The 288,358-nt window shown below is 45.9% G+C and overlaps 1 protein-coding gene and 1 long non-coding RNA gene across 5 annotated transcripts; one reads left to right on the top strand and one right to left on the bottom strand.

Annotated features, from left to right (window-relative positions):
* Window positions 1-56,151: 56,151 nt before the first annotated feature.
* Window positions 56,152-232,119, top strand: sfmbt2 (Scm like with four mbt domains 2). 4 transcript variants are annotated; one of them, XM_072471033.1, is made up of 21 exons: window positions 56,152-56,272; window positions 68,125-68,295; window positions 76,047-76,141; window positions 79,098-79,338; window positions 122,614-122,702; window positions 123,066-123,312; window positions 127,414-127,511; window positions 145,176-145,277; window positions 146,073-146,220; window positions 148,936-149,018; window positions 162,413-162,539; window positions 170,577-170,690; window positions 173,870-173,912; window positions 177,005-177,066; window positions 179,715-179,854; window positions 183,062-183,171; window positions 191,011-191,186; window positions 192,149-192,309; window positions 192,819-193,085; window positions 198,567-198,695; window positions 225,677-232,119. In XM_072471033.1, exons 2-21 carry the CDS (start codon window positions 68,160-68,162, stop codon window positions 225,815-225,817), a joined length of 2,709 nt encoding a protein of 902 aa, XP_072327134.1. In that variant the 5' UTR covers window positions 56,152-56,272; window positions 68,125-68,159; the 3' UTR covers window positions 225,818-232,119. The 4 variants fall into 4 exon arrangements, with proteins under 4 accessions (XP_072327134.1, XP_072327135.1, XP_072327136.1 ...); XM_072471034.1 differs by lacking the exon at window positions 56,152-56,272 and adding an exon at window positions 56,511-57,196; XM_072471035.1 differs by lacking the exon at window positions 56,152-56,272 and adding an exon at window positions 58,185-58,334.
* On the bottom strand, window positions 190,988-235,391 carry LOC140387840 (uncharacterized). Its single transcript, XR_011934013.1, has 3 exons — window positions 235,234-235,391; window positions 191,981-192,155; window positions 190,988-191,162 (listed from the first exon to the last, which is right to left on the bottom strand). It is a non-coding gene; the product is annotated as an uncharacterized lncRNA (long non-coding RNA).
* Window positions 235,392-288,358: the final 52,967 nt, after the last annotated feature.

Here is a 288,358-nt window from a genome sequence, read left to right as displayed (position 1 = left end):
AATTGTGAATCTGTAAATAGTTATAAAGTGCTGTACGGAGGTATTACGGTACCTCCATAACTATAATTTCTACCACGTTACCATGTTGTAATATCAAGCCACCACCCCCGCCGGACTCTTTTTTAACAGGGGGTGAATGTGGTAGTCTGTGTAGAGGTATTACGGTACCTGGTAATGCTGGAACACCATTGGTAGATATTGTATATTTCCTATTGGTCAAGCTGTATGGTATCGCCGCCCTGCAAGGTGGGGTATAAGAGCCCATGCCGCCCCAGCAGCCTTCTTTCTGTATCGAAGATGCTGGGGGAAATATCTAGCTTACTAAAGCCTACAGTTGGACTATAACCTCGCTTTAGTCATTGATCGTGCATCAGGTAATAATACAGTTTGGCTTCAGACACCAGCAGCAGCTGAACACAGCTATACACAAGCTCCTCTTGGTTAAACTGAAACCTGTGCAAGCTTGCGCTCCTGACGTCACACGAGCATGTGCACTTTTGTTAAAGACATCTATGCACATAATCAAATCGGAAGATGCTTAGTAAAGCACTCTTTAATACTCTACCCCTAAAATTTCAATTCCTCTGCAGGAGAGACAGCAACAACCATCATAACACACATGTCGTTACTAATACGTCAGCCTTTCAGGAACTTTGTGACTACGTTGTGGTCAGCGTAGAGCCACTGGTGCCTCAGTAGACGCTGGCGTGTCTTTGTTCAGTTGAGCAGGACTTGAGGGCACAGAAATAGGTTGGTTGCTAGTGAGAGGAAGTCCCTCAACCTCTCTCTGAGTAGAGTCTGCTGGATGTCCCTGAGCACCAGGAACCACTTCCTGTTGAATTTCCACAGCAGCATTTCCTTCTGCAGTTTGATCCGGAAGCTTAGCTGTCTCGGAGTCGTGGCGTAGACAAATGTGATCTTGGTGCCTGCGGATGACCCTTACATTCAAATCAAATAGAAAGACGCTTATTAAAACACTATTAAAACACTCTATAGCATACACACACACTTCTATCAGGTAGAATGCAATTCATGTGTTCTTGTCTTTTTGAACTGCTGGTTATATAATATTTATAGTGCAATATGTACCTCTAATGTTGATCTATTTTTCTAACTCTTCATCAGGGGGATGTGGGACTATTTTGTACATATTTTGCTGCGATATGCCTTTAAGGGATAGCAGCATGGCATCAATTTAAGGGAAGTGTGTATTGATCCAGGCTCAATTTCACTTTGGCTTGCAGGAGTACACATGCACACAGCCATCTGGTGTGGAGGGAGCGCGGAGAGCCCTACTCTTGGGCCTGGTCCAAGGGGATCATCTGCCTTGACTCTCTGCCCCTCTTCCACAGCTATCTTTGCTGCTGGGTATCCCTGGAGAGGGTATACGCGAGCACGTTCGAGGCCTTCCATACATGACGGGGATTGGGTGTTTTATTGAAACCTTCAATCACATTTTGTTCTGATACTTTCAGTCTCCTTCGAGATTCTGCTTGCATTGGTGTCGTGTCCCTTCAAGGGTCTGCCTTTTAATTTATCCCTCAATTTGTTGATTTAGTTTATTTGGTTTCTCCCCTCCCCTACAGAATGCACACACAGTTCTGCAGTTCTGATTTCTATCCATGTACATGTTCACGTGTGCCTGTTTTTAATAAATGGAGTGTTTGTACAACTCCTTATGAGTGATTTGTGGCTTTACATAATTATATCACACACAATATTTTGGGCAGTATCATATCGTCAGAGGCGTTGGCCTTCAGATCAGATATTATATTGTAGTTCTGTTTGGCAGGTTCCCCTGGTATTAATTAAAGAAGAGTTGGAAGTTCTTAGTTTGCTGGCCAACATTCCTCTCTGAACCAACACCATCAAAAAGAGGATTAACCGGTCCTTTGCATTATTATCATTTCTGGGACATTTCTGGTGAAGAATGAATAGTTTTTAAATTATTGCTGCGTAAAGAAAAACGGTTGTGCAAAGTAGTTTGATACACTGCTATGTAGATACGTCTAACCTATATCGCAGGGGAAGGCAGTAGTAGCCAGGCTCATGGCACCGTGGCTGGTTCTGCTGCACAGAAGGGCGGGAAAAAGACTGGCAGGGCTATAGTCATAGGGGATTCAATCGTAAGGGGAGTAGACAGGCGTTTCTGTGGTCGAAAACGAGACTCCCGAATGGTATGTTGCCTCCCGGGTGCACAGGTCAGGGATGTCTCAATCCGGCTGCAGGACATACTGAAGGGGGAGGGTGAACAGCCAGTTGTCGTGGTGCCTATATACACCAACGATATAGGTAAAAAACGGGATGAGGTCCTACAATCAGAGTTTAGGGAGTTAGGAGATAAGTTAAAAAGTAGGACCTTAAAGGTAGTAATCTCATGATTGCTACCAGTGCCACGAGACAGTCAGAGTAGAAATTCAAGAATAGTCAGAATGAATACGTGGCTTGAGAGATGGTGCAGGAGGGAGGGGTTCAGATTTTTGGGACATTGGAACCGATTCTGGGGGCGGTGGGACCATTACAAATCGGATGGTCTACACCTGGGCAGGACTGGAACCAATGTCCTAGGGGGTGCTTTTGCTAACACTGTTGGGGAGGTTTTAAACGAATGTGGCGGGGGTTGGGAACATGGGGCGAGATTCTCCGACCCCCCCGCCGGGTCGTAGAATCGTCAGGGGCTGGCGTGAATCCCGGCCCCGCCAGTTGCTGAATTCTCCGGCACTGGATATTCGGCGGGGCGGGAATCGCGCCGCGCCGGTTGGCGGGCCCCCCCCCGCGATTCTCCGGCCCGTATGGGCCGAAGTCCCACTGGTAGAATGCCTGTCCCGCTGGCATAGATTAAACCACCTACCTTACTGGCGGGACAAGGCGGCGCGGGCGGGCTCCGGGGTCCTGGGGGGGGGCGCGGGGCGATCTGGCCCTGGGGGGTGCCCCCACGGTGGCCTGGCCCACGATCGGGGCCCACCGATCCACGGGCGGGCCTGTGCCGTGGGGGCACTCTTTTCTTTCCGCCTTCGCCACGGTCTCCACCATGGCGGAGGCGGAAGAGACTCCCTCCACAGCGCATGCCGTGAGCGGCCGCTAACGCTCCCGCGCATGCGCCGCCCGGAGATGTCATTTCCGCGCCAGCTGGCGGGGCACCAAAGGCCTTTTCCGCCAGCTGGCGGGGCGGAAATTAGTCCGGCGCGGGCCTAGACCCTTAAGGTTGGGGCTCGGCCCCCCAAGATGCGGAGGATTCCGCACCTTTGGGGCGGCGCGATGCCCAACTGACTTGCGCCGTTTTGGGCGCCGGTCGGCGGACATCGCGCCGATACCGGAGAATTTTGCCCCAGATTAGGAAGTTAGAGGTCAATAAAGAGGCAGCAACTAAAGCCAGTAAGGTACTAGATAATAAACTCAATGTGACTAAGGGGAAGAGTAGACAGGGAAGAGATGATGAACGCAAAGGGACATGTGGTCTGAGGTGCATTTGTTTTAATGCAAGAAGTGTAGCAGGTAAGGCAGATGAATTTAGGGCTTGGATTAGTACCTGGGAATCTGATGTTATTGGTATTACTGAGACTTGGTTGCGGGAAGGGCAAGACTGGCAACTAAATATCCTAGGGTATAGATGCTTCAAGAGGGATAGAGAGGGAGGTAAAAGGGGTGGAGGTGTTGCATTACTGGTCAGAGATGATATCACAGCTGTGATTAAGGAGGGCACGATGGAGGATTCGAGCACTGAGGCAATATGGGTAGAGCTAAGAAATAGGAAGGGTGCAGTAAGATTGTTGGGACTTTACTACAGGCCTCCCAAAAGCGAGCGTGAAGTAGAGGTACAAATATGTAGACAGATTATAGAAAAATGTAGGAGCAATAGGGTGGTCGTGATGGGAGATTTTAACTTCCCCAACATTGAATGGGACTCATGTAGTGTTGGAGGTGTAGATGGAGCAGAATTTGTAAGGAGCATCCAGGAGAGTTTTTTAGAGCAGTATGTAAATAGTCCAACTCGGGAAGGGGCCATACTGGACCTGGTATTGGGGAATGATTATGGCCAGGTGGTTGAAGATTCAGTCGGTGATTACTTTGGGAATAGCGATCACAATTCCGTAAGTTTTAAAATATTCATGGACAAAGCCGAGAGTGGTCCTAAAGGAAGAGTGCAAAATTGGGGAAATGCCAAATATAACAAAATACGGCAGGAGTTAGGGAATGTGGATTGGGAGCAGCTGTTTAAGGGTAAATCCACATTTGAAATGTGGGAGTCTTTTAAGGAAAGGTTGATTAGAGTGCAGGACAGACAAGTCCCTGTGAAAATGAGGGATAGAAATGGCAAGATTAGGGAACCATGGGTGACAGGTGGAATTGTGAGACTAGCTAAGATGAAAAAGGAAGCATGCATAAGATCTAGGCGACTTAAAACTGATCAAGCTTTGGAGGAATATCGGGAAAGTAGGACAAATCTCAAACACGCAATAAAGAGGGCTAAAAGGGGTCATGAAATATCTTTGGCTGACAGGGTTAAGGAAAATCCCAAAGCCTTTTATTCGTATCTAAGGAGCAAGAGGGTAACTAGAGAAAGGATTGGCCCACTCAAAGACAAAAGAGGGAATTTATGCATGGAGTCAGAGGAAATGGGTGAGATTCTTAATGAGTACTTTGCATCGGTATTCACCAAGAAGAGGGACATGACGGATGTTGAGGCTAGGGATGGATATTTAAATACTCTAGGTCAAGTCGGCATAAGGAAGGGGGAAGTTTTGGGTATTCTAAAAGGCATTAAGGTGGACAAGTCCCCAGGTCCGGATGGGATCTATCTAAGGTTACTGAGGGAAGCGAGGGACGAAATAGCTGGGGCCTTAACAGATATCTTTGCAGCATCCTTGAGCACGGGTGAGGTCCCGGAGGACTGGAGAATTGCTAATGTTGTCCCTTTGTTTAAGAAGGGTAGCAGGGATAATCCAGGGAATTATAGACCTGTGAGCTTGAAGTCAGTGGTAGGCAAATTGTTGGAGAAGATACTGAGGAATAGGATCTATTCACATTTGGAAGAAAATAGACTTATCAGTGATAGGCAGCATGGTTTTGTGCAGGGAAGGTCATGTCTTACAAACCTAATAGAATTCTTTGAGGAAATGACAAAGTTAATTGATGAGGGAAGGGCTGTAGATGTCATATACATGGACTTCAGTAAGGCGTTTGATAAAGTTTCCCATGGCAGGTTGATGGAAAAAGTGAAGTCGTATGGGGTTCAGCGTGTACTAGCTAGATGGATAAAGAACTGGCTGGGCAACAGGAGACAGAGAGTAGTGGTGGAAGGGAGTGTCTCAAAATGGTGAAAAGTGACTAGTGGTGTTCCACAGGGATCCGTGCTCGGACCACTGTTGTTTGTGATATACATAAATGATCTGGACGAAGGTATAGGTGGTCTGATTAACAAGTTTGCAGATGATACTAAGATTGGTGGAGTTGCAGATAGCGAGGAGGACTGTCTGAGAATACAGCAAAATATAGATAGATTGGAGAGTTGGGCAGAGAAATGGCAGATGGGGTTCAATCCAGGCAAATGCGAGGTGATGCATTTTGGAAGATCTAATTCAAGCGCGGACTATACGGTCAATGGAAGAGTCCTGGGGAAAATTGATGTAAGGAGAGATCTGGGAGTTCAGGTCCATTGTACCCTGAAGGTGGCAACGCAGGTCGATAGAGTGGTCAAGAAGGCATACAGCATGCTTGCCTTCATCGGACGGGGTATTGAGTACAAGAGTCGGCAGGTCATGTTACAGTTGTATTGGACTTTGGTTAGGCCACATTTGGAATACTGCGTGCAGTTCTGGTCGCCATATTACCAGAAGGATGTGAATGCTTTAGAGAGGGTGCAGAGGAGGTTCACCAGGATGTTGCCTGATATGGAGGGTGCTAGCTATGAAGAAAGGTTGAGTAGATTAGGATTGTTTTCGTTGTAAAGACAGAGGTTGAGGGGGACCTGATTGAGGTCTACAAAATTATGAGAGGTATGGACAGGGTGGATAGCAACAAGCTTTTTCCGAGAGTGGGGGTGTCAATTACAAGGGGACACGATTTCAAGGTGAGAGGGGGAAAGTTTAAGGGAGATGTGCATGGAAAGCTTTTTACGCAGAGGGTGGTGGGTGCCTGGAACGCTTTGCCAGCGGAGGTGGTAGAGGCGGGCACGATAGCATCATTCAAGATGCATCGAGACAGATATATGAACGGGCGGGGAACGGAGGGAAGTAGATGCTTGGAAAATAGGTGACAGGTTTAGATAAAGGATCTGGATCGGCGCAGGCTGGGAGGGCCGAAGGGCCTGTTCCTGTGCTGTAATTTTCTTTGTTCTTTGTTCTATATTTAAATGTAAACAAAATGGGCCCCCAAATGTACTAACATGTTTTCTTAATTCAATTTCTTTGCAAACCTTTACCTCTTATATTGACAAATAATTTTCTGAATAAAATAGAAATTGATTTCAAACATTTATAAATAAAATAATGCGTGTTGCAATAATGAAAGGAAAATATTTTCATTAATAAATGTTTGGCCACTAGAGACCAGATTGGCAGTGATTTTTCGCAGAATCACAGAATAATACAGTACAGTCTCACCGTGCATGAAAGGACCTACACAATCCCATTTGCCTGCATTTGGCCCATAGCCTTGAATGTTATGATGTGCAAAGTACTCATCCAGGTACTTTTTATAGAATGTGAGGCAACCCGCCTCTACCACCCTCCAAGGCAGTGCGTTCCAGACCATCACCACACAAGGGTAAAAAGGATTTTCCTCAAATCCGCCTTAAACCTCCCACCCTTCACTTTGTACTTGTGTTCCCTCATAACTGACCCTTCAACTAAGGAGATTAGCTGCTCCCTATCCACCCTGTCCATGCCCCTCATAATCTTGTACACCTCGAGCAGGTCGCCCCCTCAGTCTTCTCCGCTCCAACAAAAACAACCCAAGCCTATCCAACCTCTCTTCATAACTTAAATGTTCCACCCCAGGCAACATCCTGGTGAATCTCCTCTGCACCCCCTCCAGTGCAATCACATCCTTCCTATAATGTGGCGACCAGAATTGCACACAGTACTCCAGGTGTGGCCTTGTTTTTGTCTTGTCATCCATCAGCATGCTTTGATGCAATTACCATCAGTAAGTTTTAGATCTGCAACTAAAAAAGGCTTTTGAATGAAGATTTTCTTGTGTTTGGTCTTTTATACCTTACAAAGGAATCCACCAAACACCTCGACTTGTCCAAACCAGAATCTTTTACTGAGTCGCATGTGGTAAGATAGCAATCTGTTACACAGCACGTTATCATGGAGTCTGATTCCCTGGAATCTGCACTGAGCACTGACCATTCACATATATGTCTTATTACCCTCTCAATCGTCTTCTGAAGATGGCCGGATCTGTCTCCCCTTGTATGACAGTCAATGGTCACACGACCTTGGACTTGAGACCACATGGTGTGCCTGCATCACCACCTGCTGGTTGGAGGTCACACACCATCCAGCTCTGAAATAGCCCATAGGCACATCACTGCAGACTTTGCCTCTTCACATATTGACAATGGGTGCGATTCAGTGGACGCAAAACTAATTCCGCTGTCGGACATGTTTAGCAGGGTGTTTCTCGACAGGTGCAGCAATGGGAAACGGCCCTCTATTGTATGGTACTTTACCGATTTTTCTTGGCCTTGGGGAGTTTCTCTCCGCTGAGGCCGCACTTAAGAAAGATTTATGGCTGTTCACAGATCAGGGCGACATTTTGATCGGCAGCCAAGATCTTCACCCCCCCCCCCCCCCCCCCCCCCATTCAGGCCACCCCTGCTCTTGTACAAATCACCCCTGTCGGGCGCAATGGGGTTGCTGAATCACACGCATTGTAGTTTTTCAATAGCTCTAATTGAATTACATATATTTTATTCCAAGAAATATTATAACAATTGAGAACATAGGAATTGCTGTTAAAACAGAAAATTAACAGGGGTGGCACAGCGGCGCAGTGGTTAGCACTGCTGCCTACGGCGCGGAGGACCCGGGTTCGATCCCGGCCCCGGGTCACTGTCCGTGTGGAGTCTGCACATTCTCCCCATGCTTGCTTGGGCCTCACCCTTGCAACCTAAAAGATGTGCAGGGCAGGTGGTTTGACCACGCTAAATTGGCCCTTAATTGAGAAAAAAGAGAATTGGTTACTCTAAATTTATTTTTAAAATTAAGAATAACCAAGGTTACGTAAAGATCATGGTCTGGATTCTCCGTCGGTGGAGTCCTCCACTTCGCCGGCAGCGCACTCACACCCACGGATTTACTGACGCGGTGGGGGTGCCCACAATGGGAAACCCCATTGGCCGGCTGGCAGGACAGAGGGGCGCGTAGCACCAGAAAACAGAGGATCCCGCTGCTGGTGAAATGTAGGATCTCGCCGACGGAGAATCTAGCCCAGAACATACGATAAATACACAATAATAATAAATAATAATAATCTTTATGGTCACAAGTAGGCTTACATTAACACTGCAATGAAGTTACTGTGAAAAGCCCCGAATCGCCACATTCCGGTGCCTAATCAGGTACATGGAGAGAGAATTCAGAATGTCCAAATTACCTAACAGCATGTCTTTCGGGACAAGTGGGAGGAAACCGGAGCACCCGAAGGAAACCCACGCAGACACATGGAGAGCATGCAGACTCCGCACAGGCAGTGACCCAAGCCGGTAATCGATCCTGTGACCCTGGCGCTGTGAAGCCACAGTGCTAACCACTGTGCTACATAGACATAGATAGTAGTAACTATTGTTGAACAACAGACCTCTCCTTGAAAAAGTAATTTTATAAATGTTAAATATCTCCATTACCATTAACTATTGGATTTTAAACACTAAGAACATTATCATTTTATTTGAAACCATTTTCTCGTGGAAGTTCAGCTTCTTTCTTCATCGCATGTTCATGTCCCAAATTGTATTTTACTTAACATAAAGTTATTTATTAATGATTTGATTTTAGTCCTATTCATTTTCTGGCTGTGGGCCTGTGAGGATCTTTTGAAGTGATTGGCTGCTGACTGACATCACAGCAGCTCCACGCTGGGAATGCCCCTTATGAAACTGCGACCGCCGCGCAGTCAAAGGGTTTCTTGCCAAGGAGAACACCAAAGGGGCTTTCTTCCTGGTCAGTGGTGCCCACCCTTGCTTTGCCACTGACCACAAAATCCAGACCATTGGCAAACGGGCAAAGTGATGGAATAGGTCAGTGCAGTTCTCAACCTTCTTTGGTGCAATGTGTAATCTTTCTGTCGCTTCTCTGTGTTTATCTCAGCCTGGTTTTAAAAATGACAACTTGACGTTCTACAGCCATGATGCAGGTGGACCTTCATAAATGGTAAACAGCTAAGTTCATTATTTTTTCTCATTTCAAGTGTTTCGTTTTGTTCCTTGAAATGAAAATCGCTTATTGTTACAAGTAGGCTTCAAATGAAGTTACTGTGAAAAGCCCCTAGTTGCCACATTCCGGCGTCTGTTCGGGGAGGCTGGTACGGGAATTGAACCGTGCTGCTGGCCTGCCTTGATCTGGCTTTAAAAGCCAGCTATTTAGCCCTGTGCTCAACCAGCCCCTGCAACTCTGAGGTTTTAAGAGTTGAAAGCTACAGCATGGAAACTGAATATTGGCAGTGTCTTTTCATCAACACCGATAAGCACTATTTAAACTAGAGGTAAAATGCATACAGATCAAAAACCCGGATCTACAGCTTAGATCTGAAAGGCCTTTTTCAATTATGAGTGGAGCAACGTAACAGAGGAGAAATAACCGCAGTCTTAAAGGGGCCGAATAAAACATTAATGTGATCTTGATGTCCTAATTATCCCTGAGATTCTTGCACAATTGCAGCAAACAGGCAGGCAGTCTGAATGTGTATCACCAGCGAGAGCTCGGTTATTCTCAAGTCATGTTACCTATGATTCCAATTATCCGCTAGATTTATACAGAAAAAGCCTGAAAAGATACTGGTACGTTACAGTTTGCTTTTGTTCTTTCCATTGCATCCTTCATTGAATTTTTTTTTAAAGCTGATGTTTTTTTTTGTCAGTTATATGATACAATCCTCATTTCTGAACTTACAGCATTGCTCTCCCTTATAATTAAGGTCTAAATTTGGGAACTTGCGAATGCATGTCAATTTTATTTATCCACACAGGAGGTCTCTTTGATTACAGTGGGTAAACAAGATTCCGCTGTATTTCTACATTCATCTGTTAACAGCTTGAGATGACTTCATTTGTTACAAAGCATTTCAAATGTAGGTAGCGCACTCTGCTAAGAATACAAGAAAGTACAGAATGCGGAACAACCTTTTGCCTCATTCTTTCACAGGTTGTTTCGGCTTATTTTATTGCGAAATCTATCCCAGAAATATATTCACCTCACCTATGAGAATGTCCTGTCTTACTACTCTCTGATCTCGTACCTGCATCGTTCATGTGATGCTGTCTTGAAATGTAAATATCTTAATTGAGCTGCAGGTGAGTTTGGTGCACGATTAGTGGCACCGAGTGTTACCCAGGAGGAAAAGGCAGATGGCAGCCAGGATGGCCAAGGATATGGAAGTGGCCAAACACCCAAATGAGAGGTAATGTGCACGACCAAGGGCCATGTCCCCCACATCCCCAAATCCCTCGCCATATAAAAAAAAACCTTCTGCTTCTCCCCGCATTGAACAAATGTACAACAGATTGTCAGGGCTCACTAATTTACAGACTGGTCATTGCATTCTCGCCCTCTGTGACCCATTTAACAAGCTTCTCAAAAGAAGCTTAACGGGCTAGTAATTGGAGAGTGTCTTCCCATCTCGCCCCAAGACCTCACTTCCCTTTTAAAATTTGAGCGCATCCTGGAAGTGTTGGAATCCAGCGACACACCTTGCAGGAATGCGATCTTCGATCTGTGCTTTTAACCTTTGTGGATGCCACATAAGCATAGGGGGCGGGATTCTCACACCCCAGGGGCCGGCCGGAGAATCGCCAGGACCGGCACGAATCACGCCACGCCGCCCCGAATCGCGCCACGCCGCCCCGACCCCAGTCTGCCCATTCTCCGGGGAGGGAGAATTGGCGCCATGGCGCCAGCGCGGCGCCAGTCGGGGGCCGTTCTACGGGGGGCCCGGCGGCGATTCTCCACCCGGGCTGGGCCGAGGAGCCACGCTAAAAAAGCTGCCGGCGCCGTCCACACCTGCTCTTACCCGGCCGTCGGCCCTCACCGTGGATGCATCTGGGGGCGGCCTGGAGGGGGGGGAAGGGGGGTCTGACCCCGGGGGGGGGGCCTACGCTGTGGCCTGGCTCGCGATCGGGACTCACCAATCGGCGGGCCGGCCTCTCGAGCTGGGGCCCTCTTTTGTTCCACGCCGGCCTCTGCAGGCCTACGCCATGTTGTGCCGGGGCCGGCGCGGAGAAGGGAGCCACGGCGCATGCACAGACCCGCGGCGCCTGTTTGACGCCGGGGATCGGCATCTGGAGCGGCATGGCTCGCTCCCGTGCTGTGCTGACCCTCTGTAGGGATCAGAATTGCTGCTCCTGAGGCCACATTGACGCGGTCGAGAAATGCGACGGCGTTTACGACGGCGTCAACACTTAGCCTCAGGATCAGAGAATCCCACCCCCGGTTTTGGGGTACCATAATGCACCCCATCTTTCTGTCAAGAGACGAGCAAGGGAGATGGGGTGGAAGCTCAAGTATTTTTTCAACAGTGATGCATGTAAAGTCAGGTGAAACATAGAAACTAGGAGCAGGAGGACACCATTCGATCCTTCAAGCCTGCTCTGCCATTCAATAACTCAGTAACCTGTTCCTGATTTCCTCCCATGTCCTTTGATTCCTTTAGATCCAAGAGCTATATCAAACCCCTTCTTGACAATGTACAGAGCGCGATCGAACGGAAATGTTTCTAAGTGTCATTTGTGGCAAGTTTTGCTGGGAGTTTACCGTCAGCTCTACCGGACAGACCCCACTGCTAGCTAACGATACTTAGGGCAGGATGTAACTAAATGGGAACAATGTCCCATAGCGAGTGCCTGTATCTGCGTGTTTCCCGGAGCTCCCAGCGCCGAGAAATACAACGCTAAAAAATGGCACTGCGCTAGCTAAGGGGCTTCAGCGGGGAAGGAGTGGCTGAGGCCGCATATAGCCCCGTTTTCTGCTCTGAGGCTCCGCTCACTAGAACTTCTCAGTGTAGCAAGAGATCGGGATGTCATCTATAAGGGTGTCCCGATCTTTAAGTCAGCTTGTGGGTCCCCCAGACCACCCACCTGGAGGCAATGTCACCCCCACATGGGTATTATTACACCCCCCATCCCCCCCAAAGTGAGGTCACACGCTATGGGATCACTAGGGCCCCCCCCATCTTCAGGTCCCCCCTTCCATGACCCCACCTGTCATTCCCCCACCCTCCCTGTCTTACCTGCCCTGCAACCCCCCTTCATGGGCATGGCCCCTCTCAGGCCCACACCCTCAGCAGTGCCACCCTGGCACCCGGGCACCTTGGAAGTGCTCCTGTCAGCTTGGCAGTGCCACCCGGGCACCTTGGCCATGCCAGCCTGGCAGTGCCAAGGGGGAGGGCCAGGGGGCCATCCTGCATTGTCCCTGGCCACCCAGGGGCCTCCATTGGCCACGTTTATGTGGAGCAGTACTGAACAGCATCCGGCTTTGGCTTCCCTGGGAGGCCGGTAAATCCCGGGAGACGGGTACATACCGGGTAAGCTCGCCTAAGAAGGTTTTGAACCCTATTTTGGTGCCTTCAGTTTGGTCATGCCCGTTTTGAGTAGGGTTCTGATTCCAAAGCCTCACGAGGTCTGGGTAGATCTCACAAGGCGTAGAGACTGCCAGGAATCGCAAAGGAGGCCTCTCCCAGGATCTACCGGCTGCGCTCTCGCTCGAGCACAATGTGGACCAGTAGATCGCGCCCACAATGCCTTGGCCTCAATTGCTTCTTGTGGTCGTGGATTCCAAAGGTTTACTGCTCTCTGGGTGAAGCAAATTCTTCTCATCTCAGTACCTAAAAGTTTTACCCTGTATCCTTAGACTATGACCCCTGGGTCTGGACACCTCCACCATCGGGAACATCCTTCCTGCATCTACCCTGTCCAGTCCTATTAGAATTTTTTGTTTTCTATGAGATTCCCCTCATTCTTCTGAACTCCACTGAATACAATCCCAACCGACTCAATCTCTCCTCATACGTCAGTCCCGCCATCCCAGGAATCAGTCTGGTAAACCTTCTCTGCACTCCCTCCATAGCAAGAACATCCAACATCCTTCTTCAGATAAGGGGCGGAATTCTCTGAAAATGGGGCTATGTCCCCACCCCCGCAAGAAAACGGCCGCGAATCACTCTGGACTTTCCTGGAGTGATTCTCCATTTTGAAGGGGGCTTGCAGGGCCCCGGAGTACCCCACTCAGCTCCGGCTGCCGATACGGGGCCATGCTCTTCCGGCCGTGGGTCCGCGCCTGCGTGCACCGGCCGCCTGCGGCGGCGGCCCCGCACAACGTGGCGGACCCAAACAGCAAGCCGGCCCCAACAATATAGCCCCCCCCCCCCCAGATCACGTGCGACCGACTGGTGGCGATTCTCCGGTCCGCGGAAAATCGCGGAAAGGCGTCGGACCCGATCGCGGGTCCGATGGCCCATTCCCCGCCCCCGCGCCGAGCGCGTTTTTGACGCGGAGGCTCAAAGAATCTGGCCCAAGGAGACCAAAACTGCCTACAATGTTCCAGATGTGGCCTCACCAAGGCCCTGTATAATTGGAGCAAGACATCCCTGCTCCTATACTTGAATCCTCTCGCTATGAAGGCCAACACATCATTGCCTTCTTTACAGTCGGCTACCCCTGCATGCTCATCTTCAGTGACTGGGATTGTTTCACATTCCCCTCTCTTCATTTATAGCCATTCAGATAATAATCGGCCTTCCTGTTTTTTGCTACCAACGTGGATAACCTCACATTTATCCACATTATACTGCGTCTGCCATTCATTTGCCTACTCACTCAGCTTGTCGAAATCACACTGAAACATCTCTGCATCCTCCACACAGCTCACCCTCCCACCCAACTTTGTGTTTTCTGCAAATTTGGAGCTTTACAATTAGTTCCCTCATCTAAATCATGAATACATATTGTGAATAGCTGGGGTCCGAGCACCGATCCCCACACTACCCCACTAGTTACTGCCTGCCATTTGGAAAAGGACTGTTTATTCCTACTCTTTGTTTCCTGTCTGCCAGTTTTCAATCCATCTCGATACACTATCCCAATCCCATGCACTTTAATTTTACACATTAATCTCTTATGTGGGACTTTGTCGAAAGCCCCCTGAATGTCTAAATGAACAACATCCACTGGCTCCCCCCTCATCCCAGTCCAACGCCAGCATCTCCACATCATAAAATCTTTGATAATGGATTCTAAAATTCACACTGACTCTGTCCAATTCTATCACTGTTTTCCAAGTGCTCTTTTATAAAATAGTGCCCACCCCAGTCCAACGTTGGCATCTCCGCATCATAAAATCTTTGATAATGGATTCTAAAAATGTTCCCCACTATTGACGTCAGTTGACTGGTCTATAATTCCCTCTTCTCTCTTTACTTCCCTTTTTAAATGATGGGGTTACATTAGCTACCCTCCAATCTGTTGGAACTGCTCCAGAGTCTATAGAATCTTGGAAGATGACCACCAATACACCCACTATTTCTGGGGCCACTTCCTTAAATTCTCTGGGATTTAGATTATCAGGCCTTGGGGATTTATCGGCCTTCAATCCCGACACCGATGAGTACTGATTTCCTTCGGTTCCTCCCTCTCACTGACAACAGGATCCTGAGTCCACGTGAGAGCATCCAGCTACTGAATCGACGAGGAAACATCCTGGGAGCAAATTGCTTACTTACCTTTTCACATCAGTTTAGAACCAACTTCAAAGAATGAAAGAAAGTATTCGGAGCAATACAGTGTCCCTGACTAGGATTCAACTAATGGCAAACAACTCACTTATCAACTTTGTGGCCACACATTCTATTCTCGATGCTTAACTACAAAAAGGAGAATTAAGAACAAAGAATAAAGAACAAAGAAAAGTACAGCACAAGCCCGTGCCGACCATGCTGCCTGACTAAACTACAATCTTCTACACTTCCTGGGTCCATATCCCTCTATTCCCATCCTATTCATGTATTTGTCAAGATGCCCCTTAAACGTCACTATCGTCCCTGCTTCCACCACCTCCTCCAGCAGCGAGTTCCAGGCACCTACTACCCTCTGTGTAAAAAACTTGCCTCGTACATCTCCTCTAAACCTTGTCCCTCGCACCTTAAACCTATGCCCCCTAGTAATTGACCCCTTTACCCTGGGGAAAAGCCTCTGACTATCCACTCTGTCTATCCCCCTCATAATTTTGTAGACCTCTATCAGGTCGCTCCTCAACCTCCATCATTCCAGTGAGAACAAACCGAGTTTCTTCAACTGCTCCTCATAGCTAATGCCCTCCATTACCAGGCAACATCCTGGTAAATCTCTTCTGCACCCTCTCTAAAGCCTCCACATCCTTCTGGTAGTGTGGCGACCAGAATTGAACACTATACTCCAAGTGTGGCCTAACTAAGGTTCTGTACAGCTGCAACATGACTTGCCAATTCTTATACTCAATGCCCCGGCCAATGAAGGCAAGCATGCCGTATGCCTTCTTGACTACCTTCCCCACCTGTGTTGCCCCTTTCAGTGACCTGTGGACCTGTACACCTCGATCTCTCTGTCTCTCAATACTCTTGAGGGTTCTACCATTCACTGTATATTCCCTACCTGCATTAGACCTTCCATATTCAGCAGCTTCCTCTCTTATGAAGATACAAAATTGATGAAGGACAAGTTGATCAAGCCTGCCCTTCTGCTATTCCAGCTGAAGGAGATTTGGACATGACATTGTGAGTCATTTAAAAAAAAGAAAGAGAGAGAGAGAGAATAATGAAACTGAAAGAAATTAAAACTACATCAGGACATGTAAGACCATGAAATATCAAGCAAGCCTCAATGATTGTGGTCTGGCACTTGTCCAACTACTGTCATTTCCCCGACATTCTTATCTGCTTCCGACTAACAAAAGCAGTTTAGTTAAATTATGATCAGCAACATCGTTATTTTTGATCACACAGAAAGTGAAATGCTTCTACTTACTTAATTTGGAAGTATAAAATAAATTAGTTTCTGTGCTTGCAGAGCCAAACTAAAATGAATAGAACATGCGCTGAGACTGAATTTGATGAAGAATGTGAGCCTCTTTGTCAATATGTGGCAATCGTGACACTTCCTCCTCATGTCACAGGTTAGGTTTCACAATATTTTGCTCTTGCATTACTGCTCGGGTATAGTTGCGGGCTAGAAATGTTCACATTTCATGCTCGTCAGTAGCTTATTGAACCATGTAAAATCATAAAGGTCCAGAGTTCATTCCTTGTCTGTGATGCTTTTGCTGGTCTCAAATAGGATGGCATTATCTACATTACAAGAGGTATGAACGAGCCTAGTTTCGGGAGGAGAAAAATCAATTAGAGTTCCTGTTATAGATCCTTATACTGTGACCCCTGCTGGAAAGTGAGTGATACACGTGTAATGAAATAAGTTGAAGGATACGCTTGGACATGCCTGTGGTTTTTCTCAAATTAATAGCTTTACCGATACTCAATATTAAGACTCACAGATGAATAATAACTGTGGTGAAGTGCGAGAGAGCATCAAGTGCCTGCAATACGAGTCAGCGCCTTCCGCAACTCATTGAGGACAGAGCAGGTTTCTTTGATTGAATTCAAGCACCGGGTCATCAAACCAAAATGATAAAACTAGCCGCATGTAAGAGATCTCTTTCAGGGATTGGACACAAGCCTTGCAGCCTCCTCCCTCCGTTCCGTAAACTTACTTTAAATCGCAATTCCAAAAACAGTTATTTTTTAAATTATAGGATCTCAGTTTTACATTCTGATTCGTCCAGCAGCGACCAATCAGATAGCAGAAACAAAATCAGACGGTTTCTTGTGTGAGGAAAGAAATGAGAGACTCAAGAGGTGACAGCACTGGAGAGCAATAGTGACAGGAGATCGAAGAGTTGACAGCGTAAGAGATAAGTGTCTCTGGGACTTCAGAACTGGACCGCATTAACAGCAGAGGCTATACTTCAGCCGTTGAACTATCTGTGAACAATGCCATGGAAGGGCCTCTTCGTTACTTTTTTGTTCCCTTTTTAAAATTTTATTTTTCTTTCCTTTCCTCTTTTTCACTTCTTTGATTTTGATAGTCTACTTCATTCAAGTTTAAAATTAGAATCAGCTGCTCCCCATGAATACACCTTCTCCACTTGACCCCAATATTTTATCTCGGAATAGTTATCCCCACTTTCACACCAACGTCCTCTGATGTTATGCATTTTTCTAGATTCTTCCCCTTTTCTTTCACACACACACATTTATACGCACACGTAGATGTGATGTTCTTTGCTTTGTGAATGAGGATGGCTTCGAAGCGTAGTGTGTCACAAAGAACATCAAGGTATGTTTTGAACAAAGCTAATTTATTAACACTACAACTAAATAGATTCAACTTGCTTACTAGGATAAGAAAGACTACAGATAAACTACAACTATGATTCAAACTACAGAGCTTTTGAAAACACGACTACTCTCGATCCCGCCTGATCACCTCCTCCCTGAATCACAAGTATCACGTGATCCACGCTTGATCGCCATCTATGCTTCGATGCAGTTACAGTAAATTGCTAACCCTTCATTAACCTTACACTGTACATATTGTCACAATAGAGACACATAGCCAAACACTTTCTTCACCAGTCACGAGCAATCAAGATTAAGAATCCAGTGTGGTAAATCTTCTGTCTAATTCAAGACTAAGGATGATTACGTTACAACATTAAAAAACAGGAATAGGCCAATCTGCCCCTTGCACCAGTTCTGCCAATCAATAAGATTGTGGTTAGTCTTCTGCCTGGCAGAACTTGATTCTCTGAGTGAAAACAAATCCATTGATTTCAGTCTTGAATAAACTCAACGATGGGGCATTCACCAATCTCAAGGGTAGAGAATTCCAAAGATTCATAACCCACTTCATGAAGAAATATCCCCTCCTCTCAGGCGTAAATGATCAGTCCCTTAAACCTGAGCCTGTGTCCATGTGGGTTAGATTCTCTGGCGAGGGGAAACAACATCTTAGTGTCTACCCTGTCACTGAGAATCTCTTATGCTTCAAGGAGATCACCTCTCATCTAAACTCCAGAGATTAATTTACTCTGCCTCTCAACATAGGATAATTCACTCTTCCCAGGACCCAATCTAATGAACCTTCACTGTAGCATATCCAAGTTAAGTATATGTATGCCCAACCTTAATTACCTTTAAGGAGATGGTGGTCAGTTGCCTTCTTGAATCGCTACACCACACAGTGCTGTTACAGAGGGAGTTCCAGGATTTTGACTCAGTGACAGTGAAGAAATGATTATATATTTCCAAGTCAGGATGGTGAGTGACTTGGAGGGTAACTTCCTTGTTGTTTTCAATGGTAGAGATTGTTGGTTTGGATGGTGCTGTCTAAGGAGCCTTGGTGAGATCCTACAGCGCATCTTGTAGATGGTACACACGGCTGCCACTGTGCATCAGTGGTGGAGGGAGTGGATATTTGTGGACGGGTGCCAATCAATGGGGCTGGATGGTGTCGAGCTTCTTGAGTGTTGTTGGAGCTGCGCTCATCAAGGCAAGTGGAGAGTATTCCATCACACTCCTGACTTGTGCCTTGAAGATGGTGGGGAAATCAGGAGGTGAGTTACTCACCATAGGATTCCTCGCCTCTGCCCTGCTCTTGTACTCACAGTATTTATATGACGAGTCCATTTCGGTTTCTAGTCAATGGTAACCCCCAAGGATGTTGATAGTGGGGGATTTAATGATGGTAATGCCATTGAATGTCAAGTGGGATTTGGTTAGATTATTTCTTGTTGCAGGTGGTCTTTGCCTGGCACGTGTTTGGCGCGAATGTTACTTGCCACTTGTCAGCCCAATAGTCTTCCAATATCCAACCTTGAATATGAAGACTATGAGCTGGATTGTTAGTCCAGGTTTGGAAACTTGCAACCAAGTCATGCCCCACAAGATGTGTTACAGGCCCTCCCACCCAGATTATTAAAGGGCCAGGCCAATTAATGGCTGAGGTGGGAACTGCTGATTTGTAATTCAGAGATAGTGGCCACCTCAATATGAAGGTGCCCTTGGAAGCAAAGGCCAACATATTTCATATTAAGAAATAGCACAGCTGCCTGGCTGTGAATGTGGAGAGACAGCTCCTTCACTTGATAGCCAACAGCCGGAGATGTGGCCTGGAAGCTGTGACTGCTGTTGGTTGGGGAGAGAGCCTCACAGGATGAAGTGAGAAATCTCCCCATTTCCTGACAGGAGGCAGCCATGGTTACCATCGCCAATGTCTCTTCATCACTTTTCCAACTGGAGATCCCAGTCGGTGCTGGAATGGGGCCTTAATATGCCCTGTAATTGGATCCATTCCCCCTCAGTTGACTACCCGCCATATGTTTTCTATGGTTCGTTCTTAATAATAACAATAATCTTTATTAGTGTCACAAGTAGCCTTACATTAACACTGCAACAAAGATCCTGTGAAAATCCCCTAGTCGCCACACTCTGACGCCTGTTCGGGTACACTGAGGGAGAATTCAGAATGTCCAAATTACCTAACAAGCACATCCTTCAGGACTTGTGGGAGGAAACCGGAGCACCCGGAGGAGACCCACGCAGACACGAGTGGAATGTGCAGACTCTACACAGGCAGTGACGTGAGCTGGGAATCGAACCCGGGTTCCTGGCGCTGTGAAGCAACGGTGCTAACCACTGTGCTATCATGCCCCTCCCCCCGTAATCAAAGCGGTAGATTTAGATCCCTTCTTTGACCCTGTCTCGAGCACTATTTTTGTTTTTCCCTTGCGCCCATTTATTGTTGAAATTCTTCCTGCAAGTATAGGGCTAGATTAGCATTTTTATTAGCTGGGTGGTAATCTGTTGGAGTGAATCACCTGAAGTCAATGTGGTGAAAGTCTTGCGGGTTTTATAATGAGTGGACCTTCTGCCCTGTCAGATTACTACCTGGACATCAAAAGCAAATCTCCTCATCTCTTGACATGCTCTCAACCTCTTCACCTCCTCCACTTACACAATGGATTTGCTCATTTCAAATTCTTTGGCAGACTTCCGCCTCGTGAGACCATGGTTTGTGCCTCGATGGCCACCTCTGTTAAACATCGCCCGGTGTGGCTCAGAAGCCCCACTCTGGCACACAGATGGGCCGGTGCAGACTCGATGGGCCGGCTGGCCTCCTTCTGTGATCTATTGGACCTGTCAGCTGCTTTGTACCTCAAAGTGTTACTTATTGATTTGGGTTTTAAAACGGGCACTGTCTTCACAAAAACAAATCCACAGAAATATATTTTCCTGGCGGAGGCAAAATGATGATGAAGGCAACATGTGTTGTCTTCATCATGATGACCATTTGCAAGTGGCGTGGTTCGCCTGAATATAATTTATAGCGCCCTATGTTCTGCCTGTTCACGCAAGCCAAAAATAGTAAGCACTTTATCACATTTCCTTTTAAGTGCATATAATTTGGAATACTACTAACCATATAATTCTGTGTGATGACTATGGAGCCCTGTTATTAGTTGCTTTCTAACTAACACCTGGTCTCTTGCACCATCTGTGAATATTGGAATAAATCTTTCTCTCTTCAAGACGAGCCTTAAGTTATAAAAAAGAAAAGATAAAACGAGGAATAGTTTTTGTCTTATATGCATGGTATTGAGCTCCCTGGTTCTTATTTCATGTCGAAAGCATGATATATTTTAAGCAAAGATAATGAAGGAGATCTTCACATTCCATTGCAACATCTGCTTAGATTTCTCTGCTTGCATTCGATCCTGAGTACTTGATCGGTTTTATATTTCATCTAAGTCTCAAAGCTTTCTATTTGTTTAAAAACATGTATTAACTGCTTTGGAGAAATGATTAACTTAAAGTCTTTAAGCCCAGATGCTGATGTCACACTATTTACTGTTAACTAAAATTAGTCTGGAGTTTTGAAGTTCTGTGTGTCTTAACTTGGTTTGATTTCCAGCCGCGAACAGATGGTCATTATGATGCACCCGGAGAGAGAAAAATCTGAAATTAAAAAGTGCTGAATATTCACCGTGGTTTCAGTTGCAGCTGTACAGACAGAAGTTCATTACAGGACTGACTAAAGAATATTGGGGGATGACAGTCTGTGAAGGCCAGGGTTGTTACTATCTACCTTCATGAAGGGACAGTTGGTACATTTCCAAGCAATTCTTCTTAGCATTTCCTCGATATGTCTAAATAGCAGCCTCTGTTTGCAATTCTTTATTTGTTCCTTGACGTGACACAGAAATGTCAATTTTAACTTGAGTTGGAAATCAGCGTTGTGGGGGCTGAAGCAGTTGACGACCCATTCAGACCCCCCCATCCACGCACCCCTTCCCCGTGCATGAGGTCAGAAGATTTTGGCTAAAATTCTCCAGCTGTTGGGATTCTCTTTTCCTGCTAGCGCACACCCCCACCTAATAATAATAATAATAAGCTTTATTATTGTCACAAGTAGACTTACATTAACACTGCAATGAAGTTACTGTGAAAATCCCCTAGTCGCCACACTCCGGCGCCTGTTCGGGTACACGGGGGAAGAATTCAGAATGCCCAATTCACCTAACAAGCACATCTTTCGGGACTTGTGGGCGGAATATGGAGCACCCGGAGGAAACCCACGCAGAACGAGGAGAACATGCAGACTCCGCACAGACAGTGACCCAAGCTGGGAATCGAACCCGGGACACTGGCGCTGTGAAGCAACAGTGCAAACCACTGTGCTACCGTGCTGCCCTGTGGGTTTCCCAGCAAGGTAGGGTGGCTTCAATGGGAAATCCCATTGACAAGTGTTAGGAAGAGAGAACCCCACCTCCGAGGAACAGGCAGCGTGTGGACCAGAGAATTCCACCCTTTAACTCCCAGATCTCATTTGTATAACCTGACTTGGTCTGAAATCAGGGGCCAAAATATCATCTCCTAGAAATTGGAAGTCAGAATTCATCTGGTGGGAGGGAAGGAATAGTGAGGCCACTGTCAGGTCTCTGGAAATGACCCATAGCAAGCTAAGCACAGATGGGGAAAGGACATTGGCACTCAAGGAGGGGAATATTCAACCCCAGGGCAAAGGGACCCAAGATGGTCACTTATGTGATCACTCCTGCCTGTTGCAGCTAGCTTCTACTCACTGACTCAAGTGGAGACTATGTGGTTTGAAATGAGACCAAACAAAGTACGTAAAAATGCAAGGCCACCTTCCAAGATGAAGATTTTTTTAAAAATGACCCTGAGGAGTGTGCGAGGAGAGAGGCATTTCCTGTACTTCAGAGGCCCATTAATATTAGCCACTGTCTAAAGAAGAGACATTAAACTACAAAGCACTGGATATTGAAACAACGACTGCCACAGGCAGACACATCCAAATTTCCCTGAAAATACACAATAGGCGAAGTATTTCAGAGCAAAACTGCCAGCCATTGCAGAGAGGTTGCAAGAAGGTTTATAGCAGAATGAACAGGCTAAAAGCTGGGGTTTCTCCTTCTCTCTCTTTTGGTACAAGTACACTACCCAGTTTGGGAGCCCATTTTAGTAGAAATCGACCAGCGAAATGAGGTCTCATATTTATTGTGCCAACTTCTGCATCTGACCACATCCACAAAACAACAGATCCAAATTTACCTCAACATTTAAAAAAATATACCTCCAGGACAACCAATGGACACTTAACTACATATTCTTCTAACTTTTTAAAATTAGACTCTAACCTCCCTTCTTTCTGATATCTGTGAAATGTTTATATAATATTTTTCCCTTGGGTTTAATGGTTAATAAATCTGTACTTTCTTTTGACGCAATAAAACTTTGTTTGGCTGGCTCCTTGTTGCTCTACGTTTAAATGGTTAATTACATTTCGATTCAGAAAAAGCATATCTTCGTGAAAAATAAATTTAAAACTTTGTTACGATCTTGAAGGAGGCTGAATAGAGGGGAGCCAGTTCAGCCCTGTTTGTATCATTTTAAATCCAGCTCCAGTCTCCATTATCTGCTCATTATAAAGATCCTTTAAATTTAGACTGTCTCGATGTACATACCTGCCCCTAACTGATAATTGAATTCTATTGGGCTGCTGAAGCTGGGGCTAAGACATGTGATTTAGGTATATTTAATTGTTGCCTGCATCTAATGCAGCCAAACATCATGCTGGCTGGCATTTCCCAGTGTTAACATTCATCAGATTGCTTTTTAAGCCGTTTAAAAATTTGCATCCTATTATATAATACTGCGATTGCAGGTTTTAAAGAGCCCTGTTACCAACAAAGTATTAAGCAGAAGGAACACAGCTGTTTGATATTAATATTCACAAATCTATTTCCCAACCCCAAGGCTTTTCCTCACGCAAGTGTGAATTTATATCTCGACTGATGCACTTATTAGTGTTGTCCATTGGGTGGGAGTGCTGATGTATCAAGGACACCGAGAACAGACATTAACCAATGTAAGCAACAATGGGGGAAAAACATGACTGCCTGAATCAGCTGGCATTGAAGATTTCCCTGCTATATTTCAGCTGACTTGAGTCTGACAATCCTGCGTGTTCAAATAGCGATCTAACCATTCAAGATAACATTCGCAGAGTAATATTTACATTCCTGGGGATGAAGGAATGTGCCTTTTGCTCAATATGCCGGCAGCCCAAGCAATCGGAGAGAGAGAGAGAGAGAGAGAACGCGTTTGCAGTGGTCAAATAAAACCTAACATAAATGGCTGGAAAATCAGAAACAACGTGCCTGTGACTCCCTGAAGTATGTTGCTCATGATGTTGCTTCTTGCCAGAAGAGTAGGATGGCAAAAATCTCTCTTATTAAATGATAGCAGGAATGAAACAGGGTGCACCAGAGCCATTCGGGCAAAAGTAGAGTCCTTACTTGAGCAGAAAATGTTAGTATTTCAGATTAACTTCAGAATTTGGCATTTGTATCGGAGTCTGTACTCAATTTGGCAAAAAGGCGCTAACATTTTGGGAACATTTCAGATTTCAGGCATGTGTGCATTTGTTTTAATTTATGCGATTTGACTCACTGACAATTCTCTTCCCAAAATGTTTGAACAGCTTCTATTTTGCTCTTCAGTGTGATTTTTGCCTGCCCTTTTCATCTTGTTCTAAGTCAATTCCATCTTTTTCCTTGCTCTTCATGTATTTTTCTTGCCTTGTTGTCTACCTGTTGTTCTCCTCTCCCCTCTTTGCTCACTTGTAGTCATTTTCCTATCTGATTATGTCAGTTTTGATTAAAATTCCACCAAAAACTCAACCTATGTTTTCAGATAATAATGGATGTGCCCTTGAGCTCTCAGGACTTTCTGTTATTACTGTACACTGCCAGTATGAGTTGCTTTCTTCTACTTATTAAGTATCCAGAAAAATGTTGATCCGCCACCACTGACGTAACAAATGTGAAGTATTGGATACAACCCTTTTGATGGCTATTTTTCTTCAATTCACTGCTTGAAGGCTGATCCAACACTACAGCAACATGGGTAGAGCTGGGGGGGGAGGGGGGGGGTGCAGGTCCCAAATCCACCCCAGCTATAACAGGGATCAAACCCTTTGCTGTTGACTCTAATCTACTCCACATCAACTGTCCAGCCAACGGATCCTCCATGCCCCACCCCTCAAGGAGTCCAAGTTGCGGTGGCAACATATACTTTTAGAGAGGTCTTCTCCGATCCCCCAGCCGCATGTTTCTCGATGGCGCATCGCTTGCCGGCGGCGGGATTCTCTACTCCACCGCTTGTTAACGGGATTTCCCATTGAAGCTACCCCAAGCTGCTCGGAGACCCACGGGCAGGAAAAGAGAACTCCAACGGCCGTAGAATCCTGGCCTTAGTCTGGACGATAGTGATGGTAGAGGTTCTTGGTTCTTTCTGTCACACGGCTGACCAGGAATGTCTGCAGCTCTTACCACCTGCCGATGGCGTATGTTGGAAGGATCTGCAGGTTGATTCAGTCTGGCCATGTTCTGAACCTTCCTAGGCCATCAAGTCCCTGGACTGGGACTTGAACCTGCAGCTTGCGGCTCAGAGTCAGGGACGTTACACACTGCACCACAAGATCTTCTTTACTGGCTACTTCGCATCAGAATTCCTGGGCGTTGGGTTACTAGATGAAAATGGACAAGAGACCATTACCAGTACTGGTGTTACTGGGAACCCATGGGGCAGGAGCGGATTTTAAAAAATTCATTCATGGTGTTATGGGCCAGGGTTTAGAAAACTCCAAAGTATATCATGGAGTTCACCTGACCTACAACTGTTGATTAATTTTGGTTACGATGAGCACAAGGGCCTACCTTTCAGGTGTTATTCAACAGAGGCCTTAAACACTTTTAATCAAAGAACAAAGTTTATTCTACGAATTTAGTTAACATTTCTATAAACACGCACAGTAGGCATTTTTATCAACTACAAACACAAATACCCACACAGCTATAGTACTCTATATGTAACCCTTAATAAATTTACCCCTTAAACTGTTCCAATTTAATAACATGATCCCTTAACCAGAACTCTTTTCAAAGGTGTGGCTCAACACACAGCACTCAAGACCTGGTTGAGATGCTCTTGTGTCCTTTCCAAAACAGCAGGTTTGAATTTCTTCCAGAAAGCAATTATTTCTTTTCACGTTATCAAGTAATCTGGAAACAGTTTTTAAAATGCAGAGAGAGAGAGAGACGACAAGACTTCTCTGTCTGAATCCGGCAGCTAAACGTGAAAACGAAAGCCACAAAACAGCCCCAAACCAAAGCGAAAGTAAAACTCAGAGCCACAGCCCAGCTCCACCCACACAATGACATCACTGAAGCCATGTGATAAGACAAGACATTTCTTAAAGGGACACTCCCATGACAATGGGATTCAGGCATTGCTGACAAGGCCAGCATTTGTTGCCCAATGCTAATTGTCCTTGGCGGTGTGCCTCATTCTCAAACGGAGTGGCTTGCGAGGTCATTGAGGGCAGTTAAGAATTAACCACATTACCGCTGATCTGGAGTCGCATGTAGGCCAGACCAGGTAAAAATGGCAATTTTCCTTCCAGAAAGGACCAGTTTATTTTTTGCAACAACCAATGATAGTTGTCATGGTCACCAGTACTGAGATCAGTTTTCAATTCCAGATTTTATTAATTGAATTTAAATTCCACCAGCTGCCAAGGGGGATTTGAACCCGTGTCCCCAGAATGTTAGCCTGAGCCGCTGGATGACCGGTCCAGGCATATTATCAATATGCCATTGTCCAGCAGAACATTACCTGTAAAAATATGTGTCACCATCCTTTTGAAATAGCGATGTTCACTGTGAAATGATGGTAAAATCTTTTTGGTCTCTTTCTCTCATTCTATTTTTAAAAACCACACCACTCAATCCCAATCACTATGTTCCAAACGGGGCCAATGCTCTCGACAACATTGTGTTTCATCAAACTGGCAAAGCAACATATTTCTTTCCTTCACCACACATTCTTAAGGAATGCAAACTGTGCTGATCTCTCTCAGAAATACTATTTTTGCCAAGAGTCCTGTGGTGTAAATTTTCACATTCACTCCCCAGGTGACATTCTGGCCCAACAGGTTGCTCATGCATTGCATAATCCAAACAATTTCCATCTTCATGTGAAGGGAGAGAAAATCAAATGGATTCTCTAATGGGTGAGCGATTTGCTTTCCCAAGGACCAGTCAGCCAGGGAAAATAGCAATTCACCCGTATTCTTCTCAATTGCTGAGAAATCTACGTGATTAACTAAGGCCCATAGATCAGGACACTTCACAAGGTTGAAAATACAAGGTTAGTCAATAAGTATTGGTTAGGTAACGCCAAGGTTAGATATTTAGAACGTGTAGATTATAGAAAGAAGACTGTCTGGGGGTGGGGAGATGTAATTAGTTTTCGGGCATTGTAAATAATGAGTTTAGAATAATACATGAATCTTGATTTCTATATGCTGAGGATATAAGCAGCTGAAATAGTGGATTCATAGCTCAGGAGGAACAAAAGAGAAAATGCTGCCTGAAGCTGTACTGCAGTAAAAGGCATGTCGTATTCTTAACTTTAAATATGGGCTGTATTCAGTGTACAATTTTCTGGAATTGATTTTTGTTTTAAAACGGATATTAACAGGCTGCTAAGATGGCTGCCAAGGGTCAGGTGACTTTTGCGATTCCTGCAGAGACTACCTCAGACCTCCAGAAAGTAACCATTTTATCGACTATGAGTGAGGTGCGGCCCTTGTATAGACAAACAGAGGTGAAGCCATTTGTGGAATTAACACCTATTGTTTTTGGACTTTCCCAAAGCTCAAAATCAATGGACTCTGAATTTTAAACCTAACCTGGAGAGTTGTAGAGAAACCAGTTTGTCCTAAGTAGGTGTGAATGACCCACACCGATTCCCCCATTGTGCAGCAATGGCTTTGAGCGTCAAAACATTCTGGGTCGAAAAATGGAAGAATTGATCATGTGGTCACATGGCCAAAGCTGCCTTCAGATAATGAATTTTGTTACCCCAAGCACCAGGAAGAAACCAGTCAGTCTGCAAAGCACACAGCAAGAAAGACAGCAGCAAATGCATCAACGTCTCCATCTTAAGACTGTAGACTGCAACATTGTAAGGTCCCCCAGCCAACTCCATTACAAGTCCACGAGTGCAGAAACTTGACTTTCTGGTAAGAATGCTACTTTGTGACTTGCTAAATATCCACCTCTTTGAGGGAATCCTGAAATAATGTTGATTATACGACAATGGCTATTAAATCCACTTTGACGAGCATTCAGGAGTGAAAACATTTCACAGGTCCATGAATCCATTGTTTTTTAAGATGAGCCAACTAACTGAATTGCAAACTTGTCAGATTGCACCATTCTCTTTAACTGTATTTTTCTCAAGTGTGAATGAGGGAGTGAAGTAGTGCTAGACTTTAGGGGTGAATGCGTGAATAAGTAATCCTCTTTCTTTAAACCCACAAACTCATGCTGCAGGTAATTCAAATTGACCAGACACTCAGGGATTAAGAACCACACACATCTTCCCTTTCAACAGCACATCGATTGTGGAGAGGATGTTTAGTTTTAATTCATTCATGGGATGTGGGCATCGCTGGCCCGGCCAGCACCTATTACCCATCGCTGAGGGTATTTAAGAGTCACCCACATTGCTGTGGGTCTGGAGTCACATGTAGGCCAGACCAAGGTAAAAACAACAGATTTCCTTCCCAAAAGGACATTAGTGAACAGATGGATTTTTACGGCAATCGGCAATGGTTTCAGGGACACCTTTAGACTTTTAATTCCAGATTTTTTAAAATTCAAATTTCACCATCTGCCGTGGCAGGATTCGAACTCGGGTCCCCAGAGCATGACTCTGGGTCTCTGGATTACCAGTCCAGCGACAATAACACTACACCATTGGCTTCCCTTATTGGTGCTCGTAGGGTAGAGTATTGTTATGGTCCAGGATTTAGAGAACCCCAAAGTGTATCACGGAGTTCACCTGACCCACAACTTTTAATAGATTTTGGTTATGGGGAACACAAGGGCCCACTTTACAGGGATGATGCAACAGAGAACTAAGAGTATTTTTTAACGAAAACAATATTTATTCTATCAACCCAATTAACATTTTATAAACATACAGTGAACAGCTTAGCAACTATCAAGTCAAATGCACCCCCCAAAGAATACAGTACTCTATAATTAGCCCTTAATCTTTCCTTTTAACACCCATAAGACAAAAACCCTTTTTACAGAAGGACAGCAGGTTTAAATTCTCTACTGAGAGCAGTTACCACTTTGAAATCACCAAATGAACATTCTTTAGCTTGCAGAGATTCATACACATCCTGCTGTGAATGCAGCTTCTCCAAATCTAAAACAAAACTAAACAGAGACACAAAGCAGCTTTTCAGCTCAAAATGAAAGTGAAAATCAGAAAGACAGCCCAGCTCCACCCACACTCTGACATCACTGCTGCCATTTGAGAAACCCACATTTCTTAAAGGGACTCTTTCATGACAGTATGGAGGTCTCAGTTCCCTCTCATCCTTGTCCGTAACACCTGAAAGGTTGTGATGGGGCGAGCAATGTTGAAGGTGACAGAGGGCTCATGCATCAGCTGGCAAGCTATATGTGTTTCATGGTAATATGTTATACTGTTTTGGACATGGATGTGGAATGCACTTTTCAATTTAGACAATGAGTAACATAGAACATAGAACATACAGAGCAGAAAGAGGACATTTGGCCCATCGAGTCTGCACTGACCCACTTAAGCCCTCACTTCCACCCTATCCCCGTAACCCAATAACCTCTCCTCACCTTTTTGGTCACTAATGGCAATTTATCATGGCCAATCCACCTAACCGTCACGTCTTTGGACTGTGGGAAGAAACCGGAGCACCCGGAGGAAATACACGCAGTAACTTATTGTCACAAGTAGGCTCAATGAAGTTACTGTGAAAAGCCCCTAGTCACCACATTCCGGCGCCTGTTCGGGTACATGCCACAATGCCTATCCTGACATTAGTGGTATGAAATATATGGCAACAGCAATTTAACTATGATGGAAGAGGGATGGTTCGTGTCGTGAGGCTGAATTGTGTCTGAAATCTTCAGTAGGAGCTCGGCAGCAGAGTGCGAGAGAGACAATGCCGATGGTGTTAAGATGAGGGTTTGCTTCTCTCGTCAAACTGGTGGCAATAAATTCCTCACAAAGCGTCTAATTCCATAGTTTCTAATTGGATTGGATTGGATTGGATTTGTTTATTGTCACGTGTACCAAGGTACAGTGAAAAGTATTTTTCTGTGAGAAGCTCAACAGATCGTTAAGTACATGAAAAGAAAAGGAAATAAAAGAAAATACATAATCGGAACGATTGTAAAGTTAAGTGAAAAGTGGATCTGTCGCAGAGAGTCGCCATGCTTCTTTCTTTTCTTGCTTTTAATATTTTTATATATTGTACCATTAAAGTTCCACTCTGAGGAACTTTGTTTGAAAATCAAACAGTCGCAATAGCTTATCCTAAAGTTCAGGATTTAGCTCATCTTTATTTGAATTACTTCTGTTTTATGGTTCAGATAAAACCTCTGCGAATTGGACAAATCTTCAAAGTTTCTTTGGAGATTTCGGGCAGCATGGTAGCATAGTGGTTAGCAAAATTGCTTCACAGCTCCCACGTTCCATTCCCGGCTGGGTCACTGTCCGTGCGGAGTCTGCACGTTCTCCCCGTGTCTGCGTGGGTTTCCTCTGGGTGCTCCGGTTTCGTCCCACAGTCCAAAGATGTGCAGGTTAGGTGGATTGGCCATGATAAATTGCCCTCAGTGTCCAAAATTGCCCTTAGCGTTGGTTGAGTGGGGTTACTGGGTTATGGGGATAGGGTGATGTTGGCTTGGGTAGGGCGCTCTTTCCAAGAGCCAGTGCAGACTCAATGGGCCGAATGGCCTCCTTCTGCACTGTAAATTCTATGAAAATTCTCTTAGAAAGAAAACTTATAGCTTCATTTTGAGAAACTATACTAAGAACAATTGGAGTAGCTTTTTATTTTGTGTTGTCCATTTAATTTTGAAACATTAAGGGGTGATCCTCTACTGCCCACCCCGCCCCACTAAGATCAGAAATCCCTATTGGGCGGGGACTCCCACCTCAGCCCAAAAACGGGATCCCCAGTCCCCAGTTCAGCCGCGCTGACCATGATGGGCCTCTTGCCCCCCCGACAGCTACATCCTGGGGCAGTCGGTCATCCCCGACCTCTACGGGGTGCACACCAGGATGGGCGGCTGGCTCTTGGAGGATAAGGTGTATCTGTTGAGGACCTGGCCAATGATGCCAGAAAGGAGGCCGGAGACTGCAGCAGAGACCTGGTACAACGAGGCCCATGTGACTACCCGGACAATCATTGAGCGGTGCATCGGAATCCTCAACGTGCAGATCCGGATCCTCGACCATCCGCCCTCCATGGAACAGGTCCGGGTTGCCACTCAGCGGAGCTCTCCTCCCGGTCGGTGCCAAAGGACCCTGGGGTTTACCATGTGACGGAGGGGCAGCTGGTTCGAGCCCTGGCTGCCTCTGCATCATCTGGCTCTGCCTGCCTTGACAGTTCACCATGGTCCGCACCATTGTGTCGACGCCTTCGGCGATGCTCCTCAGAGACTGGGAAATGCTCTGCAGTGCCTCGGCTGCTACCCCAGTCACCTCCAGGGCCCGCTCCTCGAAGGAGGTGAGGATTTTTAGGTCTAACACACCACCACCAGTCTGGGCCCTCTCCCGATGATTATGGGAGAGATTTTCCTGAGGAGGCACAGGGAGGGCATCATTAGCCACACGCACAGTTCTCAGTGGTGGGAGGGGTGGGGGTGTGAAGGGAGATTTGGGCGGTTGAATGGGTAGGGTTGGAGGGAGCGTTGGGGGTTGCATGGAGAGATGGGGAGGGTGGATGCTCGCTATGGGGCAGACAAGTCTCGGTGGGGGGGGGGGGGGGGGGGGGCGGTGCAGGTCATTGACCTTCTTCCTGCACTGGAGGCCAGTCCTCCTGATCGCACTCCCGGTGTTCAGAGCTGCCGCCACCTCGGCCCAGGCAGCACGGGACCCTTGGGGGAACAGGACATCCCTCTGGGCCTCCATGGCATCCATGAGCCTCCCTCGGTCAGCGTCCCCGAACCTTGGGGCCAGTCTCCGTGGTGCCATTGTTGCGAGCTAGCTGGGGTTGGCTGAGCAATTGTAGCTTAAGTACTGCGCGACCATGTTAGCGGGGGGCTGGCGAGCGCGGTGCTGGCGAATCAACTGTCGAGCCTTCATTTGCGGCAAGAAGTTCATGAGGCCTCGTTAAGTGGACCAATTAACGTTGAATAACGTTGCCGACCTCGCTGTGTTGAGCACCATGAATCTCGCGGCAATTCCCACTCGCCACAATACTTCGAAATCTCTCCAGACAAGCGCTCCAGACAAGCGTATCATTTACTTGACCTTGCTTGGTGAAGCATTTCACGTCCAAATAACTGTTTGACTGTGAAAGCATTCTTCTAATTTCCCGCTTTATGCTCTCAGTAATTCAAAAATGATATCTGATTATTACAACCAGTGGAAATGATTTCTCTCCCCAACTGTTTCGTAACTTTGAACACTTTCTATTAGAACCTCCCGGTTAGCCTGTTCTGCCCCAGTTAATACGGCCTTTATGTTTCAAGCATCATTCAAATTATATCCTCTTATCCCTGGAATCATTCGATAAGGTTACATCAACAGTGAGCCTGTACAATATGAAAATAGGAACAAAAACACTACAAGGATTAAGATTATGATATTTCACTACAGTTCAAGCATTTGAATTGCACCATTTCATTTGTTTTATTCAGAGCACCAAATACGCACATAATTTTTGTAAAATCCCTGCACAGCTTTGTAATGGGGTACATACAAGATATTAATCCCGAAATGAATTTTACGAAATGCATTGAGGCTTGGGAACACATAATATTTGACAAGGTGAAGAAAATAAGCAAGGAACTAACTCCCAAGAAATAATTGAATCTGATACAAGCTAAAATCTTCCACTGGTGTCTTTTTCCTCAATTTTCCCCCTCATCATAGAATTTACAGTGCTGAAGGAGGCCATTCGGCCCATCGAGTCTGTAACGGCCCTTGGAAAGAGCACCCCAGTTAAGCCCACACCTCCACCCTATCCCCGTAACCCAGTAACCCCACCTAACCTTTTTGGACACTAAAGGCAATTTTATCATAGCCAATCCACCTAACCTGCACATCTTTGGACTGTGGGAGGAAACCGGAGCACCCGCAGGAAACCCACGCAGACACGAGGAGAACGTGCTGACTCCGCACAGACAGTGACCCAAGCCAGGAATTGAACCTGGGACCCTGGAGCTGCGAAGCAACTCTGCTAACCACTGTGCTACCGTGCTGCCCCTATTTTTCTATGCCTGCTTTTGAGTTTAATTTGTCAGTTATTATTTAGTGTCCTCTTTACCATCATCTTTCGCCATTTCTCAAGGGCAACTAGAGGTGGGCACTAAATGCTGACCGAGCCAGCGATGCCCACACCCCACGAATGAGTAGTTTTAAAAAAGTTGCAATTTATTTCCCACGCAGGATCGGCAACAGTTATGAACTATCTTTTCATCCAGGATGCTTTGCAGTGCATAATCACCCTCACGGGACCCAAGGACCTAACTGATCTCCCTGTGGGACATGTGGAATACGAGCTCCCCCACTCGGGGGCATGATTGTGTCTTTATGGCTACAAGGCTGGCCTGTCAGAATAATCAAGCTCATGACAGCATCTGCCCCAATAGAAGGTTACACCGTGGAAGCACTAATACAAAGTGGACTTAAATATAAAGCCACACTAATGAGTAGGCAGAGTCCAGAGGCTATGCTTAATTTGTCCACCATTGCCACGACAGCCAATGTAGACAAGCCAAAGGATATCTATCTGTCAATGCAGATTTCAAGGCATGTGCCACCAGAGGAGATTGAAAATGGCAATGCAGAAAGCAAAGGCAAAAACAAGTGATCCCAAATCATAATCAAAGTGCGGCAACCAACTGGGTAACTCCATAATCAATCAGGTTGAAGAATGCTCAAATTAACCGTTTAACACTGAGTAGAAAGTGTCATTTAGAGAGGACTTCAATGACAAATTAGATACAGAAAGAAAAATAAAAGGAAGGAGGGAAACATTGGATGAGAGATAAAAAGAGACAGCAATGAACAGTTCAATAAAGTTAAATATTTTTAAAAATCTCCACCACATTAAGGCCTGAAGGAATGATGTTTTCAGCGCCAGAGAGATTTATTGGCAGTCATTAACACTCATTATCAGCCATGATTGAATGATGGAGTGGACTCAATGGGCCGAATGGCCTTACTTCCGCTCCGATGTCTTATGGTCTTATGGTCTTATCACATGGATAAAGAGGTACTTAGACTTGAAATTACAACTTTTGGTGATGAGGGTTCAGTGCATAGAACATACAGTGCAGATGGATGCCATTCGGCCCATCGAGTCTGCACCGACCCACTTAAGCCCTCACTTCCACCCTATCCCCGTAACCCAATAACCCCTCCTAACCTTTTTGGTCATTAAGGGCAATTTAGCATGGCCAATCCACCTAACCTGCACGTCTTTGGTCTGTGGGAGGAAACCGGAGCACCCGGAGGAAACCCACGCAGACATGGGGAGAACGTGCAGACTCCGCACAGACAGTGATCCAGCGGGGAATTGAACCTGGTACCCTGGCGCTGTGAAGCCGCAGTGCTAGCCACTTGTGCTACCGTGCTGCCCCTGGTTAGCACTGTTGCTTCACAGAGGCAGGGACCCGAGTCCGATTCCCGGCTTGGGTCACTGTTTGTGCGGAGTCTGCACGTTCTCCCCATATCTGCATCCTCCGGGTGCTCTGGTTTCCTCCCACAAGTCCCGAAAGACGTGCTATTAGATGAATTGGACATTCTGAATTTTCCTTCAGTGTACCCGAACTGGCGCCCGAGCATGGCGACTAGGGGATATTCATAGTAACTTCATTGATGTGTTAATGTAAGCCTACTAGTGACACCAATAAAGAATATTATTAGTTGTATGGAAAATTAGAAAATCAACGTTAAAGGAGAATGTAGGAGTGCAGGATAATGATGAGGTGGATTGTTACCAGAATATAAAAGGAAGGGGCAGAATGTGTGAAATTAATATTGCACCAAGGAATCAGACAAGAGAAGGGAATTTTGATAATAGAAGAAACGCAAAGGCCTTGGGCAAGAATCACCATCCCAGGATGCCCACAATGTGTTCCCCGATGGGGCAGAGAATAGGGCGTCGGGGCAAAATCAAGAGTGGGGCCGGCGTCAACCTGAATGCCGTGCTCCAACCCATCGCTGGGGGCGTGAATAAATTCTTCACCAATGCCACCAGGGGCATGGAAATAAATACTAATGGATCGTAATTGCATCTATTTAGTGAGCCCAATGCCCTATGCTCTGCCCTCCCGTGATTCTCCGGACCCAGGGCCAGGGGTCACATGGCGAGGTTCACTTGCGGTCTCTACAATCGTGAATCTGATGTGCTGGACCTCGCGATAGGCCCCCTTGGCTCACCACGTGATCCACTACAGCAGGGCCATGATGGTAGATGAGTAGATGGTAGATGAGCCCCCCTCCGCCCCCCCTCTCCCCGGCACTGCAAATCAGCACTGAACCCCTCCTTCCCCCAACCTGCGTAAGGAGACCCCAAGGCCCATAGTGCCTGGGTGCCCCCCAACCCCAAGTACGGGGAATACCTGTCCCACCCCCACCCCTTGGGACCCCATGATAGGGGAACTGCCTCAGGAACCTCTGTGATAGGGAGAGCCCCCAGGAGACCCCCTGCCTAAAGGAACACCCTCCACAGACCCCCACCCCCCCAGAAAAGGGACCTTTGTCCAGAAGGTAGCGAGTAATCCAGACAGAGGCTGTATAGCTGTAATACTTACTTTGCAGCTCCAACGTGTCCATTCCTCAAAAGAAAACAGCTGTGCCTGCATCTGGTTCCCACAGATCTACAATCTGCAATCTATTCATGGCTTTCGAATAGTGGTTTGTGATTGACAGCGAGTAAAAACCATCTGCAGCGTTGATCCATTCATATCCCTTCGATTCAGTGGCCTAAGTGGTGAAACTCCAATGTTTGTAAAAATTGACCACATCAAAGGGAGGTAAGTGCAGTGAAATCAAACGCTTAAGTGATTGGAATGCACTTAGTGCACTTTTACCTCTTGAATGGTGACGCGGGCTTGAGGCACTGAATTGTGTACTCCTGTTCCTAGTTTTTATGGGTGTGATTTACAGGCCTCGTCGCTGGGAAAGATCCAGATCAGCTGTACAGTTCATTTAAATGTGCATGCGCTGGATTCTCCCGGCGCCCGGGAACTAACGGCCTCCACAGCGATGCCTCGACCACGCGCCATTTCGTACTTGTCCACACAAACGTATACCAGGTATAACGGCACCTGCGGGGTTTCTCAGTCCATTGGAGACCCTTGGGTGATTGGGGCAGGGCAGGGCACCCCGACCATGCCAGGCTGGTCAGGCAACACTACTAGGCTGGGGCACTTCTCGGGTGTTAGGGTGACAATGCCAGGGAGCCTGGGTGACATGGTCAAGGGTCGGGGTCTGAGAGGGGCCTTGCCCATGAAAGGGGGTATGAAGGGTGGGGAGTAAAGGGCAGGTATGAAGGGGCCTCATGAAGGTTGAAGGGGTTAAGGGTGAGGGTCTTTAAAGGGGGAGTGGGGAGGCCTGAAAAGGGGAAGAATCCTCAGTGACCCCATATCGGGGTATTGTCAATTATGGGGGTATGGGGTCATGCCCAGGTATGCGGGGAGTAAAATTGCTCATGGATGGGGGGTGGTGGGGGAGATTGTGGGGGATCCTCAAGCTCATTTAGAGATCAGGGCACCCTTTCAAAATGGCAGCCCGTTCTCTGTGGAGCGGGTCTGGCCAGCGGGTTCAGCTCCTCAGTGATGAAAACATTACTAAGTGTGAGCCTGACCGGGGAGACAGTCCCCAAGGGCGTGACTTAACAGGAAAGAAACAGATTTCCGTTGTGGGTGGGTTTAGCGGGGAATCACCCCGCTATCGAAAGAGACTCTTATTTTTGGGGGGCTTCGGTGGGGAAGGGCCCTCTGGGGCCAGACTTACCTTCATTTCCAGCTCTGAGGAGCTCCGCTTGTCACTGCATGAAGAGATTGAAGCGTCATTTAGAAATAGCGCTCTGATCTCTCAATCCCCCAACCTGATCCCTCAACCCCGCCCCCCTCCAAACGCCCCAACTTACCTACTGGGGGATCTTCGGGACCCCACCAACCCACCTCATAAGGGCCTGATCCCCTATACTGGCAAAATTCCCCTTAGCACCGCCAGCCTGGTACTCAGGCAGCAGCCTGGGGTTGGAAACGAGCAAAAATTAAACAGGCCTGAGGTGGATCCTTTGAGTGAAGATCCAGGTTAATAAAAATTGAAGTGACTCCCCAGACATAATCCGACAGCCTGGGAGTTCTGACTGAATGCTGCTGCCAGAGGATCGCCACTAGCTGTCCCTAAGCATCCTGGGAAGACAGCCTGCTGCAACGACTTCAACATCAGAAGCAAGGAAACTCATCTCCTTTCAACTTAATCCCTCTTATTTAACCCCTCCCCCTCCAACTATGTTTGTTTGTCCTGTGTGTGTTTGCGTAGCGGGTGTGACAGTGGCATGGGTGGAGGGGGGGGGGGGGGTGGATAGTAAACTTGCTGGCATACATAAACAGTTATTTTCTTCAACTTTCAAACCTGGTGGCTATAACCCATTGAGCAATCAAGGAGCCAGAAAGTCTGCAAACCTTATGCAAATTATTGGTTAATTCACTTGTGTTGGGACTCCGGGGTCAGTGGGGCTGGAATCGATCATGCGCAGGCCCAGGGTGTCATAACATAGATTTTTGATTTCTGCGTTCAATCGGGCATTTGCCCTTGTCTGAAGTAGCTATGGAATTTTCAAAATGAAGTGTGGTGAATTATAGTTGACCGTGGGCGCGTTTCTCCATCCCGTTGCACCGGATTTCAGGTACGGCGTGCCGCCGGGATTCTGCGTTTCACCGGCTGGTTAATGAGGTTTCCCATTGTGGGGCAGCCCCACGCCGTCGGGAAACCCCCGGGCTGCCGGCAAAATGGAGAATCCCGACGGCAGAGAATCCAGCCCACAGTCTTTGAGCCAATATATCAGCACTGGCAATTGTACAGTTAAACAGAATATGTCGTCCACAATTAAAAATGAATGGAAATTTTCTTCTTCGGATTGTGGCAGTTTATACATAGAATCATAGAAGCACAGAAGGTGTCTGCACTGGCTCCCGGACGAGCTACATAGCTAGTCCCATTCCCCAGCCCTGTCTCAGTCGCCCTCTAAATTCATCACTTACAAATATATATCCAGCTCTCTTTTGAAACCTCCTATGGAATCCGCCTCCTCCACACTCCCAGGCAGCGCATTCCAAACCCCAACAACTCTCTGGGTAAAGACATTTCTCCTTATCTCACTCCGAGCTCTCTTGCTGACCATCTTGAAATTGTGACCCTTAGTCACTGACATACTAACTAGTGGAAACAGAATATCTTTCTGTACCCTGTCAAAATTGTTCAGGATTTTGAACATCTCAATAATGTCACCTTTTAATCTTCTCTGCTGTAAGGAGAACAAACCCAATTTCTCGAATCTTTCCTTCTATCTAAAATTCCTCATTCCTGGAATCATTCTAGAAAATCTCCTCTGAGGGCTTTAACATCCTTCCTTAAATAAGGTGCCCAGAACTGAACATAGTATTCCAAATGTGGTCTGACCAATGATTTGTAGAGGTGTGGCATGTTGACGTTGTTGCAGCAGGCTGTCTTCCCAGGGTGCTTAGGGACAGCTAGTGGAGATCTTCTGGCAGCAGCATTCAGTCAGAACTCCCAGGCTGTCGGATTATGTCTGGGGAGTCACTTCAATTTTTATTAACCTGGGTCTTCACTCAAAGGATCCACCTCAGGCCTGTTTAATTTTTACTTGTTTCCAATTCCAGGCTGCTGCCTGTGTACCAGGCTGGAGGTGCTAAGGGGCATTTTGCCAGTTACGGGGATCAGGCTCTTATGAGGTGGGTTGGTGGGGTCTCAAAGATCCCCCAAGAGATACGTTGGGGTGTTGGGGGGGGTGTTGAGGGGTCAGGTTGGGGGTTTGAGAGATCAGAGCACTACTTCTAAATGACGCTCCAATCTCTTCGTGCAGTGACAAGCGGAGCTCCTCAGTGCAGGAAATGAAAGTCAGTCTGGCCTCAGAGGGGCCTTCCTTTCTTGCTTTTATAGTCTATGCCTCTATTTATAAACCCAAGGATCCTATGAGCTTTCTTAAGAACTGTTTCAAACTTGTCTGGCCACCGTCAGAGAATTCTGCACTTGAACCCCGAGATCCCTCTGCTCCTGTACTCCCCTCAAAGTTGTACCATTGAGCCGAGTTTGGCTCCCCATGTTTTGTCCCCCAAAATGCATTACCTCACATTTCTCTGCATTGAAATTCATCTGCCAGGTGTCTGCCCATTTGGCCAACTTGTCAATGTCCCTCTGAACTTGCTCTCAATTCACTATTTTCCCTAGCTTAGTATGACATACAAATTCAAAGATTTTGCCCTCAACAGCCATCTCTGAATGGTTTATATAAATTAGAAAAAGCAATGATCTCAACACTGAGCCCTGGGGAACACCACTTTCAACTCATCTTCAGTCTGAGAAATGCCCATCTTTCCCTACCCTCTGCTTCCTATCTCTTTGCCAACTTTTAATCCATGCTGCCAAGGACCCATCAATCCCAAACATTTCTAATTTGCTATCCAACCTGCCACGTGGATCTGTATCAAATGCTTTTTGAAAGTCCAAATATACAACATCCAATGTCCAAATATACATCACCACAGAACTACCCTCATCTACTGCCCGTGTCACCTCGTCAAAGAACAGTCTAATTCAGGGAACAGTGAAGGAATTAATTTGCAGAGCCAAATTTGGAGACCAAACAATACTGAACAAAAGGTAATTATCCAGAGCAAGGATTAATTCCAATAAACAGCTGGCTTTACACAATGGGAGACAAATCAGCATGTTACATTTAAGAAGATTATACATTTAAGTTCTCGGAAACTAAGTGTGTAATAATGGGCCATAACTTCTGACTGAGTGGCAATTGAGTGGGATTGTCACTCTGTGTGAAGGTTCATACCTTAAATTCCAGGTGGTCCTATCTCACTTAACCTCAGGCTGGACGGGATCTGGGTAGTGCTGTGCGTCTTCCTGGTATCTAGATCGGCAGGGCTTTAGCGTCACGGGTAAGGAGGTCACATCACAAGGGGGTGACATCACAAGCTGTGTAAACCAGGTAAGTTTAAATGTCTAGCAGGTTTAAATGTCTTTGACAAGGAAAAGTCAAAGTTGTGAATAGGATTGGGGGATAGTTTAGGTCAGGATTGGGGGAAGGGGTCGGGTCAGGATTGGAGGAGTGGTTGGGTAAGTATTGGGTTGGCCGGGCCAGTCCCTGGGAGATCAGGACAGGCCTTGGAGTAGGGTTGTTGGGTCGGATTGGGCTTTGAGGGGGTTTGGGTTGGGCTTTGGCAGGGGCATGGTTGTTGGATTGGACCTTGCTGAGGGGGTCAGGTCGGGTTAAGCTTTCAGGCGGTTTATTTTGGATTTTGGGTGGTGGGGGTGGGATTGTCAGATAGGATCTTGGTTGTGGTGTCAGGTCGGACCTGCCATGGGGCAGTGGGGGTGGGGATGGGGGGTGCGGAATGGTCGTGTCCTGCCTTGGAGGAGTGTCATGGTGTGAATTAGGCATGACGGGGAGGAGAAAGACTCCCCATGGCGGTGGGGGCAATCTCATGGGTTGGTGAGTTTCTATCGGGAGGTGTGGTCCCTTTGGGTTGGGGTGTTCTTTGTGGGTAGTTGGGGGGTCCAGGGAGTGTCCCCTGGGGTTCAGATGTGTGGGGCAGTCCTGCGATGGGGGTTACTGATGTGGGTCTATGCAATAGTTACCCAGAAGTTTGAAATGGTTTCAATTCTTTAAAGTTTTTATGGGCATTTATTGATTGATCAGTCGGAACCTTCCAAAGTTTGTGATTTAAATCACATTGTAGGATGGTTCCCAGTTCAGGGCGATTGCCCATCGGAAGTTTGCACTTCTCGAGCAATTGCTGTGCAAATCGTACCTGGGAATCGCCGAGGGAGATTTCCCCAGTACGTCTTTGGGATACAGTGCCCTAGAGTTTGGAAGCTACAGCCCATTAATATGTTTGTCTCATTCTTCAGGTGGTCCAAGGTCAGAGCTTCTGACTCCAAAACAGGGGCACTACATGAATACTACCCACTGCATCACAAGACCTCCTCAATAGAATCGACAGAGATAACCTATTCCTCTTGTGGGGGAATCCAGAACAAACACATATAATTAGAGCTAGGTCATTCAGGAATGATGTCAGGAAGCACTTACTCACACATAGTTTAGTAGAGATCTGGAATTCTCATTCCCAAAAGCTGTTGAGGCCAGGGGCCAATTGAAAATTGATAGATTTTTGTTAGACAAGACATATGAAGGGTTACAGAAGCAAGGAGATAGATTTGATTTTGATTTGATTTATTGCCACATGTACCGAAGTACAATGAAAAGTATTTTTCTGCGGCCAAGGGAACGTACACAGTACGTACATAGTAGACAAAAGAATAATCGACAGAGTACATTGACAAATGGTACATCGACAAACAGTGATTGGTTACAGTGCGGAACAAGGGGTCAAACAAAGCAAATACATGAGCAAGAGCAGCATAGGGCATCGTGAATAGTGTTCTTACAGGGGACAGATCAGTCCGAGGGGGAGTCGTTGAGGAGTCTGGTAGCTGTGGGGAAGAAGCTGTTCCTATGTCTGGATGTGCGGGTCTTCAGACTTCTATATCTTCTGCCTGATGGAAGGGTCTGGAAGAAGGCAAAGCCTGGGTGGGAGGGGTCTCTGATGTTGCTGTCTGCCTTCCCGAGGCAGTGGGAGGCATATAGCAGGATGGTTCAGCCAATAACCTGACATTAAATTGAAATCAGTCCTGATCACATTGATTTAAATTACTGATTGACAGAGATAATTAACTACACTGATTGCAGGATTTGAATGGAATAATTTAACAATGTGACTTGCGTGGAATTTCTTTAATACTTTTCGTTAACAAAGCTGAGGTAAAAACCGAGCTTGCGATGTTTTCTTATTGGTAAGTTTCATCTTAACAGGTTAAGTACCTCGCAAGCGTAGCCCATTCTGAACCGGCAGTCCTAAAACCAAGTCAGATTATGGGAGGTCTTGTGACGCAGTGGGTGGTGTCCCGGCCTCTGAGCCAGAAGCCCTGGGTTCAAATCCCACCCGGGAGCTTGATGGCCAAGGAAGGTGGTTCATAAGACAGCCAAACAGGTTGACAATTAATCTGCAAAATCATTCCAACGTACCGACGGCAGCATGGTAAGAGCAGGAGGGACTGCTGGTCAGCCAGAGTGGCACCCCTCAAACTATTGGCCTCTGGCGACAGACTAGTGACCTGGTCCAAGAAAAAAACTTGCTATGGGAATAGATGAAAATCTGCCTTGTGCACCGCTAAGTGCGGCTGGAAACAAAAAGTAAAACTGTCAGATGCAGTCTGTGTATTTTCCGCATCGATAAAAATTATTCTGGAATTAAATCATGAGGAAATGTTAAGGAAATTGGACAGTTGTTTTTAAAAAGGGGTATTCCAAAATGTCAAGATTCAGTTTAAAGTGGACAACGTTCCTTTAAGGTATTGTGCACAGTTTTGGTCTCCTTATCTAAGGAAGGATGTTTTGCCAAAGAGGGATTGCAAAGGAAGTTCACCAGACTAATCCTCGGGATGGCGGGATTGGTTTATGAGGAGAGGTTGAGGAGACCGGACCGGTATCCTCTGGAGCTTTGAAGAATGAGGTGATCTCACTGAAACTTGCAAAGTTCTGACAGCGTCGATGCAAATGGGATGTTTTGCCTGGTTGGGAGTCTAGAATCAGGGAACACAGTCTCCGAATAAGAACAAAGAAAATTACAGCACAGGAACTGGCCCTTCGGCACTCCCAGCCTGCGCTGATCCAGATCCTTTATCTAAACCTGTTGCCTATTTTCCAAGGATCTACTTCCCTCTGTTCCCCGCCCATTCATATATCTGTCTAGATGCATCTTAAATGATGCTATCATGCCCGCCTCTACCACCTCTGCTGGCAAAGCGTTCCAGGAACCCACCACCCTCTGCGTAAAAAACTTTCCACGCACATCTCCCTTAAATAAGGGGCAGGTCATTTTCGACTGAGATGTGGAGAGATTTCTTCATTCAGAGGGTGGTGTATCTTTGGAATTCTCTACCCCAAAGGCCTGCAGGAGTTCATCATTGAGCATGTTCAAGACTGAAATTGATAGATTTCTGGATACTAATGACATCTAGGAATATGGGGATAGTGAGAAAAATGGTGGTAGAGGATAAGCCATGATCTGTTTGAATGGCGGAGCAGGCTCGATGGGCCAAATGGCCAATTTCTGCTCCTATTTCCTATGTCCCTTTAATGACTAAGGAAACCAGCAATAGGAAGGAAAAGATTCATTTTACTTTTAACAATAATAATAATCTTTATTAGTGTCACAAGTATGGGAGGCACGGTGGCATAGTGGTTAGCACTGCTGCCTCACAGCTCCAGGGTCCCGGGTTCAATTCCAGCCTCAGATGGCTGTCTGTGGGGAGTTTGTATGTTCTCCCCGTGTGTGCGTGGGTTTCCTCCGGGTGCTCCGGTTTCCTACCACAGTCCAGAGATGTGCAGGTTAGGTGGATTGGCCATGCTAAATTGTCCCTTAGTGTTCAAAAGGTTAGGTGGGGTTACTGAGTTATGGGATGGGGCGGAGGCGTGGGCTTAAGCAGGGTGCTCTTTCCAAGGGCCGAATGCCCTCTTGCTGCACTGTAAATTCTATGATACCTATGATGAAGTAGGCTTACATTAACACTCCAATTAAGTTACTGTGAAAAGACCCTCCGGCGCCTGTTCGGGTACACTGAGGGCGAATTCAGAATGTCCAATTCACCTAACAAGCACGTCTTTCAGGACCTGTGGCAGGAAACCGGAGCACCCGGAGGAAACCCACGCAGACACGGGGAGAACGTGCAGACTACAACAGACAGTGACCCAAGCCAGGAATCGAACCTGGGTCCTTGACGCTGTGAAGCAACAGTGGTAACCAATGTGCTACCATACTGCCGACAGCAGTAACTATCCACAATCACAGTCCCCGTTGGGACAACCAACATGCCAGTCCCTCCTCAGCCCCGCTTTTATACTGTTTAACGAGCCCCAGCTGGTTGGGCCTTCACCCCCTACCTGGGAAGCTTGTCCTCCACGAGCCTCATGGGGAGATCGATAGTGGTTTTGCATGGGCCTCGTGGAGGTTATGACAGTTCGTATATGCCAAACATGCTAAATTGCCAGGACACACCAGTTAAAATATGAAATAAATAGAAGGGAGATTTATTGAATACAGAATCTCTACAGTGCAGAAGGAGGCCTTTCGGTCCATCGATTCTGCACCAACCCTTCAAAAGGGCACATGACCCATGTCTGCTCACCTGTTCAACCCATCCTATCGCCATAACCCCATAACCTAACTTGCACATCCCGGGACCCTACGGGCCAATTTATCATGGCCAATCCACCTAAGCCGCACATCTTTAGACAGTTGGAGAAAACTGGAACACCCGGAGCAAACCCACACAGACACGGAGAGAACGTACAAGCAGTGACCCAGGGCTGGATTGGAACCCGGGTGCCTGGTGCAGTGAGGCAGCAGTGCTAACTACTGTGCCACCAAAAATAAAATTTGTACAACCAAAATAAAACAGAGTTGTTGAATAAGTTATCAGGGAATGTTAATGTAGCAGACAGTATAATTGGCTTCATGAGCCAATCTGATGTAACTCTGGAGCGAAGGTATTGAAAAATATAGTGAGAAGATGGATAAGTACAATTATTTTGGGGGCTGGTTTAGCACAGTGGGCTGACAGCTGGCTTGTAATGCAGAACAAGACCAACAGCGCAGGTTCAATTCCTATTCCAGCCTCCCCGAACAGGCGCCGGATTGTGTACGACTAGGGGCTTTTCACAGTAACTTCATTGAAGCCTACTTGTGACAATAAGTGATTATTATTATTATTTTTTGAATAGATGGTAGGAATGAGATTGCTGGATTGAATGGCCTTTTCTTGGTCTAAAATTTCTTACGTTCTATTTCACTTGAATACTGTAGTAACAAGTTTTATTTTTGTCATCACTTCAGAAGTACAAATTAATCAGTTTCCAATCAAAAGGAGATCTTCTGGAATTGTCCGGAGGATTGAATAGGAATCAAACCAGAAAATGGGAATTCTTAAAAGTTGTTTCAGTAATATGTCAGAAAGGACTAAAGTAGCAAAAACCTAAGAATACGGCTGTTAAATAAAGAGGCAAATAGATCCAACAATTAATAATAATAATCTTTATTAGCGTCACAAGTAGGCTTACATTAACACTGCAATGAAGTTACTGTATAAATCCCCTCGTCGCCACACTCCGGCGCCTGTTCGGATACAATGAGGGAGAATTCAGAATATCCAAATCAGCCAACAAGTCTTTCAGGACTTGTGGGAGGAAACCGGAGGAAACCCACGCAGACACGGGGAGAACATGCAGACTCCGCACAGACAGTGACCCAAGCAGGGAATTGAGCCCGGGACCCTGGCAGAGTGACGCAACAGTGTTAACCACTGTGCTACCGTGCATCCGTGCTGTAAGATGAATTTGAAGTCATGAGAGTTTGGAATCAGAGTAAAATAAAATTAAGGATAACTAAAATGAGGATTAGAAGAGGTAGAAACATTAGAAATGAGAATTGTGAATGTCAGCAGGAGGTCTTCAAAGAATGTTGTTGCATAGTTTTAATAACATTCTTAAAAAGATGGGTTAGAATATTATGGGAGATCAGGAAATGGTAGTTCCGTTCCGTGATTTTTTTTACATCAGTTGTCAAAAATGAAACCATGGGCAGATTGCACCTTCTCATTGGGCCAAGAATGTACAAATCCTTTTAACATATACAGATGTCAATAAAGCATATGTTGTAGAAAATGCTCAGTATTAAACTTTACATGAGATAAACAGAGACATTAAATAAGTAATAGAAAAGGTTTTATAATAGCTGATTTTACAGATGTGTGTTCTTTGCTTAGAGCCTTGCCCAGGGGGACACATATCTGAAAAAGGCAGCTGAATAAGCAGGAAACCATGGGTCCCATGTCTGCATTTTTCCCAATATGTGCTTCCAACCTCAGGCTCCCCATCAGGATCACACTTTCATTAAATTGGCTGCATACCTGTCCACCTTGTTGCGGAAAATATTCTTCAGCAAAAATTGCAATATCTGCAGTTTGATGTCAACCACAAATGTCAATATTACTCCCTCAATTCCAAAGTGTATGATAATCAAGAATGGCCCATCAAATACCAGTCAGTTAGCAAAACTTCCTTTTATCCTGACCATTCTCTTTCTGCCTTCCAATCATCTCGCTCATATCAAAGCTCCAAAACCTAGGACTTGGCTCCCCACCCTGCAACTGGATCCTCGATTTTCTGACCAACAGACCACAATCAGTAAGAATGAACAACAACACTTCCTCCACAATAGTCCTCAACACCGGTGCCCCGCAAGGCTGTGTACTTAGCCCCCTACTCTACTCCCTGTACACACACATCTGCGTGGCAAAACTTGGTCCCAACTCCATCTACAAGTTTGCTGACGATACGACCATAGTGGGCCTGATCTCGAATAACGACGAGTCAGAATACAGGAGGGAGATAGAGAACCTAGTGGAGTGGTGTAGCGACAACAATCTCGCCCTCAATGCCAGCAAAACTAAAGAGCTGGTAATTGGCTTCAGGAAACAAAGTACTGTACACACCCCTGTCAGCATCAACGGGGCCGAGGTGGAGATGGTTAGCAGTTTCAAATTCCTTGGGGTGCACCTCTCCAAAGATCTGTTCTGGTCCACCCACGTCGACGCTACCACCAAGAAAGCACAACAGCGCCTATACTTCCTCAGGAAACTAAGGAAATTCGGCATGTCCACATTAACCCTTACCAACTTTTACAGATGCACCATAGAAAGCATCCTATCGGGCTGCATCACAGCCTGGTATGGCAACTGCTCGGCGCAGGACCGCAAGAAACTTCAGAGAATCGTGAACACCGCCCAGTCCATCACACGAACCTGCCTCCCATCCATTGACTCCATCTACACCTGCCGCTGCCTGGGGAAAGCGGGCAGCATAATCAAAGATCCCTCCCACCCGGCTTACTCACTCTTCCAACTTCTTCCATCGGGCAGGAGATACAGAAGTCTGAGAACACGCACGAACAGACTCAAAAACAGCTTCTTCCCCACTGTCACCAGACTCCTAAATGACCCTCTTATGGACTGACCTTATTAACACTACACCCTGTATGCTTCATCCGATGCCAGTGCTTATGTAGTTCCATTGTATATGTTGTGTTGCCCTATTATGTACTTTTATTCCCTTTTCTTCTCATGTACTTAATGGTCTGTTGAGCTGCTCGCAGAAAAATACTTTTCACTGTACCTCGGTACACGTGACAATAAACAAATCCAATCCAAGTGCGTTCATTTCCTAAATTCCAGGCACTGTTATTCTTGCCATAAATTTCTTATTTAGCAATTTTCTTTTTTTGATAATCCATATAAACTGCATCCATTGTATTCCCTTTACGTGCCTGCTGTTATTTCTGGAAAGGATTGTGCAAGGTTGCTTCAATATGCAACCAGTCTCTCAGAGACCTGTGCTGGGTGGCCCTGTTTTATTCATCTTTTCCTAATTGCTTCGTAATTTATCTCCATGATATAGATTTACTGCCCTATAACTATTCGCTCAACCCTAGATCCCTTTCTTTAAAGAGAAACATTATGTTTGTCATCCCACAGTCCTCCGGCACAAACATTTCAAACATGTTGATTTTCAGATGGGAAGCAGCTAAACTACGAACGTTATGACTTTAAACACCTTGGGACATTTTGCAACATTAAAGATGCTACATAAATACAAGTTGTTGTTCTACTTTGTGCCTGATTTCTATGCTTCAGTTCCACCCATGTGAGTGAATGTTTGTTTCTACCTTTCAACATTGTTAAATAAAAGTGCTCTGTCACTCATGTTTCAAAATGTCATGTTTCATGCACAAATGAATAGAAACTGGATTTAACAACAATAATGAAAAAACATGTCGAAAGCTGTGTTCACTTCTGTTTCTTGATCTTGCCTTGTGCATTGCTGACATGGCTTTGCTGTATTGTCAATAATAAAATCCCTCAGTATTATTACCAAATGTTGCAGTGTTTCACTTTTTTGTTAACAGCAAGTGGAGAATATTGTCTCCTTTTACTCGTCCTGAATGCCAATTGCTGGGACTTTTTGGGAAACTAAGTAACGTTTGCTTTAAAAAATGACTGGAATTCAAATGTTGCAACTGCACAAAACAAAATAAATTGCTCAGTGTTAAACATACTGTGATGGCAGGCAGTATATTTCAATTTAAGACACTTGTATTGTAGTGTAGAGTGGCATGGATCAAGCAGCACAGTTTCGCTGTGGCTCCTGATCTGTAAATTCAACAGTGACCTACGTCATCTGTTCCCAAAATCCAAGCTGCAATATCAAAAGGCCTGAATGTTTGAAGCTCTTAGTCAAATAATATTTTTTCTTTCCACCTTGAACTTTGATAGGTTAGCTCCTCGATGCGGAGAACATCGAGAAAATAAGGTCGAAATTCTGTGGGGATTTCCTCAACTTTCCACCAAAACATTGGTGGAATCTCCAGAGAACTAACATAGGTGTCTGTCTGTGTCATGGCTCTGGAATTTCCACTGATCTAACACTAATGTTACAGCAGGACATGGAGTGACCCTTGTGAAAATTCTACAAAAAGCATATTTCGCGTGGCTTTAGATGTGATATGATCGCTGGACTTTCTAAAGATGCTTATGTTTTAAACTGTCTGCATTTAATTTAAAGTAAGCGAGAATAATTTGAAGAGAGGGAAGTGACCACCTAGGAAATCTGCCCAGAGGCAAGCCCATGTGACCTCATGCTAATTCCATCTGGGGACAAACTCATGTGACCTGCTTGTTATGGAGACAGAAACTGTTCCAAGAATTTAGGCTTGTCAAAAGTTTTTTTAAAAATTTAGTGTATCAATTATTTTTTTTACAATTAAGGGGCAATTTAGTGTGGCCAATCCACCTAACCTGCACATCTTTAGATTGTGGGGGTGAAACCAATGCAGACACATGGAGAATGTGCAAACTCCACACAGACAGTGATCCAGAGCTGGGATCGAACCCGGGTCCTCAGCACCATAGTGCTAACCACTGTATCGCTGTGCAACCCCAGGCATGTCAAAAGTTAAAGGTCAAAGAATCACCAGAGTGTGCCTTGCTATTGGAACACAATTTGGTTATGGCCAGAAGATTGAGCAATGGGTCTTAATTGTTTAGAAGCGCACTTAACTGATTAAAAGAGGCATACTGGTGGGGCAGGGAGAGGGGATCCTAGTTAAGCTGGAACCAGCTTGGAACTTTAAACGCAAGTTTATACTCTGCTGAGAGTCTAATGCATAAATGGGGTGTGGGTTTTTTGGTTTTGGGAATATCTTTTCTGTAGTTTAGTGTACTAGCCGTCTAATAAATAATGTTTAGTCAATGTTGATTTTAATGTGTTTGTTATGTTAAAAGTCTTATTACATGAAATATTTTCCTGCAATGCTTTCCCTTTGTCATTGCAAAATTTATAACTCTACTTAAAAAGTTACCGATGCCTACACGGATTGTAAGAGAAGCATTAGATTATACCTCACAATCCGCAGGATATTTCTGATAACTTTACAAAATTAGTGAATTAAAACTCTTTCATTGAAAATGATTATTAGAGCTTGTAGAACTAAATTAGTTGGCTGTATTGGCTTGCAAATGGAAAACAGCAAGTGGCAATGAATGGAAGAAGCTGTGTTGGAGGGGAAGTGAATAGCTGAGTTTTGCAGGTCAGCATGGCCATGCCCATCCCTTCTCTGAAACCTCCTCCAGCCTCCAACCCTCCGAGATGTCTGTGCTCCTCTAATTCTGACATCGAGAGTATTCCAGATTTTAATTGGCTCACCATTGGTGGCCATGCTTTCAGCCCGCTGAAATGCTAAGCTCTGATACCCACCCTAAACCTCTTTGCCACCTTACCTTTCTTCAAGAAACCTACTCAAAACCTACCTTTTTGACCCAGCTTTTTGTCATCTTCTGTAATATCTATTTATGTGGCTCAAAGCCACAATTTGGTTCATAATGCTTCTGTTGAGTGCCATGGGCTTTGTAGGCACTATTTCATTGCAACTTGTTTTAGGTTTCATTCTGTTTGTATTTTCCATACTTATAACGTTTCCTGCTGTTACCTCCCTATGGGATATATTTCTCCCTGCAATTTTGGGAAAACAGCAGTACAAAGCAGAGAACACTTCCTGGCTACCAAGATTAAATGAAGGCAAATTTATATCCCGTGTGACAATTGTAGCGGATCTGAACAAATTAATGGGCGAGTTAGAGAGTGTGAATTATTTTCAATGTGGGTAAATTCAAAGTAATGAATATTTGTAAAGAAAACATAAAACAGGTTAGACGACAAATGGATCCAAGATTAACCAAGTTTATTTGAGAAAGCCTGATAGGTGTGTTGGTTTGGACTAAGCCCAACAATTTAAGCTGCAGGGCTAAGGGGATAGAGTGAGGGAATGAGGATGGATTAGATTATTCTACAAAGGGAAATCATGGATTTGATGTCCAGTGATTCTGTGCAATAAGGATCCACGACACCATAGCTCTGTTAGGTAAGCCAGTGTAATTGTAGTATTGTGCTTCACTTAAAGGTATGAAGCTATTTAATTTGCAGGGATGGGTAACCCAACCAAACTAGTTTTAAAAAGACAGTGCAAAGGCATAATTCTATTTAGAACAGAAAACCTGCAGCAGCACAACTTTAACTGCACTGACGTAACATCATTTTTTTCCCTTAAAGGAGTGACACCTGCCAACCTAACTTTATGAAGCAATACTAAATGAAATAAATCAACCAAATTTAATGAAAGGTGTCTAATCAAGTGAAGTGAAAGGAAAATGTTCCTATTGGTTATATGTTGGTGCTGAAGGGTCATACAAATGCAAAATAATGGCTCAAAAATAGGAAGAGGTCAGATGAAATCTGCCCAGTGATTCTATGCATCTTGAATTGAAAGATGTGAATGCAAGTTTTCTTTATTCTTCTGGAATGCAAAATGCCAGAATTGAATTGTGCATTCTGTCAAGTTAGGGTGTATATAGGCTGCACTTTCCTGCCAAAGATTGTTAACTCTTCTTGTAGTTTTGACCAGCCAGCATCCTGTTTACACTGGCTAGCCTCTGCCTCGTTGAAACCTCAAGTTTGCTGCCCAGAAGAGAGATCTGTGTGCTTGTGGGCACTCATGGACTGCACTCTTTACACCTGGTTTAGATTTTAGAGAGCCTTAGTTTGCTTCATGCTGCTGTCAGGTTCTGTATTTACACAATATTAGTGCCATGTCAGCATATAGCTGAAATTTCACACCAATGTTAAAGTTCCAATGTAAATGTATTCATGCATTGATATTCTGGAGTTCATTAACATTGAGGGTGATTGACTGTTACTTCAGGGAGAGCTTTATCTTCTGAGATGTTAATATATGTCTTGCTCAGGAGATTAAATCAGTGGAGCATAGTCTATGAGAGTATCAATAGTACACGATTTATTGGAAGAGGTGGGATCACTGAGTTGAAAGGGCTCGTTTAGATTAGTACATTATTTTGTTCATGTTTTTGTTTCCGCTTCAAGCTTCACTCCCAACAGTGGCAGGTAAGCCAGAATGATGACAGCCTTGGACTTAGGCTGGCAGTCATCTCAGTCTCTGCTATTATGATAACGTTTCTCGATTCTCCAAACTTCAAAGAGTTAGAGATCCTGCTCCATTTAACTTGGAAGGCACTGCACTGGTCATGTTGAACTTGTGTGAAAATCTGACTTTAATTAAAGTTGTACAGATTAAGGCAATGAAAACATTGTAGGAATTCTTGTTTGGAAGCCTTGAAAAATATTAATTTGGACAGGAGGAATGAGCAATTTAAAGAGGAAACATGTCTTGGTCCTGATATGCTGTGCAAATGGGGACAGTAATCACTTTGATTCCTAACTCAGGTATTTTAATAGTGGGTTGAAATGCCCGTTAAATTTAGAACTTTTCCATGCAATATAATTGCCATTTCTGTCAGAAGAATATTGCAACCAAAGGAATAAACATGCACCAGAAGTAGATATTCGGGAAATAAAATTCACATTATTTTCCTTTATGTCCAGACTCACCAAAATATCAAAATAACAATGAGGGATTTTGAAAAAAAGATTCACTTAGGACTCGGTGAAAACTATAATTTTCATCGACTTTAATTCCTGCCATTATGTTTATTACAAAATGTGAATAATAAATAATTGGTTTTATTGAGATAGAATATAAATCTGCAGCTACAACTAAATATAAGACATATATAATACAGTAGTGTTCATTCACACTCTAGGCCTTTTGGACGTGGGCTTTGTATAAGTGTTGGAAGAAGTCCTTGTGATTATTACTAGTATTCTGCTCAATGGAATGCACAAATCTTACAGGCACCATTCGAGTTGGCTCCACAGAATTTTTGTTGCGAGTCATAGATTACCAGTTGTAGTGAGTTGCAGACAGTTGTCTGTCTGTGCCGGCCACTCAAGGTTAGACAAGTTTAAGATGATTATCCATTACGCCTGGACTGTTGCATCGTCTGAAAATTTGCGTGAGAATCAATGCAAAACTTCACGCAAGCCTTGGGGGAAATCCCAAGGAAAGTCAGAAATTATTTGCAGATTAATAAGGATCACTTGGAAACAATAGGGTCATTGCAGCTCTGAACCTTTAGAGGCGATGGAACGGTACCCTGATTAACCCGCAGTTCAGATATGCTCGGCTCAGTAAAGTTATTCTGATCTCTCCCTTGAAAGCGTAACTTTACTGCTTTGGTAGATCTTAAGTTAAACGAAGGGCATAACACGTACATTTTAAACCTACCTTTGTGGACGCTGCTGTTGCTAAGTGTGTAAGAGAGCCATTAACTCTTCAATTGGCGTGTGGCGTTTATAAAGTTAACATTTTTTTTACCGAGCCAGTGCATTAGTTGTTTGAAAAAAAAGTTTCCCCCTCCTCGGAGTTCCAGTAAACTTTAGGAAGGCTGCGTGTAATAACCAAGAGTGATTTAAACGTCCTCCGTTCTCAATGTTTAAACAAGTAATTGCAAGTCACAATTTTATTTGATTGCTGTATTGGCCCCTGCCCCCTCCCCAGTTGAATCTCAGAGCAGCACCTCTCAGGCAGTAGATGGCAGTAACGACTAAGCCAGGAACCACAAATGTTTTCTAGGTCGGGTATCCAAACCAGAGGAAACTTTGCAAAAGAGAAAAGGCACGCGTCGGAAAGAAGTAGGTTTGTTCCATTAAATAATTGTCCTGCGTTTAAAATAGAAATTGTTTTTTTTAATTCAGTGTCATTCTCGGCTGGAGAACTGCGCTTTTTCCATTCCAACTGTGTTGGATTGCACAAGAACCTCCCTCAAAACCCTCAAACTCGCTGCATGTGCATGGACACTCAGAGCGCCACAATTTCAGGGTTTTCTGATGAGGTGCTTGTCTTCACTTTCGCCTTGGCTTTGCACTGTTAACCTCCCCGCAGGTTTTATTTTTTATTCCAGGCGAACTGGACTCCTGAGGGTTTGAAGGTCCGAGTATTGACCAGTAGAAGTCCCGATCAATAAGTTACTTTGATTTAAATTGTCGCTTTCAGATGGCGCTTTGAAAATTGGACACATGTGTTGCGGGAGAGAGAGGGATTAAACATTACAATTATAATCAGTGCTGTGTAGAAATGCGATGTGCTGGAGGATGTCGTGACATTTTGGCCAGTGAGAGATTGCAATTGTTGGAGGTACATTGAAGATTATATACATGCCGTTGAATCTCACGTAACAAACTTCGAAGTTTGTTCCTCCGTTAAAACATGTGTTTTGATTCTATTAGGGTAAGGGCGGGATTTGAAAGGCAGAGCGTCCTTTTAATATGCCTGCCAGAAAAATGGCGATTGCAAATTCTCCGTTCTCCTTGTGGGGTGCCCATTGTAGCGGCGATGTAAAGTTCCAAGGTGATGGTTACTGGGAGATGTCTGGGAAGGGTCGTGTCTGTCAACTGCAGTTTGAAGTAGGCTGACGACGGCAGCGGCCAGGGCAACTTTAAGAGAAGACGGAATCTCAAATCCGCACCTTCAAGGATGCAATGCGGATGTTGGAACCATCTCCTCTCCTGGGAGGACCTTGCCCAGTGAATTAGCAGACACACACAAGTGGGGCGAAGATTAGCTTAAAAACACAAACATTTGCCCCCATTCCGCCTTTCGTGGGACACTTTTGAACAATCGTATTACTGAAAAGTTGGACGAAATATCCCCTTTGATAACCATGGCTGGGGTCCCCAGCAAACAGTTGGGAGTTGGCCAGGGAAGAACATTTAGACGCTTCCAGGGTTTTGTTTGCCCGCCGGGGGTTGCGGGTTGGAGACATTTCTGGGGGTTATTATCTGTTTGCCCGCGGTTTAATCATCCCAATGATGTATTTTATTTTTTCGATGGCAGAGGACATGAACAATCTGCAAATCTCCACGGGAGGAGAGAGGGATCTATGTGGGTGGGGGTTCTTTGACGTTAATTCATGTCTGACTCAGATGTTTACTGTAACTCTTGCCAATGGCAGAGACAAAACAAGTGCACATTACAGGACATTGGACACGGTAAACAAAAAAATAAGTTCCCCGCGGTAGATACTGAAATTTGCAAGGAAACTGACACGCGCACAGATTGTCGTCGTTCCCCCCCCCCCCCTAATGTTTTTAGCGTGTGCTTTGCCTGATCTTGCCAATGAAGCACATCTTCTCAATGTAGGATGTACATTGGAGATAGATGGATAAGCTGTTTATTCACAGGTGTATCGCCAAAGTTCCACACCCGCACCTTGACATTTAAGGACGTGGCGGGTGGAGAAAAACACGCACACACATAAAAGTGCCAGAGATGCATCTGTATTCCAAACTAATAACAGTTTCGTTGGTGCGGAATGTTGGGGCGGGGGAGTCGGCGGCGGGGGAGTCGGCGGCGGGGAGGGGAGATTGGGCGATGTTGGCGAGATTGTGATCGTCAGCATTTTTAATCTTCATGGGCGAAGCTTTAAACTGTCTGCTGGCTGATTGCTTGCGGTCGTGTCGCTCATATTATAGTGCGCAGCATCGCAAAAAAAAACCCCATACCACAAAGAAACGCCATTTCCAGCACCCAAATTCATTGTGTGGATCGTCTTTGAAGAAGTGGAGGCATCACCACAGATATTGCAGCGTGAAATACAACCGTTTATGTACAGGGGGAAGGGGGGGGTGGAGAGAATAGGCCGAGCACACGCATTTTAAATAGATATGTGCACACATAAACCCTTAGCAATGACCATCAGCGAAAGGAAAAATGAAATGCAAATTTCGCATCGGCCCACGATGCGGGGTTTTCTGCTCACAGAGAAAAAAAAACGAGTTTCAAGTTTCCTAGAATGTATCAGTTTCGCAATGGACGAGTTGAAACAGCGCGATCTGCATTATAGGGTTTTGGAGAAGGGGGAGAGGGGGGGTTTGCTCCCTCGGCAGGGACTAGTTGGAAATTTTGTTTAGTTGCTCTCTCTCTCTCCAACTTTGTTTTTTTTGTGTGTGTTGGGGGAAAGGGGGGGTGGGGGGGGCGCTTTTGAAACAAAAAAAACACATCAAGAAAACGTGTCAGTTTCACAAGCGGCCGGATCGAAATGATTTGAAATTGATGTGATCACAGGGGGGGCCCGGGTAATGATGTCAATCAAAAGATTTGGAAATGTTTTTTGGTGATTCTGTCCTCTCTTAGAGACAAGAGGGGGGAGAGAGAGAGAAAATAAAAAGTTGGACGTGCATCCCAAAGAATTGATTTATAATTGGCTCAGGATCAGTCTTCCAGAGAGGAGGAGAGAAGGAAAGAAGGGAAGGGAGGGAGGAAGGGGGTGAATTTTGCAACTGCTGTAAAGGTCATAAGGAGTTGGCAGGAAAATAATTGGTAACGCATGCGCGCCGGGAGGATGCCATATTGGAATGAGGCTGAGAAAAGAAATCGCTTGCTGAAACTGAGCACCGAGAGGAGGGGTGGGGGGGGAGGCTGCTTACTCCGGCCAAAAAAACTTGCTGCCGGTGAGTTGGCGCACAGCCTTTCATCTCCTTTGGGCAGCCGGGCGATCGGGCTGCCCGGGGCCGTCGTTCTCTGGCCCGCTGCCGGGCTGCGGGATCTTTTTCTCGCTGATGACTTGTTTTTGGCTTTTGGCGGGGGGGGGGGGGGGGGGGGGGGAAGAGAGAGAGAAAAAAATGACGCTGTGAGCAAGTTGTGCAAAGTGTTTGCCTGTGTCTGCGCGTCTGTATCTCCCTCTCTCGCTGTATCAATTTGCTCAAGAGTATCTTTTTTTTTTGCTACTTTTGCTCAGCACGCGGGAGAATGTATCTGTGTGAGTGTGTATCCCCGAGATCATCTCCAGGGTTTTAGGCACCGATTATTCTCCTAAACGTCGCCAGACTTTACTTGTTACGCCCATCCCTTTATTTTGTAAACCTGCCGTGTGTATTTTCTTTTAATTTCCCCCTGCCCGAAGAGAAAAGCTGATATCCTGTCATTGCTCGTGACCTCCTTTCGATTTCACTAAACTGACCTACCTTTGCGGCGCTGGCTTGGCTCTTAACGTGAGCACCTCCTTGGCTATTTCACTAGCCTGTCTTTTTTTTGTGTTAATTTCACCCGCTCGGTAGATTTGGCAGCGTTTTGTCCCCTCTCTCCTCCCCCCCCACCCGGCAAGTTACGTAACTGCCTGTATAAATATTGGACAACCTTGCCAATTTCAACATGGCGGGGAAGGTGGGTTTTATTTTTGCAAAGTGAAGCGCCGAGGCTTTTTGCACGGGAAAAAACCAAACCGCCCCCCTGCCCGACTCCCCTCCAGCGTGTTTGGGTGCAGCGGGACCTCCTCTAGTCAATGAAAGGGTAAATTAAGGTGTCGCTCCCCCGGCAAAGTTTTTTCCCCCCGAAGACTTTTTCTGACGAAAGAACTAAGCTGGCAAAACACCAAGGTACGTCGCTGTGGCCGAGGGCCCGTTGCCCAACATCAATCGGTGATGAAATCAGAACGAATAATGTTGAAAAAAAAACTGGCCTTGCCATCATTTGTCCCCCACCCCCCCCAAAAAAAAATAATCCACCGAATCTATTGTCGGCGAGGATCAATGATGATGCATAGCTTTAAAAATTGCGATGCAAATTAGGTGCATCGTGTGTTGCATTACTAATTGCGCTATATTTTCCCTCTAAACCACTTGTTGGCGTTCTAGATTGCCTCTCATAATGGAACTGTCTGTGCACAATATGCGACCGGAGGGGTTCTGGGGGTGGAGGGAGAGAAAACGGGGTTGGAAAGAGGCGGGTGTGTGGACTTTCGGTTTAACATTTACTTTGGGGCAAGTGTGTGCTGTGGCAGGGATGATACTGTAGTGGAGTTTCAGAGGAGGGAGGGGGGGGGGGGGGGGATAACTTCCTGATTTTAATTTTTTTCCTCGCTCCTGTACATTAGAGAGGCAGCTTGTTAAATTGCTTTATCGCTCGTGTCAGGTGGGAAGCTGTTTTGCTCCGAGGGTATTTGACCGCATTGTGGTGGAGTGCTGAGAAATGACATGGACCATCTTTCGGTGCTGTTTTTTGAGCCGGTTGCAACAAATACGCCAATAAATAATGCTGACTTTGAGAAATAGCAGGGGGGGGGGGTTAAATGCACAATGCCTTGGACGTAATAATGCGCGATATTGTTTTGAGATGCGAATCGTGTGTTGCACATTTACTCTTGTTTCCGATTAGGCTGGAATTAACAGCCAGAGCTCCCCCCTCCCCCCGGGACTGCATTTGTTTGATGCAAATAAGGTACGGTGCGGTCCATTTTTAGCTTTGCGGAAGAAATCAATGTGCCGATATTCTTGTCAAGCGCGCATGGCAAAACTCCACTTCTGCTAATCAGACACACTGGTGGGTTTGGGGGCGTTTGCACGTCGCTGGGTGTTGTGTGCGTGCGGGTGTGTGTTTAAAGCAATTGTTCTTAATCTTGGCTCCAGGGCTGTAATTGTAAATCAAGATGTAACCCTTGTCCCCGATACAGAAAGAGGTTCGCTCTCTTTCTCTCTCCAGCGGCAAATGATCAGTGTTTGGCGCCATATGGACATGGTAAGCTGGGGAATGTGTAGCTCTTGTCACTACCTCCAATCTTCCACCGGGTCCTAATGCCGGCGTTGCACCAAAGTGAACTGGAGGCAAACGGTACTTTGGGGACCAACGGAGCAGTTGATTTTTTTTTGTGTATTGGTGGATGCCATTGGGATGACTGATCGATAATGTTTCCTCTTTCGAAGTGACTGTTGTACCTCCCGCATTCGGCGTGTGATTTGCGTTGTGTTGGTTTGGGCAATATCCAACTGTGACCGAAATTATGCCTTGTTTTTTTGTTGCATTCCCCCCTCCCCAAAGCCGGCTTTTTGGGTAGCAAAGCGTTTCTACCAGGACTCGAGGCAACCTGGCAAGCGGGCAGGTTGTCAGACGCAGCACCTGTCTGCACAGACCAACTGATGCTGCAACAAACTTTCTCCAGCAGCAACAGCATGAGATTAAATTGCACAGGGTGAAAGTGGAAGGCATTGTTCCGTCTGATCAATGTTTAGGAAAGTTACTGGTTATACTGTTGAAATATTGTCTTGTCACACATAATTTCCAGGCTCCCAAAACACGACTTGGAGAGTCAACAAGGTGCAGATTGACAACCAATAGTTATTAAATTTGCTTAGAACTGTTATTCTGGAAGGCCCCGTGTATTTATCTTAGATCCTACAATCTTTCGCTAGAATGCATGTGATAATATTGAGAAAATGTTTAATACAAATACAGACGTAGCACCTCAAGTTCATTACTTTGAGCCCCTGCTGCTGATGTTCCTGTGATTTTTAGAGTTAGTTAGCAATTTCGACCGATTTATAATGGTTCCTGAACATTTATAAAGTGGTAGCATCGCTTGGTACTTGCAGAAGCCAAGTTTATAATTAAAAAGTTAGCGTCATGCTGTATTTAACATAACATTTGGGCCTTTTTTTTGTTGGAAGTGGGTACTTTAATGCAGATCTTTAGAATGCTGCGTAAAGTGGTAAACTGTCCAAAATAGCGTTCCACGGTAAGCTCAGAGGTTTTGGTCATTGATTCGCCGAACACCATTGTGTGGGTTGCTCTTGGTGGATCAGCTGCTTTATCGATGATAGTACGGGGTGACCATGAAGCAGGAGACAGAATTACATGAACTTTAAACTGAATATTAGCAGATCTAAGATCCTGATTTTGATATTGTTATAAAACCATTTATCCTTTTTGAGGCCTATAAGCCCACAGAACCGCTCGCTTATTTATAGCTCTGTTTCTTGCAGAATCTCCAGTTCTATCCGGGAGAGTCAATTAAGAACACCTTTTTAATTTGAAAATTAGTAGGGAGTTAATAGCGGTGGCACTCTGCTGTAAGGATTAAAGAACCACCACATCTTTAGAGTCCAAAGTATAATGGATGGATATTGCTATCTTGCACATCAGACCGGGGAACCTGTCACATACTTGCATTGAATCCCAGCCCCCCCCTCTATGGAATTACACTCGGCACATTGATTTGAAGCATTACAAAATGATAAACAGACTGACAGAACCATGGATATGTGACTTTTTAAAATTCGTATTTGTTGTGATAGACTTGTGATAATGGGAAGTCAGTGGCCTACAAAGGAAAATGGGTAGTTGAGCAGTAAGGAAGAAATGTTAACTTACAAGGGGGTGTTTTATCTGTGGACTTTCATTGGTATGTATTGCTATGCGACTATGGGTAGTGTGGGAGTACCTGATATTCCCACGTGGCTCAGCTTTTTCTTTTAAACAACTTGCTTTGAATCACCAAATAGGAGAACCAGTGGGGCTTTAAGGTATTTCAGAAATAACTCTCACCCATTTCGTTTCTACTAAGAAGCGAATGTGATAGTATGTACCACAGTGGAATTTCGGGTCGTATTTTATTTGTAAGGTAAAGTCGCCACATTCCCCAGGCTGCTCTCTCCCCCTTTCTGCACCGCAAACCAGCTGTCCAGCCCACTGAACTATATCGGCCCCACTTACTGTGTAAGAAGTAGATTGAAGATTAAACATGAACAGTGAAGCTAGCTGTTCTTCAAAATTCTAACATGATCAGCTGCTTGAGTGAAAGTTGTCTTATTATTTGAGTCCTCTGTGGCCAGATTCTGCATATAACAGAACATCGCCCAAGGGTCTCTCTCCTTAACCACCTGCACGACTAGTATGGTGAGTGCTCTACAGGTATACATGGAAGAGCTAAAATTGATATGTAAGGTTGCAATGGGTGCTGCTACTGTTTTTAAAAATGCAACGTCCCGTTAGAAGTACTTGTATGTTTGAAGGGAAATCCAATGGTGATGTAACATTTGTGTGAGTTGCTGAGCACAGCGAATTGATGCTTGATTGAAACTTTTTGTTTTCTGGAGTAACTACCACTAACTGCTGAAAAGTTGGAGACAAAACTCAAGGAAGTCTGCGCAGCAGTACATCATGTAATGCTGTTTGCTGTACCTGAGAGGGCAACATCTGCGTATGTATGTCTCCCAATGGCTTGTACAGTCTGAATTTTGCTTTGATGCTGGGTGCAGGACTAAATGCTGGTGGCACGTTTGGCGAACACACTGTTTGAGAAGTGTTGCACCCCCTTGTGTCACCGGAGGGCTGGAGTGATAATTAGAATCGGGGCAGACCCACAGAAGGAAGTGGAGGTGTGGCCGACGTGGTCGTTTAACATTAAAACACCACAATAATCCAGCAAGTGTCCAATATATCTACGAGATCAATCTTGGGAGTCGACTGTGATGGGTACATAGGAGAAATTGTTTGATCATCAATCAGCTATTGTATCTGCATTATTTACAAGCAAAACGGCCAGTGCCATGTTTGCATAAATGATACATGCAATGCATTGAGTGGAAACTGTTCATATCACCATTGCCTCCACTTCCAGCATGGACAAGGGCCCTTTAATGATATCCCATCAAAGCAAATCCAACCATGCAGAGAGCCAGATTGCAAATTAACTTTAGGGGTGTTTGGGAGATGCAACAGGCGCCTTATGTGGGGGTAAATGGGGTGAATGTTGCTGGCAGGAATGCTGCAGGGCCGCCCGCAGTGCAGCCATCCTCGGGGCGCCGGAGCTAGGGCAGCAATTTTATGAATGAATGCAGGGGCGGCCAATCAATGGCTGGGCGGGATGAGGGGGCGGGGCTCAGCCAGACGGGCACATGTCAGTGGGGTCTCGAGGCCGGTTGATCACTCCAAGCCGGGACGGCGTCCGGGGGAGGGGGGAGGCTCTGCGCTGGGGAGCTCCCCACCCTTGCCCCCTCACCCCATCTCCATCCTCTCACACTCCCCTGGCTGAATGGGCCTCCTCTGCAGGGCTCACCTCAGGTGTGTTCACTCAGGAGGCCGGCTGGACTCTGTTGTGCATTCCCCTGGGGGAGGGGGTGGGGGTGGGGTGGGGTCTTGTTTATTGATAAGGATCTGGGATCCACTGTCCTAACTTGGATAAGACTTGGGTTCCTCCGGTGCCTCTTCCAACCTCCAGAGGATCAGGGGTTATGGGGGGAAGGCAGGAGAATTGGGATGACAATGGTGGAGCAGACTCGATGGGCCGAGTGGCCCGATCCTGCTTCTGTGTCTTTATGGACGGCGTCCCCAAATTCTTTAGATCCAGTAAGTTGGTTTGAAGTGCAGCCACTGCTCCGATACTGTGTAGGAAACGCAGCCGGTTTGCGGACAGCAAGCTCCCGCAAAGAGCAACGCAACGACCACCTGGTCCATCCATAACGTTGGGTAATCATTGTCCAGGGCACCAGGGATAACTCACCTGCTCTCTTGAAAATGTGCCATGAGGTCATGGCGACCGCCTGAGAGGGCAGAAAGCTCTCCGTTTAACGTTTCGTCTCAAAGGCAGCACCTCTGAGAGTGCCGCTCTCTCTTGGCGCTGCATTGGGGTGTCAGCCTTGAGTTTTGTGCTTAGAGTTCTGGAGTGGGGTTATGGCCTCGCCGTCTTATGTCTCCGTTCGGAGTTATACCAACTAAGCCACAGCTGACCCCTAAAGGCAGGAGACCATTGGGCCCAATGTTGTATGAGATAGATGTCCAAGGGTGAAGAAATACCTGGACCGTCTGAGAAGGAGAGCATGGCACACTGGACTCGTGGGTTCTGCCTCTAGAATGCCTGGTAATGATATTGCTGTGGATGAACGAAGAGCCCTATATGTTCCAGGGGGAACAGAGGAAACTATCTGCACGGACGCGACTTTGCAAGTCAAGAGTCAACCTAACAAGTTACCTCTACTACGAGAGCAGTCGCTAGTGAATCACAATGTTGCCAAAGGATGAGAAGTCCCTGGACCGACACCTTTTTAAGGGACTTTGCTGAGATCCATTTATATAATATTCTAAAGTAGTTCAAAGGGGGAGGAATGTGCTGGTGTTCCCCTTGAGGTGAGCTCTCAAAGGGTCGTGAACCCTGGGGCTGAGCGTGTGGGGCTTTACCTTTAGTTAGGAGTTTGGAGCCTTTTTCTCCCTTTCTGTGAATAGTTATTTGTCTTAATAAACCATTTATTTATTAATCTACATGGGGTTGCCTGTTCTCGAGATATTGTAATAACAATTCTCTGATTACCTCTGCTTTAAGGATAATGTCCTTAATTTTTCCAACCTATCCTCAAAACCGTTTGATGTTTTCATTATAAGAATATTTTTTACTCTTTTTAAAAAAAAAATGTTGTACTTTGTGCATTAACGTTTTCTCCAGCGACTTGTGGCAAGTTCCAAGTTTGATTCTTGGCCTTCACTGAGTTAGCCAAACTGAGATGGGGCATTGCAGTTGATTTTCGCACCCTTAAATTGGGGAGGGGTCAACCGGCAGGCTTTCCTGCTCCTAATGGCTATCCATATGATCTCGAGAGGAATGTGTGCATTGATGGTTGGATCTGGGGACAGGACCTGGTTTGAGTTTCAAGCCTCACTCAACACTCTGGTTAGATACCCAGGTTAGATACCCAGGGATAACAAACCAGGGGATTTTGCCCAAGTAATATGAATGTCGAGGATAAGAATCTGCACATAGATTTTAAGGTTAAAAAGAGTCTTGTTTCTGAATAGTTATCTTGTTAAGTAGTGCCGTGCTGTTGCAAAATCGAACAAGAAGTCATGACTGCATTGTTTCAGACAAATTTTCTGAATGGTATAAAAGCAGTGAGTAGTGAAGGGTGAGCTGGTATGAAAGATGATATTTCATGTTTGAAGTGCTGTGCTACTGAAGGGTGAGCTGGTATGAAAGATGCTATTTCATGTTTGAAGAGCTGTGCTACACATCGATATGGGGAAGGTTATTTTTGCAATTTCTTCACATGATACTTCTGGCTGATTAATCAAAGGGGAACCAACAAGGCCAAAGAGATCATTCTAGGGCACTCCCATGTTTACATTCTGAGTAGCTTTGTTAATCCCGCACCTTGCACCTATTTTGCTGGGCATTGTGCATGATTCGAAGTGAAATTAAAGAATGAACACATTCACTTAGATGTATTTTAACGATTAACTTTTGAAATATTGTTGACTTTTTGAAACCTTTATGTAATCAGTGCGACAATTTTAGTACCAAGCTTGGGAGCAATATAGAATTATTTCAATTAAAGCGTTAAATATGTTTAACTATTATGCAATGCACATAATTGAATTGTTTGCCTGCACTAAACTCCATGATTTGTATTTTTATATATTTCATTTCATCTTCAGTCTTTATACCCACAAAACGTCTATGCGTGTATCAGTACATTTACTCTCACTTTACCTTTCTATTGCTAGCGTTTAACTTTTCCCATTGCTTATCACTTCCCGTGTCCTAGTTTTGCTTCTATTGGAATTCCACTTCAATATATATCTTTACAGCCCGTTGGATTATGGAAAACATAGTTCGTACAGTTATCAAATTGTTAGTTTGATTTTGGCAGGAGGAGTTTAATTTTCTCGATGGCGTATTATCAAAATAGAATTAGGAGCTGAAACTCTTATGCCAATTTCCCCCATACCCCTTGCAATCCCAGTCATTGCATCATTCGACTTGAAATATCCTGGCATTAAAAAAACAAATATTTAATGATGGTAAACATTAGATGTTTTCTTGTTGATGACACCCAGGCTAGGAGGAAAAAGTTGCTCCACTACTATTTGAAATCAAGTGGCTGAACTTTTCCAACTCTGTGGTGGCAGACTTGGAGGTGTGGTGGCAGACTTCGAGTCAGGGGGGCCAGGAAAATAGTGGGGAACCGCATTTGGACAGCTCCATGCTACAGCTGATTGGTGCCAGAGGCCCCATAACCGCTAAGATAGATCTCTGCTGTGACTTTGTGCTTTTTATCAATCCAGCTAAGAGGTTTACCCTCCAACCTGTTTGATAAAATGCTGTTTTTAAAAACAAAAATCATTAATGTGCAGCCCAACATTGACGCACCATCATGGTATCTGAGCTGTCTCAGCAGTGCTCACCATCCCTGATGGGCTGCTGAGATTCGAGAGGGCCCACAGCATCGAGAGTCCACCTGCCATCCTTAATGGTTTGGCGATCTCCGAGGCGACTAATTAGGAGGCTGCCTCCAGGCCTTGCTGCCGACAAATTCACGTTCAACCCATATTTAGTCCTGATGTTTGAGGCCAAATCCATGCAATCTTATTTGTAGTGGATAATGTTTTTAAAAAAAAAAAAAATTTTAGAGTACCCAATTTTTCCCCCAATTTAGCGTAGCCAATTCACCTACCCTGCACATCTTTGGGATGTGGGGGTGAAACCCACGCAGACAGGGGGAGAATGTGCAAACTCTTCACAGACAGTGACCCAGGGCCAGGATTCGAACCCCGGTCCTCAGCGCCCTAGGCAGCAGTGCTAACCACTGTGCCGCCGTATAGTGGATAATGTTTAAACCGATAATCTCAAGTCAAATGACAATTCTCAGCAATATAAATGTGGATGTTGACACTCTGTAGGTTGTTGATTTTGTAGTTCATTGATATTTTACTCCACGCTCAGACACTTAAAAATAAATGACTATTGAACCAGATTTGTAAACAAATATTCATTTACCTTCAGAGCAGAAGTTCTATCCGTATGTAAGGAAGGGGTAGGAAGAAAAAAGTATGTTAATTTACTTAGTTGCTAGTTTTCTTTTAGGAATTATTTTTACTCCTTCATTTACTAACTTCATTTCTTCCACTTTTGCTGCTTGAAAGTTTTGTATGTACCTCCAAGGTAATAGAAAACATAATGGGCAGGATTCTCCGGTCCGTCGCGTTTTCCTGGGAGGCATGCCCTCGCCGGCAGTGGGATTCTCTGTTCCCACCATCTGCCAGTGGGATTTTTCCATTTGGCCACCCTGCGCCGCTAGGATACCCGTGGGTGTGGCTACACTGTTGGTGGAGAATCCCACTGCAGAGAGCAAACCCCCCCCCCCCCCCCCAACTGCAGAGAGCAAACCCCCCCCCCCCTCCGACACCATCTACAGTAATTTACTATAGTTCTCAGTAACAAATGTACTTTGCATTTCTACTGCTTTCTAGTGTCCACACTGAAATGAGTGAATAAGCACAAGATTGCATGTTGACCCACCAAACAAAAGGATAGAGCTTGGCTGCAGTTCACCTGGGCCTTCAATGAGCAGGTTTTCTAGAGATGATAATAGGTCATGATGTCAAAACTTTACAAAGGAATGTTTCCTTCTACTCTCCACGGCACTCCTACAAAACTGAAATACTGAGGATGCTGGAAACCTGAAATAAAAATAACAAATGCTGGGAATACTGAGCAGGTCAGACAGTATCTGTGGAGAGTTGACATTTCGGGTTGTGGTGATGTTTTATCAGAGAAACCATGTTTGATGAAAGGTCATCTTGACCTGACTTTACTTTCTTTCACAAATGCTGTCTAACCAGTACTTCCCGACTACACTCCCTGCGTGCTAATATCTTTGTATAGTTAGTTGGATGCCCCTGTCTGTGTCATTTCATGATGCTGTTCTACTTGATTGGAATGGCCTTGCTATGTTTTTCGTTTTCACAGATTGCAAAGAGAGGTTCTACTCCCCAACAATTTTAAGAAAGGAAAGAGTGTCCCATGTATTGAAAATAAATAAATACTTGGGAAATCTATCCTGTCATTGCCAACGTGAGCACTAAGCCTGAAAAATATATGCATATGTTGTCCCAGGTCTCTGACAGCAGTGTTAGGGGGAGATACTGGAGCTACTACATTTTGTGTTTTTTGTGGAAACATTTCCTACTGGATAATCGGAACTTGTGGAGAATCACCAGGAAAATATCTACCTTCGAGTTTTCTCAAAACAGTATTATCAGAGGACATTTTCTTTGGCGGGGGGGGGGGCGGGAATTGTTTTCAATTATATTAGAACTGCAAGTCTTCAGTTAATGGATTACTTCGATTATATCTACCAAAAATCAACTGAACAGTCACCAGGATGAGGATCAGTGCAGACTATAAAGCATTTTGTGACAAGGTGACAATGTATAGAGAATTAAGATGCCCTGAGTGATTCCAACATAATGTCTTTTGTTTTTCAAATTGTCCAAAAGAAATGAACTAAGAGCCTGAAGTTCCTGTGGTTTATAACTATTATTATCTTGTCTAATGATGGCATTATAACTTTGAAGTCCCTCCACTTTTATTTAAATAATGTTGGATGTCTTGAACGGAGTTTGACTATTCTGGAATTTCTTCAGGGATTAGGCAAGGGTTACAATATTGTTGCACTCGATACAGTAAGGTGTGGTAACTTTCCACATTAGGTTAACAATTTTGAAATGATGCTTACACAGAGAGTATAAGAGGAAAGACGTCTTGTCTTGCTGCAGTTCATACCATGTGCACTACGTCTACTTGAGGAAGAATAATCAGCCTTGGAGGGAGTGCAACAAAGATTCATGAGTCTGATTGGTCAATTATGAGGAGTGATTGAGTAGATTGGGCATATATGCCCTAAACCATCCTTATTTTTTAAAGAATAATATAGTTGAAATATATGAAGCTTTTAAGGAGTTATATAGGATGGAAATAAGTTTCCCAAGGATGGGGAGTCCAGAAGGGAGGTTGGCGTGAGGACTGTGTCTCAGATAAAATTGGCCTTTTTTGATCCCTAGGGAGTAACAAACACAGAAATATGTCTCACAGGCAACATCATTGAGTTGCTGCATCACCAAGATAAAATGATTCTTGGTGTTATTGAAATAAAGCATGCTGAATTGTAGCGAAACCTATTTGAATACTGATGTGTATAATATAACTTGAGGAGCATAATTTCCACCGTTCAGTTTAAATGACAGTTTTCTCTCCTTTTATATTGAAAGATCTGAGGTAAAATCTCAAATTACACATTTTAATTTCATAGTTCTTTTTGACCGTGATGGTGGAGGGACCAGTCTAATCATCTTACATTGTAAATAGTGACAAATTTATTTTGTGAATGTGTCATTCTGAACTTTATTTTTAGCTAACTCTATGCTTTTGTTCCTGAGAGAAATTTGTCTTTGATGGTGCCACACATTTCCACACCTTTCAGAGTAATAGGCTATAGGTAATATACCTGCAGATGGATGCAATAGAATTGGATAATCCAAAACAATGGGTGGGATTTTCGGGTCTTGCCTCCTGCTGGGATCATCTGGATCCGCCAAAAGTCAATGTACCTTGCCGGCTCACTGCATACCCTGCGTCCTGACCAATGTTAAGTAGAGAGACTAAATTTGTGGGTATTTTACCTCCGGCTGCTCTGATGTATATGAACATAATTTTGTTGTTGTTGATGATTTGTATTAATTTGCCTTTTGTTTGCTTCTACAGACACTGTTCAAGTGGCATGACCTAGACCAGAGGAAATGGTTGAATGCTCCAAACAGGCTTTATTGTCCTTGGAACCAGAAATTAGAAAACCCTTGATTTCAAGTATGCAAGAAACAACAACTTTGAAGACTCAAAGTTCAGCTAATCTAAATGGAGAGCAGTGTGGCTCAGGTACCCATTCGGTGTTTGTTAATTTAAAAAGCCAGTCGAACACCCAAAAGAAAAGGATTTGAACTTAGTTACAATTTGACTATTTAGGTCAGAATTTTCAAAGCTTCGAACTGAACACAATCTTGTTTCCCTGTGTTGATTTCATGTTAGAATAATGAGGGGTTCACGTTTATGGGGGGAGGGAATGTTCAAACATTGAATTTCCAAATATAACTGACTGTTGAGCAAAATCTTCAAAACAAGTGCTGTCCACAAGGTTTATTCATATTGCTCTGACGTCATGGTGTTGTCATATGGAGCACTTGGTGATGCTGATTGGGCTTTAGAACAGTGCTATGATGTATATGGCACACAAAGCTAAGATATAGAACATTACAGCGCAGTACAGGCCCTTCGGCCCTCAATGTTGCGCCGACCTGTGAAACCACTCTAAAGCCCATCTACACTGTTCCCTTATCGTCCATATGTCTATCCAATGACCATTTGAATGCCCTTAGTGTTGGCGAGTCCACTACTGTTGCAGGCAGGGCATTCCACGCCCTTACTACTCTCTGAGTAAAGAACCTACCTCTCACATCTAGGTTCTCATATAATGCTGAAAAGAGTGAGATTGCAGCTTGTCAGCATAGTATTGCTGTCATTGCACACCAGGGGTGGGGTTTCAACCCCCCAAAATTTCTTATATCGGGCGGGTTTGGCGGACTGTTTCCAGTCGGCTTTTTGGGTGAGATCCACACTTTGGGTGCGATTTAACCACAGTGTTGCTCCCGGTGCGGATCTGAGTGTGCTAGTTAAATAGCGGGAGAGGCCAAAATAGCAATTCACGCCGGGTGCAACGCGATGGTTAAACCACCTGTGCCCTCCACAACATGGCACAGTAGCGGGGCGACATGCAGGAGGAGGGAGAAAACGGCCTCATCTGATGAGGAACTGCTGGACCAGGAGGGGATGGTGGCTAACCCCGGGGAGGAAATGCAGGAGGAGCCGAAAGGTAGCTCTCATGCGGAGACGAGGGTCCAGGATGCCCGGAGGACCAACAAAACCTGCTTCTCGTAGGATGAGGCTTTTTCCATCAGCTCACCCACCCCCACCCCAACTACTGTCCGAGGGTCTGTGTTATATCACCCCAGAGTGGTGGGCCTGAACCTCATCTCCAAGATTGACGTGGCCGCACTTCCGGGTTGAAGGTCGCCAGTGCCTCCTGGGATTGCTGGTGCTCATCATGTGTAAGACCTGGCTGTATTCGGTAACCATGTTGCGTGAGGGACGGACACTATCTAGAAAGTGGAGGAGCGAGTATTGGAAATACTGCCTTCCAATACCTGCACCGCCCGTCCAAAAGGACACCCTTCCTATTCCCGTAACTGCACCTACCGTTTTGGACACCAAGGGGTAATTCCTACCAAACCTGTACATCTTTGGACTGTGGGAGGAAACCCGCGCAGAACCTGGGAGAAAGTGTAAACTCAAACAGTCACCCGAGGTTGCAAATCAGGTTTTGGTGCCAGGACAGTCGGACTCACTGAGACTCATCAATGATTCCCATCTCCAACATTGCCATGACTTCCCATCTGGCCTCTCGTCGGACTTCAGATATTCGATAAGGTCCGAGCCTCGCCTTCCGGACTGGGTCACTATTGTGTCGTGTACAAATGCTGTTCTTCCAGTGAGACTAGCGAACACCTCTTCATTTTCGACAAGAATTCACGCACCTTTTGTTTCTGTTGTGGGTTCAAACCCCCCCCCCCCCAGTGGCAGTTCTATCATGCAGTCCTCTTCCACTGGATCGGGTTTTTGGGAGGTTAATAAGGCCTCTGCTTCATTCTTTTTCAGTAAATTTACATGGTAAATCTGCTCTGGTTTTCAGCGATCTGGTTGCCTTATTTAGAGGTAACCAGACCTACCTTTTTGAGATCTTCATAGGGTCCCTTCCACCTCACAAGGAACTCTCACTCTGTCAGCACCAAAACATGACTTCCCACCTGGGGCATGGCACCTCTTGTTGTCAGCCCTGGTCTGGGCCGCCTGGGCTTTCTCCATTTGCTCCTTTACTATTAGAAGGGTCACATGTATCCATGTTCTCATTTGATTGACGCGTTTGATGAGGACATGGCTCATCCTCCCAGGAGTCTTTTGCGGTGTCCAGTAGGCGTCATGGTCTTGTGGAACACAAGCTCCAATGGCGAGAAACCTATCGCAGTCTGAGGGGCTTCACATTTCGCAAATAATGAAAAGGACAATAGTTGGTCTTAATTTCTTTCATCCTTTAGCATCTGTTTCAAGACTTATCTTTCCACTAGGCCACCTGCCTGCGGATGATATCCGGTGGATTCTGAAGGCCCGATATGATCTGAGGCATGAATGGGGTCCCCTGGTCAGTAAGACACATGTTCCTGTGCTATATTTGTGGTTGTAGTGGTAAAAAGCCGGTTGGCTTCAGGATACCTTGTAGCATAATTGACTATCACTAAGATGTATTGATATCCCTTGGCTGACTAGATGAGGGGCCCTACTAGATGCATTTAAAGGGGTGTCTATCAGGGGAAGTGGAATGACTGGACTCTGATAATCTGGCCTGGCATTCTCTGTAGATTCTGCAAAACTGTTGCACATAACTGTTCTACCTTAAGATAGCAGGGCAGGTGGATACAGTGGTTATGAAGACATATGGTAGCCTTGCCTTTGCCGAGGCATAGAGTTAAAGAGCAGGGAGGTTATGCTGGAACTGTATAAAATGCTGGTCAGGTCACAGCTGGATGTGCAGAGGAGATTTACCAGGATGTTGCCTGGGCTGGACAGTTTTAGCTATGAAGAGAAATTAGATAGACTTGGGTTGTTTTCCTTGTAGCAAAGGAGGCCGAGGGGGGAACACAATAAGGATGTATAAAATTGAGGGGCACAGATAGTGCAGACAGACGCAAACCTTTGCCCTTGGTGGACGGGTCGATGACCAGGGGGCATAGATTTAAGGTAAGGGGTAAGAGATTTAGAGGGGATGTGAGGAGAAACATCTTTATCCAGAGGGTGGTGGGAGTTTGGAAATCACTGCCTGAAAGGGTGGTGGAGGCAGAGACCCTGGTAACATTTAAAGCATTTAGATGTGCTCTTGTAATCCCAGGGCAGACAAGGCTATGGGCCAAGTGCTGGAAAATGGGATTAGAAAGGTTTGATGATTGTTTTTGACCAGCGGAGACGTGATGGGCAGAAGTACCTTTTCTATGCTGTAGGACTCCTGGCCAGTAAACTAGTTCAGCAGTCGCTCCTTTGCCTTCTGTCCTCCCAGGTGTCCCCCTAGTAAATGGGCTAGATGAAACACAGGTGTTTTGTTAAGATCGGGGAACCAAGAGCTGTCCCATCTCAATTTCTCCCCTTGTCTCCACTCTATTCAACAGCTGGTTGTTTACCGCAGAATAAAGGAGGGTTAGAGCTGTGGTTGGTTCATTCTGGTTCCCAATCAATCATTTGCACTTGTGCCCAGGCTTGTTTTTAAGGTTTGGGTCCTCCCCAACTGAGCCGCTCCAAATTCACCCCACCATTCCCTTCCCTACAGTTTCGGCAGTTCAATCTCTGGTATCATAGAATCCCTGCAATGCAGAAGGGAGGCCATTCGGCCCATCCAAGTTTGCACTGACCTGCTGAAAGAGCACCCTACCTAGGCTCGTAGCCCCACCTAACCTTTGGACACTAAAGGGCAATTTAGCATGGCCAATCCACCTAACCTGCACATCTTTGGACTGTGGGGGCGGGGAAACCGGAGCACCCGGAGGAAACCCTTGCAGGCACGGGAGAACGTGCAAACTCCACACAGTTATCTCAGGCCGGAATTGAACCCAGGTCCCTGGTACTGAGGTTGCAGTGCGAACCACTGTGCCACCTTGCCGCCCCGCACAGTAGACCATCTTCCTCCTCCCCACTTGTCTCAGCTTCCAGGGGTTCATCAGTTGCGGGGGATTTGGGGGGACGGACTGTCCTCTGCCTCATGCAAACATAGTTTCGTACCCCACTTGCTCCCATTATTCTTGGAACAGATTTTTATCTCTAGGAACTATTGCTGGGGTGACTGCTGCTGAGTCCAGTAAAACATCCATGTTCTGATGTTCCACCTTGGCCTGTCTGTTTGCAGTCCATCTCGTCCTCTCCTGCTATATCCTGCTCTCTGGTATGGGCATTGTGCAGCAAGGTACCCCATACCATCGGCAGGTGTCTCGTTCTGGAACCCAGCCTTTCGTGTGTCTTGGTCCTCACCCTGGGTTTATAGAGTCGTGGAGCCCAGCAACACAGAAACAGGCCCTTCGGCCCATTATGTTTGGCCAGTAAGCAATATCTAATCCCATTTTCAGCATTTGGTCTGGAGCCTTCTATTCTATGGTGTTTCAAGTGCTCATCAAAATGCTTCTGAAATATTGTGAGGGTTCCTGTCTCTACCACCATTTCAGGCAGTTGAGTTCCACATTCGCAACACCTCTGGTGGGAATCTGTAGCCCGATGTCTCCAGACGGAGTTTGTGGAGAGGGGTTCTGCTCTTGATCCTCTGTTTGCTCTTCCAACAGCAACTGTTTGGAAGTGGCGTGTGTCGGAGTTGCTTTTTGTTGCATCCGGGTTGTCTCCTGTTACCTGGGTGAACTTCTGGATAACAGCGTCCATGTCTCTTTCGTCTTGTGTTGGCAACCCATAACCTATGCCCACATTCTTCACCAATTACTTGCATTTGTGGCGCAACGGTAGCTCATCGGACTCCAGATCTGAAGGTTGCGTGTTCCAATCACGTCAGGCTCACGTCCGTTACTTCCAGGAATTTAATGGGGCAGCACAGTGGGTAGCACTGTTGATTCACAGCTCCAGGGTCCAAGGTTCGAATCCCAGCTTGGGTTACTGTCTGTGCAGAGTCTGCACGTTCTCCGACCGTGTACGCATGGGTTTGCTCCGGGTGCTCCACAGAGTTTGGATTGTAGCACAGTAAGGGAAACGGGATGCCCGAGACTTCAATAAACAAGGCAACCACCAGTGCATCTCCTTAATCGGTCAAATGAAAGATCAAGCAGATGGGCAGCACGGTAGCACAGTAGATAGCACTGTGGCTTCACAGTGCCAGTGCTCCAGGTTCTATTCCCCACTGGGTCACTGTCTGTGCGGAGTCTGCACATTCTCCCCGTGTCTGTGTGGATTTCTTCCAGGTGCTCTGGTTTCCTTCCACAGTCCAAAGATGTGCAGGTTAGATGGATTGGCCATGCTTAAATTGCCCTTGGTGTCCAAAAAGGTTAGGAGAGGTTATTGGGTTACGGGGATAGGGTGGAAGTGAGGGCTTAAGTGGGTCAGTGCAGACTCGATGGGCCGAATGGCCTCCTTCTGCACTGTATGTTCTATGAAAGGATTGAGAAACAAGCAGCAAGAGTTTCAATGTTAAATTAGGTACAGAGAAAGAAATAGAGGAAAAAGATTTGAGAAGAAAAGAGACATCAACGACAGTAAACATTTTATCTTTTAATATTTTTAAATAAAAATCACCATTTTGGGAAAGTCTCTGAAATACCTCTAATCGTTCAATTTTAATACCAAATGTTGATTGGTAGTAATTAACGATGATTGCATCTTTAAAGTGATATTTTCATTTGTAATGACAATTTAACATTTTGTTACAAATTTTTAGTTCATTGCTACAGTGCAAATACAGCAACTACACGCTGTCTAATGGAGATCAATAGACAGTGAGGTGGTGTGATAGGTGCAACTATACACCAGTTTGGGGATATTGCCATTTAACAACCCATCTACACCTCACCTGAAGCACCATTATTGACAGTAAAATCAGACCCTTAACCAGTGGGGCTTTCTTTTTGTTTTCCAAGAGTACAGCCAAAAGAAAAATTAGCATCCATGCAGTTACGAACACAAGATAGAGAGAGTATTTGCAGTTAAGAGAAATGAGGATCACATCACTATCATTAGGAATAATATGATGTCTGATATTTTTGATGGAGTTTATTTATTTAATAAACAAAGAAAGAGCTTGCAACTTGGTGCAGGTTCGGATGCCGTATTACATTAAAATGTGTTATAACCTGCCTGATTACTTCTGGCTGGGGACTAATGGCAATCCCGCAATCCTTAGTGAGTATGAGCTTCCCCAATGAAGTGTGGGGCGGGCCGGGGGGGGGGAGAAAATCATTCGCCGAGTCACCTGCATAATAGAGCTGGCCAGTGTGGAACCAGGAGTGAGCAGTGGTGGAGTACTGCTGCTGTTGTATATATGTAATTGTAAATAAATGTATTTCTTTTGATTCTACAAACTCATGCTGGATTTTTCGTGGCCCTCACGAAAAGATGACATGTAAATAAAAACAGAACTTAATGCCAGGATTTTTCAGTGGTAATGGTGGTGAAGCTGTAAGGCTTCCCTGTCATTTGGAAGTTCCGCATGCGCAGATTAAGGTGGAAATCCATAAATTGTTTATCAGTGATTCTCCAGAGGTGTACTGTTGAGGACCCTCAGATTGCAATCAATAGGAAATCTTTGAAATTATGAGAACGTCTTGATGTTCCTTTTATTTTTTCACACCTTGTTGAATGTGTGATGTGCTTTTAATGGGATCTGAATGGCCCTGAATAACTAATTTTACGTGGAATGCCAAATTTCTTCATTTTGATAAAATCCACATTTTAAACTTTTTGCATTTTCTTTATTTTTATTTTAGTTTTATAATTTATCCAATCATAATTTATTTTGTTATCTTAAATTTTACATTAAAGGTATTCAGTGCTTTTAACTTCCTGGTTTGCTGTGTTTAACTACTTTAGTGTGATTCACTGCTTCCCTTGTTTACTGACATCAACTGGAGTTGACGTCTGGATTTCCCCAATTTATTTGGCATAAGATTTAAACTGTCTTCAGGAAAGGAGAACCTGACTACTAAATTGCTAGATCCTTGTGTGCGGCTTTCTTCAAATTCAGCGTGAGCTTTATAATAATAATCGCTTATTGTCACAAGTAGGCATTAATGAAGTTGCTGTGAAAAGCCCCTAGTCGCCACATTCCGATGCCTGTTTGGGGAGGCCGGTACGGGAATTGAACCCGCGCTGCTGGCATTGTTCTGCATTCCAAGCCAGCTGTTTAGCCCACTGTGCTGAACCAGCCCCCTTTACTTTGCCACTGACCACAAATTCCAGGCTATTAAAGTCCGATATAAGGAAAGGTCATCCTAACAGTACATTTGTCTGTTCCATTATGACATGTAATTGTGTTTTAAATGGTAACCTATCAACCAAGGTGTTATTTCAATGTTTGAATGCCTGTTTAATTTAATGAGACCCTTTTCCAATTGTAAAATGTAAGGTTCTCGCTCAATCCTTACACATTAAACTCTCATCCTCACATTTACATTACGTTTAGTAACATTTTTTTTCCGCACTGCAATGCTTCAAACGTACAGGCAATCAGTATTATTAATCCACAAATATTGCTGACTTTGTACTGGACTGAGGGTTCCTGCTAGCTGCAGAGCCAGAAACCATTGCAATTCCTGAAAATAATATTCCTTTAAAATAGTAAAAATGTTCAATATCTTCATAACTGGGTGATCCTCAAAGAACTTTGCTTTTGCCAAGTAGGGCTCATCAGGTGCTGCCTGTAAAGCCAGAAAATTATAACTATGGATAACTGTCAGGTACTTCAGTTTTAAACCATGAAGTAAGATAAATCCCATGAAGCAAGATAAATCCAGATGCTAAACTTCTTCTTTATCCTGTTTAAACAGATGTAGGCTCTGGGGGCGAGGACGTTGACTTCAACTGGGATGATTATCTTGAAGAAACTGGTGCAAGTCCTGCACCACACAACTCATTCAAACATGTACGTATCTCAACTCTTCAATATAATGAAATTAATGCCCAATATAATTTTGCCTCATCTGTAGTTTATAACTTTAAGAACTATCTATTTGAGGGCATTATGTGAACTATTTAATATATTATTCTGTGGTATGTAGTTTATATTTATGTGGAGCATCAGGAGTGACTCAAATACGTTTTAAATCTAAACACACAGTCCAAAGATGTGCAGGTTAGGCAGATTAGCCGTGCTAAAATGCCCTTCGTGTCCATAAAAAGATTAGGTGGGTTACGGGTGTAGGCGTGGGCTTAAGTAGGCTCCTCTTTCCAAGGGCTGGTGCAGACTCGATGGGCCGAATGGCCCTCCTCCTGCGCAAATTCTATGATTCAGCAGACCCCCACCCCGACGGACGCCTCAGAACTTTGTTCATTTTTAGGACTTGTTAACTGTTACGGCAAGTTTATTCCGAACCTTGCAACCATATTGGCCCCCTTACATCTCCGCCTCAAGTGCCGACGTGGAGGAAGCCGCAGGAAACGCTCTTCTGCAAAGAGAGAGTTATTGTCTTCTGGGTCACTAATCCACTGTGATCCCACCAAACACTTACTCGTCACCTGTGATGCATTGCTTTATGATATTGGGGCCGTCCTGTCACATCGAATGGAAAATGGCGTGGAACAGCTGATTGCTTTCGCCTCTCTGACAGAATGTAAATATGCGCAGATCGAAAGGAGGATCTGGCAGTGATCTACGCAGTGAAATAATTTCATACGTTTACAGCCGCCATTTCACTTCACTTATTACCGCCCATAAGAGATCCTGCCCATTGCCTCCGCGAGGATCCAGCGCTGGGCCCTGCTGTTGACCGCCTACCAATGTTCATTCGAGCATCGGCCGAGGACCGAGATAGCAAATGGCGACACACTGACCCATTTGCCGTTACCGACTAGCCCCACATTGCCCTCCCAGGGTGGACAGAGGGTCGCCACTCTAAACCTCTTGGATTCTGTGTCTGTTCTGGCGTCTCGGATCCATGAATGGACTCCGACTGACCCGATTCTCACAAGGTATCTGGTGGCCGTGCCTGGATGGACATGCAAAGTTGGTCCAGCGATGTCGAGCACCAGAAGCTCCCACCGGCTGCGCCGCTTCAACCTTGGGAATGTCTAGGATGGCCGTGGGCATAATTGCATGCCAATTCTGCTGGTTCAGTATACCTCCTATTAATTGACGCCCATTTAAAATGGCTAGAGGTCCACAAGATGGTGGCGGTCACCTCCAGGTCAATCTTCAAAGTTTTGATTATCACTTTGCACGCGTGGCATCCCCGAAGTGCTTGTTGCAGACACCGGCTTTCACGAGTGAGGAGTTCTCGGGATTTTTGAAGGCGAAGGGGGTACAGCACATTCGTACCACTCAGTTACTAATGGTTTATTGGAGCAGGCAGGACAGATGTTCAAAAGAGGCCTCACGATGCAGTCTTCTGGTTTGATGGACGTCCGGTTGGTTTGTTGCCTATTTTGCTACAGGACCACCCACACGCAGTGATCTGGGTGGCCCCAGCTGAAATACCGATTGGGAGGGTAAGCTTTGAACCCGCCTTCATATGATTTTCCCTGACATAGGTGCGAAAAGTGCGTCTCAACCACGAGCTGCAAGGGCGTTTCGCCATTCAACGTCAACCCACCCTGACCTGGTGATTTTTCTGTACATTCGTAACTTTGCAGACAAGTGCCATCCTCCACCAGACGTGGCCAGTTTCCTGTCAAATACAAGTCCCAAGGTCAGATCATGCGAAAGCACCTTGATCATATTTGGTCCAAGTGACCAACTCTTTGAAAGTTTCCTCGTGAGTGTAAAGTTTTCACCCAGTCGACTGATGCCGCACAAGCGCGTAACGGAGCCCCAAGTGGGTCAAGACGCCGAGATGTCTGAGGTCGAGGACATCGATTCGGAAATGGAAATCCGAGCATTGAAAATCTTGATGGGGAGTAAACAGTACAGCAGCCACCGAGACATTCCAATTTGAAGCGGCATTCGCCTTCCAGGTTCACACAACCCAATCCGGCACCTTGAGTGCACGCCGCCCAACCAGAATTCAGTGCCCTCCTTCCCCACAGAAATCGGAGGATTCGCCTGACTTTGTTAGAAGGAGGCGGGGGGGGCAAATTTCTTTGAACTACTCGACGTGGATTCCATCATGGCCTCCTAAAACTTACCATCAGGACAAAGCAGTCGGCTTGATCGGCACTCCATCCACCCACCACCTTATAAAGTCACTCTCTATGACTGGCGCAGTGCAGCTGCAAGATGCATTGCAAACACTCACCGAGGTTTCTTTGATAACCCCGTGGAGTCTGAGCTTCCTAGACCCGAGCAGGGACCAACATGTTGGTTGTCCAATGGGGACTGTGATTGTAGGCTGCTACTGCCGTGGGCAGCTTATTGTGAAAAGTAAAATAAATCTTTTCCTTCCTTCCGCCGCTGCCTTTCTTGGTCATTAAAATTGTAAAAAGAATATAGAAGAATTACAGAAGGTAGGGAGAAAAAAATGACTCTGGTGATATTATAACTTGAAGGTTATACTGATTGGGGAAAAAATAAATAGGCTGGAGCTATTTTCTCTCTGAGGCCTGAGGTGCTTAAAGACTATGAAAGGGTTTAATACGATCGTCTTACAGAAGGTTTCCCCACTTGAAGGACAGCCAAGAAATAGAGGCCTTAAATCTATGATAGTCGAGTGATTGAGGTGACTAGCATTGAAGCATGGTAAGCAGGAGAAAGGAATAAAATGATGCATTTGATGGACGAAGATGATGGAGTATAAATAGCGGCATTGAACCTCTCTTCTGTTCTGTCAGTACTATGTAATTCAGGTGATTCTGCTCTGACCATTGTCCTCCATAAACTGGGACTGATGACTAGTTATTAACTGAATAAATAATAGGTGTTTTATTTTTTTAAATTTTATATACAGGTGGAAATCAGTCTCCAAAGCAGTTTCCAGCCAGGGATGAAGTTGGAAGTCGCTAATAAAAGTCATCCTGATACCTATTGGGTAGCCACAATCATCACAACATGCGGTCAGCTTTTACTCCTGCGCTACAGTGGGTACGGAGATGATCGCAGGGCCGATTTCTGGTGTGATGTCATGACTGCTGATTTGCACCCTGTTGGATGGTGTTCACAAAATAAAAAGGGACTGAGACCTCCGGAAGGTAGGATTTATGGATTATCCCTGATAATTAGGAATCTGAGAGAGATTGACAGCACAAAACAGGTGACTTAAGTTCTTGGACATGTTCTGAGAATAAAGCACCAGAAGAATAAAATTAATGTGTAAGCAGTAAGATCAACGTAGTATGTTTAGCACCGTGCTGGGACACTGATTCATGCTCCACCCCCTACTGCTGGCACAAATGTTGAAAATGGGCGCGACTTCCCCATCAGGATCCTGCCTACCATCTTTTAACTTTCCGGTGTCAGCCTGTGGAAACCTGGCCGACCAGAGTTAACATTTGAGGTTGATCACCTTGCTTCAAAACTGAAAGTTACTACAGAGACGGGGAGGAGAACTAAAACGAAGGTTTGTGTTGTGTTGGGGAGTGCAGGAGAAATTAAATGACAAAATGAATGATGCTGCGAGACAAAGGCAGATGGTAATGGAGCAAGTAATGAAACGATTTGGGTCTATAGGAGGTTGAAATGCTGTTATTTGAGCTGTGTATTGCATGTACTGGTGTATTCACTGGCAATCATGACACCTAGGCTCAGATTTTCACCACAACAGTGAGCCTCTCCATCATGGTGAAAATCCCAGAAATGGCCAAAGTATCTCAGTCCCGCTCCTGAACCTAGCATTCCCTATCTTCACTGGGTGGGACTGGATGTGGTCCTGGGGTTCACACATGCACGACTCGTGGAGGAAGCTGTCCATTTAAATTGTCAGCTGTTTCCACTGAAGTGTAATTTTGGAAAAAGTAGGTTAGGATTTGGAGCGTGCAGATTAGAACGGCTATAAGGAAGTCTGGATTGGTGGATTCTTATGAATAACCAGGGTACTGCTTTGGAGAAGTACATTACACCGTTGGATAGTGTTCCGGTACAACTTTGGGAGAGTTAAGACACACTTTGGGTTTGTTAAACTGAAGATGGTACATTTTTACGCACATTTGTATGCACAAACTGTCCAATCTGCCAAAAATCCATCCAGGAAGTGTCCAAGGATAGTAGGTGAGTTGGCATGAAGGGGTTAAGGGTAAAGGGCAGTGAGTTGGCATGAAGGGGGTACGGTAAAGGGCAGTGAGTTGGCATGAAGGGGGCAAGGTAAAGGGCAGTGAGTTGGCATGAAGGGGGTAAGGTAAAGGGCAGTGAGTTGGCATGAAGGGCAGTGAGTTGGCATGAAGGGGGTAAGGTAAAGGGCAGTGAGTTGGCATGAAGGGCAGTGAGTTGGCATGGAGGGGGTAAGGTAAAGGGCGGTGGGGGAACAGGGTTGACAAGAGTTGGCACTAAGTTGGCATGGGGCGATGGTTGCCATAGGAGTACGAGTGGCTGGGTGGGCAGGGCTGGCATGAATTGGGTATTGTGTGTGTGGGGGGAGGCCTGAGGGGTTTATTTTATATTGCTTATTTATTTAAACACCGTTCCTTAGAACAGAGACCGGTCTTGCGCCCAGCCTGCAGATTGTTTAAGGCTTGTTTCTCTCTTTCCTCTGCTTCTGGTCTACATTAGGAAAGTTCAGGGGCCAATTCCAGGTCGGATCCTACTCCCTGCATTGTTTCTGGTATTGTTTCAGTAATTACAAAATGCTAGCTATCCATTTTCAATATAAACCAAAATAATTTGTAGTTTGCTTTTTTAAGAACTTCATTTAATTCTTTTCAGTCCGAGTCTAAGGTTGGATCAGCACCAATTCTCCACTTTGTCATCTGTCTTTAAATCATTTGACCATTTTTGACACAATTTGATATTTTAAAATCTTATTTTGGAAAGTATTAACCAATAAATCATGTGGAATAAATACCGTTTATTAATATTATGTTTCCACGCAATGCAGTTGCTTCTCAGTGAAAGATTCTTCTGTTATTTTGCATGCAGGCATGATTTTCATAAAGCTAAGCCATTTTTCTGCAGCTAAATGTGTGGACCGGTTTTCTCAGCATATAAAATTCTCGGGAACATTACAAAGGTTTGAATTGAACAGGCAATAGTCTCTGAGGTATTCTTGTAGCCGACATTGTTTGCACATGACAGCTTGAAAGGTTTATGAATTTGAAAAGATGTTTAGGAGTCTTGAGAAACAAAATTGCACATTGCATAAAAATAATTTATACGTTTGTGCCATTTAGTAATTAAATGTAATCAATATAATTTTGGACATGTGCAGACAAGTCTTTATATTTAAGTATTGTATCTGAGTGACAATTGAATGAGCTATTGTCGTCTCAATTTATTTAAGTCAATCATTTAATTTCTATTTAAACTTTTTAAGATGTAATGACTCATCTCAAACTGTTGTTGTGTCATGGGACTTGCTCGGATAGTTACTAAGATGCGATCATTTATCCTCATCTGAAATCTGCCCATTTCAGACCACTACATAGAACATTCTTTTACACCTGTGTGCTTAGTAAACTGATGATGAATGTCTTTCAAAATTGTATTGATCTTTTTCCAAGAAAGTAATGTCTTTTTTTAAAAGATCATTTGTTTTTGGGGATTGAACACATATATTTGAAGTACAGTATTATATTGTGGTCTTTAACCTACAAGGTCACCATACTCTGTATAGACATATAGCTGGATAAACTTACATCCTACAGAAACAGATTTGATGCCAGCTGTGAAATTAAAAGGCCTGGGTATGAGAGTGAGCTCCCTAAATGTTCATGAAGCTGTAGCTAAAGCAAGCTAGGTTCTAGGATGTATTCATATGACAATTTACTACAAAACGAAGCATTCCATTTTGTCTTTGTGAAGGACCTTGGCTTGGTCTCTGTTAGAATGCTATGATCAGTTTTGGCCCCCCTCACATGATCGGGAATTGAAACTCTGAGGAGGGCCACAAGATTAATTACCAATTTAAAACATTTTAGCTATCCAGATGGGCTCAGAGAGCTAGGCCTGCATATGTTGGAGAAGTTTAGATTCATGGCACAGTTTTAGTCAAGGTGTGAACCGGGTCATATTTGACAGCAACTGTGGTGCAGCATCTTGCTCTTAGTCTCCTTTATGTTTCCAGGGTGTTCATTATGGTTGACCATGTTGCTCGATCCAATTCCTGCCAAATTGAATTAGTAGCCATTGTGAGCTTTCATTGCGGGTCTTTAAAGAGGCTCAAATTATTAGTTTTGGGTGCAGGAATACTGAGATTTTGATTTACTAAGGAGCTGACTACTATCCTCAATGTAGGTGGTTATATGTGGATTTTTAAAGTAATTTTCAGTTATTTAAAATCCGGTTACACCCCAATCGTAGGCTAGACATACAACTGCACCAGGTTACTGTTTTGGAACATATTGCAGAATATTTATAAAGCAAAAAATGTTTTCGAAAACTGCTTTCTAGAATGCCGCCTGTTTGAGCTTGTCACAGACAGTTGCAGACTCCGTCATACCCAAATGAGCGAGTGGAACCTTGAGCAAAAAACCCTCAAAATCAGTGCCATTTGCAGCCAGCGTGCTGATTTCTTTGTGCTCAGTGAAACGCTTCGTCATTTTTTTCTCACCCCCCCCCCCCCAACCAATTCTGTATTGCCATTGATTCTGACATGCTTCCCAATCACACTCGACTGAACCAGACAAGTGCCATCTTTTTGGCTTTGAGCTTTTAATCCTACATCTTATCCACTATCCAGATGCTTACTTGACCTCTGCAATATTGCCTACTTCTGTCCTTAATTTAACTCTTCAAAATGCTGAAACTCGCCACATGCTCGTTGACACCTTGAGACTCCACTGCTTCAAAGCATTGTGCTCCCTCTATAAACTCTAGTTTTTCCAAAATTTGCTATGTGCCCCACATTAATTCTTCCTTGCTCATCATCCCAAGTTCTCATTGATTTACCCTGGCTCCCCCTTTCCAAAATATATTTGTCCTAATCAGACTCCATAACCTCTCCCAGCCTTACCTCTTCTTCCTGAATGCTCCATTCCTTTGACTGCAGTCTTCTGAGTGTGCAAGCTTTCGCTCGTTTTTATGCCCCCCATTGTTGACCGAGCAATTGCTCGTACAAGATCACAGACCTGAAATGTTTACTGTTTCTCTCCCCAGAGATGCCGCCATATCTGCTGAGTATTTCTACATTTTTAAAAATAATTTAGATTGCCAATTCCACAGTACTTTGCTTTTCTATTGCTGGCACAACCTTCATCAACTTTGCTTTAAAACTGCCTTTCTTGCCAATTTTTATGAACCTTGGGGCCAATATTAATTCTCAGAGGGAATTTCCAGATAGAGGTCTCTTGGTTTTAACCACAACGCCTCCTTGCTATGTGATCTGCCTAGTTTCCACCTAAAAAGGGCATGCATTTAGATATGCGTGATGGGAATGGCCTTCCAGGAAGTAAGGAGGGTTGTGTCCGAGGGTTGTGTCCAATGTCATTAATATCGGTATTTGATCATGGATGCTGCTGGCTTTGGGTGGGCTGGTTAAATAAAGGAGCTGTTCCTTGAGGAAATAATTTGAATTGATTGCATTTGTCGAGAGTTACTTGGTTCTTTTAAACATACCTTACGATAATGAACTATAACAATGATAGGCTATCTTTGTGGATGCTGATTGTAAAGCAAAATTAGGGGACAGATACTCCCGCTGCCTGGGGAAAGCGGGCAGCATAATCAAAGATCCCTCCCACCCGGCTTACTCACTCTTCCAACTTCTTCCATCGGGCAGGAGATACAGAAGTCTGAGAACACGCACGAACAGACTCAAAAACAGCTTCTTCCCTGCTGTCACCAGACTCCTAAGTGACCCTCTCATGGACTGACCTCATTAACACTACACCCTGTATGCTTCATCCGATGCCAGTGCTTATTGTAGTTACATTGTATATGTTGTGTTACCCTATTATGTATTTTCTTTTCTTCCCATGTACTTAATGATCTGTTGAGCTGCTCGCAGAAAAATATTTTTCACTGTACCTCTGTACACGTGACAATAAACCAATCCAATCCAATCTAAGATGCTTCTTGGCTTAATAAATGCTCTTGCAACCCAGGCAAGTGATGCTTAACTCTGCATCTAAATATTTTATACAAAAAGAAGGATTCCCAGATGATAAAACTGTCTGCAGGAAACCTTCATAGGAAGGAGATGTAGTGGGTAAAATTGTGCCAATGGTATTGTGGACTTTCTGCATCAAGTTGCATGTTTCGGTGTAGTGATGACTATTGTGATATCCCATTAAGGGAATATGCAAATGAACGAGTATCCTGGATCCAGAGCAGCAGGGTCCAGCAGCCTGCTTGTGTGTATGTAGAATTGTAGTTGTGCTGTGCTCATGAGCAATAGTTTCTGAATCTACAAAATAGATCTGTTTGCCAAGTCATCCTGCACTCTTATCTTCAAATAAACTGAACTTGTGTCTAGTTTATCAGTCTTGTGAGAGATTGGAAAGCTTGTGTAAAGCAAACATAGAATGCAACAACATGAGATTGTGAGCTTCACAACAATACCACCTATTTGACTCAGTTATTTATTTGGTGACAGACATTTGGGATGGAAATCTCCCAACCCGCCCGCGACGGGTTTGATGGGGAGGGGTGGGGGGGCTGCTAAGGCAGTGAATCTGGCAAGAACCAAAAAAAACACAAACCCGCCCGTGTTAAATCCCGTTGCAATTCTCCCAGTGGCGGGTCGCCCTTCCTGCCGACAGGTGGCGCAATTGCAATTTGTATTTATTTGCATCTCATGAATGCTCATTAAAACAGCTGCCCACCTAAATCCCATGAGATCTTTCAATCTTGCATCACACCCAACGGGAAGAGTGGCGTGCACAAGACTGCCCTCAGTTAGCCAGGAGGCTTCAAGGTGAGTGCGATATGCAAAGCCTACCTGCTGTAGTGCCGTGCTGATCCTGATGTGCTCTGCTCCAGTTTGCCGGAGCAGGCCGGTTCCTGTCCTCCATCTCCATGGTGAGCTGGTCTTCATGGGGCGTACAGTGGCCTCCTTCCACCACATCCCTCCCAGTGACACACCGCAACGTCCTATCTGGACAGTGTTGTGTTGCGGGCCTCATGCAGCCACTGCAGCAAAGTGGGGAGAGGGCCTTTAAGTGACGGTGCACACAGCCTCCAAATGGGGTGGATACAGATTTAGTGTGGCATGGGCGACTCACAAAGGGGGTAGGCTCTGGTTTGGGGGAGGGGAGGGGGGGGGGGGGGGGGGGAAGAGCGCGCGTGTGTCAATGTCCACCACCACAACAACAGGTTCCAGTATTAGTGGACGTGGTAGGAGAAAAGCAGGTGGCATCTCTACCTGCACATTGTGAAGCTCCAGGTGAATTGGAGGCATATGGATAGGGAGCTGCTTTCAGAGGCTCATCATTTGCCTGGGACTGAGCAGGTGGCTGGTCTCTCGCAGCCCTTGGAGTCCCTGAGACCTGGGCTGTCCCTGCCTCGGAGTCTAACCTTGAACTGCGCCCACCAAGGTGTGTGTCTCTGTGCTGGCGGAGGATGCGGGTGAGGGCTGTGATTGTTCTTTCTGAGTTGCGTCAGACGTGCTTCGAGGGCTCAGAGAGCTGATGAGCTGGCAAACCGAGGGCGGTCTTGTGCACGCCACTCTTCCCGTTGGGTGTGATGCAAGGTTGAAAGATCTCATGGGATTCAGATGGGCAGCTGTTTTAATGAGCATTCATGAGACGTAAATGAATACAAATTGCAATTGCGCCACCTGTCAGCAGGAAGAGCAACCCACCACAGCTGGTGGCTGAGCTGTCTGACGGTACCTGCAAAAGGACAGTTTTTAGTGGATGAGCTGAAGCTAATGTGAATTACAGAATTGGGTGAAGTGATGGAACGTAGCTCGGTACTGGGTTACTGCGAGAGACCGTGCTCTGCGTTGCCCTCCGAGTTATCCTGGTCCTCGATGGTGAACTCTGCGGCAGCGTCCTCTAACTCGGGGAAACCGATGATCTCTGCCATCCCTCCCCCACTCTTTTGTGGATAGATTTGGCCTGTATGGGACATAAGAAAGATGTGACCAAGACGTTGGGTAAAATGCATGTCCTGTGTGTGTGGTGAGCTCTTTCCAAAAGGGGAAGCTCATAAGAGTTTGAGCAACCAGACCGATGGGATGGTGGGATTGTGAAAGTAAGTGTGGATCTGTTCCCCCCCCCCACACAACTGATGTATGTGAAGAGAGTCGCTGTTTGAAACCTGATGCCATGCTGGGAGCTTTACTAGTGGAGGGAGCTGAGAGGACTTATCCTGGCGGAGTGATGAGACCACCCCCTCCCTCACTGGATGGCGCTTTGTGAGGGGTTGACCGCCACATTGGCCTCCCAGGCTGGAGAGGTGTGTATGTCTTTGAGGCACCCCTGGGGTAGAGAACATGCCGGTGGGCTCGCATGCCCTGAATATGGGCCTCCAGGGTCCTGGAACTGCAAGCTGGTGTTGCCTTCTTCCTGAGACTGCGAGCCCTTTTGCCTCTGTCTTCGGAATATGTTGAAGGGTCTCGAAGACTGGTGCGCCCTGGAGAGAGTGATAGAAGTGTGCTGGACTGATCTGTAAATATGACGCTGGGTCCTTCAAACCTGTCAGCTGAAGACTCATCAGCTGCTGGCCTGCCAGGGGAGTGGAAGGGGAACCCACCTGTGCATCATTAAGGTCCAAGCACTGACTCTGACGCGGGATCTTGCCATTCTGGCCAGCGACACAGGTGCTGCTGAGCTCCCTGCATTTCCTTTCAAAATAGAATTTACAGTGCAGAAGGAGGCCATTCGGCCCATCGAGTCTGCACGGCTCTTGGAAAGAGCACCCTACCCAAGCCCACACCTCCACCCTATCCCATAACCCAGTAACCCCACCCAACACTAAGGGAAATTTTGGACACTAAGGGCAATTTAGCGTGGCCAATCCACCTAACCTGCACATCTTTGGACTGTGGGAGGAAACCGGAGCACCCGGAGGAAACCCATGCACACACTGGGAGGATGTGCAGACTCCACACAGACAGTGACCCAAGCCGGGAATCGAACCTGGGACCCTGGAGCTGTGAAGCAATTGTTGTATCCACTATGGGAGGGTACCGTCCATGGTTTTATTTTTAATGCTTTGTAAAAGGCACTTTACAAAAGATTCCATAAAATTTGAATCCTGTAAGTTTTTTAAATGTTCTATTTAGAAAGCGAGATGATAATGTTCAGAAGAGATTGAGTTTCATCGAGTAACTGGCAGATTAATTTTGACAGATGTCCCTTTTGTGCATATTGCTTTTGCATTAATATTTGCCCCTGTGGTTTGCATGATATCTGCACTACATTTTTAGACCCTGTGGTGTTTGCGGATGTAAGCAACATGTATAGACCTCTGAAATGGGATGTATTAATTGCTTGTGCCACATTTTCATCGAAAAGGCTTGAGCTTTTATAAGTGCACGTGTTGGGAGTGTGACGTCTTGAAATTAGATTGCTGTTACGGTGTTACGCAGCTGTTGTATTGTCTCTGGACTAATAACCCAGAGACCCAGATGACGCTCTGGGGATCCGGATTGAGTCCCGCCATGGCAGATGGTGAAATTTGAACTCAATAAAAATCTGCTGGAGTCTAATGATGACCATGAAACCATTGTCAATTGTCATAAAAATCTACCTGGTTCACTAAGTCGTTTAGGGAAAGAAATCCACCACCCTTCCCTGGTCTGGCCTACATGTGACTCCAGATCCACACGCCAGATCCACAGCAATGTGGTTGACACTTAAATGCCCTCTGGGATGGGCAATAAATGCCGACCCGGCCAGCGATGCCCACATCTCATGAGTGAACCAAAAAATAATTCAACAAAGATGTTGAATATATAACACCCGCTAAGGTGATTTCATAGAATTTACATTGCAGAAGGAGGCCATTCGGCCCATCGAGTCTGCACCGGCTCTTGGAAAGAGCACCCTACCCAAGGTCCACACCTACACCCTATCCCCATAACCCAGTAACCCCCACCCAACACTAAGGGCAATTTTGGTCATAAAGGGCAATTTATCATGGCCAATCCACCTAACCTGCACATCTTTGGACTGTGGGAGGAAACCGGAGCACCCGGAGGAAACCCACGCAGACACAGGGAGAACGTGCAGACTCCGCACAGACAGTGACCCAAGCCGGAATCCAACCTGGGACCCTGGAGCTGTGAAGCAATTGTGCTATCCACAATGCTACCGTGCTGCCCCTTTAAGCATGAGTTTCATCGATGTAAGATCTCTTGGCTGATTTGGGTGGCCCTTTGGATTAAATGCACAAGCAGAACTCCATTTCATTGTCTGTGCTGTAAATATTTGGAAAAGAACATCTATATGTTTGAAATACCTGCACATTACTGCCACTGAACATCTGTGCATAGAGGTAAATATTACTGACAAGATTTTATAATTAGTGCAATGAAGTAATTTGGAAATAATTGATTATTGTTGCAATAATCATGCCCTGTTGTTTGAAAGACTGTAACTTGTTTCTCAGGGTAGTTAAATTAATGAAATGAGCACTAAATCTTCCATAAAGTCATTCCACTAGACGCGTATAGGCGGCACGGTAGCACAGTGGTTAGCATTGTTGCTTAGAAGCGCCAGAGTCACACGTTCGATTCCCAGCTTGGGTCACTGTCTGTGCAGAGTCTGCACGTTGTCCCCGTGTCTACATGAGTCTCCTCCGGGTGCTCCAGTTTCCTCCCACCCACAAGTCCCGAAAGACGTGCTTGTTAGGTAATTTGGACATTCTGAATTCTCCCTCAGTGTACCTGAACAGGCGCTGGAGTGTGGCGACTAGGGGCTTTTCACAGTAACTTCATTGCTGTGTTAATGTGAAAGATTATTATTAATACAAATAGAAAAAATGTCACTGAATTGTTAGACAGTTAAGTTCAAAGACAGCAAAGGGAAGAATTTCACAGGTGATTGGATTGTGTTAAACAACAGAGATAGAAAAGGTAACACTATATATCAAACCCATTGGCTGAAGCCTTTGAAATTGACAACGATACTGTTACTTTTCCAGTGATAAATTGATCATTGCAAATTTGATGTTGGCAATGAGACTAGAAGCAATTTGCATTCCTGTGGTTCCGGTTGAAATTAAACTCTTGTGTAAATGTAAAATACAACCTTCCAAGGTTGGGATTTAAAGCTCTGTTTGTGTGAACTGACCCTGACCTCATTTTCTCCCAATTGGTTATTATTTTGATGTGAAAAGATGGCCAAGGTTCTTAATATTTATAATCCCATAGTAAGGTAGCCAAAAATCTTACTTTTGCTGCATTATATATTAGGTTGTGAAAAGGTCAGTAAACTTTTCTATAAAACCACATCTGTTGAGTGTTAATGAGCAGACTTTTAGTTATTGCGTGTCAGCTTACATTCAGCTCACGTGTCCACAATATTGTCTCCAGGAGAATAATCTGGAATATCATGTAATGTACATTTTCCTTTCTTGTCTGCAAAGTTTAAAGTTGAGCAGTATGATATAATTTGTATGGCAGAAGTTGTGTGACTGAAACTAGCAAAAACATGGCAAAACTTGGATCAGCAATACCACAATACTTCAGAGCAGCAATGTGGAGTTATGGAACCGTTAGTTCTGTTTCCTTACTCTTTGTTACTGATCTCAACCCTCATGCATTGGGCCATAGCAATGGATACGTCTGGTTTCTTCTCACTGTTTAATTCCCACTGGTAGTTCAGATCAATATTCATGGTTTTTCATTGGTACCTGTGCATATTTTTAAAAAATAATTTCACGGGGTGTGGATCTTGCCAGCAAAGCCAGTCTTTTGTAGTCCATCCCTAATTTCTCTTGGACTCTGGCTTAGAAGACCATTGCGTGTGTGTGTGTGTGTGTGTGTGTGTGTGTGTGTGTGTGCTCTCCTGTCTAGTTTGATTGCAGGCTTTTATCCACTGCTTGCCACTTTGGAATGAATAGGCTAGTGTTTATTTAAAATGTGCTGTTTCAGTTGGTAGTGATGCAAAGGGTCGGAGGGGACGGCCGTGGGGGGGGGGGGCCTCTGATGGGGCCTGCCCCCCATACCCCCCAGGCCTACTTTGTTGCGCGGCCAGCCCCTGAACCCCCACGCCATGTTGCGTAGGGGCCGGCGCGCTGAAGAAGTCCCCCGCGCATTCGCGGGTCGGCGCGGCGCCCATTTGGCACTGGGAAGGGAGGCTGGAGCGGCGTGAACCGCTCCAGCGCCGTGCTAGCCCCCTTTGGGGGCCAGAATCGGTTGTCCCCGCGTCCGTTCCGCGGCGCCGTGAAACGCGACGGCATTCACGACAGCGCGAACACTTAGTCTCCATTTTGGAGAATCGCGCCCATGATTATGGTGCACTGGAATCACATTAAAATTGCTTGATAACATTCAGGGGTGCGAAGGTATATATACATTATGCAGCTCTGTAGAATTGATTTTTCACACTCTCAATTGCAATTTTTGCTATTATCGGATGGCGTGTTTAAATTACAATTTTTTTTGCATTTATTCAGACTATTGGAAAATTAAGTATTTTACTACAGTTGTAACCTCTATTTGCGTAGAGTACCTTGGAAATTAATGTTTATTTGCTCAGCCCTGTGGCCTAGCCTGTTGACCATCCTACAGAATTATCTCTGCGACTATTATACCTTCTATACGTCTCTACTACACCACCTACATCATTTTTTTTAGTACGATCACATTTTCATTGCAGCGAAAAGGTTTGTATATCTTATTTATATTATATAGTATTCAGGAGGCAAATCAAGTTGAAAACTTTAGATTTATCTTTTTGCACGCATCATTTAATTTGTAAACTATCTTGCAAATACTGCAGTTTACCAAGTTACAGTATCAAATACTTTTGATATATTACGTGGTGTGATAACCACTTGACCAAATGAAGATTATGATACTACTTTCAGAGCTTGTAGAGAGAAATTGTAAACTGGGGCGTTGTCACCTGTGCCTGTCACCTGTGCACTGTCCAAGTTCTTTATTGATCCAGACTTTCTCTTGAAGTTTCTAATTTTGCAATTTGAGGTAAAGGTGGTGCAGAAATGATGCATATTTGGTTGTGGCATGCCGTTACAAATTTAACTGTACTCATCTGCTGAACTGAAGTGGAAGTTTTAACAGGTTGAGGTTGTAAGTCTGCCGTTTGGTATAAATATGTAATCTGTTCCTGAAGAAACATTGTAGATTTCTTTTTATATTTTTCTGACTTTTGGCCCTATGCATATACGTTTGAAACAAATATGTGGCAGCATTGTTGTAGAAACCTTTGCATCTGTGCAAATGCAATGTATATTTTCTATTTTTATGTCAATTTTCTCTGGCCGTTTCCTCCTCCTTGTCCTGAGTATGTTGGCTCCTTGCACCTCCTCTGGTAACTTGGCCAAATGGCTGTGATTCGTGTGTGAAACTTGAGATTCTTGAGTGCGGAGTGTGTTTCAAATCCAAGTCTGATCCTTTGCTCCCACATGCCACATACATCCATTGCAGCGACATTGAGTAGATTGCATCAAGATTGGTGGTACTTTGCCTGACCCTGGTGCATGATATTGCTCTGGTACAAATCAGCTAGCTAAGCACAAGCTGGAATTAAGAATTTGTCTGGTGTATGGCTACTTGTGTTATTAATTCTAGACGGCTACTCACTGACTAAGCCATTGTTTGAATTTCCTTTGTCGATGTGGATTGCTGTGTGCTAAAATAGAACCAGCGCACATGCATGTAAAAGTTCCATTGATAAATTTACTTGTAAAATACTAGTTGCTACGTTTGTTGTGTTAACAGTTGGGATTCCTTCTAATGTAGGGTGCATCATTTTGGTATGTAGTTTCTCTGAGGACCAGTTATTTCACAGAACAGGAAGGTGTGATTTGGGTGAGAGGGTGTCAGCTCATGGGGGGCTCTCGGAGGAGTCACAGGGAAGCTGTCTGAGATTGCCGGGTAGTTGTGGAGAGTTGGAGCTGATGGGGATTTTGGAGTGTGTCAGATTGAGTGATTGGGTCGGTTCAAGATCGTGGTTTGGGAGGGGGGTAGGAGATTGGGGGATGTGTAAAGAGGGTGACTTGTTGGTCCTGGAGGACCATTTTCCTTGTGCAAAATGGTTATCATTAAGTGTGATGGCACTTCAATAGGCATTAGTCACAGTGCCTATAAACTGTTGTTACACCTATTTTGTAGTGCAAAGCTGGCACTCTAAATTGAACTGTTAGACATGTTCTGCACCACTGCTTACTCAGAATCGTGCTGAGTAGAGATTTTGAACAAACTAAAATCCCATGGTCAAGTACCCAGCATTACTAGAGCAGTGTAAGAATACTGACGTTTGCATTATTCAAGTGCATTAGAGGCATTGGATTTGCAGTGGCAAGTACCGATCACAGTGGGAGTATAGAAACCTAACTTCTCTAGTGTTGTATTATTGTCTAAAGCAAACTGATCATCATGGCACCAGCATTTTGTGGAGTTCTGATTCCCACAGCCTGTTGAAGAAGGAAATTGTGGCAGCAGCACTTGACTTTGTTGTTTTTATCGCTGCAGTCTTAAGCACACTAAAATGAGTCAACTCCAAATCTTTAAGGCTGGGATTTTCCGGCACATAGGTATCGAATTTACAGTGCAGAAGTAGGCCATTCGGCCCATCGAATCTGCACCGGCCCTTGGAAAGAGCACCCACCCAACCCCTTTGGACACTAAGGGCAATTTAGCATGGCACCACTGCAGCTGGTATCTGTGTGGGCGATGCGGTGGGCTAGCCAAAAGTCAATTGGAGTGGATGATCCCAATGGCATGCAGGGCCTGAAAATCCTGCCATAAGTATAAGAGAACTAAGTGTTTGATGTGTCAGAGAGTTTTATAGCACGGAAAGCGGACTGTTGGCCCATCGTGTCTGTACCCGACATCAAGCACCTATCCTCATCCCATTTTCAAGCACTTGGCCTGTAGCCTTGTCAAACCTAATCTAAAACTTTCCACTAATAGGGCAGGATTTAATGGCCCCCTAAGCCCGAGCGCAAACCTCCTGATGGTTGCTAAATCTCGCAAGCAGCCAAAAATGCGATTTATTTAAAATTTTTTTTTTTGACATTTTAAACAACCGAGCCAGCAGACGTCAGGACCACCCGCAGGATTTTGGAACATGTTATTGGGGAGGGCCAGGGAACATTGCAATCAGCTTCATACCCAGGAAGGGCTCCAACCTGATTTGAGTTTTGAATCCATTATAATGGGCGCGATTCTCCGCTCCCACGACTTAAGTGCCCACACCGGCGTGAACGCCGTCTAGGTTCACGATGGCGCGAAACGGCCCCGATCTCGACCAATTCAGGACCCGAAAATGGGCTAGGATCGGGGCCGCGAGAAACTCGGGGGGGAGGGGGGGGTGCCGCGTGTCGCTAAAGCAGCGTCGTCACCGCGTGCCAGGCATTGGCGCCGCATAAAAGCGGCGCTGCGTCATCCGCCGCATAACTGGCATCACCCGCGCAGGCACGGTTGCCGTCCTCCCCGAGGCCGCCCCGCAAGAAGATGTCGGATGGATCTTGCGGGGTGGCGGAGGAAAGGAGGTCCTCCTTCAGAGAGGCCGGCCCGCCGATCGGTGGGCTCTGATCCCTTTTGAGTGCAACCCCGGTGAAAGAACCCCCTTCGCCCCCCCCCCCCCCCACAGGCTGCCCCCCCCCAGCGTTCCCGCGCTGTTCCCGCCGGCAGCGACCAGGTGTGGATGGCGTTGGCGGGAAGTCGTCATTTTGGGCAGGCCGCTCGGCCCCTCCGGGCCGGAGAGTAGCGGAGAATCGCCATTTTGGGTGTCCCGGGTGATTCTCCGGCCTGCGCCGCGCAGAACTCGACAGGGCCGTTCCCGCCGTTTTGGTGCATGGAGGGCGTCGGACCGGCGTCGCGGGGAAAAATGGGCGCGCCAGCCGATTCTCCAAACCGGTGCGGGAGCGGAGAATCGCGCCCCAGATACTTACTGTGGTTAATGTTGCATCTTCAGCCCTCATTGCATCTTCCCACCCACCAGGCATTGCATTATTCAAATGCATTATCCGCTAGTGCGAATTACTACTTTTTAAAAATTGGAACTAGGTGCTATGACCTTCGAGGCATGAAGGAGGTGAGCATCTCCACCTAACACCAGGCAGTTCCCAGACAGAGCCCACTGGCCAGCTCCAGTCTGGGGTTTCCGGAATGGGGGTTGGGGTTAGTGTGGGTGGTCCTGAAGTCTGCTGCCTGCGTCGTTTAAAATCTCTTGGGGATGTATTAATCTGATGCCTGGCGTTCGGGTGTGGAGTGGCTGCGGGCCACTGGGGTGGGGCGTGATGAATCGAGGTGCTGGCCTAATGGACTGGGTGAATGAGACCCCAACATGCAGATCTGTAGATAAGTTCCCAACGATACCGATTGCTGCAGTAAATTGTGCTGGGAGAACAATAATGAGACCAATGCTACACTGCCATAAAGATGCTCTTTGTCCATACACTAGTGCCTAAACACTTATACTTGAAAACAGTAGAGGACATTATTGATTTTAGTAGCTTATTTTGTGCAGTTGAAGGCTTCTATTGCCAAAGGTGCTGGCCTAGCAGACCTAGCAGCACCACTAGGATATGTTGGATGCCTCTTTGGAAGCAACCAAATCTCGTTGTTATGCTCGGGTGATCAACAAGTAGCATATCCTAATTTGTCACACTTGCCAATATGCTACCAACCTTCTCTGCAGATGACTATTGTGGGAACCATCTTTTCAGGGTTGGAAGAGATCAATATGCACAGTTGTTCTTTCTGCCACAATAGTTGCATGATATGAAGTGCCATGGGGCAGGCACAGCCGCTAGTGCTCCCAGTCAGCTTCCCAGTCAGCTGTGACTTAGCCTGTTTTCACTTTCTCTTGCTGGCTGGCAGTAGTGCTGATTTTAAAATCAGCTCCATTTTCCAGTGTTTTTATTGCATCTCTTACCCCAACCTTCTATTTCAAACATGAAATCTGACGTATGAATATTTGCATAAAAGCTCTATAATCTATTTATCTGTTAAGTACACTAATCAGGCATCCCAGTATAAAGATACTCCACTAGTACCATTTTTGAATTTTAATAATCTAATACAGTATTTTGTCCAGTTAATTATTTTGATATTATGAGCGTTTGGCTACTTGCCTTTATGAAGCTGCTGAACAGACTACGTCTCCACAATTACACATGCTTTGAAGTATATGCATTTAAATACTGCAGTTGGTTAGCTTAAAATTATAACTTAAAGAAATAGGCGACAAACATTTAAAAAAGTATAGTATCTAATTAGTTTGAATGCACGCGCACTTGCGCGCGCACACAAACTAGCGTCACCAGAAAATGGCAAGTACGGAATAAATGTAGCATTATTGGAGTTTTATTATTTATTGTCTTGGTGCACTTCCACACATTTGCTGGCTTATCATTTCCAACAAATCTGGGGCGAAATTCTCCCGAAGCGGCGCGATGTCCGCCAACTGGCGGCCAAAACGGCGCCAATCAAACGGGCATCGCGCCGCCCCAAAGGTGCGGAATGCTCCGCATCTTTGGGGGCTGAGCCCCAACATTGAGGGGCTAGACCGACGCCGGAGGAATTTCCGCCCCGCCAGCTGGCGGAAACAGCCTTTGTTGCCCCGCCAGCTGGCGCGGAAATGACATCCCCGGGCGGCGCATGCGCGGGAGCGTCAGCTGCCGCTGACAGTTTCCCCACGCATGCGCAGTGGAGGGAGTCTCTTCCGCCTCCGCCATGGTGGAGACAGTGGCGGAGGCGGAAGGGAAAGAGTGCCCCCACGGCACAGGCCCGCCCGCGGATCGGTGGGCCCCGATCGCGGGCCAGGCCACCGTGGGGGCATCCCCCGGGGCCAGATTACCCCGCGCCCCCCCCCCCCCCCAGGACCCCGGAGCCCGCCCACGCCACCTTGTCCCGCCGTTCAAAAGGTGGTTTAATCCACGCTGGCGGGACAGGCAATTTATCGGCGGGACTTCGGCCCATCCGGGCCGGAGAATCGAGCGGGGGGGCCCGCCAACCGGCGCGGCCCGATTCCCGCCCCCGCCGAATATCCGGTGGTGGAGACTTCGGCAACCGGCGGGGGCGGGATTCACGGCAGCCCCCGGCGATTCTCCAACCCGGCGGGGGGGTCGGAGAATGACGCCCCAGTCAACGTTTATGCATACTTCTTGGGTTTGTGACTATGGAACCTGTATCATTCAATTGCATTGCAGCGGATTCTTTATCTTTCATATACAAAGTTGACAAATTCAAGACTGACAAAACAACTGCCATATCTCCAGTTCTGGCATTGTGCAATATTCCACAGGGCACAGTATACAAAACACTGGTTTACAGATTCAGGACAGGTAACTAAACCACAAGGTGGTTGGGGGACAATATCTCAAATGGGCATGAATAAATTATATTTCCAGCTTGAGGTGATTTATTCTGATAGTTGCACCTTTAATTATCAAGACAGAAACTACTTTTACATGACCAATGACAGCAACAAGTGAATATATAGAGTTATCTTAGACATTTATCTGCCTAATAATATTTAAAGAGCAGGCTATCTGTAACAACAAATAAGTTTCTCGCAGAAGTAGACACTCGTTTACGTAACCGATCAGAATTGTAGGATTTTGATTTACTTACAGGACGCATACTCATCATTTTTCTCCATATGAAAGCAATGTCATACTCGTCCAAGTAATCAAGCTTTAACTACATTCTACTGAACGATTACCAACCAGTTACTCAATTATGGAAGGCATCAAAATGGAGCCTGCTCCTACTTTAAGGTGACATCAAACTCCTACACCTATAGCTAGAGGCCAGAGGGTGGTAATCGAGAGCTGCACTCCTGACTGATTTCTCTCGCCCTCTGCCACCACCTTAGTTCAGAAGTAATAAGATAACTTCAGTCTCCTAGCTGAGCGTAGCTAACTCAATACATATTTTAATCACAGCTTGAAGTTAAAAGCCTCAGTTGAAGGATGTTTTGGTGAATGAAACATTTTATTGCTTTCTAAACAAACTGGGTTCTAATGAAAAAACAGAAAATGATGATCGAAGTCAGCAGGCCAGACTAGCATCTGTGTAGAGAACAAATAGTTAAAATTTGTACGGCTGATGCTATAAATCTGAAATAACAACAGGAAATGCTGGAAATACTCCGACTGACAGCATCTGTGAAGAGAAAAACAGCGTTAACCTTTTCTGGCTGACTTTGGTTAGATGGCAGACTGTTGACCTGAAACGGTAACTCAGGGTTTTCTCCTCACATATGTTACCAGACCACCTGAGTATTTCTAGAATCTTTTTCGAATTTAAAATTTTGGGTGTAGATCCTTCACCTGAGATCTCGTGGTATTAATTAAAGTTATGCTTTAACATAAATACCTCCCAAATAATTGAAAGACAAATGACCTGGATTTTTCTCCACAATGTCTCTGTCATGGCAAAAATGAGCCCAGAAATTGCAAGCCCGGCCCCCAAACGCTTCCCATTTTTATGGGGCTGGTTCATGTTCCGTGCATGTGCGGTTCACCGAGGTAGTTGGAAATTTAAATCATTCGACACCTCCACTTTAAGTCATATTTTGGTAGTCCAGCACTGTGAGATCTGAAGTGTGCAACATTAATCTGGTAAGAGTTGATCTTGTGCATTTCTTTGAGAAGAGGGTACCTACCCCCTTGGTAAAGTAACCCTTTAGGATCTGGTCCTGGGACATCTTTGTGGGATGAAATGCACCGAAACAATATGCACAAAAGCTCATTGGCACTGTCAATAGACTTGTTAAAATTAGCTGCCAGAACTGTTGAGAGGACCTGGCAAAAGCAGCTGTAAAGGAATAAAAGCCCTGCACTTTAAATCTTTGCAAATAAACCATAATTGGTTGCTATTTCACTAAGTCTGATGACCTATGCTTAAAGGTCTCCAATACAGGATCATGCTGCATGACTGATTCCACAGCCTTCCATTATCACAGCAGAGTGCCTACCACTTCAGTTTGATTGACAGCTGCAAATGATTATAGACTGGTTGGAGTGGGACTGTGAATTCCAATCCAGTTTAGCAGCACCTGTGGAGAGGGAAACAGAATTAATATTTTGTGCAATGGGATTCTTGTTTGGAACTATGAATTGCAATGCTTGTTATAATGTCAACACTGAGCTCATATTGGTTCTGTAAAGGGCCATGGAAGGTGGGTACAGGGGCATTGGTGAGCATGGAGGATGAGGGGTTATGGTGGTTGGGTACAGCATGAGTTGGCGTGTTGTTGGGGGGGGGTGGTGGTGAGTACTGGAGAATGTTTCTTCTATTCTTTTATGGACACAGTGTCAGAGCCCCAAGACAAGTCTTCCATCCAACCAGCCTTGGCACCAGCCTCCTGCTCACCACTACTAGCGTCAATCGCCCTGACCTCTTGACATCCGGGCCATCATTTTTAAAAACGAAGTTTGTGCAGCCAGGAATTCCCTTAACTCCGTGCGCTCAACTCGCGAGCAAATGTCCAGGCCTATAATTTTTGCTGTATAGTGGATTAATAGTTATGGTAATGACATAGTGATGTGTATCGCGATGTAACAGTGACATCAGCAGTCATGTGTTAGAGACTCTGGAGAGCAAATGGCGCAGCCTGTACACAAAAGATGTACCTACCCTGAAGCCTATCACATGGCTAGCATTGCTGCCTCACAGCACCAGGGACCCAGGTTCAATTCCACCCTTGGGTCACTGTCTGTGTGGAGTCTGCACGTTCTCCCTGTGTCTGCGTGTTTCCCCAGGGTGCTCCGGTTTCCTCCCACAGTCCAAAGATGTAGGATTATGGGGGTAGGGAGGGAGGGTGGGCCTAGATAGGGTGCTCTTTCAGAGGGTCAGTGCAGACTCAATGGACCGAATGGCCGCCTTCTACATTATCGGATCCTATGGATATAGTGTCAATCAAATAGTCTTAAGTAATTCACCTGAGTCAGACCAGAATTACTGGTAAGTAGAGGAAAACATTCCCAGTAAAACTTTAGCCGCAAGACCAAAAAGTGATACAACGTCAGAGCAGCAAAGGTGATGCTATCGACAGAGCATCCACGATGAGAAAGTGGAGGAAGACTTTTGGTAGCAAGAATCTGAAAACAAACTCTGGTGAAAGACACACGCAACTGATCGCGATGATAGCGCCAGTTGAGCAGTCACTGACCACCCCCTTCTGTGGCTGTTTTCAAACCTTGAATGTCCACCGAGCCCAGAATCTGGAGTTGGCATTTTTGCAGGTATTGAGCAGAGTTGCATGCCGAAGGAAAGAAGCATCAGGTTAGTTCTTTGATGGATGAAAGACAACCTAACGCTGGATCAAGTGGTTTAAAAACGCTAAACCAGGAGTGAGCTAAATCAGCTATAATCTGTCGAGACACAGGTTTTGGATGACTCCATTAGTTGAGTAGGCCCAAAAGCGGCAACCACACCACTCAAAAGCCTGCTAAAATGAGCGAAAGGGTGGGGAAATAGCTTTTTGTTTTCGATGCAGCAGTGAATGATAACGGCTGTGCAATTCCTTGTTGGAGTTGAATATACTTCACCACCTTGGGCCTTTCTTCAGTGTGTTAGAGAGCGCAAAAGATAGCTGGGTGAATGCTAATCTATCCGCTTATTGTTCTAGAGAGTGAAGTGTCAATATTCTGACCCTTCCTGTCTTGGAGCAGCCTTTGAAAATATTCCATGATCCTTACAGTTCACCTGGAGTGGAGATTACAGTCCAATTACCAGTCGCCCTGAAAAGCTGCTGTCCCACTTTGCTGAATGTTATTATTTGGCAGGGAGCAGAATTCATAGAATCCTTACATTCGGCTCATCGAGACTGCACGGAACCTCCAAAAGAGCACCCTATCCCCGTAACCTCACCCAACCTACATATCTTTGAGCACTGAGAGGCAATTTAGCATGGCCCGTCCGCCTAACCTGCACATCTTTGGACTGTGAGAGGAAACCGGAGCACCCGGAGGAAACCCACGCAGACACGGGGAGAACTTGCAGACTCCGCACGGTCGCCCAAGGCTGGAATTGACCCTGAATCCCTGGTGCTGTGAGACAGGAGTGCTAACCACCGTGCCACCTGTATGTATTAACCAAGTCCTCCGAGTCGAGGACTTTGTAGGAGATGGAAGCCTTTATAACCGTGACTTTTTTGGAAGGGTGAGGGGGTTGGGCGGTGCTGGAGAAGGAGGTGGATTGAATCTGTAACACTGAAAGAGGTTGCAGAAGTTCAAAACAGTAATGTAAATAGTTGAGGAAGTAGTTTAACATTGTTATTAGAGGTTGATATTATACTGCATGTCATCTTCTCCCCACCCCAAAAAAAAAGCTGGTAACGAGACGGTGATGTGTAACCTGATGTAAATGTGACATCAGCAGTCACGTGTTGGAGACTTTATAGAGAGGCTGGAACAATCTGTACTCCATAAGTTACAGGGTAAGTACATCAGGTATATAGTGTTAATAAAAGTAGTTTTAAAGTAATTGCTCTGAGTCAGACCAGAGATGCTCCTAAGAGATGCAGGCAGAGGGAAACCTAATATCGATGAGATGAACCACAAACTGCTTTCGCAGTTCTAATAATTGTGACCAGACATTGATGCATTTTCATCATCATCACCCAAAATATAAACCTTTTAAATCCACAATTTTAAATTAGACATCAAAAGCTGCTGTTTTCAAGCATTTCAAGTAATTGCCATCTGCAATCATAGAAACTTGCCACTGTGCTGCCCCCGTAGAAGCTACTTTCACCCACTCCATCCTCCATCTTTTCTGTTTCTCTTGATGTACAGTTGAACATGGGCGTGACAATTGATGCTACAATGGCTGAAAGAGTGCTTTGACTTAGTTTTTTTTTCAAAAGGAGACAAATTACTTCCCTGACCTAGAAAGGGAACTAGAGGGTATTGCAAAGTTCAGCTGTGACACAATACTATTAACATAATTTTGAACGGCAGTTGGCAATAAAGATAAAAAATAATTATGGGCTGTCGGGGATGAATCTAGGATCCCGAATGAACAAAGAGGAAATCGCAGTAATTCTTGTACAAACTTTCAGCAGCAAATGTGCACACATTAAGATCCCACGTGTAGCAATCAGATAAATAACTGGGTTAGTCTGTTTTGGGGATGCTGCTTTTGGGGATAAATATTGACCAGAATTTTCAGCACTACCCTGAACCTCAGAAAGTAGTATGATGGAATATTTTAGATTTTCCCGAAATAGACAGCTGGGGGCCATTTGTTTAACATCTCATCCACACTGACATCTCCGACAACATGGCACTCCTCCTAATGCAGCGCCAGTCTAGATTCTGCAGTCAAGTCGAGAGTGGGGCTTGAAATCATTTGTGTTCTGACTCCGACTACCACTAAAATGAATGCAGGCAGACGATCACAGTGGTATCCCCAGAATAGCACTTGCTTACTTTTCCTCAAAAAATCCAAAAGAACTGGAGCGAACCATTTTCAAAAAAGTGTTGCGATGTGTAGTGATTTCTGGTATGTTCTGTTTGCTCCAACTATTAAATTAGAGCAGCAGTTCTATCACTTTGCAGCAATGAGCTGCCTACCTTTTGAGCCCTGGCATAACTGTTGGATCTAAATAGGAGTTTAATTCAGCTGTTTAATACTAGAATTTCTGTGCCAGATTTGTGTCACTGTTTATGTAAATTTGGTGTGATTATCCGAGTATAACTCACACAAAAATGTCAGCATGCGTGCTGACTTGCAGAACCTCAAGGTGCTGTTTCTGTTATTCTGTTTGATGCTGTGGAGCAGAAAAATATATTTGTCGGATTATGTTGATGGATTTGTAGCACAACTTCACATTTGTGCAATGGAATACCAGAGTGAATGCATAGATGGAGCAGTCTGTATTTCATGGATGAGTATTGCAATCATTACGGCAAAGCTGTACCTCCATCAAATAGAGTTTGAGATTTATTTTGATCTCTTCTTCAGGCATCATGGAGAAATTAGTCTGCTAGTAAGGGCCAAGGGAAACAGTTAAAGAAACAAGTAAGAGGGACCACACTGGGTTCTATGTGTTGAGACGGACTGCCCCTGGGGGGTGGTATTGTGAGCCTCCATGTACTGGGCCTCTGCTGCGGTCTCAGTCCCCCGCACTGGCATCATCAGCAAAAACATCAGGCGATATGCCTTGTCCCCTACAAGCCATCGCTGCATCCTGGGGCGACCCACAAATGCCACGCATCCACGATTTCCCAAGGATATAAGTATAATGCACGTTGTCTGGAAAACACCAGCATGAATAGCATCTGGTGGTCACACACCGGCTACACATTGAGGGAGTGGAACCCCTTGTTTATGAAGGGGACTCCCTGATGTCATGAGGCGCGATGTGCAACATGGGTGCAGTTGAACGTCCCCTTTACCTGTGCCAGACCAGCTACGTTGCCGAAGCCCGCAGCCCCCTCATCTTGCTGGGTCTGGTCCAGGTTGAAATGAAAAGTCCAAATCCATTGAGCGCATCTGTGACCCGACAGATACACTTTTGGGTGGATGCCTGCGAAATGCCACACTGGTGACCCGTGGAGCTCAGGAACCATTGCATAAAGATGGAGGGCTGCCGTAATGTTTACAGCCACGGAGTAGGTGTCTGCCACTACCATATGTTGGTAGATTGGCAAGGATATGGCACGGGTACCGCACAGTCTCCCTGGTGAGGCGACTCTCCTCCGGTACCTGTTGTCGGATAGCTCCACGAAGAACACTCTGGTCTTGTACACCCACTGCCGCCTGTGGCCTCCAGCACCTGAGCCTGCCCTACAGCCCCCTGATCTCCTGCACTGTCTCTTCCTGGGTGCTGCCACACATTGCTGCTGTGGTCTGTGCTCCCTCAGTGCGGTACAAAAATTGCCAGCTCCATTCGCTTCATCCCGGTATTGATTAGTTTCCTCTTGGGGCTGGTTTAGCACAGGGCTAAATAGCTGGCTTTTAAAGCAGACGAAGGCAGGCCAGCAGCGCGGGTTCATTTCCCATACCAGCCTCCCCGAACAGGTGCCGGAATGTGGCGACTAGGGGCTTTTCACAGTAACTCCATTTGAAGCCTACTTGTGACAATAAGCGATTTCCATTTTCATTTTCTGGAGAGTCAACTTGGGTGTAGCAGTCGGAGAACATCAGTATGTCTCCTGACCCATTGGCCTCCCGGACCTGGAAGCAGTCAGGACCTGGAAGCAGCCAGTCCTAAACCTTGTCCGGTGGCTAGCACTCAGGCACAGCTCAGGTGCCGGAACAGCAGAGCCAGCAATCTACTGCTAGAGTAAGGAAAACACAATTGATAGCTTTTTCAAGAAATATCATTCAACTCCAATTGAATATCCCTTTAGACTGTCTAATGAATTCCTCCTGAACATGTGACTCTGCTGGTGCCTACATAGGTAAGATGGCATGATGAAGTTGTTGAGGAAGTGGCAACAGCTATAAAGCTGAAAGCGTTCAAAGTCATTGGAGTAGGTGACCTCCTGTCCGCAAGGCATTCTTATGATGTGAAAAACTTGAAGAGCTTATTTAGCTGCACAATGTGACACTTGCACTCAGCTACTTCTTCAAGGGTAAGAGCATTGCCATACTCTGACAAATTATATGCAGCTGAAACGACACGTGAGCCTTGTCCAGCCTTTAGCAATCTTCTTGACAATTCATATCCAACTTCACCCTTTCTGTGGTTTTTCTTGTACACATTCCTATATTCATAGATTTATCATCGACGTTACAGTGCAGAAGGAGGCCATTCAGCCCATCGAGTCTGCACCGGCTCTTGGAAAGGGCACCCTACCCAAGCCCACGCCTCCACCCAATTCCCATAACCCAGTAACCTCACCCAACACGAAGGGCAATTTTGGACACTAAGGGAAATTTAGCATGGCCAATCCATCTAACCTGCACATCTTTGGACTGTGGGAAGAAACCGGAACACCCGGAGGAAACCCACGCACACACGGGGAGAACGTGCAGACTCCGCACAGACAGTGACCCAAGCCGGGAATCGAACCTGGGACCCTGGAGCTGTGAAGCAATCGTGCTAACCACTATGCTACCGTGCTATATTAAGTCTAACGCCTCCACTTGATGCAAATTCACAGTTAATCCTTCACAGTTTTTCTTCAGTGATGCTGGTTGTATGCCAACACCTTTTTGGAGGGTTATGAAGACAAGCCTCAATGAGGATATGAATGCTACGATGAGAATTGAAGATGCCTTGCCCCTTTAATAAATGAAACGTCTTTGAGGCCTAGCAGAAGCTCTAGTCTGCAGTGAGTTGAAAGACTGATTTTTGAATAAAGAATATGTTTAGAGTTCCTTGAGTAGTTGAGCCTTGCAAAAGTAAGTTTTCCTGACACCTAGTTGAAAGAGATTATACAAGGGATAGGAAAATGAGTAAAACTGCATAAGTGGTAATGGATGTGTATTGATATCAGAGTTTTTGCTTCCATTGGTCTTCATTGTGACGTTATTCCATTTCTTCCTTTGTTGTGTGATGATTCTTGGAATGCTGAATAGTATTAACTACTTCTATGTCCCATGGACAGTCTGCATTGCTCTCCCTCGTGGAGCCCCCTGAATTAATTTGCAACAAATAAGTCCTTTCTGGCAGCAAAATCCCCACTGATCAGTCGCAAACTCTGGGTATACTTCCAGTTGCTGACTAGCCCCAGGGTTGTTGCTGTTTCTCTCACTTGATTTAAAATTCTTTTTAAAAATGCCTTCTAAATAAAATGGTGAATGCTTGAAAATCGCAGGAGAAGCCTCCGATAGGATTTTGTGCTGTACAGAGGCTGTGTATGCATCAAAGACTCTGGGAGGCAGTCACTTTACAGACGCAGCATTTCACAGCAGTGAGTACCTGATCTGTGGTATGGCAAAAATAACGGTGAATCGGAAGTCCATTTTGAGTCGATTAGTACAAGCTGCAGAGCCACTGACTGCAATGTCCTCTGGTGCCATCCCCACACAATGGGCAGTGTGTAAAACTGAAAAAAGCTCAAACTAAAACCAAACAACAAAAAAAAGTCAAGAGAAAAAAGAAAAACACACAGCCGTGTTTTTAATCATTGCTGAATCTCTTCGCGGAGTAGGAAAGCTACAAATCCCCGACACATCAATAGTATTCATAAAAGACACAAACATCAGGAAGATGACCTCCAAATTTCCCAGAATGAATTGGAAGGTCACGGAGCAGAGAATCCCGGCAGTGCAAATACAAATGAAGCTTTTCATTTTGGTTTTATCCATCACAGATAAACAAGTGGTGAAAATAAAGATAGCCATTGGAAATGAGGGGTCGCACAGAGTCAACACTTTGGGCCTGTCCCAAAAGGATCTAACTAACTGTGGAACATGCTCGTAAATCGGCTTTTGTGTAAAGCTGAATTCAGAATACACCACTTAGTTGATGGCTTATAGATACCAGCCATAAGAATCAATTGATCAGTTCGTCAGCAGTGCTGTGCAAAGACCAAGGACTGATTTCCCGGAAGGTGAGCTGCCAGAATGAATAATTGAGGTACTTCTAGCTTGAACGCCATTTGAAGCTTTCCAAAAAGATCTCTTGGTGAAAAAGAAAAGTCACGGCAGTGACCAAAGCCATGGTAACTGGACAACCGCCACCGTAGCAGTGTTGGCCTTGGTACCACACATCATCTCTTGCACCTGTAACCTCCAAGCGGCTAAGCATTCGCTGGAACGTCGCTGACATCCCCTCCTGAATCTCACGGCCGTATCCTAGCGTCTGCATCAGCTGTGGGATAACCTGTCCAGAGGCTCGGCATCTGACTGGGACTCAGCTGAATTCTGGGAACCAGCAGACCTCCGACTGCTGCCTCCCTTGGATGTTCCTTCCTCCACCTGATGTGCATCAGCAACTGGGTGGTGCTGACCAGACTGTGCACCAGGAGCCTGTCCATTAATGTCGCCGAAGGAGGTGTGTGCCTCTGAGGTGTGTGCCTCCTGGCTGTTGGAAGGTGGGGGTGACGGCTGTAATGCCTCACTGGTTGCCTCGGAGCTCTACTCCGAGGTGGTTTCTTTCCCGCTTATTAAGGGCTATCTTCTTCTGCAGGGACAAAGAGAAGGCTTTGTGAGTCACCGGTTGACAGAACAGGGGTAGCAAGCAACGTCACCAATACCCACCCCTGGTGCTGAGTAACAAATAAGAAGATCGGATGTGGGGAGGGTGCGAGGTGTCAGCCAGTGATTTGAGAGGGGTTGGGAATTTGAAGGGTGGCAGGCGGAACTGATGCCTTGAGAGAGGTGGAACGTAACCCTTGCAGCTCGGTGGAGGTCGTTGTTCTTCCGACATTGGCTGCTGGTACTCCTGGTCATGCTGCCTGCACTGACAGCAGCTGCCACTGCCATCCAGGGGTATTGGTGGCCCTGATGGTGACTGACTGCATAAGATGCCCCGTCTCCCATTCATCGCGTCGAGAAGCCTGTCCGGGTCAGAATTCCCAAAGCGAGGAGCAGGTTTGTGCGTTGCTATGCCTGTTTGCTGACTGGGAGTGAGTGGTGAGGGCGCTTTTAAAAGCAGCTCCCCCTTGTTAGCAGCGAGATGCTGAGTCTCGAATCTGGCGAATCAGACGGCGAGACGGCCAGTAATGGTGAGATGCTCGTGGGGGCTTATTTTAGGCACAAAAGTGCAGTTAAATGCAGTCCGCGATCTCACCAACGTGGCAGTCTAGAAACACCCCGCCAATCGCACCCAAAATGACATTTTGAAATCTTTCCGTTAATTCGCGTCCCAGTTCAATCCAGGGTTAGGAAGATTGGAATGTTGGAACAGAAGTAAACTTTACTTCCCCAGATCTGTTCTGCCGTTTAATGGGATCATGACTGGTCAATATTTTAAACTACATCTACTCGTTATCGTTTTATAATCCTTAAAACACTTACTGAACAATTTATCCATTTCAGTTTGGAAATTTCCCGTTAACCCCCAGCTTTAATAATTGTTTGTGGGAGAGAGTTCAATATTTCCACAATCCTTTAAACTGGTATTGGAGCGGGATGGGACCCTGAGCAGGATGACCAGGAAAGAGAAACACAAGGACAGTAATAAAAGAAAGAAGTGTAAAATGGAACACAGTTGACAAGGTAATCAACGTTGAGGCAAATGGGACCAAAGTGCAAAGAAAAGTTAGGTTGATTAACAATGACAAAGGCAAGGCATCTTATTTCACAAAGCATTTGGAATAAGGTAGACGAACCGACGGCGCAAATCAAGGTAAATAGATATGATCTTATGGCTACAAAGCGATCAAAACTGGGAACTTGATATTTGACCTTTCTGAAGGAGAGGAGGTAAGGAAAAGGAAGTTCAGAACAAATGAAATCAGGACAGTTGTGAGAGGCTATCTAGATTCTGATGTAGAATCCCAAAGCTCGACCTGTGTGGGTCCCTAAGGTTGTACAGTTGGCAAAAATGGGCCCCGGGGAAATTGTGTAGATGACCAGGGTGTCCTTCATGGAGCTGTCGGACAACATGCGCCGTAGGAACGCTACCTCACCGGGGAGACTGCAGTATCTATGTTGCATTCTTTCTAACTTGGCGCCACGTGGAGGTGGAGGACACCCTCCATGTGGCCATGAAGGTCGCGGTCGTCCTCAACTGTTACACATCAGGGTCGTTCCAGGACCCAATGGGTAAGCTGCATGAGGTGACTGGTGCAATTTATGCAAGGGCCTCTTACTTCGAGCCGGACCAGCAGGATGAGCGGGCTACGGGTTTGGCACCATAGCTGGTCTGTCACGGGAGCGGGGGCAGTCGATTACATTTGTGTCGCTCCATGCATCCCATGGCATCAGGGAGTCCCCTTTCATCAACAAAAAGGGGTTTCACTCCCTTCCTCGTGCGGCTGGTGTGTGACTACCAGATGAGGTTTAGGCACGTGTGAGCCCATTTTCCAGGGAGTGGGAATGATGGCTACATTCTCAGGCAATCACAATTTCTTGGAATTTTTGAGGGTCACCCCCCATGCAGGGAAGGCTTGTAGGAGACTGAGAATCATCCCTGAGGTCTTGGCTGAGTGTGGAAGCCTGAGACCGCAGCGGAAACCTAATATAACTTGTTACAATTAAGGTGTTTTGACTCTGTATAAGCTCATGAGGAAAATACATCACAATTTTTAGTTTCCTTATAGAATGCAAGTATAACAGTTTAATACTAGTTTGAAATCCATGCTGTTGCAAATGTCCCTTAAATATTGTGTTGTTTCCAAGGACCAATTACATGCTTGTATTTTTCAAACCAGATACCAAATGCACTGTGTATTTAAACACCAAGCAATGCAGACAAAGAAAAATGTAGTGCATCAGTCTGAAGTATGAGCTGATGTCAGAGCTTGGGCTGTATCACTAATGATGTACTAAGCAGGTCAGGATAGGGAACTCTGAAGAAGAGTAGTACGGATGCAAAACATTAACCCTGTTTCTCTCACCACTGATGCTGCCAGACCTGCTAGTTTTTTCCAGCATTTTCTGTTTTAATTCACATTTCTAGCATCCCTGTCAGTATTTTGCTGGTATTAAGGAGGGGAGCTGACCTCTTTGTGAAAAGTTCATCACACACAGCTGTTTGGTGCTGTCTGACACTGATCAGAAGACCTAAAAGCATCAGAGATCATTGATTGACACAGTGGGACTTGAGATGTTACGAATGACGGCTCAGATCATTATTCAACTGAATTGCAAATTCAGCAGATTTATCTCAGCATTGTTAGAGATATTGTTGGGTTTTGTGAGTCTAGGAATCATTGAGTCAATTATAGCAATATATTTTTCAAGTGGATTGTCTCCGATAAGAATAGTACCTCGGTGATCTGTAAGGATACTATTTTGGTGATCTGTAAGAATACTACCTCAGTGATCTTTGAGTGAAACTGGCAGCTTGTTAAAACCTACATGAAGGTTTTTCTTAATCTCTCAAATGAATTGAAAACCAAAGAGGTTTTGAAAGCTTGAATAGATAGATTCATGTGTATACTAGTGCAATCTAGTGAATATTAACTTAATGAAGGAAATCTGAGCACTCTAGACTGTTTTGCCTCGAGACAGTATTTTGCAAGTGCCCTGTTTATATCAAGTGGACTAACAAACTTCTCATGGCCTGCCCACCTAAAGACCCTGGAGGAGGAATTATGTGGCAGTGTTGTCTTGTGGCCCAGTCAGCAGTGGTGGTTAGGAGGATTGCTTGGCAAAGTCTTTAGTGGCTCATCATATCACCAGCATATACATAAGGGCAGCACGGTAGCATTGTGGACAGCACAATTGCTTCACAGCTCCAGGGTCCCAGGTTCGATTCCGGCTTATGTCACTGTCTGTGCGGAGTCTGCACATCCTCCCCGTGTGTGCGTGGGTTTCCTCCGGGTGCCCCGGTTTCCTCCCACAGTCCAAAGATGTGCAGGTTAGGTGGATTGACCATGATAAATTGCCATGAGTGTCCAAAATTGCCCTTGGTGTTGGGTGGGGTACTGGGTTATGGGGATAGGGTGGAGGTGTTGACCTAGGGTAGGGTGCTCTTTCCGGGAGCCGGTGCAGACTCGATGGGCCGAATGGCCTCCTTCTGCACTGTAAATTCTATGATATCACAGTTATTAGAAAAATATGGGCAACTTTACAGGTGCTTTTTGCTTATGTGATGTTAGTGTTGACTGAATTAAAAAGAATCTCCATGACAGTGCATAATGTTAAATATCCAGGAATTGTCATGGCTCAAACACTTTGCACACTACAAAGTCATTTTTGCACGATAGAAGTCTCATGGTAAGGCCTGATACTAAAGTTTTTCTGGCCCGCTGAAAGCAAAATGTAAAATTACTGAGGTTTGCTAAGGATGATGACCAAGAAGTCCCACTTTCCTGCAGTAATTAAGTTGTTGATCGTGACAATCAATCTCCAATTAGTCCAAAACTGATTCAGAATGACCGAGACAATGATCAGGAAGGTTGATCTCTACCTTTTGGCTAGGATCAAGCCTGAGATCAGGTGTAGTGCCTGTTCTTGACAGCTTGAATCTAATACGTCTCTGTTGTGAGGACCATGAATTCGATTCAACTTGAATTGGTTTTTTTTGAAGCAAGCAAGGCGATGGATTAAGGGCTTGCCCTGTCCACTCTGCGCATTGTCTTTGTAACTCTTGAGAAATTTTAAAATTAAAAAAAAAAGATTAGCCCAGTGCTAGAGAGCTATGTCAATCCAAAGTCACCTGCTCGTCCCAAGCCTGCAATACTTGCCACATGTCACTTCTCAATTGACTGATGTACTGGATCCCAAAATGCTAATTTCTCAAAACAATTGATTCAATTTTGCACCATTTTCCATTTAAAAATCATGTGTTTAGTGACAGCAAGCTACTTAACCTGGATAACATCACATTTGCTTTTGAGCAGTTATTTTTAAACAACAAATTAGATTATTTTTAATAATAATAATCTTTATTGTCACAAGTAGGCTTACATTAACACTGCAATGAAGTTACTGTGAAAAGCCCCTAGTCGCCACATTCCGGCGCCTGTCCGGGTAGACGGAGGGAGAATTCAGAATGTCCAAATTACCTAATAGCACGTCCTTCGGGACTTGTGGGAAGAAACCGGAACACCCGGAGGAAACTCACGCCGACACAGGGAGAACGTGCAGACTCCACATAGACAGTGACCCAACCCGTGAATCAAACCTGGGACCCTGGAGCTGTGAAGCCACAGTGCTAACTAACCACAGTGCTACCGTGCTGCCCCACTCTGTTTTTTATAAAACATACTTTCCCAGTCCTGGGCTGCTGAGGCTATTTGTAGCATTGAATCCAGCTGAGTCAACCCAGATCAGCAATAATGCTGTAGGAAAGTCATTGATAAGAAGTAGATTTGGATTGATAAGTTTCACATCTTGCTCTAAATTGATTAGTAATCTTCAATGGGCATTGTAATTTGTTTGTCCATCTGCCTTAAGGATGGTTATTAGCAAGTAGTGCCCCATCTTGGGTCAGAAAGGTTCCCATGCGCCGACTTTTGTATTCTTGTGTCATATGTAGAAATTAAGCTGCATTTTTCTCTGTGACGTGATTGCTGGTCTCAAATTATTTTTGCAAGTAAATCAACACATTTTACTTTTTCCCACTTGGTTCTACATTGGCAACACCGAAGGTACAAAAGGTGATAAGTCTGTGATCAATAGTAACTTGTATTTATAATAAGAGCAACAAACTCTTAAGTGGCTGAAATTCCTCCCTGGAGTAAATTACTCTTAATTACTTTCACTTATAAAGAGAAATGAAAGTTGTAAAAAGGTTTTGAACAGTGGCAGTGTTTGCCCATTATCCAAATACCAGCTGGGTCTGGCAGGCAGAAAGTGGACCAGCTGTGTGTGACACTTCATTGTCATTCACTGTGCTCCGACTTGCTGCAATGGGCTATAATTCACTTATATTGCTTCCTGAAATTAACCGTATGTGTGAACATCCCCAAACTTATGTTGAGGTGATCATCTATTTTTCTCCCTCATTTTAACAAACAGATCAGTAATATGCTGGTTGGACTCTTTCAGCAGCACCAAGTATTTCATTAGCACATTATCTGTCCGGAATGGTAGAAATCTAAATTAATATTTTGATCTGTCACTTATGCTTCCACAACAGCTTTTCTGTAATGGATTTATTTTTAATAGAACTTCATTGGTGCAATCAGCATACTGTGGCAAAGATATTCAACGACAAGGGACCTAATTACTGGGATTGTGAAGCTTTGTAGGCTAATCTGTGCCTGAGTGCTGAGCTACCTTTTAAAATGCTTGCTGCTTCTGTTATTGAATGGCAAATCTCTGTTGAATACACTGCTGTATGTCATTCATCTGGAATGAATAGGCAGAAGATGCAAAGCTTTACATATCATCCTTCACAAGCAGTTGTTCACTGGCTGTTTCGGACAGCATTTTCAAGATCTGTGTTTTGTCTTTTCTTCACCTACTTGATAGGTCTTTCATTTTAGAGCTTTGTCCCAGGGAAATGCTTACTTTGGACATTGGACCTAATCTCTCTCCCTCTCTATCGTTATGTAATCAACAACCACATTTGTGTAAATTCAATATTAACAGTGAATCTTGCTAGTCTTAATATGCTTTAACTGCAATAGATTTTTTCACTACGTGAGCATTGTTTTTTTTAAATTAAAATTTTATCGTGCAAACCCATACTGTGATCTGTGACCAGTGACCACAGTGCAATGAAATATAAAGTGAAGATATCAAATGTGCAATGCTGCTTTGAAAGAAAAAGTTGTAAGTTTATCAAATTGTCGATTGCAGACTTATTTAGAAAATTCCCTGCTGAGATTTTTTTAATACAGTGCATTATGATCTGTAATGCTCTGCCTGAAAGAGTAAAGGAAGCAGATGCACTAGTAACTTTCAAAGGAAATCTAAGATATATATTTGAAAATCAAGCCCAATGATCTATTAAATCAAACATCCGGGCACTTTTGCTTGTTAATAATGTGACCACTGTTAATACATCAGTGGACAAGATGAGCCTTTTACAAAAATAAAGGCTGCATTTTTTTTCTATCAGTCAACTATACAGTGTTCATTAAGTGTCCTGTGGGCTATAAGCTACTTTGATTACTTTCGGAAAATAATACTGAGGTTATAATAACGTTACACTAACTTCTCTATCTCAAACCATTCAATGCGTGCATGATAGATCTACCATGCGGTTTTAGTAGCACTTTGCGATTACTAGAAGTCAGTAGAAATTTAAGTTTAAAACTTCTCAGATGCAAATAAGAATTATTTTATTTGTCTTCTATTGATTACAATCGAAAGTCGTTTAAAAGGCAATTCGTAGGCAATTGAAACCTTCAAAGAATCACAGAAATGATCTTTCTTGCTTGGGCAAACAGCTCGCAATAACTTTAGAAGTCAAAGTCTGAAAATGAAATATGGAGACAAGGAGACAGTGAATAGTTCAGATCAAAGTATTGTTGATTCATGAAGGAGAGAGAAATCCAGCTCAGGCTGAAAATGGCTGACCAAAACTTCACAGTTATATCATATCTGTCTTTAGCCATCTAATTACACCCCAATATAATCCTAATTGGTTTGGGTTAGACTCAAACACATCTGATTTGATGGCAAGCCGTCCATCTTTAATATGCAACATTAGTTTTAATTGTTTCGTGTCTACGTACTTGTGTATGTTAAGGAATGCGATATTGTGCTGTTATCAAGACCAGTTTGAACTGGTCTTTTGCTGACTTAGCTGTTATAACAATGGAGCCGTCATGTTACTGTGTCGTTGCTATGCTGTTGCTATGGAGCCTGCCCTGTCCTTGGACACTGTCTTGAAAAATGTATTCATTATTTCAATTAAAGTGTTTGTTTTAATCTCTACTGCCTTTGCATGTATCAGGTTCTTTTGTGTTTTTATGTTGTACTGTCTTGTTAGAATAATGGAACTCAGTAAAGTGAATTATGCTGTTTTGTAAGCTGTATGTTTTGAGAGTGTTGAAATCCTTAATTTAAAATGGGTAAAACTGGGGCTTAATATTTATCCTAAATAGCTATCTTTTACCTATCAGGTGTATTAGGAAATAGTTGACTTCTACAGTGCAAGGAACTTTACGATGATGAAATATTGATTGATTTTTACGGACTAGTTTTTATGGGAAAAGCCATTGAAAAACAAACATTATTTATGATGGGTTTGTCTCAATGAGCAGAATTGTCAGAAAAATGCCGGTCATTTTCGGTGCAAACATTTGGTGCGATTCCCGGCGTCGTGATCCGGACTGCAATTTTCAGGCCAGAGGCGCAAACATTCGCCTGACCAGGAGTCATCTCAGCATTTCGATGAATTTAAACTAATCCAAAAGAGAAAATGCTGGAAAATCTCAGCAATCTAGCAGCATCTGTAAGGAGAGAAAAGAGCCAACGTTTCAGATGACCCTTTGTCAAAGCTTTAAGAACTTTGTAGTATATTACAAAGAGGGTTGTAATATATTGTGTAAAGCCTTAATCGATAAATTGTAACTTTAGAGGTGGTAATACTTCACTTGAGTTAACCTTTATGGTTTGGCAAAAGGACCTTTCACTTCACTTTGACTAATTCATAACATATCTGTAAAAGATTTCTTTAAATCTGTGTTCATTTTGAGGCAGAGGATTGCTCTTACACCGAGGGCCATTATTGGGAATGAATATAAAAAAGTCATTTTTGACAAAAATTGGGATAAAAGACTGAGTTAGGAGTATAGTACGATTCCATTTTTCTTGACCCTATTACCATAAGCAAAACAAAACGCCAATGTTGCTCTTGTTAATAAACAAATAATAGAGGGAGGAATTTGACAAAGGATTCTTGGTATTTCACTGCACAGAAGGAGGTCATTTGATTCATCATGCCTGCATTGGTACATTTAAAAGAGCAATGCCATCAGTCCCACTTCAACTCTTTCTTCGTCCTGCATAATTTTCCCTTCAACTATTTATCCAGTCGCCTCTTCAAAATTGTGACCGACTGTGCTCCCACTATCTTTTTCAGGCAGTCCATTCCGTATCATTTTGCATTAAAGCTGGGTCTTGTGTTCATTTGCAATTAGTTTTAATGTGTCCTCTGGTTACTGAATCTCCCAGTAGTGGAAACAATTTCTTTATTCTATAAAACATTTCATGATTTTGAATATATCGGTAAATCTGTCCATAAATCTCACTTTAACTGCCTCTGCTCGAAGGAGAAAAATCTCAACTTTTCTAGTTGGCACGCTGGTCCCTGCTTGTGGAAACCAGTGCTAAGCGGTGCCCGCTCGGGGTCTCCGAGGCGAGGCAGTTAGATCTCGCGCTTTGGGTAACTCCGGCGTGAACATATTCAAGTCAGCTTAACTGCATACTTAAATATGCAAATCTGGATCCACCCATTGTGGGATCCAGATCGCGTTAAATCTTGCGAGACCTAACTAGCTTCGTAAATCTTGCAAGAGGCCTCTAATGAGATTTACTGGCCTCGTTGCATCCCGGGTCGGACACAAGGCTACCAGATCGTGCCCTGTGTGTAAAATTAGACGTGCCTTATGCTTTTTTAAAAAACTGCTTTTTTTCAGTTTGTCCTACCAGCTTCAAAGTGCGGTAAAAGTTGGATATGTTTTATCAAGTAATAATAAGTTGAGAAATAAAAATAGTTAATAGTGCTTATTCAAAAAGCTTTGTGACGAAATGAGTGAAAAGCTTAGCAAATGTTCCGAAGAAAGAACGTAAAGGCTCCCTGTTGACAGTGAAGTATTATTTCTGCAGCACTAAAATGAATAATGAATCCTTTTGTTAACAACACACAGTCTGCATATTTGGAACCAAATTGACTGCTCTTCTTTGCCTCCCAGAGAGGAATTGTACCTTTATTCCTCTGCACCCAATGCAACCCTTTTTTTAGATTTTGAACTTATACCATAAATGCTTTTTATATAAAGTTGTTCAAAAAGTTTGGTTTTGTTATTCCTGTCTTTTGAGTACTTTATCCCTGTTGGAATCTATGCCACATTATGTATTCATTCAGATGCATCCATAAATTATGGGCTACCTAATAGGCAAAAACCACTTACAGAAATGAAATTGAGAAGAAATAGTTACTAATATTGGATTATGGGGCCATTACATTATATTCTGTAGTGTTGTTCCACTGCTACCTTCAACTTCCAAGCTAACTGATGAGGCCATTCCAATGTTAGTGACGTATCCCTCTTTCAGCACTTTCTTTATTGGTCGTAAATTGTTTGGAGTTACTGATATTTGACTAGATGCTGCAGCTAGAAAGATCCAAGTATGCATTTATATAATCACCATAGTTTGTACAAAGGAAATTGGAATCTTCTTGATTTGAGTGTGCCGACTACAGTCTCTTTTTGTGCAACAAGATTCCAGCTGTCAAATTGTTTTGGATATATTTGAAACCTTTTCAACATATTAGTAACTAGTATTTTCTTTCTATCGGGCAGTCATTCTCGACCGATTTCATTTAACTAACTGTGACTTTCTCATCTGAAAATATTGGAGCTGGAAAATTTGCTCCTGTCCAGACTCTCCTCCTCGCCTCTTCTGCATGTGACAGATGGCGCTGTGCATCAGGAGATAGCTGCTGAAATGATACATTTGGGGAAACTAGCAGATAGAACTTTCCCCTTTGTGGAATTTGAAAGCAAAATATCCTAAAATATTTGTTTATGCTCATCCCATGTAAACTGACCATGTGAATACATTTTCTATTTACAGTGTTTTTCTTTGAATGGCAGGAACTTATTTTCATCTCCCGAGTTGTTTATCACAAAATATGCTACATTGATCCCCCCCCCCAATAAAAACATTGATGGAAGAGCATGTTTTCTATTTTTCGGAGCACATTTGATGTGGTTACAATTTTGATATAGCCTGTATGCACTTGTTATGTATCTTAGAATCGCCGTGTTTTTGTTCATGCCCAGATGGATGGATTGGGGTGACTGAACAAAAATGAAAAGGAGTCAGCACCTTTCTTTGCCAAGTATGTCATTTGGCACTATTTTTGTGCTCCCTGGATTAGCACATTTTTTTCATTTTGCCTATCAGTCTGGCCAAGCTCCTCTGGATATGTGCTGTAGTGTCTGGCACAGGTCTTCTAGAAAGCGCTCAAATTGACTCATACCTTTATGTTTATAGATCGAGTTAGAATATGATTCTTTGACTGACATATGGTCCACAGAAGCACGTGGATATCTATATTATCTAAAGGGTATTAAATTATAATTTCTCTTAATTATATTAACAAATTCATAAGGAGGCAATTAGTGCTTTAAAAATATAATTTCTTTTCATATTCTAATAAGCATTTGCTAACAAGTCGCCAATTGAATCTGAATCAATTTCAATATGTCAACATATTTAAATGACTGTGTTAAGCTTCACTGAGTAAATCAAGATAGGTGGCAGTGGGCCAGTAGCAATTAAATAGAAAATGGTGGAAACATTGTCTTATTATTTAAGTGGAATCCAACTCGAGTAGTTCAAGTTAACAGACTTATGATAAAAATCTATGCCATTGTGAAGATTATTTGCTATGGATATTGAAAGTTGAGTTTCCTTTAATATTGGGACATAGTCATTTGAAATATTGTAAATCAAACGTATTGTAAATAGCGATGGATAGGTTGCTTCGGAAAATCGTTAACTTAGGATTGGCATAGACGGCGTGTATAAAATGCATAGACTTTGTGTATAAAATGCGAAACCAATGTTTAGTGCAGGAAGACACGCATCTATTCGCGTTGGCCTTACGCAGTCCACGCTTCCATGATTGTCTTAAACTGCTGTGTATGTTCTTGGTAACATGGCTGTATTGCCTGCTTGCACCGACTTATAAGGTGCATATAATGCTAAACATGTATCTTTGAGCTGAAAGATTAATGCCAACTTCTACTCCGGTGTAGCCCTATACGTGGATTTATTAGCTGAAAAATGGGAGGTTTGACTTGTACACTGTGTATAGTGTTACGGGAGATATTAGGAACTTGGATCCAGAAATGGGATCAAAGATGTAGCAGGCAATTTAGGGGTCAACAGACTGAGGGAAATGCTGCTGGAAGAATCAGAGAGATACACCCATACCTGGCCTGAGTTATATTGTCCCATTCAGACTCGTTCTTGGGAACACACAGGATGCTCTGTTCAGCCAGGGTGAAACACTCGAGATCCATTGCCCTTCGGGACACTCTTGTTTGACCAGCCATTAGCCAATTACAGAGTCTGATGGCCTCTTTTGTCCATAAATGGGAGGTTAGTTGCATATTAATAGCACGGCTCTTGTTATTTTGTATAAACAGAAGTGGGAAATCACAGCCAAGATATTGATAATGGGTTCAGGTCTGAACAGCCCAGGAGATTATCTTTGTTTGAGGGGTTTGGGCGGAGCTCAGACAGAGAGAGAGAGAGGATCCTGTTTGAACAAGTAGAAGAGAAGGATTAGAAAAGTCACAGGGCTAGGTTATGGAAAGCTGTCCCAGAGACAGGCTCTCCAAAAGGGTTCTGAAAACTAACAAAAAACATAGCTTCGTCAATGCAAGTATCACCTTTGTCTTCCTGTGTAAATAGAATGAGAGCTGCATGTTCATTTGAAGTGCTGTGTAATGGGAACTAGTGTGTTTGGATTGAAAAACTACCTGTAATCTGTTATTGTTTGGGGTTGAAGTTTAAACATTGTTTTTTCTTTGTTTTAATAAAATTTGTTTATTAAACAACCAAGCCCTATTTAACTCCTGGAACGAATCGATCTTTTGTCAAACTTCAAACATTAAAACTTAAATTAAAGTTGTGGCTCTGGTCCAGGGTCTCAGACACTGCTGTTAGCTGATCAGGCATCTGTAACAATAGACCTCAATATGTATTGTGCTGCTGAAAAAACAAGGTAGACTTTTATGATTATGTTGGTTAAAATAGTAACGTTGAAGTTTAAGTCCATTCATTTCTTATTATCCAAAAGTTTCAGGTCTTTGTACACTTTTAGGGGCTGTACCAAACATTTGCTCGGTGGTACACCCAGCTGAGATGAAACCAGTACTTGTCACCTGGAGCCACTCTACCTGGAAAATTGCAAGAGCTATAAAGGAACATTATCATATTTTGCTAATGTGTCACTTGCTTGTGTATGGTGAAGAATGACCCACAGCATTTGCGAAGAGAAATAAGTGAAACATTTAACCATTGCTGCTGGTCGCATCCAGAAATTTCAGGATTCTTGGGCAGTCAATTTGTCTTACATTTTAATGCATTGGGAACCCTGAGCTCAGGGGTGCTGTATTTCCCTCCCGACTGAAAGGACTGCAGGGATCCCACCTATCAAATAACTGGCTTCCCCACAGCCATTTTACGCTGGGAGCAGCATTAACCTCCCGAGGGTGAGACTTTTGCACCCATTCAGGGAGGATATTCTGCATTGGAGAGCTGTCGGCCAATCTGATTGGCCGGTAGCTCTGCAGTCCCAGCAGCACCAGGTGCGAGTGGTGGCCATTGCTGGGATTACAGGCAGCCCCCAAAACCGAGCTTATGGAGCAAGGTACGTCTGAGGTATCAGCGGGGCATGGCTGGCAGACTCCAGCGAGGAGGCAGGGGAAGCTGGTTTGAGAGGCAGGTCGTGGGGAAGGTTAAAGGAAGTATGATCTTCGGGGAGGAGGTGCCTCTGGGCACAAAGGCCACACCAGCCTGCACAATATAAACTGCCAAGCTAACCATCTGGTGTGGGCCTCCCCCCGCCATAGGCAAAATAGCGGTGAAGTTGGAATGAGGTACTTGTGCCTTAATAGGCTTAAAGTTGGACAGACTGCCTGACACCTTCCTGTACACCATAAAATGTGAAACTGGGTGGGTGGGAAAGCAGAGCACTGCATTTTACGACCCCCGCCACCTTCAAACCTGAGAGGGGGGGGGCTGTAAAATCCAACCCTATGTTAGTAGCAAGGGCTCTCAAAATATAGGCTGTTGTGATGCTGAAACAAACGTAGTTTCATCATTTTACTTCTATTTAAAATGCCCTATTTGCTATGCCCCGCCCTAACCTCTCTGAAACAATAAATTTAAAGGTTAAATTCTAACTGAGCCATTCTGCCGATGGAATGGAGTCGGAACAGGAGTTTACTATTCAGTGTTGACACTGAGCCTGTCATAACTTGGGAAGTTAGCTAATTTACGTTGGCTCATGTGTGCATCCACGGTGCGTAACTAAGCGTGTAATAGCTCAGATACATGGGAATGAGGTTAGGAAATAGCTTGGATACAATTTGATCCTTAGGTTGACCATTAGGGGGTCTGGAGGTTTGATGGGCGGGTTTTGGAAGAAACCGGTATCTGGTGCAGTAGCAGGATGTAAAACATTGCTGCCGACGAGAGTAATGGCGGAGCCGGAGGATGTCGGCAAGCAAAGTGATAACGGTAATAGCGAGATTGATGAAACGTGGCACACTTTCGGGAGTGGGGGGTGGGGCCTGCACGCCCTCATAATGGAGACCTGGAACAACATGTTATATCTGTTTGGGGCCAGGGCCAGAGACCTGCCGAGAGTGTAATATTGACTTTGGTAGGCTGGCAACCTCCTTGAACCCAGGACTTCTCAAAGCTAAACAACGTCACAGAAGTTAAGCTCCCTTTCCTGCAGTTTTCTTAAATGTGTAGTTTCTCGTCCATCACACAAGCAGAAGATTTGGTGTTTTCTGACTGGGACGAGTCGATGCTCTTGTAGGTGTCAGCCCCACTCCCTGATCAGCAGATTCAGAATTCTAGGATCCTGATTGAAAAAAGGATGCTAGTTGACTTGAAAAACCAGCCTGCTAATAACATTTCAGTCACTTAGTGCTTTGGAATTTTTCTTTTGCTGCAATACGAGATGGGCGAGATATTAGATTAGATCTCATTTTGATGGTCTGCTTCTCCAAACTACTTCTGAGTTATCTCATCACCTTTTGCTTCAGGGCAGGTAGGAATACAGATTTCCATTTCCAATTGCACATTATTATACAAAAAAAGTGCTGAGATAGAAATTGTTTCAGAAGGACAAACTCAATAATAAGAGACTTTTCTCCTATTGTGCAGAGAAATCGGGATGCTCAATGGGATTTATTTGTATTTGTGTCTCAGCTCCTATCAAGGTGGCAATGGCTATGTGGATGGTTACAGAAAACCTGTCAATCCGTCCTGGAGCAAAGAAAAAGATTGTAATAAAGTAGATAAGTAATTATTGTATAGTACAGCATTGTTTTCCTCACAGGTTCAAGTATGCCAAACCAACAAACTAATTTAATAAACTCTTTGGATAAAATAACTTGCATTTATATAGGTCTGCACATGTGGGAAAGTCTATACTTTCTATGTTTTATTTCCCTGGATCACTCATCCAGTTTATAGATGCTAAGAGGTCACTGTTCTCTTCAAATATTCCAGACAAGATCTTCTCTTCCTCCTGCTGTGAATAATTTTTCCCCTACTGGCGACATTCAGTGGCACTTAGTTGACACTATTGTAAGCAGTTTATTGTCACTCAGAAATGTAATTTTATTCCAAGCTAATTAAGGTTCACGTGTGTTTTTTTTAAACACATTTTTGAAATAATTTATAGATTTTTTTTCCAACATTACTTTATACCTGGGTTCAGTACAGAGCGAGGTGAAGGGTAAAATGACTAAATATATTTTTTGTTTGTCTTCATGTAGCTATATTAACATTGTAATATTGCAGAATGCGTTAATAGGAAACAAACCAGTATATTGGCAAAAGGTAATGAAATGAAAATCGCTTATTGTCACAAGTAGGCTTCAAATGAAGTTACTGTGAAAAGCGCCTAGTCGCCACATTCCGGCACCTGTTCGGGGAGGCTGCTACAGGAATTGAACCCGCGCTGCTGGCCTTAGTCTGCTTTTACAAGCCAGCTATTTAGCCCACTGTGCTAAACCAGCCCATCTATGAGTTGCATTACTTTACAGTAATGAAATTAGATTTTATTTTCTGGATTAAACTCATTTTATTCCACCCTTCCTTTCAAATGTTAAATATAATTTGATGGGAAGTATTTATTTATCTCTGTACCTGTCTTCAGTAGTAGATAGTGTTCATTGACTGTTTTAACTTGTCATTCAACTGGGTTCTTGAGAAAATTAATGGCTATGTTTGGGAAGAGAGCAGTGATCTGGCAAATTGTAATTAATTTCATTTCTATTGGTGAACAGCTAACAAAAGTCTATTTCGAAGGTGACAGATTATGAATACATACATTATGTAGGTTAAAGATCTTTTACAGATAGCCTCAAGTTGTAACATTCTGTATAGTACTTTGTCAAGGACCAACATTCTTGTTTGTGATTAAATGACTTGAGTTATTGATTTTTGACCAAACTACCAGGTTTGTTTGCTACATGGTTCAGAACCCATTCCAAGTCCTTAATATCTTTATAGAATGTATGGAGCAGCTTATAATTATTTAACCATGAATTGATTGTGTCATCATTGCGACAGAGGGCATTTTGTAATCTGCTGTGTAAATTACTGTGCTAAAGTTTGTGTGATTCATCATATCGTAATCAATTATGCTATTTTGATCTGTTGAGGAAAATGCTCTGAAACCTAGATATTTATTCCAGGTACTTGAAACAATTTTAACAGTTATCACATGTTTATTAAAGTTCACAGACTGCAAGCAAGCAACAATATCCAATAAGGTCAGTCGTAACAATCTCTGATTGTTTCACCAGAATTTTCTTTTCCTGTCTTGCAGGAATTTGTGAGAAACATGGAGACTGGACCGAGTTTCTAATTCAAGATTTGACTGGTGCAAGGACAGCTCCTGCAAACCTTCTGGAAGGGGTAAGCATTTAAATTAGACATCCCTCTGCTTTCCACTTTGGGAGAGGGCGGGTGGTGGAGGAGAGGAAAGAGGAGAGACAAACCTTGGGGGAGCCATGAAATCCTGGCTCGAGAATATTTGTCTATTTTGGAATGTTGCACAGTTTTATTTGAGCAAATTATTTAAGAACACACTCTTAATTTTCAGCATTCTCAACTTACTGCTTGTGTAAGCCCACGATGCTAAAGTAGGAAATAATTCATGCAAATGTAAAATGAGAGAGAAATTGAGTGTAAATGCGTGCAAAATCATGATTTTTTAAAATCTGAAGCATAATTTAAAATATTTTGTTGTAATAAGATTTTTTCTTTCATTTCAAACAGCCACTAAGAGGAAAGAACACAGTAGACCTCGTGACCCCCAAATCTCTGATTGAACTTCAGGATTCTAAAAACCCATTTCAATACTGGGTAGTCCGTGTGATTGAGAACGTGGGTGGGAGATTGTGCTTGCGCTATGAAGGATTGAACGATGTTGACAAGCATGACCAGTGGTTGTTTTATTTGGACTGTAGACTGCGGCCAGTGGGATGGTGCCAGGAAAACGGCTGCAAGTTAGACCCGCCCACAGGTATATATTCTATGTCTCAGAACAGTTAAAGAGCTATTGTATAAAAGGTATTCATTCAGTTAAGCCTGCTGTTGAATGAAACATGCAGTATCGAATGAAACTTGCCATGTCTACATTGCAGCATTAACTGTTGCGTATATATGCTGAGAAATAGTTAAGTGGTATAGTAGTCATATAAATGATGTGCCTTAAATCAAACAGGATGCTGGAAAAGCACAGCAGGTCTGGCAGCACCTGTGAAGAGAGAAACCGAGTTAATGGGCTAGATTCTCCACCGTCGGGATTCTCCATTGCGCTGGCAGCTCCTAGAGATGCTGACGGTGTGGGGCTGCCCACGGTGGGAAACCCCATTGTCTGGCTGGCAAGGTGGAGAATCCCGGGGGCGAGCGGACGGAGAATCCAGCCCAAAGCTTCCAGTCCAAAATGACTTCTTCGAAACTGGATACTGCAAGACCTACTGAATCTTTCCAGCATCCTCTGTTTTTATTTCAGACTTCCAGCATCTGTAGCATTTATATGCCTTCCCTGTTTTCGCTGCAAATAGAATGCTGCTGCGCTGTGTCCCTGTGTGTCAGTGATATCTTATTCACTGCCTGCATTGTTTTAAACATTCGGACATCATGGGAATTGCAATATCTGGAGTAATAAATGGAAATACAGTTTAACCTGATTAAAGCTGATCAAGTTAATGGATTTTGAGAACCAGTTTTCTTCAGATTCTATGAACAATTTGAGATTGTCTTAAACTACAGGTTGCTGCAAATTACCTAGCACAAGTCATTCTAACCAAACATTACATTGCAATGTAGCCATTTTTCAAAGGACATTTATATACATTAGTTATCAATTTGAACCTCGTTAGTTTTACGAATGTATTACACTTTATAAATCTCATGGAAATTGTATTAGCTTAGACATTTATTCCCCTTCTGACCATTCGAGGGAAGCAGTACCAAAAATCAAGATATATTTTTTAAGAGAAAGGAACAGATACATCAGTAACCATGGTTATCCACATTACTCTCGACAAGGACTGGAGTCCAGGCATGGGTGGATACCAACCTTCCTGAGTTTGGTGATTTTCCTCATCAGTTGAAAATTTAAATAGGAGATCTCCAGGTGCTTTATTACCTGACCTAAAATTGTGTCTCGTATCAGAGGGAATTGGAACAGGGCGCTTTGCAGCATTTTCCTCTTGAGGGATAATCCGATTTGTATATTTTTAGGTATGGCGCAAAGTGGGAGAATGTAGTGTCACAGAGATTTGTGTTTTGTTATTGTGACCAAAGTGTTCTGGATGGGAGGTGCGGTGTGTGTATTTTTTTAACCTCCATGATTGTCCCAATTTAAATAATTGTAGCAGCAATCTTCTGTGAATCTAAAAATATAAAAGATTATTTATTATCCCTCCCACTTGCCTCGGAGGTTTAAAAGCGACCATCACTCATTCACCTCGCACAAACTAACACCCTCCTCACAAAAACGAAGGAAAAAGAAACAATACAATTGTCAGTCTTTCTGGCCTGCAGTTTATTGGATGAGGTTGATGCCTTTAATTGAAATGATGGTCTTGTAGGTAGAGATTTCTTAGTACGCTGCAAAGCTTCTTGTAGTTTTAACTACTTGGTTCTCAAGTATACATGAAATCAGAATATGTTGGTGAGAATCCTTCTGCTACTTTCAAGGTATTACTTTTATTACCTTGGATGCTTAGTTGACTGCAACTGGTTTGATAGTTTTCTAGTGGTCTCTCTGTGCACAGCTGTTTCTTGTGGTTTTGAAAGCAGGTAACAAACAGGAAAGAATTACTTACCCATAGTCCGAAGTCATTTTCCAAATAAGGTGGGTGGTGAGGTTGATCAACACCCTGGCTGGGATTTCCATTCTCCCCCGCCCCCCTCACCTCACCGCGGCGACCTGTCTTGCGGAGGCAGCCCAGATCCCACCACCGTCAGACGGATTTCCCGTTCTACGCATCCACTGCTTCCAGGAAACCTGTAGAGGGTGTTCACCGTCAATTGGACTGGAAGATCCGGCCAGAATATTCCAGCCCCTGTGATTGTCAGTTAACTCTTACAGGTACAGATGAGGGATAATTAACATACAATAGGGGTTTGATGGGAACCCCTTCGTCGAAGTGCTGTGGGACTTTATCCCAGTTATAGTAAAGTAAGGCCGTCCAGTCCTGCCCCCCCCCCCCCCACCTATTGCCTCTAATGCCCCCCTTGCCAAGGTATGTCTTTCCTCCCCGCACCCCCTAACCAAGCAATGTTTATCTGAGGATCTGGTATTTCAGCAGGTTATTGGATGTCTGGCTTGTCATTAAAGATACATAATGAGGCTGGGCAATTTCGCAATGTTTGTTAACATAAGATAAAATGGTTCCAAGTGCTTGTAGTTTCTGCGATTGATACTTGAAAGGACCTGGATGTTTGGCCAGTAGTATAAGTTAGCTTTATTTTTAAAAAACTACTTGCATATCCTACTGTCACTGTAGGGTTCATTGATCCTATACTGTGTATAGTGGGTGAATGGGCATGGAAGTGCCATACTTTGGCATGGGGGGGGGGGGGGGGGGGGGGCGCAGATAGACGATTATGGGGGAGGGGGAAAAGAGAGACACGAGGAACCTTTCAAAAGGTTCCCTCACGCAGACTCGTGCAGTGAACCACGATGCTTTGAAAAGCTGGCTGACTCCACGTGAATTGCAAAGGACTAGGATGTACCTATCCCAGAAAAACGAAATGGAATGAAAATCGCTTATTGTCACAAGTAGGCTTCAATTGAAGTTACTGTGAAAAGCCCCTGGTCGCCACATTCCGGCGCCTGTTCGGGGAGGCTGGTACGGGAATTGAACCGTGCTGCTGGCCTGCCTTGGTCTGCTTTAAAAGCCAGCGATTTAGCCCTGTCCTAAACCAGCCCCTGCGAAATAGGGCCAGCCATTGGGAGCTGCTTACAATCTGACCCAGCCTGGATGCTTAAGAGGCTCTCCTGAAAATCAGAAACCTCGTGGATGAGGTCAGGAATCCTGGAATTGGGTCCCTGTCTGCCATTTGTAAAAGCTCACAGTATCTCCCCAATTCTGTGACAAACCAGCATTAACTTGCACATTTAATTTTCTCAGAAAGAAAACCACAAAAATAGGCAACCACAAAAATAGGCAATGAGTATCAAGAAAATCTGTTAAAAGAGATAGAATTGATAGCTGTAACATTCCTATCTTTAGAACTCTAAACTTCATTAATCTAATCAAAAATATAGAGATTAATTTGTAAGATAATACATTTCAGTTTATAATTATTTCTTTACATGATTTCAGCTTTGCTGGGCATGCTTCTGCCTTGCCAGCAAGAATGTTTCTGCCTGTTCACGCTGTTTTCAAGTTCAAAATCTAATGCACGCTTCATGTTAAAATAATTGTGTTTGAAGTACAAGAGTTATTTGATTTTCAATCATTAAACTTACTGGTCGGGCTTCTCCGACCCCCCGGCAGGTCGAAGAATCGCCCCGCGGGGGGCGGCGTGAATCCCGCCCCCGACGGCCGTCGAATTCTCTGGCACCGAAAATTTGGCGGGGGCGGGAATCGCGCCGCGCCGATCGGCGGGGTCCCTTCGGCCTTTCCCGCCAGCCGGCGGCGCGCCAACCACTCCAGCGCGGGCCTAGCCCCTCAAGGTGAGGGCTTGGCCCCTAAAGATGCGGAGCAATCCGCACCCTGGGGGCGGCCCGACGACGGAGTGGTTCCCACTACTGCATCCCGTCGGGACCCCCCGCCCCGCCGGGTAGGGGAGAATCCCGGCCACTGTTTTTCCCAAAAGTACTGTTCATAAAAATACGAATCCGTTCATTGCTTAACCATGGAGGGAAAGAAGAAGCTTAAAATGAACTGTCCTGGTACATCCTTGTTTTCAGAACGATCTGTTAATTTAGTCAATTTCAGTGAATGCAACGCTGAGGAATAATAGTTTATTATGGTAGAAAATTGATTAGCCCAACAATCAGATTAGTTTACAGTTATGAATGTGAATTCCTGTGAGTATTTAAATTGCTGGAAAACCTTTTGGATTACGGTGACTTGTAAATTCTTTGTGGACTCTTTTGCAGAAATCCAGCTTCTTAAAAATGATACTGAATGGAAAGATGCCCTTGAAAAAGCTCTCTCTGAAGCTGAAAGTTTTTCGTTGCCGCTGGAGGTGTTTAAGGTAACTATTCATTTAGTCTTCTAGATTTACCATTTAAAATTTCATCAAAATGGTTTAAAATTAATTTACGAATTCTAAAGTAAAAATGTAATTTTGATGTCGTGTCTTATTTTTAGGTTTAGGTCCCGTAACAAGTGCAGAAAATCAGATAGTGTATAGCATATCTACCCAAATATGGGAGGGTCAGTTCAAACACCATGCTATCTAATTAATTGCTGGCATTTACACCCTACCAACACTGGAAACAAGACTGTCTGTGCATTCTTTGTATAAACCATTGCTGAGGTTGGGTGAGGATTTAAATTAAAAAGCCACCTTGGCCTGTTGAATTTCATAATTCGGTGTTTTTTTAAATACATTTAAAACTTTTTTTTTTTAATTTAGGAGGATGGAAAGCAGGTGGAGTGTGTATACATACTGGCATAAACCAGCTAGTCAAATGGTCGCTTTCTGTGCTGTAGATTCTATATAAAGACAGTTTATTTTGAACCTGCAAAATAATGAGAGCTGGATAATATGGTCCAGAAAACCATAGCTACTGAGGTTGGGTGCTGTATTTGACAATTCTCATGGGAGTGTCCCTTTAAGATAGGTTCAGTGGCTTCAGTGATGTCATTTTGTGGGTGGAGCTGAGCTGTGGCTGCGAGTTTTACTTTCGCTTTCGTTTTGGCTGCTGTGGACTACAGACAGAAAATAAGTGTTTTGGCCTGTCTCTCTCTATTTTCATTTTAAATATCTGTTTCAGTAAAAAAAAACATTGATTATAGCTACCTGCTTTGGTAACTTATAAGATATAGTTTTCTTTCCGGAAGGGTGTAAACCTGCTGGTGAGACAGGGTCAGAATCTCCGGGAAAGCCGGTCTTTTTCAAATGAGAATGCAGCGTGCTGGGCCACGCTCTTGAAAAGGGGTTTTTGGTTGATAGGATTTTGCTTTTAATTGGAACAGTTAAGGGGGAATTCATTAAGTGTTATACATAGATTACTGTAGTTGTGTGGTGTCCTTAATGTTTGTAATTGATGACAATTCTTGCTGTGTGTGTTTATATAAATGTTAACTAAGTTCTTAGAATAAAGCTTATTTTGATTAAAGTGTCCGGGAAGACTTGAATCACACCTGAGGGGCGAGGTCAGCGTCGGACGAATTTCCGCCCCGCCAGCTGGCGGAAAAGGCCTTTGGTGCCCCGCCAGCTGGCGCGGAAATGACATCTCCGGGCGGCGCATGCGCGGGAGCGGCAGCGGCCGCTGACGGCATTCCCGCGCATGCGCATTGGAGGGAGTCTCTTCTGCCTCCGCCATGGTGGAGACCGTGGCGAAGGCGGAAGGGAAAGAGTGCCCCCATGGCACAGGCCCGCCCGCGGATCGGTGGGCCCCGATTGCGGGCCAGGCCACCGTGGGGGCACCCCCCGGGGCCAGATCGCCCCGCGCCCCCCCAGGACCCCGGAGCCCGCCCGCGCCGCCTTGTCCCGCCGGTAAGGTAGGTGGTTTAATTTACGCCGGCGGGACAGGCATTTTAGCGGCGGGACTTCGGCCCATCCGGGCCGGAGAATCGTGCGGGGTGGGGCCCGCCAACCGGCACGCCACGATTCCCTTCCCCGCCGAATATCCGGTGCCAGAGACTTCGGCGGGGGTGGGATTCACGCCAGCCCCCGGCGATTCTCCGACCCGGCGGGGGGTCGGAGAATCTCGCCCTCTGTCCTTTGCGCCCTTAGTGGGTGGATTCTGCGTTGCGACTGGGAGGAGCACTTCAGCCACAGGGAGAAGGCGCTTTTAAGGAATAATAATAATCTCTATTAGTGACACAAGTAGGCTTACAATAACACTGCAATTACTGTGAAAATCCCATGATTCTTGCAATGACTTTACCTGTGGCCCACGTCAGGGAAATTCCTCTGTATTTACTGCAGTTGTACTTGTCAATTCTTTGAAGGTGGTTACGATGGCGACATCCGAGATGTCCACCTCCTTCCACATAAGGAAAATTAGTTTGTGTGTTTGTGCGAGTAGTGCTTCTCTCCCATGTTTTAGAGTTTCAGTGGGGATTCCATCTATTACCGATGCCTTGTTGTTCCTTAGCTGATGGCTTTTTCTACCTTGTGTTGGTTTGGGGTTGTGCTGAGATGGTGGCAGGTAATCTATTGTAATATGGAGTCAAGAAGACTCGTTGAAGATCTTAACAGAAACTTTGGACACGATTTAGCAGACATAAAACAAAGACGGCTTTCGGGCTGGCATGGCGGTGTGTATCACGCCTGCTGCAGTGCCGAGATTCACCCCACTACACACTGATACTTTGCCGTTTGTTTGGGTCTCGAAGAGTGTTACCCCGCTGAGTCCACGCTTTAGCTGATTTTTCCTGTACTGGCGAGGACCGAGATCGGGGAGCAATTTTTAATCTCTGCACCCACTCCTTTCAGGCCCTCCTCTGCTTTCTGGACACCCTCTTCACCTCTCCCCTCCCCCAACCTTCCTGTGGCTTATGGACCCCCCCCCCCCCCATCCCCCTCTAATGTGCAAGGCCCCACCTCGTGCCAGACCCCTGGCAGTGCCACGCATCACCCTTTCAGGGCCACAGTGGTGGTGCCAGGTTGGTCGTCCCAAGGTGCCCAGGTGCCAGTCTACCACCCTGCCCTGTCCCCCCCCCTCCCCTCCCGAGACCCCCTAAATAAAGGGATCCTCCTCCTGAGACCCACTAAATAAAGGGACCCCTCTCCAGAGACCCCCTAAGTAAAGGAACTCCCCCGACACCTCCTAAATAAAGGAACCCCTCGAGATCCCATAAATAAAGGGTCCCCACCCAGAGACCCCCTAAATAAAGGTATACCCTCACCCAGAGGCCCCCTAAGTAAAGGAACCCCCACCAGAGACCTCCTACATAAAGGGACCGCCCCACACCCAGAGACCCCCTAAATAAAGGAACCCCCCCAATCCAGATACCCACTAAATAAAGAGGACATCCCCCCCCCCACCCCCCCCCCCCACAGAATATAGTCTCCCAAACGAAGATTCTCACCACCTTGTCTCCCGCATGAGAGATTCCAGTCTTCATATTTGAAGATCTTGCCTTTCGAAGTCTCTGTAAGAGTCGCTCCAACTTGGACGGTCTCGACAGTTACCCAGCTTACAGGATTTCAATCACTGCTCCTGAGAGCTTGTTCCTATGCATTCCCAAGTCTGCACTTAAGCAGAACTAAAGCTTTGTCTCCCCCCCCCCCCCCCCCCCCCCTAATCAGCATCGGGTTTGCTCCCCTAACTCTTTCTTTCCCCCCCCCCCCCACGCCCTCTTCAGGAAACGTTTGCTAACCGCAGCTCTTTTTCTGACATCAGCCTCTTTCTATGCTCCTCTGACTTGCTTCCAAGCTGGGACCTCTCTTCATGTCTCCTGCCTCGACTTTGGTGTCCATCCCAAGTCTCATGACTGGGGTTTTTGTGTCTTTTTATTCTCTCTTTATGCTCCCAACCAGCACATTTGCAAAACTCTTTGAGGCCTGCCGGGTCTTGGCGTTCCTGGCCTCTCTTCTCTCAAGGTAAGTCTGGATTTGTTAATAGTAGCTGGATTGAGTTTTCATACTCATTCTACCAGCAGCCATAGCATAGATGGGAAAAGATTAAGTATAGTTATAAGTGTGATTTATTTTTGTTGCAGTTTATTTGCTATGCGCATGTTTGAGGTTAACCTGGAGAACAATCATAATTTACTTTGCAAATAGAGAAACGCAAAAGTAAAGAGCCTGTTTTGGACTGTTCCCGTTAATGGATAATAACTTTAATTGACAGGAAAAGGAATATTAATTGGCTTATCTTGCCAACTAGGACCGTACAATGAATTTTAATTTCACAGTTTCAATGTTCACACTTTAACATGGCATAAAGATAGCTACTCTAATCGGGAAACCCACCCCAGTAGGAAGACTTTTAAAAATCTTGATTGCAGGAATATAATAATTGTAAATGTTCTAGGAAAACATTTTTGTTTGCTTTTAAAATGAAACTTCCCTTGGATTCTTACGCTGGGATTTTTATTGTATTCCACAGTGCCACACTTCACTTATTATCTGTGCTCTATTACTCCCCAGAATATTTGCAGGATAAAGTTTTTCCTCAAGATATTGTCTAATTTCACAAGCTGTTATGTTGTTGGTATTTGTTTCTTGTGTTATACTTGCCTTGCCTCCTCCGTTGAGTATTACGGCCCTAATTGCACGCGGTCAAAATATGGAAACTTGAATATCTTGCTAATTTTCCTTATCCATGAGGGTTTTCCCCATTTATAGTGCGTGGATAATAGAGATCCTACAATATCTGATTATTTAATTTAATTATTATACTGATGTACTAAGTTTGCAAAATAATCAGGTTTTCCATCCTTTTATGCCAATACTGAAGATGTGACTCTTGAAATTAATATAGAAATCTATTTTGGTGAAATTAAGTAAAAGTCCTGATTCCTTTGCCCACCTTTGGCTAATTGATGAGCACTAATATTTATTGAGATTTTAAATATGCTTCAAATGCTAACCGAAAAGTGTTTGATGTACTTATGGACTCCTGGGAATAACCACTTATCAGCCACGGGGGTATTCTTCGATTAGATTTGGATAAAGTCACAACATAAAAACATTATTGCACGAGTAGCTCAAGTCCAATAATGGACAGCTGGGATTGAGTTACAGGCAATTGCACAAATCAATTATGGGTGTGTTGTGTGGGGGAGGAATTCAGGTGACATTATGAACTGTGCAGATTGATTCATTAGCAGCTGAATCCTGTCTTTCTATTTTTAAACATTATTTTAATCATTTGTAAAAGTTTACTTTATTAATTGTTATATGTAGAATGGACTGAGATTGGTGTTTTGTTATTACTGAAAAGCTTACTTTAGGAACAAATATGGATAGCCATTGCGCTGATGTTTTATATCGGTACAGGGTTATCTGTTGAAGCATATTTTTTCATATCAATGCATACATGTTGCCAACCATGTGCTGGAGAAATTTCCAAGAAATTGAATGACTAAATTTATAGAATGTGTTTCATCTGTGAGAAAGACTGTAACTCTTCTGAAAATGTGCAGTAAATGTTGTAGATGTGGCTGGAGCAAGAATACCATTGCAGCAGTTGTGTCCTGAATGGATTTTATTGCCTTGCATTTCTAGGAATGAGTAATAACAAGAGGCCTTTGCAGAAAATTTATTCCGCTTGCCAATCTGCCCTTCTGGCATTCTGCCAGTTTTGGTTTCATTTTGTTCTTGCTGTAATTGCATGCGGGACGCTGGAAAAAATGTTAACAGTGATGCTGGAAACCCATTATTGACAAATGATTGTTACAGATGCGAGCTGCAAAGATGAATTCTATTTTGTTTATTGATTTGCAATAACCACATTGTGCTGTCTTTGGATGTTTTTATATAAACACTTTATGAATCCTTTTATAGCCAATAGTCATTCCAGTTCTATTCTAATGATATTTAGTTAATGATTTAAAGCTGTTTACAGTTACTACTTGTATTAACATTGTTATCTTCTTAAAATGTGTGCTTAATGCAGAAATCCTATTAATCCCTTTCGATAACTAAGAGTGATGGCTCAGGTTGTCTTACACTTCAGAAAGTGCACATGCTGTGTGAGAAATCTACCATTTCTTAAACGTTTAAAATTAAAAGCAGATGAAAAAACATTTTGCCATATCTATTTATTTTGTACTCCAACGTTTGAGGCGAAACAGAGAATTGTTCAATGAAAGATTCAGTGCAGACTTTAGCGCAAGTTCAAATGAAGCAAATACAGGGGCGTCATTCTCCGACCCCCCGCCGGGTGGGAGAATGGCCGTTGGCCGCCGTGAATCCCGTCCCCGCCCCCGCCGAAGTCTCCGCTCCCGGAGATTGGGCGGGGGCGGGAATCCGGCCGCGCCGGTTGGCCCCGCTGGATTCTCCGGCCCGGATGGGCCGAAGTCCCGCCCAGGAATTGCCTGTCCCGCCGACGTAAATCAAACCTGGTATTTACCGGCGGGACCAGGCGGCGTGGGCGGGCTCCGGGGTCCTTGGAGGGGGGGGGGGGGGGCGCGGGGCGATCTGACCCCGGGGGGTGCCCCCACGGTGGCCTGGCCCGCGATCGGGGCCCACCGATCCGCGGGCGGGCCTGTGCCGTGGGGGCACTCTTTCCCTTCCGCCTCCGCTACGGCCTCCATCATGGCGGAGGCGGAAGAGACTCTCTCCACTGCGCATGCGCGGGAAACTGACAGCGGCCGCTGATGCTCCCGCGCATGCGCTGGGAAACTGACAGCTGACGCTCCCGCGCATGCGCCGCATTTCCGCGCCAGCTGGCGGGGAAACAAACGCCATTTCCGCCAGCTGGCGGGGCGGAAATCCCTCCGGCGTCGGCCTAGCCCCTCAATGTTGGGGCTAGGCCGCCAAAGATGCGGAGCCTTCCGCACCTTTGGGCTGGCGCGATGCCCGTCTGATTGGCGCCGGCTTTGGCGCCAGTCGGCGGACATCCCGCCGTTGGGGGAGAATTTCGCCCCAGGTCACTGATTGAAAACAGTTAATGTCAGAGAAATTATATGGTACTTAAGGCCCTTTTAAGGCGCTTGATGAGTGTAAACTCAAGTCAAGCCGAAATCCTAAATTCTGTGTAATACCTATGCATTTTTCAACCTATCAGAGAATCTACTATATTTTAGGAGACCGTTTATTGCAAAATCAAACTCCATTTTTTTTTTTTTTGATGCCTGTTCAATAATCGCTTAAATTGCAGATCAACCATGGGAAAATTTAGTGTGCTTTTTTCTTGTTGATTTTTCACGATAAAAGGGTGCAAAACAGATAACTTTTAACAACTGACACACTTTCCAATCTGCATGTGGAGTTGTTGAAAATATACAAGCAGAGCTAACGAGGATGAGAAGATCTGTTCAACAATTTAATTACAGCATTGAAAAATTGTGGCTCTAATCCCTGAAGTTTAGCCATGTATCAAATGGGTAAGAAAATACATGTAGTCATCCTTTTTAGTTCCATCTTTAAGCCGGAACAAAAACACAGTGCTGTGGAGTCAGATAAACAAAACATGCTTTTTAAAAAACGTGTGTAAAAAGAAGCCCAGGTCCGTCAGTTTAACCTCTGCGATGGGGAAGCTTTTAGAAATGATAATTTGGGACAAAATTAATGATCACTTAGGAAGTTGCAGCTTGGGTGCCAGGATTGTAGTGCCCGGGTGGCATTGCCAAGGGCGAGGGGGGGGGGCTTGCCCATGCCCATGAAATGAGAGTGGAGGGGTGAAGGGTGGGGGACTGCAGGGCAGGTAAGTAGGGGATGCTGGGAGTTTGGGGGGGGGTTGATGGCTAGGGAGGGAGTGCTTTGAGGGGGGGCTGAAGAGGGGGGACCCCATAACGGGATGTCCCCACTTGGGTGGTGTGGGGTAGTGTCCATGTGTGTGGGTGTGACATTGCCCATGGGTTGGGGGCCCACAAGCTCACCTTGGAGATCAGGGCAACCCGATCTCAGTTTAGCTCCCCAGTGCTAAAAAATAAATTCTCCTCGCCATGGCCCCAAAAAGTGCCTTTAAGTGTCATTGAATAGCAGTGGGGACCTCACTGGCTGAGCCGGCGGGAAACTACCTGAAAAATCTGCCACAAATTAGCTCAGAAATTTTGGGGGGAAATTGTATCCAGGAATTCCAAATCATAAGAATTAACCATAACTACAAAAGCAATAACTACTGGCAAAATTGATTTGTGGCAACATGACTAATGAAGAAGCAAACTTTCTAGTGTTCAGTTGAATGCAGCATAAGCCAAATGTGAATTGTGGGACTTTTAGATCATATGTATTTGATCAGAAGCATAGTTGTCATTTGAGGACCATGTCTAAAGGAGTGTATAAAATGTTACTGCAGGAAATTATAAATATATGTCTTAAATATTTAAAGAACCAATTATGAAGATACAAAAATGCAGGTAATTTTAAGCACCACCAATGAGAAGAGGGAAGGGTGAGAGTAGATCATCAGGTTCCCGAAACCTGACCCTAATCTGCTGCATATACGACTTTCTCCATTTTAATTATAACTGATAGTGTTTGGATAACCTGCTCTGAAGAGCTGGTTCCAGGGTTAAGTGAGTGCTTTGTTCTTGGTAAAGTTCCTGCCACCTACATGGGTTCTGAGGGCTTGTACAGCTAAAGGGAGACAAAAACAGCAGGACTCCGCAAGCGAGTGTTTTTTTACTGCACTGCTTGTGGACCGGGAGGAGCAGGACTTTCCCTTGGCCTCCCGGGTAAATCTTTTCAGAATATAAAAGTTAAAGCAGGAGTAGACCACACGGTCCATCTTCGGCCTGCTTCGCTGTTCAATATGGCTGATCTTGGGCTTCAGTGCCATTTTTCCAGCTGCGGAGACCAAATATCTGCCTATCCCTTAAGTGTATTCAGTGATGGAGCATCAACAACCCTCTGGGTAGAGAATTCCAAATATTAACAACCCTTTGAAGAAATTATCTAAATGATTGGCCCCTTATCCTGAGATTCTGCTCCAGTGTTTTAGATTCCGTCCCGCACCTAGTGGTGCTTTATGGTACACTTTCACCTGTTTCCTTAGCTAGTTATACATGGATCAGATCGGTAGGTAGTTTTCCGCCAGAGGCTTATAGCTTTAGTGGCACCACTCTACGTTTAACGTAGCCTGACCAGGAGTCTCTCCCGCTCTTAGCTCCAGCCATTGGCGTATTTGAAGGATTTGTAGGGGAGGCTGTGGTGTAGTGGTATTGTTGCTGGGCTAGTAATCCAGAGTCATGGCCAGGGGACCAGGGTTCGAATCCTGCCATGGCAGAGAGTGATATTTGAATTCAATAAAAGAAAATCTGGAATTGAAAGCCAAGAGGTGACCATGAAACCATTGACGATTGTTGTCAAAACTAATCTGGTTCACTAATGTCCTTTTATAGGGAAGAAAATCGGTTGTCCTGGTCTGGCCTACATGTGACTCCAGATCCTCCGCAATGTAGTTTACTTTTAAATGCCCTCAGCGATGGGCAATAAATGTTGGCCCAGCCAGCGACAGCCACATCCCATGAACAAATAAAAAGAAATTCTCCTCCCTCTGCCACAAGATTGCCAGACCCCCGCTCCCCCTCCCTTCAACCCCTGATCCTTATTGACAGAAGATTGTACAGTTATGTATGTCATGATTGAGAAAACTGATATCGTCAAAGGCTTCACCCACAACAAAGGTTTAGAAGCTCATCAGTTGTCATAATCTAGCAGGCAAAAGATTAATTAATGTGTCAACAATGAATGGAAATCAGTGGTTTGAATGAGACAATTAAAACTCTTCAAATCATGTCAGTTCTGGGATACAATTAATTAAAAGCCTTTTTTCTATCCTTCGGAGTAGCCCATTTCTTACACATCTTGTTATATTGATTATTATCTTGAAAAGTAGGTACTTACAGATACTGAATAAGCTTTTTTCTCTGCATGTCTTTTCAATGCCACTCGGGTTTGCTAAGACAAGCTTAAGTATATTTTTAAAAAGTAGCCGTGACATGTTAGCATTTTGGAAAGTAGCATAATGTGAAGAAGGTAGAACACTTCTGTAATTAACTTTTTTAGTCCAGAAGGACAGTTTCAGTCTTTGATTTGATTTGATTTATATTGTCACATGTATTAGTATACAGTGAAAAGTGTTGTTTCTTGTATGCTGTACAAACAATGCATACCGTACATAGGGAAGGAAGGAGAGACTGCAGAATATAATGTTACAGTTATAGCAAGGTGTAGAGAAAATATCAACTTATTAATTGGATTAGAACATTGTTAGAGAGTTTAAAACCGTTAGAATGAAGTTTTAGAAGCATAGAACGAGAGTAAAAGATAGAATTGCTGGGCATAGCTTGTAAGAAGTCGCCTCGTTCCGACGGCATCTTGGATAATCTTGGAAGCCCATAATTGGGATTGATGAAACTTGCATTTAAGTTTGAATGTTCTTTCGATAGGTGAGCCTTCATTTTATTATTTATCATGTGCAGGAGGATTTTGAATGCCAAATGAGATGCAGTTGATTTAGAAAAATGTTAACAGAATTATGGAAAATATAATTTTTCCAAAATGAGCTAAAAGCTCCCAAAGCATAGCACACGTCATTTTGGAGATGCTATCATCCTGAAAGATGGTTTCTTTAGTTATTTATTGGCACAGCATGAGTTTTGCATGTTTACAATACTCCACAACTGTGAACTTACAAAATGGAATTCAATTTTTTCTTGCATCAACGTTAATTTGTAGTTTATCTTCATTCCGTCAAACACGCAGAAAGTCAAAATTAATTCATTTTACGGATCGTAGAAATATGACAATACGATCATCTGTGGTTATACTGATCAGTTTTATATTTATTACTAGCTGAAAGAGCAAGTGTATTTTAATCCATTCCATTAGTTTTTTTTTGTTCTTGACATGTGGGCAATGTTGACAAAGTTGCATTTATTCCTTTAATAGCCTTGACCACTATGGAACTATGGAAGAATGGCCTATCTATCCAAATCTGGATAGTTTGTGCCTTTTCCTTCATAGTGGTGGAGGTTGCAGAAGAAAGTCTGTTGAAGTAGCCTCAGTGAAATGTACACCCTTCGATTGTGTACTGATGCCACATTATTGGATAGTATAGTTATTGAATTGAGTGACAGGACAGCTGATCAAGAGAATTTCCCTGTGATGGCTTGTGGTGAGCTGCTTGAATGTAGCAGTTACACTTGGGGCAGCACGGCAGCACAGTGGTTAGCAGAATTGCTTCACAGCTCCAGGGTCTCCAGGTTCGATTCCCGGCTTGGGTCACTGTCTGTGCGGAGTCTGCACGTTCTCCCCGTGTGTGCGTGGGTTTCCTCCGGGTGCTCCGGTTTCCTCCCACTGTTCAAAGATGTGCTGGATTGGCCATGCTAAATTTCCCTTAGTGTCCAAAATTGCCCTTAGTGTTGGGTAGGGTAACTGGGTTCTGGGGATAGGGTGGAGGTGTGGGCTTGGGTAGGGTGCTCTTTCCAAGAGCCGGTGCAGACTCGATGGGCCAAATGGCCTCCTTCTGTACTGTAACGTCTATGACTATATAGGCGGGTAGTGGGTATTCTGTCGCTTGCTTTATTTGCGTCATATAGATGGTAAAAATTTGAGGGTTAAATAAGTGAACCAATGTTATTGGTTCCCAGCATCTGCCCTACCCTGCCTATATGGCTGACCTAGGTCAGCTTTTCATCAACAATGACCCCCAAGATGTTGTTAGGACGATTCAGCAGTGATTCTTTGGAACCTTGAGGGCGATTATCATTACTTGGAACTTATGTGGTGTGGATATTACCAGCCATTTTCTGTTCAAATACGGTGTTATGCCAATCCTACTGTAGGTTGGAAAGCACTGTTTCATTATCAGTCCAATTCTAAATAGGAATGAGCACTGCAAATAATAAGGAATCAGCCCTACTCCAATATTCTGACACTTAAATACATTGAAGCAGCTGAAGACGGTTGGACATGGGTTTCTTTCCTCAAGGTCTCATACAGTAACATCTTGAGCTGCAATAATTTGGCATCTGACAGCCACAAATATCACCATTTTGTGTCTGTAATGACACAGGCACTAGATGATTTTTTTCCCCTTTATCTCCATTGTGTTACAGCTCCTTGCTGCCATATATATGGGTTGAATGCAGCTTTGGTCCTGAGACCAGTCCACTCTTGTCTCTCCTGGATTTTAGCTCTTGCTTCAATGTCTGGACCAAAACTGTAAAGAGATCCCTGGACTGTGATTGTGACCCGAACTGAGCAGCAGTAAGCAAGTTGTCAGTGAGTAGATGTTGCTTGGTAGAAGTATTGATGTTTCTTTTCATCACTTCCCTGCTGATGAGGAGGAGACTGACAGATAGGGTGATGATTGACCAGATTAGATTAATCCTATTTTTTTTGTGGACAGGACATATCTGGGCAATCAAGTCAGGTAGATGCTAATTTCATAACTGTACTGAAACCTTGGCTAAGGCAGCAGTTGGCTCTGTTGTAAGTCTTCAGTATTACAGTCAAGTGTTGTTGGAGGCCAAATAATTTGTCCATGCATTTCTAGTTGCACTTGGATCAATTGCAGCACCAAAATCCTAACCTCAAGTCTGCAAGGGCCAAATATGTTAGATACTTTGAAGACCTAGCATTGCTCAAGTGATAACATCTTCAATTAAAATATTTGTATGTAATGAATTTGTGCTGGTATTATAGTTAATAGTCGAGGTTCCTGACAGCACATTAGTTAAAAGAAAGCCTGCATATTTCATCTTTTAAAATTAACTGTTGTTCCAAAGTGCTTTATATCCAATGCAGTAAAGTGTTGTCACTGTTGTAATTTAGGAAAGGGGCAGCCATCTTGTGCACAGCAGTATCCCATAAAGCGCAGTGTGATAATGACCAGCTGATCTTTTTTCGAGATGTTGTCTGAGAGATAAATATTGGCTAGGGCACTGGGGATAATCCCCCTGCTGTTCTTCAAAGTAGAGTTATGAGATCTTTCATGGCCACTTTGGAGATAAAGTGTTAAAGATCTCATTTGAAAGAAAACCCCTCCAATAGGCCCACAACCTGCACTGGGGTGTCAGCCTAGATTTTTCTGTTGAGGCCCTAGGGTGGGACTTGAAGCCACAACATTTGAACTCAGGTGAGTGTGTTAGCACTGAACCAGCCTGAAACATTGGCAATTTTCCTTTGTCCTGAAATTTTGAGTATAATAGCTTACTGATATTAAAGTAACAAAATTGAAGATCTTAAATAAATCTATTACTAACAAAGTCCTGGGAGTCTCTTCAATCTGGGACCTGCGTTTAACAACCTTGTTAAAATTAAATTAAGACCCTGAAACATATAATTTTACTGCTGGTGCTTAAACCATATTTGTACTGTAATGTGTAATCTGGTGTGTTACAATTTAGCTATTTTGTTTGAATTTTGGTAACCATTCATAGGTTATGTGCACTATTATTCTTGAACTGACGAACTGATTTGAAGGTAACACATATAGGGCGGACAGATGATCCTTTAGACTTGAGCAAAAATAAACATCGCAAAGGACTGAGCCAACACGGTGAAGGAAGTTAATGGCGGGGGTTGAAAGTTTAATTTTATGTAATGTTTTACAATAAAAGTTCTTCTGCTAACACTCGACCCATTCATCTAAAATTCCTTCTTCACTGTGTGTGATAACTCATTTCCAATCCTCACACCAGATCGTGCCAGCAGAAGCTTGTCACTTTAAAGAACTTCAGTGGGCACAGTTTCAAATAACCAGATCATGTTAATGCTATAACTAATCTTGCAGCTATTAAACTGGCATTTCAGGGTTTGCGAGAGTGGAAAATGAATTGTAAAGGTGGGATTATGTGTAAATTTACCAATAACAGTAAAAGTAATGCCTGGAATGTTGATTTTCATTTTGGATATAGCACTCAATATATCCATATTAAATTCATCTTTCTACTATTGCAATATTTAGTGACCAGAGGAATGTTGTACAAGTAGATTTAAAGGCCACGCTGCACCCGAAAAGCAGCTCACCGTGGCGCAGCATAGTCAATAGAAGCCAGGAGTCCCCGCTCCCGGGATCTACCCGGCCCGCAACGCCTCAACAAGATATAATGCGATCTTGCCACTTTTCAACAAATATGCATATTAAAGCTAGTCTCACTTTAATGTGCAGATTCCCGAGTTACCCGAGGCGTGGGATCAGCCTCCCTCGCCTTGGAGACCTCCGAGTGTCATTCAGTACTGGTCTCCACAAACAGGGACCAGACGGAATGGCACTCGTGGGGTCACCCAGGGATTGAAGGCCCCCCAGGTGCATGTCTTTGGGCAGGGTGGCACGCTGACATTGCTGATGCCACCCAGGCACCCTGGTAGTGCCAGCCTGCCAGTCTGGCAGTAACATCTGGGTGCCATCATGACACTACCAAGGTTCCTAGGTGGTGCTGGCAGGGGCACTGCCGGGGTGCCAGGTTTGCACTGCCAAGGTGCCAAGCTGGCATTTCTTTTGTACGGGTGTGATCGGGCAGGGGGGTGCCTTGCGTGGGTGTTGGGTGGGGTGCTAGGGCGGTTGAGGTCCCTCTCGTGGTGCGTTGTGGTTTGAGGGGGGAGTTGGTCGCTTCGGAGGCCTTGGGAGACCTGGATGCCATTTTTTAAATGGTGTCTCGTTCTCTCAGTACACTGAGGAGTTCTGGCGAGTGAAGCTCCTCCGTGCACGAAACGGGGCTATGTGCGGCCTCGGCCGCGCGTTCCCCATTGAGGCCTTTTTATGAAACTCGAGTCCCGTTTTGTAGCGTTGTTTCTCAGCAATACGAGCGGCGACTGTAGGACTTCTGTTCGCATTTAGTAAAATCGCACCCACTGTTCAAATGATAGCGTGCACATAATTTTCATGCTTATAAGTGAGAGGAATAGTGATAGCAGCAAACAATATCTGCCACCAGTTAATGTGATAAATAATTCATTTAAATGCAGTAGGGCGCATCAAATACAGTGAGATTATAAATCACTTTCAAATATATTTGCTTCAAATATTTGTATATTTGGGTCTACTGTACAATTGAAAGCCTTTGCATATGTATTGAAGATTTAGCGAGGGCATGCACTTGCCTGTAACATGTTTCTGTCATATTTTCTGCATTAAGTCCGTTACAAATCTAAGCTCATAAGACAATCAGAAAAGCAGCTTGTTTATATAATCATGTAATTGTGAAAAATGTTTTTTGCCTTCAATCCCTTGGAGGGTTATTTCTGGAAGTTTGTGAAGAACATAATCTAATTGAATTTTGATATTTTCAGTTCGACATGTGCTTTGTTATTCAGTCCTAAATATTTCCATTAATTCCAGCTGTGTTAATTCTAAAGTAAGTGTATGGTCAGTACATTTCACACTTCTAGCTGTTTTCAAGCCAAGAACATAGCAAATAGCCTGGTCATGTGGTGCACTTGTTTTCCCACTCCCTTCCGATGGTGCCAGAATTTGGACCCATTTGCCACAGATTCCAGATCCTGGCTGCTGATTGAGATCAGTTTCAAAATCGCTAGACTTTGGTTCTTCCCATATTTTTGAGCCCGCCCCTCTTTCGTACAGCTCCTGCATCTAGCAGACCCTGCATTTCCTGGACCTTCCATCCCAGTACTTTTACACGGGCTTATTCCCTGATTCGAGGACACACCGCTATATTCCAGTGTTCTCCGATCTGGAGCTCTCCCTGTCCTGAAATAACATAGAACCCGAATCGGTGTTCCAAACAACACCCTTCAAGAGTTCCTCCCTCTTATGATGTTCACAATTGTTGACAGACTCTTCTACCACACCTTGCTTAAATTATACCACCTCCATTATATTCCCAAGAATGATGCTTTGCATCAAGTCATGTATTGCATCTCCTCCCCACCGATGCCCATAGACTTATTCTTCCCCATAGCCCAATCTTCCAGGACTGCTCCAAAATGATACAGTTGTCACTGCAACTAATCCTCCACATACTAACTCCAAACTACTGCAGTTTTCCTGCTATCTTCAGGTTGTCTGTGATTTTGAAAAAGAAAGGGGTAACGATTAAATGCAAAATCGAGACACAACATAATGAAGGCCACTTTACGTTTTCATGCAAAAAATGAACAATGATTGAATTTGTTCTCCAAAGCAAAGCCAAAATTCAACTTCTGGATCGGAGACACAAATCATTGTGCATGACACGGCATAACACTATTCCTATTTGAAGCAGTGTATTCACCTCAAATCAACATGAAATGCTACAATTGATGCACTCTGCAAAAAATTTAAGGTCTTATATTTTGCATTTGCATCTAGCCTAATGATGATTAATGCATAAATAAAAGCAGATGTGAGATAAAGATTTATGTGAAGTAATCGGTCAGTGATTGACATAGATGTATTGATGTAACTGCAGTGGGCAAAGGTAGCAGATTTCTTTATGCAAATCTAACGTTGAGGGAGAATATATTTATTCATGCACTCCTGTTTTTTAATTTCTAAACATGACCATCACAGTAAGTCATATTTGTTTACATGTCGGGATAGGAGTCCAATTCCATATCAGGATAATAATTGTTTAGTGAAGTGTCTTGGATTATCTTCTGTTTTCCAGTGCTGGAGAATCATCACATTAGTGTTGCCTGTCTCTGCGCTGGAAGGAAAATAATTTACACACACTTCTTATGGATTTCATGGCTTGTAGATTCTTTGCTCTCCTGGGTTGCCCAGTATTTAATTAACTTGGACTGTTTAGGCTGTGGCTGAAAATTCTAATATATCGACACATTTTGAGGTATTATCACATGCAGTATCTTATCACAAGAAGTTTCTGGGGCGGGATCCAGTGTGCCAGCCCCATGTTCCTAGGCAGCGCGCCCTCCCCGGTAGTTGGATTCTGTGTTCTTGCCACCTCTCAATGGGATTTTCCACTGTGGCTACCCCACGCCGACGGGAAACCTGTGGGCGCTCTGCCAGAGGAACGGAGAATCCTGCCTCTGGAGTTTCCAGTTTTTCTATATTTGAAGAAACTGTTGAGAATTCCTTGCATTAATGTCCTAAGTCAACTTAATACTTGGTAATAGCAGAGAGAGCCTTTAATGTAGCTGACATGTCGGGGGCGATTCTCCCAAATGGAGCCCAAGTGTTCACACCGTCGTGTTTCAAGACGGTGCGAAACGGGCTCGGGGATGACTGATTCTGTCCCCCACAGGGGGCCAGAACAGCGCTGGAGCGGTTCACGCCGCTCCAGCCTCCCTTCCTGGCGCCAAATGGGCACCGCGCCAACCTGCGCATGCGTGGGGGACTTCTTCAGCGCACCAGCCCCGACTGAACATGGCATCTGTGTTCAGGGGCCGGCCGCGCAGGAAAGTAGGCCCGGGGGGGGGAGAGGCCGGCCCGCCGATCAGTGGGCCTCGATCGTGGGCCAGACCCCATCGGAGGCCCCCCCCCCCCCCCCCCCCCGCCCGGGGACGGAGCCCCCGACCCTTCGCGCAGAGTTCTCGCCGGCAACGACCAGGGGTGAACGGTGCCGGCCCGGGACTCTCGTATCCGCACGACCGCTCTGCCCATTCGGGCCGGAGAATTGGCGGCCCCACCGATTCCAGCAGCTGGCGCCGCGTTAAACGCGCCGGAGCAAATGGCGCCGATTCTCCGCACCTCGGAGAATCGCGCTCCGGCATCGAGGCGCGGTTGCGGCGATTCTCCGGCCCGGAGCGGGACTCGGAGAATCGCCCCCGGTAAATTTCATTGTACTTACACTATCAGCAGTGGAATGTTCGGCTGTTTTTGCAAAAATTATCTTCAATATTACTTAGTCCAAATCTCCAATATTAATCTCCAATATTCTCCAACCAGAAGTATTCTGCATCACTGAAACAATAGTTGTAGCTGCATTGAAGGTGTTTGGATTTAAAGCCCATCTCTTTCACCAAGCTTTTGGTCGTCTTCAGCGTCTTCCTGTCAGAAAACTGTTTGATAACGCTCCTCTGGGATGTTTTATGCATTGAAAGTGATACAACAATATCTTGCATTTATATACTTCACTGTTGCCCTGTAATTCTTTGAAACGCCATCTCATAGCGGTGAATTCAGCAGTCCTATCGTGATCACTTTTTTTTTAAACCCAGGACCAACCTGATGTGAGGGACCATTGCTTCACAGCTGGCATGAAGTTGGAGGCAGTAGATCCAAGGGAGCCCTTTTCCATCTGTCCTGCCACAGTAACCAAGGTGAGCATCAAAGACTGTCATCAGACTAATTAAACTATCCTTTGGAGATGCTCTCTCTCGACTTAAAATGTTGCATTGTTGTTTTATAGTGATGCACTATTCCAATCTACTCATAATATCAGTCCCTAAAACCTTTTTAAAAAATTTGATCACTTGCTACAAAACATAAGCAGAACGGATATCTAAATTCTGGAATAAACCATTTGGATTATAGTTTAATTTTAAAAGGAAACATTTCGAATTAGCAATGCACTTTAAGTAGTAAAATAAGCAGTAAGGTTCCCTTCAACTAACATCTATACCTGCATTAAAATTATTACTTTTTTAATGGGTGTCATTGAAACCATATAAAAATAAATAATCGTACAATAATAATCTTTATTAGCATCACAAGTAAGCTTACACTAGCAATGAAGTTATTCTGAAAATCCCTTAGTCGCCACACTATGGCACCTGTTCGGGTACACTGAGGAAGATTCAGAATGTCTAATTCACCTAACAAGCACTTCTTTCAGGACTTGTGGGAGGAAACGGGAGCACCCGGAGGAAACCCACGCAGACACGGGGAGAACGTGCAGCCTCCACACAGACAGTGACCCAAGCCGGGAATCAAACCTGGGTCCCTAGCGCTGTGAAGCAACAGTGCTAACCACTGTGCTACCATGCTGCCCGTGGTGTGCATTAGTGTGCATGAATATTAAGAATGATTATTTCAAAATAATCAATCAATTTTGAGCATATTTTATGAATACCAAACATTCTTTTTACAGAAGCTACCTGTTCTTATTCTTACAGGTTTTTAATGATCAGTATTTTATGATCACAATTGATGACTTGAGGCCAGAGGCTAGTGAAAACTCTCTACTTTGCCATGCTGATTCACCAGGGATCCTTCCTGTTCAATGGTGCCTTAAAAATGGGGTCCATCTGACTCCACCCAAGGGTTTGTATCTGTTTGAATTGTAAAGAAAACAAAATTCTGTATTATTTTATTAAACCATTCTTTGTTTACTATTTTTCAAATTTAAAAACCTAATTCAACAAAGTATAGTTTCTCAGTTCAGTTGAAACTTGGTACTGTTTCAATAATGTGACTGCTGGCTGTTGCATAGCAACAGTGATGAAAGCAGAGCTGAAGGACATCTTTAGTAGTTTGATAACTTGCGGATTTTATCCTTTCTGAATCCATTGTAATGCAATCCTTTTATATCACATGTGCTGATTTAAATTTTTAACCTGTTTTTAAAAATCTTACAAACTGGAATATTATCCCTCTACAAATTGTTCACATTAATTATCATGAAAACTATTTGTGTTGTGCATTATTCTGAACTCCAGGAGAGTCAAATTGCACTGCCTGTACTGATTATCTGCTAGCTTAGGCAACCCAGGATTATTAGTTTGATATTTTCCTCAATGTTGTAGGCATTCTACTTTGTGATCTCGACCTTGTTCTCAAGGTACACGTGCTGTAAATTTCACAGTGTACTTTTTTAGGCCCATTTACAGTCATGGTAGGGAGTAGAGATGGCGCGTGGAACTTCCGGTAAGATACAACTTGCTGGAAGTGCCGAGCGATAAAATCATCCCTTATGATAATCTTTATTAGTTTCACAAGTAGGCTTACATTAACACTGCAATAAAGTTGCTGTGAAAATTCCCTAGTCGCCTGTTTGGGTACCCAGAGGAAGAATTCAGAATGTCCAATTCACATAACAGCCCGTCTTTCAGGACTTGTGGGAGGAAACCGGAGCACCCGGAGGAAACCCACACAGACACAGGGAGAACGTGCAGACTGCACACAGACAGTGACCCAAGCCGGGAATCGAACCTGGGTCCCTGATGCTGTGAAGCAACAGTGCTAACCACTGTGCTACCATGCCACCTTATATACAAGACTGTAAACTTTCCGAATGAAGTATCTATGGTTACCAAAAAAAACTATATCTGCATAATTTGTTTTTGCGACATTGTGATTTACAACTTGCAATAAACAATAAATAGACGGCCAATACATCATTTTTCATTATGTAGGATTGTCCTGTGTCTATTAGGAAGTATGAAAATTTTGCATGGTGGATTTAACCATTCTGCCCATGCAATTCTTCCATGTTTACAAAAGATTATTTTATACCTGTGTCGTTTATTTTTACATGTACTTTGCATTTGGTCAAATTTCTTTCAAAGTAAGTAATTTCTCGAGCACAACGTAATAACCAGCGTACCTTTGGGTCATGTGGTAGGTTAAAATCTTCCTGACTCAAACTTCCAATTTTAACTGTGACAGGAGGTGGATGAGCGACCAACCCAGTCCAAGGAGGAAGCTTAGTACTTTAAATTTTCTAAGTAGACTGCCAGCCTCATTGTTCAACTTTTCAACTTTACATATGGACAGCTGGGTTTCTCTAGCTTCTGCAAGCTGGCAGTGACATCCAGATGAGGGCTTGGTAGATGCTGAAGGCCTTCTGAATCCAGTGTGCCTGCCTGAATGACCTCTGTTAGCAGAATCATCTCTCCTCTCCCCTGACAACCATCCCCATGAGATCTCAGGGGCGGGATTCTCCGACCTCCCGCCAGGTCGGAGAATCGCCGAGGGCTGGCGTGAAACCCGCCCCCGCCGGTTGCCGAATTCTCCACCACCGGATATTCGGCGGGGGCGGGAATCGTGCCGCGCCGGTTGGCGTGCCACCTCCCGCAATTCTCCGGCCCGGATGGGCTGAAGTCTCGCTGCTCAAATGCCTGTCCCGCCGGCGTAGATTAAACCACCTACCTTACCGGCGGGTCAAGGCGGCGCGTGCGGGCTCCGGGGTCCTGGGGGTGCCCGGGGCGATCTGCCACGGTGGCCTGGCCCGCGATCGCGGCCCACCGATCCGCGGGCGGGCCTGTGCCGTGGGGGCACTCTTTCCCTTCCGCCTTCGCCACGGTCTCCACCATGGCGGAGGTGGAAGAGGCTCCCTCCACTGCGCATGCACGGGAATGCCGTCAGCGGCCGCTGACGCTCCCGCGCATGCGCCGCCCGGAGATGTCATTTCTGCGCCAGCTGGCGGGGCGGTAATGCATCCGGCGCCGGCCTAGCCCCTTAAGGTTGGGGCTCAGCCCCCAATGATGCGGAACATTCCGCACCTTTGGGGCGGCGCGATGCCCGACTGATTTGCGCCGTTTTGGGCGGCAGTCGGCGGACATTACGCCGTTTCCGGAGAATTTCACTCCAGATTTTGATTTTCCCACCCAAGTCTCTGATCCACTCTCACCCTGCCCTTGTCCCATCAAGACCTCTGCATTCTGTGCCACCGTGGCTGGTTGACAGCTGATTTGGGTCAGGAGTTTGATCTTTTAAGACTTTTCACCTATCACTTGACCCAAACCCATTAATTTCTGCCTGGTTAAAAGTCCCACATAAGTTTTCAGAATTATACTAGATATTAAGCTGCACTTGAGAAATTACTTATTTTAATTCCCAACCCAATAGACTACTTTAGGGGTCAAATACAATTGAGTTACCTTCCATGGCAATTTCGCATTATTGTTCACTGTATCAAAAAAGGCCATGGTGAGGCATCAAAAGATTGCTGACATGTGTGCCCTAGCATTAGTAAGCAACATTGAGAGACGGAATATGTGGTTTTAATTGTTTATATGTTGTCTTGTAATTTTGCAGGTTATCCTGGCTTAGACTTTGACTGGGCTGATTATCTTAAACAGTGTGGGGCAGAAGCACTTTCTCAATACTGCTTCAGAAATGTAAGTTGTGGTTTCCAATACAATTACACTGCTCTGCAATATAACTTTCTGAAGAAAATAGTCATGGAAGGTTTACATAACCGAATTTCAGTAAATAATACCCATAATATGTTTCAGGATATAAAGAGCATGAATCCTAGCAAATATCTTTTGACTAATGAATGTATTATGAAAATATCACCTTGTGAATTTCAAATTGCTGAATTAGTGCAGAAATTGGAGTTATTTGAATTGAATGCAGAAGATCCTCTTTAGGTTCAACTCACTGGAGGAAGAGGCTGCACAAATATCCTCCTCCTCAAAGCTGGGGGAGCCCAGCACATCCGTGCTAAAGATGAGGCTGAAGCATTTGCAACAATCTCACCTGGAACTGCCAAGTGGGTGACCCATCCCGACCTCCTCCGGAGGTCTGCAGTGTCACAGATATCCGCCTTCAGCCAATTTCATTCACTCCACGTGCTATCAAAAAACGGTTGAAGGCACTGGATACTGCAAAGACTATGGGCTTTAACAATAGACAAAGACTATGGGCTTTAACTCCGGCGTCGGCGCCTGTTTCCAGACCCCTATTCTCCCCCATCCGTGGGGCTAGCAGGGGCGTTGTGCGGTTTACGGGGGCGGGGCCTCTGCGCGGCATCAGAGACCCGGCGCCGCGCAAAAGACCCGGCTCCTTGGGTCCCGCGCATGCGCAGTTGGGCCGGTGCCAACTAGCGCAAGCGCGGTGGCCGTCCTCCCCCAGGCCGCCCCGCACATACATGGCGGATGGATCCAGGCTCGCTGGCGGAAGAAAGGAGGCCTGCCGACAGAGAGGCCGGCCAGTCGATCGGTTGGTCCCGATCGCGTACCAGGCCACTCTGGAGGCCCCTCCCTCCGGGGAATGGAGCCCCCCACCCCCACAGGCCGCCCCACAAGCCTTTGTGACGTGTACCCGCCGGCAGCGACCAGGTGTGGACGGCGCCGGCGGGGCTAGGCCGTTTACGCTCGGGGCCGGAGAATCGCCGTTTGTGGCGATTCTCCGAGCAGCCCGGCGCGATTTGCGCGGCTGGTTTTGGGGGGGAGGGGGGAGAATTGCATGGGAGTGTCGGGGCGGCATGGCGCGATTCGCTTGGCACCCTGCCGATTCTCCCACCCGGCAGGTGGGGGGGGGGCGGGGAATACCGCCCAGTATTCTGAATTCTACCCTGATGTGTCATTCAAAGTAACAGGGTACAGTATTGGGGTATGACTACCCACCATTGGTTTCTAAGCAACAATCCTATGACCAATGGAAGAATGAAGTTGCCATGTGGACATGGGTTACATCCTTGCCCAAGAAAAAAAACAAGAAGTGGCCTGGGCACTTTTGCTACCATATGAAAGCAAAGTAAGGCACCTGGGGCGAAATTCTCCGGAAAGAGCGCGATGTCCGCCGACTGGTGCCCAAAATGGCGCAAATCAGCTGGGCATCGCGCCGCCCCAAAGGTGCGGAATGCTCCGCAGCATTGGGGGCTGAGCCCCAACCTTGGCTAGGTCGGCGCCGGACGAATTTCCGCCCCGCCAGCTGGCGGAAAAGGTCTTTGGTGCCCCGCCAGCTGGCGCGGAAATGACATCTCCGGGCGGCGCATGCGCGGGAGCGTCAGCGGCAGCTGACGGCATTCCCGCGCATGCGCAGTGGAGAGAGTCTCTTCCGCCTCCGCCATGGTGGAGACCGTGGCGAAGGCGGAAGGGAAAGAGTGCCCCCACGGCACAGGCCCGCCCGCGGATCGGTGGGCCCCGATCGCGGGCCCGGCCACCGTGGGGGCACCCCCCGGGGCCAGATCGTCCCGCGTCCCCCCCCCAGGACCCCGGAGCCCACCCGCGAAGCCTTGTCCCGCCGGTAAGGTAGGTGGTTTAATCTACGCCAGCGGGACAGGCATTTTAGCGGCGGGACTACGGCCCATCCGGGCCGGAGAATTGCGGGGGGTGGCCCGCCAACCGGCGCGCCGCAATTTCCACCCCCGCCGAATATCCGGTGGTGGAGAATTCGTCAACCGGCGGGGGCGGGATTCACGCCAGCCCCCGGCAATTCTCCAACCCGGCGGGGGGTCGGAGAATCTCGCCCCTTATTTCTAACGTTTTCCCATACAAATATAAATCCCTTAAAACGACCTTTTTTCCTATCAACAGTAAATGCAAATTTTCACTGACCCCCTGTATCAGGTTTCTTCATCACAATAAGTGAGTGCATCAAAAATAAAGGCGGATCCACTGAATATCAGGGTCATCAACCGCCAAGAAACATCGCAGACAGAGTTGGACGTTAAAACGGCGAATCAATGGCAAAATGGTCTCATTTTTAAAAAACAAGCGCAACAATCCATGACATCAGTTCTTATGCCAAGACAATGAATGCTGTTGGGAAGAAGCACATCAGATACCATTTGAAAAAGGCAAGGATGATGCCATCAGAGATGTCCGGACATTGTGATCTGGAATTACTTACAATAGTAAGTCGACACATCCTGTATAGGATTGGGCGGACTATTTGTTTCAGGTACAAAGAGATGGATAATGCAGACCGGTTTATTACGCATCACTGCCAGTAACAGATATGGAGAAGAGGTGCACAGTAATCTAAAAGGAAGCACTAACAACAATGTGGGTATGCAAGAAATTTGCTGATTATCTTGGACCTTCACTTTATAATAAATACAGACCGCAAACCTTTAGTCATTCTGCTGAATACGAAAATTCTTGCAGCAATGCGATCAGGAGTTGAAAGTTTTAAATTACGATTGATGAGGTTTGATACTCAAATGGTATATGTTCAAGGGAAATAAACGAGCACAGCAGATGTATTATGATGCATTGAAAAGAATCCAGAAAAACGCAATATTGAATTTGTGTGGAAGAAGCTGAGGTTTTGCTACATTGACAGCCCACACATTGCTGGGAATTACACGAACATTAAGTGAATTCGGAGCGGCTCCAAAATCAGACGAGGAATGTAAGCAGATCTGAGAATTTTTCATTAGAGCATCGGCAACATATTCCTGTTATTATATTCCTGCATGAGAGCACAACTGCCAGTCCCAAGAGTATTGAGACTTGATATCTTACAACACCTACGTCAAGAACATTTGGGTATTACCAAGTGCAGAACGAGAGCATGGTTTTTGGTTTAATGGCCTCATCTCTCAAAGTGATTGGAAGAAATTATGTCCAGATATATCATATGTTCAATTGACAATACGAAATCCGAAGAACCACAAATGTCATCATATTTTCCTGAAAGCAAAGTAAGAAGAAATAGAAGAGCTTTGAATGAAATTGAGCCCCAAAATAAGAAACTGGCTAAGACTGGAGAGGTCGCAATTATCACAATCGAGAGAAGGTACGGAAGCAGGTGATCCTGAATCATCCACCAGTTTGTATCCTGTTGAATATCAGAATAAGAATGCATTATTCCCTAGAGACAAGAAGAGAACTAGGTATGGTGGGCTCCTGAAGGTATCACAATGCTTTGATTGCAAGAAAATACTGAGGGGAGAGGAGAGAAAAAAGAAGAGAGCACGGAGAGAGAAAGAAAAACAATATTTCAGTTTGCAGATGATACAAAGATCTGTAGAGGGACGGGTAGTATTGAGGAAGCAGGGGGGCTGCAGAAGGACTTGGACAGGTTCGGAGAGTGGGCAAAGAAGTAGCAGATGGAATACAATGTGGAAAAGTGGGGGTTATGCACTTTGGAAGGAGATATGGAGGCATAGACTATTTTCTAAATGGGGAAAATGCTTAGGAAATCAGGAGCACAAAGGGACTTGGGAATCCTTGTTCTTAATTCTCTTGAGGTTAACGTGCAGGTTCAGTCGGCAGTTAGGAAGGCAAATGCAATGTTTTCATGTCAAGAGGGCTAGAATACAAAACCCGGGATGTACTTCTGAGGCTGTATAAGGCTCTGGTCAGACCCCATTTGGAGTATTATGAGCAGTTTTGGGTCCCGTATCTAAGGAAGGAGTGGCAGGCCTTGGAAAGGGTCCAGAGGAGGTTCGCAAGAATGATCCCTGGAATGAAGAGCGTGTCGTATGAGGAACGGTTGAGGGCAGGGTCTGTACTCTTTGGAGTTTAGAAGGATGAGAGGGATCTTATTGAAACTTACAGGATACTGCGAAGCCTGGATAGAGTGGACGTGGAGAGGATGTTTCCACTTGTAGGAAAAACTAGAACCGGAGGACACCATCTCAGACTAAAGGGACAATCCTTTAAAACAGAGATGAGGAGGAATTTCTTCAGCCAGAGCTTGATGAATCTGTGGAATTCCTTGCTGCAGAAGGCTGTGGAGGCCAATTCACTGAGTGTCTTTAAGACAGAGATAGATAGGGTCTTGATTAATAAGGGGATCAGGGGTTATGGGGAGAAGGCAGGTGAATGGGGATGAGAAAAATATTAACCATGATTGAATGGTGGAGCAGACTCGATGGGCCGAGTGGCCTAAATCTGCTTATGGTCTTATCTAAGAAAGCAAAAGAGCCTACATTTCCTATGGGACTGCAAATCACTGAAATGTTCAGAATGAGTAGGAGACTGAAGAACTGTTTCCAAAGTACATTGAAGGAACTTGGGAGGGAGATGGGAGTATGTTAGACCAGTGTTCTTCAAACGTCTTTTCCGGGGACCCATTTTTACCAACTGGCCAACCTTCAGGACCCTACCCGGCCGACCTTCGCGACCCACGCCGGCCGACCTTCGCGACCTGCGCCGGCCGACCTGAGCGACCACCGCCGGCCGACCTGAGCGACCACCGCCGGCCGACCTGAGCGACCCACGCCGGCCGACCTTCGCGACCTGCGCCGGCCGACCTTCGCGACCTGCGCCGGCCGACCTTCGCGACCACCACCGGCCGACCTGAGCGACCCACGCCGGCCGACCTGAGCGACCCACGCCGGCCGACCTGAGCGACCCACGCCGGCCGACCTGAGCGACCCACGCCGGCCGACCTGAGCGACCCACGCCGGCCGACCTGAGCGACCCACGCCGGCCGACGTGAGCGACCCGACCTGAGCGACCCACCATTTTCTCTTACCTTGTTTGCTGCTGACAAAAATGGAGGAAATGGTTTTGGGTCCCTTTGGCCCTCGTACACGCTCCTCCAATGGAACCTGTTGCATGAAGGTGAAGCCTCCCGGTGTCGGGAAGTATGGAGTCTCCATCTATCCAAAGTTCAAGAATTTTTTTCCTGTAAAAGTTTGTCAAATAAACTTGTAATAAAAAATAAAATGAGTAAAATAAATGAAAAAAGTAAAAATTAAATGAATAAAAACCACTACAGAACTTGTAAAACTAAAAGCTGCAACCGTTTAAATAGCGGCCGCACTGCGCCTGCGTACCCGATTATCGGCCCGCATGCGCAATGTGGCCGAATTTTTTTTTTAACATGTTGGCGGCGCTTGCAGCCGGTGTTATGAAAAGCCGGCTGCTGCGCGGGGATTTGCGCGATCGGGAGCACCGCGGACAACGGCTCCACGGCCCTCCCGACACCCGCCCGTGACCCACACCGTGTTAGGCAATGCCCCATCAAGAGTTAACTGTAACAGTGTATGATGTCATGGGAGGAAATGCCAAACACTCATGTGATGTGAGACGAGTAAGCCTAGTCAAAAGCTACTCTGAAGGGTCATTCCCATAACTGTAAATATGTTACATTAAAGTTAGTGTTTTGCAGCCAGCAGTCTCAGGATTTATTGAAACTATTCCAGTCCAACAACGCAATAATATACTCTTAAAGAAACGTTGCATTCCCTCCTGGACGATTTTTAGTTTCATTGCTAGTAAAGGAAATGAGTTGCAGGCAAACCTCTCGGTTCTCCGAAGTCTCCTTGGAAGTATGGCTGAAGGACAAGAAAGGAAAATTATTTTTTCAGCAAATGGTGCTAGGATTCCAAAGCACAAACTCTGCTGGACATGGAAAGGTATTGCTGAGATTGTCACACCAGTGCCACAGCATGTGGAAGTAGTGCAGCATACACATCATTGCCAGGTTTGCTCTCACAACACTCCATTCCCTCTCCTCCCCAATTTCTCAGCACTAGGGCTCAATACATCTCTCATTATCGTTACAAATTTACGGCAGGATTCGCCTGAAAAATGTTGATGTCCGGTGCTAAAAAGGTCTCGCTACGCAACGGCAATTTGCCTTTTCTTTTGGCGTCTGGGCGATACTGTGCAGAGTGAGTTCCTGCTTAGCAGGAGAGGCTCCTCGCAGGTCAGGAGCCGTTTTGGAAGGCTTCCCCGATCTGCTCGATCCCTGGCAATGCCAACCTGACACCCGGGCACACTGCCACTACCAGACTGATATGCTGACAGGGTGCCTGATTAATGGTGCCAGCCTTGCATTGCCAAGGTGTCTGGGTGCCAGGCTGCTACCCTGCCCTGTCCCCGACCACCCAGGGATCTTCCCCAAGGGCCATTATGGCTGATCCGTGTTTGTGAGGACCAGTATTAAACGGCGCCCTGGCAAGTTCACACAGGCACGGCCGGGAGTCCCAGGCGCTGGGAGAATCCGGCAAATGTATATTTAAATGAACCGTATGGCTCATTTAAATGTGCTGATATGGGTCACACCCAGTCAGGGCGAGATCCAGATTGTGATGTTTCGAGATTCCTTTGGATCTCGCGAGACTTATGGAGTGTCGCAAATCTTGCAAGAGGCCTCTCGCGAGATTCAACAGCTCCGTCCCGACACCAAGTCGGGCATGGCGAGGCCGCAGAATCATGCCCTTAGACTCAACTCTTCTCTGGTCTCTCCACAGAACCCGCTAGCACAATTCCTTTCTCACTTGGTAGCCTTTGGAAAATGACCAACCTTTCTCATGGCTCCTTCTTCACTTTACACTCTACCTGTGTTTTGCAATCAACACCTCACCAACTTGATACCATCTTCTCTCGGCATGTGCTCCTTTTGGAGTAAATACTTGCTAACTCTCTGCTCTGCACAACAACAAGGGAGAAGTGTAAGACCAGGGAGTTCATAGAATGCCTTATCCAAATCACAGGGCTGTAGGTTAAGCTTTAGATTCTTGGATATTTCTGAGGAACAGTGCATGAGATGGCAATGTTTCACCAGGCAGGGTGTTGCTGACATAAACAAAAGAGAAAATGCTGGAAAATCTCAGCAGGTCTGGCAGCATCTGTAGGGAGAGAAAAGAGCTAACGTTTCGAGTCCGATGACTGTCAAAGCTGACATATGTGGCTTGTTGCAGCAGGTGGAAATACTGCAGTAGTTTCTAGAGGTGAAGATTTGCAATTTACATGCAACTTTATTAACATTTCTCAGAACTTATACAAGATATGACTTTATTGTGAAACCACTTTTATTGTGTAGACAAACGAGACGACCATACTATGGCAGCAACATCTCCATGAACGGCAATGAGAAGATTTACTGGTTAATTAATGTTTTTTAATGACATTTGTTAAGGAGAGCAAAACAAAGCTCCCCAGTGTCCTTCAAGTATTGCCATGGGATCATTAATGGCCAAGTGAACCAGTGAACACTGAAACCCGGATCGTGACCTCTGGTTTGAAGCTTGAATGAACAACAATCTGACCCAAAGGCATTGTCAAATGAGCCAAATTAATCCACAACAAAATTATTATCCAACATCAGTATCGATTTCGCTCAGTTGTCGTTCAGGGCAGCACGGTGGCACAGTAATAATAATCTTTATTATTGTCACAAGTAGGCTTACATTAACGTTGCAATGAAGTTACCTTGAAAATCCCCTAATCGCCACATTCCGGCCCCTAGTCGCCACACTCCAGCATCTGTTCGGGTACACGGAGGGTGAATTCAGAATGTCCAATTCACCTAACAAGCACGTCTTTCAGGACTTGTGGGAAGAAACCGGAGCACCCGGAGGAAACCCACACAGACACGGGGAGAACGTGCAGACTCCGCACAGACAGTGACCCAAGCCGGGAATCGAACCTGAGGCCCTGGCACTGTGAAGCAGCAGTGCTAACCACTGTGCCGCCCAGGTACCGTGGCCGCTATGTTCCTGCTGTGGCCCTGCTACATCATGGTGCCAGGGACCCCTGTTCAATTCCGGCCTTGGGTCACTGTGGGAGTTTGCATGTCCTCCCCGTGTCTGCCTGGGTTTCCCCCGGTGCTCTGGATTCCTCCCAAAGTCCAAAGATATGCAGGTTAGGTGGATTGGCCGTGCTAAAATTGCCCCTAAGTGTTCAAAAATCTGCAGGTTGTGGGGTTACAGGGATAGGGCGGGGGAGCGGGCCTACTGCACTTTCAGTGGGTCGGTGCAGACTCAATAGGCTGGATGTCGTCATCCCATACTGTAGGGATTCTGTGAAACTGAGTGGATCAATGTTGCAGAATATGTTTGCCTGAAATCTAATTTGACATTAGTTATTGTAGATGAATCACATCATTGTCTTCCCACATACTCACTCCCAAAAGCACGTCTACGGAATGTACCATAAATTCATAGTTTACTTTTCATCACCAGATTTAAACACTGACAGCTGTCACAACAAAGATTTACTAACTTGCATAGATGAAAGTTTAACATATCAGTTCAAAGGATATTACAGCACAAGCTTCACTTTGTCTGCTAAACATAGACAAAAACTGAGACTACCCCGTCATAATTTAAATGATAAAACTAAACATTTTTGGGGGGAATAAGCTCAAAACTTATAATAGTTCTACTTCCAGTGCACCATCAGCTCCAATCTAATGAAAAGGCAATTAAGACGCATACAAGCAGGAGTTGGATGCTTTTTGAATGGATGATAGGATTATGCTGTTGACAGAGCTGTGAGGAGAGTGTCAGCTGTGGAAAAGATCACAGGATTAGCCTATGCAGTGTAACCGTGAGACTGATTGTTGCAAAAATCCATCCAGTTCACTAATGTCCGTTTTGTGAAGTCTGGTCTAACCGTGACTCCAGACCCATAGCAATGTGGTTGACTCTTAACTGTCCTCTGAAATGTCCAGTTAAAGGGCAATTCGGGATGGGCAACAAATGCTACTTTGACAGCGACACTCTTTAATTGAAAGAATAAAATATTGTTAGAAGATTGCAACAATGATGGATCGGCTCCAGCTAAGAAGAAACCAGGTAAAGCCCAAGCTGAAATGTTAGTACTGTGCAGACAGGTAGACGAATGGAGGAGCTGAACAAAGTGGGAAGTAATCACAAATTCTTGAGGTGCCTCTGCTAACTGGTTTTGGTAACTGGACTGTCTGGCCAAATGACAACTGATAAAATATTTTGATCAATCTTTCTCTACGTTGTGTTATGGTTTCGAATCAATACTCTACCTCTCATCAACTCACTAGTTCTAATTACATTTCTATACAATACATAATTGTGTATTTTATATGTTAAATGTTCAGTGTCACAAAAATCAAATCATACCTTGGGTCGAAAGGGCAGGTAGTGAATCTATTTCCAGGATGTGCTGCTGTATTTTTGGTTCACCTCCTTTTATATCTCTCCATTATTTGCGAATTAATCTATCCTAGGGACTTGTGGGGATTCGCGGCTAATTTCTTTGCCTGAACAAGATTGACATATTTAATTCCTTATAACTCTTAAATTAACTTAAATATTTTTTTCTGCATGAAGGGAGCATATTGAATTAATTTTCTGTTCTGGCATTTAAATCCGGCTGACCGAGACTAATGAATAGATACATTGGGTAGGTTTGGGATGGGTGGGATGTAAATTTTCAAACCAACCCACCTCAAACCTGCCCGCTTGAGGGGGTGGGGGGGGGTGCGCGTGCATGCGAGCAGGATGGGCAACAATCCACTTGCAGAAATCGAAATCCTGTTCAAAATGTTTTGACTCCTTGATGCTCAGGGCCGATTTGAAATGTTAAGTGCTCTGAGACCACAGCACTCCAGTTTGGCATTACTCTCCTCGAGGTTGACATTCATAGAAAAGTGCTTTTCAGTGGTGAGATGTGCTTCTCATTTGTTCACAACTAAATAACTGATGTGTACATTTGTGGTGCATTTTCTTTTACACAGAGCATTTCATGCCCAATAATTAGTGTTTTAACATTATTCTATCTACAGTATTTATTTAACTATTTTCAGCATAGATTCACCTGTTTCAAGTCAGCGCTTCATTCTGTTACTCTGCTGCAAGAATGTCTGTTATAATTGCATATCTTTTTGATATAGTGCAACACACTAAAGCAACTGCTGTTCTATCTGCAGTTTCCCATCAGATATTTGCCAGCGTTGCTAGGTCATTTGATACTATTTGCTGCGAAGTGAGCACAGGCACAGAATTTTTTTGTTCTGACATTGATTTTGTGTAGGTTACCTTCAGGCACAACATAAACAAAGCTATTAAAGCATATATGAATCCTGCTAGATTAGCAGGCGGTTTCTCTTATGTGCCATTAGAAACTATTCAAAAATAAAAGTGACCAGTCTTCATGAATTTACCTCTATAATGAACATGTTTGAAACATTGAGTTTTAGGGTACAAAGTGTGATATCTTGCATACATCTGTCCTAATTATTTTTTTCATAGATCTGGGGCGAAATTCTCCCCCAACAGCGGGATGTCCGCTGACTGGCGCCAAAGACGGCGCCAATCAGACGGGCATCGCGCCGGCCCAAAGGTGCGGAATGCTCCGCATCTTTGGGGGCCGAGCCCCAACATTGAGGGGCTAGGCCGGCGCCGGAGGGATTTCCGCCCCGCCAGCTGGTGGAAATGGCGTTTGTTGCCCCGCCAGCTGGCGCGGAAATGCGGTGCATGCGCGGGAGCGTCAGCGGCCGCTGTCAGTTTCCTGGCGCATGCGCGGGAGCGTCAGCGGCCGCTGTCAGTTTCCCGCGCACGCGCAGTGGGGAGAGTCTCTTCCGCCTCCGCCATGGTGGAGGCCGTAGCGGAGGCGGAAGGGAAAGAGTGCCCCCACGGCACAGGCCCGCCCGCGGATCGGTGGGCCCCGATCTCGGGCCAGGCCACCGTGGGGGCACCCCCCCCCCCCCCCCCCCCCCGGGGTCAGATCGCCCCGCGCCCCCCCCCAGGACCCCGGAGCCCGCCCACGCCGCCTGGTCCCGCCGGTAAATACCAGGTTTGATTTACGTCGGCGGGACAGGCAATTCCTGGGCGGGACTTCGGCCCATCCGGGCCGGAGAATCCAGCGGGGGGTCCCGCCAACCGGCGCGGCCTGATTCCCGCCCCCGCCCAATCTCCGGTACCGGAGACTTCGGCGGGGGCGGGATTCACGGCGGCCAACGGCCATTCTCCGACCCGGCGGGGGGTCGGAGAATGACGCCCCTGAAGTCTAGGCGTAACTAGAGTAATTGGTAGAGATTTGGAACTCTTTCCTACAAACAGCAGTTGAAGCTGGAACAGTTGTTAATTTTAAATCTGAGATGGATAGATTTTTGTTAAGCAAAGATACTAAGCGATACAGGCCAAAGGCAGGTTTATGCAATTAAGCCAAAATCAAACATGGGGCGAAATTCCCTGGTGTCGGCGCGATGTCCGCCGACTTGCGCCCAAAACGGCACAAATCAGTCGGGCATCGCGCCACCCCAAAGGTGCGGAATGCTCTGCAGCTTTGGGGGCCGAGCCCCAACCTTAAGGGGCTAGGCCGTCGGCGGCCGAATTTCCGCCCTGCCAGCTGGCAGAAAAGGCCTTTGGTGCCCCGCCAGCTGGCGCGGAAATGACATCTCCGGGCGGTGCATACGCGGGAGCGTTAGCGGCCGCTGACTGCATTCATACGCAGTGGAGGGAGTCTCTTCCGCCTCCTCCATGATGGAGGCCGTAGCGGAGGCGGAAGGGAAAGAGTGCCCCCACGGCACAGGCCCGCCCGCGGATCAGTGGGCCCCGATCGCGGGGGGGGGGGGCCGCCAACCGGCGCGGCGCGATTCCCGCCCCCGCCGAATATCCGGTGGTGGAGAATTCGGCAACCGGCGGGGGCGGGATTCACGCCAGCCCCCGGCGATTCTCCGACCCGGCGGGGGGTCAGAGAATCTCGCCCATGATCTTGTTAAATGGCTCGAGGAGCTGAATGGCCTACTCTTGATCCAACCTACTGTTGTGCTTTGGACTTGCTTGTCTTGTCCTGCAGTTTGAGTACATTTGCTGGACTGCAATCTTCCACATTGCACATGCTCTCAAACCTTAAGTGCCAATGTAAAATATAAATGTCGATTTTCACCGAAAAGTGATTAAAGCTGTGATTTTTCCATGTTTTGACTTTTCTGACTGTCTTGACATAGAAGGAAACTTATAACGCTTAGCATAAATGTGGCAAATGAAGGAATGATCAGAATATATTCTGTGTATTCTGAAACAGACTAATTAACCCACGATAATTTACTTTGTTTAAACAGGTTGCCACAGAACAAATATTTTAACTTTATTCCTTTACATAGCATTTTGTAAAGTAAATTAACTTGGTTCTAACCAATTTATATGATATTTGAATGATATTATTATAATGAGAATGTTTCAGAACTATTTTAATACCCTCCAAATTTATATTAGAATAAGTTTAACCTTTGGCAAAATAATTGAGTTGCATCTTTTTAAGAACTGAATATTGATGAGTTAACATAGAACAGTACAGCACAGAACAGGCCCTTCGGCCCTTGATGTTGTGCCGAGCCTTGTCCGAAACCAAGATCAAGCTCTCCCACTCCCTGTCATTGTGGTGTGCTCCATGTGCCTATCCAATAACTGCTTGAAAGTTCCTAAAGTGTCCGACTCCACTATCACAGCAGGCAGTCCATTCCACACCCTAACCACTCTCTGAATAAAGAACCTACCTTCCCGGACATCCCTCCTATATCTCCTACCCTGAACCTTATAGTTATGCCACCTTGTAACAGCTACATCCACCCGAGGAAATAGTCTCTGAACGTCCACTCTATCTATCCCCCTCATCATCTTATAAACCTCTATTAAATCGCCCCTCATTCTCCTCCGCTCCAAAGAGAAAAGCCCTAGCTCCCTCAACCTTTCCTCATAAGACCTACCCTCCAAACCAGGCAGCATCCTGGTAAATCTCCTTTGCACCCTTTCCAATGCTTCCTCATCCTTAAAGTATCATTTTGTCTCCACTTATGTACTATTTGTAGAATTTATTTAGTTTTCTTAGTTCTTTGAATTAAAAATGCTCTTTAATCAATCATATTTTGAATATTTTTTCAAAACTTGATTACATTAAGAATTCACACCACCTAATTATAAGGCTGTTTCAAAGCTGCTGGATTTTGGTTCTGCTGATTACCACAGTGGATTCACACAGTTTCAGAACATATAGCACGCAACCTTGTAAGAACGTGCAGCAAACTGAGGGTGCTTTCCGAGTTGTTTTTCAAGTATACAAAATTATTAAAACACAGTTTTTATGTAGCACTTTCTGCTTTATGTCCCATCCATTTTCAGACTTCACTGAATCGAGGTTTCACCAAGAATATGAAGTTGGAGGCTATTAACATCCGTCACCAGGCAGAAATATGTGTTGCTTCAATCACAAAAGTAAAAGGTCGATTAATGTGGCTTCAGCTTGAAGGTAGGATGAAGGAAAATAGAATTATTGAAAATCGCAATCCTTTGACTGGTTAATTTTGGGAGCTGGTTGTCCCGTGACGAGGCTCTGTTGGTTACATGCGCCGAAGTTTATTTTTTTTTAAAGTTCAGACCGTATTGATTGCCGTATCGTTATGTATGTCAGTCATTAAGTCCCAGATCCTTTCATCACTTTAATGACAAACTGGCCTCTAATAACCAGCAACACTGTGGGCGGGATTTCATGAGGGTGACGGGGTCAGCATGCCGCTCGGCTTGGCGTGTCTCCCCCTCCCCCCCCATCCCGGTTTGATTGGCGGCTGGCATGTCTAGTATGTCGATCAGTGGCAGAACTCAGTGGTGAGTGCTGCTACGTTGCAAGTACGCCCCAAGACGAAGACAACATGGATCTCAGAGAGAGGTGAGTCCAAGGTTTTGTACAGGGAGATCAGAGGGCCTAGGGAGGGTGAATCATCAACTCATTCCATTACTTTATTCTCTAGGTGAGGCTACAAGCTAAGTCACCTTCTGCTGGTGCATTTATCCTTTGGCATCTTTTCTAGTTTATTCGATGTCTTTCCCCAGCCTCTAATTATTTTACATGGGAACATTAAACTCTCTCTGCTGCAAGTTTATTGGTTGTCTTCACAAGTTCTGCAACTTTAATTTTAGAGTGAGCTGCGTACTTGTCATTCTTTCTTAACAGCATCATGATAAATCATGTGCTACTCGTTACTGTTGTCAATTGGCTGGGAGATTGCCACTTGAATTGGCAGAGGGAAAATCTAAAGGTTCTTGTGTGCCGTTAAATCCATGAACCAATGTAATTACAGGTAAGTAATTAATAACCGCAGCATGACTTGTTCCCGGAAAAACTAGGGGCGGGATTCTCCGATCTTGGGACTAAGTGTTGACGCCGTCGTAAACGACAGAGCGTTTTACGACGGCATCATCTGGCCCCTAGGATCAGTGATCCTGCGGCGCACAGGGGGCCAGCACGGCACTGGGGCACCTCGCGCAGCTCCAGCTGCCGATACGGGCACCAGCGCGGCCGACGTGTGTTCGTGCATGCGTGCCACGGCCGGCGCTACCTCTCGCATGAGCGCCACCGCCGTCGCAAGTTCGTGCATACGCGTGGGTTGCCTTCTCCGCGCCCGCCCCTGGGCAACATGGCGGAGCCCTACAGGGGAGCGGCACGGAGGAACATGCCCCCCCCCCCCCCCCCCCCCCCCCCGGGATAAGCCCGCCCGCCGATTGGTAGGCCCCAATCGTGGGCCAGGCCACCGTGGGGCCGCCCTGGAGTCGGATCCCCCTCTCCCACACCACACGCAGCATGAACACCGACGTCCTGCCAGGTAGGACCACACGGGAACGGTGCCGGCGGCCACGGAGAATGGCTGGGGGGGCCGCATTGAGTGGCCCCCGACCGGCACTGCACTGGCGCCGATTCTCTGGTCGTCGGAGCAGCTTTGCGTGATTCGTGCACCCCCTCCCGGCGATTCTCCGACCCGCGCAGGATCGGAGAATCCTGCCCCTAGGTTTGACTTTTATACGACTACATATGGTATATGTTCCTACATGTATAGAATGAATTAATCTATTTTGTAAAATAGAATAAAGGATAATTAAACAGCTATAATGACAATTCACTTCGGGCGGGATTTACCTAAGGGTTCATGCCGACGGGAAGTTCTGGTCCCTGGCCAGTACACAGGCTTCCCAATGACGAGGTGTGCGTCAACGGGATTTGGCGGGACCAGTAAATCCTGCTGGCGGGCTGCCTCCTCCGCCAAAAAACACGTGGCGTGTTGGTCGGTAAATCCCACCCTAAGGTGTGATTCTCCGGCTGCTTTACGCTCAAGCTGGAGCACAACGCGGCTGGAGAATGCCGGGAGAACATTCCAGGGAACGTCCAAGCAGGCTCTGCGCCTCTTGAGGTTCTCCGAAGTCCTGCGAGACGTCCGAGTCGGATCAAATGACGCTCTCGGAAGTAGGTCGTAAACCTACTTGCGACCTACTCAAGTGGGATTCACTGGCCACCCTCGATTCTTCGGCCTCCCCAGGGACGCTGCAGCCAGGCCCCGATCCGTGCTGGTCCACACCAGCGTGGGCCAGGTGAAATGGCTCCCGGGGGGCTCCCGGGCCATTGGAGACCCCTGGGTGATCAAGGTAAGTGCAGGGTGGCTCCTTGGCCCTCCCCCTGGAACGTGGGCATCTTGGCATTGTCCAGCTGGCACCTTGGCCCTGCCAACATGCCCAGATGGCACTGCCAAGCCAGCAGGAGCACCGCCTGGGTGCCAGTGTGGTAGTGCAAGGGTGCCCGAGTGACGGGGTGACACGTCAAGGGGCAAGAGGGGGCCATGGCCGTAAATGAGGGTGGAGGGGAGTTCGAAGGGTGGGAGAGTGCAGGGCAGCTAAGTAGGGGCCTCCAGGAGATTGGGTGGGTGATGAGTGGGGGACCTGGAAGGGAGGGGGTGCTGTAAGGAGACTTTGGGGGGGGGGGGGGGGGAGTGCTGAAGCGTGTCCATGTGTGTGGTGGGTGACACTGCCCACAGGTGGGGGTCAGCTCACTTAGAGATCGGGGCACCCTTTCAAAATGGCGGCCCGATCTCTGAGTTCAGCTCCCCAGTGCTAGAAAAATATTCTCAGTGTGGGCTAAACCAGTGAGAAACTCCCCAGTTTCTCAAAAAAAGTGACTAAGTGTCATTGGATAGGGGTGGGGACTTCACCGGCAGAGCTGGTGGGAAGCTCCCTGGAAAAACTCGCCACAAATTAACTTCGGAATTTTGGGGAGAATCACGCTCTCAGTGTACGTTCATAGTAAATCTTGAGTTCTTTGGTTAGCAATTATATTTCATTCTAAATCACAGCAAGTTTATAACCAAGTATAACGCCTCCAGTAACATTTGGAATATCGTGAGTAAGCCTAGGCCCATTCCTCAAAGGATATTGATGCATTTCAGCGGATTCAGATGAAACTGATTCTGGGAAGTGCATGGAAAATTAGACATGGAGAAATATCTTTTGAATGGAAGAATCTAATTGGCTACTGTGAAATTGGAAAATCAACTTTTGTGCACATGGTTAAGGAAATTGACATCTTCCTGGATTAATGCAACCTTAGCCAGTGAGTGACTCTTCATTCAATCATTGGGCAGCACGGTAGCACAAGTGGATAGCACTGTGGCTTCACAGCGCCAGGGTCCCAGGTTCAATTCCCCGCTGGGTCACTGTCTGTGCGGAGTCTGCACGTTCTCCCCGTGTCTGCGTGGGTTTCCTCCGGGTGCTCCGGTTTCCTCCCACAGTCCAAAGACGTGCAGGTTAGGTGGATTGGCCATGCTAAATTGCCCTTAGTGTCCAAAAAAGTTTAGGAGGGGTTATTGGGGATAGGGTGAAAGTGAGGGCTTAAGTGGGTCGGTGCAGACTCGATGGGCTGAATGGCCTCCTACTGCACTGTATGTTCTATCTATCCAATTTGAGGTGCAGAAACACTTTAAACTTGGGAAGGGGCCAGTCTAATTTTCAGGCAAGGTTAATTAAAAGTTCCAACTGTACAGATGAGGTTTGAAATCAATGCACGGTTGAGATTTGGAATTAATAAGAGGAGAAAGCAAATGGAACTTAGTTCCAATTTTTGATTGACTTAATCATCCTATTCCACCAACAAAATCCAGAGGTGAAAATAGAGACTGCAAATTAGTTTCATAAAAGGGGCGAGATTCTCCGACCCCCTGCCGGGTCGGAGAATCGCCGGGGGCTGGCGTGAATCCCGCCCCCGCCGGTTGCCGAATTCTCCGGCACCGGAGATTCGGTGGGAATCGCACCGCGCCGGTTGGCGGCCCCCCCCCCCGCAATTCTCCGGCCCGGATGGGCCGAAGTCCCGCTGCTAGAATGCCTGTCCCGCCGGCGTGGATTAAACCACCTCTCTTACCGGCGGGACAAGGCGGCGTGGGTGGGCTGGTGTCCTGGCCCGCGATCGGGTCCCACCGATCCGCGGGCGGGCCTGCGCCGTGGGGGCACTCTTTTCCCTCCGCCTTCACCACGTTCTCCACCATAGCGGAGGTGGAAGAGACTCCCTCCACTGCGCCTGCGCGGGGATGCCATGAGCGGCCGCTAACGCTCCCGCTCATGCGCCGCCCGGCAATGTCATTTCCGCACCAACTGGCGGGGCACTTCCGCCAGCTGGCGGGGCGGAAATCAGTCCGGCGCGGGCCTAACCCCTCAAGGTTAGGGCTGGGCCCCCCAAGATACGGAGGATTCCGCACCTTTGGGGCGGCGCGATGCCCGACTGATTTGCGCCGCTTTTGGCGCCGGCCGGCGGACATCGCGCCGATACCGGAGAATTTCGCCCAAGATCTTTAGTTCAATTTTCACTCTGGATGGTGTCAGGCCAAGTAGAAAACCTCCATTACAACGCCAGCAGTTCACATTTTATACTTAAATAAGTAAACCCCAGTTTTTGGAAAGAAATTGTAAGGTTGACATACATGTTGCAATTCATGGTAATATCGACACATTTTGCAGTGCAAGCTTTTGTTAACATAGCAGGTCGCAGGGACAGAAAAATTGCTTCCAAATTTTAATCTAACGCATTCTATTCCTACTGTGTGGGCTCTCTTAAAGTCGAGGCTTTTAATTGACAAAATCACAGTAGAGACTTGGCGCGTTCGTACGGATGTAACGAGGCCAGTAAATCTTTGTGATGCTAAGGACACCTCGTAAATTTCACTAGACGTCGTGATCTGGACCTCGTCCTCACTGGCCAGAATCTAGATTTGCCTATTTAAGTGAGCAGTTAGCCGGGAGCGAATAACGGTGCCTGGGAAAGCTCACCATGGCACCTTTTAGCACTGATCCGCACAAACGTGGACCAGGCATAACAGCACCTGGAAGGGTCTCCCAGACCATCGGAAGCCCAGGTGTGGTCGGGCCCTGGGCAGGATGATGCCCTAGCAACCTGACACTACCAATTGGACACCCTGGCAGTGCCCAGATGATTCTGGCAGGTTGGCACTGCCCTGGGTGAAAGGCTGGCAGCGCCCAGATGGCAGGTTGCCCATGCCCTTATGAGGTGCGTTGAGGGGGGTTCAGGACCCCCTAACAAGTACGTTGGGGGGTGGGGGGTCTCCGAAGGCCGTAATGGAGGGGAGGGGAGGGAGGGGGGGGGGGGGCGGTGTCGAGAGCGAAGCGATCAGGGCGCCATTTTTAAACACAGCCTCAATCTTTTGACCCCTTCCTGAACACCCCAACCTGTTAGTTGAGCTCATCAGTGCAGGAAAGGAAGGTAACTGTGGCCTCGACAGGGCATCCTCGCTAAGGCCAGAAAAAAAGAGACCTGTTTGATAGCAGGTCTCAGTGCTGCAAAAGGGAACTCTTTTTGTTCCTGTTAAATGATGGCCATAGTCAGTTAAAGACCAGAAAATGGGTTGAAAATTCAAAACTGTATCAGTGACAATTATAAGAAGAATTACCAACAGTACCTTGAATAAAGAATGAAAGTTGTGCTTTCAGTTGACAATGACGGACATCTATAGTTATTGTAGAGTTAGATGGGGAGGATTATCAACAGCAGATAATGCAGCTTGGCAATCCGGACCGGCAATGGTAACATTTTTGACACAAAAGAACTTCCTCTTCTAACCATTTATCAGTTGATAAGGTTTCCACTCTTCTTGTCACTTCGATTATTTTTTTTTTTAAGCTTGCAGTTGAATCATTCCAAAATATTTACTGTTTTTCCTGTAGAACAATGACCAGAAACAGAAATACATTATGATTTCTAGCAGCTCTTCCGACTTGAACGAAATGACCAAGGGACCACATTCATTTTAGAATAATTTTTATTTCAGCTGGAGCATTTCTTCAGTGATTAAATAAAGGTAAACTGAGCAAAATGAAGGCAGCGTTTTGTATCTGCTCATTTCTAACTTGTCCAAGTTGTTAAAAATATACAATTTTAAACTGAATTGTTTGCATCTCTAATCTCCACGCAGAAATAAATAAAAATTAAATATTTAAAAAATGAATGGCATTGCCTTTTTTGAAAAAACCAAAAACATTTTGATGGTATCACTGCTAGATACTTGGGCCCTGACTTTTGACCCCGGGTCGGTTTTGCCGAATCCAGAAATTTCCTACTTGATGAACCTGTCCTTTAAGAATGCCCACCTGCGGGTCAAATGTTTGGCCTGGGGAGGGGTTTGGGCGGGCTGCAATAGGTGTCGGTGCGGGCGACCCCTGAACAAGGTGTGGGCTGGCAGGTGTGGAGGTGGACTGGACAGAAGGTCTGTCTCTGTGCCCTGACACTGTTAAAATAAATAAAAGCTAATAAAACCAAAAAATTACTCTAACCCTCACACACACCCAATGCCACATCTATGGCAAGCTGTCAGCCCAATTCTCCACCCTCTCATACCTCCATGCCAACTCGGTGCTAACCCCTGCCCACTGCCCTTTTCCCTTACCCCTCCATGCCAACTCAGCTAGTATCCTTCATTGATCGCTTTAACACTTTCGGGATAGCTTTGACCAGTTTGGCAGCTGGATAGTTCCTTCAAGTCCTTGACATCGGGAAAGGTGGCACTGGCAAGGTACCAGGTTGGTATTTTTGCGTGGTGGCGAGTGGTCTGCGGTGCCCCGCGCGCGTGTTTGGTGGGGGCGGGTATATCTTGAGGGCTCAAGAGATCGGGACGCAATTTGTAAATGCTAGCGCCAGGAAACACGTGGCTAAACGCTCGCTATGGGGCTTTGTTCCCATTTAGCTGTATCGCACGCAGAAACATTTCTGTTAGAGCGTGCCCAAAGGAAAAGTATCTTTCATCCTTCTGGTTTTGAGTTTTCATTGAAGGTGTGTAACCATCTGGGATGGCCACTTACAAGGGAAGTATGGCCACTTGCAAAGAATCATGGGAAATATGGCCAATGCATGATCCAGACAAACTCAGAGCTTAAGTGTATATTTGCCACTAGATAACCAGACACTATCGAAACCCCCAACCGATTTGCATTCTAATGGACCATTTCCCCAGAACAAAAGACTTGTACTCAGCTATCAGATGTGGGTACAGACTCATAGGCGCCACTCCCTTCACCCAGGAAGCCCAAACAGCCAAGGTCAATGACCTCTCAGGACACGCCCAGCCATCAAGGGACCCACCCCTTTATTGGCTAAAATCGAAGGCCGTAATCGAAGCCTGCCGAATTATTGGGTCCAAAGCTAAGGACCGCCCAAAAGAGCGCGAAACCCCTGATGGATAAAAAGAGACATGTGTCCGATCTCTTTTGGCCCCGCCACACCAGCACTCTCTTGGCCCGGCCTACGCCTGATACCAATTGCAGCACCAACGATCGCTACCAGATGGATGAGCCCAGCAGAAACAAAGTCACTTCTCCAGACCCAGCCACGCAAGATCCGAACAAAGGCCTTGTTCCTCTGCATAAAGCCGGGTGCCTGAAGTTAAGTACAGGTTGTTGTAGTGTTAGGTGTAATTTAGTTTGTAGTGTTTTATGTTGCATGTCGAAGTAATTCTTGTGTGTAAATAAACTATCATTGAACTTGAACTAACTAACTGGTTGTTGTGTCTTTGATCGATATCCGGAAAAACCTTGTGGTGGTATCATCTGGTACCTGCTCTGAAAAGCAATATCATCATTAATAACTGTCATATCAGTATCCCGTTTAAAACAAAAAGCAACATTATTGGCGTCTCCGATGCAAATTGGAACAGTATTGGTGACGCTGGTGGGATAGTATTCCACTCGTTAAAAAGAGCAACAGGTGGCTGAAACTGTACGTCATGTTTGTTGAAGAGGGACTATATCAGGTGATATAAAATTGGGTATTTTGTTAATCTGACTTGACTAAATGGAATTGGGCTTTTTGCTTGGTGTTTCTAACATTCATGGCAAAATTCAGACTCTTCAATGGTAAACATAAAACTAAATTGCCACTCCTTGATTTTAGTATGAAGTACTCAATCAACAGCAGCAAGTAATTATTTTTAAGCAATTACATTTTTCATATAAATCAATTTTATTCCAGACTGTAAGAAATCTGTCCCTGAATACATTGTCGATGTCGAGTCGATGGACATTTATCCCGTTGGTTGGTGTGAAGCGAACGGATATCCTTTAACCCCACCATATCGTGCAGTTTGTAAGTACCACCAAGAAAACACACCCAAGATCAAATAAGCTCATCATTTAAAAAAAAAAAATTCTTTGTGCACTCTTTTTTTCATCTTTATAGCTATAAGCTAGATAATTTTAATTTGGGACCCTTCAAGTGGTTATCCCCATAAACTAAGCCAAGTATGTCATCTTTTATTTTGCGTTTTAGCCTCGCAGTACAGATCTCCCAATATGGTTTAAATTGTTCTGATTGTCTCTCACTTTGGGTATGTAATTCTATTGCCACACCTTCTATTGTAACACAACTCTTAAGTTACATTTCAGCTTGCTTTCAGTTTATTCTCCAGGAAGACCCTCACTCCATGGGCGGGATTCTCCGACCCCCCGCCGGGTCGGAGAATCGTCGCGCGAATCGCGCCACGCCGCCCCGGAGCCGGGACGCAATTCTCCGCAGAGTGGAGAATTGGTGCCGGTGTGGTCGGCGCGGCATCGGTCGGGGTATGCGCCGACTCTCCGGCACGGGCCGGCGAGCCGATTCTCCGGCCCGGATGGAAAATCTGTTCTAACATGAAGCACTGTTCTAACATGCTCTGAGTCGGCGGGAGCTCGGCGTTGAAGAGTCCGGGGCCGGCCTGTGGTGGGGGGGGGGGGGTAGAGGGTGTCCGACCCCGGGGGGGGGGGGCCTCCGTAGTGGCCTGGCCCGTGCGATCGGGGCCCACCAATTGGCGGGCCGGCCTCTCTGGCTGGGGGCCTCCTTTCCTCCCGCTCGGGGCCGGTGCGGGAAAGAAGGCCACTGCGCATGCGCTAGCTGGCGCCTGTCCAACTGCGCATGCGCGGACCGTGGCGCCAGAGTCACGCTGGGATCGGCAGCTGGAGCGGCGTGGGCCGCTCCAGTGCCATGCTAGCCCCCTGTGTGCCGGAGAATGGGGTCACAGAACGGGCGCCGGAGTAAAACTCCCATTTTTACACCGGCGTCGACACTTAGCCGTCCGATGGGAGAATCCCGCCCCATGTTCTTGTACACATACGGCGATGGTGAGGGAGGCATTCAATCGGGCAGAAAGGTGATGGATGGAGACACTGAAAAAATGAAATGAAAATCGCTTATTGTCATGAGTAGGCTTCAAATGAAGTTACTGTGAAAAGCCCCTAGTCGCCACATTCCGGCGCCTGTTCGGGGAGGCTGGTACGGGAATTGAACCGTGCTGCTGGCCTGCCTTGGTCTGCTTTAAAAGCCAGCTATTTAGCCCTGTGCTAAACCAGCCCATTGTTGCCTTCCCGCTATTGCCTTTATTAAGTTTGTGGTGTGAAGGCCCATTAGTGATCTTCCTGCTCTGCTGCCAATGGAAGCCCTTAAGTGGACAGTTAACCAACCACCAGGAACCCGTCATGGGGGGGGACCCCAAAACCATTGCCTGTGGTTTCCCCGGGTGTTTGTTGTTCAGAGGGCTTGGCAGGCAGCTCTCAAGTGTGTGGAACGTCTGTCCCCGTTTCCTTGATCCAGGGTAAGGCCCACTCCTGCACATTTAAATGCTTGATTGTAGATAATTTGGCAAGCCTTCCCATAAAAATATGATGTGAGGCTCTTGTTGGCCCTCCAGCCGATGGACAAGACCCCCTCCCCCAAATCCTCTCCATTAAATACCGCCAGAGAGTAAAAATAGATAGTGTCTTAACTAATTTCAATCTTTGCAAGTTAATTATTGTATTCCAATTCATGGTAACAGTGGTTAGCACTGCTGCCTCACAGAGCCAGGGGCCCACGTTTAATTCCAACCTTGGGTGACTGTGTCGAGTTTACACATTCTTCCCGAGTCTACGTGGGTTTCCTCCGAGTGCTCTGGTTTCCTCCCACAATCCAAAGATGCACAGGCGAGGTGGATTGGCCGTTCTAAATGATCCCTTAGTGTCCAGAAAGGTTAAGTAGAGTTACGGGGATGTGTCGGGGGAGTGGACCGAGGTACGGTACTCTTTCAGAAGGTAGTGTAGACCTGATGGCCTCCTGCGCTGTAGGGATTCTGAGGTGCGTCGCCTGATGGGGGAGAGGAATGAAAATGAACACAAAGCACTCCAAAGATAGACTCCGAAGCAAAATTTTTTGTTTAACCTACAGTTGTTAGTTCTGCTAATTCTTATAAACTCCAAGGCATTTTTACACATTAATTACAGTAATTCTAGATTTTTCCACTTGTACCATGAAATGCATACGCAATAGAGAGACAGTCAGTAAAGTCGTAATCAAATGAAAGTGAATTTAATGAAATGTAAAGGAAGGGATACATTTTCATGGTGTCGGGATGACTCGGGAGTTTTTCAGAAATGGCGGCCGGGAGCCGATTCCAGGATTCCTGACTCCATTCCCGAGATTTCCAATTTTCATGAGTGCCTTAAGGGTGGCAGGCTAGTTTTGGTCAAAAGCCCGCACCCTGCACTCCCGACCTGGAGGGCCTGTTAATAATTAACTGGGGCAATGCCCCAGCAGCACTGAGCTGGCGCCGTCTTAGCAGCCAGAAGCTCCTGGGGCTGTCTCCCAATCTTTTTCCTGGGCCACCTGACCCGACACCAACTCCGGAATTTTCCAGATTCCCATTTCCTGCCTCGAGGATGAAAATCCAGGCCAAAGTTTTTGAGATAAACAGTATGTGGGATTAAAAGCTCAACTCTGATCGAGCAGGATGCTAATATCTGAACCATCTAGTTTAATCCTAGACAAGACGTACAGACTAACTAATGAAGTTTGTGATGGGGGGGAAAAGATTATGGTTTCAATCTTCCTGATATTTACTCCAAGGAAGTTATGACTGATGTAAAACTGGATATTGGGCAACTGACAACATCCCGAGATGCAGTGGAAGGGTGGATAAAGGTGGTGAAGCAGTCGAACTGGCTGTCTCCATTGTATATCTGTCCCTTTATAGATTGAGGTTTATTTTCATATGTCTTCTTTCATTGTGTGAGTGAAATGAGAACACCATCCATTATTGAAGTCAATGGAACGATGCAGTGGCAGAGTATAAATGTGCTATTTCGTATTACCCATTTAGCACCTCTGCTGAAAATCTATTTCAACCATGTAGACTTTGAAAGGGTAGCTGTCCGCCTTGATTTTTTTTCTCCAGGGGCAGGGCGCTGACTTGTTCTTGTCAGTTTGTGAAAGATACTACAACTCACAGGTACATCATTCTTCTTTCTATAAATTCACAGGTCAGAAGCAGAAAAAAGTTGCAGTAGTACAACCAGAAAAACAGTAAGTTTAAGAATTACATTAAGATCTTGTGCATTTAGATTTGATTACCCTTGCTGCCAGAATCCGAATCTGTGTTGCTCTGGTGTACAAAGCTTTGTGGTCAATTCTACTATCTGTATTGGTGACCATACTGGAGAATAACTTTCCTGCTTTGCTTAAATGTATATTGGCTTTGTAGTGTTTTATAATCATTGAATATGAGCATTATACTAGACCAAATCTGATTTCATTCCGAAACACACTTTTCACAGTAACTTCATTGCAGTGTTAATGTAAGCCTACTTGTGACAACAAAAGATTATTATTTTTAGGCATTTCCACACCATTTGAAAAATCTATTGCAATGTCTAAAATTTGCTAAGCTATAACTTTCCTCACTGTATATTTTTTTACAGCTCTTTTATATCAGAAACATATCAGATTCAGTGCATGTCTTGTGTTTCCAGTCTGATATTTATATTAAAATAAATCTCTGTTAAACTGTTGGTTCAATAAGTAAATGAAGCATAGGAACTTATTAGCTATATAAACAAGGACCAGGTTCTATCCCTTGTGATGCTGAGCTCATCTCAGACAGAGTGCCCTCTGATGAGCGAAAGGAAACTATCTTTATTTCATAGAATCTACAGTGCAGAAGGAGGCCATTCGGCCCATCGAGTCTGCACCGATTCTTGGAAAGAGCACCCTACCCAAGCCCACACTTTCACCCTATCTCCATAACCCAGTAACCCCACCTAACATTAAGGGCAATTTTGGACACTAAGGGCAATTTAACATGGCCAATTCACCTAACCTGCACATCTTTGGACTGTGGGAGAAAACCAGAGCACCCGGAGGAAACCCACGCACACACAGGGAGAACGTGCAGACTCCGCACAGACAGTGACCCAAGCCAGGAATCGAACCCGGGACCCTGGAGCTGTGAAGAAATTGTGCTAACCATTATGCTACCGTGCTGCCCAATTCTCAGAACTAATTTCCGAAATTCATGTGTGATATCAGGTGAGGGGAGCATTGGGTTCAGCTGTGATGCTCCTTATTCAAATTACCCAATGACAGCTGTTGTCCACGTTCACACGTGAATTGGGTGAAATATTAGAGAGGTATTCTCGTTCAAAAGAGAGAAAATTTGATTCTGTGAGGTAAAAGGAAATGGTGGGGGATAAGAACCAATAGAAAGCACTGTAGCAAAGTGTAGAAAAATGTATTTTCCCTTTACTGTGGAGTGTAACTTTATGAGCAGCACCAAATATCCCACATTTTTATTTTGGAAGGTCAACCATAGTTTTGAAATCAACAAAGGCAATCCACAGAAAATTAAAGATAAAATAAATCAGGTTTAAACTGTTTTCTTGCAAATCACAAGACAGTTAATTCTGCACTAATTTTAAAAGCTAGTAATTCTCTGAATTATGGTCTTACCTCTGGATTAAAGGAGCTGGCTGGCAGGTTGTTTCTCGATGTCTGCTCAGAACGACTACTAAAAGTACTCAAGACTGCTACGATGCTTTCTGTAGAATCTCTATCCTGCAGAAGGACTACCGACCCTCTGAAAGAGTACCCTACCTAGGTTCGCTTCCCCCATTCCATCCCCATAATCCAACCTAACCTGCACATCTTTGAACTGTGGGAGAAAGCCGGAGCACCCGGAGGAAACTCGAGCAGAGAACGTGCAAACTCCACACAGACAGTTGTCCAAGGCATGAATCGAACCTTGTGCTATGAGGCAGCTGTGCTAAGCACTGTGCCACCGTGATGTTGTCATGCTGTAGTAAGGAAGCACCTCATTTCTATTGTATGCCTCCACAGTAGTTAACTGTGAAGAGGAACTCCTGTGAAGGACATAAATTTGTGCAATTCAACTTTGTCAACATGCCAATTTGCCTAGTTGGCCTACAATTAATTTATATTTAAAAATATAAAGATGTCAATCCAATCCTGAAAAAAATCATTGCTTTTCTGTTCAGATTAACAGAACATGCCAGTATAACAATTACCATGTGTTTAGCCACTCCATTAAGGATATGGCAGAAAGCTGCACAACAACCCTGCAAAAGAACACTTCATCCGTTTTACAATAAAACCTGGCGCGTCATTCTCCGACCCCCCCGCCGGGTTGGAGAATCGCCGGGGGCTGCCGTGAATCCCGCCCCCGCCGGTTGCTGAAGCATCCGGTACCGGATATTCGGCGGGGGCGGGAATCGGGCCACGCCTGTTGGCGGGCCCCCCTGCTGGATTCTCCGGCCCGGATGGGCCGAAGTCCCGCCGATAAATTGCCAGCGTGGATTAAACCACCTTTTGAACGGCGGGACAAGGCGGCGTGGGCGGGCTCCGGGGTCCCGGGGGTGCCCCCACGGTGGCCTGGCCCGCGATCGGGGCCCACCGATCCGCGGGCGGGCCTGTGCCGCGGGGGCACTCTTTCCCTTCCGCCTCCGCCACGGTCTCCACCATGGCGGAGGCGGAAGAGACTCCCTCCACTGCGCATGCGTGGGAAACTGTCAGCTGACGCTCCCGCGCATGCGCAGCCCGGGGATGTCATTTCCGCGCCAGCTGGCGGGGCAACAAAGGCCGTTTCTGCCAGCTGGCAGGGCGGAAATTCCTCCGGCGTTGGCCTAGCCCCTCAATGTTGGGGCTCAGCCCCCAAAGATGCGGAGCATTCCGCACCTTTGGGGTGGCGCGATGCCCGTCTGATTGGCGCCGTTTTGGGCGCCAGTCGGCGGACATCGCGCCGTTTCGGGAGAATTTCGCCCCAGAAGTCCAGTTTGTTTACATTTTGGATTCTAATGTGCCACATTTACAAATTCAAATTTTCTACTTTGATGCAATTTTGGGACAAGCACAGCCTCCTAAAATATTGTTTGTTTGAGGCATCCAACCCCCTGCTTACTGTTCGGGACAGCAAAACAACCTTGGGCATAATTGTAGTGAACCCACCGAGTGGGGAACTGGCGGGAGTGGATCAGCGATGCTCAGTATCACACCATACACTAATTACTGTGATCGGTTGAGTGAGGAATGTTTTCTACAAGGGCTTTAGTAATATTGTCAGACTTGCAGTTTTGAATTTTACTTGTTTTGTTTCTAATGAATAGATCGAATTCCATACCTGTGGAGCCTGTCCCTCATGACTCGTGCCCTATTGCAACAGAAGCTGGTAAGTTACTCATGAATGGATATTGTTATGGTCAGGAGGGGGAGTTATTGTAAACAGCATTAATTTCTCTTCACCTCCCATCCGTAAACAGAAAAGTGTTTTTGGTTTGTTTCCCCCCGTTTGTAAGCATGGTGTCTTTCCCAATCCCCTAAGTTTTACTGTGCAGAGACCACAGGAAAGGATAACCTAGGTCTTGGCTCCCCACTCTACAACTGGATCCTCGATTTTCTGACCAACAGACCACAATCAGTAAGAATGAACAACAACACCTCCTCCACAATAGTCCTCAACACCGGCGCCCCGCAAGGCTGCGTACTTAGCCCCCTCCTCTACTCCCTGTACACACACGACTGCGTGGCAAAACTTGGTCCCAACTCCATCTACAAGTTTGCTGACGATACGACCATAGTTGGCCCGATCTCGAATAACGACGAGTCAGAATACAGGAAGGAGATAGAGAACCTAGTGGAGTGGTGGATCGACAACAATCTCTCCCTCAATGCCAGCAAAACGAAAGAGCTGGTAATTGACTTCAGGAAACAAAGTACTGTACACACCCCTGTCAGCATCAACGGGGCCGAGGTGGAGATGGTTAGCAGTTTCAAATTCCTAGGGGTGCACATCTCCAAAAATCTGTCCTGGTCCACCCACATCGATGCTACCACCAAGAAAGCACAACAGCGCCTATACTTCCTCAGGAAACTAAGGAAATTCGGCATGTCCACATTAACCCTTACCAACTTTTACAGATGCACCATAGAAAGCATCCTATCGGGCTGCATCACAGCCTGGTATGGCAACTGCTCGGCCCAGGACCACAAGAAACTTCAGAGAGTCGTGAACACCGCCCAGTCCATCACACGAACCTGCCTCCCATCCATTGACTCCATCTACACCTCCCGCTGCCTGGGGAAAGCGGGCATCATAATCAAAGATCCCTCCCACCCGGTTTACTCACTCTTCCAACTTCTTCCATCGGGCAGGAGATACAGAAGTCTGAGAACACGCACCAACAGACTCAAAAACAGCTTCTTCCCCACTGTCACCAGACTCCTAAATGACCCTCTTATGGACTGACCTCATTAACACTACACCCTGTATGCTTCATCCGATGCCAGTGCTTATGTAGTTACATTGTATATGTTGTGTTGCCCTATTATGTATTTTCTTTTATTCCCTTTTCTTCCCATGTACTTAATGATCTGTTGAGCTGCTCGCAGAAAAATACTTTTCACTGTACCTCGGTACATGTGACAATAAACAAATCCAATCCAATCCAATATTGCTTCACGCCATTTCCAGAGTCCAATGAGGTATCCATTCATGCAGGTCTGTGAGATGACATCTGATACCGGTTAATTCACTTTTACGGTGGTATTGACTTCACACAATAAAATAGACATGCAAAGATAATTCAGTCTTGTAGGCGATGGTATCAGCTTCTCAGTAGCAGCAGTGTAGATGGGGCTAAGGGTTCAATCTGAGGCAGAGCTTGTGTGTGATGTTGTTAGTTAGATGGTTAAAAGCAAACTGACTTTGCAGTACAGCAAGGCAATATTACTGGTTCCAAAAACTAGATGTTCATGTCACATGACTCCCACCTCTTCAGTGTCTTTGACAAGGGGTGTGTATCCGTTGTCTGGGTCCCCGAGATTGTGGAATGTCTCAACCTTTAAGAATTGAAAGAAAGGTGGGGCCTTTTGTCTGGGCAGACGAGGAGACTCCTGTTGGCCAACCTTGGTTACAAAATGCAGATGGCCTTTGTATAGCTGTCTTTGAATTTGATCTGTGCAGCTCACATACATTGTTTGTGACACTTCAGAGATAACGAGGTGTGAATCTCCCCGATACTGCCAGGTAGCTCCTCCTGTTCGAGGGTCACAGACTTGTTTAAATCAGCCATGATCGGTGTCCAGCTTTAAACTTTGAGAGATAGCAATAGGCATATCTTTATATGTTTTATAAAATAGACTGGGTGAGGTCTTAGTCCCTCATTATATGGATAAGGAACCAAGGTTGGGCAGAATGATTAAATTGCAAATTTTAACCTAACTAGGCCAAGTGCAGGGGAATTGGGCAGTTTCACGTCAAACACCCAGTTTACACCCTGCCTGATTTTATACACTCCTTGAAGTTGGGAAGGAAAAGCCTGAAGTAAAATTACAGTCCCACGCCAACCTAACCATTCCCAGCAGGTGTGGAAGGTTACAATTACACATGAACAATCAAATTGAAGTGTCCACACAAATGATGTAAGACTGTAAGGGGGCTGAACTATGAGGACAGATTGGGGAAGCTTAAGCTGCAGTCTACAGAGAAGAAAGTTAAGGTTGACTCCATAGGTCTTGACCATACGTTGTTGAGGCCAGGAAGGTTTTCAGCAAGCCATTATCTCCACGGCAAATTTCTCATCCCAAATTTATACTGAGGCTTTCTTTTGCTCTCCACTACCGATTAGGTTGTATATCTGTGTTTACAGCAGTAATTGTATCTGTTGTTTGTATTTGATCCACTGATTTTCATTAATGTTATCATCTACTTTTATTTTGCTGCAGCAAGTTCTCATAGCTTTACATTCTAGGTCAATTTTAATATGTTCATTCATAATAAAAGTCTAAATCATGGTAAAGCTTATTTCCTTTCTCTAGGTACCACTAATGGCAAGTACTGCTGTTCCAAAATATATTTCAACCATCGCTGTTTCTCAGGTCCATATCTAAACAAAGGACGAATAGCAGAACTTCCTCAATCGGTTGGGCCTGGAAAATGTGTGCTTGTTCTGAAGGAGGTAGGCCAGATGGAAATTTTTTAATCATCTTACCTAGCTAACCAGAAGGCTTCAGAAGTTGAGAGCTAATATTTTCTTGAATAAAGCCGTGATACGCAAACGATCATCTTTTGAAATCCCAGCTCCACCCTAAATAGTTGAAATAAATCCAGTATTAACTGGAGTAACTTGATAAGGTTGCTAGCAAAATAACATTAATTTCAATTAGAGCCTGAGTAATGTAGATAGGAAGAGCAATAAAAACAGGAAGAATGAGTGAGGCGCAGTAAGAAGAGGGTGATCAAATATGGGGGCGTTTCTCCGCGGACCAAGTGCCCACGCTGTCGCGTTTCACGACGGCGCGAACAGGGTCCGGGCACAACCTATTCTGGCCTCCCAAGGGGGCCAGCACGGTGAACTGCTCCAGCGTCCTTACGCGGCGCCAAATGGGTAGGCCCGGGGGGGGGGGGGGAGGCCAGGCCAGCCCGCTGATTGGTGTGCCCCAATCGCGGGCCAGACTCCATCGGAGGCCCCTCCCCGGTGAAGGAGCCCGTTTGTGGCGATTCTCCGAGCGGCCGGGCACCGAATCGCACGGCGCTGGTTTCGGGGTGGGGGGGAGAATCGCCTGCGGGGGTCGTGGCGCGATTCGCACGCCGCCTCGGCGATTCTCCCACCTAGCGTTGGCGGGGGGGGGGAGAGAATCCCGCCCAACAAATTTGAGACCTAGGGCCAGATTTTCAAAGCTGGGTTGGGAAGCCATCACCAGGAAGGATTTCAGGTTACGACCCCTGCCTGAGCTGCGTCGCTCTTACAATTAGCTTTTTAAATGCAAGTGGTCTAACTGGCAAAAGGCAAGTTCGGCACCCAATTAGGAACACCAAGAAACAGGAGCTGCCTACCTGACACCAAGAACAAAAGCAGATAGCAGCCATGATGGGGGCTGCCACTGCCTTGCTGATTAACAGGCAACTCCAAACGCTGTCTTGCTAGAAGAATCATGCTTCTGTTTTTAACAAATAACAAATTTTCAATTGATCCTAACAGGCGGAAGCTAATGTGCACACTGTTCAGATTCACCAAAATAAATCACGTTCCCGAATGCACATTCCCTTGAAAACTTAATGGCCCGGTATTGGGGAAGAGCAGATTGCCAGTTCCCTCCCCTCCACCAGCCCTTTGAAAATTTGAAATTGTTCCGGAGGTAAAATAATCCCCACGAACTGGAGGACGATAATTTTCAAATTGCACCTGGCCCTAACCGAAGGCATTTGAAAATCTGGCCCTAAGAGTCCAAAGATGAGCAGGTTAGGTGGGGATAGGGTGTGTGTGTTTTGGGGGGGGGGGGCCTGGTTGGGGTGCTTTTCAGAGGGTTGGTGCACACTATGAACCAAATGGCTTCCCTCTGCGTTGTAGAATTTCAATGGAGAAGGCGAAGGAGAATTTCCATACTCTGGTGTGGGGGAGCTCCTTGGTGTAGAGGCCTCTCTAGAATGAGGGTCTTTGAAAGGGGGATTGTGTCACCCTCGTAAAGGGCAACACAGGTGGAGAAGGCAGTCAAGAAGGCATACGGCATGCTTGCCTTCATTGGCCGGGGCATTGAGTATAAGAATTGGCAAGTCATGTTGCAGCTGTATAGAACCTTAGTTAGGCCACACTTGGAGTATAGTGTTCAATTCTGGTCGCCACACTACCAGAAGGATGTGGAGGCTTTAGAGAGGGTGCAGAAGAGATTTACCAGGATGTTGCCTGGTATGGAGAGCATTAGCTATGAGGAGAGGTTTAATAAACTTGGTTTGTTCTCACTGGAACAAAGAAGGTCTTCACCTGAACCATGCTGTGAGTGTTCTGGCGAATTGTATAACTAGGGCGGTAAAGTGGGTTTAAAAAAACAAACTAATTCCAATTAAGGGGCAATTTAGCGTGGCCCTGCACATCCTTGGGTTGTGGGGGTGAGACTCACGCAGACATGGGGGGAATGTACAAACTCCACACCACCAGTGACCCGGGGCTGGGATCGAACCCGGGTCCTCATCGCTCTGAGGCAGCACTGCTAACCACTGTGCCACTGTTTTGCCCTAGAGAGGGTTTTTTAACTAAATAGTGGGGGCAAGGTATCAGGTTTTGGGAGATGTGATAAATAGAGAATGCAAGACAAAAGAGCAAGGTAGCAATTAGGGAAATGGTGATCAGAATGTGGCAGAAAGGGACAGAATGTACAACCGTAAGAGTACGGAGCCGACATGCTCTCTGCCAGTCCGTCCTGCAACCATAAAGGGTTGTTGGGCACCTAAAGAGGGCCAAGTGTGACTTCCACCCCTCACTGGGGAACCACAGTCCCACCCTCTAGAGCTGCTGGAAATAAGATTGCCAGCAGTCTTGACAGCGCCAAGTGTGTCAGTGGCTGCTGCCAGGACTGCAGGAGAAGGAAGAACACCTATGGATCCCTGGAACCTGTAAGTCCGGGTTCCTGGGAAGAAGGCTTTGGGTAGTTCAGGGAGTGGGTGGGGTGCAGGCAGGGATGGGTTGAAGACTGTGGGCGTGGTGTAGGAAAGAAGTGGACGTTCGATCTTAGGGGGGCACCTGTGATAGGCAAAGGACAGCCCCTAAATAGCAGATTCCCCCTTCCTGCCCTTTCAAGAACATTTTTTTAAAAACCATGTGCTGCTCCTGCTTGACAGACATGCCAAACACTTTGTTGTATAGGCAGTGTATTATCACGGTCAATTGGCTTGATAACCAATTAATTAATCCTTGATTACTTATTTGAATATGGTGGGCTGCCAATTTTGGCATTACAAGAGTGAGTTCTGCGGGAGTTCACCTCCCTATTAAGTACACCCCTGCCCAAAACCCACCCGGCGGGGGAACGTAAACTACATCCCCACGTCATGGACAGTAATGAGAGATCGAGAACAAGTTTCTGTCCCTGAATTCCAAAATTGTACTTCCTTGGCATAAAGCTGGATCCAGGATATCCGCTGCGAATAAAGCATAAGTAAAATATTCTGTAGAAATATATTTCCTTAGGGCCAGGTGTTTTGAATTTTCATTTATGTTAAAGCCAGACTTTTCAACATTGTCACCAGCTGTGCAAGAGTTTTCTAAAACCAATATTTCTGATATTAGAAATAGTTAGACAAAACATTCACAGTCTTTACATTTAGTTGTAAAGTTTGGGAAATACTGGCTCTAGAATTGATCTTTGTAACTTTTCTTTACCTTGCACAGGTTCTCACTCTGTTGATTAATGCAGCTTACAAACCAGGCCGGGTGCTCCGGGAATTGCAACTCGAGGACGACCCAGAATGGAACTGCCAAGAAGAGACACTAAAAGCTAAGTGAGTCGAGCAGGGTCTGCTTTTCTGACGATGTGATTAGTTGGGCTTGCTGTTACGTAAATTACTGAGTGATGTTGGGTAAATAACTCCCAGCGTGCCCAATATGTGAGTTGCACAAGGTGACTAACTTGTTTCTTAGTCGACCACAAGTGCTGTTGCGCACCGTATGAACCACAATTGATGTTTAACAGTTTGATTCATTTTTGCAATTGAAAGTATTTATTTTGTGAGCACTTCCTGTCACAAAAGTATGATACACAACTATGGAGCAGGTGTCCAATCCTCTTGTGCAGTTGGTTCGTAATTGGTGAGTATTGTGTTCGGGCTAGCTGGGGCACATGCTGCTAAATGATAAAAAATAGCAGGAGGCAAATTATTCCTTCTTCAAAAATTATCTTCAAGAAGTACACATGTTAGAATACAATGGCAAAGTGTATTAATTGAAGGTAATCTCTTGGGGAAAAAGCAGACATAACTGAGATCGAGAGAGTACGTGCAAATGATATTTTGAAGAAAACATAGTTTTAGAGGCACTAAATTTGCAATGTCAATTGACAATGGAAGAAGAGGTAATTGGAAGCTACACTGAAAAATAGACTGCATTCCCATTGTACAAATCCAACACAGATGCCTCTTGGAAAATGCTGAGTTATTATAAATCATATTTTGGAATCTCTTCCTCCAGAGAAGCATCCCACATATCATTCTGAGTTTTTCTTTTCCTTTTGTTGGATCATGGAGGCCATCAAAGACGGCATTACTTTCTCTGCTGCTGATCCTGTACTTTACAGCGTGGGTAGCTCCCAGTTTAGAAGTCAGCCTGCAAACTATTCAGGCTTTCAGGGGCAGACGTTTAGCCTGTTAACTTGGAATCTGAAGTCCAAGATGGGAACTCGGCTGTGTTGAATGTGAGATTACATATCCACTTTGAATACAAAAAGATTTAATGCGCCCTTCAGTTAAACATTCAGCTTCTTGGCTTTGAAAGTCACATCTCATCTTTGATGAGGCAAAGACAGTCGGAAAAACTCAAATGTTTTGTGAGTTCACAAGAAAACAAGGTTTTCACCTTTGGCAACTTGATAGTCTGAACACTAATGAAATATGTTTGCCAAACTACAAGAAAACCTCATTTTTGCCTCTGGACTCCAGTCCAGTCCAGTCCACTACCAGAACCCAGACTTACTCCAACATCAAAGAAAATAGGCAATATTTTTATAGTCCTCAGGCAATTAGAGGACCACCGCAGAGGCGTTGGCATTTAAGCAATAGCTCCAAGTTTATATCGGGAGTACCAAAGCTGTTGCTGATGCACTTTTGGTTTAGCTGAGTTGACTGGACAGCTAGTTTGTGATGCAGATCAAGGCCAACAGCACGGGGGTTCAATTCCAACGCCGGTGGAAGTTATTCATGAAGGCTCTGCCTTCTCAACCTTGCTCCTTGCCTGAGGTGTGGTGATCCTCATGTTAAACCATCAACAAGTTAGCTTGCCCCGTCAAAGGGGAAGGCAGCCTATGCTCATCTGGGACCATAGTTACTTTACATTTTACTTACACTTCCATGTACTGTGTCAATTTTAGAGCAGTCTTATTTTAAATCAGGAAGTTCTAAAATGTTAGCTGTAATGAATTTATGTTCTGGGATTTAGAGTTTCATATCGAAAATCGTATTTTGCCTCTAAATGCTATCTTGTTAACCATTCCTATGATGTTTTGAAGTCTGGTTTTCCTTATGCAGATAACTAGAAATTTCTTTCATGTTGGGGTCTGGTGTTCTAAAATAATAAATAGCTACCTTCATGCGCTTTGAATAATTTTCTGTTGCTATTGAAAGAATGTCATCTTGCATTCATATGATTTTAAGAAGAGGAAGAAAGATTTTCTTTTCATTTGGATGTGAATGATTTATTGCTGAAAGCTTTGGAGTGCTTGGATTCTTGAAATAAGTAAGTACTTGGGTAACAAAGGAAATATCTACTTCTTTCCCCCTTGGGTTTTTTGGACGGATTTTCTAATTTGCCATGATTTCATATGAGCACTTAACATAATGCAAAAGCAAAATACTGCAGAGGCTGGAAATCTGCATTAAAACCAAAAAAATGTTGGACGTACTCAGCAGGTCAGGCCACACCTGTGGAGAGAATCAAGAGTTAACGTTTCAACGATGACTCTTCATGAGCACTCTTCATGCTTGTTCTACATTCTTCAGTGTGTGTTATTGTTCGACAGATGTTAGACATGTTAACCCGATTACTGTTGGTGAGTTAACATCTGTGTAAATATAGCAGACAGGGTAATGAAGTACAGGAGGTACATGCATTTATACATGAAACTCACTGAAAAATTACCCTGTATATAATTTGCACATTTTCTTAAGATGTACTATTTTACTAAAGAAGCAATTTTTTGAGACTGCATTATTAATTTCCTCTGTCGTGTCCAAAGATGTGCAAGTTAGCTGGATTGGTCATGCTAAAAATTGCCCCTTAATGTCCAGCAATGTGTGGGTTAGGTACGGTTACGGGGATATGGCAGGGGTATGGGCCTAGGCAGGGTGCTCTTTCAGAGGGTCTGTGCAGACCTGATGAACCAAATGATCTCCTGCACTGTAGAGATTCTATGATTCTAATGGGGGCGTCACAGGCAAGGCCAGTATTTGTTACCCATCCCAAATTGCCCTTTAACTAAGTGTCTTGCCATTTCAGAGGGCAGTTAAGAGTCAACCACATTACTGTGGGTCCGGAATCACGGGCAATGCCGTCAGCGGCCGCTAACTCTCCCGCGCATGCGCCGCCTGGAGATGTCATTTCCGCGCCAGCTGGCGGGGCGGAAATTCGTCCGGCACCGGCCTAGCCCCTTAAGGTTGGGGCTCAGCCCCCAAAGATGCGGAGCATTCCGCACCTTTGGGGCGGCGCGATGCCCGACTGATTTGCGCCGTTTTGGGCGCCAGTCGGCGGACATCGCGCCGATACTGGAGAATTTCGCCCCACATGTAGGACAGACCAGGTGAGGATGGCAGATTTCCTTCCCTAAACAGCAATAGTGAACCAGATGGGTTTTTACAACAACCAATGCCAGTTTCATGGTCGCCATTACTGAGACTAGTTTTTTAATTCCAAGTTTTTGTTCATTGAATTTAGATTCTACCAGCTGTTGTGATGGGATGACATTTCCAGAGCATTGGCCTTTGGATTATAAACCCAACGAATTACCATTACACAACTGTGGATTGCCTCATTAAAGTTGATAACTTCTTTTTTAAATTAAATTAGTTATTTTATACCCAAATATAGCTTTGTATTGTGAGGATGTTCCAGTTGAGTTTATACATGCACTACCAGCTTTTGTAACAAAACAAAATCCTGACTGGTTAGTAAGTACCCACAGGGGCTGTTTAGCACAGGGCTAAATTGCTGGCTTTGAAAGCAGACCAAGGCAGGCCAGCAGCACGGTTCGATTCCCGTAACAGCCTCCCCGAACAGGCAGCGGAATGTGGCGACTAGGGGCTTTTCACAGTAACTTCATTTGAAGCCTACTTGTGACAATAAGCGATTTTCATTTCATCTCATTTTAGATTGTACCATCTAGCTTAGCACAGCTACAACATATTGTTGGTTCATAGAAAATGCTTTTATTTATTTCTGATTGTACAGTGTGTCTGTGTAGAATTAGTTGCTCAGGGGATACCAAGTAAAGTATTAGGTTTTATGCTTTTATAAACTACCTGATTAAAACGAAATTAAAATTGAAATAAATGAATGATTTTCTATCTATGTAGTGTATGTTAATACTGATATTGAAGTGCCATAGGCAATTAATTAAAAAACCTTTTGTACATAAAAGCATAATTAGCATGTAAAAGACTAGAAGCCCAAATAGTTCAGCTTTTTTGTTTTACTGCAGTAAATACAGTGACTAATCAAGTTAAATGGTGGTGTCTAAATAAAATGTGTAGAAATAAAAACAGTTAACTGGTATGAAGTGATCCTTTTATTAAAAAAAAGTCGATAATTTCTCCCAACATATTACAATTTTCTTAAATTAATGTAGCACTTTTATATTTTACCTTCCCACTCTTTTTCTCTCTCATTGACCCACAACCCTCAGCGGAGGTGCTTGCCTCAAGTGCTGCAAAGGCATAGTGAGAGTATTCTATCACTAAAGTAATCAAGTTGCTTTACAAGGCCCGACTGTGATCTTCCAGTTGCATATCAACAATTTCCATGCCGTGCATAGAATGTCTTCTGCTGTAAGGAAGTAAATCAATATTAATATGCTTATACAGTAATACAGAAACATTGTGGTTGGAAACATGGTAGCTGGGCCCACTTAATCTTGGGAGAAGGCCCACATCAGCCTCCCAGCAAATGTAACCCCCCCCCCCCCCCCCCCCCCACCAATTTATGTGGGATGGTTGAAGGGGCTGACTAGGGATTCCCAGCATCGGTGGCAGGTTGTCAAGTAGGCTCATTTATGAGCTAATTGTCAGCCATTATCCCTGAGCCCATTAATTTAGTGGTGGTGGTTCAGAGATTAAACAGAAGGTGCATCGCTTTCCTGTGCACTCAGAAAGAGGTAGTCGCTAAAAGCCACTCCTTTACTCCGACCTCCTCCCCTCCCACAGTTCCCATCCCTGTGATCGGCATCCCGCTCTTGCTCACCTTTGGCATGGGGTCCCAGGCTGACCCTGGGCATCCGAGGGGTGCAGCTAATAACCATCGCTGCAGGTCCGTCACCAGGGCTCTCAGTTATGGGGGATGCCTGACAGTGCCTGAAGGGCACTTGATTCCACCAGGCCGCCCCCATGGCACCTGATGGGGTCCGCACCAGTTTTTTTTGGCCCGAAAAAAATCCCAGGTATTATTTTTTGAAAAAGGATGCAAGAGCTAGAAATGGTTGTGCCATTGTAGTTCGCTAATATGTTGAGAACAATGGATTAAAATATCAATTCAGGAAATACAGCTTCTAAACCGTTTGCAGAAGACAAAGGAAAGGGATTTACACAACAATAGGAGCATGCAGAAAAACAAATCAAAAGGTTGATTAGAGGGCTAATGCAATGCCTATAAAAAGCATAGCTACAGTGGCAAAACATAACATTCAAAAATTCCTGTTCGATTAGCAAGAGGATTAAGAATTTGGGAAAATTAGGATTAAGGAATTAAATTGGTATGAAATGTTTTTTAAAAAGGGGAAATGAAGTGCAGCTGTCTGGAGGGATTTTGACCTGCAAATCCGAGTGGCAGAAGCAAGTGTTTAGGTTTGTGGCAAGTGGAAAACAATGGGGTATAGACAAAGTGGAGAGATGAGGCAATTGACACATATATCCTAAACGCTGGATCCACAAGGTGGGTAACATCAAAGAATTATAGCACAATAACTGGAGAAAGAGAGACAGTAGCACCTACCATCACAGCCATACCCAGCTGCAGAAACAGTCTCCCGAAAACAAGTTATTGCTACACGGGCAGCCAGTTAAGATCCAAAAGTGAAACGGAAAAGGTTTCACCTTCGCTGAAGATGATAGTTCCAAACATGGCCAAATAACCTGTGCATGGTAATTATCTGCTGGATTTAACTCATAGCTTTATATAATATTGGACGATATTTGGGAACAAAGGAGTGTCGAGTTCAGGAAACATAGATAGTTGGGAACCAAGAGGTAACTTGATATACTCTGTGTATAGCCATCAGTCTAATTAAGTATTGTAGTGTATTATAGTCCTTCTTGTCCTGTGTTTTTTTTCTTTTAAGTTAATAAGTATTCTTTATTAATTTATTAATTAGGGGCGGCACGGTGACACAGTGGTTAGCACTGCTGCCTCACAGCTTCAGGGACCCGGGTTCAATTCCGGCTGGGATGATTGTCTGTGTGGAGTTTGCACTTTCTCCCTGTGTCTGCGTGGGTTTCCTCCGGTTTCCTCCCACTGTCCAAAGATGTGCAAGTTAGGTGGATTGGCCACGCTAAATTTCCATTAGTGTCCAAAATGGTTGGGTAGGGTTGCTGGTCACGGGGATGGGGTAGAAGGTATGGGTTTAAGTAGGGTGCTCTTTCCATGGGCCGGTGCAGACTCAATGGGCCGAATGGCCTCCTTCTGCACTGTAGATATTGATACAATGACTGGACTATTCCACCTTGGTTGGCATATCTTTTCTCACAGTATACCAAATTGAAAATATATACTACTTAAGAACCGGTGTGCCCAGTTACTCTTCTGGTTTTTCGGATACCTTAGCACTTAATACCAGCAGGGCTTTTAACAGGGGTCTATATGAGAACAGGTGAGAGCATTAAAAGATACCAACAGGAGTGAAACTTAAAAATGAGCATGCTCAAATTCGGATACAGGCAGTTTTCTGTCAAGCTGCTGGATGGTATATGGTGGGAGGGCATTCAGGAGAAAACAGTCGTGTCTGGAGGTAACGGGTTCAGCAGGTAAGCTGAGGCAAGTGGGCAGATGGTTAATGTTAGAGGTGGAATTAGGTGGTCATTGTGATGGAGTTCACATGAAATCAGGAGCTGAGCTTGGGATCAAACAGGACATTGAGGTTGCAAATAGTCTTGTTCATCTTGAAATGCTGTCAGGGAGGGGAATAGAACTGGCAACGAGGGAACTGAAAGTTTTGGGGGAGCCAAACCTTTGCAATATCTCCTCATTTGGATCAGCATCCAATTCTACCATGCATATTGATGAAGTTCTTTGCATAGCTTTTCTACATTGAAAGTTCTCTTATAGATCCAAGCTGTTGTTGCCAATAATCATGGCAAGAAGCCACAAAAGATTTCCTTACCATTGATAGGTTTGCTGTATTGATACAAATGCCTGTTTTAGCTTTCAGCTTGGTGGTACTAATTTATTTAATACTCTCTCTTCACTGAAATAAAGAGCTGTTGTTCCAGTACATTGTTCACGCCTGAAGCAAATTATTACTTTTGATCAACTGAGTGATAATGTGCATGTATAGCAAATGTGTTTTTGTTCTTTTGAATATATTATTTGAATAGTAATTACACATTCAAGGCCACAGAATGTCAGTTTGCAAAGATGATTTTGAACATAAGACAGGTCTCAAAATCCAGAGTCAAAAATATTTTGACCTTTAAATGGAAAGATATAACTGCAAGGAACAGTATGCTTCAAGTTGAAGGAGCATGTTAACTGTTACTTATACAAATGAGAATGGAAACATTCTTAATTTATTTTAAATAGTAAAATTCTTTCTCCTGGACATGATACTTCAGTGGTTTGCAAGATTATTTTCACATAATTAGTCTGGTATCACAGAAGCTTTGTTTTAAACTTAAAAAAAGATTTTTGAGAAAATGTCTTTCATTGTCATTTTTGTAGTCCAGCTAAATGGGTACTTTTCAATTAACATTCATCATAGGATCACTGGATAGCCATTGAGAACTAGAACTCTGATTAATTATCTTGCTAATCTAGAAGCCGTGAAGGCAAATGTAACACCGCTACTGCTGCTCTTACTGGTTTACTGATTCTGTACAGACTTGCGACTGCGGGTGAGAACATTTGGGTCTTTATGGCTCTGCTGCTCTTTGGAAAAATTCACGAAGCTTGAGCTTTTATCACGGAAGGCATTAAAGTTTCTGATCACACCAATTTAGTCAAAATTGAGTACAGAAACATTAGATTGCAGTTTGTCCACTTCAAGAGAATTAAGTAATATTCAGGTGCCTGGTTTTAAGCAATGGAAATGTTTAAACAATAATGTGATAAATAAATGAAGCTGAGTGAAAATACCTTCCAGGCCTTGAACTGCATGTATTAAATAATGAATAAATTGTTTCAAATCGATTATTTTTATCGTTTATTCCAAGGTACAAAGGGAAAACATACAGGGCAATTATGAAAATTGTAAGGACGGCAGATCGAGTTGCAGATTTCTGCAGAAGGACTTGCATGAAGTTAGAATGTTGCCCAAACTTGTTTGGACCACTCATGGTTACTGACAAATGTCCCGAGAATTGCTCTGTTCACACAAAAACAAAATACAGTAAGTATTATAACTAAATAAATATTACAACCACATATTATGGCTAAGTAGTTCTTAGTACATGCATCAGAAATAGTGAGCTATTATGTTTGATTTTGTTGGAAGTAAATGGTTCCTTTGTACATGGGCATAGCTATGTAAATGCAAGCTTTACTAATTTTGAATATTTCGATGCTCCAGTCAATATAAAGGCTTCGACTGGCCTCAAAATCCTTTTTGCAATACTTTCCATGCTAATAGAACTTTGAATCAAGGCTTTTAGTCTTATTAAAATGTAATTTGTATCCTCTTGGGCCATTGAGTTCTTCCTATTATCTCGGACTTTGAAGTAAGGCAAGAATTGGAAAGGAGAGGAAAACAGTACAAGATGTTCTGTACATCTTGAAGTTGATTACAGAAAAGCATTGTGTTTTGGGAGCAATTTGCTTTTCCACCTTCCTAGTTCAACATTTGTTTTTTCTGAATACAACAACTTTGGATTAATATGGATGTACTACTTAATTACTTCATACAGTTGTTGGTGCTGTGTTTGTTGGTTACTGCACAAACGTAGAATAGGAACTAAAACGCTTTTAATTGTGATATGCATCCTGCAGCATTAAGAGATATATTTGGACAATAAATACAAACCTATTCTGAAAATGTCTCAATGATGAATTAGTATACTAGTGGAAGTTATAGAGTAGCCTAAAATTTTCTTCAGGGTTATTGACATTTGAAGTATTTTGCAAATCAATTTGTCAAGTTCATAAGGTGAACAGAACTAGTAATACAATCGCCAATTCATCACTAACCTGACCAATTTTTCTTGCAAATTAAGATGAGGAAGAAAAGTTAAATTCTGCAGCTCCCAAGCATGGTAGATTTGAATTGCTTGATTTTTTTAAAATTAATAACAGGGAAGTGATGCCCTCGTGTACATTCATTCACCGAGTATATTTTATTGATTTTTTTTGTCCCAGCTTATTACTATGGAAAAAAGAAGAAAATCATCAGACCTCCTGTTGGACACAGCAACATAGAAAACAACAATAAAAAACCTGCTAGGCGCAGGAAAAAGCGCAGGTCTTGTTTTGTCCAAAAGAAAAAGCGTTCATCCACTTCAGTGGACTATGTTGCACAGGTATCAGATGCATTTTATTTACAGAGGCAACTGCAACTTTAAATTGCTGACTGAACGTTATAACTGTGCTGACCACAAATAGTTGGCATGATTAGCATTTGCTTGTGATGTAGGGTTGTGGTAATTTTTTTCTTAATCCATATATAATTGTACAACTATATAAATGTAAAATATTTAGGACAGAGGGCAAGAGCAACATTTTTTCACAGAACGTTGTGGACTGGAAGAATTGCGAATTCACCATATTAACATTTAAGGATTAAAATCAGGTTGAAGACAATGGGGCTAAAGATGTATGGGATTGGGGGAGGGGTGGGTGGGGGTCACATGAGATTAGAACAAATGCTTTAATGACGGATAAACACCAATGCGTCTCTACTCCTTGTCGCTTATGCCGCGTTCAAGTCTGAAAACAAAGAATAATGACTGATTCTAAGCCTTAGCAAATACAACAACATCTGACTTTATTTGTGCTTACACATTTTGTATTTATCCAAAATGAACTACAGGAAAATGGAGATGACAAAGATTATGGCCAAGATATGATTGATGATGAAACAGGAAGCGATGGAACAAGCTCTGAACAGCGTGATGATCAAACCGACACATCCTCGGAGATGCCCGATGTCAAACCAAAACGATTAAGAAGACTGCGATCAGCTTCAGAACCACCCCGCCCTCACGTAGTAGACAGGGCAAAGCGAAAAAGAAGGGCGGGGACATCATCACTTTCTGAGGATGACAAATATGATTCTCTTAAATGCTCAGCACCAAAGGTAAATTGTACGATGTGTTCTTTCGTGGTTATTTTGAGTTTTAACATTGAATTTATACGTTAACATAATAAAATGTCCAAACCTGCTTCACAGGAGCATTATAGAATGCAATTTGGCACTGAGCCACATGAGATATTAAGGCACATAACCAAAAGCTGAGTGAATTTTAAGGGGCATCTTAAAAGAATTATGGAATTGACAGTGCAGAAGGAGGCCATTCAGCCCATCGAGTCTGCACTGGCCCTTGAAAAGAGCACCCTACGTAAGCCATACCTCCATCCTATCCCCGTAACCCAGTACCCCCACCTAACCTTTTGGACGACTAAGGGGCAATTTATCATGGTCAAGCCACCTACCCTGCACATCTTTGGGCTGTGGGAGGAACCCGGAGCACCGGGAGGAAACCCACGCAGACGCTGGGAGAACGTGCAGACTTCACACAGACAGACACCCAATGTGGGATTGAACCCGGGTCCCTGGAGCTGTGAAGCAGCAGTGCTAACCACTGTGCCACCGCAGGAGGAAAGTGAGGGAGCGAGATGGAGAGGTTAAGGAATGGAATTCAGGGTTTATGGCCTTGGCAGTAGAACTCACAGTCGCCAATGGTAGAGTGACAAATATTGTGGATGGAGGAGTGCAAATATCTTGGATGGTAGTATAGCTGCACGAGGTCTGGATAAAGTTGAGGTGATGGCGGGATTTGAAAACAAAGGAGCTAATGTTAAAATTGCAGTAAAATTGAAAATGCTGGAAACATTCAGCAGGTTAGGCAGCATCTGTATCGTGAGATAAACAAAGTTAACATTTCAGGTCTGTGATCTTGCAAAATTGAGGTGGTGCCAATGCAAGGGGTGATGAGTCAACGGATTTTGGCACAAGTTTGCGTACAGGCAGCAGTGTTTTAGCTGACTTCAAGTTTACAGAGGGTAGAGCATGAGAGGCCAGTAAGAAATGCTGTGACTAGTCAAAACTAGAAGCAGCAAAGGATTGGGTGAGGGTTTCAGCAGATGAACTGAGGCAGGAGTAAAGTTGGGCAATGTTAGAGATCAGGGCCGGGAATCTCCCCTACCCGGCGGGGCAGGGGGTCCCGGCGGGATGGAATAGCGGGAACCACTCCGGTGTCGGGCCGCCCCAAAGGTGCGGATTACTCCGCATCTTTAGGGGGCCAAGCCCTCACCTTGAGGGGGTAGCCCCGCGCCGGAGTGGTTGGCGCGCAGCTGGCCGGCGGGAAAGGCATTTGGCGCCACGCCAGCTGGAGCCGAAAGGACTTCGTCGGCCGGTGGAAGTCCAAGCATGCGCGGGAGCGTCAGCGGCTACTGACATCATCCCCGCGCATGCGCGGGGGGGGGTGTCTCTTGCCCGTCGGCCATGGCGAAGGCTGTGGCCGAGGCAGAGGGAAAAGAGTGCCCCCACGACACAGGCCCACCCACGGATATGTGGGCCCCGATCGCGGGCCAGGCCGCGGTGGGGGCACCCCCAGGGGCCAGATCGCCCCTCGCCCCCCCCCTCCCCCCCCCCCCCCCTCCAACAGGGCCCCGGAGCCAGCCCGCGCTGCCTAGTCCCACCGGTAAGAGAGTTGGTTTGATTCTCACCGGCGGGACTGGCATGACAGCAGCGGGACTTCGGGCTGGAGAATCGCTGGGGGGGGGGGCGACCCGCCGGCCACGCGTCGCGATTCCCACCCTCGCCAAATATCCGGTGCCGTAGAATTCGGCAACCGGCAGGGGGTGGGATTGACGCCAGCCCCCGGCGATTCACCGACCCGGCGGGGGGTCGGAGAATCCCGCCCCAGGTCATTACTGGAATGAAGGAGGTGACTTTCGAGGAAAGGTTGAGCAGGTTGGGCCTCATTGGAAATTAGAAGAATGAGCGCTAATTTTATTAAAAATCTAAGAATTTGAGGGGATTTGACAGGGGAGATGCTGAGAGAACGTTTCCCTTCCTGGAGGAATCTAGAACCAGTTTAAAAATAAGGGCTCTCCCGTATAAGACCGAGATGAGTAGTAATTTCCCCTCTGAAGGTTGTTGGTCTTCGGAATTAATTGGGGGATGCTTCGTTGAATGTACTCGAGACTGAATTGATGGATGTTTGATCCACAAGGGAGTCTATGGTTATGTGGAGGATAGAGTTAAGGGCACAGTCAGATCAGTCATCACATTCAATGGACGAACCAGCTCATTGGGCCAAAATACCACCTGCTTGTTCAATTGCAGTAGGCGGTGCTCTTGGTGACAGCACAGATATGTGGTTGGAAACACGCCAGAGTTAAATATGGTATCAAGATTACAAATAGTATTTTGAACCTCATACAGTTACCAGGCTGCGAAATGGAACTGGTGGCTCGGGAGTAGGGAGCATGGTTTGAGGGGGAACCAAAGACAATGGCTTCAATCTTCCGAATACTTACTTGGAGAAAATGTTTGCACTTTAGTTACTGAATTTGGGTGAAGCAGTTTGACAGTTTAAAGACAGTTGGGAGGCCAAGGTGGGGATTGAGCTGGATTTCATCAGCATATAGGTGGGAACCGCCAATTCAGTAGATTTTAAAAAAAATTAAATTTAACCTAATATTATGTTAGGAAACTTCAGATTGGATCAGCGGCCACTTTACACTTCACTGAACTTAAACCCAATTTTACTTTCCAAAATGAAGATAAGGGGCGCGAATCTCCGACCCCCCACCGGGTCGGAGAATCGCCGGGGGCCGGCGTGAATCCCGCCCCCGCCGTGTCGCGAATTCTCCGCCACCGGAGATTCGCCGGGGGCGGGAATCGCGCCAGTCGGCAGGAATCCCCCCACGATCCTCCGGTCCGCGATGGGCCGAAGTCCCACCGCTGTCAACCCACGCAAGCCGGCGTGCATTGAACCACCTTTGGGACGGCGGGACACAGCGGCGCGGGCGGGCTCCGGGGCGGGGCGCCGGGCGATCTGGCCCCGGGGGGTGCCCCCACGGTGGCCTGGCCCGCGATCGGGGCCCCACCGATCCGCGGGCGGGCCTGTGCCGTGGGGGCACTCTTTTCCCTCCACTGACCCCCTCCACTGCGCATGCGCGGGGATGCCGTGAGCGGCCGCTGACGCTCCCGCACATGCGCCGCCCGGCAAAGTCATTTCCGTGCCGGCTGGCGGGGCACCAAAGGCCTTTCCCACCAGCTGGCGGGGCGGAAATCAGTCCGGCGCGGGCCTAGCCCCTCAAGGTGAGGGCTCGGCCCCTCAAGATGCGGAGACTTCCGCACCTTTGGGGCGGCGCGATGCCGGACTGATTCGCGCCGTCTTTGGCGCCGGTCGGCGGACATCGTGCCGATATCGGAGAATCCCGCCCCTGGTCATTTGTGATGTAAAATGATCCGTCGACCGAATCCCATCAGTTCTCTGCTGGACAGGTTATAATTATCCCCAGTGTGATTTCAACAAATCTAACTTTTATTGGCAGTTTCATGCAGCATGGCTTTTCTGTTCATAGCTCTGCTTTGTTGACATTTATATTTGTTTAAAGGTTTACCAGTTAAGTTGATTTTTTGATGAAGTCCAGTGCAGACCGGATAAGTTCTAATGCAAAGGCAATTAAGAATATTTTTCTGAGGTAATGCTCCTAGCACAGGTTTAGTTTTATATAGAGACCGGGAGCGGGATTCTCCGTAATAGCCGCGATGTCCGCCGACCGGCGCCAAATACGGCGCAAATCAGTCCGGCATCGCGCCACCCCAAAGGTGCGGAATTCTCCACATCTTGAGGGGCCGGGCCCTTGCCTTGAGGGGGCTAGGCCCTCGCCGGACTGATTCCGCCCCGCCAGCTGGCGGGAAAGGCCTTTGGTGCCCCGCCAGCCGGCGCGGAAATGACTTTGCCGGGCAGCGCATGCGCGGGAGCGTCAGCGGCCACTCACGGCATCCCCGCGCATGCGCAGTGGAGGGGGTCTCTTCCGCCTCCGCCATAGTGGAGACCATGGCGAAGGCGGAAGGAAAAGAGTGCCCCCACGGCACAGGCCCGCCCGCGGATCGGTGGGCCCCGATCGCGGGCCAGGCCACCGCGGGGGCACCTCCCGGGGCCAGATCGCCCCGCGCCCCCCCCCAGGACCCCGGAGCCCACCCGCGCCGCCGTGTCCCGCCGTCCCAAAGGTGGTTCAATCCACGCCGGCTGCCGTGGGTTGACAGCGGTGGGACTTCGGCCCATCGCGGACCGGAGAATCGCCGGGGGATTCCCGCCGACCGGCGCGATTCCCACCCCCGCTGAATCACCGGTGGTGGAGAATTCGCGACACGGCGGGGGCGGGATTCCCGCCGGCCCCCGGCGATTCTCCGGTCCAGTGGGTGGTCGGAGAATCGCGCCCCGGATTTATGGGGGTGGAACCATAAATTAAGTTGGTCACCAAGTAAGGGGACACATATTCTGAGGGATATTTAAACCCGCCATTAGCCTTTGCCAAGACTAGATAGGAAGAAATGACTGCCTGTCCTCCCATTCCTTTTGTTTTGTATTGTAATGAACCCTCTTTTTTTGGCAGGAACTTATTGCACTGGTTTATTTTACCTGCTGGAAATGCAAGTTATGAGAAGACATCAAATAAAGATCACTGATTTTATGCATTTAATACTTTACTAACCTGAACCTGAAAAACCAAACTCTTAGCTATGATAAAGGCATCCTTTACATGTTTTAGTGTAGCAATTGTAAAGTAAAATGGTTCTATTCCACAAAATTAAATATAAAAATGCATTAACTAAAATTATTTTACAAACGCTTGAAGTCTTAATGTCCAGTTAAATTGCTACAAATTAAACCTGCTCATTAGTTCTGTTGTATCAAAATATTATGCTGCGCTTAACTTCTTGACCTAACGGATTGCATTCATATATGACTAATCAAAATGCTGTTTGCAGCACTGCATTATTTTAAATTTCTCCCCTCTTAAGTTAACCCATAATGGTGTATAGTTCCACAGATACTACCAGTCTCTTGTATATGTGGCCATTACATGTGAGTTTAGCTAGTGAGAAAGGAAAATGAGAGCTGAGCTTGACCCACAGTTCTCACTCACCTGCGTCACTTTCTGCCGTCTGAGCAGGAATCCCCAAATATTAATCAGGAGCAGGTGGCCTTGGTGATTTCCATCCCCTTTCTCAATCTCTGCAGCAACTGTAGTGCCCTACCACTGCTCAACTGAGATTAGCTACCTCCCCACAGACAACAAATTCAAGCTGGGGCTTCCTGTAACTATAACTCAGCAGTGCATTTATACCTATTGAAGTTATTGCACCTTTAATCATTTTATGAGCTAGTTTTAGAAGAAAAACACTAGCTACGTGCATGCCAATATTTTTTTTTAGATGATAAAAGATTTCAACAAGAAAGCTATTGCCTGAAAGAATAAATAAATATAGATATTTGAATAGAAGTTATTTCAGCCCAGTACTTTATTTCACCATGTTATGTATTTCCATTGAAGTGTGTTAAGGAATAAATTTGTTGTTTTGTATCTACTGCAGGAAATTAGACAAAGTGAAGAAGATAAACTTGTTCTGGAAAGTAATCCCTTGGAATGGTCAGTGGCTGAAGTTGTCAGATTCATTAAGTCCACAGACTGTGCACCTCTTTCAAAAATATTTCAGGAACAGGTAATTTTACAAATAGATACCTATCAAAATCAAAAGGACAGTTACTTCAATATTATTGTGCATTTAAATAATTTAGCCCATCTTGAAGAGACAACCATGAATTTTTGTTGTAATTCTGCCATCTCTACATTAGGAAAGATGTCACTATATTTTCCTGTTTTTGCTGGAATTTGTTTTGTAGGAATAATGTCCCGAAAGGAATAGGCAACCTGTGTGATTTTTAGTCCAGCATGCTAACTAACTTTCAGCAAGTGTGTTAAAGACAATCTGTCTTTTAGCATTGAACATACCAAGCAGATAAAATGGTTCAACTGGTACTTAAATTTAAAAGACCCCAGAAGGGGTAAAGAAGGAGGTAATTTGATTGTAAAATATTTGCTGATATGACTAGGGAATTAATTTTGCATGAGAATACTTTTTGTTTATAATGAAACGCCTCCGAGATCAGCAGGTCTATATTGTGAATTGAAGCATAAAATCAACTGAAATGAATCCTTTGGAGTGCAAAGCATTCCAAATGCTTGAGAGCAACAACTTTCCTGTAATGCAGAGGACGTTATGATCGCTACATTATTATAAAGATACACTTTCACAGACTTCATTATTGAACACAAAAAATATTTATTAATAAGAATTGTCCAGCAGTTTCATGACTGTAGCCAGCTTCATACATGTCTCTTGCTTAAGAGAGGGCTCCACCCCCTGGAATGATTCCCTGCTTAGAGTCCCAATTGGTCCCTCAAGCTAGGTGATCCTTTTCTGCTCTGTTGTCCTTAAAGGGACAATCACCATATCCCTCCCCTTTAACTCCTTTATACAATCTTCATTAATTAAATAACTCAGTCCTAAATCCCAACGAAACATTATATACATGCATTGGGCAATTACAAATAGTCTTTGAGGGTTTTTTCTGGAGCAACATAATTCTGCGGTCTGAGATGCTTCCAGCGGATCGACATTAACAGGAACTGCAATAACGGGTACCTCTTCTGGCACAGGCAGTTCATTACTCCTTGCTTCCACTGAGACATTAGTTATGTCTACAACAGGTCGATCAGATACATGTTCAAAAACATTTCTTGGTGGCAACACTGACTGCTGGAGCATCTCTCTATCCCTAAAGTAGTCCATGTGTTTACGAACGATGCATGTCTATTTGGTGTGACGGGGTCTGGTCTGAGACAATAATTATGAGGATTTAACTGGCTCCACCACCAAAGTTTCATGTTACGTACTTAAGCTGGGTTTTTATGTTGCAGTGGTGATGGCTCATTGATTAGATCTTGAAGCTTGTGTGTTTAAATATGAACACTTCTATTTGTCTGCTTTAACAATGTACAGTTCCAAATATGATCTTGCATGGAGTTGTTCCGTGTAGGCTTGCTGTTGACTGAGTTCTGTCCGAGACTGTTCTCTGACCATGTGACTGCATCCATCACTTTGTGGGCAATGCCACTCTCCAAGCCCAGGTTGACTCTTGTTATGCCAAGCCCCTTACATTAAAATGCACGGAGGCACATATCCTAATACAACACAGTCTTGACAGTACTGTCATAATCCTGGTCTGCACATGTGAGAGACTGGCCGTGGTACTCTGTTCCTGGTACCTTGGCCGTGTGGAAAATATCTTCTCTTTCCAGCGTTTCAATTCATCGAACATTTTATCATATTGGTTCTTGTGCTTTTCTATTAGTGACCATTTCAGCAATCTTGTTTGTGCTCGTAATCTCAGTTTCTGTCTCTGTCTCAATTGCTGAGTCCGCTGTCAACTTCAGTGTTTTTACCTCTTCAGTTAATTTCCCATTGTCACGTTTCCCTTCTTCAAGCTCTTGCTCTTACGATTCTGTTCTTCACTGGATTTGTTCTTATATTCTAGTTGCTTTTTGATGGAGTTCAGCTTACTCTACATTTGTCTCATCAATTTCTCTTTAACTTAATTTTCTAAATTTTTACAACGTTTTAAAAGTTTGCTGTCAGTCATTTCATCTTGTTTTAATGTCTTCTCTCGCGCTTTAATTATTTTTTTGCTGACTTCTCTTCCATGTTCAGTAGTTCCTAGTTCCTTCTGAGATCTTTGATTCCTGCGTTTTTTCCAAGGGAATTCATGTTCTTAATGGACACATCCATTTCACAAATGTAACCTTCAGTTCTGCTTGTCTTAACACGGGGTGGCACAGTGGTTAGCACTGCTGCCTCACAACGCCAGGGACCCAGGTTCGATTCCGAACTCGGGTGACTGTGGAGTTTGCACATTCTCTCCGTGTCTGCGTGCATTTCCTTCGGGTGCTCCGGTTTCCTCCCACAATCCAAAGATGTGCAGGTTAGGTGGCTTGGCCAGGCTAAATTGCCCTTTAGTGTCCAATGGTTAGTTGAGGCTACAGGGACTTGGCGGGGATTGGGTCTGTGTAGGGTGGTTTCACGAATGATTGGTGCAGACTCGATGGGCCAAATGGCCTCCTTCTCCACTGTAGGGATTGCACTGTAGGGATTCTATGATTCTAACTTAAGGCATATCCTTTTGGGTTCATTGATGGTCAGGTCTGTCTCCAACAAAATGGTAACTTATTTCCATTCTGTAATTTTCTTGTTTCCCCCTCTTTCTGGGGTCTTTCATTATCTCCTCTTTCTGCGGCCTTTGTTGCTCATGGATTTTTTTTTTGATGATGCCCCCAATCTGGGGTCTGTTTTTTGTCCTACTTCTGGTGGGTTATTCCAGTGCCTCCCTTCTGTGATCTTCATTGCCTCGTCTCTGAGGTCTTCCATTGCCACTTCTCTGAGGGTTTCCATTGCCACTTCTCTGAGAGCGTCCATTGCCTGTTCTCTGAGGGATTCCATTGCCTCTTCTCTGAGGTATTCCATTGCCTCTTCTCTGAGGTTTTCCATTGCCTGTTCTCTGAGGGATTCCATTGCCTCTTCTCTGAGGGCTTCCATTGCCTCTTCTCTGAGGGCTTCCATTGCCTCTTCTCTGAGGGCTTCCATTGCCTCTTCTCTGAGGGCTTCCATTGCCTCTTCTCTGAGGGCTTCCATTGCCTGTTCTCTGAGGGCTTCCATTGCCTGTTCTCTGAGGGATTCCATTGCCTCTTCTCTGAGGGATTCCATTGCCTCTTCTCAGGTCTTCCATTGCCACTTCTCTGAGGTCTTCCATTGCCACTTCTCTGAGGTCTTCCATTGCCTCTTCTCTGAGAGCTTCCATTGCCACTTCTCTGAGATCTTCCATTGCCTCTTCTCTGAGGGCTTCCATTGCCTCTTCTCAGGTCTTCCATTGCCACTTCTCTGAGGGTTTCCATTGCCACTTCTCTGAGAGCGTCCATTGCCTGTTCTCTGAGGGCTTCCATTGCCTGTTCTCTGAGGGATTCCATTGCCTCTTCTCTGAGGGATTCCATTGCCTCTTCTCTGAGGGACTCCATTGCCTGTTCTCTGAGGGCTTCCATTGTCTCTTCTCTGAGGGCTTCCATTGCCTCTTCTCTGAGGGCTTCCATTGCCTCTTCTCAGGTCTTCCATTGCCACTTCTCTGAGGTCTTCCATTGCCTCTTCTCTGAGAGCTTCCATTGCCACTTCTCTGAGGTCTTCCGTTGCCTCTTCTCTGAGAGCTTCCATTGCCACTTCTCTGAGGTCTTCCGTTGCCTCTTCTCTGAGGGCTTCCATTGCCTCTTCTCAGGTCTTCCATTGCCTCTTCTCAGGTCTTCCATTGCCTCTTCTCTGAGGTCTTCCATCGCCACTTCTCTGAGGGCTTCCATTGCCTTTTCTTTTAGGTCTTTATTGCTTATGGACCTTTTTTTGAAAGTTGCCTTTTTACTGGGTCTTCTTAATTTTCCTGTCCTTAGCCATTTGTTCCTTCTTGTGGTTGTCGTGTAAAGAGCATTGCTATTTTGAATGTGTTACCTTTATTAAGGGTATTACTGCTTTACGACTGCGTAGTAATCATTTTTCCCCACACAGGCTGTAGTTGTTCAGATAGAGTTGGCTTCTGTACTTTGCAACAACTATATCGCTGCAGGTACAGAGTGTTCTGAGCTGCTTCTTCCTTTATTCTTAAAACTGCAGCACTGCTTCCTAGTGCCAGCTGTGTTTTCTTTAAGCTTTTGGAATTTTTTGATCTGCAGGGATTTCTTGCTCTTTATCCAATTTCCTATTTTTTAAAGGTTGAGAACTTCTCTGCTTGAGCAGCTCACTTTGACCAACATTTCTTGCTGTGTGCTGTTTTTGAAAAAAAAAACACTTTGCAGCATCTCTTTGTTTTTTTTTTACTTAAATTCTACTTTTTTTAAACTTAAAGCCACAGCTCTTGCTTCGCAAGATTATTTTCTCTTGTTTTTTCTCTATACATTCCTTTCTAACTTTTGAGTCTACCAGCTAATTCAGTTTCTTCTGCGCCTGCCCCTCAGCTTCCCAATGCGCTGAGCAATCCGGACCACCTATTAATCTACAATGTCAATAGAGGTACATTTCTGCATTTCGCTCACCCTTCTTGTGGATTCTGACTCATGGTGGGGGGGGGGGTCTTTCCGTCTTCTCTCCCTTGCTCACCCATCTTGCAACTGTCTATCTTTCCTCATTATACATTACTCATGATCTGGCAATATCTCAAATAGGTATTCACCCAAAGAGATATTTTATCCTCGTCGCCAGATGTAATAATACACTTTCACAGACTTCATTAATGAACACAAAAAGGATTCATTGTTAAGAATTGTTCAACAGCCGCATGGTTGCAGCTAGCTCCCCACATGTCTATTGATGAAGAGGACTCCACCCCCTTGGGTGATTCCCCATTCAGGTACCAATGAGTCATCCAAGCCAGGTGATCCTTTTACGCAATGTTGCCCTTAAAGGTACAATCACCACAATTATGTTATGACAACCTTCACTTATCCTTATACGAGGTAACAGATAGATTACACAGAAGTATTGAGCTGCTTTATTCATAACCATGGAATACTGATCAGGTTTTAAATTCCATGCTTGTTATTTCTGCTCACTTGCACTGTTTTTTTCAACAAAACTTGCCTGAAATTGGTGACGGCGATGCAAAAGAACGAGGGTTTTAACAGTGAATTGCATTTTGTGCAACTTCCACATATCTGTGATCTTTTGCGCATGCAAAGTGGCAAAATTAGTGGGAGACTAGAGGACTGTGAATTCTTTAGGGGGCAACAGAAAGCTACTAAAAATAACTTTAAAGAAGATTAAGAGAGATTATGAGAGTAAACTTGCTCAGAATATGAAAACAGATAGTAAAAGTTTTGACAAATATATCAAACAAAAAAGAGTGGCTAAGGTAAATATTGGTCCTTTAGAGGATGGGAAGGGAGATTTAATAAGGGGAGATGAGGAAATGGCTGAGGAACTGAACACGTTTTTTGGGTCAATCTTCATAGTGGAAGAGACAAATAACATGCCAGTGACTGATGGAAATGAGGCTATGACAGGTGAGGACCTTGAGAGGATTGTTATCACTAAGGAGGTAGTAATGGGCAAGCTAATGGGGCTAAAGGTAGACAAGTCTCTTGGCCCTGATGGAATGCATCCCAGAGTGCTAAAAGAGATGGCTAGGGAAATTGCAAATGCACTAGTGATAATTTACCAAAATTCACTAGACTCTGGGGTGGTCCCGGTAGATTGGAAATGAGCAAACGTGACACCACTGTTTAAAAAAGGAGGGAGGCAAAAAGCGGGTAATTATAGGCCAGTGAGCTTAACTTCGGTAGTAGGGAAGATGCTGGAATCTATCATCAAGGAAGAAATAGCGAGGCATCTGGATGGAAATTGTCCCATTGGGCAGACGCAGCATGGGCTCATAAAGGGCAGGTCGTACCTAACTAATATAGTGGAATTCTTTGAGGACATTACCAGTGCGTTAGATAACGGGGAGCCAATGGATGTGGTATATTTGGATTTCCAGAAAGCCTTTGACAAGGTGCCACACAAAAGGTTGCTGCATAAGATAAAGATGCATGGCATTAAGGGGAAATTAGTAGCATGGATAGAGGATTGGTTAATTAATAGAAAGCAAAGAGTAGGAATTAATGGGTGTTTCTCTGGTTGGCAATCAGTAGCTAGTGGTGTCCCTCAGGGATCAGTGTTGGGCCCACAATTGTTCACAATTTACATAGATGATTTGGAGTTGGGGACCAAGGGCAATGTGTCCAAGTTTGCAGACGACACTAAGATGAGTGGTAAAGCAAAAAGTGCAGATGATACTGGAAGTCTGCAGAGGGATTTGGATAGGTGAAGTGAATGGGCTGGGGTCTGGCAGATGAAATACAATGTTGACAAATGTGAGGTTATCCATTTTGGTAGGAATAACAGCAAAAGGGATTATTATTTAAATGATAAAATATTAAAACATGCTGCTGTGCAGAGAGACCTGGGTGTGCTAGTGCATGAGTCGCAAAAAGTTGGTTTACAGGTGCAACAGGTGATTAAGAAGGCAAATGGAATTTTGTCCTTCATTGCTAGAAGGATGGAGTTTAAGACTAGGGAGGTTATGCTGCAATTGTATAAGGTGTTAGTGAGGTCACAACTGAAGTATTGTGTTCAGTTTTGGTCTCCTTACTTGAGAAAGGATGTACTGGCACTGGAGGGTGTGCAGAGGAAATTCACTAGGTTAATCCCAGAGCTGAAGGGGTTGGATTACGAGGAGAGGTTGAGTAGACTGGGACTGTACTCATTGGAATTTAGAAGGATGAGGGGGATCTTATAGAAACATATAAAATTATGATGGGAATAGATAGGATAGATGCGGGCAGGTTGTTTCCACTGGCGGGTGAAAGCAGAACTAGGGGGCATGGCCTGTAAATAAGGGGAAGTAGATTTAGGACTGAGTTTAGGAGGAACCTCTTCACCCAAAGGGTTGTGAATCTATGGAATTCCTTGACCAGTGAAGCAGTAGAGGCTCCTTCATTAAATGTTTTTAAGATAAAGATAGATAGTTTTTTGAAGAATAAAAGGATTAAGGGTTATGGTGTTCGGGCGGGAAAGTGGAGCTGAGTCCACAAAAGATCAGCCATGATCTCATTGAATGGCGGAGCAGGCTCGAGGGGCCAGATGGCCTACTCCTGCTCCTAGTTCTTATGAAGCAGATCCTAGGTGAATATTCTCTGGCCAGAGTTGAACCGCACCTATTTGCGCTTCGGAGCGCTAATGAGGAAGTGATTCTCCATCCTTAGGCATGCAAATTCATGGATGGGAGGATTGCAAGGGATTCCCGGGATTCTCACTATCGGGCCACTATTTTGAACGGGCGGCCCAATTGCGAGGACCGGGGCTGGTCACTCCTCCTGCCCTTCCACATCGCAATTCAACCCCACCAATTGCGTAATTTCATATTCAGGCCACCACATCAGGATTTCTGGGGTCCCTCCTCTCAGCCACCCTCAAGACCACCTAAATAAAGGGACCATCCCCTGCAGAGACCCCCAAAACAAAAGGTTCCCCCCGCCCCCGAGACCCTCTAAATAAAAGGTCCACCCGCGGAGACTCCCTGAATAAAAGGAATCCCCGAGAACCCCTAAGTAAAGGGATCCCCCCCCAGAGAGCCCCTAAATAAAGGGATCTCCCCCAGAGATCCCCTAAATAAAAGGTCCCCCCACGGAGACTCCCTGAATAAAATGAATCCCCCCCCAGAGACCCCTCCCCCCAGAGACCCCCTAAATAAAGGGATTCCCCCCCCACCCCCCCCCCCCCCCCCTGGTCCAGTGACCTCTAAATAAAGGGACCCCACCCCCTGTCCGAAAGCCCCCCAGAAGAGAGGCCCTTTTCTGGAAGCTACAGAGGTCCAGACAGAGGCAGTGAAACAAAACTGCTGCTTTAACACTCACTGGGCAATACACCTACTGGCCCAGACACAGGAAGCACTACGTGTCAATTTCTGGAAATAGAAAACCAGTCAGCTGTGTTTAAACCCCCTCAGATCTTTGAGCAGCAAGCCATTCTTTCATTTATCTTTGATATTGATTTTATTACGCTGTGATTGACGGTTCCAAATTCCACGCACACACAGCTGTCAACATTGATCCATTTGTCTCCCTTCACGGTTGAGTAACTCTGAAGTGCTGCAACTGCAATGTTTATAAACATTTAAGGTTTGATTGACAGGTACTGGATCACTTCAAACAGAATTAAGTGCTTTCCAATCACCACCCTTCAGGCTTGGGGGTTTTGAAGTGATCAACTGGAAATTGACACACTTAACACTGTTTCAAGTGGTCCAGGACCTGTCAATCAAAACGTGATGTTCATGAACATCCCGCTTCACCAGGAGCTCTGCTACCAGTGCCGCGAGGTGGAGAATTTCGCCCCCGTCCATAAAACAAGCTACAGGGTCAGCTCAAATGAATCACTGTTAGAGAGTTCTTGCTAATTGCATTTCAAGGAGGCTTTAAAAATTAACCTGGTTATTTTGGGTACAGGATGCTTAATGGGCATGTTTTGAAGCTTTTAATTATCTGTTTTTTAATTTACTAAAAACCTCATTACTGTACACCAATGTAACAAGCAAATAGCTCTGCATAGATTTTTAAATAATGTTCAGTTATTTAAAGCATGACTACTCAGTAGGCAAGACAGTCTAGTTACATTGCTTAAGTTTGTCATAAATCCATTGTTACCTGTAATAATCAAACTGCATCAAGTTACACTTGTAAATATCTTTATACCCAAAATATATAAAAGAGCTTGTTTAGCTCAGTGGGTTTGTCATGCAGAACGAGGCCAGCAGCGCGGGTTCAATTCCCGTACCGGCTCATTACCTGAACAGGCGCCGGAGTGTGGCGACTAGGGGATTTTCACAGTAACTTCATTGCAGTGTTAATGTAGGCCTACTTGTGACAATAAAAGATTTTTGGTATATATATTTTATAATTATCGGCGGGATTCACCGGTGGGAAATTCCGGTCCCACTGGCGCACGGGTCTCCCAGTGACGATGGGAGCTGTCACCGGGAGACGCCGTCGATAACAGCAGGGTCAGTAGATCCCGCTGGCGGGCCGCCACCACCATTTAAAAACGCGGTGGGGTGCTCAGCAAATCCCGCCCAATATTCCAAAACCCTGCTTGATTGCGCTGATTTCATTGTGCATTAACGATATGAAGATGAGTTTGATCTGTAACTTTGAGGAGAAAACACTTATCAAAACTAAAGCAAGTTTGGCAGCAATTTGCATCGGGATTGGTGAACACACCCAGAGTGGAAACTTGAGGCCCTCTTTTGCGTTCATGCCTCATATGGGAAATGTACATCATGAAATCGTAAATGGTCATTTTACGTTTGAAAGTCATGGGCTGACGATGTGCAATGTCATGGCATGCTCTAGAATGTAGAATTGTTTTAATATAACGTGCATTCACTCGATTAAAAATGCTGAAATGGCCATTAATTAAAGCACTATAGCTTGCTTTGCCTCGTCTCCAAATCTACAGTACAAATTATGTAGCAATAAGCTGCACACACTCATTACACAGAGCAGTGATTCATTCCAATAATAACATTTTTCTCCTTGATAATTAAGATATTATAATCGGTGGATAATTATGTCTAATAATTATGCATTCACCAAGTATTTATATAAACTTCTATGAATTAATTTTAACACGCAATGATGTTTTTTGTCAATAATAAAGGTTTTCTCACCAATTACACATCCTTCTCAGTCAATTTGCACATTTCTTATAGAAACTGACGCATTCCATGGGTGTAGCACCAACTACATTATTAGAAACTTGCATTCATCGAGAAGTAGCCTCAACAGGACTTAACATTTATATTAAATCTTGTTTGAACATGCAGTTTATTATAGAGTACAGAAATGTAATTATAGAGATTATTCGCATTGTTCCTCTAATGTTTCTTGTAGTTCTGAGAAATTTGATTAATTTTCAAGTGTTTATAATTACAAACGTGTCATGGTTAAGGTACAGACCGCTGTTGTGTTTTTATTCCACGTCGAGGTTTCGTTTTTTACTTCTTTAACAGGAGTGCAATTTCCACGTGTTGCTATCTGGCCTGATTTGGGGAAACAAGGTCATGTACAGTTATGCTTCATGAAACATTTGCTAATTTAATTCACACGCATCAAGTAAAAAAGCAAGCTTTGACTATTTGGTAATCCCCTGTGTACATGATTTGTTTTTACATTTATTACAGTTTTCTGTGGTAAAGTGAACTCTTGAATTCTGTGTTTAGGGTGGAATTCTGTTGGGGGCATTTTTGTTTGGCAGGCAAGAATTTACTACAAAATGATTTATCTCTGCAACATTTTGTAGTGGCGTTACGATGGAATAAGCACTGTTTCTTCAGCAGACGTTTTGATGTTCCAAGTTTTTGTAGAAATTTTGATACCGTAATCCAAACTTTATATGGGCGGGATTCTCCGCGAACCGGCAGGGCGGGCTGTACCGGTGCCGAGGAGAGGCGTGAACCACTCCGGCGTCGGGCCACCCGGAAGGTGCGGAATCCTCCACACCTTCAGGGGCTAGGCCGGCGCCGGTGGGGTTGCCGCCACGCCAGTCGGCGCGTAAAGGGATTGGCGCTGCGCCAACTGCTGCCGAAGGGACTCCGCCGGCCGGCGCGAGTTGGCACGTGCGCGGGAGCGCAGCGTGTGCTGGCGTCACCCGTGCGCAGGGGGGGTTCTTCTCCACGCTGGCCATGGCGCAGGTTGACAGCAGCCGGCGCGGAGGGAAGGAGTGCCCCCACGGCACAGGCCCGCCCGCGGATCGGTGGGCCCCGATCACGGGCCAGGCCACCGTGGGGGCACCCCCCCCCCCCCCCGGGGCCAGATTCCCCCCGAGGACTTTGCAGGCCGTCCGCAGAGCCAGGTCCCGCCAGTACGGACCTGGTTTGATTCACGCCGGCGGGACCAGCCGAAAACGGGCGGCCGCTCAGCCCATCGCGGGGCGGAGAATCGCCAGGGGGGGGGGGGGCTGCTGTCAGCGGCTGCCGACCGGCCTTGCGCTATTCCTGCCCCCGCCAAAACCCCCGTGCTGGAGAATTCAGCGGCGAGGCAGGATTCACACCGCCCCCCGGCGATTCTATGACCCGGCGGGTGGTCAGACAATCCCACCCCATATTCTTACATTGGATGTGGGCATCATTGGCAAGGCCAGCATTTGTTACTCATCCCTAATTGCCTTTTGAACTGAGTGGCTTACTAGATCAGTTCAAAGGGCAGTTAAGAGTCAACCACATTGCTAAGGGTCTGGCGTCAAATGTAAGACAGACCAGGTAAGGACGGCAGATTTCCTTCACATTAGTGAACCAGATGGGTTTTTATGACAACCGATGATAGTTTTGTTGCTGAGAATGGCTTTCAGTTCCAGATTGAATTCAAACCAGCTGCTGTGGTGGGATTTGCACTCGTTTCCTAAGAGCACTCGGCTGGGCCTCTGAATTATTCGTTCAACAGAGTAAGTGTAGGACAAAATATTGAGAAATAATTCTTTGTTAAAATTGAATTTTTTAAAAGAAGCAAGAACATCCGAGAAATGGAGACTAGTGATGTAATTTATTAATAGCCGCTGTTTTGGGGAAAATCATCGGGTGAAATTTTTACACTCCGGGTGCTGGCTGAAGCGAGAGACCAGCATGCAACTCTCCAGCTGCATAGCCTGGTTTTCTCTCCAGATAATCCGGCACTCGGTGCAGGGAAAACCTGGAGGCGTGAGCCATGCCATCACGGTGGCGGGATGGGGCTATTGCTGGCTCTACAAAGATTAGCCCTAATCTGCCGGGAACACCCCACCCCCCCTGCCTTCTTGAACCACCGCAGTCCATGTGTTGCAGGAACTCCCACGATGCTGTCAGGAAGGGAATTCCAGGATTTTGACCCGGCGGCAGTGATATTGTTGCAAGTCAGGATGGTATATGACTTGGAGGGGAACATGCATGCATCTGCTGCCCTTGTCCTTTTAGATGATAGAGGTCACGGATTTGATGGTATACACTGTTGCCATTGTTCATTGACGGTGGAGGGAGTCAAAGTTGAAGATGGTGAATGGGATGCCAGTCAAGCAGGTTGTTTTGTCTTGGATAATATCAAGCTTCTTGAGTGTTGTTGGAGCTGCACTCATCCAAGTAACTGGAGAGTATTCCATTACACTCCTGACTTGAGCCTCGTAGATGGTGGACAGGCTTTGGGGGAATCAGGAGGTGAGTTACATGCGCACAATTCCCAGCCTCTGACCTCCTCTTCTGGTCACAGTGTTTATATGGATGATCCAGTGCAGTTTCTGGTCATTGGTAACCCCCAGGATGTTGATAATGGAGGGAAGGTCATTGATGAAGCAGTTGAAGATGGTTCGGCTTAGGACACTTCCCTGAGGAATTCCTGTAGTGATGTCCTGGGACTGAGATGACTTCAATCAGTAGAGTTTTCCCCCCGATTCCCATTGACTTCAGTTTTGCTCGGGCTCCTTGATGTCATATTATTATTTTATTTTTTTTTGTTATAAATTTAGTGTACCCAATTCATTTTTTCCAATTAAGGGGCAATTTGGTGTGGCCAATTCACCGAGCCTGCTCATCTTTTGGGTTGTGGGGGCGAAACCCACGCAAACACGGGGAGATTTGATGTCATACTCTATCAAATGCTGCCTTGTTGTCAATGGCAATCACTCTCACCTCATCTTTGGAGTTCAGTTCTTCTGCCCATGTTTGGCCAAAATTGTAATAAGATCAGGAGCTGATTAGCCCTGGCGGATACAAACTGAGCATCAGTGAGCAGGTTATTGCTGAGTAAGTCCCACTTGATAGCACCGTCAACAACACTTTCCATCACTTGGCTGATAATCTGGTAGAGAGATAAGGCGGGTTTTTATGGACAGGACATCCTGGACAATTTTCAACATTGCCGGGTAGGTGCCAATATTAGCGTTGTGCGGGAACAGATTGGCTCAGGACATGGCTAGTTCTGGAGCACAGGTTTTCAGAACTATTGCTAAAATGTTGTTGGGGCTCATAGTCTCTGCAGTACCCAGTGGCTCCAGCCGTTTCTTGTTCTCACTTGCAGCAAATAAAATTGGCTGAAGACTGGCATCTGTGATGCTGGGGACCCCTGGAGGAGGCCGAGATGGACCATCCACTCGGCACTTTTGGTTGAAGATTGTTGCAAATGCTTCTGCCTTGTCTGTTGCATGGATGTTCTGGGGCATCCAGGGTGGTGTGGGGGTCGTGCCACAGGCGCTCCACAACTCAGCGGGGGCTCACTTGGTTCCCTTATGCCGACTTCCGCCTGGGCGACTGCCCTCTCCCCGGACCCACTGAGCAGGTTCAGTGCCTGCCACTCCGCAGCGGTGAGGGGCCGCACGTTTGGCAGCTGCCTTCCCCTGGCAGGTGGGGGGTACCAGAAAACACACAATGCTAGACAGTCTGACACGGCCAGCACAGGGGGTGGGCAGGGCCTTTGTGAACAGGGTACCGGCCGTGGCGGGTGGTATGGGTGTTGTCATGTGGTGCGAGCAGACTGTCAGTGGGTGGGGTTTGGACGCCCTCTGGGTGGGCGAAGTTACGGGTGTGTGGTGCCAGTGGCACAGTGCTGGCTAAGGAGAACGGTAGCACGGAATGCACGGTAGCATGGTGGATAGCACAATTGCTTCACAGCTCCAGGGTCCCAGGCTCGATTCCGGCTTGGGTCACTGTCTGTGCGGAGTCTGCACATCCTCCCCTTGTGTGCGTGGGTTTCCTCTGGGTGCTCCGGTTTCCTCCCACAGTCCAAAGGTGTGCAGGTTAGGTGGATTGGCCATGATAAATTGCCCTTAGTGTCCAAAATTGCCCTTAGTGTTGGGTGGGGTTACTGGGTTATGGGGATAGGGTGCAGGTGTTGACCTTGGGTAGGGTGCTCTTTCCAAGAGCCGGTGCAGACTCAATGGGCCGAATGGCCTCCTTCTGCACTGTAAATTCTATGATAATTTGTATGAACATACAGCTTCATGCAACACTGCTGGCCGGACCTGGCGGTGGGGCCCACAATGCTCACAGCCTCTTCCACCTGCGCCCAGGCCCTGTGTACGACAGCAGGTGGCAGCCTTCTTCCCACCATGGGGAACATGGTGCCCTGCCTCTCCTCCACAGCATCCAGCCGGGTCTCGAGCTCTGCGCCTGCGAACCACGGTGCCGCTCTTAGGCTGCCATCTTATAGGCTGGAACGAGTGTGTGTGGGGAGTGGAGAGCTTGTATGCGGCTGCAGCTTGTCAGTCTCTCCCAACACCGGCAAAGCGGACATTGTTTTTCATTGGAATCGCTCTAGTTCGACATGCGCCAGTGCTATCCCATGAACAGATCCCGAATTGCTCCGTACCGGCGCCGCTTCTGTGGCCATAGAACGGATTCAGTCCTGGCGTCAGCACTAAGTCTCTGAAACGGAAAATCCAACCCAGAAACGACTCCGTTAAATCACACCCTATATCTAAACTTGTTGAAAATAAAATTGAGGCGATCTACTCCACTTCTGTGGGGGCTGGTTAAATGTGGCTGTTGAGTGACTACACCTTTGTTACTCTGAGATCTTGAAGATTATGCGCAGCCTATTGAATGCAAAAAACTCTAATTAATAGAAGCTTAATAACTCTGAAGCTGAAGACTAATATTTTCCAGTAAACTCGATTCTGGAGGGGAAAAAAAAGATTCAAAAGAGAACTGCAGAGGTTTTCTAAATTAGCCTTATGGTTATATTTGAACACAGCTGGCAATTGTACTATTTGGACAGACCAGATAAAATAAATTAATAGATCTAATGGTCATTAAACAGACCTTAATAGTACTCACAGGGAGAGCTATATAACATCCTTCGAGCCTGCTCCACCATTCATCACGATCATGGCTGATCATCCAACTCAATAGCCTGATCCTGCTTTCTCCCCATGGCCTGTGATCCCATTCTCCCCAAGTGCTATATCCAGCCGCCTCTTTCTTAAAGTCCAAACTGAAACTCAAGACTGTCAATGGCAACATGTAACATATGTTGGTTATTTCAACCTAACTTCTGTTAATCCAATCCCTAGCCAGTTGAAGTAAAAACAATTAAACCAACTGATAGCCCCTAAGTGGCACTGCAACTTAAAAAAATAAATTGAAAGAAACTTAACTAAAGGAATTGCCTGGACCTCTCGAGGCAATTTTTGGAGTGTCGGAAATCCCAGGACTAATCGAAGGGGAAAGAGGTGATGGGGTGTCCTTTGATGGGAGTGGGGTAGCAGCGAAAGTCTTCAAGCTGCCCCCTTACGTGATGCTTCCTCCACCTGTACCCATTCCGCTTTCTCTCCCCACCATTGCCCAATTTTTTAAATATCAACTGCCCAATAATGATACAAAAGATTGGGCAGTGCCAACCCTCCCACCTGCCGATTCCTTTGTAAAAATACCCCACCGAGTTCATGGAATTTTATTCGCCCATATAAAATCCGAAATTATTATCCATTTTATAGAAAAATATCTTGGATAGAAATATCAGGAGGGATTGAAACACAAATAAAAATGTTGCTAGGATTTTGATTTTGATGGTTTGTACCTGCCAGCTAATGAAAGGGGAAGGGTGTTCCAAATCTTCTTTTGCCCCCTCCACCAGGACTGTCGGGTTCCATTTATGCATTGCTGGCCTGGCCCGCGATCGGGGCCCACCGATCCGCAGGCAGGCCTGTGCCGTGGGGGCATTCTTTTCCCTCCGCCTTGGCCACAGCCTTCACCATGGCCGACACGGAAAAGACACCCCCCCTGCGCATGCGCGGGAATGACGTCAGGAGCCACTGACGCTCCCGCGCATGCACGGACTTCCGCCGCCCGGTGCAGTCCTTTCGGCCCCGGCTGACGTGCCGCCAAAGGCCTTCCACACCGGCCGGCGGCGTGCCAACCACTCCGGCGCGCGCCTAGCCCCTCACAGTGAGGGCTTGGCCCCTCAAGGTGCGGAGAAATCCTTGGGGCGGTCCGACGCCGGAGTGGTTCATGCCACTCCGTTCCGCCAGGACCCTGCGCCCCGCCAGGTAGAGGAGAATCCCGGCCCAGATACCGCTCTATCCACCTGGTTCGATCAGAGTTGTGGAGTAAATGGTAAAGTCCCAGGTGACCATAGGCTGCTTCCCCTTTTGAGGGGGCGAGCTGACTGATGGTGATTTAACCTGAGGGTCACCACACATCAGGCGAGGGGCAAGGTTGAGAAGGCAGGGCCTTAATGAATAACCCCAGACGATACGGGGATTGAACCCACGCTACTGGCCTTTCTCTGCATCTTGAATCAGCTTTCCAGCCAACCTGTCCCCAGGATATTTCTATCCTGGGCAAGTCCAAGTATTGCATGTAAGATTAGCTCAGCTAATTAAACTTAATCCTCCAATTCAGCAGGTCATAGGTTAAAGTCCCACTCCAGGATTTTAACTCACAATCTAGACTGACACTCCAGTTTAGTTCTGTTGGGCATACTTCACTATTGACTGTTGCATTTCAGATGATGGGGGGGGGGGTTAGAGCCACATTAGTTTAGTTGAACACGTGGGGCATGGGCAAACAGCTGATAGGGGAAGTGCCTTATTAATATGTTTATTCTTTCCCACTGTTTGTTTTCAATCTGTTAAGGCTTTTGTATATGGCCTTGTTTTTTCTCTGTAAATGTTACAAATCTGTTTTAAATAAAAAATTTCCCCCCAAAAAATAATAATTCAATTCCTAATGTAGTGAGAACTTATGTGGAAGAACAGAGGGTTACAACTGTGAGATTAGCGGCAGCAATGGCAGATGATTGTGAATTAGTTCATAAATCAAAGTTTGGTTTCCGATATCAGTTTCAGCCTGTGAGGGATAGAAACTGGGGACATGAGAAATACTCAAGTGGTAGAGGTAAAGGTGATCTGATGGGAGATAATAAGGAGAGTGTACCTCAGACTAAAAAAGAAATCCAGGAGGGTGGAAGAGACATGAAAAGTTTCAAATGTTTTCACTGTAATAAACTAGGCCATGTAAAGTCAGTGTTGGTGGTTGAAGAAAAGCACTGGGAAGGCTGATGTGGTAAAACAGGATAAGACAGTGGGGTTTGTTAAAGTGGAAAAGGAAAGCCCAAGTGAAGCGAAGGAAGTGCAAAAGATTGTACAGCCTGTTCAAGAGGTGATTGATAAGAAGGTGCCAGATCTCTTTAAAGAATTTACTTGTGTGGCTAAAGTTTACTTATATGTATCAAGAGGAGCCGGTAAAACATAGAACATAGAAAATACAGCACAGAACAGGCCCTTCGGCCCACGATGTTGTGCCGAACCTTTGTCCTAGATTAATCATAGATTATCATTGAATTTACAGTGCAGAAGGAGGCCATTCGGCCCTTTGAGTCTGCACCAGCTCTTGGAAAGAGCACCCTACCCAAACTCAACACCTCCACCCAACACCAAGGGCAATTTGGACATTAAGGGCAATTTATCATTGGCCAATTCACCTAACCCGCACATCTTTGGACTGTGGGAGGAAACCGGAGCACCCGGAGGAAACCCACGCAGACACGGGGAGGACGTGCAGACTCCGCACAATGACCCAAGCCGGAATCGAACCTGGGACCATGGATCTGTGAAGCAACTGTGCTATCCACAATGCTACCGTGCTGCCCTTAAGAACAAATAAATCTACACTATATCATTTTCCCGTAATCCATGTACCTATCCAACAGCTGCTTGAAGATCCCTAATGTTTCCGACTGAACTACTTCCACAGGCAGTGCATTCCATGCCCCCACTACTCTCTGGGTAAAGAACCTACCTCTGATATCCCTCCTATATCTTCCACCTTTCACCTTAAATTTATGTCCCCTTGTAATGGTGTGTTCCACCTGGGGAAAAAGTCTCTGACTGTCTACTCTATCTATTCCCCTGATCATCTTATAAACCTCTATCAAGTCGCCCCTCATCCTTCTCCGCTCTAATGAGAAAAGGCCTAGCACCCTCAACCTTTCCTCGTAAGACCTACTCTCCATTCCAGGCAACATCCTGGTAAATCTTCTTTGCACCTTTTCCAGAGCTTCCACATCCTTCCTAAAATGAGGCGACCAGAACTGTACACAGTACTCCAAATGTGGCCTTACCAAAGTTTTGTACAGCTGCATCATCACCTCACGGCTCTTAAATTCAATCCCTCTGTTAATGAACGCGAGCACACCATAGGCCTTCTTCACAGCTCTATCCACTTGAGTGGCAACTTTCAAAGATGTATGAACATAGACCCCAAGGTCTCTCTGCTCCTCCACAATGCCAAGAACTCTACCGTTAACCCTGTATTCCGCATTCATATTTGTCCTTCCAAAATGGACAACCTCACACTTTTCAGGGTTAAACTCCATCTGCCACTTCTCAGCCCTGCTCTGCATCCTATCTATGTCTCTTTGCAGCCGACAACAGCCCTCCTTACTATCCACAACTCCACCAATCTTCGTATCGTCTGCAAATTTACTGACCCACCCTTCAACTCCCTCATCCAAGTCATTAATGAAAATCACAAACAGCAGAGGACCCAGACTGGGCAGTACGGTAGCATTGTGGATAGCACAATTGCTTCACAGCTCCAGGGTCCCAGGTTCTATTCCGGCTTGGGTTACTGTCTGTGCGGAGTCTGCATATCCTCCCCGTGTGTGCGTGGGTTTCCTCCGGGTGCTCCGGTTTCCTCCCATAGTCCAAAGATGTGCAGGTTAGGTGGATTGGGCATGAGAAATTGCCCTTAGTGTCCAAAATTGCCCTTAGTGTTGGGTGGGGTTGCTGGGTTATGGGGATAGGGTGGAGGTGTCGACCGTGGGTGGGATGCTGTTTCCAAGAGCCGGTGCAGACTCGATGGGCCGAATGGCCTCCTTCTGCACTGTAAATTCTATGAAACTATGATCCCTGCGGTACACCACTGGTAACAGGGATCCAGGCTGAATATTTGCCATCCACCACCACTCTCTGACTTCTATCGGTTAGCCAGTTCGTTATCTAACTGGCCAAATTTCCCACTATCCCATGCCTCCTTACTTTGTAAAGAAGTCACAATTTTAAAAGATACGGGAGCTAGTCAATCTTTAATGGTAAGAGATGAGGAGTTATGTAGTTTGGGAAGAATGTTGCCAGAAAAGGTGGTAATATGTGGAATTCAGGGTGAGAGGAGTAGTGTTCCATTATATAAGGTAAAGTCCAGTGAAGAGTGGTGAAGTGGTAGTAGGAGTAATAGAGAAACTATCTTGTCCAGGAATACAGTTTCTTTTGGGTAATGATATAACATGATCGCAGGTGGGAGTGATGCCTACTGTGGTTGATAAGCCAGTGGAAAATCAGACAACTGAAGTGTTAAAGGATGAATATCCTGAGATTTTTCCGGATTGTGTAGTAACAAGGTCGCAAAGTCACAGGTTAAGACGAGGAGAAATCAGAGTGAAGATAAAGGTGAAGTGCAATTATCAGTAACGATTTTTGATCAGATGGTTGGAAAAAAACAGGTGGAGGATAAGGCGGATATTTTTAGTTCAGGAAAATTGGCGGAGTTACAACAGAAAGATATAGAAATAAAACGGATGTATCAGAAAGCATACACAGAAGAGGAATCTGAGTGTTTACCAGAGTGTTATTACCGTAAAAGTGATGTCTTGATGAGGAAATGGAGACCTTTACATATGCAGGTGGATGAAAAGTGGGCAGAAGTTCATCAAGTAGTATTGCCGGTAGGGTATAGAAAGGAGGTGTTGCGAGGTGCACATGAGGTACCAGTGGGAGGTGATTTGGGAATAAGGAAAACTCAAGCTAAAATACAAAAACATTTTTATTGGCCTGGACTACATAAAGATGTAGTTACGTTTTGTCAATCATGTCACACATGTCAAATGATAGGGAAACCTCAAGCAGTGATAAAACCAGCTCCCTTAATACCCATTCCAGCATTTGAGGAACCTTTTACAAGGGTCCTAATTGATTGGGTAGGACCGCTTCCGAAAACGAAAAGTGGGAATCAATATCTTTTGACTATAATGGATGTGTCTACTAGGTTTCCAGAGGCCATTCCAGTATGTAATATTACATCTAAAAAGATTGTGGAGGAGTTACTTAAATTCTTTACAAGACATGGACTACCCACAGAAATCCAATCGGATCAAGGATCAAATTTTACCTCAAGGTTATTCAAAGAAGTTATGGATAGCTTAGGAATAAAACAATTTAAATCAACTGCATACCATCCAGAATCACAGAGAGCATTAGAAAGGTGGCATCAGACATTAAAGGCAATGCTGAGGGCTTATTGTCAAGATTATCCAAAGGATTGGGATAAAGGAATTCCATTCGTACTATTTGCAATTAGGGATGCACCTAATGAGTCAACCAAATTCAGTCCTTTTGGACTAATTTTTGTTCATGAGGTAAGAGGACCACTTAAATTGATTAAGGACAAATTGGTGAGTGAAAAATCGGAAATTACATGTCAAATTTTAGGGAACGATTAAATAGAGCAGTTGAATTGGCTAGACAACATTTAAAAGTTGCACAAAATGTGATGAAACGGGTAGCGGACAAGAAATCCAAAGTTCGTAGTTTTGACAGTGGAGATAAAGTTTTAGTGTTGTTATCAGTGGTAGGTGAGCCTTTAAAAGCTAGGTTTTGTGGACCTTCTCAGATTGAAAGGAAATTAAGTGAGATGAGTTATGTGGTAAAAACACCAGATAGAAGGAAGACTCACCGAGTGTGTCATGTGAATATGCTTAAAAGGTACTTTGAAAGGGAAGGAGAGAGAAAGGTTTTAATGATTCAAAGTGACAAACCAAATCCAGATGACTGAATTTGACATACCTCAAATTAAATTGGAAAACGAGGATGTTCTTAAAAATTGGGATAAATTGTTGAGTTACCTTCCAGAGGAAAAACGGACTGACCTGAAAGAGTTATTGATATCACATGGGCAAGTTTGTGGAGATAAATTGGGAAGTACTAAAATGGCTGTACATGATGTAGATGTGGGAAATGCTGTTCCAATCAAACAACATCCATACAGACTTAACCCTTTAAAATTGGCACAGGTTAACAAAGAGATTGAGAGTATGCTTAAAAATATCATAATTGAAGTGGGTTGCAGCCAATGGAGCTCACCCATAGTGATGGTACCTAAACCAGATGGTACCCAACAGTTGTGTGTGGACTATAGAAAGGTTAATCCAGTTACAAGAACAGACTCTTATCCTATCCCACATTTGGAGGATTGCATTGAGAAAGTGGGACAATCCGCTTTTATTTCCAAACTGGATTTACTTAAAAGGTTACTGGCAGGTACCTTTATCCGAAAGGGCGAAGGAGATTTCAGCTTTTGTGACTCCAGATGGTATAAATCAATTCAAAGTTATGCCATTTGGCATGAAAAACGCCCCGGCCTCATTTCAACGGTTAACTAACAAAGTCGTTTCAGGATTACCCAATTGTGCGGTATACATCGCCGATCTGGTAATTTTCAGCCAGACATGGACAGAACATTTGAAACATCTGATGGAGTTATTCGATCGACTTCAGGAGGTGGGTTTGGTGATAAACCTAGCCAAAAGTGAATTTGGAAAAGCCCAAGTCACTTTCCTTGGCCATACAAACCGACGGGATGCGAACCCAACAGTTATTGAAGAGTTTCTGATTCCCTCAAGACGAAGGGAAATAATACGATTTCTTGGCATGAGTGGATTTGATCGGACATTTGTGCAAAGGTTTTGTAGCGTGATTGCTCCACTGATGGTGCTGCACATATGTCGAAAATTTTAATGGACAGCGGAGTTTCAACAGGCATTTGACGGACTGAAAGTGTGATAACCAATGCTCATGTGTTGGAGAATTACAAGGGACTCTGTGATCAGATTGAACTAAAGTATCTGACTTTAAAGAGAAATGCCGAGGTGTAGAGAAATGGACGGATCGTGCAGAGACCTTGTTCAAAGAGACTATCAATCGAGAAGGATTTCAGTTGGAAGAAGAAAAACGGGGGGGAAATGGACTATATTATTATGCCTGTTTGTGTGTGTTGTTTTTTGAAACAAAAAAGTATATTTACTGTGTGCATTTCTTAAAGGATAGTGAAAAATGAAACCATTTTGAAGTTGATGGTTTATTTCTTTTTTCTTGGGGGGGAGGTATCATGTGAGAGTACCTTTAAAAAATGGGTGTGTATATAAATATCTGTAGTGAGAGTACCTTTAAGAGATGGGTGTTTATTGCTGCAGTGATGCCAGAGAGGGGGTGGAGCTGGGCTATCTGTCAGCTTTTTAACTTTCGTTTTAGGCTGTTTGCTGCAGGGTGTGTTTTAGTTTAGCTTTCAGAGCTGGATAGCTGCAGTCACAGCCAGAAGGTGTATTCGAGTCTCTCTCTGTAATCTAAAGACTGTAAATCGATCCTGGTGATTTAAAACTAATAACAGTAGTGACTTTAACCAGATGTGCTTCTGGTAAAACGTATTTTAAGTCTTATGGATGTTAAAAGGAAAGCTTAAAGGATTACTTAGTGTTGTATTCTTTGGGGGTTGTATTTGAATTAATGGTTGCTAAGATGTTCACTGTATGTTTTAAAAAGGTTAACTTGAGTTCATAGAATAAACATTGTTTTGCTTTAAAAAATACTTTCCCATTTCTGCTGTACCACACCTGTAGAGTGGGCCATGTGCTCCCCATACCACAATCTAGAAAAAGTTGCGGGTCAGGTGAACTCCATGATACACTTTGGGATTCTCTAAACCCTGGCCCATAACAGTTGTGTATGCTTACATATCAATAGTGCTGGCAAATAATTGTGTGCTTGGAAAAGTCCTAAAGTTATGATCAGGAGTATAAATAGTTCCATGTACTTCAAGAAAAGAAACAATGTGGTAAAAAAATCTAGTCGCTGCTGGTGATCACAGACGTGTGTGTGGGGAGCTGGACTTTGCACCCCCACCTATCCCGAGGAAGCGGGGAACTTCCTTTTAGGGATTTGCTTGTGCTGATCGGTGTCACCTTCCTCACCCCCTCCCCCCCCACTCCTCAAAGATCAGACCCTCCTTCTGACCTTCCCCGAAGCCATTCTACCTCCGTCCCCTCACTGAAGTCTCCCAGCCAGGTCCATCCAAGATGTAGGACTTAACTCTGGTCCAGGCTGCAGGACTCTTCTACCACAGGGACTGGCCGTCGTCCCAGCATTGGCGGCCATTCGGTTCCGGCACTGCTGGGCGACAGAGCTGCTGACCAATCAGAGTGGCTGTCCACTCTCTTAAGGCAGAGCTTTCTCCAAGATTGCAGCAGAAGTCCCACTCTGACTCGATTAAGGCTGCTCCCTGCATAATATCTGCTTCTGAGTCGGTTCATGAACTTCTTATTGGTGAGCGGGGAATACATCTCCCCATAAAATCCACCGCTGAGTGTGTGTGGTAAACGTTGATTTAGCGAAGTAAAAAGTTGCAGATTGTACAGTGTAGGAAGTCTTTTTTAGTCGCCTGGGGCGTCATTCTCCGACCCCCCGCCGGGTCGGAGAATGGCCGTTGGCCGCCGTGAATCCCGCCCCCGCCGAAGTCTCCGGTACCGGAGATTGGGTGGGGTCGGGAATCGGGCCGCGCCGGTTGGCGGGACCCCCCCGTTCAATTCTCCGGCCCGGATGGGCCAAAGTCCCGCCCAGAAATTGCCTGTCCCGCCGGCGTAAATCAAACCTGGTATTTACCGGCGGGACCAGGCGGCGTGGGCGGGATCCGGGGTCCTGGGGGGGGGGGGGCGCGGGGCGATCTGACCCCGGGGGGTGCCCCCACGGTGGCCTGGCCCGCGATCGGGGCCCACCGATCCGCGGGCGGGCCTGTGCCGTGGGGACACTCTTTCCCTTCCGCCTCCGCTACGGCCTCCACCATGGCGGAAGAGACTCTTCCCACTGCGCATGCGCGGGAAACTTTCAGCGGCCGCTGATGCTCCCGCGCATGCGCCGGGAAACTGTCAGCTGACGCTCCCGCGCATGCGCCGCATCTCCGCGCCAGCTGGCGGGGCAACAAACGCCATTTCCGCCAGCTGGCGGGGCGGAAATCCCTCCGGCGTCAGCCTAGCCCCTCAATGTTGGGGCTAGGCCGCCAAAGTTGCGGAGCATTCCGCACCTTTGGGCCGGCGCGATGCCCGTCTGATTGGCGCCAGTCGGCGAACATCGCGCCGTTGGGGGAGAATTTCGCCCATGATGTGCAATATTTGGTGTCCCTGCTGTGGGATTCTCATCAGCACTCATCATCTGCAAAGTACAGGTAGGGAATTCTGGTTTTGTAGATCCAACTTCCTTATACTCTATGCAGTCATCTATGTGCAATCATCTATGGCAATGTGAGCTGTCCAGCCATGATTCTCTGCTTCCACTGCACTGTAAATTGCACCTAATCTGTGATGTCCATCATTGGGCAATGGGCAAAATATTGGAAGTAAAATCAGAGAGACTATATCCATTGTTATTTTTTGTCAAAATGGCAGTTTGGTTAAAAAAGGTAAAAGCTCAGGGGAATCCAAGGAAAAATGCACAGCTGAATCCAAAATTGGCTCAGTGACGGGAAGTATAATGGTCGACAAGTGGTTGTGACTGGAAAGCTATTTCCAGTGGGATTGTGCAGGGACAGCACTGGTTTCCTTGCTGTTCGTGATTAGTTATATATTTTTTAACTTAAAGGTCATGCATGATTGAGAAATTTGCAAAAATTGTTTTTGTACTTGATAATGAAGAAAGCTTAGGCTGCACTAAGATATCAAAGGGCTGATCAGGTGGGCAGTAAAGTACAAATGGACTTCAATCTGGAGAAGTGGAAGAGCAATGCATTCGGAAAGGGCAAACAAGGAAATGCAAAATAATTAATAAGGTTCTGAAGTGTAGAGTGATAGAGAGACCTTGTCTATGGATCGCTGGCAGGATAAGTAGATAAAAGTGGTTAAGAAAGGATACTTTCCTTTATCAACTTCTTCCCCCAAAATGGAGAATCCAGCCCATTGAATTTATGAGCAGGGACAATATGCTAGAAATGTATCAAACATTAATTAGGCCACAAGTAGAGAACGTTCATGCAATTCTGCTCACCACATTACGGGAAGGATGTGATTGCACTAGAGGTGGAACAGATGAAATTTACTAGGCTGTTGCTAGGGTTGGAAATTCCTAACCATGTGCAGTGGTTAGACAGGCAGTGGTTATTTTCCTTGTTGTGGGGTGGGGGAGGGGGGGGGGGGCTTCAATTGAGGTATACAAAATTATGAGGAGCCTGGATAATAAAAAAAGAAAGGATCTATTTCCCATGTCAAAGAGGTCAATAACCAGGGGGCATAGATTTGGAGTAATTGGCAGAAGGCGTTTAGAGGGGTTGAGGAATTATTTTCACCCAGTGGACAGTGGGCATCCGGAAAGGGTGGCAGTGGCAGAAAGGGATTGCATTTATAGGGCATTTGGATCCAGACTTGAAATCATGTGACTTAGCTGTGAACCAAGAGCGAGAAACTGGGATTAGGCTGGAAAACCAGCATAGACTGAATGGGCAGAATGGCCTCCTCAGCCTGAAATTTTCATCATTCTATGATGCTTATGGTTCCAAATGCTTTGTCATTACAGGCTGCGTAAGAGAACGAATGGCTGGTTGACCTGTCTTCCAATGGACAATGTTTTAGAGATCATTAGCAAAGGGAGGGATTCTCCAATCCCCCAGCCGTGTTCCTCGGCGGCAGCATGCCGTTCGCTGGCGACAGGATTCTCCTGCTGCTTGTCAATGGGATTTCCCGTTGGGTGGGAGTGCGCTGCCGGTGGGAACTGAGAATCCCAATGATTATCATAGATTATCATAGAATTTACAGTGCAGAAGGAGGCCATTCGGCCCATCGAGTCTGCACCGGCTCTTGGAAAGAGCACCCTAACCAAGGTCAACACCTCCACCCTATCCCCATAACCCAGTAACCCCACCCAACACTAAGGGCAATTTTGGACACTTAAGGGCAATTTATCATGGCCAATCCACCTAACCTGCACACCTTTGGACTGTGGGAGGAAACTGGAGCACCCGGAAGAAACCCACGCACACACGGGGAGGATGTGCAGACTCCGCACAGACAGTGACCCAAGCCGGAATCGAACCTGGGACCCTGGAGCTGTGAAGCAATTGTGCTATCCACAATGCTACCGTGCTGCCCGCATGACCGGAGAATTCCAGCCTACGTTTTAACAGGCCTTTATAATCCAACATTGTGGGGTTTTCTATTCGTGTTAATGGCAGCACACATGTTTTCTTTTAACATTGGGCAGCAAGCTGAACAGTAGTAATAAAGCAGCAATGATGTTACCACATGTAAATCTTCGATGCATTTACTTGATTTAAAAGTTGACCATTTTTAACTAACTCTTAATCTGAAACATCTTTAAAATATATTAAAGCATAAATCAATGAAATGCAGAAGGGCTATGCATTAATAATTTCCCTTCTGTTCTCAGAACAGTAAACAAAAACCTAAACTTGCTTCATCCCATCTCTCCTTCTGGCAAAGAAATGATTTTAAGAGGACTACTTGTTTATTTAGTCGAACATCATGTTCTTTTTTTCAAGTATGAATCACAATGCTGTGTTCACAGAACCAGTGCAAATTTACTTTCAAAGATGTAAAAGTGAGCCAAAATAAATATACATTGATTCCTTGGCTGCAATCACACTTGCATTACTGCCAGATGAAGCAAGGTAAGTTAATGTAGTTCTTTGCTATGACATACATTCAGGAGCATTATTACCTATGTAAATGCAATTTAAATGCAGTATCACACCTCTCTTGGCACTTGAATTCATGTTGCTCCAGAGAGAGCACTGAATGGAAGACCGATATGCTATTTTTCAGACAGTGTGGGGGTTCTGTTCAATTTGCAAAGGGTATTTCATGGCAAATTAGAGCAGGTCGCCAATATTTCCATGTATAAACAAAGTGAATTGAGAATTAAATTCATCAGTATGTGGAAAAGGCAGTTTTAATATTCTGAATTTGGTGAATTGTTGGAGCATTGATTTATTTTTATTGATCTCGCAGGACATTGATGGCCAGGCACTGCTGCTCCTGACGCTGCCAACAGTCCAGGAATGTATGGACCTTAAACTCGGCCCTGCTATCAAATTATGTCATCACATTGAGAGAGTGAAAATCGCTTTCTATGCACAGTACGCAAACTAAATTTGTCGCCATTCCTTTTTTGCCCAGAATCATTCTAAAATGAACACTGGACCAATGTGTTCAGGTTTAACACAACGGGCAGATCTTCATCTGATAACTTGCCAGCGAAGAGAAATGCTGTGAAATAAACTTTGTGAGCATTTTTTTAATTTGCTGCTCACATTGAGTAATTTGATCAAAATGAAGTAAAAAAATTAATATAACTGTAAAGGGGCCTCTTTTACAAGAAGATGGATACTACACATATTTCAGTGGAATCAGACATCAGTAGGGATGCGATGAAGATGCAATCAAATGTTAACCACTTCAGAGATTTCTATAGAAATGAGAATGCGGATTTCAAAGTGATGATATCAGCTACAGTGTCAAAGATTCTTCCTTTGACAGGTTTTCAAGACTTGCTGAGTCTTTGTGCTTTAACTCCCTATTAATAACAATGGAAGCATGTACACAAATTGGAATCAACAGAGAAGGAAGAAGCCTGATCCTGGATGTACTGGATATACTTCTGACAACAATCTGCCGTGCTCTCCAACTGAACGATCTTTCTGTACAATACTCGTGTTCACTTTGATTTGGCTGTGTTTTATAGTTTGCCAATTGATTGTAAATGTCATCAACTTGAGTTATAAGGAGAAACTTTAACTTCCGTTGCACTGTGCTGTTCAATTTAGGTTATGAGAACCAGAAAATATGATGAAGGAGCAGTTTTACTGCCCTTTATTTTGCAGATGTCTTTAAACCTGTGATCAATCGCAGCCAAACAATTAATTCAATTCAAGCTCTCTGAAGTTTGAAGAGATCAGGACTATGTTTAATTAGCTAGAGCAAATAATTAAAATGAGAGTTGTGTGAAATTTCTCTACAGGAATGCTTTGAGTTATTAATGTCTAAAAATAAGGAGGTTTCATGCACTGGTACAATATAAATTATCTTTAAGGGAAACATCAAACGGTGTAAATGGTTTTACATGCAAGACGGAAAAACAAGGTTTGGAGAGGACAGCGTGATCGACCCCCTAAATTCAAACTTCAATATCAACAACTTGATGGGATTAACTGTTACTGCACTGCAGTGTGTTAGTATAGGAGTTGTTTTGCTACATTTTATACATACTTTAAACTGATTTCACAACATTGCTTTCACCTTCATCATCTAAAAGATATGTTGTAGACATTACGGTGAATTGAATCAATTGGTTGAATATTTGCACCATATTCTTGGTGGAAAAATTACAGGTTCTAGATAACTTAAGCAATGAGTTTTCCACCAAATTGTCAGAGAGCTCTGGCACATTCTTGGGAACTCAAACCAACCTTGTGAACTACATTTTGCAATTGTTGGAGAAAAAGTTTCTTACTGACATACAAAACCACATGAAATAGACACCTGATAATTTCAATGACTACCTTATGGACTAAGTACCCCAGCTTTAAAAAAACTATGCGACACAGAATGTCCAGATTGTGAGCTAGATTTTTATAATTTAAAGTTTTTCAAATTGCATTTATTTAGCTCTTTAAAACATTGTCATAATATATTCATACTTCACACAGTGAATTACTAGCTGGAGGGCAGTGTCTTTGGAACATTTTTGCAGTGTAGACTAATATATAATTAAATTGTGATATATCTTGTGTTCAGAGACATTTAACTTTTTCTTCAAATAATTCACCCATTTGTTTTCCACGTCCCTCTCTTTTGTGCAGAAAAAATTATTGAAGAAAAACATTTGAAACAATTACAGCTATAGTGTATACCACACCTTTGCAGTCCCATAAGGACTTAATTAAAAATGGTCTAGGCTTCAAATTTCTCTCCCACAGACCATTTAATGTTGAGGATAACTGTGGTGGTTACTGTCACCTGGCAACCCTTGTACTGTGCACATCAGAGACAGATTGTTGAAGGGTTCAGGTTTGCTTCTTAACTATTTATGTTCAAATACTTGTGTTGCCATAAACGGTACATAAAAATTAAAGTCACTAGATATTTCAGCTAATCTGCTCATCCAATCCTGTGTGTGTACTATTCACATTAACACATAACAATTGTATGCATTCAAGGAATGCATTTGGTGTTTCTGCCGAGAATCAATGTAGTAATCTTACTAGTTAATTTTAAAACCAGCAACTCCAAGGTTGATCTGAAGCTATTAAATGACAGACTGCAGAAAGGAGGTCCCCATGTTCCAGTAAACCACATGCCATAAATCGCAGAAATTCAATGCGACCTTTGCTTGCCGTTCAGTGATGTGAAAACAAATCTTTGGATCATAAAGTCCTGAAGCACAACAAGGTTGTGAACAAAAATAACACAAAATCAAATCTTCAAACATTACACTCTGTTTCATAGTACTAGATCAGAGAATAAAATCATGTTGCACGTGCGTCTTCTATGTGAATTCTTCAGAAGCACTACTCTGAAAATCTGTTGTTAAATTTAGTTTTTGTTATATCAGGAAGGAGATTCTAACGTAAGCATATTATCAAAAGTGTCTATGGGGGTGGGGGATCAATACTAGTAACCTAGTCATTTGAGATTTTTATTTGAAAAAAATCATGCAATAAAAATACCTTGCAATTTTAAAATGAGATCAGTTTTTTAAAGTGTAATCCTGTTCCGCATATGAAAACGTACATTTGTCATAGAGTATAATCTTCAATATCCTGCACTAAATAAAAAGCTGGCATATGTTAAGTAAAGCATTCAGACTTGACCTTGACTGCAGATGATAACATAGTGATTGAATTGTCTGAACATACAATTTTTTAAATATTTCTTTATTCTCCACCTTTTTCACATTTTCTCCCAAATTTACACCCACCAACAAGAAACAAGAATCAGTACCAAATATGTCAATCCCCATATCAATAACAACGATCCCGCCAAACCCCCAAACATTCGCCTGCATGTTCACATAAATCTGAACATACAATAAGACATGTTTAACAGATATGAAGGCTGTGGATATTCTTTTGAGTTAATTTTATTTTAAAATATTTCACAAGACACAAATGGGGAAAAGGCCTTCCTTAAAATAGCCACTTAATTTTTAACATTGAGACAGACTTTAATAACGATCTCTATAGCCACCCAGGAGATTTGATTTTAAAATTTACCTTCCGGAAGAATTCACATTGAAAATATATTGGTTAGAAACAGAGTTGTATGAAAGGGAGCTGATAGCATATAAAGGAGTCCGAATCCAGGACATTATACATTGGAGTAATACGGAAGTGTTCTTCACTGTATAATGTACCATTTTACACAAAGAAGAAATCCATTAAATATGTAAAGAATATATGCCTTTTCATAACTGCAGGGCTGTTTGCTGACTATTGCTGGAGCCACATCTAAAAGGGGCTGCTATTTTCCTACAGAATTACCTCAACAAACATTGTGCCATTGTTACATTGGCATTGGTAAGCTTGGTCTGTGGGTACAATGGTGCATTTATAAGTAATTTTGTGAAATGAGCCCTGTTCATTATCTTCAAAATGCAAATATGGTTGAAAACCTGTAAAATCTCTTCATTTGTATTTACAAAAAACACAACATGCTTAGAAAAATTGAGAATTGTGAGTATTGGGACAGGATTTAAAATCAAATTATTTAATTCCTCACTAATAATGTGTAATGAATGACTTTCCTCTGTCGCCATTCGATCCAGCAACAGCATTCTGCCACAATGGTTTTATATTCGAATAAGCGAGTACTTTAAATTAATGTATTAAAGAATGTCAGCAAATGAAGTAGCTGGATTTTCATGAGGTTAAAGTCAACACCACTATGCAAGAAATATTCAGGAAGAATGCATCCATTGTAAACACTTGGAAAATTACTGAATTTCAACTTCAGTGGGGACACGGAATGGGCAACAGCAGACCACCAGCTTTCCGTTAACCCAAATGGAAAGAATGGTTGGCAGGTGTATAATCCACTCCTGCCCACTTTATGCCCGACCAAAGTTGAATTTCACCCTATTGGTATTAAAAGATTTGGATGTACAAGTTGCTGCAGAGCAGTTATTGATTTTTGTTTTATCTTACTTCTGTATGGACTTACAGTTTGTATATGTGGTAAGAAAATTGCACATTCCATTTTAATGTGTATATGGTGTTCTATTGTTGTATTTTTTAAACAGAGTACCTATATCAGAGTGTTTTTCCCAGATCAGTAGAATAATGTGCAGATGACACTGAAGGTAATGTGTGGAACTGTGCATTGTATTCAGTTATCCTGCATGTTGTACTTAATAGAACTGTAATAAATATTGCTATTACTGCTTAATTTCTGAAGAACAGTATCTTGCTTTGTTAACCTACTGGATCATTTTACATTTTGTATACATTTTAACCCCGTACTATCTACATTTTACAGCCTTGGTCAAGTATCATGCATATGTCTTCTGAAGCTCTGTTTTAGCTCATTAAATTACAATAGTTCCCTTGCCAGAATTTAATGTTTGTACAACCAAGAAAAAAATACAGTGACCTATTTTGATGATATTACATTTAGTCGATCATAATTTCAGTAAAAAATGTTTAGAGAGCTTGTCAAAGGATTGTGATATTCTAGAAAATGTTATGTAATTTTTCAGTAGTGTGTCATTGTGGACCAGGTCAGAGGATACTATCATATTTTTAAAAGGATTAAAAACGCCAAAGAATTACTGCAGTTGCTCTTTGGGCCCACTTTCTATTTTATGAATGGGTTCATTTGCATTTTCTACGACATCTTTTATTACTAATATGTTTGTTCAGCTGGTTGGAATTGAAGCTCATCAGTGAGAAGCAGCAGTGACTCATCTCTTTCTCGCTGAACAGACTGATGATATAGGAAGGGCACAAAACAATTCACAAGTAAGCACAAACACTGGTTATTTTTGCACTACGATGAATCCCAAAATAAAAATTATCAGTGCATCGATGAAAAAGCGACAGATGTGCTGCCGTCATTCCCTTTGAGTTATAGGTTATGTAAAATAAATGTTGCCACAGTCCCAGAGGACCATAGGCTGTTCTCTTTTGAGGGGGAGAGCTGATTGGTGGTGATTTAACCTGAGGGTCACCACACCTCCGGCAAGGGGCAAGGTTGAGAAGGCAGAGCCTTCATGAATAACTCCAACTGCAATGCACAGTGGAGTGATGGGACGGTTTCCTGAAACAATGTCAATTGTTAGGAATGAATGTGACTGTATCATGTCAGGTTAGCTATGAATTTTTGTCTCTTGAATATTAAAGATGTCAAAGACGAATGAGGTGTACAAGATGAAACTTGCAGCACTTGTATAAGGGAACTGTTTTAATATAAAGATAAAAAGTTAATGTTTAAATTGTTTTGCCGCTGTTTAAACTTTGATCAAATTAATGATTTTTTTACCTAATCATTTGTGCATTTAGTGCTGTGAGCAGGGTCTTCAAATTAGCAGCAACCCAGGTTAGGTTCTACCAGTATGTACAGGCCACCTTTCGCCCACACCCCCATCCCTTTCAATCCCTATATGCAGTTTATTAGAATGCATTTGTTGCTGACGACCTTTTGCTGAAGTATTTTGGGTAGAGTAAAGGCTATGTGATCAGCATGCAGCCTTTGTGCTTCCCATACCTCAGAAATTTACCAGAATGTACCATTGGCTCGCAATCAAATGTTATGTAGCTAGTGCAATGAACCAATCTATTGGGTCATCCGAGTTGCTGTCGTTCCGAGATTGCAACGGAAAGTGATACTGTGCAACAGTGGGAAACGGTGTTTGATCTGAGCAATCAACTTTTTATGTTTCACCTTCAATTGTTGTAACTTAACTATTCTGTAACTGAAAGGAATAAATGTTGAGGCAGGAAAATAATCGGTCAAAAACCTCATGAAACTTGTAAACATTCCTTTATAGAATGGAAATACTCTTGTTCCTTCGCAGACAGAAGCCTAAATTTTCTAACTTGTAATGCGATGATTATTAACATCAACATTGAAATAAGTCCGAATAGAATGTGTACTAAATTTGCATACATTGCTTGCTTGGAATTGTGCTGTGCTCAGAGCAGATATTCTGCAGATTGGATAAATTCCTTTAGCTTGCAAAATAATTTGAATTCTCCTGTTCAAAACTGCCATTTTTCTTCTATGTTTCGTTCTTGTCTGCATGATTAGGTTCCTGGCCCAACGAGCTTGAATAACGTATTTGTATATACGTTCCCATGTAAATAAATAAAACCTTTGTTCAGAGCTATATTTTGTTTTTTTTAACATCACCCTTTTTACGTTGCAAGACGTCTAATAAAAGTTATTAAAACAAAATAGAGCTTTTGTGTTAAGCTTTTGTTTTCTTCTCCAGAATATCACTAAAATTGGGATCTCATAAAACTAAGATGCAGGTATGCATTCTCAGTAATTTTGAAAAATATGAATTATAATTGTTACCTGATTCTTTTAGTACCCAATTCTTTCTTTCTACTTTTTTATTTCCAATTAGTATGGCTAATCCACCTACCATGCACATCTTTGGGTTGTGGGGGTGTGACCCACACAGACACGGGGAGAATGTGCGAACTCCACCCGGAGAGGGGGGGCAGGATCGCACCCGGGTCTTCCCCTCTGTGCCCCCCTGTACCAGATAAGTTACCACTGCCAAGTTTAATTGAGGACTGCATCCAGAACTATTAATGGACTAACTGGAAACTAAATCGCATCATTTATAATTACCAAAAATCGTGCTCATTCATCTATAATTTTCAGAGTCCAATTCCTTTCCATGAATAACATGATCTGGAGTTGTTCTCCAATCTATGGACATCAATGAGCTATTGAACTTTGTCATTGTTGAATGAATGGGCACATTTCCCTGAGCACCTTGGGGCCAGTGGCATCCGGTTTTCCAGCACAACCTTAAGTGCATTGATCTTTCGAAAGTAATTAATGTGGTTACATCTAATCAGAGGTGGATTTACAATGAAACCCACTATGCCGAGGCACAGGGCCCTGACCCGGGGGAGGGGGGGGGGGGTTGCGGACTGGTGTCTGTGGCCACCAATTAGTGTGCTCTGCATTTGCTGATGCGCTCAATCAGCAGGCATTACAGGGTGACATCAGTCAAGTCTCTTTAGATCAGGAAAACCAGCTAGACTCAATGTTGAAGCGCGTGTGAGGGAAGACTGGGTGAGGAGGCAGAAGGTCCTGTGTTTTACTTTCGCAAAGAAAGGCACAAGCCAGCAGGTTTCTCGAGCCAGGGCTGAGGGTAGACCAGCGAGCTACAGTGGCATTGGAGCCAAGGTGAGCCAGCTGTTGAGCTGAGAGGGGAGCAGGCAAGGGGCTTCTCAACCCAGTGACGACAAGGCGCCCAATCAAGCCTTGCCCGCATGAGGCGATAACGATTGAGGCAGGAGGCTGCCTTAAAGACCCTTGCGAGTGAGGTTAATGAGATGGTAAAATTGAGAGAATGTTGGGTGGTGAGGATACCAGGGGGAGGAGAGTATTGTGGGGGGTTGCAGATTTGCACTAAAGCAGTGATGAATTTTTATGGCTTGTGCTTTTGTGTTCTGTGGGGCGGGGTCAGGAGGGTTGAGGCATCATGGGGGGAGGGCCCTAGAAATTAAGATTAGGGCGGGCCCCACAACGTGTAAATCCCCCTCGAATAATGCAGCGTGCGTGATAAACCTATTCCCTAAAACTGGGTCTGCAACAATATCCTCGGAATTGTTTGCAAAATATCTTTATTTCAACTCCCCATGTTTTTATTTTCAGACATAATCTATATTAAAGAACAAATGCTTGAATTTATATCACAGCTTTCACAGGATGACACAATTCACTGCCACTGAATTGCTTTTGGAGTAGTCATGTCAACAACTCCTTCGCAGCCCTCCCTGGTCCCAGGCACAACTTTAAAAAAAGCCATACCATCATCACTGCTACAATATTATTTTCACCAACGCTGACTTTAATTATCTGTAATCTGACGTTTACACTTGTTTCCTGGGTAGCTGAATGTTCTCCGCTTGGGAGACTATGTGCTCCCACTGGAGCTGAATTGCACCAGCTTTACGATCCCCATGCGATGGTAAGTGGGAAGCAATTCAGCGTTCCGCGGCATGCAAATTTATACATGGTGTGGAATACGAGGGATTCCCAGGGAATCCCGCTATCGGGCTGTCATCCCACTATTGGGCAGCCTCTTGAGCTGTCTGTTCGAGAGCGTGGCCCCGCAGCACTCCCCCCCCCCCCCCGCCACCGCACTGCAAATCAGCCCCAAAGAGGTCAGTGCAGATCACACGCTTTAGTGATTAGAATGCACTTACCTTTCTTTGATGTGGTTAATGTTTACAAATATTGGTGTTTCACCACTTAGGCCACTGGGGTGTAAAGGATATGAATGAATCAAAACTGCAGATGGTTTGTAGAAGCTGTCAATCACAGACCACCACTCGAAAGCTACCAAGGGCTTGCAGCTAATGGATCTGTGGGAACTATATACAGCGCATAGCTGCTCTCCTTCGAGGAATGGACACGTGGAGCTGCAAGGTAAGTATTACAGCTATAATGCTTCCACTGTCCCTTTCTGGACTTCTCTCTACTTTCCAGATAGGGGTCCCTTTCTGGAGATGGGGATTCTGTGTGGGGGAGTCTGGAGAGGGTACCTTTAAGCAGGGGGGCCCTCCTATTATAGGGGCCCCTGGGGTGTTCCCTTATTACAGGGGTACCTGGGGGTTTCCCTATTACTGGGGTACCTGTGGGGTGGGGGGGGGGTCTGCTAGAGGAGGTGTGGGCACGTAGTGCATTGTTGGGGGGGGGGGGGGGGAGGTTGGGCTCGAATGGTCTCTACCAGCATAGCCCTGGCATGGTGGACCCCCCTTGACCGACCGCAAGGTCCACCACGTCAAGGCCACAATTGCTGAGACCACCAGTGATCCATGGCCACGTGATTCCCGGCCATGTGGACTGGAGAATAATGGGAGGCCGGAGCATAGGGCATCGGGCCCGCTAAGTAGGTACAAATGGATCTTAATGATCCATTTGCATCTCCCCACCGGTGTATATCATGGACCACGTTCACGCCGCCATTGTGGGGTGTCGGAGCATTGCTTTCCGATCAGTGCCCAGCGCCAATCCCGATTTTCCCCTGACAGCCAATTCCCAGTCCCATCGGGGAACACATTCTGGGTATCCCGGGATGGAGAATCCTGCCCAATATATTTTATAAGTTAACATTTCCACAAATAATCTATCAATCAGAATCCAGCAATGCAATGACCATTGGAGCCAGACACACAATCACAGAGATATCAAGGGTTATTTTCAACTGCGAGCTTCCTGCTTCTCACAGGAAGAGTCCAACAACTGAGATTGATGGAGGACGGATACTCTGCTTCGTCCGCCAATGATGCCCAAAATTCACCCGATACAATTGTCACACTGACCTCTAACTGAGTGAGGAGCACACCCCACACGATGTGCAGAGGTGCTAAAATCTGTGGATGGGGATTCCAGCCGCACACCGATTGCAGTTGTCAGCCTGAGCTGTGTAGAGCGTGCCCCACCCATGCACTCTCTCTTCGTCTACATCTTTGGTCTGTTGCTGGCCCATGTGACAAGCCCCACCACCCAGGGCTCAGTTAACACTTCATTACTTGAATATGTGCATTTGTAAAAAGTTAATTCAAATGTTACTGATTTGTCAAGGGTCACGATCTGTTCCCTCTGTCGTAGACCAGCCAGCCAGAGCTTGCGAGTTGTGGATGGGAGGGTCGCATAAGTGGGCTACTGGGAGTGCCACAGATACCTTTTACATTTAATCAAAGACATCTTGCTGTTCCAATATTTTTCAAAGAAGGCATATTGTACGAACATGCAAATTGTAATCAGTGTTCAGATTCTGTTCCCACAGGATGTGATCCAACACTGCATGTAACAGTGTTAATTTATCTTCCTACTTATCCATGTCTAACCAGCATTTAATGCAGTTCTTTTCAAAAGCTGTTAGTGTAGCATTAACCAGTTTAACTGGGATTCTGACATAAAATAGTTGTTCAAATGTAGTTTGAGACATAGCCATTGAACAGTTGCATTCCTCTTAAAATCCCGAGTTATGTGATCTATCTGATTGTAAAAAGAACTCTTACTACTTTCAAAGTTGGATCTTGCCAATGTAGCTCGATCACTGAAATAAGGGGAGAGAGATCAGAGTCTGGATTCTCATCCTCAGGGCGGCTAGTGGGAGTTGGAAAGTTCCCGGGTTGGCCGACCCCACCTTGGGTGAAAGAGTCAGCAAGGATTGGATTTTCATTGTGTGGGGGACGGAAGCAGGCTGGAGCCTGCAGAGCCAATCCGGCACAATGCACACAGGCCATCGCATGGACTGCCAGATCCAGAATTGGGCTGTTTAAAAGGCCCAACTCGGTGGTGTGGGACTTTGTCCAGGTTAAAGTAAAAAGAGAAGGGCCCTCCAACCCCATGCCTAACAGCCCCCAAATCCTCCCCATGCCCCATTCATGCTTCCTTATGCCCAGCACCCAACCCCATGGCCCCTCATTTACCAGATACAAAACTATATGCCTCCATGCCCACATGCCACCTATGTCAAGCTCTAAAAGGACATTTTTTAGCAGAATAGATTATCATGAATGAATGGTTGTTTTTAAAAAAAAACGTTTTGCACATATTATTGCCACTATAGGGGTCATTGGTTTTATACAGTGTACAGTGGGTCAATAGGCATGGAATGGGCAGCACGGTAGCATAGTGGTTAGCACTGTTGCTTCACAGCTCCAGGGTCTCAGGTTCGATTCCCGGCTTGGGTCACTGTCTGTGTGGAGTCCGCACGTTCTCCCCGGGTCTGCGTGGGTTTCCACCGGATGCTCCGGTTTCCCCCCACAGTCCAAAGAAGTGCAGGTTAGGTGGATTGGCCATGCTAAATTGCCCTTAGTGTCCAAAAATGTCAAGTGGGGGTTACGGGAATAGGGTAGATATGTGGGCTTCAGTAGGGTTCTCTTTGTAAGGGCCAGTGCAGACTCGATGGGCCGAATGGCCTCCTTCTGCACTGTAAATTCTATGGTTCTATGGAATGCCGCAGCTTGGTATGAGGGTGGGTAGAGGAACATAGCTTAGCATAGAAGGAAAAAGGGTTCAGGGTGGATGGGTGGAATGGTATAACTTTGGCACGAGAGGCCTTGGGATTGTTTGGGGAGCATACCTTGATATGGGGTGGGGGGGGGGCATGAGGGGATCTTTTGAACGTAACTTTTGAAAGGTCCTCTAATGCAGACACCATGGTTCACAATACCTCTGAAGTGCCATGAACTACGACTCATTGAAAACAGCCAGCTTCATGAAAATGGTGGAGGATCAGAACACACCTTTCCCCGCAATGGAGCTCGCCAGGTTGGACTTTGGACCAGGACCAGCCCACACCCTAAAAAGGCATTTCTGAAAATCGGAAACCCTGGGAAGAGGGTTGGGAATCCCAGAAGCACGACAGCCGAGCCATCCCACCCAGTGAAAATCCAGCATCAGGAGAAAACCTTTCACTCGGAGCTTTGATGAAGCATAGAGCTCATCCCCACAGCTAATGTTTCAGACAAAATCCACTGTTCCTTTTAAGGGAAATTGGAGACACGGCTGCAGGGAGAGGGTGGGGAAGTGGAACTAACTTGTTTCATTGCTTCAGCAAAAAGCCGAGACAGCCAAACTGGAAAAATGACCGCCTGGGAACTAAGCTTCTATTCTTCGCTGTCCACACTGACTTTTCTGCAATGAAAGTGCTTTCAGTTCTCTACAGTCCGAAATCCTCAAATCACCGCTCAGTCATATTCATAGTTCTATTAGCAATCAGATTTAATTGAACTCATTTACTTTGTACATTTTCATTGACCCGACGCTCTTCTCCATTGTCTGATCTCATGAGGCAGAGGCTGGTATTTGAGCAAAAAAATTCAACTCATAAGTGACACAATTTGCTTTGTGTCAAATGTGACAGTTTCCATGTTTCCGAACTATATGGTTGACACAGCAGGTCTCAGTGTTAACTTTGTACATGTGTGGTGCCAACTGACAAACTTGCATCCACTGCAACAGGAACCAACTGAGACAGGGACACACAATGCGAGTGAGAAATGAGCAGTGTTGAACTGTCTGGAAACCCTCCTAGTTGCAGCACCAATGTACCAAACAAACATCATCCCCACCTAACGACCCTCTCAAGGCAACAGCCAACACCAAGCTGATGATCATGGCACAGAGTTTTGTTTGGGTCAGCTTTCAGATGAAAAGGAGAGCTCAAAACGCTGAGCAGCCAAGGTGTTCGAGTGATGTGGAGGCAGACACTGGGATCACTGAGGTTGGGCAGCACGGTGGCACAGTGAATACGACAAGAAACATGGACATTTGCAAAGCTTAAAGGGAAATGTGGACAATGTGAGATTCAGGCAGGCACAGAGCCTGAATGTATATTTGTGAGCAGAGAATCAAGACAGCATCGAAACCCCCAACCGATTAGTATTTTAATGGCCCATCTCCGTAAGACAAAGGATTGATACTCAGGTAACCGATACAAGTCCAAACATTTCGGCACCACTCCCTTTACTCAGGAAGCATCAACAACAGGGTCAATGACCGCTTAGGATACGCCCAGCCATCAAGGCACCCGCCCCTTTATTGGCTCAGATCGAAGGCAGTGATCGAGAACTGCCCAATTAATTGGGTCCAAACCTAAGGACCGCCCAAAAGAGTGCGAAACCCCCAAGGATAAAGAGAGACACTGCTATGTGTTCGATCTCTTTTGGACCTGGCGGTCCGGCAACGTCCATCTCCAATCGCAGCACCACGACCAGAAGCAAGTTCAAGTTAAACGCTCGCTACCAGACGGATGAGCCCAGCTGAACCGCAGTTACTTCTCCAGACCCAGTAGATCCAGATTCGAGCAAAGGCCACTGTTCCTCTGACCTAAGCCGGGTGCCTGAAGTTAAGCACAGGTTGTCATAGTTGTTAGGTGTAGTTTAACTAGTAGTGTTTATGTTGCACGTGTAAGTTAATCTTGTGTGCAAATAAAGTACCATTGATCTTGAACTAACTAACTGGTTGTTTGGCTCTTTGATCGATACCCGGTTGAATCTTGTGGCGGTATCATTTGATACCTGGCGACTCTGAGAGCATATCATATCACTATCTAGATGAAAGAAGGGCAAACTTATTGACTGCCATATTTATAGCAAGCAAAAAAAAAGGCGACACCATCCCTTGTGTGAAATCAGAGGTTTGCCCTCTAAAGGTGGTGCCCGATCTCTGTGGAGTTGGCTGCTGCTTTATCAGGTCCCTCTCTGCGAAGAGACGGCTAAAACACAGCCGCTCATTCTTTTCCTTTCAAGAGGCTCAAGATCTGGGGAGAAAATGATCTGTGCCACTGGAGAGCTACACGCCAGTTTCCAGCCTGAGTCTGACCTGTCAATAGTGCACTGTGATTTCTGTCTCACCTTTTACATTTTTCTGATGATAACATCATTTCAATCTCTGAAACATCCTTTACGATGCTGTCATTTGGAGCCTTTGTGAAGCATTGATTCCTCCAGCCGCTTCATATCAAAACAGCGCATGAAAGGGAATACTGCACTGCCGGGAATATTTACATACCTCATCCTTGGCCTCGGGAATCTGCTTAGAAATTATCAAAAAAGTATATTCATTGTCAGAAAAAGCACGGATAAGTTAGGAAGAGTCAGGGTTGATGGTCGCCTTTTTCTCATTCCCGCTGCTGTTATTTTTTTGAAGCTATTTAAATATTATCAGCATTTCATTAAAAGTCAAATTGAACCGATGTCTTTGCCTATTTATAAAAAGGCATTGACTTGCAATAAATTTATCATTAATTGTTTCTCCAAGTTCAGAAAATATAGACGGATGAGCTGGGCCATTTGGTCTACCTTAGGTTATCCTTTGAGGAAAACCTACAGTTCCATTATCGCAGCACTTAATTGTCTCTTATGTTATTCGTTTAACCTGTCGTTGCAGAAAGAGGTTATTGATATCGATTCTAAAGCTGTCTTTCGTAAGTTCCATTGCATGATGCAGCACAGAAAGAGCACGTTTTCTCATCCGGCCGGTTCCCACTCTTTGGGACAGCTCTGCAATTAGCCCCACTCCACCGTGTGTCAACCGGTAATACTCTCGCCTCTTAGTCAAAAGGTTCAAGTCCACAATAGCACAACCATCGTGGCCGACACGGCAGCACAGGGCGGAGGGAGTACTGCACAGTTGGATGTTCAATTCTTTTCAGACTGGAAGTTAAACGGAAGCCCCAACTGCCCGCTTAACTGGATGTAAAAGGCCCGATGGTAGTAATCAGAAGAACAGAAGAGTTATCCCTAAAGTCAAAACGCTGGTCATTCAAATCTTCATCCACATGGACGCGACTAGAAATTCCCGCCTATAGATAATAAAATATCAGCCTTGGGTCTGAAAAGCAGCTGAGAGCCGCTATTCTCCACATCCGCCCTTGAACTGATTGTTCTATCCGTGTCACTCCTACTTTAACCCCATGGCCTTTCATTTTGCTAAAAAGGCCATTCTATGGCACTTAGTTGAACGCTTTTTGGAATGCACGTGCACAGCATCAGCAGGTTGACCCTGCTTGACCTTTCCCATTACTTCAAAGACACCCAATCAAACTAGTCAAACACAACCTTCCTTTCAAAAATTTAAACTGACCAGTTTGAACTTTATTCTCCAGGTTTGTGTTGTAAAAATAGCCACTGGGCTTGATTTGACCGCCTCATCGCGCCTGACTTCGCAATGCTCAAGACATCTCGCGAGGTTCAAATGAACCTCTCAAGAAGTCGCGATCTGGATCTCGCTCTTACGGGGCGTGATCCAGATTTGCCTATTTAAATAAGCCACTCGTTTTCAGCGGATTCTCCTGGCGCCTTGGACCTAATGGCCGGACTTGGAGACCTCACCAGGGCCCCAAACATGGACCAGGCACAACGCTACCCCGGGGGGGGGGGGGGGGGGGGCGGGGGGGGGGGGGGTGGAATCCTGGGTCATTAGAGGCCCCCGGGTGGTCAGGGACAGGGCAGGGTGGTCCCTGGCATTCCCAATGCCACCTTTGCACTACCAACCGGGCACCCTGGTATTGTCACCTAGGGTGCCCAGGTGGCAGTTCCAGGCTGGCAGGGGCACTGCCATGGTGCCAGGCTAGCAGTGCCAAGGTGCCCAGGTGCCAGGTTGTCCGTGCCAGGTGCTGAGCCCAGGGTGCCTTGCCCATAGGAGTTTGGTTGAGGGGGTGGGGGGGCTCGATGATCCCAGAGGAGGTAGGTTGGGTGAGGTAGGGTGGGGTCCGGAGGCTGAGGTCGCTGATGGGGGTCGAAATATCGGGGTTGCCTTTAAAAATGGCGTCCCGATCCGCGGCTAGTCTGACTTCAGTGCGGCCTCGATGGGGCATTCCTCGCCAAGGCCAAAAAAAGCGGCAAAGTGCCGTTGAATAGCGGGGTCTTTATTGTCGCTGCAGGCACTTAGAGGTGGTAGAACCGCTAAACGTACCTGAAACGGGACTGTGAAATATTTTTGTTAAATAGCGGCCACTCTCCTTACAAATTCTAGATAATATCCGAAGAACTGAAGTGACAGATGGGCCAAGAGTCTGGGATTAAGCAAATGCAGTTTCCATTTCAATATTGCATGTGGACATACAAACTAGAAACACTGAGAATTCAGCAGCTGAATCAAATTAAATAATAGCAGAGATTTCTGGAAAAACCCAGCACGTCAGGCAGCATCCGTGGGGAGGTAAACAGAGTTAACGTTCCCATTCCGTGGACTGCCAAAAAAAAGCAGGATCAGACACAAAGTATTTTCAGAGCTCGAGGCCCGTCAGTTGGACATTTAGGAAGGTTTGGATATTCTATTGAAAGTTATGGATAAAATTTGAAGGAAAATTATCTAATAAATGCAAAGCAGGCAGGGTCAGACTGATAAATTTAAAAATACATTGGGGGTGATTCTCCGTTTGAGATACTAAGTGCTGATGCCGGGACTCAATGGCGGGGTGTTCCATGGTCCCAATGGAGGGTTGGGGGGTGGGGGGGGGGTTCGTGGTGGTGACTGCCAAAGCTATTCAGGACATGCTAATGAAGTTAAGAGAACAGAGACCGAGGTGTTGCTCAGAAGAATTCAAGGAAGAGTAAACAAACTGTGCTGAGTTAAAGAGGCAACTGCAGTAACCAGATTTAAAGTGGGAAAGCTGACTTCAGAGGTAAATCAAAAGTTTGATGCCCTTTTAATAGAGCCTGGGAATAAAGAGTTAAAGCAATTCTGAATCCTTTGTACAGAAATCAATAGAAAGAAATCTTAGAGGGGTGGTGTAAAACTTGAATACTGGATCCGCTGTTTGAAGTGGAGCGAAAGCTTTGTTTAAATGAGTAATTTGGAAAACCTGGACTAGATTTCGAATGCAAACTGTTAATAGAAAGCATTATTGTGAAAGAAGATTTTAAAGCGTGTTTTTGGGAGTGGAGTTTGGAAACATTGTGGGCGGGATTCTCCCGAATCCCCGCGATGGCCCAGCGCCAGCGTAAAAAGCGGCGCGAACCACTCCAGCGTCGGGCCGACCGGAAGTTGCAGAAACCTCCACACTTCCGGGGGCTAGGCCGGCGCCGGAGGGGTTGGTGCCGCGCCAACCGGCGGTGAAGGACTGGCGCGAGTTAGCGTATGCGCAGAACCGCCGGCGTGGTTCCGCGCATGCGCAGACCGACCAGCGTACTCCAGCACATGCACAGGTGGGCCCCACCCCAGGGCCGGACCCCCCGTGCCCCCCGAGGACCGCACCAGCCGGCCTACCAGCCTGGTCCCACCGTGTGGGACCATGTCCAATCCACGCCGGCGGGACTGGCCAGAATACTGACGGCCGCTCGGCCCATCGGGGCCCGGAGAATTGCCCGGGGACCGTTGCCAACAGCCCCCGACTGGCGCGGCGTGATCCCCGCCCCCGCCCGAAAACCAGCGCCGGAGAATATGGCAGCCGGCGTCTGAGCCGTGTCCGACCCGGCGGGGGGGGGGGGGGGGGGGGGGGGTCGGTGAATCCCGCCTCTTGTCTTGCATATTTCTGAGGAGAAAGTTCAGAGTGGACTGTGCACATTTGACCACAGCCAATCTGTGTGCTTAAAGAGACTTTGCATTAATTAGACCATTGTAGTTTAAGAAACGCTTTGTGATCCATGTTCATCTTAAAATCTGTGTGTACTTGTTAAGCTGAGGTGGGGGGCGTAAAGGAATATTATATCATAATCCAATCTTTTTCATGTTTAATAAATATTTTTTCCTTGTTGCTAAAAGTAATTATTGTTCCTATAACTCCATTCCTCCACGAGTTAAAAAAAGTAAAAGCTATGTGGTTTGTTGAGTCAGAGTTCCATTCTGGCATCCTCGAGTCCTTATATAACACCAACTGGGATCATAACAATGCTACTATCAGCACTTCTTCTGTCCTTAATGCCACCATTAACATCCCCTTTGTCTTATGTCCATGATATCTTAGTCAATCTATCCTTAGCTCCGACCTATCCTGACCTTCTATACTGCCTCACCCCCCTCTCCAACTACATAATTCATCACATTTCTAACCCTCCTTAGTTCTGTAGAACAGTCATAGGGACTCAAAATGTTAATTGTGTTTCTCATTTTCTGTTTTTGTATTAAATTTCCAGCATATTTTGCTTTTATAAGTTATCAATAATAAACAGGATCAGCTGAGACACTTGTGTAACAGTTAGGAGATAGTGACCTGAATGGTTGTAATCTGTGAATGAATCTCTGCTGCAGGAGGAGAATTATGTCTTGTTTCATACCTCACCATCTGGTTTGGATCCATTTAACATCAGTCAGGTCCAGACCCGGAGAGGGAGGCAGAAAACAACACTGCTCGGATGGCGACCGCAGTGGAGAGCCTGAAAGCAGAACTAGGGGGCATAGCTTCAAAATAAGGGGAAGTAGATTTAGGACTGAGTTTAGGAGGAACTTCTTCACCCAAAGGGTTGTGAATCTATGGAATTCCTTGTTCAGTGAAGCATTTGAGGCTCCTTCATTAAATGTTTTTAAGATAAAGATAGATAGTTTTTTGAAGATTAAAGGGATTAAGGGTTATGGTGTACGGGCCGGAGAGTGGAGCTGAGTCCACAAAGATCAGCCATGATCTCATTGAATAGTGGAGCAGGCTCGAGGGCCAGATGGCCGACTCCTGCTCCTAGTTCTTATGTTCTTATGCGTGGAGGTGTCCAAGGCGTGGCTCAGTCAGTAACGACCATGGCTGAGGGTGTCAGCAGCATGTCCAGTCTCTGGTGGACGTGTCCAGTCCCAAGTGGACCTTGATGAGGTGCTGCGGAGCATGTCCCAGTCTCAGGTGGGCATTGCTGAGGCCCTCCTTAGAATGGCTCGGTTGCTGGGGTGGGTGCTCACTTAACTACAATTGCCAACTCCCTATTAGCAGCCTTGAGCCCTGCAGCCAGAGGCCTCCACGGTCAGTGGGAGTTATGGGGTGTCGGTGGGACAGATCGGCAAGGGTTGGGGTTAAGACATCCTCCTCCCCTCCCACCAGCTCAGTGCCCCTCCCACCCTGACCGGGGCACCAACCCCACTGCCCCCGGGCTCATTGCTTCGGAGCAAAGATGGCTACTCACTTCCTTGGTGTACTAATTGGTGCCCGCATGACCACTTACTGGGGAGGCGGATAGATCACGGAAGGCTATTAGGTAGGGTGTCTTTATTCCCGTTAATTGTACGGAAATTGGCGTTAAGTGGTGATGATTGGATTCTCACCATGTTATGCGGGAGCCTGTTTTCGACAACGGGTCAGTTAGATCATAAACCGTTTGGCACCTGGAGAGGTCCTCGATTTTGGCCTCTCCCGCAAAATAATGGGCACGTTGTGCTTGAGAGAGAGTGCAATGCGGCCATTAAATCACACCGTACGTATCTGCTGAGAGTTTGCCATAATGTGTGAATGCGTTGTGGGGGGGATTAACTGTATTCATTGGTTCGTGGGTAAAGTACTTTTTCTGCAGTTTTGTGTATTCATTAACTTCTGAGTAATGTTTAGGCAATGTTGATTTAAACATTTTACAGTGGAAAGTCTTAAAACATGAAATCTTGTCAATAAATAATTTCCATTAGTTGCTGGGACATATATGCCTCAGTTTAAAAGTTGTTGGTTCTATTAGGGGTAGAACACAACTTCAGCACATATTACATTTTAATGTAAGGGCGGCACGGCGCCACAGTGGTTAGCACTACTGCCTCACAGCTCCAGGGTCCCGGGTTCAATTCCGGCCTCTGGTCACTGTCTGTGCAGAGTCTGCACTTTCTCCCCGTGTCTGCATGGGTTTCCTCCGGGTGCTCCGGTTTCCTCCCACAGTCCAAAGATGTGCAGGTTAGGTGGGGTTGCGGAGATAGGGCAGGGGAAAGTGCAGGGTGCACTTTTGGAGGGTCGGTGCAGACCTGATGAGTCGAATGGCCTCCTTCAGCACTGTAGGGATTCTCTGAATGTATGATAGTACCTTAAGATCAATGCCAAAATACTTATACTGATGCATTTTTGAAATATGCCATAAAATAAAACCTTTTCTGTTTGAGTCTAAGTTTTCACCTCTTTCTATTTCAAACAAGTTTTTGAAGTCACTTCTGCCTATTGTCTCCCTTCTATGAGAGTGTTGCCTGGTGCCTGGTGTTTTCCTACAGGGAAGAAATTGGAGAGTCCCTCTCGATTGATAAGAAAGAAAGCTTCCAAGGCTGGTCTCCATTATGCATGAATGGAACACTTAAACCTGTTTCTCATGTTGAACAGTCACAAGTTATTACAATATCATGACAATCTTATCTGCGTCTTTCTCTCCAGTTAGACATGGTGCTCCATTTTAAACAGCGTCGATGGGTGTGACACTAACTGAACACTGCCAGGATTTTACCTAAGAATTTCTCACCTTAAGCCTTCTATTCCCTGAATCCACCACCTGGTCTCTAAGGCCAGTTGCCACATTAGCCCAGATGCATTTCACTTGTCAGAAACTGAGCAGTGTTGGGTTGGGACAATACTTGGATGAGAAATTACACAAGAATAAACATGACAATATTCACCTCACACACCTTGGGCGGGATTCTCTCAGCCCGGGGCCGGGCCGGAGAATCCCCCCGACCGGCGCAAATCGCGCCCGCCGCCCCGACGCCAGCACGCGATTCTCCGCAGGGCAGAGAATCGGCGGCATTGGTGCCAGCGTGGTTGGCGCGGCGCCAGTCGGGGGCCACTCTACGCGGCCCCCCCCCCCCTGCCGATTCCCGGCCCGGGATGGGCCGAGCGGCTGTCGTGAAAATCCGAGTCCCGCCGGCGCCGTCCACACCTGCTGTCAGCCGGCGGGAACTCGGCATGGAAGGGTCGGGGGGGGGGCCTGTGGGAGGGGGAGGGGGGGTCCGACCCTGGGGGGGGGGGGGGGGGCCTCCGATGCGGCCTGGTCCCCGATCAGGGCCCAACGATCGGCGGGCCGGCCTCTCTGGATGGGGGCCTCCTTTCTTCCGCGCCGGCCCCTGTAGCCCTGCGCCATGTTGCGTCGGGGCCAGCGCATTGAAGAAAGCCATTGCGCATGCGCGCGTTGGCGCCGGTGCCACTGCGTATGCGCGGACCCCGCGGCGCCCAGTTCATGCCAGGATCAGCAGCTGGAGCAGTGTGGGTCGCTCCAGTGCCGTGGGGCCAGAATTGCTGATCCTGAGGCCGTGTTGACGCCGTCGAGAAACGCGACGGCGTTTCCGACGGTGTCAACACTTAGCCTCAGGATCACAGAATCCCATCCCTTGTGGCTGTTAACTTTAGTTCGACACTGGTGGAGCTCTGGAAACAGTTGCCTATTCATCAAAGGACACTGGGGAAATCCCCTCCTTTCCTTACCCTGTCATTGATGGCTTTTCTTTCAATTGCCGGTTCCCAAAATCTGGAATTTCCTTCCTAAATCTCAGCAGTGCCCCTCCCCAGCTTTCAAACCCTTCTGAAAGCCAATTCGGTGAACATGCTTTTGGTCCCCACGCCCCCCTCCCACCGAAACCCCCCCCAATCTTTTCTTCCTCAGCTCAGAGTCTGTTTATTATGACAAACACCTTGAGGTGATGTTATACAGAACTGGGCTTTCCTTCTCTAACAGGGTGATGTTGAGCTAATTTAATTGAAAATGCCAATATCGTGAAGCAAATTGAGAAGTTGATGCACGCAACATGTTGTACTGCTGAAGGGTTCCAGAAGATCAGAAGAAGGTCTTAGGTTACAGGAGGATTTAGGCAGGTTGGTCAGTTGGACAGATGGAATTTAACCCTGAAAAGTGTGAGGTGATGCACTTTGGACGGAGTAATACGACACGGGAGTAATCATGAATGGCAGGACATTAGGAAGCTCAGAGGAACAGAGGGATCTTGGGGCGCTTGTCCACAGACCCTTGAAGGCGGCAGGACAGGTTAATAGGGCAGTTTAGAAGACATATGGAACAATTGCTTTTATCAGTCATGGCATGGTTTATAAGAGCATGTAGGTTATGTTGGAGCTGTACAGGTCTTTGGTTAGGCCGCAGCTGGAGCACTATGTGCAGTTCTGGTCACCGCTCTATCGGAAGGATGTGATTGCACTGGAGAGGGTGCAGAGCAGATTCACCAGGATGTTGCCTGGGCTGGAGCATTTTAACGATGAAGAGAGGCTGGATAAACTCGGGTTGTTTTCCTTGGAGCAGAGAAAGCTGAGGGGGGCCTGATTGAGATTATGAGGGGGGTGGACAGGGTGGATAGAAAACAGCTGTTCCCCTTAGTTGAAGAGCCAATAACAAGGGGGAATAATTTTAAGATGAAAGGCAGGAGGTTGAGAGGGGATTTGAGGACAACTATTCTCACCCAAAGGGTGATGGGAATCTGGAATGCGCTGCCTGGGAAGGGAGTTGAGACAAGAAACCTCACAATCTTTAAAAAGTACTTGGATGCACATTTGAAATGCCAGAACATTCAAGGCTATGGACCAAGTGCTGGGAAGCGGGATTAGTGTAGATTAGAGGAGTTTTGTTGTCGGTACAGGCTTGATGGGCGAAGGGCCTCTTCCATACTGTACGGTTCTCTGATTCTTCCCGAGTTCTCCAAATAGTTCAGTGTAATTTTGTCAAAAGATCCAATAAAAGGTCTACAACGCCCAATTAAACCACCTTTTAACTTTCTACATTGCAAGGAACACAAGTATTGATGATGCGATCTTTCCCCATGATCCTGGTAACATCCTGGTCAATCTGCACTCGCTCTCACAAAAACCAATAAATACAATCTAAAAAGGAACAGAGAACGCTGTAAATCTCAGCAGGTCTGCCTGAATCTATTAGGAGGGAAACGCTGGCTGTGATTCAGCGGGCGAAGGTTTATATCTGATTTTGGATGTGTTCGGAGGGGTGTTTCTTGGAGGCTGCAGCCCCGCTATTTAACAGACTTTGCCGGGTTTTCTGGCCTCTGGGAGTTTCCCCCTTTCGAAGTCAAACTTGGAGAAATTTACTGGAACGCAGATAGGAGGCCATTTTGGTCGGCAGCCCCAATCCGCCCCCCCCCCCGCCCGCCACCACCCACTTCAGGCCCCCCTCCCGCTTTATTGATTGACCCCCCCCTTCACACCACAAATCTTGCAGAGGCATTTGGAAAACCCCTCTGGGGCTGGTTTAGCACACTGGGCTAAATCGCTGGCTTTGAAAGCAGACCAAGGCAGGCCAGCAGCACGGTTCAATTCCCGTACCAGCCTCCCTGAACAGGCGCTGGAATGTGGCGACTCGGGGCTTTTCACAGTAACTTCATTTGAAGCCTACTTGTGACAATAAGCGATTTTCATTTCATTTCACTCCCCCTCCCCCATCCAATTGACAAGGCCCACCCCCCCGGGCCCGACTCCGGCAATGCCAACCTGGAACCCTGGTCCTGGCAGGGTGGCACTGCGAGGGTACCAGACTGGCAGTGCCACAGTGTCCGGATGCCGGTGTAGTGCCAGGGTTATACCCTGCCCTGTCCCTGACTACCCGCAGTCTCCAATGGCCTGTGAGACCACCCAAGGCGCGGTTACGACTGGACCATGTTTGCGTGGGCCAATACTAAACAGCATCCTGGCGCAGCCTCGCAGGTACGGCCGTTGAGTACTGGGCACCGGGTGAACCTGGAGTCTGGGTATTTAAATGAGCCTCAAGGTTTATTTAAGTATTCCGATCTGGATCTCGGCCAGCGAGGGCGGCATCCAGATTATGTTGGGCAGAGCGAGTCGGGTGGTTTGCGATCGGCCTGGCGGCAGGCGCGGAGCCCGGTTTGGGGCCTTTGCATGATTCACCCACTGCACCCGGATTCGAGCCGGCAGCAACAGGGTCACTGAATCCCAGAGTTAATGTCCTGAGTCCTTTGACTCTTCGTCAGAACTGAAAGGAGGGAGAAGATAGAAACTGCAACAAGAAATAGCAACTTTAAGAACAAAAGACGGATGGCCCAGTGTGAGGGGGTGTGGGGGTGGTGGTTTGCATTGAGGCAATACATGTATGGAATATTTAAGATAGAGGACAAAATCTAACGTTGAGTTCCCAATCGGAAGATAAGATCTTGTTCCACCAGCTTGTTCCAGGCTTCACTGGAGCATTGCAGCAGGCCAAGGAGGGACATGTGGGCATGAGACGGTGCTGAATTAAAATGGCATGCGACAGGAAGGCTGGAGTCATGCTTGCGGACTGAGTGAAGGTGAGTTGGCGTTTAGTCTCCCCAATGTAGTTGAGACCGCTTTGGGAGCAGCGAATACCATCGACTACTGCTTTCTAAGGTATCCAGAACTGTACACAGTATTCCAGATACGGACTAATCAGGGTATTCTAAAGCTGTGGCAACATTCCCTCCCTTTAACTCTCAAGATATAAAAAATTAACAATCCGCCAAGATTTTCCGTGATATTTTATGTGACCATTACATTTTAAATGACCTGTGTACATGGAACTCCAAATTTTTTTCGACAACCACCGTTGCCAGCTTTCAGCCATTTAAATAATATTCCAATCTACCCTTCTTTTGGTTGCTAATGAATTACCTCACACTTAGCTGCATTGGAATCCATTGGTCACAGCTATTCTCAGCCATGTGGGAAGCCTGGCTGATGTAAAAAAAAATTGTTGCTCTCCAAATACTGCCATCAGATACAGGCTAGGGATCAAACCTATGACTTTAGAGCTACACCATGCACTGTCCTTGTTTATTGGCCCACCTAGAGATGTGGAGATAAAAATACTCATTGTTTCTGAGTTTGTAGGTGGTGTGAAAACTGCACCATGTTAGATGGTTAAAATAATTCTTAAATTTTAAGAGTTATAGATGACAGGAGTGCCTGTAGACTGTGGTCATTAGCCGTTAAATCAAAGGTTATGATCAGACTAAATAATCAACATTTATGCAAATACACATTTACGAGACAATAAAAGCTTTGAATAGAAAACGATCATAAAAATGCAATGATGTGCTGTATATCAACCAAAAAATCCCCAAAACAGTGACAAAATTGTTGCAGTAGTTGCTACGCGACAGAATGACACCATGACTCAATTTTAATAGCGCACAATGATTCATTGGATAGCCTGACTGTACATGGCTTGTTCCTCTGCCCCACAGAATGAAGCACCTCATTCGGTGGTAGAATGTGCACAGGAGGGCTCTTGAGCATTGTCTAAATTAAAGTGGGGATGAAAAATCTAGTGTGTTGAATTAAGGGATTGGAAGAAAATGTTAGCTTCTGCTATAAATCAGGGCGGTATAGTCAAGCTACGGGATATTAGCATACAAATACTTTAACATAATACAGGAATTTAGCTGTCTGCTGCTTTAATGAAGGCAATGGGCACCGTGATTCAAATCCGAGAGCATGTTGACTCATGATCAATATTTAGAAGCCAAACACAGTTGTATTTAAAGTCCGTGTGTTAATGTGCTTTGCCATTGAATGATTCCCACGCATTGAATTCCTGATTTCAACCAGGCTGCCATTAGCATGTGACAAAATTCCAATGTATTTATCCACGGGAAAAGAGCTACCTCAAAGGAAATGCCCTAATTGGAGGCCACAGTTGTCAAGAGATGATAGGCGGTGAATTATGCTGTGGGAAGGCTCATTCACAGAAGAATGGCCTCCTCCTGTCCTCCCCTAGTCTTTAAGAATGCAATCCATGGCTGGTGCCAGTGCATGCAGAACTCATTGGGGTATTCATTGATCTGACGTTTGACTGGAATGGCCATTTCAACATCAAAGCTACAAGAGGAGGACAAGGTATTCTGTCACAGGTGGCTCACCTCCAGATCGCTCTCAGCCTGCAAGCTAACCTACTCTTTATGACAGAGTGACTTTTCTGGCTGGTTACACATGCCCCTCTTTCGCACTTTCTTGTACTTCCTCTCAATGTACTGCTGCTGTTCTGTGGAACAGTCATGGGACTGATCCGTTCCTCCTTTCATGGCTTCTTGCTCCTGGCTGGGAGCCGCTGCACCCTGTAGCCTGTTCCGTGGCTACTTGCCATTTTTCATGTTCCACTTTTATTATACTCTGAGAGGGAAAGCAATTTGCACCCACCCATTGCTGTTGAACCCAGTCCTCCAACTGCATCCCCACTGATCAAGAGGATAGCTTTCACTTTACTTCTTCATTCTCGGGATGTGGGCATCGTTAGCAAAGTCACAATTTACTGCCCATCCCTATTTACCTCCTTGAACCACTGACGTTTGTGTGGTTCGGAGGGATTTTACTGGGGGATTTCCAGCTTTGACCGAGCCAAGGAACGGGGATAGATTTCCAAGTCAAGATGGTGCGTAACTTGGGAGGGGAATTTGCACGTCTCAGTGTGGAGAGAGTAGATCTTTAGATGCCTGGGGTCCCGATCCTGCAGAGCTGTTTTGTCCGGGATGTTACCGAGCTTCTTGAGTGTTGTTGGAGCTGCACTCAGCCAGGCAAGTGGGGAGCATTCCATCACACTCCTGACTTGCGCCTTGTAGATGGTTGGCAGGCTTTAGGGAGTATGGGGCGGGATTCTCCGGGAATCGGCGCGATGGCCCGACGCTGGCGCCAAAAACGGCGCAAAGCACTCCGACCTCGGGCCCCCCGGAAAGTCGCGAATTCTCAGGCCGGGGATGGGCTAGCAGCGGCATGACGCATATCGCGTCAGCGTCACCCATCACGGACACGTACGCCGTCACTGCAAACCCCGCCCCCCCCCCCGTCCAGTGTCACAGTGTCACAAGCGTCCAGTGCCACAAGAAGGTCAATGACCTTGTCAGGGCAGCCAGGGTGAGTACCCCCCCACCCCCACCCCACCCATGATGGGCGGCACAGCCCTAGGTGCAACCGACATGGCTGCACCCAACCATGCAGGCTGCATTGGGGCGGTGTGCATGCGGGTGGGGTGAGGGTGGTTGATGTTGGGTGGGTGGGGTGAGAGTGTTTGGTGTTGGGTGGGTGGGGTGAGGGTGGTTGGTGTTGGGTGGGTGGAGTGAGGCTGGTAGGCTGGTGCCGTAGTGTGCAGTCTATGCCCATACTCGGCGATTCCCACGTCCCCCCTAGTCCATGAACCGGGCAGCTATCAGCCTGTCCCGTGTCCGCTGGCCCAGCCTGCAACAGTGGGCAACCTCCCGTCCATGTCCAGCTCATCTGTCCTGAACATTGCCCCCATCCTCCTCATCTGGGAGGTCTGCGCCTCGTCTTGCTGCTCCTCCCCTTCCCCCTCCTCTGCCTGCCGCACATCGCCCTCTGCTGGGCTATGTTGCGCAGGACGCAGCAGACCACAACGATGTGGCCGACCCTATCTGACGGGTACTGGAGGACCCCTCCAAAGCGGTCCAGGCACCTGAAGTGCACCTTCAGCAGCCCAAAGCACCTCTCTATCACACGCCTGGTCGCTGCATGGTCATCGTTGTGGCGGTTCTCCGCGTCAGTCTGTGGCCTCCGTCATCAGCCACGACCGCAAAGAGTAACCCCTGTCACCCAGCAACCAGCCCCTCAGCCGGGGTGGGTGTCCCTCGAACATGGTGGGGATGAAAGATTGCACCAATATAAATGAGTCACGCGCACTGCCTGGGTACCGGGCGCAGACGTGCAGGATCCTCATGCCGTGGTCACAGACCACCTGCACGTTCATGGAGTAAGTCCCCTTCCCATTGGTTAACACGCCCCTGTTATCCGCAGGTGGCCGCACAGCGACTTGCATCCCATCGATCGCCCCCTGGACCATGGGCCAGCGAATCCCGCTGCCTGGGCATCCTGGTGGGCGCGGTCCACAGGGAACTGAATATAGCGGTCCGCAATGGCAAACAGGGCGTCTGTCACTGCACGGATGCACCGGTGCACCGATGCCTGTGAGATGCTGGACAGGTCCCCACTCAGCGACTGGAATGACCCCAAGGCATAAAAGATCAGGGCCACCGTAACTTTGACGGCCACCGGGAGAGGTTGTCCTCCCCCAGTGCACGCGGTGCCAGATGTGCCATCAGTTGGCAGATATGGGCGATGTTTCCCAGCTCATCCGGAGTCTCCTCCTGCATGCCCGGTCCGTGAGGTCCTGGTAAGATGAGCGGGGCCGGTACACACGGGGCCTCATCGGGCGTCTCCGTCGCCATGGCACCACTACCACCTTCTCCTCCTCGCTCTGTCGGGCGGGCCGCCCTCCAGCCTGGGCAGCTGCGACCTGCCTCCCTACGGCACACTCCTCTACGGCAGCCTCCGCCGCCTCTTCCAGTTCCCCCAAGGCAACATGTAGAAGTGCGGCTCCTGCCACGGCGGCCATGACCAAACATAACGGCCTGCAGGGGGTGGGGGGTGGTAGTGGGGGGGATAGACGACATGTCATCATTGCCCATACCCCCCCTCCTCGCAGTCAGCTGCCTTGGGCTGCATGGTCGTGACTTTTGCCAGCTGGCACCTGGCCAGGTGGACACCCCCCCCCCCCCGCCCCTTTTCCGGCATGCTCCCTCCCCAACCACCCCGCCTCTCCTCCCCGGCACGCATCCTCCCCGGTACCCCCCTCTCCTCCCCGGCACACACCCTCCCCGACCACCCCCCTCTCCACCCCGGCACGCATCCTCCACCACCACCCTCTCCTCCCCGGCACCCCTTCTAGTCCCCGGCACACACACTCCCCTCCCTGGCACGAACCCTCCCCGGCACACCCCCTCCTCCCCGGCACGCACCCTCCCCAAACCCCTCCCCGTCTCCTACCCGGCACTCCCCTCTCCTCCCCGGCATGCACCCTTCCCATCACTCGCCCTCCCCAGCCCGTCCCCCCTCCGCCCCTCCCCAAACACCTCCCCAGCCCCTCCCACATCCCCAGCACGCACCCTCCCCAACCGCCTCCCCCCCCCCACTCTCCTCCCCGGCACGCACCCTCCCCAAACCCCTCCCCCTTTCCAACCCGGCACGCACCCTCCACCACGCCCATCTCCTCCCCGGCATGCACCCTCCACCACCCCCCTCTCCACCCTGGCACGCACCCTCCCCGGTACCCCCCCCCCTGGCACGCACCCTCCCCCACCCCCCCCTCCTCCCCGGCACGCACCTTCCCCAACCACCCCCCCTCCTCCCCGGCACGCACCCTCCACCACCCCCCCTCTCCACCCGGCACGCACCCTCCCCGGTACCCCCCCCACCTCCCCGGCATGCACCCTCCCCCCCTGTCCTCCCCAGCACGCACCCTCCCCCACCCCCCCTCCTCCCCGGCACGCACCCTCCCCAAACCCCTCCCCGTCTCCTACCCAACACGCACCCTCCCCGGCACCCCGCTCTCCTCCCCGGCACGCACCCTTCCCATCACTCGCCCTCCCCGGTACCCCTCTCCCCCCCCACCTCCCCGGCACGCACCCTCCCCCCCCCCCCCCCCCTCCCCAGCACGCACCCTCCCCCACCCCCTCTCCTCCCCGGCACGCACCCTCCCCCACCCCCTCTCCTCCCCGGCAGGCACCCTCCACCACCCCCCTCTCCTCCACGGCATCCCTTCTACTCCCCGGCACGCACCCTCCCCCTCACCCCCCTCCTCCCTGGCACGCACCCTCCCCCCCCCTCCTCCCCGGCACGCACCCTCCCCAAACCCCTCCCCGTCTCCTACCCGACACGCACCCTCCCCGGCACCCCGCTCTCCTCCCCGGCACGCACCCTTCCCATCACTCGCCCTCCCCTGCCCCTCCCCCCCTCCGCCCCCCAGCCTCTCCCCAAACGCCTTCCCAGCCCCTCCCACCTCCCTGGCACGCACCCTCCCCCCCCACTCCTCCCCGGCACGCACCCTCCCCCCCCCTCTCCTCCCCGGCATGCACCCTCCCCACCCTCTATGAAAAGCCGGCTGCTGCACGGGGATTTGCGCGATCGGGAGCGCCGCGGACAACGGCTCCGGCGACCCTCCTGACACCCGCCCGCGACCCACCCGTGGGTCGCACCCCCGACTTTGAAGAACACAGCTCCAGATGGAGCTGGAAGCAGTACTATAAAAGACACTCTGACTCTTAGGCTTCTGATGTGGAGATGCCGGTGTTGGACTGGGGTGGGCACAATAAAACATCTTACAACATCAGGTTAAAGTCCAACAGGTTTGTTTTGAATCGCTAGTTCATCAGGAGTTGATGAATTGGGTACTCTAAATTTATTTTAAAAAACTAATTCTGCCTCGACCTTAGGTTTAATGCGACACAGCACCGACCTAGCCTTTAAGCACTTCGCTTGGCTTTCGCCCTCAATCTTTAGCTTGACTGAGATCTCTTCCAGCCTTCCCAGCTCTCCATTAAAGACGATGGCTTGTTTCTTTAAAATGTTCGGTCGACCTGCTTCGAACTCTGAATTGATATTCACATCAGCCCAGTTTAGTTTGATTCCCTCCAGCCACATTTTCTCCATTAGGTCTGGATAGTTACTGTCATGATATTCAGGTGAACATCACAGCACATACATACAACATAATGATGGACAGATCAACGGACCAATCAACACACAAAACACAACAGCCAATCACGGACAAGAGCATACACAGTACAAAGCAGGGAACATGATACTTCCAGGGCACTCGAGCAGGAGAGGGCTCAGGGCACGGACCTCATTGCCTGCCACTCAGAGGTTCACCATGTGCTGAATATGTTTTTATAATGTTTAAAATATGAGTTTAATATGTTAATAGTTCATTGAAATGAAACTGCGTTGTACCATTCACAACCGTGTTGGTTCGTCTGTGTATCAGAGTACCCAACACTTCAGTTACCATTAACAATGTACAGGGACAAGTCGGTGGTCTGTTCGTTTAGCTGCACATTTACATCAATACGGCTCCTAAAGGGAATTATTCCCCAGTATAGGATTTGAGATTATCTTTGAGGGTATTAAAATGATATTTCACAGTTTCCCTTAGTAACAGTTTCTGGCACTGTGATGTATGCAGAAATTGATATATATTGGCCGGTAACATTTGAGTATCAGCGGAAAGATACGGCCCGCCGATACTGGAAGAGAAAGGTGCACAAAAAGCTTGTCGAGCGCACTGGCTCAGCAGCAACCTTGAGCCTCCAGTGGAACAGTCTGCGCAGTTTCAACGTAGCAACATCCCTCTGTGACGCAGCAGCTACGGGAATGCCCAGTGCGGGCAACCATTTAAACTGCAGGTTTATTTTGAAGGCAACAGGCAACAACTCTTTTAAAGGTGTGTAGATTTTTTTTAAGCAGTTATTTTTGCTCTTTCTTTGGTACAGACATTGCTGTTGTTATTCGTTCTTTCAAAGTAATTTTTAATTTTTTTAGATTAAAGGTGATTATTGTTTATAAAAGAAAACACTAGGTTTGTTATTTGTTTTAAATTTGTGAAACTATTTAAATCTGCACTATATTATTATATGATGTTATGTGTGGCATGCTTAGAAGTGTTTGTATGTTTTAATTTAGATTGTGATCATAAGATTTTGAAAGACCCCCCCAGGGCTTTTTGCTGTCACTGTCCTTGTAACATCTGAGATTTTTTTGATTTGTGTTTATAGAATCATAGAATCACTGCAGTGCAGAAGAAAGCCATTCGGTCCATCGAATCTGCACCGACGCTCCAAAAGAGCACCCCACCCAGGCCCACGCACCACCCTATCCCTGTAACTCCACCTAACCTTTGGACATGAAGAGGCAATTTAGCAAGGCCAATCCAACGAACCTTTTCTTTGAAGCATTTTTATTAGGTTTTTAATCTTTTATACATAATATAAATCAAAACAGCAAACCTTGTATCAACGCCCTCAACAAGCCCCAGCTGACTCGTGGACCTGGCCTGCGAAATAGTGCCCCCCTTTGGGTGCCCCGTGAGCCCCCAACCCCCCCCCCCAACAGTGCCCCCAGCCCCTGACAAAGTCCTCCCTGCCTGCGGACCGACGCTCCCCCAACTGTGGCGGTGCTGAGTCCGCAGCCGCCACGCTGAGTTCCGGACGGATGATACTACACGCGACCGATGCCGTCGGGAACTCGGCCAGTCGGGAGTGGAGCATCTGGGGTGGGGTGGCCCTCGGGCAACGTCCTGAAGCTGTCGATACGGCGTGCGGCGTACTCTGTGTGTCTGCCATTTGGCGGGGTCGGTGCATTGCGAAAGCGGCGCCACCCCAGATTTGGCAATATTCTTCGGCCGATCACCGAACGCGATTTCGGTGTCGCCGACAGAAGAATGCCGCCTAAGATTTTGATCCCATGTTAACATGGGGGGGAGGAGGGAGGGAGAGGAGGGGGGAGAGCAGAGAGCATCCAATCTCCAAATGTAGCAGCTGCCAGGGGAATTCAGACTGCTGTAGGATATTGAAATCATATTTAACTTAGACTCAGAGTCTGACTGAGCATGAGACCTCTCCAGGTACAAGTGTGTTGAAACAAGTTTCACCAATTATTGGGTTATCGAGATGACAGCGGAAATGACACTTAACCAGGTAAGAGCGGCCACTTCACAGTGAAATATTCAATCTCATTCCGCTGGGGCACTCTCTCTCACCAAAATCCATCTTTCATCTAACATCTATATGGGCTGGTTTAGCACAGGGTAAATCGCTGGCTTTGAAAGCAGACCAAGGCAGGTCAGCAGCACGGTTCAATTCCCGTAACAGCCTCCCCGAACAGGCGCCAGAATGTGGCGACGAGGGGCTTTTCACAGTAACTTCATTTGAAGCCTACTTGTGACAATAAGCGATTTTCATTTCATATTCTTGCTGCTTCGGTATCATTGAAAATCAGGCCTCATTAACCCTTTCTGAATCACTGACCGGTGGTATCCCTGAACTATGATTGGGCCATGCAGTCCATGATTAGTTTCTGGTTGGCTAGGTGAGCCATGTAGAGCGCATGGTCATCTCCTGGTGTCAGTTCTTCCAGGATACAAGCTCATTGTCTTAGACTCTGCATATTTAGTGTGACTTCGTAATTAAATCAGACACTTATATTGTCTGTAAGCGATGTGGCTTAGATCAGTTTTTAAATGTCCGTCTGCTTTTTTGAAGGTATCCTAGTGGGTGATATATATGTTTAACTGTGGGTGTCGTGTTTAGAGTGGCTATTTTACTTTTAGGACAGATTACAAAGTTATTTGTAATTTTAAACAAAGCAATATCAACATAATACAGAGGATTCCACAGTGGGTAACACATACAAATCTATACAAAGTGTGCGTAACGTAAGTGGATTACAATAATGAACATTTGAAAGGTGGGCTGGGTAAAATATCTTACAAATTCAGTTATGGGTTGGTACAGTCACAGTGATTAAAGTCAAACGGATTGGATAGTCCCAAAACGAATGATCCACAAACATAAGTTAAACCTCATATGAAAGTGCGAGTAAATCCTTTGCTTCGGTATCATAACTAAGTCAGACTGCTAACTTCTACACTGCCCTTGCAACATCTGGGGCTGAGGCTTGCCCACCTGTACCCGACGGATGTCTGCATCAGGCTCCATATTGCCCTCCTCCACCTCTGGTGGCAAGTCATCTTCTGGGTGAATGCCAAGTCCATGTTGAATGTAAAAGTTGTGCCCTGCACAACACTGCTAAAGTTTGGCTCCTTCAATGGCTGCCATTGATATTTGGCACCCCTCTGTCACCAGCCCTGGTGTTGCGAAGCTTTTAGATCCTGTCGGATGTCTTCACACAGAATCTGCCAGGATAGGCTTGCAGACCACAAAGGTGCAAACAAACAAGAGCTTTTTTGAAAATAAAAGCAAATTACTGCAGATGCTGGAAACTGAAACAAAAACAGAAAACACTGGACAATCTCAGCAGGCCTGGCAGCGTCTGTGGAGAGAGAAGCGAGCTAAGGTTTGGAGTCTGGAAGACTCTTTGTAAAAGCTGGAGAGAACTGGAAATAGGGTCAGATTGTTGGGGGGTGGGTGCATTTATTCTCTCCAATGTAGAGTGGACCGCATTGGGAGCAGCGAATACAATAGGCCAGATTGAAGGAGGTGCAAGAGTATTTAGGCGCTTGGATAGTGAGCAGGGAGGAGGTAAAGGGCCTTCTGCGATTGGGTGGGATGGTACCTTGAGAAGAGGGTGAGGTGTTGGGGATGATGGGGAAGTGGACCGGGGGAACGGTCCCCGTGGAATGCTGACAGGGGTAGTGATTGGGAGATGTATTTGGTGGTGACATCATTGTGAAACTGGCGGAGGATGATTCTTTGAATGGGGAGGCTGGTGTGGTGAGGAGTGAGGACAAGGGGAACTGTACCCTGGTTCTGGGAAGGAGGGGAAGGGGTGAGAGCAGAGGCGTGGGACGAGTCGGACACGGTCCTGTCAACAACAATGGGTGCAAAAACATGACTGAGGAAGAATGAACACATGTCGGCAGCACCATTTTGGAAAGTGACATCATAGGAACAGATGTGACGGAGACGAAGGAATGGAGAGAAAGGGATCGAGTCCTTACAGGACGTGCAGTGTGAAGGGCTGTAGTTGTGTTTTATTGGAAAGGCGTTTACTCTAAAGGCTGTTAGGGTAGACTGCCCGTCTGCCTGTGCAAATATTCAATGACATCATCAATATGTCACGTGATCGGACTCTTAAAGTGAGCTTGTTCCAACTAGGAACTAACATGAACACACAACATTCCTACTCCAGATGGCTCAACCCCAGCCCCCAGATCACTTTGAAGAGGAATTAGAATTATCCTCGGCTGATGAACCATCACCTCTGTCACCTGCCCACTCTACTAATACAGATATGTGCACTCCGGCGAGACTTAGAGTAGACTCGGGGTCACAACAGGACATAGTCGTCAGGAGGCATCCTCCACTTCTGTTGCTGATGTCGAGGCTGCATTCGGCACAGCGGTTGTGTGAGAGACTTGAAGAAATTTTGAATGCGCATTGACGTTAACTCATTGTGTTGATTTTTCACTTCTGTTAATATGTGAAAATCCACTTAGATCTTCAGTTGCACAAATTCTCACACAACCTCACCACAATGAGTAACCTTTATTTCTACATCTGTGGCATTAGGAAAAACACATTGTGCCACTGATATTTGGCTAATACACCGGTCAGCCTTCAACCCCAGACAGACCTGCTTTGGGCCCTGGAGAATTGCTCAAAGTTAGACATTAACCCCCTGTTCAGCCTCAATCTAACCTGCCCCCTCTCATCAATCAACCCCCCCATTCCTGCCTCTATCTCCCCCTCCCCCCCCCTCCCCCTCTCATCAATCCTCCCCCTGTCCTGCCTCAATCTCCCCCTCACCCTCACCCTCTCATCAATCCTCCCCCAGTCCTGCCTCAATCTCCCCCTCTCCTTCGCATCAATCCTCCCAACCCCCCAGTCCTGCCTCCGTCTCACCTTCCCCCCTTCTCTGCTCGGCATTCACTCCCCAGTCCTGTCTCCCCCTCCCTCCCTCCCCTCTTGTTATTCCCCTCCACCAGTGCCTCCCCTTCCCCCCTCTGCTCGTGCGGACCGCGTCCAGCCCGTGTGCAGCTTTTGCTTCAGGCCCCTAACGTATCTGAGTGACCATGTGAAAGGACAACAAATCTGCCTCCACTGACCTTCATGTGATGGATGAAGTGATGCTCACCTGGTGCAGGCCAGGTATATACAGTAAATCAAACCGTTCTAATTATCCTCTGGTGGAGCACACGATGTGGAGAGGGAGCGTGATTCCAGCATCTTGACCTTTTAATGAGATGAGCATTAATGCGATGTCAACGAATGCAAATAGAGTTCCCGACATTCCTTAGAAGTAAACACGATCCGCCTTGAAGCAAAATTCCAAACTATTTTTCAGGCAGTGGGAAATTGATTTTTCATTCACATCAAATGGTGTGGACCCAGCCAACACAATTCCTGCTGCTGGCAGGAGCACAAGATTCAGCCTTCTAAATGATAAAAACCCTTAAAGGTCCTTTGCAAACCTTTCAAATTCCCCAAACATTTTTCAAAGTAATTGCAGATGTGCCATGCGACTACTGCTTCCGGGTCAAAGGCCATCACACTTCACTGCGTTTCTACTTGAGTTTCTGTCCACATGGCGACCGGATCACATGGGCACGAGTCCAAGTCGGGGTGTTTATCCAGAATCCACTGATTTACTTTGAGGTGAATGTGGTGATATTGTTATGGGTCAAGGTTTTAGAAAACTCCAACGTATACTGTGGATTTCACCGGACCTATAACTGTTTGTTGAATTTGGCTAGAATGAGTACAAGAGCCTGCCTTTCAGGCATTATTCACCGGACCTCTTAGGCACCACTAATCAAAAAACAAGCTTTAAGGGCAGCACGGTAGCACAGTGGGCAGCACTGCAGCCTCACGGCGCTGAGGTCCCAGGTTCGATCCCAGCTCTGGGTCACTGCCTGTGTGGAGTTTGCACATTCTCCCCGTGTTTGCGTGGGTTTCGCCCCCACAACCCAAAGATGTGCAGGGTAGGTGGATTGGTCACGCTAAATTGCCCCTTCATTGGGTACTCTAAATTTATTTAAAAAACAAGCTTTATTCTTAGAATTTAGTTAACATTTGTATAAACACACAGGAAGAACTTTTATCAACTACAAACACAAACAGCCCACACAGCTACAGCAATCTATGTGTAAACCTTAATGAATTTCCCCTTAACTGTTCCAATTCAATAACAAAATCCAAGTAAAACCAGAAACCCCTTTTCAAAGGTGTGGCCCAGCACACGGCATTCTGACTGGTATAAGATTTGTTATTGATACTCTGTTCCCCTTTTCAAACAGCAGGTTTGAATTCCTTCCAGAAAGCAATTATCTCTTTTAAGTTATCAACCAGTCTGGAAACAGCTTTTAAAATGAAGATAGAGAGACACTTCTTTCAATCTGTGCCGTTCACAACTAGTCCAACAACTCAAAGCGAAAGTAAAAACTCACAGAGCCACAGCCCAGCTCCACCCACACAAATGACATCACTGAAGCAAGAAACTTCAGAAAGTCGTGAATGCCGCCCAGTCCATCATGCGAACCTGCCTCCCATCCATTGACTCCGTCTACACCTTCCGCTACCTGGGGAAAGCGGGCAGCATAACCAAAGACCCCTCCCACCCGGCTTACTCACTCTCTCAACTTCTACCATCGGGCAGGAGATACAAAAGTCTGAGAACACGCACAAACAGACTCAAAAACAGCTTCTTCCCCGCTGTTACCAGACTCCTAAACGACCCTCTTATGGACTGACCTCATTAACACTACACCCCTCTATGCTTCATCCGATGCCAGTGCTTATGTAGTTACATTGTGTAGCTTGTGTTGCCCTATTATGTATTTTCTTTTATTTTCTTTTCATGTACTTCATGATCTGTTTGAGCTGCTCGCAGAAAAATACTTTTCACTGTACCTCGGTACACGGGACAATAAACAAAATCCAAATCCAAATCCAAGCCATGTGATAAGACAAAAACTTTTCTTAAAGGTAGACTCCCATGACAATATGCATGTACACATAAATGTATATAGTCGTATATCATTGCACATGGTGTTGGTGTGACCTCCGACCAGCAGGTGGTGCCAGACATCCATCACGTGACTGGAGACACCCGCCAGTTGGTAGTAGGATGTACAAGAGGATAGTCGCAGTTAGAGTAGTTCATCATATAGAAATTATATCTTAGTGATTGTCTGGATAGTAATCTGATAGTTATCTTTGTGTTTTCATAAATCACCTTTTAGTTAAGCAACGGGATGTTCTGTGTGCCTCATTGCAATGGCCATCTCACAGGACACAACAGTGAAGATGCCTTTCCAAGCATAACCACCTTGTTAAGTTTACCGTTCATGACAATCTCAGCTGGCAGAATGATTAGTCTTATACGCAGGAGGAGTTTATGGACTCCCATAGCACATGAGTGAAGGAGTCACTCACTCCCACTGGACATAAGAATCTGCTTGGTGCCAGTGCAGAGTTCAGAGCCAGCTCTCCAATTACTGCTCACACGGACTGCCAGAGTGGTGCCGGAGGGGTACAGCTCCTGATTCTGAGGGGTTAATCTATCACCACTGATCCTAAGGCTCTGGTGCCAAAAATGTAGCCAAGGTGATGAGCTTAGATGCTGGTCTGCGGGGAGTGGTCTGAATGTCTGCCAGTGATCTGACTGCCTGAAAAGAAGATGCATTGGCGGGATTCTCCGTGTTCAGTGATTGGGTGGAGAATGGGCTCCATCGCTGAAAGCGTGGCCGGTGCCGGTTTCACGCTGGTCAGCCACACTCCGCACTCTCCAAACTGGCGTCAAGGTGACGTGCGCCGTGCGCCGTTGCAACGGCGTTGGCCCGCCCGCAATGCTCGGGTCCCGATGGGTCGGGTTCCCGGCGGCGCGGACCAGGTGTGGTCACACAAATTGCTAAACCCGGCGTGGCGACTGAGGACTGTGTCCAGTGACCCACATTCGTCCGGGATCCATGCCGCTGGCCGAGGGGGTCTTGTGCGAGGGCTGGGGTGCCGGTAGGGGGTGACCAGGGGGTGATCAGGTAATGGGCTGTGGGGTCACGGGTGGCGGGTTGGGTCTGCGCACGGCCGGTGCCATTGTGTGTGGCACGACCGCTGCAGGTCGTCGATCGTGCGCATGCACGGTCCGGGACCCGGCCATTCTCGGTGCGGGAAGCGGGAGTTTCACTCGGTGCCGGGTCTAGCCCGGAATCGGTGAGGGTGTTACGACGATGTTTTTTGGTGGTAAAAGACCACACATGCTCTGCTGGCATCCGCATTTAGCCGCAGTAATGGAGAATCCAGCCCAATGTGTCTCTAAAAACTGCTTCCGCAGCAGCCTGTACATCAAACCTAAGGCACATAACGCAGCATTTTGTGTGTGACCAACAAAGTACTTTTTGAAGTCTGGTCACTGTTGCAATGTGGGAAACATGGCAGCCAGTTAATGCACACATCTGCAGCTCCAACAACTTTCATTCCCTTCATTTAAGCATCAAGCTTCGAGGGACTGTGACAGATTTATTTCTCAATTCACCAGATATGGCCCTGAGCCACAAGACCCGAAAGAAAGGACATGAAAGGAACTTTTAAATTGAGCAAACAAAGTGGACTAAATTCGGAAAGCACTAACAAAATACATGGCTGAATTGAGAGCGATTTACAACGTAAATGAACACTTCATTATTCCGTAACTGAAACCAGGATGCGGCAACTGGGGCAATTGCTATTCAGAGTGCTTCATTTTTAAAACAAAAAAATCAATGCGACACAATGTTTTCCTCGTTCAACCGTGAAAATACTTCTAAAGCGACAAACCAATCACATTTAGAACATGAAATAAAGGTCGACTGTAACCCGTGGCTCAGCAAATGCAAAATATAGAACAGTCAAGAAGTCTGATTGGTTAACAACTGGAAATGAAAACTGCAGCATTCAGTAGAAATAAAGAGTTTTCAGCCATTCATTGATTTATTTTTGGATTTCCCAGAGAACAGCACATTGCATAACCACTATGACATGAGGCCCATCTGTTACAATCTCAGAGCCGACCCCAAACTGGCTAGGATATGGCACAGAAACGCCAATATTTTACTTAAATTCTTTTAGGCTATGAGGAAAGGATACCTCCTTCCAGGAGTGATTTCATGAAGAAAAGTATATGTGCTGCCGAAGCGAGCACACAGTATTAGAATCTTTCACATCACACAAGAAAAGAGCTTACAATTACCCTTGAACAATACTACTCAATCCAGATGTGGTGAACATATTGTACTAACCATTCACCAATGTATTACACTGTATCATGCTGTTGCCCATGTGGGCTCCACCTATGGACCATTGTACGATATTACACAGAATGTATCATGTTGGTGCCCTTGTGGGCTCCGCCCCTGGCTCCGCCCCTGGCTCCGCCCCCTTGAGGGGAGGTATAAAGAGCAGCTGCTCTGTAGGTGGCCCTCACTAGCAGAGCAGTCGCAGGCAGGCACTGTTTTAGTCGATTAAAGCCACAGTTCACTTCCACTCACTGTCTCACGTGAATTGATGGTCGCATCATCAGTGAAAACAGTACCCTTAACTGCTATCTTTGTTCCCACTTAAACAACAAGAAAAAACCCATCTCAGCTCTCAATCCACTTTAACTACCAACGGCATTCAGGTCAACTTGATTGACAGAGATGTTCTTTGAGAAAGAGAAATCTCTTGACACTGTTTTAAAGACAAGCTGCGGGATTCTCCATCAGCAGGATCCTCCGCTTTGCCCGCAGCGTGCCCACGTCCACGTGCTTCCCGATGGCGTGGGATGGCCACAATGGGAAAGCCCATTGGCCAGTTGTCAGAACAGAGGATCCCGCTGCTGACGGGGGCATGCTGTATCGCAAAAAGGGGCTGGCGGGATGGAGAATCCTGCCCATGATCTGACTCCTGTCAGACCCATGCAGAAACTCTGGTTGTATGTCTTCAGAAGATGCTTCTCAGCTTGTTTGAGCTCCCTCTTGTTCTCAGACAAGTCAGCACTGCTTTAAAGACCATTAATCCCTTTTAACTGAACTGCAGTGAGAGTAAAACTGCTTCACTTTTGGACAAGCATCATTCAGATCAGAACTGAACTGGTTCCTACAAAATGCAAGATGCCTTATCTCCATTGTTGGCTCTGGAAAATCACAGACACTTTGACCAGTTTATTAACCAAACATTTTACCTCGGTATCTTTATAGGCAAGGACAACGCAAGTGTATAAATTAAGTTACTTTATTCAGCAAACAGTAAACAGTTACCCATAAATTAACCCTTAAATTATCCCACTAATAACAGCCCCAAGATTCTTATTACTACCGTGCCGATGAAATCAGTCGCGCTGGGAGTCTGATTTTCTGAGTCTCGATTTCCTCAGGGGATCTTCTTACGCGAAAGTGGATCTTGCACGCTGCTCCCCTCTGTCTCTGGTCACTCGTCTCCATTACCTCGGCATGATGTCTTCACTTCTGGGAGGTCGGGGGATCGAATTTTACCCCCCTCTCATACGCCTCTCCAGAATGTTCTCCGGCCGCCAGCCGATGAGGTCACAGGGTGGGAGTGGCACCACCCAATGGAGTTATTAATGGCCACCCAGCAGGACGTCGGGGAGGTGGGGGGGGGGGGGGGTCCATATCCTGGTGCATTGTTTGGATGTCACCTTGTCTATTCAAGAGAATCGATCAATGAATAGAGCTGATTATCTCTTAATGGGTGATTGATTTACTCAACCATATGAAAAGAGCCTATTGTGTCTTGATGAGTGATTGATAGGCCAGGTCCAGACATGTCCTGGCAGTTTGCCTGAGCTTCGAACTTGGCCAAGTTCAAATTCCCATCAGGCTGTTTGTTAGAGCTGGCTGTGGCTTGATGTAAAATGTCTCTCCCTCTTCTTGTGTGCCAGCTCCTCCTGCACGAAGATAGATGGAGAAAGTGCAAGCAGGACGTGTGCCAGGGCAAATGATAAGGATGCCTGGTCTGTGTGGACAGCGAGTGGCACAGGATCTGCAGGGGAGATGGAGATGTGTGTGGGAGAGTGGGTGGTGGTGCCCCTTGAGCTGGCAGTGAGTGAGATCCCTGTGGATGTGAGTGCGTGAGTTGAGATTGACGAGAAGGGTGACTTACACTGGCAGCTCGAAGGAGATTGTCCGCCCTCTTGTGGCACTGGTTGGCCAGGCTCCTCCGCAGGGCATTGGCACTCACAACCGCTGCCACCATCTCCCATGTTGGGTTTGTCACCTTGCTGCTGGTTTGCTTTCTGTCCGCGGGCATAGGGGCCTCGACATCATTGAGCAGTCTCTCCAGGGGAGGGGTCTGAAAACGTGGGGCCGGATTTCTTGGCAGAAATTAATTCCCGACGAACTATGAGGTGTGGCTGGCTTTCACTGCCGCGCCCTTTAACTGTGGCACCCCGATGATTGCAGTGCTGAGGTTATGGTGGGCACGCCAAAGGCTGTCCCATCAGCGATATGTCATGGAAGCCATTGATGTCAATCTTTAATAATAATAATAATCGCTTATTTTCACAAGTAGCCTTCAATGAAGTTACTGTGAAATGCCCCTAGTCGCCAAATTCCGGCACCTGTTCGGGGAGGATAGTACGGGAATTGAACCCACGCTGCTGGCATTGTTCGGCATTACAAGCCAACTGGCATAAAGTGCTGCACTGTACGGCAGGGTAAGCTGCCGTAGCCGTCATCGGACTCAATGCTGCCTTTCCCGTCCGCCGCCGACCTTTACCAATTTCCGGGAAAATCTCACCTGCAGGATTCTGCGTCACTATTCCAAAACTAATACTCGTCCCTCTTTCAATATTACACTGTACGGAAACAAATTCCTTGATCATTGCTGCAACGGGATCTTGCTGTGCGCAAATTGACTGCTGCGTTGAAAAGTCATTCATCGTTTATAAACTGCTTTGCATAATCTTGTGGTCGTGAAAGTTGCCGTATAAATGCAAGTTGTTCCGTCTGCAGGCTAGTCCTTCACTAAGACAATTATTTTTCTTTTCGCGAGTCAGAATCTTTTTATTCTACCCAATGGACCCTGTCCGACATTTCTGCTGTGGTGCTGCGTGCTGAGCCTGAGCTTCCGTCACCTCTTCCTCTTGGAATTGAGCAGCAAACAGCCGTGACCAACCCTTCAAAGTAGCTGAATGGCTGGCAAGCGACTGATTACTGCATCTCAGTCACTGATTGGTACGCAGCCAGAATGACTTCTTTGAATGAACACTTCTGCATTTCCTTGAAAATTCAGGTGCATCCAAGTGGACTTCCTCCGTGACTTGCTGGAACGTCCTGTTCATCCCGAGAGCAATGCTGTCGAGAGTCTTCAGCTCCTGGCAGGGTCACCCATGACGATAAGGTCGGAGGGGAGTAACCAGGCAAAGTGCGATTCAAAACAAGTCCTCAACAGATGGTTTCTGCTGAGGTGCAACGCCATGCGCACGTTAAAGAATATCCCACACCCGGCATCTACCGAGAGGATGTCAGCCCACTCCCCACGTCAGACGAGCTTTGCGGCGATCGGTGAGACGTGACAGGGACAGGACCATGAGATCTGGAAGTCCATGGGCTGGATTCTCTGCCCCATCCCGCCCCGCCACATTTCCGTTTCACCCTGCCGGTTACGCCGGCCAGTCAATGGGGTTTCCCATTGTGGGGCAGCCCCACGCCATCGGGAAACTCCCCGGACTGCAGGCAAAACGGAGCCATCCCACCGGCGGAGAATCCAGCCCCCTGGCTTTGGACCGGCACGTAGGTGGTAGAGTTTGATTCAGTCGTGTTGCTACAGGAATAGGAAGTGGAGAGAGCTTCGGCAGTTTTCTTCATGACTGAGCCGCACTCTTCAGGATCCATTTGCTCGCCCCGCATGGGGAAAGGGCCGGAAACAGTGCCCCCAAAATAGCCTGTTCCATCCCTAACCTGGCTGGAAAGCTCCATTCAACAGCTCACGTACCTGCAGTCAGAAAATTAAGGTTAAACTCATTTTTGGAACCTGTATTGTACGAACTCTCATGGAAGATGAGCAAAACAATCGACCGGATTGTTGCCCATGAACTCAGGCACTTCGATGTGAAGCCGCTGCCCTGCAGAGACCCGAAGAGCAGGTGAAGGGCAGATGGCGGTGGTTACACCTTCGTCTGGAGAGGACAACCCGCGGGTCAGCCCAGGATGCATGGAATTGGGATTTGCCATCAAGAACAAACTCGTCAATCAACTCTCAGAGCTCCCTATCGGTAAACATGAACACGTCATGATCCTTCGTCTACAACTTGTCAGGAAACAGCAGGGCACGGTCGTGAGTGCCTACGCCTCAACCCCCCCCCCCTTTGATGCCAATGATGAGTCCAAAGAAGGCATCTAATCCATCATGGACACCATACTCCGCAACACTCCTAATGAAGATGAAATCCTCCTCCTTGGGGACTTCAACGCCAGGGTGGGGAAAGGCTCCCAACTCTGGAAAGGAACCAACAGAAAGGAAGGAGTTGGGAATTGCAATTCCAACAGAATTCTACGAATTACGCGGAACATCAGCTTGTTATCACTAACACACTGTTCTGCCCCAAAAATATTTGAGACTTCCTGGAGACATCTACGATCAAAACACGATCAACTTTGTCATCATCTGTTCCAGAGGCCAAAAGAATGTTCTCATCACCAAAGCGATGACCAGCGCAGATGACTGCTGGACAGACCACTGCTCATCAACTCCTCTATGTCCTTCAAACTCGACCAGACACAGTGGAAGATGAAGAAACAGATTCGAACAAAGATCAACGTTGAGCGGCTTCAAGAGCCAAGCATGTGGTGAACTTCCAATAATGTCTTCTCCAAAATCTCCAAAGTATCCATTCTATTGGAGTGGAGGAAAACTGGAAGGAGCTGAAGACAGCCATCATCTCAAGCTGTGCATAAACCATTGGCTAAAAACAGCAGGAAACACCAAGACAGCTTCATCAAGAATGACCACACCATCCAAGACCTCATCGACAAGAAAAGGACAGAACCTCCTTGAGCGACAGAGAAAACATCAGCCTTTAATGGAGAGAACACTTCAAAGAACTCCCAAACCGTGATACAACCAGAGGTGAGAATGTGTTTGAGGAAATCCCCCAACTCCCCATCAAAGATGATCTTCAACTCCCACCAAGTGTGGATGATGTCGAAGTTGCCATTCTTGCGAAGAATGGAAAAGCTGCGAGACTGGACGGGATTCCAGCGAAGATTTTCAAATTTGGAGGAGAAGAGATCACCTGTCACCTCCATCATCTGTTTCTGAAAATCTGGGAGAGCGAAGAAATTCCGGCCAACATCAGGAATGTCGCCATCATCTTCAAGAAAGGAGACAAAGCGGACTGTGGGAACTACTGAGGAAACTCCCTAGTCTCCATTGTCGGGAAGATCATCACCCAAATCCTCGCTATCCGCCTTCCCCCAGTCCATGAAGAAATCCTTACGGAATGCCAGGCTTCCTACCAAGCCGTGGAATAGTGGATATGATTTTCACTGCTCAGCAACTTCAAGAGAAAAGCCAGGAGCAACGTCAGCCACTCCAGATCTGACCAAGGTTTTGACTCAGTCAATCGGGAAGTGCTATGTCAAAGGCTGGCTGTCCAGAGAAATTAATCAACATCCTCCGACTCCTCCACAACAAGATGCCAGCGCCAGTCCTCACTGATGGAAATAAGACGAAAACCTTTGAGTTCAAGACTGGATGTGTCATCACCCTAACCCTTTCTCCATCTTCACCGCCTCCGTCCTTCACCTTGTCAAGAAGAAGCTTTTCAGTGGGGTCTACACGATGGACGGAAAACCTTTCAACCTCAATTGGTTGAAATCCACGAAGAAAACCACACTGACATCGCTCGTGGATCTTCAGTATGTGGATGGCAACGCCATCTCCACTCTCTCAGAGGGGAATCTCCAAGCCATGCTTGACACCTTTGTGGAGGTATACTGAAGAATCGGCCTCAAGCACTGATCTGAAGATGTCTGCCCTCCAGAAACAAACTCACGCCATAGCCACATGACTATGGGAAGCCAGAGGTGTTAATCAGACTGGCTGATTTGGCAAAATCCAAACACAACACCGTTGAGAGGGTTGCCGACCACGGTGATTGTGGGCGGCATGGTAGCACAGTGGGTAGCACTGTTGCTTCGCAGCTCCAGGGCCCCAGGTTCGATTCGCGGCTTGGGTCACTGTCTGTGCGGAGTCTGCACGTTCTCCCTGTGTCTGCGTGGGTTTCCTCCGGGTGCTCCGGTTTCCTCCCACAAGTCCTGAAAGACGTGCTGTTAGGTGAATTGGACATTCTGAATTCTCCATCTGTGTACCCAAACAGGTGGCAGAATGTGGCGACTCGGGGATTTTCATTGCTATATTAATGTAAGCCTGCTGGTGACAATAAAAAAGATTATTAGAATGGGGGGAGGGGGAAGGATGCGAAATCCTCAGTCAAGGAAAGCAAATCAGCTGTAATGATATGGCATCTTTTGTTTCTCAATTTTCCCCTTTACCACTCTCTTTGGCTGTGCCCCACTCACTCTTTCGCCATTTATAATCTCTCCTGTCTTGCGCCCAATCGCAAACCTCCATTTCTGTTCATTGTCCGCAATCCCCCATTTCAGTCGCTGAAAGAAATCCTTCTTTTACAAAGTATTTCGATCATTTGCCTGTTCTGGCGAAAGATTATTGACCTGGGACACTAACCCTCTCACTGCGGATGATGCTTGACGTTGTCGCTTCCAGCATTTTCCATTTTTATTGCAAAACAGCAATAAACATCAAGAATGCACCCATTGGGCAGAGGATGGAAGAGGAAATGAAAGGACAAGCTTCAGGGACCAAGAGTTAACAGGCGAGGCGAGCCGAGTGAGACAGGAAAGAAGGAGATATCATTGAAAAAGGAAAATATTGTTTTAATCATGAGGGCGAATTTAAGAAGAATTAAAACAGTACGGTGGAGGAGTGGTAGGGTTGCCAATCCTCCAGGACTGATCTAGAGTCTCGAGGGATTGAAGATCAATCTCCAGGACACTGTGGGACATTATAATATATTGGGCTGGATTCTCCAATTTTCAGGTTATGTCCTGCCGCCGGCGTGGGCACGGTGGCGTTTTACGACCGCGAAATCGGCGCAAAACGGCCACCGATCCTCCACTTGGTGTGGGGCTAGCAGGAAGGCAGCATAAAGCACCCAGCGTAGAGCATCCGTGCAACATGGCGGCGGCTGCACGCAGGCCCGGCCTGCCAAATAGTGCCTCCCCTGGACCACCCCCCAACAGTACCCCCAGCCCCTGCGAAGTCCCCCCTGCCCGTGGATCGCCCCCCCCCCCCGACTGTGGTGGCGCTGGACTGAGTCCGCAACCGCCACGTCGAGTTCCCGACAAATAGTAGCATGAAAGACCCACGCCGTCGGGAATTCGGCCGGTTGGGGGCGGAGTATCGGGGGAGGGGGGTGGGAGGAGGGGGAGGGCCTCAGGCAACGTCCTGGGAATACGGCGTGCGCCATACTCCTAGAGTACGCCGCTTTGGAGAGAATGGAGCACGCAAAAGCGTCGCGCCCTCGATTTCGCCACAAACATTGATTCGGCGATTTCGGCGTCGCCGACTTGAGAATCCTGCGCATTGTACTCTTGTATTTTTCTTTCAACAATTCCCTTTACCAGAAAAAAAAATATTGAAATTGGGGGACGAAGGCTGTTTGGCTGACAGTCAAACATCATCGAGTGGGCAATGAACCTTGGGTAAAAGCCCAGTTTGGCTCACTTGGTTGGACAACTGGTTCATGATGCAAAGCAAGACCAACAGCGCGGGTTAAATTCCCGTACCGGCTGAGGTTTTTCATTAACCTTGCCCCTCGCCCGAGGTGTGGTGATCCTCCGGTTAAATCACCACCAGTCAGCTCTCCCCCCTCAAAGGGGAAAGCCAATGGTCATCTGGGATTATGGTGACTTTACCTTATGGGTCTCTTTGCATTCCAGTTGCGGAGGAAGGCCACGCGTCACTGGGATGGATGTGTTGGTCGACTAATGGCTGGAGTGTGGGTAAAGTCAGAATGTTCGTGGCAACTTGATGAAATGCCAGTGGTGAAACCTTTTCCAAACTCGAGTTTAGATGGGATAGCACAGACACTTTAGAATATTCCCGAATGTTTAGACTGTGTAACTGTCTGGTTGGTTCAGGGATTGGGAGGTCTGTTGATGAACTCCTTGATCAATTCCCCCCTTATAAATGTGAACAATTTATAAAACCGATTGACGCTCATTTCTGGAAGACACATTGGCAGTTGTTTATCTCAGAAAATGGCCCGATAATGCAAAATTGTAAATTCAGTTTGAGCGGCCATATGCTGTTGTCGGCTTATTAGAGCATTTCATTTTTTTTGTCTGCAAGAAAAGGTCATTGACCTGAAACAATGTCTATTTCTCTCGTCATAGATGCCGCCTGACGTGTTGAGTATTTTTAGCATTATGAATATACAAACATATGAATTAGGAACAGGAGTAGGCCATTCGGCCCCTCGAGCCTACTCCACCATTTAATATCACGGCTGATCCTATGTAACCTCATTCCCACATTCCTGCCTACCCCGGCAACCTTTTGTCGCATTAAGCACACTGAGATAACACGGGCTGCAACTGGATGCAGCTATAACTGAAGTAGACTCCAGGCCTTGAGGTTAGTTCAATTTGATTTATTGAACCCGTCACACAGTTAGCACAGTGCTCTGTGAGTTCGATTCTCTGCTAGCCTAAGTGTGATTTCTCTATCTGACTGAACCAGACTAGTTCTTACCACGTGCTGTATGCGTTACGTGATATATACACCGGACTCACTCTATAGATGTCCCTAGTGGAAAGAGGCGAAGTGTGAGTGTCTCGTGCCTTTTATAGTGGGAAACCACCCCCAAGTGTTCTGCCTGCTGATTGGTTATGTCCTGTTCTTTGTGTCCATTAGCTGCCTGTCTGTATCTCATTAACTGCATGTCTGCATATCATGACACCTTTCCCCTCTTTGCTCATCATGAATTTATCTAGCTCAGCCTTAAAAATATCCAATGACAGGGCAGCATGGTGGCACAGTGGTTAGCACTGCTGCCTCACGGCACTGAAGTCCCAGGTTCGATCCCGGCTCTGGGTTACTGTCCGTGTGGAGTTTGCACATTCTCCCCATGTCTGCGTGGGTTTCACCCCCACAACCCAAAGATGTGCAGTGTAGGTGGATTGGCAACGCTAAATTGCCCCTTACTTGGAAAAATGAATTGGGTACTCTAAATTTATTTATTAAAAATCCAATGACTGCTCCATCGCTTTTTGAGGAAGAGAGTTGCAAAGCCTCATGACTGTCTGGGAGAAAAACGTCTCCTCATCTCCGACTAAGAATGGTAACCCCTTATTTCAACAGTAACCCCTAATTCTAGATGCTCCCACAAGAGGAGATATCGTGGGCGGATTCTCCGACCCTCCGCGCCGGAGTCGTGCCAGCGCATGGGCAGAGAATAGCCGTTCACGCCGGAAATCCGGCGAGACGACGCTTCCGTGATTCTCTGCGGACCCGACAGTCGCGCGCGTGCGGTCGATGCGGCGCCAGTCGGCGGCCATTGAAAGCGGCCCCCGCGACGATTCTCTGCGCTCAATGGGCCGAGTGCCCGCCGAATCCCGCCGGCGTGGTTCACATGTGGTCCCACCCGGCGGGACCTTGGCGTGCTGGCTGCGGGGGCCGTCCCGGTGGGGGGGCGTGGGGATCCGACTCCGGGGGGGTGTCCTCCACGATGGCCAGGCCCGCGATCGGGGGCTACCGATCGGCGGGCGAATTATTCCAGGGGGGGGGCCTATGTTCCTCCTGGCCCCTGTAGGGCTTCGCCATGTTGCGCGGGGGCCGGTGCGGATCCGTCTTTCGATGCGGGAGCAGTGCGTAGCTCTCCACCGCCAGCTAGCCCCCTGAACAGCGGTGAATTGCTGGACCAGGAGGCCCGTTGACGCCGGCGTCAACACTTGGCCTGGATTTCGGAGAATACCGGCCCCTTTCTGCATCTGTCCTTTCAAGACCCCTCAGGATTTTTATGTTTCAATCAAGTCGCCTCTTAATCTTCTAAACACCAGTGGAGACAAGCTAAGCCTGTCCAACCTTCCCTCATAAGATAACCCGCCCATTCCAGTAAACCTTCTCTGAACTGCTTCCAACTCATTAACGTCCTTCCTTAAATAAGGAGGCCAATTCTGCAAACAGCACTCTAGATGAGATACAAAAGCCCCTTATGCCTGAAGCATCATCTCCTTACTTTTGTACCGAATCCCGCTTGCAATAAATTACAACATTCCATCAGCTTTCCGAATTACTTGTTGTATCTGACCTCTTGCCATTCACGCACTGGGATACCAGGGGCGGGATTCTCCCGCAATTGGGGGGGCTGCCATGAGTGGCGCGAAGCACTCCGGCATCGGGCTGCCCAGAAGTTGCGGAATCCTCCACACTTCCGGGGGCTAGGCCGGCACTGGAGGGGTTGGCGCTGCGTCAACCGGTGCCGAAGGGCCGCCCTGGGCCGGCACAAGTTGGCACATCCGCAGGACTGCCGGCGTGTTGTGGCGCATGCGCAGGGGGTTTCTTCTCCGCGCCGGCCATGGCAGAGCCCTACAGAGGCCGGAACGGAGGGAAAGAGTGCCCCCATGACACAGGCCCGCCCGCAGATCGGTGGGCCCCGATTGCGGGCCAGGCCACCGTGGGGGCCCCCCCGGGGCCGCATTCCCCCGCGTCCCCTGAGGACTCCGCATGCAACCCTCCAAGCCAGGCCCCACCGGGATGGAGCATGCCTATTTCAAGCCGGCGGGACTGGCCGAAAACGCGTGGCTGCTCGGCCCATCTAGGCCCAGAGAATTGCCAGGGGGCCGCTGCCAACAGCCCCAGACAGGCGCGGCGCGATCCCCGCCCGAAAACTAACGCGGGAGAATTCGGCAGCCAGCGTTGGAGCGGCGGGGTGGGATTTACGCTGCTCCCCGGCGTTCTCCAACCCGGCGGGGGGTCGGAGAATCCCGCCCCTGATCTCTATGTATCGCAGACCTCTGCAATCTCTCACTAATTAACCTATAAGCTTATTCCTGATGGACAAGATCAAGTTTTTCCACATTATATTCCATTTACCCGACCTTTAATCACTCACGCCACCCTATCAATATACCTTTGTAGCCTCCTTATGTCCTCTCCAGAACTTACCTTCTTAACTATCTTTGTTTCACGTGCAAATTTAGCAAGCATATATCCGGTCCCGTCATACAAGCCATTTATTTAAATCGTAAAAAGTTGAGGCCCCAGCACTGATCGCTGTGGCACACCACTTGTTGCATTTTGCCAACCAGAAAATGATCTATGCCTATTCTCTGCTTCCTGTTAGCTAGCCAATCTTCTAACCATGTTAATATGCTACCCCCCTACACCATGAGCTTTTATTTTTCGCAATAACCTTTGATGTGGAACTTTATGAAATGCCGTCTGAAAATCTAAATACTGTTCACTGGTTCCCTTTTATCCACAGTACATATTACTTCTTCAACGAACCAATAAGTTTATTAAACATGATTTCCCTTTTCCAAAACCTTTGCTTGATTACCTTGAACATTTTAAATTCCCCTGCTATAACATCTTTAATAATGGCTTCTCACATTTTCCCTGTGATAGGTAATAAGGTAACTGGCCTGTAGTTTCCTACTATCTGCCACCTTCCTTTTTGAATAAGGAACTACATTCACTATTTTCCAATTTAATGAGATCTTCCTAGAATGCAGGAAATTATGAAAATTTCAGCAAACACATTGATTACCTCATGAGCTACTTCATTTAACACACTGAGTCCAGGAGGACCGGGGGACTTGCCAGATGCAACAATTTGCTCACTACCATTTCCTTGGTGACGGTGATTTCCCTGAACTCCTCCCTCCCTTCCGTTTCCTGATTCAAGCTAATTCTGGGATGTAACTTCTATCCTATATAGTGAAGACTAATGCAAAATACCTGTTCAATTCATCTACCATCTCCTTATTCTCCACTATTAATTCCGCAGACTCAATTTCTATAGAGTCAATGCTTACTTTGTTCACCCTTTTCTTTTTTAAATATGTAAAGAAACTCTCACTTTATCTATCTTTATACATCTAGCCAGCTTTCTCTCGTACTTTCCCTCCTTATCAATCTTTTACTCGTTCTCAGCTGTTTTTTACATTCATAGAGTCACAGAATCCCTATAGTGCACACGGAGGCCATTTGGCCCATTGAGTCTGCACCGGCCCTCCGAATGGGAGCACCCCTACACAGGCCCACTCCCCCGCCCTATCCCCCTAACTCCACCTAATCTTTGGGCACTAAGGGGCAATTTAGCATGGCCAATCCACCTAACCTGCACGTTTGGACCGAACATCTGACCTGGTGCCAATTTTGCACAATTATATGTTTTTTAAAAAGTTTGATACTGTCTGTAATTTATTTTTAGTGAAATGTGGGTGTTGGGTCCTTCCTTTGGAATTTTCCGTTCTCTTGCGCGTTCTGCAAAATAACCTCACATGTCTGCCGCTGCATCTCTCTTGACCTATCCCTTAATCGAATTTGTCAGTTCACCTTAGCCAGCCCTGCTTTCATGTCCTCATATTTGCTCTGATTTAAATTTAAAGTAAGCACCCTGGGTCCACTCTTCTTTTCTTCAAACTGAGGGACAATTTGGGCGGAATTCTCCGGGTCTTTGCGATTCTCTTTTTCCGCTGGCAGTGCACCTACGCCCGTGAATTTCCCAGCAGCGTGGGCCGGTTACAATGGGAAATCCCATTGGCAAGCGCCGGGAAGGTCGAATCCCACGATTCTATCGAACGGCGCACATCTGCGGAACACGCGGCTGGGCAAACCGGACAATCCGCCCTTCATTTCAAATTTTCAGCAGCCGCATATTTGGACTGGATTGGATTTTGTTTATTGTCCCGTGGACCGAGGTACAGTGAAAAGTATTTTTCTGCGAGCAGCTCAACAGATCATTAAATACATGGGAAGAAAAGGGAAGAAAAGAAAATATTTTGCTCTTGTGGTATTGTTCTAATTTTTTTTCTTCTTACTTCTTGAAATAAAGTTCTCTTAAAATCTAAAAATATGCACATTTGGCAGACGCAGTGAATGACTTTGAATGCTGTACCTTGGTTATCCGGTTGTACGTGTATTAAGTGATTTACTTTCCTTCCCTGCCCCCTCCCCGTCCCCCAGTGCTCTCGTGACAGTCATTTAACACTGAAAACCGAAGTCTGTGTTGCAATTTTAACAAAGCACTTATGACTAATTGTGCATTATAAATCTACAAGCTCTGGTGGGGGCAGACTGCGTGTATGGAAACAAAATAAAATTAGACGAGCTATTCTGACGAGCTGGACGTGTAGACAATCGTTTGACTAACAACTGTCTCCACTTAAATGGCAATCTTTGTTCAGGGGCTCTGACCTGCAAAATGAACGGTGGAAATCAAGAAAAAGATTCAAGGCGGGATTTTCGGTTGGACGATGTAGGAATGCGGTTAAAATGGGTGGAACGGACGATGTTAAATAGAAAAAGGGTAAAATTAAAATACAGCTGTATGTCAGCAGTGTCAAGTGCGTTTTCTTTCCCAGCATTAGTGTCAGTTAGTTGTAAACCAGAAAGAAAAACAGACTTAATTTCAGGAAATGTGAACCTGCTCAGAGTCCAAGGGTTAATTAAGCATGTCCAGTGATAGGATGAAAAGATTCAGGGAAACATTCAGCAGTCAGCTGAACTAGCCTGACAGTATTCACTTTAATATTTTGTACAGATCTCTTGTGTTCCTAAATACAGGCAAAGGTCACGACAATTACAACTTTCACACAAGCAAAGTTCAAATTCCCAAATTACATTAAGTTGGATAACTTTTCTTCCAGGTCCTGCCAACCATCAGCTAGCAGCAGATAAAGCCCACCAGCCTGTTATTAACAATGGGATTACCTTAAAGGTGAAAGTAATGGGAGCACATGTATCGGGAATCAATAACAATGTGAATAATGTGTTTAAAGCACCTTTAACAAAACGTTGCAAAGTGCTTCACAAGAGCGACAGAAAGTAAACATTGACAGTGAACCACAGAAGATGGTATGGGGGCAGACGGCCAAATGCTTCGTCAATGATCGGTTTAAAGGAGAAAATACAACTCGAGAGGTTTAGGACGAGACTTTAAGCACTTTGGGTCTAAAGGCATGGCTACTAATTGTGGACTGATTAAATCTGGGGACGCTCAAAAGTATTCGATGAGCTCAGGTACCCTGAAAGATTGCAGGTTTGGAGGGCATTATAGAGATAGAGAGGGGAATAGGTGTGGAGGATTTTAAATCAAAGTTGAACATTTTAAAATCAAATTTGTTGCTTGACCAGGAGCCAGGAGTCAGCGAAACAGAGGTGACAGATGAACATTTTTTTAGTCTGATCACAAGTGAGTTCCTGGCTCAAATGGAATATTTTGGAAATGTTGACGACACAGAACGGGACGCCCCCCCCCCCCCCCCCCCCCCCGCCCCCCCTCCCCGAGCGGCGTGTTTCTCGCCAGCGCGCCGTTCACAGGCACTGGGGTTTTCTCTTCCTGCTCGGCTTGTCAATGGGATTTCCCATTGAAGCCACCCCACGCCGCCGGGAGTGGGGGTGGGGTGGGAGCGGGGGAGGGGGCGGGGGTGGGGGGTGGTATGCTGCCAGCAATAAAAGAGAATGCCATAAGCCATAGACCTAGTCAAGAGCAGTATTACGGTGGCGGAGAGGATGCTAGATGGGGACTCTTCTTCCGAGGTAGTATTGGCTGAAGTTAGAAACAGGAAAGGAGAGGTCACCCTGTTGGGAGTTTTTTATAGGCCTCCTAATAGTTCTAGGGATGTAGAGGAAAGGATGGCGAAGATGATTCTGGATATGAGCGAAAGTAACAGGGTAGTTATTATGGGAGACTTTAACTTTCCAAATATTGACTGGAAAATATATAGTTCGAGTACAATAGATGGGTCGTTTTTTGTACAGTGTGTGCAGGAGGGTTTCCTGAAACAATATGTTGACAGGCCAACAAGAGGCGAGGCCACGTTGGATTTGGTTTTGGGTAATGAACCAGGCCAGGTGTTGGATTTGGAGGTAGGAGAGCACTTTGGGGACAGTGACCACAATTCGGTGACGTTTACGTTAATGATGGAAAGGGATAAGTATACACCGCAGGGCAAGAGTTATAGCTGGGGGAAGGGCAATTATGATGCCATTAGACGTGACTTGGGGGGGATAAGGTGGAGAAGTAGGCTGCAAGTGTTGGGCACACTGGATAAGTGGGGCTTGTTCAAGGATCAGCTACTGCGTGTTCTTGATAAGTATGTACCCGTCAGACAGGGAGGAAGGCGTCGAGCGAGGGAACCGTAGTTTACCAAGGAAGTGGAATCTCTTGTTAAGAGGAAGAAGGAGGCCTATGTGAAGATGAAGTGTGAAGTTTCGGTTGGGGCGATGGATAGTTACAAGGTAGCGAGGAAGGATCTAAAGAGAGAGCTAAGACGAGCAAGGAGGGGACATGAGAAGTATTTGGCAGGAAGGATCAAGGAAAACCCAAAAGCTTTCTATAGGTATGTCAGGAATAAGCGAATGACTAGGGAAAGAGTAGGACCAGTCAAGGACAGGGATGGGAAATTGTGTGTGGAGTCTGAAGAGATAGGCGAGATACTAAATGAATATTTTTCGTCAGTATTCACTCAGGAAAAAGATAATGTTGTGGAGGAGAATGCTGAGCCCCAGGCTAATAGAATAGATGGCATTGAGGTACGTAGGGAAGAGGTGTTGGCAATTCTGGACAGGCTGAAAATAGATAAGTCCCCGGGACCTGATGGGATTTATCCTAGGATTCTATGGGAGGCCAGGGAAGAGATTGCTGGACCTTTGGCTTTGATTTTTATGTCATCATTGGCTACAGGAATAGTGCCAGAGGACTGGAGGACAGCAAATGTGGTCCCTTTGTTCAAAAAGGGGAGCAGAGACAACCCCGGCAACTATAGACCGGTGAGCCTCACGTCTGTAGTGGGTAAAGTCTTGGAGGGGATTATAAGGGACAAGATTTATAATCATCTAGATAGGAATAATATGATCAGGGATAGTCAGCATGGCTTTGTGAAGGGTAGGTCATGCCTCACAAACCTTATTGAGTTCTTTGAGAAGGTGACTGAACAGGTAGACGAGGGTAGAGCAGTTGATGTGGTGTATATGGATTTCAGCAAAGCGTTTGATAAGGTTCCCCACGGTAGGCTATTGCAAAAAATACGGAGGCTGGGGATTGAGGGTGATTTAGAGATGTGGATCAGAAATTGGCTAGCTGAAAGAAGACAGAGGGTGGTGGTTGATGGGAAATGTTCAGAATGGAGTACAGTCACAAGTGGAGTACCACAAGGATCTGTTCTGGGGCCGTTGCTGTTTGTCATTTTTATCAATGACCTAGAGGAAGGCGCAGAAGGGTGGGTGAGTAAATTTGCAGACGATACTAAAGTCGGTGGTGTTGTCGATAGTGTGGAAGGATGTAGCAGGTTACAGAGGGATATAGATAAGCTGCAGAGCTGGGCTGAGAGGTGGCAAATGGAGTTTAATGTAGAGAAGTGTGAGGTGATTCACTTTGGAAGGAATAACAGGAATGCGGAATATTTGGCTAATGGTAAAGTTCTTGAAAGTGTGGCTGAGCAGAGGGATCTAGGTGTCCATGTACATAGATCCCTGAAAGTTGCCACCCAGGTTGATAGGGTTGTGAAGAAGGCCTATGGAGTGTTGGCCTTTATTGGTAGAGGGATTGAGTTCCGGAGTCGGGAGGTCATGTTGCAGCTGTACAGAACTCTGGTCCGGCCGCATTTGGAGTATTGCGTACAGTTCTGGTCACCGCATTATAGGAAGGACGTGGAGGCTTTGGAGCGGGTGCAGAGGAGATTTACCAGGATGTTGCCTGGTTTGGAGGGAAAATCTTATGAGGAAAGGCTGACGGACTTGAGGTTGTTTTCGTTGGAGAGAAGAAGGTTAAGAGGAGACTTAATAGAGGCATACAAAATGATCAGGGGGTTGGATAGGGTGGACAGTGAGAGCCTTCTCCCGCGGATGGATATGGCTGGCACGAGGGGACATAACTTTAAACTGAGGGGTAATAGATATAGGACAGAGGTCAGAGGTAGGTTCTTTACGCAAAGAGTAGTGAGGCCGTGGAATGCCCTACCTGCTACAGTAGTGAACTCGCCAACATTGAGGGCATTTAAAAGTTTATTGGATAAACATATGGATGATGATGGCATAGTGTAGGTTAGATGGCTTTTGTTTCGGTGCAACATCGTGGGCCGAAGGGCCTGTACTGCGCTGTATTGTTCTATGTTCTATGTTCTATGTTCTACCTCTGGCGGGGGGGTGGGGGGCGGGGAGTGTGCTGCCAACGGTAAAAGAGAATCCCAAAAGCCGGAAAATTTTGGCCATAGTGTTTAATGTTTATTGTCCCAGTTGAAATGGCATCAAAACATCAAGGATGGTTTCAGGTGTTTAAGTAGAAACATGTGGCGGGCTTCTCCGAGCCCGCCGAGTCCCGCCGAGTCCCGTTGAGTCCCGCCGAGTTCCGTCGAGTCCCGCCGGGTTCCGCCGGTGCCTGTTCGCGTGTGGTCCTACCCGACGTGACCTCGTCGTTCTGGCTACAGGGGCCATCCTGGTGGGGGGTAGGGAGATCCGACTCCGGGAGGGTCCTCCACGGTGGCCAGGCCGGCCATCAGGGGCTACCGATCGGCAGGTGCGCTCATTCCGGGGGGGGGGGGGGGGGCTATCTTCTCCGCGCCGGGCCCCTGTAGGGCTCTGCCATGTTGCCTGGGGGGCGGCGCGGAGACAGCCATGGCGCGCATGCGTGGACCTGCGCTGGCCATGCAGGACCAGCTTTCGGCCCAGGAGCAGCGCATAGCAATCCAGCGCCGTTCTAACCCCTGAGGAGGAGAATGACTGAGAAGTAAGGAAGCACTTGGAGATTCCCCAACTTAATCTTTTAGAGTTCCCGACATTCAGGTGTAGTCCCTCCGGATTGGAAATTGCACATGTCACTCCATTCTTAAGAACAGAGAGAGGCGACAGAGAGTGGGGATAATGGATAAATATTCTAATTGGCAGGAGGTGACTAGTAGTATACCGGTGGTGTAGCAGTGGTTAGCATGGCTGCCTCATAGCACCAGGAATAAGGGTTCAATTCCAGCCTTGGGTGACTGGGTGGAGTTTGCACGTTCACCCCATGTCTGCGTGGGTTTCCTCCCACAGACCAAAGATGTGCAGGTTAGATGGATTGGCCGTGATCAATTGCCCCTGAGTGTCCAAAAGGTTGAGTGGGGTTGTGGATGGGGGACTAGATGGGGTTCTTTTTCAGAGAGATGGTGTGGACTCGATGGGCTGCTTAACCTCCTTCTGCACTGTAGGGATTCTATGATCTGTGTTGGGGCCTCAATTATTCACATTATTCATTAATGACTTGGATGATGGCATAGAAAGTCACGTTTACGGATTTTATAAAGTGAGGTGACATCGTAGACAGCCTAGATGATAGCATACAATTACAAGGAGATTACTGATAGGATAGATGAGTGAGAAAATTGTGGCAGATGGAATTCAATGAGAGCTAGTGTGAGGTTATCCATTTTGGACAAAAAATGGATGGAGCAGAGTACATTCTAACTGGGAAGAGATTAGGTACAGTGAATGTCCAAAGGGACATGGGGGTTCAGGTGCATAAGTCCTTAAAATGCCAGGAACAAGTGCAGAAAATAATCAAGAAGGCCAATGGAATGTGAGCTTTTATATAAAGACATAGGGGTTATGCTGCAGTTTTACAAAACCCTGGTTCGACCCCACTTGGAGTCACTGTGAGCAGCTCTGGGCCTTAGGAAGGATATTTTGGCCATGGAGGGAGTGCAACGTCAGTTTACTAAAATGATACCTGGACTACAGGGGTTAAGTTACGAGAAGAGATTACACAAATTAGACCTGTTTTCAATAGAATTTAGAAGGTTAAGGGGTGATTGTAGTATTTAAGATATTAACGGGGAAAGACAGGGTGGATGAGGACAAACTATTTCCACAGGTTGGAGATTCTAAAACTGGGGGGGGGGGGATAGTCTAAAAACTGGGGCTAAACCATTCAGGCGAGACATTAGGAAGAACTTCTTCCTTCAAAGGGTGGTAGAAGTTTGGAACTCACTCCCACAAACAGCTGTTGAAGCTACGACAGTTGTTAATGTTAAATCTGAGATAGATTTTTGTTGAGCAAAGATACTAAGGGATATGGGCCAAAGGAGGGTGTGTGAAGTTAGGCCACAGATCAACCACGATCTCATTAAATAGTGGGACAGGCTTGAGGGTCTGAATGGCCTCCCCCTGTTCCTATGGAACATTGCTGTGTAGAAAGTGCCAGCCGGCATTACAGCATTGCCGATAATTCCAAACCAATAAAGTGGCTGTGAGGGGCTGTGGATGTGCTGAGGTTGTGAAAGGTGTTATAGAAATGTAAGCTCCTTATTACTTTTTAAACTTGTCCATGATCTACAAGCCACAAATCAGAAGTGTGATGGAAAACTCCGCAATTGCCTGGATGAGTGCAGCTCCAACAAGACTCAAGAAGCTTGACACCAGCTAGGAAAAGGCAGCCTGCTGTATTCGCCCCTCATCCATCACCTTAACCATTTATTCCCTCCGCCATTGCACCAAGTGGCAGCAGTGCGTACCATCTACAAGTTGCACTGCAACAACGCACCAAGTTTCCTTCGCCCAGCACCGTCTAAACCGGCAACCTCTGCCGCCTCGAAGGGCAAGCGCAGCAGATACGTGGGAACACCATCAACTGTGAGTTCCCCTCAAAGCCACACGCCCATCCTAACTTGGAACTATATTGTTGTTCCTTAATTTTCAAAACCCTGAAACTCTCTTCCTAACAAAAGTTTACAAAGGCCGTCTCAAGGACAATTAGTGATGGACCATGCATGTCGGTTCTGCCAGTGACACCTAAAACCCATGAAATGATTTGAAAAGATAAAAGTAAATTTCTGCGGATGCTGGAATCTTAAACAAAAACAGAAAATACTGGACAATCTCAGCAATAATTTAAAAAGCCTGGTTCTGAGGAATTCTGGTGGCAGCACGTAGAGAGAATTGGCAGATGAGGTGGCTCCCGCCAGGGTACTTTATTTTTGTCATAACCACCATGTGGACCATGGTAAGCCATCATCGAGCTTCCCAGATAGGGGCGGAGGTCACCCGCCTGGGGCTCGTTATTTACTGATATAAAAGTTGCCTAAAGCAGGGCCTGGACAGACCAGTTCTCCCAGCAAGGATTTTACTGGGAGCCAGATGCTGCTTTACGCAGAACTTTGTACAGAATTGAAATAAATTAATGTTCAATTTGCGTCTGCTTCCTCAAGTTGCTAAAATGGTTGACCCCTATTGCCCAGTTTCTGGGGACTTTTTTGTATAAAATCCTATCTGATCGATGGTATAAGGGAAATGCCAAGAAGGACCAGGGCAAAGAGAATTGCAGTTAGAAATTCGTTGACAGATTCAGAGGCTTCTCGAGGCTCCTTGGTGGAGAAAATGGCAGACACTGTCCTGCGACTCCGGCCACTCCAATAACGACCGACGTGCCTGCCGGCGTTCTGGTGGCGGAATGTGAGAAGCAATGGAGGCTTATGTCCGTGGACCTTCGGAAGTCGATAGAGGATGCCCTGGCTCCCATTCGGTTAAAGTTAGGAAAGACCTCCAAAATGGTAAGAGGGCATGAAGCTTGATGAAGGGCACGGAGACGGCTTTCTCAAAATACAGCGACCAAATTGTCCCGCCGGAGCCTCAGGTCTCTCTGGTGAAAATAAAGCACTGAAGGTTAATGTAGATAATCTGGAGAACCGCTCTGGGAGGCCGGATGTCAGCATCGTGGGGTGCCGAAGAGCATGGAAGGCCCAACTTCCACAGAAGACCTTTCTGAGATGCTTGGGAAGATTTTGAGCTGAATCGAGCTCAGCGGACACTCCAGCAGAAGCCGCTTCCCAACGAAACATTGTTATTATTCCAAAGCTTCCAGGAAAAAGAATGAGCCCTGAAATGGGCTAAGGACCATCGGGACCATAAATGGGAAGGCCACACCATCAGGCTTAACCAAGCTGTTGGAGCAGAGCTGTCAAGGAAGCGAATGTTTTTTAACAAGGCAAAGCCGCTCTGTATAAGAGTGGAGTTCAGTTTGGGTCACGGCTCAGAGTAACTTTTGAACCGAAAAACAATTTCTTCGATGTGCCGGAGGGTGCGGATGCCTTTGTAAAAAAACATGGGCTCTGTTCAAGTTGACTGTGTTTTTGTGAGGTTTTTGATTGCTGGGGGTGGGAAAGTGGGCATGGAGAGTTGTTGGGGTTCGTTATACATGTTTGTATTTCTTTGTTCGTGTGTGGATGATTGTTTCATCTGTTGGATCTGGGTGAAGGACCTAATGTTATGGGAGCGTTGTTCCTTGTATTATAGTTGTTATGAGGAATATATAACTCTCCATTGGAATATGATGTTTGAAGAGGTTTTGTTTTACTTTGTGTCTTCGGTCTGGGCAGTAGTTGTTTTCGTCCTGAGTGGGGGCCGCCCTGATAGCCGAAGAGTTAGCTGGAGCAAAGTGGTAGGGGTAGCTGTAGCTCATTTTACTAGTTTGGTTTTGGATAATCAGTGTTTTTGTTTCGTTTGGGGTTAAGGTTAGTAGAAAGGGTTTTTTTTTCACTTTGTTATTGGTATGTACATTCGGGTGTGGTGTTGTTTGGGGGTGGGGAGGTGGGGGGGAGGAGGTGGAGGTGGGGTTAGTTTTCTCTTTGTTTTGTCTTGCTGGTGGGTTTGGTGGCCATCTTGGGTGGGCTTTGGGCCTGTGCTCTCTCAGAAGTTGGTGGATAATCTCTTCTGGTGGAAATGGCTGACTCTGGGTCAAGGAAGGGTCGGAGGCCCCAATTCGGATGCTCATCTGGAATGCAAGGGGGTTGGGTGGTCCAGTGAAAAGGTCGAGGATATTTGCTCACCTGGTCGTAGAGTCAAGTCCTTGTCAGCACCCGCCATGGAGGTTTGATACAAAGTTGTTGGCAGACGAAGGATTTTGTGAAAGTATATCCTCCACCATTGAGGAATGTATCAAGTTTAACAAGAGCGAGTCTATCTCATCCTCTATGCTATGGTAAGCCCTTAAGTGGTTATTAGGGGAGAGATAAATTCCTACAAAGCACACGTGGAGATAAATTCCTACAAAGCACATGTGGAAAGGACTGCGAGGATAGAGCGCCAGAGACTGGTGGACTCCATTCTTGAGGTGGACCATCAGTATTAGCTTGATCATACCTCAGAGTTTTGCAAATAAGAAAAAGCTGCCGATGCAATTTGAATTGTTATCAACAGGTAAGGCGGTGAGTCAGTTGCAGCGCTCGAAGGGGGAGAAGACCGATTGTCTTTCAGCTCATTAACTGAGGGGCCAGGAGACTTCCTGGGAGATTATGCAGACTCAGTGCTCGAGTGGCTGTTTGGTTTCCACCTCGACTAAAGTCAATTCGGCTTTCAAAAACATTCCAACGGGATCTTTATAGATCGGAGGAGATTTCGATCATGGCAGAGCTTTTAGATGGGCTGCCCTTCCCATTGGTGGAGAGAGAAAGGCGGGAGGAGTTCGAATTCCTCTTGAGTCCTGAGGAGATTTTCAAAAGGGATTGGGTTAATGCAGTCGGGTATAACTCTCGGCCTTGATGGATTCCCCATTGAGTTCTACAAGACTTTTGTGGATCAGTTGATCCTGTTAATATTGGACATGTTCAATGATTCCTTGTCCCAGGGTTCGTTGCCCATTACACTTACACAGGCTTCTATTTTCCTGATCTTGAAGAAAGGCAAGGACCCGAGGGGAGGTGGGTCGTTTCGATCCATATTGTTTTTGAACACGGACGTTAAATTATTTTCAAAGGTGATATGCTGTGATTGGAGCCATGCCTCCCAGGCATCATCACGGAACACCAGACTGTCTTCGTTAAGGAAGCATCCGTTTTACCTTATATCATTATACTATTTTGTCAAAATGAAAAAGTTTTCAATAAAAATATTTTTTAAAAAGCCTGGTTCTGATGAAGGTTCTAAATCTTAGTGTTAACTTAATTTTCTCTTTCAGGTGCTGTCTTGCTTGTTGATTATTGCTCACATTTTCTGTTCTTTATTTCAATTTCCTCGCAATCATATGGTTTACATTCTGATTGCGATCCTAGTCCGTTCTCAGTCAAGTTCTCAGCTCAGTCCTGTTAACTGAGACCAGACCTCCAGTACTATTGCCCAGCAAGGTGGAGCTAAACTGTTTAGCTCCACCATCCCTCCTGCTCACTAACAAATTCTTACTCCAACCAGGCATTTTTCTTTCTTCCAATTTCCGTTGTGAAACGTGAGTTTAAAAGATCGTAGATTCACACATACATCTCAGGCTATAGCAAAGTCATTCAGGTGCATTGCTGGTGTTCGAACATGATGGTGTTGCCACATGATCGACATTTTGGGAGCGCGATTTCCCAGCTTCGC

The sequence above is a fragment of the Scyliorhinus torazame genome, chromosome 13 (assembly GCF_047496885.1).
Source record: "Scyliorhinus torazame isolate Kashiwa2021f chromosome 13, sScyTor2.1, whole genome shotgun sequence".
Classification (NCBI taxonomy): domain Eukaryota; kingdom Metazoa; phylum Chordata; class Chondrichthyes; order Carcharhiniformes; family Scyliorhinidae; genus Scyliorhinus; species Scyliorhinus torazame.
The sequence above is the reverse complement of the archived record's forward strand: the minus strand, read 5'-3'. Positions and strand labels throughout refer to the sequence as shown.

Excerpts from the sequence above, each read along its gene's own strand:
- sfmbt2 (XM_072471033.1), top strand. The coding sequence starts at position 68,160 with ATGGTTGAATGCTCCAAACAGGCTTTATTGTCCTTGGAACCAGAAATT. Across the intron at positions 123,313-127,413 it reads CAAGTTAGACCCGCCCACAG|AAATCCAGCTTCTTAAAAAT; the intron begins GTATATATTCTA and ends ACTCTTTTGCAG. Across the intron at positions 162,540-170,576 it reads AATGTGGCTTCAGCTTGAAG|ACTGTAAGAAATCTGTCCCT; the intron begins GTAGGATGAAGG and ends ATTTTATTCCAG.